The 288,358-nt window shown below is 38.6% G+C and overlaps 3 protein-coding genes and 1 non-coding gene across 8 annotated transcripts; 3 read left to right on the forward strand and 1 right to left on the reverse strand.

Moving 5' to 3' along the window:
* The first annotated feature begins 9,326 nt into the window (after positions 1-9,326).
* PKHD1L1 (PKHD1 like 1) lies at positions 9,327-149,793 on the forward strand. 4 transcript variants are annotated; one of them, XM_036264470.1, is made up of 79 exons: positions 9,327-9,437; positions 11,223-11,312; positions 21,157-21,301; positions 22,226-22,334; positions 25,620-25,677; positions 26,784-26,877; positions 29,833-29,886; positions 30,432-30,505; positions 31,379-31,421; positions 34,434-34,504; positions 35,701-35,811; positions 36,975-37,064; positions 39,827-40,095; positions 41,431-41,522; positions 44,706-44,865; positions 45,451-45,586; positions 46,295-46,438; positions 47,983-48,140; positions 49,030-49,143; positions 50,540-50,689; positions 51,954-52,078; positions 53,288-53,451; positions 54,691-54,863; positions 56,730-56,877; positions 58,756-58,910; positions 60,463-60,585; positions 61,321-61,426; positions 64,491-64,601; positions 66,298-66,462; positions 67,432-67,553; positions 68,711-68,843; positions 69,256-69,451; positions 71,036-71,178; positions 71,597-71,701; positions 72,350-72,538; positions 73,318-73,488; positions 74,041-74,267; positions 75,008-75,992; positions 78,373-78,621; positions 79,856-80,005; positions 82,029-82,203; positions 83,109-83,265; positions 83,935-84,091; positions 86,057-86,136; positions 86,719-86,848; positions 87,762-87,891; positions 90,471-90,712; positions 92,667-92,803; positions 94,841-95,870; positions 97,353-97,544; positions 98,705-98,856; positions 99,288-99,377; positions 99,769-99,928; positions 101,423-101,594; positions 102,193-102,281; positions 102,622-102,770; positions 104,713-104,842; positions 106,233-106,351; positions 108,369-108,498; positions 109,697-109,870; positions 113,913-114,016; positions 114,963-115,092; positions 116,407-116,528; positions 118,048-118,138; positions 121,069-121,217; positions 121,299-121,421; positions 121,959-122,070; positions 122,151-122,267; positions 125,303-125,468; positions 128,474-128,706; positions 128,895-129,062; positions 132,098-132,255; positions 134,671-134,806; positions 136,052-136,393; positions 140,028-140,179; positions 140,568-140,714; positions 141,060-141,213; positions 145,932-146,162; positions 149,696-149,793. In XM_036264470.1, the coding sequence occupies exons 1-79, from the start codon at positions 9,365-9,367 to the stop codon at positions 149,704-149,706; spliced, it is 12,816 nt and encodes a 4,271-aa protein (XP_036120363.1). In that variant the 5' UTR covers positions 9,327-9,364; the 3' UTR covers positions 149,707-149,793. The 4 variants fall into 4 exon arrangements, with proteins under 4 accessions (XP_036120363.1, XP_036120364.1, XP_036120365.1 ...); XM_036264471.1 differs by lacking the exon at positions 99,288-99,377 and having other exon boundaries at positions 41,425-41,522; XM_036264472.1 differs by lacking the exon at positions 99,288-99,377.
* LOC118631943 lies at positions 76,585-76,691 on the forward strand. Its single transcript, XR_004959930.1, has one exon. It is a non-coding gene; the product is annotated as a U6 spliceosomal RNA (small nuclear RNA).
* A 10,399-nt stretch (positions 149,794-160,192) lies between the features above and the next one.
* Positions 160,193-179,264, forward strand: EBAG9 (estrogen receptor binding site associated antigen 9). Of its 2 annotated transcripts, none has more exons than XM_036263992.1 (7): positions 160,193-160,735; positions 165,652-165,749; positions 168,692-168,770; positions 169,524-169,682; positions 171,845-171,952; positions 174,814-174,905; positions 178,735-179,264. In XM_036263992.1, exons 2-7 carry the CDS (start codon positions 165,667-165,669, stop codon positions 178,853-178,855), a joined length of 642 nt encoding a protein of 213 aa, XP_036119885.1. In that variant the 5' UTR covers positions 160,193-160,735; positions 165,652-165,666; the 3' UTR covers positions 178,856-179,264. The 2 variants fall into 2 exon arrangements, with proteins under 2 accessions (XP_036119885.1, XP_036119886.1); XM_036263993.1 differs by lacking the exon at positions 160,193-160,735 and adding an exon at positions 165,416-165,438.
* Positions 179,265-189,337: 10,073 nt separating this feature from the next.
* On the reverse strand, positions 189,338-262,693 carry SYBU (syntabulin). The gene is made up of 7 exons (XM_036263915.1): positions 262,619-262,693; positions 260,684-260,885; positions 235,137-235,334; positions 200,829-200,931; positions 194,301-194,504; positions 192,793-192,942; positions 189,338-191,155 (listed from the first exon to the last, which is right to left on the reverse strand). Exons 1-7 carry the CDS (start codon positions 262,640-262,642, stop codon positions 190,051-190,053), a joined length of 1,986 nt encoding a protein of 661 aa, XP_036119808.1. The 5' UTR covers positions 262,643-262,693; the 3' UTR covers positions 189,338-190,050.
* Between the last annotated feature and the right edge of the window lie 25,665 nt (positions 262,694-288,358).

Consider the following 288,358-nt stretch of genomic DNA (forward strand, 5'->3'; position numbering starts at 1 on the left):
AGTGTTATTGAATTAAAACTTAACTGTGAGGACCTCAGAACATGCTGCTGTTATACATTAAGAAGAAGCCACAGTGAGATGCAGTTTTGTTTTATTGGGACCATTTTCCAAAGCCAATTCACTAATGCAGGAAGCAAGTTGATTTAAATAGTGTACACGATGACAGAAAAATTTCTATTTCAGTTATTTATCAGAAAAATAAGCGGAGTAAATTCTTAATAAAAAAATGAAAGAAAATAATTTCCAGGGTGTACTTCCCTGTCATTATGCTCCTCTTTCACAGACAGCCCTTTTAAAGGAATAATATTTATATTTTCCTTTTTCATACTGTCACTTCGTTGTTTTTATAAAAGTCTAAATAGAGAATTACATAGTGCCAAAACCACGTGGACACTCAATGCATGCTGGCCTATGATGACAATGGTGAAGAAAGGCAATAAATGAAAGGAGATACAGTAGAACACAGTGTTGCTCATGAAATAGTTCCGAGTACAAGAGCTGGGGCCGATACTTTCCACATCCACAGATGCTTAGCTCTGTGCCTGGGATCACCAGAATCAGGGGAACATAAATGGCTCTCAGTTACTGTATACCTTCTCGTTCCAAAATTATTTGTTTAGGGTACAACTTTGAGAATTGATCCTTCCTAGACAACGATTTACATCGGCTTCAACAGGGTCAGAGGCACGAGTAGAGGAATTGAAGTAGAGGTGTCCGGTAAACCACAGCCCGTCCGATGTGCGGGTGATTTAAGGAGTGATGCACACTGTGTTATCTGAGGAGCATTCCGTCTGGCTAAAATAATTTGTGGGTGGGAGCTCTGGTTCTCTACTCAGTTTTACCATTCATGTGCTTAGTGACTTCATCAGTCACTTACATGTTCTGTGTGGCAGTTGCCTATCAACCACACAACTGTCTTCCAGGTATTCGGAGAGGGTAATGAAGTATGAGAGTTATGGACACTCTGCGCAGATGGGACATAAAGTCAAAGTTATGGTTAAGGACTTTATAAGTCCTTATATATGTGCTGTACTTTTCTTCTAGCAATGGTGCTCATAGTTTTGTGTATGGGACCTCGCTCCCACATTTTACCCCCTCCATAAAACACTGGGCTTTGGGAAGACAAAATGAAAAAGCACAGATGTATTCCCTGACCAGCTACGTGTCCTATGTTTCTTACACAGTTTTTTCATGTTACAGAGACTCTGTAGATATCTCCAGTCAACTGCTGACTCCTTTATCATTATCTGTCCCTCCCTCAACTCACGTTCCTGCTTCCTACCTTTCCCGTTTAGATTTGATGGTTTATGATTAGGGTGCCCTTACAATTATCCTCAACCTGTCTCCTTTCCCCTCAATTAATGCACATTCCTGCTTAAACCTCACTATCCTGAACTTTGTGGAAGAAAACATTACAAGCCTTTTGAGGGGTCCCATTCTAAAATAAAAACTACAACATTCTGAAAAACAATGGGCATGGACTTATCAAAACGTTTAAGTCCTGAAAGACCAAAAACAAAAAGAAAGGCAGGGGGTGGGGGAAGGATAGGTCGAGAACTGTCTAAATCAAAATCCAATAAAGAGCCCGGCTGATGTGGCTCAGTGGTTGAGCGTCAACCCATACACCAGGAGGTCGCCAGTTTGATTCCCAGTCAAGGCACATGTCCAGGTTGTGGGCCAAATCCTCAGTTGGGGGCATGCAGGAGGCAGCCAATCGATGTTCTCTCTCATCAATGTTTCTATCTCTCTCTCCCTTCCTCTCTCTAAAATCAATCAAGGAAAAAAATTTAAAAAGAATAAAGAGACATTAGTATTTAAAGCAGGGGTGGGAAACGTCAGGCCCTCGGGCCATATAAGGCCCTTGAAATCAATACTAACTAACATCACACGCCTCATCAAAGAGAAGCAGTTCCAGCCATCCCATTAGGGGGGAGTTAATTAAATGTTTGACCAAATATAGCAGGCTAATTTTTAAGTTAGTAATTTTGTATGGCCTGTGAATGATGTTATAAATATCCAAATGGCCTTTGGCAGATAAAAGGTTTTCCACTCCTGATTTAAAGCAATGAGTCATCCTTGATAAATAAACAAAACACAACTATTAAGAATATTATTGACACATTTGAGATTTTAATCATGGACTATAGTATCAGTGTTTCAAATTTCCTGAGTGTCATGTTTGTATTCAAGAATAAAGGCCTTGTTCCATGTTGAAATATCACAGGTGATGTGCCACATTGTAACTAACTTTTAAATGATTCAACAACAACAAAAAGTATATATACTAAGTATGGAGAGAGACAAAGATAGAAAATGTGATCTAAGAGAAGGATATAGAAATACTTTTGCAAACAGATTTGAAATTTTCAAATTAAAATTTTTAAAAGAAGTAATGGCCACCCCTGGCTGGTGGCTCAGTCCGCTGGAGCATCATCCTGTACACTAAAAGGTTGTGGGTTCCATTCCTGGTTAGGGCACATACCTAGGTTGCAGGTTTGATCCCCAGTCAGAGCGCATATGCGAGGCAACAGATAAATGTTTCTCTCTCACATCAACGTCTCTCTCCCTTCCTCTCTCTCTAAAATCAGTAAAAGCATATCCTCAGTGGAGGATTTAAAAGAAAAAGAAATAATGGTCACAAGTCTCATCTAAACACTTTTCACTGCCCAAGAACTCCACTACACTTTCCCAGTATACATACTTTCTCACTCTCCCACACTAACCCTTTATACTTTATCAAGGAGCAGCAGAGATCAGACAAGAGCCCAGCATTGTCCCATCACCAAATCTGAGAGCCTTCCTGAATCTGGATCCAGACTCCGAGTCTTTCCTTCACTTGGGCTCTGGATCCCAGTGCCTCTCTCTACATGTTTCCCTCCTGTGATCGTACCTCTCGCTCTTCCATCAGAAGTTTCCCAGCTACTGCGTCAGCCCTAACACACAGTCATTTGTCCTGGCATCTCCCATGTTGTAAAAACCGTGCCTTGGTCACAGATCTCCCTCGAGGAATAGCCCCATCCCTCTGTCCCACTGAAAGCCAGGAGGGCTGCTTAACTGAGTTGCTATAGGCACTGTCTCCACTTCACCTCCGCTCTCCTGCTCACTCATGTTGGGCTTATGGAAATGACAGTCCACTGAAGCTATTTGTGTCAAGGGCAAGAGAAATTACAACCTTAACCAACCTCGTGGCAGCACTGGTAACAACTGACCAGTCCCCTTGGTGGCCGTGGTCTTCTCTGGATTTGCAGACCCCAGAGCTGTCCTACTTCCTGCTGACTCGTGGCTGCTGTCTCTCAGTCTTCCTCACTGACTTCCCTTGCGGTGGGAGTTCCTCAAATCCCAGTCATGTGACCTAGTTTCTTCTCTCTCTAAATCAGAGGTTCTTAACAATTTTTGTGTTACGTTGGCAGTCTAGTGAAACCTATGAGTTCCTTCTCAGAATGACATATTTAAATGTACAAAATAAAATTTTTAGAATTAATCAGGAAACTATATTAAAATACAATTATACAAATATTTCAAAATAAGTGCACAGTATTCATCTTTATTAAGACAAAAATAAGGCAGTGCTTTTCAAATATAGGTAAGCTTAAAATCATACCTTATTATTTTTAAATATCAGTGTAAAGGCTTATTTAAGTTATTTCTAAACCTGTATAAGAATATTAAATTGTAGGGTGGTGTTCAACAGGGCAACATATATCAAATATATGATATGTTGGAAATTCTATGAATTTCAGATTTTTATTTTAATGGTTATAAGTACTGAAAATCTTGATTAGCTAAAAAATATATATATATAAATGGCTAAATCATTTTTATTCAAGGTGTCCCAAACTTGGAATTTCTTTTCTTTCAGAAAAATTAAAGCAACTGCCTTAAGTCAGACAAGCACTTAGTCTTGTTCTCTGGGAAAGCCAGTGAACCATTTGATGAAGATGTTCTTCATATTTGTGTCTCCTTTCTGGACAGTTGTTTAAATGCAATGATTCAGAGGAATTATCAGAGGATAATGGTGATGATTTTTATGGCTGTTGGCAAAGCTTCTCCCAGAATTGTAAAAACAGTCTTAATTCCTAGTGCATGTCTGGTGTAAAAAGCCAAAACTTCCCCCCCACTCCCCACCCCCGCCCCAAAAGTAACATCATGAGATGCTACCTTTTCCATTAAGGTACCAATACTGAATATATTACCAAGTACTGCTGGGACCAGTGTTATATGGAGTATAATGCTTGTTTTATTCCAACTAAAGTTTTATTTGGAAAAATAATTTTTAAAAATAGAGCAATAGAACAACTTTTCACCATTTCCAATATATGAACAACCTTGGTAGTTTCCAAAAGAGACTCACAAAATAGGAATTATTGTTTCAAAATATTAAGATATTTTTATAATTCTGCAATATATCAATACATCTGACATGAAAACCACTATAAATTGCTGTTGCCTCACAACCTTGGAAGTCTCTCCGGTGAAATATGAAACTGCCCACCCTCCCTATCCTCCAAATTGGTAGGTGGCAGTTTTAATAAGCAAGAAAAATTACCAGAGGCTTGTCTTGAGTGACTGTAAGATGAGCAGATTTTCACACCTACCTGCCAGAATCTTAAACACTTCTATAGAGGCTGTAACTGGGTTCAGTCACACATTCAGTGCAACGAAACAGCAGCTGGGTGTTTCTCTGCAAACATAAGTCGGATCATGTCACACTTCAGCTCAGTGTTCTGCAGTAGATTCTCATCTCCACATCTATGATCCTGCCATCTGCCCCACCTCCCATCACCTCTCTGTCCTCATATCTTCCACCACCCTGCTTGCTCTCTCCACTGTGGCCTCTCCGGCTTCCCTGCTCCTTACACAGCAGGCACACTCCCTCCTCCTGGTATTGGCATTTGTTTTTCCAAGGGCCAGAATGCACAGCTCCCAGGATGAACCTGTGGCTAAACACTCATTTCAGACCTTCAGATTGTTACTCAAAATTCATCTCTGTGACAACTTCCTGATCATCCTATCTAAACCTTTGTCACACTCAACACACACACACATACACACATACACACCTGTTATAGTCTTCCTTGCTTTATATTTTTTCTTTCTAGCATGTATTACTTTCTGACATACTATCTATTTCATTCATTTACCTTGCTTATTGTCTATCTCCATGAAGAATATAAGTTCCATGAGGACAGGGAATTTTTAATAAAATATTACTGTCATATTCTTTTTTTATTGATTAATTTGGAAGAGAGAGAGAGAAACATCGATATGTTGTTCTACTTATTTATGTATTCATTGGTTGATTCTTATGTTTGCCTTGACCATGGATCAAACCCACAACCTTGGCATATCGGGACGATGCTCTAACCCACTGAGCTACCTGGCCAGGGCTACTGTCATTATTCTTAACGCCTAGGACACTGGATATTTGTTGAAGGCAAACTACTGTCTTGTGAGCACCTCACGTTTACCATCTCTCTTACAATCAGGGCTAGCTTCAAAGTCAGGCTCCAGCACACAGCTCATTTTCCAAGTTAAGTGCATTCCTTCCAGTTCTGCAAGAGTTCCTACTAACTCCTTATTACTTTTAAATTGAGGATCAACAAGTTCAAAATCGGTTTTTCACCATAAAGCCAAATAGAACCAGCTACACAATTGTGAGATCTCAGGCAAAATGAAAATGGGGATTCCCTCATTCAAAAAAATATTAATGATTTTAGGATGGAGACATCAGAGTATTAAAATAAGCATGGGGTCCCGGGAGACTGCACAGGTCACAAGCCCACAGTGCTTGTGGCCCTCCCTACAGGTAAGGTTTTCTTAGAGCTGGATTTTTTGTTTTAACTTACAAAAGAACACAGGGTTTAGTGATCAGAATTCTCCTTTCATGTTTCCCCATGTCCATGTTCCATGATGAGTCTGAATTTTTAAGGTTTAAAGATTCTAAAGGTCAATACAATTGAAATCATTAGTTATATAAATGATATAACCACTCTTTCTAGTTCCAACTCGACCTTTTGGTAATATAATTTTCATGTAGTTATATTTATTTATTTGAACATTATCCCATACATTTCTGTTAATAATCTCACTGGTGTTAAATTTGTTCTATATAAAGATGTAAATATTTTTAAAAATAATATGAAGACCATTAGCTTAGGATAACCATGTTATTACCATGACTCCGCTCTTAAGGGGGAAATAAATGCCTTGCCCCCTATTTTGACGAGAGCAAGTAGAGTGTAGGTGAATGAAAGGGGGGAGAAAAGACATAACAATCTTTCAAAATTCCATTGACAAATATTGTTTTGTGTCATCACAATTGCACAACGGAATATGAAAATTCAATTTCCTCTTTATTTCTGTGCATTTCAAAAACAATCTCACAGGTGTGATCTCTTTCAGGAAAATGATATATTGTATAAATAAGCACTATTTAGAGAGAGATTAAAGAGATGTTCATTCATTCAACAAGAGTTGAATGAAAATCTATATATGCAAATTATAGTTCCTTGCTCTATAAGAAATTTAGGCATTATAAGACAGGGAAGCAGGCTAATTTGCTGAAATGGCAACTTTCCTGAAGATAATTAGCCAAATGACCAATTTGTTAAATTTGCCGAATTGAATGACAGTAGTTTAACAAATATTTAGAAGCTTTCATAGGAGTGTTTGATTTTGGTTACTAATAACAAAATATATGGAAAAATAATACACACAATTTAAATATTGAATATCACCTATTATATGTGTATATGTATTTATTATGTACATATATACCTTTATGTGTATATATGTGTATTTATATGCATACACATATGTATATCTGTACATATTTGTATATAGTTAACTCGTTATAATAAGACTAGTAGGTATAGAGTAAGTTAAGATATCTGGAAGGGACTACTTTAATGAACCAAGTGGTCAGTACAAGTTAAACACAAAAGTGAAATAGGACACAATAGGAGTAACCACATTTTATCTTATTTACTGGTTGACATACTATCTGAGGATATGGTGAAAGAATCTTAAAAATGTTAAAAGTTTGGCAAAGCAAAAATCAACATATAAAGGTTCCTAATCACTTCATTGATACATCCCAAACTTAGAACACTTTTCCTCTTTGTTATAAACAATATGGATTTTTTTTTTTTTTTTTTCTGCAGGAAAGTCTGGTTATTTCAATGGTTCCTCATTAGCAATCAAACCTGAGTATATGATATGGAACAAGGTTTTTCACTTCTGATTTCTTTCATAATGCTTTCAAAGCGCATTTTTAATTTTTTTAATAATAAGACATTTTAAATATTCTTTTTAGTATCATTTAGCCTATTTCTCATACTCCATTTTAATTTATAAACTGAAATTGAATATGAGAAAATCAGAATTTTGGATTACATTGCATTTAAATTACTCTTTAGTGAAATCATCCAATTTAGGTTAACTTAATCTAACTTTAATTTGAAAGCATTAGAAAGGAATCAAAATTAGCTATACAATTCTATATAAAAACTCCCACATTAAATTGTATTTTGGTTATTAATTTTGAAATATACACTTTACATGGTTCATAGCTATTTTTGTTAATAACGCTAAATTATTGGTAAAATTGCTAAGTATTGTTATACATTACAATCTCTAAATTTAGTAAAATTTGCAAATAATGAATTGACAAATTGGCATTCAACTACCTGATGCTTTTAGAGAGAAAAGGGAAAGAGGGAAGAGAACCTGCAGGAATGCCATTTTTCAGGAAGAGATGAAAGGGAAAAATATGAGCTAGAAGTGACTGGAGAGGTAGGAAGAAACCCAAGACTATTAAGAGGAATGGAATTTCAAGAAAGATGTTAACAGTGTCACGTGATACAGAGTTCCAAGAGAAAGAAGGTCTGTGGTACTCTTACGGGGACTATTTCCAGTAGAGTGGTGATGCTGGAAGTCAGTTTGCAAAAAATTATTAGATGGCCCTGACATATTAGCTCAGTTGGTTACAATGTCATCCAGATACACACCTAGGTTGCAGTTGGATCCCTGGTCAGGGCATACAAGAATCAACCAACGAATGTATCAATAGTGGAACAACAAATCTCTTGCCCCCCATCATTAAATAAAAATAATTATTAGATGAATATAATTACCCAAATCTAACAAAATTATTTTTTAACCCTGGTGAGATAGATATAAACTTCTACTTTATTCAAATGTAAGGATCCAGTTTTATTTACTTATTTCAGAGTTCTCTTTTCATTTCTTGTTTTTCCTCCTAGACTTGTCAGATTTAATAAATAAAAAATATGGGATGCTGAGTTAAATTTGAATTTCAGGTAAACAACAATTTTTTTTAGTGTATGTCCTAAGCATCGCAATCCCTCACTAGAAGTCTGCAGAATTGGGGACAATGGAGAGGACAAGAGCCCTAGCCTGGGAGTCACAGCTTGAGTCCTCCTTCTACACTTAGGTGTATGGCTTTAAGCAATTTAACCTTCTGGGCCTGGGGATAATAATACAACAGCAATAGTAATAGTAATAGCCCTTTGGAGATTATTGTGAGTTAAAGTCTCTAGAACACTAGACATGGTGTTTGGGACATCAATAAATGGTAGTGTGGCCCGGCGGGTGTGGCCCAGTGGTTGAGCATCCACCCATGCACCCAGAGGTCTCCGGTTCATTCCCAGTCAGGGCACATGCCCAGGTTGTGGACCAAATCCCCAGTGGGGGGCATGCAGGAGGCGGCCAATGGATGTTCTCGCTCATCAATGTTTCTATCTCCCTCTCCCTCTCCCTTCCTCTGCCTCTAAAGTCAATAAAGAAAAAGAAAAATGTTAGTGTGACTAAGAGATCATCAATATTAGTATGTTTGTTAATTAAAGGGACAGCAGGAACTTATTTGAATGTGAAGGGGAAAATGTGTGAGGTTTGTGTATTAGGTGGACCTTTAAGCCCAACTGGGGTTGATTGATAATCACAGCAGACAGGCTATGAAAGAATGCAGCCCCAGAATTTTAATTTTATTTTTCCTTACAGAAAGAAAAGGTAAGGAAAGGGCGTGTGTGGGGTGGGGGGTTGGGGGGCAGGACTGAGGGAAAACTAGCCCTCTGAGCGCTCGTGCCAAAAGGAGTGGGGTGGCACTCAGGTCTGAGTGCGGGGGTTTCTTGAAAGCGGGCTGGTCCGGCGGGCTCGCCGCTCCGGTGAGGGGCGCGGATCCGTGTGCAAATCCCACGGCTCCGCCCGATCGCCGGGGGCGGGGCGGCCTCGCCTGCGCGCGTGGACGGGGAGGGCGCGCGAGCGAGTGGCGGTCCCCGAGCGCAGCGCAGGCGCGGGCGGCGGCTCGAGCGGCGGCGGGCTGGACTGCGGAGCTCCGGCCGCAATGGGACACCTGTGGCTTTTAGGGACCTGGGGCTTCTGGGGGCTGCTCTTGTGCGCTGCGGACCCTCGCACAGGTAACCCACTCGGGGCGCCAGGGAGGCACGCAGGAGAAGTCCATGCAGACTCAGTCCCTGCTCCTGGGGTCGCGGGAGAGTCGGGACCGCCTGGCACCAGCCCTGGGCCACAGGTGTGGGTGCCCCTGCATGACGAGCCCGGAATCTAAGGACCTGGAAGGCGGGCCTAGCCGAGACTGACCGAAGGAGAGGGCGACACTGCTCTGAATTCATAAGGGTCGCTTGTGTTGAGTTATGGAATCTCACCTCCTCTCCCCTAAGTGACTGTTGAAATGAGACTGAAATTTGGCCCGGGGGAGTAGAGACGGGGGTCTAGGCGAGAGGGACACCCGAGTCCTCCCTCTCACTCTTCGTGGATCCTTTTGCCCCACTGAGGGGAGGTCTCCCAGGACAGAAGTGGGTCTTCGTGGCGGGTGTCAGTCACTTCCAGGGCCAGCTGCCCTGTGCCTTCAAAGTAATACCCAGGAGAGGGCTGGGAGGAGACTGATAAGATAAGAAATTGGAGTTGTCCGTGGAGATAACGGGAGGCTGAACCTGAGATAGGTGAGGAGCAGCGTGCTCTTGGAGATAGGATCCCGCTGGAGTTTCCAACTCGGGGCCCGGCAAGTGCGAAGCGGAACAGCCTTCCAGCTCTTGGCAAAGACAGGCCCGAAGTAGAGGCCCTGGGTCTGGGGCGGGTCTTCTTTGTGTTGGAGAACTGCTGACATTTTAGGTGAAGTCCCCACTAAATTTTTCTCAGGCAGGAATGAACCATACAATCATTTCTTTCACCTTTCTCTTAATTCTGTTTTAAACACTTGATGATTTCTGTGCTTCTTCTTTGTGCTCCCATTTAGATTTTCCCACTCACTCTGAGAATTTGTTACTGGATTTAATAATTGCCAGGTCTGTACAGTTTAAGCAGAAAATAAACTCCACAGTGCACTGTGGATCTGTGAGTTGTTTTAAAGCATTGCTTACAGTTCTCCAATGAAGCCACTCACTCACCCTCTGTCTAGAAGTCTTCATCTTTCCCATAATTGGTTCAGTCTAGCTAATTCATATTTGCCCTTCAAGATGCAGCAGGGGAACCTATTCTTTCCATAAGCTGATGTGATCCAAGTTATATGGATGAAGTGCCCCATCTGAGTCAACCATGGCCCCTCTCTTCTGTCTCTGTACTGTGCAAGCTAAACTTCTGGAAAGTTGGGATTATTGTGCATTTTAATAGCCTCAGGAACCTAACACCATTTGTTGAATGCATTGGTGACCTCTGCATTAAGAACTTCTCTAGCATCAGGAGGGTAGAAAGATCCCAGAAATGATCTTTCCTGCAGTCTTACTTACTCTGTCACAGAAAACAATTTCTTCTTAAAACACAACATTCCCCTTTGTACCTGGGCTATCCTTTGACTCTACTAGCTTTGCACTTTCTACGTGCTTGGGTAACGACCTGTTTCTCCCCAGTGCTATTTCTCCAGCATTGTCTGCCGCTGTGTGGGCTGCTAACTGGAGTTACAGAGCTGCAGTTAGTAGAGCATTACATAAATTTAAAGATTTAATAAATGTTGTATAATATGATAGGTAAGAATGATGAAAACGATCAATGAGTATATATTAATGACTTAACTCCCTGTAATGTCACTGATTAGCAGTAGAGCCAAAAATAAAACATTGGTATATTTACTTTCAGCCTATAGTCTTCATGATATTGTTCTAACAACGTAGTAATATATAGCATGAAATTTTACTCTTGGAATGAAGGACCTGATCATTTTACCTCTACTGCATTTTAATATCTTTCAGATGGCTCTAAAATAATTCCTAAAGTCACAGAAATAATACCTAAATATGGCAGCATAAATGGAGCAACAAGACTAACTATCAAAGGAGAAGGTATGGTTGCCTTTTTTTTCATTTTTTTTGCCAAGGTTGAGGTATTTTAAAGACTATTTCACATTTAGAGCCTTATGATTAACAACAACAACAATAAAATCCACTGGAGTTATTTCTCCACTTGGCCAGGGTGCTAAAACTCTTATCGCTTTTAACAGCTAATGAAATCACCAAGAGTTTCTCTCAACATGATCATCTAAATTCATATTATAAATACTTGATTAATTCTAAGATCTGGATTCTAATGACTGAACTGAAAGGAACATGTTTAACTCAACTCTGTAATTATTTGCTTCGCTCTTCGTGGGTCTAATAATATTTCATTTGTTTTTATATCAAATAAAACATGTTGGGGGTTTGGGGATAGAATGTTGGTAAGAGGGTATTACAGAGAAATAAAATGGGAATGAAGGAGAAAGGAGAAAGAATGACAGCAGTCCCTTCCCCTGCCACCAATTATTATATACTTCATCAAAGCACGGGTTATGTGTGACTCTCTCCTTGCCTGGTCTTGAGGTGAAAACATATTAAGCAATCAGTGAATATATTTAATTACTATGATTAAATAGAAATATGTGGTTCTTTTAACAACATGGCCTTTGGAATCTAAATGGTTGTAGCATTCAGGTGCTTACAAATTTCTGAAGGATGAGAAAGAAAAATTTAAAAATAATATTAACAAAAGCTATTACTTAGTCTGTAAGAAGAAGAGAAATGAGAAGCTTTTGGAGTAAGAGAATTGGCAAAGCAAGATATTTAATTCTGTTATATATTGATGTCTTTCAATATTTCTAAGTAATATTTCTGCAGAATTCAACTTCTCAGTGATATACTTAAAATAGTTTATGCCTCTAAATTATGAACAATGTATTTTGAATTAAAGTGTTCTTTTTTAGAGTTAAATACCTGGAGACAATGTATTTGTTAAAGACTATTTTTAAAATGTCTTTGTCCATAGCTCCTTTATATTATAAAGTGCTGGGAACAAAATGTGCTTGAAAGCTATTAGTACTTAAAAAATTTTTTTTATTTATTGACTTTAGGAGAGGAAGGGAGAGAGAGAAATACCGATTTGTTGTTCCTCCCACTCATGCATCCACTGGTTGATTCCTGTATGTGCCTTGACCAGGAATCAAACCCCAACCTTTGCTCATCAGGACCATGCTCCAGCCATCTGACCTACCTGGGCAAGGGCAAAAGCTACTGGGTTTTTAACAGAGATTTACATGTCATGAAAGAAATACCCAGATTAAAACAAAACAATAAAACTACCTGGCTATTTTCTTCTATCTAGAGACCTGAACTTTTTTTTTTATCCAAAAGCCATAGCTTAAGTATATAAATTCAGATCATCCCTTGTTAGAAATAGAAAAAAAATAAAACAAACAAATGAACACTCTATTCTTAAAGCGGTTTGGAAGAATACCTTTATGAATCTAGCTATAACCTTTGTTCTTCCGTGTCTCTAAGGCTCAGGAGTAATACTGTGAAGCACAAAGCGTCACGGCAAATTTCTAGTTTTCCTGTCAGTCTCAATTTATAGGTGCCTTTGGTAGAGAAATCTAGATTAGTTCAATTCTATTGGAATTGCAGATATGAGCAGCCCCACCCAGATTTGTCTTCCCTCTCCTTGTTTTTCTCAGAGGCTGAGTCTAAATACTGTTTGATGTAGGTTTGGGGGACCCGTGATATATATACAGAATGTGTATAGAGCAATGATAATGAATTTGCAAAACACACCTCTAGCTACATGAATATGGTACTTAACAAAGTTTATTTATCTGTTCTGTCTCTAACCAATGCTTCATGTTTAGAATTACACACAGAGCCAAGTTATTACCCACACAAGAACACTTTGGAGATGAAATTGTAAATGCCAGATGATTACCCAAATGTTGGTCCCATATGATTTATTATTTTTTATTATTTTTATTTATTTATTTATTTTTTGTACGTGTTCCTAGTGGGAACCAAACCCAAGACTTTTTGGTCCGCAGGCCAACATTCCAACCGCTGAGCCAAACTGGCCAGGGCCCATGTGACTTTTTAAATGTTTTATTTTTGTAAAAGTTATGATGAAAAAGTAAACTATTACAGATATGTTTGATTTAGAAAGTGGTTTCTCTGAAATTTCACCCTCTAGAAAGATCTACTTTAATATTTTGGTGTATCCAAATGACTTTTGGCTTTTTCCATGCATAGTATTGACCTTTACAGGCAAAAATTTGCTACTGTATCACTTTGTTCTAAAGGCTGTGCCTCAGGAACCAAAGATACATAATTTTACAGTTATTACGCCCAAATAAAAGTGTTTTGTGTAATGGCATGATCATAGAAATACTTGTGTGTCCTTCTAAGATGACTGATTTGTGAGGTTGTGTTATTATTTGTATTAGTTCTAGAGTGTTTCTAACTATTGGTTTTATTACATTATATTCAAACCTTGTGTTTGTCAATTGTCTTCCTTGGCATTTATCATGTTTCCCTTTATTTAAAAATATCACTAAGATGGAAGAAGTAACATTTTACTGTTGGGTATTTTTTCAATATTTTCCTATTACAGTGTCTGGCATATATATTTTTGTTAATGTGAAATGCTGAATTACACAGTTTTTATAATGTTATGGAAACCACATGGCTATTGTGAATATTGAAATGGATGATGTATCTGAGTCACCCATATATAGTATATGCTCCATAAATTGGAGCTGCTTAATTGTGATTATTCTTTTGCATGTATGTTATAGGTTTAATTTCATTCTTTAGGAGTTTCTTCCATCACGCTGCACCTTTTCTTCCCATTGTTTTCAATGTTGCAACTTATAAGTAGCTTTATACACTCTCAACCCCACTCTTTCTAAGTAGAGAAACCGAGATAGCCTGAATTGTACATGGCAGCCGACCTCTTCCATGAAGGCAGCCCAGGCTGCTATCAGGAGGCCCAGGTTTTCGTGCCTGGCAGGTCTTGTCTCCAGTTTTTCTGCAAAAGAAAACAAACAAACACATCAACATGTTAGGAATTTCCATTTAAAGTCTCAACTTTTTCTGTTCCCAGGGTACACCCAACCCTTCCTGTAATCTTTGTGCTTTGGAGCACTTCCAGAGGTATCTTCTTTATGCCCAATTATTTATTTAGAATTATGCTTTTAAATTAAAATTCTTTTAAAAGGTGATTACTTTGAATTTTTTAAATTACAATTTTAAATTAAAATTATTTTTAAAGGTGATTCCTTTGTATTTTTTTAAACTCTGGAATTAGCTAAAAAAAAATAGAAATATTTCTATGTTTTTTTTAGCAAAATTTATAATGAAAATATTTACAAAAATCTTACTGATTTGGTTTGTATGTTTTCCATAGATTTTACTCCTAGGAAATATATATATATATGTATATATGTGTGTGTGTGTGTCTGTATATATATATATATATATAGAGAGAGAGAGAGAGAGAGAGAGAGAGAAACAACGAAACAACTCCTAAACTAAACACATCATCTTTTGTTAGTATTTTTTAGAGTTGTATTTGTCTTAGGGAAGCTGAAGAACACATCTGCATTACCATATCATTCATGTGACATGTACCTAATAGGAAAATAATACATACATCACATCCTGAGCAACACCACAATGAAAATTTTCCATTCTTTAGTTAGTTGCCAAGCAGCCTTCTGTGTGCTCCAAACTCAATGTGAACTCCAAAGATAAGCAGAAGTTGGCAGAAGAAACGAGCAGGTTTACAAGTTGCTGCTTTCCTGTGTTTTCATGTGTCTTCTCATAATTCCACTTTAGCAGTAACTGCCTTTCTAGATTCAAGACCTTGAATTCAGTGCAAATATCTTTTTAGATGTTAAACTGATGCTTATATTTGTACCTTAGTCTATGCTGGATGAATAATGTTCAGTTAATATTTATTTATTTTTTTATCCTCACCTGAGGACATTTTTCCATTTTTTGTACAGATAGAGTGGGAGGGAGAGAGAGGAAGAGAGAGGGGGGGAAACATCGATGTGAAAGGGACACATCGAGTGGCTGCCACCCGCACGGCCAACCAGGGCCGGGGACAAACTGCAACCGAGGCACATGCCCTTAGCGGGAACCGAACCCAGGTCCCTCCGGACCGCAGGCGGACGCTCTAACCGCTGAGCCAAACCGGCCAGGGCCAGTTAATATTTCTTAGAAAAAAATGATGTTTATTAAAATCCCTACCTTTTGTTGAGTTTCTGCTTACTTTTTCTACATATAAAGGATAGGAGAGCAGCTAAGAACATAGGGTCTGGAGAAAGTTACACTGGGTAACAACTAATAGCTTTGTAATGTGCATTTTAAATATTATTTTTCTCTGAATATCACAAATGTACCTGGTTGGCATCTACAACCTGGGTTCAAATCCTGGGCCCCACTTATTACTTCTCTGTTGTTTTTTAAAAGGGATATTAACACTGAACCTAAAACCCAGGATTTTTATGACTAAGAGCAGATATCAACTGAGCTCTTAACATATGAGCCATGTTAAGCTATATAAATAAAGATTATATATATATATATCCTCATTTAGTCTTCCTGACAATCCAATAAGTAGATTATGGTGGTCAGTTTTCTGATGAGAAGACTAAGACTGAGAGAGCCGATATGTAAAACTCTAATGCCCAAGGTCATACTGCAAGGAAATGCTGGAGCTGGCATTCCAACCCGGCTGTCGGTATCCAAATGCCCTTTCCTTAAAGGGCACCGTCCTTGACATGCAGCTTTATCAGAGCAGGAGTTTAGGGACGTGGCATTTGGTGAACATCTGGCACAGTGAAGTCCTACTTTCTACACTAAACCAGGCAACATTTGTGCTTTCTTTCTTTTTTTTTTTATCCTCACCCGAGGATATTTTTCCATTTTTTGTACAGATAGAGTGGGAGGGAGAGAGAGAGAGAAACATCGACGTGAAGGGACACATCGAGTGGCTGCCACCTGCACGACCAATCAGGGCCGGGGACAAACTGCAACCGGAGTACGTGCCCTTAGCGGGAACCGAACCCGGGTCTCTCCAGACCGCAGGCCGACGCTCTAACCGCTGAGCCAAACTGGCCAGGGCAACATTTGTGCTTTCTAACAGACCTTTGTAGAACACTGAAAATGTTCAGTAATTTAAAAGCAGTCATACAACAGACATCTGGCAACCCCCTTCAGCCACTTTGACTATTAAAGGTTATTTAATGTGAGCACATATTGTAGTGGTGATTGTTGAAACATATTTGAGAACTACTGACAATTTAAGATAAATACTTAATATTTATTTTTTTCTAACATTAATAATGTAAATACATAGGATTTAGAGAGTTAAATCTACACCTCTGGGTTTACCTTCTTTTTTACACTGATTTTAAGTTTGTTATTGTACTTGGGGAACAATATGTTCTATAGGTGATTAAGTTCTGAAATTTAAATAGTTTATAGGTTTACATCAACTACATGATGCAACTCTTTTGGTATAAAAGAAAAATTTTCATAATTTCAAAAGTATCATTAGTAATCAATGGTGGTATTTTAGTGTTAAGCACTTGTGATACTCAGAGAAAAATAATATTTAAAAATTCACATTTAAAAATATGTTTTTATTAATTTTAAAGAGAGAGAGGAAGGTAGGTGGAGAGAGAGAAAGAAACATTGATCAGCTGCCTCCTGCATGTCCCATACTGGGGCCTAGCCTGAAACCAGGGCACATGCACTGACTGGGAATTGAACCTTCAACCTCTTGGTGCATAGGAAGATGCTCAACCAACTGAACCACACCGGCTGGGCAAAAACGCAGAATTATAACTCAGAATTCAGGAATTTTAGATTTTGAAGTAATCAGGGCAAAAACTATTTACAAACTTAACTTTATTCCAAAAAAATATTATGACCTAGATAGCTTCATAGGTTCAGTTTGTATACTTCAATAGTATTAAGTATCTTTTAAACATTTTTATTAGGAGAATATTTAATTACAGGATTTTATTAATAGAACATTATCCAGTTAAATTTTTTCATAGGTTTATTTTAAAATTAATGTTGTTTTAACAATATAAAATACTTTATATAGTATAAAATTACTTAATTTATGTTTACATCCAAATCTAGTTTTTTTTGTTTATTTGTTTATTTTTTTACACATAAGGAAGGGAAGGAGAACAGGAGAGAAACATTGATGTGAGAGAGACACATGGATTGGTTGCCTCCCACATGACCCTGACCCAGGCCGGGGATCAAACCTGCAACCCAGGTTCGTGCCCTTGACCAGAATTGAACCTGGAACCCTTTGGTCCACAGGCCAACACTCTAACCTCTAAGCCAAACTGGCCAGGACCCAAATCTAGTTTTGAATTTTTATATATTTATAGTAAAATGAAAATAACTTTCTGCTCTGTTGTTTTTCATATCATCCATTTTTCTGTTTCTATTGGGTCACACCTGTCAGCATGCAAACATACTACTATTTCACCCACCTGCAAAAAGTAAAATCACCAACCTTCTTCTTCTACACTCCTCTCCATCTACCACCCAATTTTTCTGCTCTCCTTTACAGTAAAACTCCCCACAAAGATTTCCAAGATTTGTTCTCTTCACTTACTGTCCTCCATCATCTCTTGAACACATGGGAGACAGTCATGTATTCATCACTCATTGATATAGCATCTTCACTCCTGCCCCCACTCCACTCTCGCTCCTGTCCCAGGTCTATACTCTTAGAAGAGCATCTAGTGACTCTTGGGAAGTGTAAGATCATGCCTCTCCTGTGTTTCAAAGCCTCCAGTGGTTCTCCACTGATAAAAATAATCCCAATGCTCCCATTTCTGGTCTCATCTCCTATCCTTCTCCTCATTCCTACTTCTTTAACCGTAATTGCTAATTCTTGAATTCACAAACTTGCTCCCATCACAGAGCCTTGGAACATCTTGTTCCCTCTATTTAAAACGCACTTGCCATAGGTATTGTCATGCCTTACTCCTTCTGAGAAGCTTCCTTCACCATCTATATCACATGTTTCCTGTATCCCAGAAACAGGATTGGAAGATCACAAACAGGATAGTTTTGGAAAGAGGCATGTGAATGGACTCATGGTAGTGAACACAAAGCATGCAGATCTATATGTCTCAAGCTGATTCCCACAAGAAAGCATTCCCACAGAGGAAACAGAACAACCAGGTTGACTGCATGACTCAGCCAAGAGCTGCTCTACTTGGCCACCCCAGTACTTGTGAAAAGGGCTCAAGGATAGTGTGGTCATGATGATTGATGGCTGTGCATGGGCCAACACTGTGGAATTCCTGTCGCCAAGGCCGAGGTGCCTACTACTGTTGCTGAACACCTGACCTGCCAGTAGCAGAGACCAACACTGAGCTCTCCAGACCGTCCTTCATGAAGTTCACCCAGCCACTTAGTGACAAGTTGTCTGCATCACTCTCCTCTCATGGAAAGAGCAGAGGTTCATTATAGCTGGAACTGGCACCTGCTCCAGACACGGGTCTCGCCTTCTCTTTCCGCAGTACTTTTGCCAGCTCCATCTTCTGAGAGCCTAGAGAGTCTGATTTACCGTCACGAGAGTCCACAAATAGAGCCTCAGAACAAGGAATGCATTTTATAGTGAAAAAGTAATGATAACAGGTGTATGACCCTGAAGCCCGAGTCACCCTGAAACATATGGCTCAGTAGAATGATGAAATGGCCCAGCTGGGGATCTTACCCATCCTTTCATCCTAAAGGTCTGAACCCTTAGCTGCCTTGGCCTTGTTAGGTTGCGGTTGCCGTAAATGCCTCTTCACACTTATCACTGGACGTTAAAGCCAAGAGATTCCTCCACGAACGTCATGAATTCCAAACATACTCCTCCTTATCCTGTGGGATGGGATGTCGTCCTCTATTACATGCTATGCAGTGAGCCAATGGCCGGTACATACTGTTGATTCGCCAATAGATAGAATACAGAGAGCTGGGAGTGAAGGGTTGCCTCCCATTACTATCACTCCCAGTGATGCAGGAATTGAATCTGTGCTTTCTGTCCCTGCAGTTTTAGATTCTGCTGAATTTGGGGTCTGAGTTTCTGTTAGAAAAATGTTTCTGCCAAGGCTCCCAATATAGGTTCCACTGAACTAAAACTACTGCTACTCCTGATCAGTTTGAATTCATCACACATAATTAGTAGACAACTAGAGATAATCAGTTCTGATGATCATGCTTTACCTGATGCAGATAAGGAGGAGTATGTCTGGAATTTACAACATTGGTGGAGGTATCTCTTGGCTTTAATGTCCAGTGATAAGTGTGAAGAGGCATTTATGGCAACCGCAACCTAACAAGGGCAAGGCAGCTGAGGGCTCAGACCTTTAGGACGAAGGTTAGTGTCACTCCATTAGCTGAAGTGCTGACTAAGGGTGAGGGAAGTCTATAATGGGTGCTAGAGAGGGGACATGTAAATGTTCATTATAGCCTCAAGACCGAGTTGTATTAGAGTGGCCTGCAGCTTGTCCCACTAACACTCTTGTATGAAATCCTTAGCAGAGCTCTCAGCTGGATACCACCTTGGAGACCTGGTTGCACTTAAAGTATAGAGCATGAGAATTTCTGTATGGTGCAAGGAGTGGACTGCATCAGGTGCCTTTTATGCTCAGCCTCACATCCTCTTGTTCTCACCTCAGATTCTAGCCACAGCTGTGGCAAATAGTTTCCTCTGTACTCTGACTCAATTTATACTTTCAGATTCTTGCCTCAAGTTCTCAGAGCGTGACTTTTTCTACTGTCCCAGGGCTTCTCCAAGAGAGGGACTTCGGACTTGAATCCCACATGGCGTATAAGCTGCCCGAAAGTGCAGGAAAGGTTATTTCCCCAGAGGTAACCCTCAACTAATGGGGACAGGACTTGATGAATAAGTGCGTCTTGCTGTTGATTCTTTGTTACCAGCAAGACGAGCCCCAGTTGTCCTCCGTGGTGCCCAGCTCTTCTTTCTTCATGTTTCACTCTCCCTTGTCTGTAAGAGATCACCACCCATATAAACTGCTTGCAAGTCCTCACCTCAGATTTTGTTTTATAGGAACTCATGGCAAATAGTGTTCTAGCATTCCCTCATGCAACTCTTTTATCCCTGTCAGCATGCTTTTTTCATAGTAGCTGTCTGCACTGGATATAGTATATAGCTTCCGATGGTATATATATATGTACATATATACATGTTTATATATTTGTATATAAAATATTTGTTGCCCTGACCAGTGTGACTCAGTTGGTTGGGTGTCATCCTGTCCACCAAAGGGTTTCTGGTTCAATTCCCAGTCTGGGCACATGCCCAGGTTTCAGTCTTGATGTAGGGGGCGTGCAGGAGGCAGCCGATCGATGTTTCACTCTCACATCAATGTTTCTCTCTTCTCCCTTCCTCTCTCTCTGAAAATCTATTTACTATTCTTTTCTGCTGTCTAAGTCTAATATTTCTCTTCTAAAGAGGATTACAATTATAGAGATAAATATGATATAAGCTAACTGCTTACTTCAGTACTATTCCTTATTATTTATTGAATAATTCGATATTGAATGACAATGGTTAGATCTCTAAAAACAGAATCCATTAATAATAATTTAGTGTTGTCTGGCTTGTGTGGCTCAGCAGATTGAGCATCATCCCATGGACTGAAAGATCCTAGTTCGATTCCCAGTCAAGGCACATGCCCAGGTTGTGGGCTTAATCCCCAGTAGGGGGCGTGCAGGAGGCAGCCAATTGATGTTTCTCACATTGATGTTTCTATCTCTCTCTCCCTTCCCCTATAAAAAATAAATAAAAACATATTAAAATAATAATGATAATTGAGTGTTTTTACTTTTTCAGGTTTTGCTCAAGCAAACCAGTTTAACTATGGAGTTGATGAGGCTGAGCTGGGAAACAGTGTGCAGTTAGTTTCTTCTTTTCGATCCATTTCTTGTGATGTAGAAAAAGATGCAAGTCATTCAACTCAAATTACATGCTATACTAGGTATGTTTTCAAGTATCTTTTATAACATCCTTTTTATCATATCAGAATTACATTTATGCATATTAGTAGTATTATAATAGTTGTATCACTCTGGCTGTTAATATTTTCCTGATTATCAGCTATTTTTTATTTCATGATGTTTAGACCATTTTCTACCTTTATTGCATTCAATTATAATGCTCTTTCCACATATTGGCATAAAATATATTCTAAATTCTTGTCCAGTTTATTAGCGCTATTATCATTATTGATCTCTTTTAGAAGATAAATGGCTGCTATTAAATTGTAATGATGCTCCTCAAAATATCAAAATTATGCTTTCCTGTCAGGTTTGATGAATTTTGTTCAATATCATGACATAGTCATTAAGATTAAAGACGGTCATTGTGTATAGTGACATTTCAAGTTTTTTACTATTAGCCCAAATTAATGTTTGTTATTAGCAACATAGGGGAAAAATTAATCATTTTAAACTACAACTTTCAATCTTGTAACATAAAGCATATATTTCAGAGGATTTCATCTACTTTGGGCTTGTTGGCTTTTTTTTTTTTGACAGCAAAAGCTTACTTATGGAGAAACTTGATTAAAAGTTTTCTTTAAACAAAGCAAAGTGATATGCTACTATTTTAAATTATTATTATTACATTTGTTGTTTTTGCATTTATTTTACTTTTCAATAAGCGTCAATGCACTTAGAATAAGCACTTGCCTGAGGTCCACGATTTAGAATTTGCAGTGTGGAATTTAGGATGGAGATCAGTCTTTCATAATGTAAAGTAGAATTTGACTGTCCACCAATTAAAGTTTTAGACACCTCTCTTCAAAAATGACAAGCAGTCTGGGGTAGTATTTTTTCATTAGTACTATACATACAATAAAACAGTTATTGCATTTCTTATATGTTCTTCGTTTGCCTTCCAGGGCAATGCCAGAAGATTCCTACACTGTTAGAGTCAGTGTGGATGGGGTTCCTATTACCGAAAATAATACCTGCAGAGGTCACATCCACAGCCGAGCATGCCGCTTCTATGTATGTGGGAGCTTGTCTTTAATTCACAGAGAATTGATCTTACACTTCCCTTCATGTGGAACTGGGCTTTCACTTTTTAATTTTACAGATTGTTACCTGTGTCCGCACTTAAAAATATGTTAACATGTAGCTAAGGATATTTTCACTCAGTTTTAATTATCTTCCATAGTGATAGAATCGCTTTCATTATTTCTGATTTGTTTCTCCCTCCTCTAAATTAATTTTATTAATGGATTGAACTTTTATACTTCTAAATTATTTTCTTAGTTACACTATTTCTTCTCTTCATTTCTATTCTTTGTTTGATTCTTCTTTTTTTCTATTTTCACTGGAACCACCTTCATTTTTAATAGAAACATAACAAGTTTTTTTCTTTCTCCTGGAAGCATTTCTCTCCTTTTGCCACTTTAAAGTGTGAAAGAATAAGTCTGAAGTCATTCTTAGCCTTGCATTTGAAAATGTATCTGTTTTCTTGTTAGTCTAAAAATCTGTCCTTTTACTTGTAAGTGGAGATCTGGGCATTCTTCAGGTTGTGCCTGGATGAGAATGGAGGGACAACAGATATTTCTTGAAAGTTGACTTTGTGCTAGCTTATTTTGTTTGTATTATTTTGTATCCATGCCTCCCTTTCTGCATCAACAACCCCCCACCTCCAAAATACTGTCTTTCTTAAAAATGTTGCCCATATTTCTGTTTGTTTTGTTTTGTTTCCTGTTTCTGTGGTGTTTCTGCAGATGGACTCTTCTTGATCTATTTCTAGTCCATTTGTTTTCTTCTGCGTAACAGTAGTCCCCCCATGATCCTTGGAGGGTAAGTTCCAAGACCCCCACTGGGTGCCTGAAACTGCAGAGAGTACCGATCCCCGACCAGCCTCTCCCACTCTGCTGGCAACGTGGCAGCAGCTTCGTTGGCTAATGCAGAAGTTTTTGCATTTTTCAGTCTAAATCTATTCTTGAATCTGTGTAACCACCCCTCACTTGCAGTAAATGGCCTGACATCACTTGATTCAGGGGATCCCTTGCTGAACTCTGCCTATAACTGTTTTTATTTCCTTACTAAACCAAGAATTTTCACCTTTTCGCTAAAGGAAGCACTTTACAGCTTCTCTGGCATATCCAAAGGGCCAGCTTCACTGTTCTTGTGCTCTGGGGCGATCTTTAAGTAAAATAAGGGTTATTTGAACACAAGCACAATGAAACTGTGACAGTTGATCTTATAACCAACAGGGCTCCTAAGTGACTGACGGGCAAGGAGCGTGTACAGCGTGGTGACACTGAACAAAGGGAGGATTCTTGTCTGGGGCAGGATGGAGTGGGACTACTGGGATTTCATCACAATAGACAGAACAGTACACAATTAAAAACATATGGATTATTGATTTCTGGAATTGCCCATGTAATATTTTTGGACCCTGGTTGACCCATGGGTAACTAAACTTGCGGGTAAGGGGGGACTACCCTTTTCGTTTTTAAGTGTAGAATTTGACCTGTATGTATCTCGGTTACTGAGGATTCTTTATTTTGCCCATCAGCTCTGCTCTTTACCTATTTGGTATTCATTTTCTTTTTCACATGGTAGTCTATATCCCTTTTGCAGTACTTATTTCTCATCCTTCCTTTGGAAAATAAGTTGGCATATGTTTACTTAGATAATAATAACCAATAATTAATATGTAATTGACTGTGTGCCAGGGGCAGTCTAAGTATGTTATAAATATTTGCTCTTGACTCTCACAACAATCCGGTAACTGTATCCTTTTATTATTATCACCATTTTATGGACAGTAAAACAGAAGTTACATCACTTACCTAAAGTCATACAACGCGGGGGTGGTAGAGCTCAAATTTTAATTCAGACAGCATCACTTCAAAACTGACTCTCAACCACCGTCCCCTCCTGCCTCGCACACGTGCTTGTATATCTCCAGGAGGTATGTGTTAGTTTCCATTTGCTGCCGTGAAAATGTACCCAAACTTAGTGGCTTGCACAACACAGCTTTATTACTTTCCCGCTTTGTAGGTTAGACATCTGGGGTCTCAGTGTGCTAAAATCAAGGTGTCCGGAGCTCTGCATTTCTTCTGGAGGCTCTAGGGGAGAATTTGTTTCCTTTCCTTTTCCGTCTTCTACTCCAATGATTTTCAGCCTTTTTCATCTCATGGCACATAAACCAAGTATTAAAATTCTGTGGCACACCAAAAAACATTTTTTTGCTGATCTAACAAAATATAGGTATAATTTGGATTCATTCCTACCAGATGGCTGTTGTTGTGTTGGCTATTGTCGTGCTTTTATTCGACAATCTAAGGGAGAAGAGGTCTGTGCCCCTGACTGAATAGTCAGGAACTGCATGTTTTAAAAATTCTTGCGGGGCACCGGTGTGCTTCTTGTGGCACACCACTTTGAAAATCGCTCTTCTAGGCTGAGGTCGCCCGCATTCCTTGGCTCGTGGTCCCTTCCTGTGCTTGCAAAGTCAGCAGTGGTGGTGGAGTCCCTATCACATTGCAGCGCCCTGACCTGTTCCCATTGTCGCGTCTCCTCCGACTCTGGCCCTTCTCTCTCCCTCTTCCATTTATAAGGACCCTTGTGATTACATTGAGCCCAGCCAGATAACAATCTTCCTATTCTAAGATCAACAAATTAGCAACTTCAATTCCATCTGTAACCATCTGTCCTGTAACCGAACATATTCACGGTTTCCAGAGACGTAGAGGCATGGACCTCTCTAGGGGGCCATTAGTCTGTCACAAAATACTAGTCTCCATCACCCTGGTGGCTTCCCTGGAATTCTGCTCTCTTCCAGTTCTCATTTGCTGTCCCAGTTCTTATGAATTATACCTGCACTGTTCTGAAACAGTATCGAAAGCTCACTTTGATGGTTTTCCCCCAAGTTTTGCTTCATGTTTTTGAAATATGCATTATTATTTTTCTTCTTGGGCTTAATCCAAAATAGGCTTTCTTTCATTTCATTCTACCAAATTCCTAAAGTCTTTACCAGAGAGCCTTATCACTGTGGTTTGACTTACACTGATAACAAAAAGATGCTTGAATTTTCAAACTGCAAGCTAGAAACACTTTGAAATGAGGGAGAATTTTAAGGGAATAGGGAAAAGATCTTGAATAATCAGAATAATATTCTAAATTTTATTTCTTAGATGTAAAAAGGAATATTTTGACAGTCATTTTGTGGATACTGCTTAAATATAAATAATGTAAGAAGCACAGATATTCCATAAAACAAGGAAAAAAATAGAGCTAAGACTGCTTATTGAAATTATTATTTTACAGGCAAAAAGTTTCAGAACCCCAACAATAAGGAGGATCACACCTTTATCTGGAACTCCAGGTCTGTTATATGACAGCTAAAATATCTTTTTGGTTTGTAGTAATTAATTAATTTACTTTTGTATAAAATTATTATAACGTCTGAAAATTTATAAATAGCATTTTTTTATTGTACAGTTACACCCAATATTTTTATAAAATTATTTTCAATGGCTGCATCTGAATCTACTATAGTGTATTTAACTATCTTTCTATTGGACATTTAGCTGTCTTCTAGTGTTCATTATAATAATTATAGTTATCCCAGTTTATAATTCCAATAAGAATATGTGAGAATGCTTTTTCTGTGACCTGATAATTATAATTATTTTCAAGTATTTATATGAAAAATGTAAGCTTTAAAAACAATTTCCAATTTTTTGATTTATGTAATTAAATATATTTTTTACTTACTGACTGTTGGTATTTCTTCTTTTATAAATTACCTGTTTTTTTCCTTGGCTTAAATTAAGGCTAGGGAACTTTTTTATATTAGATTATGAGAAATTTAAGGATATTAACCATTTATATGCCATATATATGGGACATATTTTTTAATTTACCATTTGCTTTTAAAATTAATCAATAGTTTTTCTGTAATTCAGACACTTTTAATTTTTATTATCAAATCTGTAAATCTTAACCTTTGTTAGTTTTTCCTTTGCATTTATGTTATAGAAGACTCACAAATCCCAATTATGAAAATATTACATACATTTTCACTTATTTTTTAAGAGTTTTTATGGTTTTATATTTTATATTTAATTTTTATTTCATCTAAGATTGATTTTATTTTTTTAATATAAAGTAGGGGTTCTTATTTACTCTTTTCCAATTAAATCACCCATGACCTCAGTGATATTTATTGACTAATTCATCCTGTCAGGAAACATCTCTTTATAAATATTTATAGATACTTCATTATAGATACTTCATTAATACTATGAATATTCATTTATGTTTTATTTTATTTGCTAGAACTTTCAGAACAATGCTAAGCAGTAGTGGAGGACATGACATATGAGTATTTGGATGCTCGTTTTATTGGAAGACCCTCTAATGTTTTGGTAGTAAGTGTGTAAGCATATGAGTAGATAATTGTACACCGAAATTTTTGTCTGTTTTTAGGTACACTAATCACAATCCAAGGCAGAATCTTCACTGATGTCTATGGAAGTAATACTGCACTAAGCTCAAATGGGAAAAATGTTAGGATTTTGAGGTAAATTATTGATGTGGAAATATATTCTTATAACTCACAGACAGGATATGATATTCCAAAAATAATGGGTCAAATTGTATTAAAAACTACTACAGTGAAATTAACCAGTGTTTTTTGCAGCCATATTATAGAAAGAAAAATAAACTGTTGGAGGATGCATTGACATGGAAGCATCATTCTTTTTCTATGATGGGTTTTATTAATAGAAGGTACATGGAAGCAAGTGCCAGAGCAATTCAGTTAAAGTCACAGAACTTTATTATTAGGGATTTCTGTTACTCAATTGAACTGCCTCATTTTGCACACATTAAAAAAAAACCACACTGAATCCTAGAGGTCCAAATCTTAGTCAAGATCAGGAAGAGAACCCAAGTCTGCTAACATGCCATTTGTGGCTTATACTGTGCCATGGTTTGCAGGAGACTGCTAAAGCTAAGAACCATTATTAACTATTAACAGGCTTCAGTTTGAATCCTAGTTCTTCCATTTACCAGCTGTGGACCAGACAGTAACACTGGCTAGTTATTTAACATCAAAAACAATTATCTACATTTTGGACTGGAAACTAGCATTTTGACTAGAGTTCTTGTCCTGTAGCATGGGTGGGGTTACCGCAGTTCCCCCTTAAAAGACTGAAAGTCTGTTCATTTCCTATAGAAGGAAGCATAGAATCAGTATTATGACTTTCAAGTGCTTCATGCTTACTGAATACATATATAACATGGGTAAATAGAAAAATTAAACAATAATTCAGATAGCACACATACATGTACATTTGCATAGATAATTTTGTAAAACATGCAATTTGAAAGGTTTTACTAAATGAAATAAAGTTTATTTATCTGAAATTCTATAAGGTATAAGTCTCAATTAAATAACATTTGCATGAATCTATAATCTGGAAATGTTCGTATTGATTCCTTCTATATAAGAAAATAACTACTAAATAGGTAAATAAAGATTTAACATTTTATATAGACAATGTAGCATAAGTAGAGATTTTGTTTGCTGCCGTATAACTGAGTGTTATGAATGGTTTACAATCTAATTCTTAAGTGGGATTTTGTAAATCATCCTTTCCCATAATACTGCCAAGAAATAGAAAGTTTAACTTTCAAAGAGAGATTCCTTTTTTCTCTTACTGTAGCTGAAGTTACTTCTGTTTAACACAAAGGAATGGGTGGAAATTATGTCATAAAATCACAGAACTGAACTCAGCAGGTACCTCAGAGGTCAGGCTACCCAGCTCTCACACTCTGGAAACCTGGAAACACTATGTATTCATATAGAAAGAATTTCAGACACCTAATAATGGGAGGAGAGAACACCTTTGACCTGCATTTATCTCATTTTTACCACATTAATTGTGCCTGAATTTCATTAGCATGAAGCAGTGGACCATGTAGTAGGCAGGAAGTCAGGGGACCCCAGTGCTCTAGCCGCTTCTGCTACTCACAAGTCTTGTCAATTCTGCCAAATCTCCAAATTCAGAACAGGTACAAATTATAGAGGACATGCAAATGACTACAGTGATCTAGTACCTACCAAGGAGATTTTGATCTAAAATACCAGATGAGAAAAATATAAAAATTCATGTGTTTAAGGCCAAATAGTGTATTATTACCATAGACAGGCAAACCCAGACAACTGTGGGAATTACTCAGTGTGGTTAAGAGCAAACAGGGCACTCGGCCGTGTGGCTCAGTGGCTGAGCAATGGCCCATGCACCAAGTGATCACCGGTTCAATTCCCGGTCAGGGCACATGCCCAGGTTGTGGGCCAAATCCCCAGTGAAGGCCATGCAGGAGGCAGCCAATCGATGTTTCTATCTCTCTCTCCCTCTCCCTTCTTCTCTCCCTAAAATCAATAAAGAAGAAGAAGAAAAAAAGCAAACAGGGAGTTGACTGCCTGGATTTGAATTCCTATTTACCCCTTGCTGGCCACAGGCTTAGGCAAGCTACTTAACTTTCCTCTCTCAGTTTCTTATTCTGTATAGTGAAAAAGTAATAGTTACCAACTTATAAAAGGTTGTAAGGATTAAATGTGTAAGTGCCTAATAAGTGTTAGCTGCTAAAATTATCATTTGGGTACAATGAGGCAGGAGATTAGAAGAAGAACTCGAATCCATACATCTATAATGGGTACAATAATTCAGGTTACTTTCATTATAAACCTAATGTAATGACCAAATGAAAGGATTGGTACATAAAAATATATTAAAAAGTTCAAAATTATCTGCAATCAGAAGTCCTTATATTTTAAGTTCAGGTTTGTGTCTGGCCTTATTTTGAGTCTGGGATTTGCTGTCACAGAAGCTGGGGGGTTTATTATGATAATGCAAAAAATACAGTACTAGTCAGTAACCTGCAGGCCTCCAATAACCTCAGGTTCTATCAGCCTTAAAGCACCTAATCACCTGCGGAAAAGCAAAGACAGATGTGCTCTCTCCAGCCTGACCCTGCCTCTTCTCAGCTTCTTATTCAACCTCACTTATGCTGTTAGACATTCTTTTCATCCTGATTACTCTGTGGGGCCTCTATTGTGGCCATGTTGAATTTCTATAGTATGAAACTTACTACAAAGTTATGTTTTGTATTTGAATTAATTGAATTTCAGATGGGGGAGTCCCCATTATCTGTTTGTATGTTTTGTTCTCCCTTAATACCTATCACTCACAAATACACCACATATGTTCTGATTATCATTTTATGATCAGTCTCCCCCACAAGAGCAGAAATCTTTGTGTTTTTTTTTTTCCCATTGATGTGTTCTAGTACCTAAAGCAAAGACTGCAACGTAATAAGCATTCAATAGATATTTGTTGAACAAATAAGTGATGGATAATAAGTGATCAAGAGAAAAAAATATAAGGTGGCTTTGAATTGGTGGGAGGAAAGCATTTTGAAACAATTTATTAAACATAACTTGTTCTTTTCTAATAAAATATTTATACAGAGTGTATATTGGAGGAATGCCCTGTGAGCTTCTTATACCACAATCTGATAATTTGTAAGTAATTCAAATAATTTTCTTTGGAAAAATAAATGGTAGATATAAACATACTAAGTTTAAAGAGTAATTTCTAGCAATACTGCATAGAGGAATGCTTTATAAAACAGTATAAATTATAATGTTTTATAGTAAATTAGCAAGAATTTATATACTTAGATATTACCTGATATGCACTGTTGTCTCCAGTACTGTATGATATGAACTATTGTTTAGATAATTATGAGAAAGATGTTTTGAGAAATATTTTTATCCAATAATTGTTTCATTTGGTAGTATTTTAAACTTTAAGAAGTGTCAATAGGGATAGTCAAATTAATTATAAAATATTTAATTGTTCAGTGAAGTTTTCTTCAAATATATTCTATTCAAATATCTTCAACCACAGCTAGAAAATATTTTAATTTCACAGAATTTGTTTTTTGTAGCAACAGTTTTTATCTAGATACCTATTTAGAGATTCTTAAGATGTTTTTAAGGGAAGCACAATATTTTAAAAAGTAGTGTCAATGTAAGCTTTGAAATTAACATACATATTTTATTAGGTATGGTTTAAAACTAGACCATCCAAGTGGAGACATGGGTTCTATGATTTGTAAGACGACCGGAACTTACGTTGGTAAATGCTGATCTTCATATCTCAGAAATGACTGCCTCTGTTTCCTTGCTTTGTATTTTCCCGCAACGCCAACCGTTTATTAAATACTAGCATTTCCTCTTTTCCTTGGCTTCTTTTCAGTTTCATGTAAACATATATGAATTACCTTTTCCCTAAGGCTTACATTTCAGGTAAGCTTCTTCAGATTTCTTTTTTTTAAATTCTGTTATCCGGGAGATACCATGACAAATTCAGCTATTTCACTCTGTCCTTCCCCCTTGCTCTGTGTACTCCATGCACATGTACCCTTTCATCCTCGAGTGAGTTTCACTCCCTTCTGTCTCAGGGCCTTTGCATTCTCAAAGTTCACACTCCTTTTCCTTGATAACGTTATCACAATTTGTGGTTCTCTGGTTGTGTCATTGCTCTTGACTGACAGTATCCTCCACTAGACAGCATGCTCTGTTAGGAGAAGAGCAAACTGTGCTCACCCTCCATCTCTCAACCCTTGACAGAGTGTCTGACCCAACTAAATAGCTGGTGAATGTATGGAAGAAAGCCGGGGTCCAGATGGCTTCACATATGTTCTTTCATTACTCTTCATTTATCATTATATTTGTCCAGTTTTTCTAGCTTTAACCTTGAAATAGCATATCTATATATATATATATATATATGTATATATATATATATATGTTAAAATAGTAGATAAATCTTTCACCTTTTACTAAAATGGTAGATACTTCAGTTGTCATTTCTTTGAGGATTAATATATGGTTGTATAATTACAGTTTTAATTTTAAATTTCTTTGCTTTTAAATCTCCTTTATAATATATAGTTATTGTTCTCCTATGATTGAGAATTTAATGATTATGTATTTTAATTAATTCCAGGTCATCACAATGTCAGCTTCATCTTGGATAGTGATTATGGAAGGTAGGTCATTTTATAAATAATAGTTTTCATAATTGATTCAACTGCATAAATAAAATAAAAGAGTGTATTTACTTTATGCTGTAGATCCAGAGATTAAAAAAAATTAATCACTTTCTTCTCACAAATTAACATTTAGGGGGTCTGTCTATAACTCCCTTTCACTCATAATTCTCTACCATGGCAGGATCACCCTACTCCTGGGTGCGTTTGCAAATGTGTGGATACCGTTGCCGACTGACACAGTAATGGGGGCATGCTAATGGCCTTGTGTGGGCAGGACTAAGATGTGCCAAACCTAAATGAATTGTTCTGCCCAAAATGCCATAACATCTTCCATTGAGAAAATGAGCCAGTTAGTAGAAATCCAAATAAATCACATTATTTGCCCATTGAATATTCATATAGCTGTAGTAGATCAATAACAGGATAAGTCTGTTAATTTCATTGCTGTCTCTGATGAGAGACTCAGTGACTAGAAGACTGAAAAGAATGGCGATATTCAAACAAAGTAGGTGTTATGCCTGGTTAATGCTCACAGACTGCAAGAGAAGGAGGACATTTGTTCCCTGCATGCATGGAATTGCAGGTGAGTTGGTGAGACCAAATCCATTATCACAGTGGTTAGAGATCACTTAGTTCAAGACATCTCAGGGTGATAGGTTTGTAACATAGTGATGCCTGGGCTGGACACTTTGTTATAGACCAATATAGCCTGGCTGGTGTGGTTCAGTGGTTGGGCATTGACCCATGCACCAAGAGGTCATTGGTTAGATTCCTGGTCAGGGCACATGCCCAGATTGTGGGCCTAATCCCCAGTGGGGGGCATGCAGGAGGCAGCCCATTGATGTTCTCTCTCATCAATGTTTCTATCTCTCTCCCCCTCTCCCTTCCTCTCTCTCTAAAAAAATATCAGTAAAGAAAAAATTTTATTATAGACCAGTGTAGATTGAACCAAAACCATGAGGAATGTTATAATTCAAGGACAAACTAGATAGGGAAATGGTACTAAGATTTACCTTTGTGACAAATGACTTTAAGCCCCATGAGTTAACTGTCGTTTTCTTCAAGGACACAACATATTTACATATAATTTGATAAGACAGATCAATAGGATTTTATTGAAAATATTAGGAAACCATGTTGGAAGCCACAGTTATTGAGTTTTAAATGATTTCTTGAACTATATAATGTTCCTTTATGCTCTCAATATCATCTTCAGGTGAGAAGAGTGAATTCTTAGCTCTGAGTCTATGTGAAAGGTATTAATTGCCAAATCCATCATATGTCTATCAAAGAAATAATTGTCCAGAAATAGAAAGTTAGAGTGATTAAGATTAAATATGATTGACAAGTATACATAAATCAGTATGTTGCATTAACATACTCCCATATTTTCAATTTAAAAAAGCCAGCAAATTATCACATAATATAGGGAAATACTGCATAAAAATTTTTAAAGCAAATTGCTGTCCTCTAATATTGCCTCAAAATTGATGAAATTGTGTTTCTATTTAAAACAATCTTAGGAATTTAAGATAACTGTTAAAAATATGACATTTACTACATAAAAGCCTACTTTTAAGATTATATGTCATTTTTAAAATGTGAAACCATTTTATAAATTACAAAATACATATTTTACAATTTGCAGGTGCATCTCTGAATATCAAATGAACCAAAGAACGACCATGGTGGCCCCCATTCTGTATTTCTTTTAATAGTCAACCTTCTTTCCTCTATTACGCAAGTTCAAACAACAGCTGTTTCAAACTGATAAGGTTCAGATGAAGCTGCCTTAATTGAGAAATGCCTGGTCATTATCAGTGAATTAGTGAAAATCACCTCAGTGTCATACCAAATAAATTACATTCCAATTTTATATCCAGGAGGCAATTTTCCCACCAACTTAAGGAGCAGAGTTAATTTTTCTGATGCAGGATATGACCACAGGCAATATGTTGAAATTAACATTATTTTAGATCTTTAGGAAATCAAATGAAAAGCTTATAACATGGAAATATAAAATCCAGTACGAACTTCTTAGATAACCAATTTAGTATAAAATATTTCCAGGGACTCTTTAGTTTTCAAATGCACATTGTAATGTGTTTCAAGGGAGTTAAAACTATTGGTCTCAAACCCAAGATTTGTGTTATCCTATTAGATTTTAATTCATTGCGTTCTAGTGAATTATGTTGAATGGGTGAGAGACTTAACATTTTGATTTCGTCACTTTTTAAATTACAAATTTCAATGAAGTAATTCAGGAACAACTTTGGATTTCTAAGATCAGATTCTTTTCCTTCCCACACCTTCATGCTTAACTCTGGTGGATTGTTATTAACTTGCTGTCAGCTCTTTGGACTCTCATTCAAATTAGTAGGTCAGGAGTCAGGGTTCTGGGCTCAACCTACCAGAGTTCAAATTCCATTTCTGCCACTTACTCTCTTTGTGATCTAGTGTAAGATAACTAAATTCTCTGAGTTTTACCTAGTTTGTGGGGTTGATGTAAGGATTAAATAGCATAATAAATTAATTTTTTTAAAAAAATATCATCTGCTTAAATCACTTAGCATGATACCTAATAAGTGTTTCGTAATATTAGTTATTGTGACATTAAGTGGGTTATAAGAGAAGAAAGAGTGTGTATGTATGGGGGGGTGGGGGTGGGCAGCAGAAGAGCCTTACCTTTATAAACGGTAATCTTCCCTTTCTTTAGGATAATATAAATTTTTACATTATTGGGTTATTACTTACATATAATAAAATGCACGTATGTTTAGTGTGCAGTGCAGAAAGCCCTGACAAGTGGATATTTGTGTAGTATTTGTATACTTCTGTAGCTATGTAACCAAAAGCTAAATCAAGACACAGAACATAACCTTCCCAAAAAGTTCTATCCAGCTCCTTTGCAAATTATAACATGATTTATATCACTAATAAATGAATGACATGTTCTTAAAATAAAGCTTATATTTAAAATAAGAGTTTTTAAACTTTTTCTTAAAACAGGAGTTTCCCACAAAAAATGGCATACTTTGTTTCTTCTCTGAATAAAATTGCAATGTTTCAAACATATGCAGGTATGTGACCTTTCACTGTGTGTGTGTGTGTGTGTGTGTGTGTGTGTGTGTGTGTGAAGAGAGATGTATATACTTCATTTCACTAAATCAAAGACAATACTGATGTAAGGTGTACCATATCATTTTATGTACTTCAAAGGAAAACTGCCTCAGATGGAGAGTCTAATAGGAAGCCCTGTCATTAAACTAGGACCCTCAAGACTACATTCCTAGTGTAAGGGTGACTGGAAAATAAAGCCATCGCACTACAAAAGAGACAGAAGTGAAACTTGCATGTCTCAACTTTGGCTGCTGGTTGAAGGAGGGAAAAAATATTCTGCTGTCAGTTTGAACTGCAAGCCAGATACATGTTCTCAGTGTGGCGTGAAAGAATCCTCAAGCAGATTATATTTTATTTTAATTTACCCAGGTCTCAGATTGGTGGTACTCTTAGGAGAGTGTCAGAAGCAAACACAAGTCTTCTTGAAAGAAGTATACTTCACTCCAGCTCAGGAGTGATGGAATTGGCATATTCAGATTTCACAGATGTTCACATGTGAAAAAATTGTGTCCTGGAATCAATCAACTATGCTACACCTGGGCTTTTTCTGGAAATTTATTTAATATGAAGTTCATGTGAAACTACATAAACTTTAATTGAACTAAATAGAATAAATCTTAATAGTAATCTAACATATGTCATGCACCGGGGCTCTTTTACCAATATAGCTAAAAATTTTATATATAAAGCCACAAGAATTCCAATCATAGTTAATGTATTACTATATGAGAAAACATATAAATATCAGGTGTTGGCCCATAAAAATAAAGAATTCATTCTTCAAGAGCATAGGGGAGATGAGGCTGTTCTCCTCCCTCCCTGTGCTTTCTTTTGGAACCAAATATCTATACTCAACCCAGGTTTTCCTTACTCCCTGGATCCTCCCATTACCAGTGTCTCCTTAACATCAGTCTCCACTAAAGCCTGGTCCCCAGGAGATGTAGGTCTCTATGAAAGCCGTATTTATTGTCCTCTGCAGGATTTCATCAGAATCTAAATAACGAAACACCTAATTCATTTATTTGGTAATGTAAAACCTACCCTGTACCAGGTGCTGTAGCTAGGAAATTTAGAAACAATTTTAAAAGCAAGCATTTGTGTTTAAATGCAATATTTATGACATTTTAGTTCATGCACTTTCCCTCCCTCTCCCCAGAGGTTACTACGATTTCACCTTCACAAGGAAGCGTTCAAGGTGGCACCACGCTAACTATAAGTGGACGGTTCTTTGATCAGACAGACTTCCCAGTCAGAGTTCTAGTTGGAGGTATTTTTTCATCATTTTTAATATATGACTTTATTTTTAAAAATTCTGCTTTTAATACTTTGTAAAAAGAATAATAGTCCTTTCTCAGTTAATGTCTTAAATTTAAAGCGGGTATTTTGACGTAGGCATTTGGTTCTGGGTCTTGGTTTTTTTCCCACTGCACCTCTGCAGCGAGGGCCTCTCCTTGCCGCCTTACATGACGAAGACTTGGCCTCTGAGGGCAGTGCCAAAGGGGGCTGTGTGGTGGCATCGTGGCTGCCTTCCATGAATCCCTTGCCACACTTATTGACACACTTTCTCTCTGTTTCATGAATTATTAAATGTCATTCTTCAACTATTGTTAATTCTCAAAGCGTTGGCTAATTATGAGTACATTTAAAGTAGTATTTAGGGATATTCTCCTCATCCCCTTCTCAGATACTGTACCTTGTCTGGACATCAGTAATTACTGAAGATACTAGCCTTGGAAAGAGTATTAATTTTTTAAAACTATGTTTTTATTGATTTATAAAGAGAGGGGAAGGGAGAGAGAGAGAGACAGAACATCAATGAGAGAGAAACAGTGACTTGCCACCTCCTGCATGCCCCCCACTTGGGATCAGGCCCACAACCTGGGCATGTACCCTGACCGGGAATTGAACCGGTGACTTCTTGGTACATGGGTCGATGCTCAACCACTGAGCCACACGAGCCGGGCCCATTTATAAATTATTATTCCTTTTGTTTTCATTTGAAAAACATGAATCAAAACACTTTTTTTTTTTAACCTAAGAGGACTAATAATATGCTTTTGTAAATTCTGAACATCATGGATTTATTCAGCAATTTTTTTCAAGGATTAAAATAGAAAGCTTCACTTTGGACCCAGAAGTGAAACTCTCATTATGACATAATTTTATTAAATTTAAAATTTTGTTTTTCAGAAATTGTAACATTTTCTTACTCAGACTTGTGATATTTTGCCAAGAAAATGTTGCCTTGTGGAAGTATGACAATTAATGAGTGATAAGCTTTCGTGGAGAACATATAAAAGAAATGAAGGCCCCCAGCTGTCCTCTTGCTTGTACAACTTTGGTTTAATTGAAAAAGTGCTTCAGGACAGGCTGGTGTGATTTGCATTCTGAATCTCTGTAGTAATAGCTTTGTACCTTGCTTCTCTATAGGTCAAGCCTGTAATGTTTTGAATGTCACAGAAAATAGTATATGTTGCAAGACATCCCCTAAACCTGATATTCTCAAAACTGTACATCCAGGTGAGTTACCAGAAGAAATGGCCATTTCTACATTTACTTAAAAGACTGTTATTGAAATACATCATTCGGGTGTTAGTCCATTTGGACTGCTGTTACAGAATGCTATATGACTAGATAGCATATAAACAACGAACATTCATTTCGTATAGTTCTGGGGGCTGTGAAGTCCAAGACCATGGTGCTGACAGATGGGGTGTGTGTGACAGATGGTGCTCATAGATGTCTCCTTGTCAGGGCTAAGGAGCTCAGTGGGTCTGTTTTACAAGGGTACTAATTCCATTCACGAGGGCTCTGCCCTCATGACCAAAGTAACTCCTTCAGGCCCCACCTCCTAATACGATTACATTGGGCATTAAGTTGCAGTGTATGAGTTTTGGGGGCACATGGTCAGCCTACAACAATTAGTAGAAAAAATTATTTGAATGCTTTAGAATTTGTAGTTAGAATTATAATAAATTTCTTCCTAGTTTTTCTCTTTACACTTTCTGGATTAGGAAATATTTGTATCAAATAGCTGCATCAAGCCTGCACCAGTGGAGGTAAATCCTATCTAAGTCCCCTGGGCGGCCTACAGAAAACATCCATTTCTATTGAGAGAGTACCATACTGTGTTCATTTCAAATTAAATCATGATCATCGGCTACATGGAAATTTAAATTATGCCTTTCCCTGGTTAAAAAACATGATGCAGCTATAAGAAAGAAAGATCTCTTATCCTTTGAGACAACATGGAGGGACCTCGAGAGTATTATGCTGAGCTAAGTAAGTCAATCGGAGAAAGACAAATACCACATGATCTCACTTATTTGTGGAATATCATGAACAAGGTGGGTGGGCTGATGAACAAAATAGACCCAGAGACATAGAAAGGAGTATGGTTCACACTGACAAACCTCAGTGTAGGAGGGCGGGGAGGATGGATGAGATGAACCAAAGAACTTAGATGCATGTATGCATAACCAGTGGACATGGACAACAATGCTGGGGGGTGAGGGGAGTGGGGTGGGAAGGAGGGTGTCTAGGGGGGGAAAAGGAGAAACATCTGTAACAATAAATTAATAAAAATTGGGGAAAAAAAACAACAAAAACAAATGGCAGAGTTTAATCCTTCCTTATCAAGAATGATTTAGAAGTGACAAAGGAATGAGAGGAACAGAACTCAGAATGCTTTTCAGACTTTCATCCGTGACCCAGTGAACGTGTAGCTGATGCCCTTGACATCTGCAGTAATTCCACTGAGATTCTGCACATGAGCTTCAGTGGGCTATGTATCTTTTCTTGTGTGTACAGTGAAATCAGTTTATAATCACATCAGGGATTGGTATTTGAAGCCAAATAAATTCTGTTTACCAAACTCTTAAACAGCCTGGTTTTGAATGATATTAGAAAAATGACCAGTTTAAGGAAAGAATTTTGATATTTATAATTGATGACTTCCAAGACAGTGGTATACATCAGGGAATGAAGTGCTCAAGCTTTTCTCTGAACAAACTTACTGAAGAGGAATATTTTCCACATGATTTTCCACATCTAGACACTCCACACAAGCTCAAGGCTGCCAGAAGAAGTCAGGAGCTTGACTGTTTATTTTAAGGAAGAGATAAAACATTTGGTTGCCCCTTTTTTGTTGAGAAGAAACAATCTTAGGGTTTGTGTCAAGTGCAGATACACCTTAATGAGAGTATTCTCTCTCTGGTTCTGTCCAAAAAGGAGGTGAAATCCCTTACCAGAAGTATGTTAAAAAAAGAAAAAAAACTGCTGACAAATCTTAAAGCCAACAGTATCTGTTCTTTGATTGGTGATAAGCCATTAATTAAGTTTTGTTACAGAGAATAATTAAGGCAAAGATTTTGTGGTCAAATGGTCTGCACCTTGAAGTTTTTAGACAACTATATAAAGCAACATCAGTCATATCACAGGTAATATTATATTGTTATCTTTAGCGAAGCACTTTTAAGTGCAAAGTGTTTTATATATTATATATATATATATTATATCTAATCCCCATAGCATCCAGGCGAATAGTAGTATTACTTATATTTTATATAGGTGGAGCCTGAGATGCAGAGAAGTGAAGTAATAATAAATTGTAAACTTGTAGACTGTCTTTTTTTTTTTTATCCTCACCTGAGGACATTTTTCCATTTTTTGTTCAGGTAGAGTGAGAGGGGGAGAGAGGAAGAGAGAGAGAAACATCGATGTGAAAGGGACACATCGAGCGGCTGCCACCCACACAACCAACCAGGGCCGGGGACAAACTGCAACCGAGGTGCATGCCCTTAGCGGGAACTGAACCCGGGTCTCTCGGGACCGCAGGCCGACGCTCTAACCGCTGAGCCAAACAGGCCAGGGCGTAGACAGTCTTAATAGCACTCTGTCCTCTGGATACAGGTACGTGTAATAATTTTTTTTAAATTGAGTTTTTAGAGAGGGAAGAAGGGAGAGGGAGAGAGAGGAACATCAATGTGAAAGTTAAACATTGATCAGCTGCCTCCCGCACGCCCTCTAGCGGGGATTGAGCCCATGAGCCCACAACCCAAGTATATGCCCTGGACCAGGAATTGAACTGGCAACCGTTCAATACACAGGATCATTCCCAACCAACTGAGCCACACCAGCTAGGGCTGTAGTAATTTTTAAATTACACACATACTCTAAAAATATGAATCGAAATAGAACATCTATAACCACCACCCAAATAGAAGGCCATTGAGATACCATATCAAAATTCTGATGAAAGGCTGCTTTTATTTTATGTTCAGGTGGGAGAGGCCTAAAACTTGAGGTGTGGAATAATAGTCGGCCAGTGCATCTTGAAGAGATACTTGAATACAACGAAAAGACGCCAGGCTACATGGGCGCCAGTTGGGTAGATTCAGCGTCCTACATTTGGCCCATGGAGCAAGACACTTTTGTAGCACGTTTCAGTGGGTTTTTGGTGGCTCCGGAGTCTGATGTTTATAGATTCTACATCAAAGGTGATGATCGTTATGCAATTTATTTCAGCCAGACTGGACTTCCAGAACATAAGGTAGGGGAGAAGAAGATAATCTTTGATATTATTAAAACAATATGATAATAATTATATATATAATGTATATAATTTATTCTATGACCAAACCAATCAATATATTAAATAATTTTTTAGACACATTTTTTCATGTGGTTGGATTCTTGGCTATATTAACATGTGTGATATGAACAATAAAGTTGTCATAGAGAATCCATCACCTAAAATAAAATCTCTCCCATATCTAAATTTTCTCTTCCATGGGAAAAACTTGTTTCCTTTACAATTGAGATTTGTTTTTATTTTGAAGGACTTATAAGTACACTAGAGGAAATTTGGAAAAGGATAAAAATATTTTACTGTGCTTTTAGTCAAGAAATAAAAGTCTGTCATTTCCTTATATCTCTATTTTGTTCTTTACATAAAAGAGATCACGCATCCAATTTCATAGTCTCTTTTTGTCACATATTAACATGTCGACATGTTGTTAAATAATTTATATAACACCATTTTAATGACCAAATAGTATGCTATTGCATGGGTTGACTAAGCTTAGATCAATCCATACTGGTTAAGTTTCTTTCTTTTTATTTATTTTTTATGACCACAAAGAATACCTTATCAAACATCTGTGTTTATTAAATTATTCTGTATCTTAAATTATTTCCTTAAGACATTTTCATATGTGAAAATAGTTTCAGATGTGAAACTATTAGATCAAATCAAAAGAACATTCTATGACTCCATATATATGGAAAGTTACCTCTCAAACTGGACGCACGAGTTTGAATCGCTGCCTGTGATATATGCATTCTGACTTGACCGTAGCTTGTCAGTGTGCTTCCTGCAAACACGGCACAGTCGTTCCTAATGGGAACCCACGGTCTTCTCCTAGTACCCGGACCCACCTAGTGAGCTTTGGCATCTGCCAGACATACTTTCAATGATCTCATTTGAATTAAGTCCCTTGAAGTTCTCTGCAGAGCAAAATAATATTTTATTGAACAATCAGAACTGTCCTCCTGCTGCGTGTTTTCTCTTGCAGTTCTAATTGTGGAAAAGCCGTGGTCTGTGGGGCACACTTGGGTAGTGGGGCTGATGTTGGTTAGGGTGGAAGGAATGAAATGAGCTTTGATAATTTTTTAAAATTCCCTTTAATCATGGATAACTTATCTTAGAAGAAAAATATGAAGTAGCTTCACATTTTTTTCTATTCATTCAAGTCCTAAGACTAACAGAAATAATAAATACTAAGTGCTGAAAAGATTTGTTAATATTTCTTCTCTGCCTCTCCTCTTCCCTCTTCCTTTCCCTCTCTTCATCGCCCCTTTTCTCTCCCTCTGCTTTTGGGATAAGATGAGGATTGCATATCATTCTTCCAGTGCCAACAGTTATTTTTCCAGTCCTACACAAAGATCTGATGACATTCATCTTCAGAAAGGAAAAGAGTAAGGTTTCTTTCTTTAAATTATTGTGTGATATTTAAAAAATTATGTTTATGTCTAAATATATTTTTAATTTATTATTGGTAGAAGTAATATTAATTTATTGGCTTAATTTATAATTGGTTTGTCTCTGTAATTCTAATAAATTTTATTTTTATATTCTAAGAACACTGTCATTCAGCTAATCAAATTCAACATCTAAATAATCCCTGTTGCTGAAATTATAACTTTGTCATATATACTTAATCCCATTTTTACTTTTTTGTTAAGACCTTTCAGTCAATCCAGCTATTTAATTTCATTGCTTCTCCAGAAACCTGACCTCTTGAATATTGCTAGAGAAAAATCACAAATCATATTGACTGGTGCCACAGTTAATACATATTTATTATTTATTTATTCACTCATTTCCTACAGACCCTGGGCCAGGTATTAGAAATGTAATACAAAAGATATTAAAATACACCCTCTGGCCTGCCCTGGCCAGTTTGGCTTAGCGGTTAGAGCATGGCCTGCGGACCAGAGAGTCCAGGGTTCTGTTCCCACTAAGGGCACATAACTTTGGTTGCAGTTTGTCCCTGGCCCCGGTTGGGGTTGTGTGGGTGGGAACCACTTGATGTGTCTCTCTCACATTGATGTTTCTCTCTCTCTCTTCCTCCTTCTCTCCCTCAAGCTCTGTCTGAAGATAAATGCAAAAATGTCCTCCGGTGAGGATAAAAAATAAATTAATTAATTAAAAAAAATAAAATACACTCTCTGTCCTTAAGAACTACATCATTTAGTGCTGAAATGTCAAGCACAGAGAGATGAAAGGTACCATTCAAATAGCAGATAATGCCATTCAACAAAATCATTCAAAATTCCTAGGAAACAGGGAGGTAAAAGACACGATATAGTTAAAATAGCTAAATTACATGAAGAACATCAAGAGATTCACTGAGATCATTGTCCATTTATCATTGTATCTGTTAGGATTAGCTGTATAAGAAACCACTCCTCAACCTTGAGTAGCTTAAAGCAACCCAATTTTGTGATTGGCTAGTCAGTTCTTTTGGTGCTGACTGCTTTAGTTGGTAACTGATGGTAGAGGGTGGCCTCACTTACATATCCGGAGCCTCGGTTGACATGGTTGGAGTTAGTTATCTGGGATTATCCCGCTCCACATGGTCTCTAGCCTTCCAGGAGGCTAGACCAGACTTGTCACATTGATGAATGTGTTCCCAGCAGAAAAGAGGGCAATTCATAATGCACGTGCACCTTTAAAGACTCTGATTGTGTCATATTTGCTAGTTTAGCCAAAGCAAATGGCCAAACCTAGATTCAAGGGTGAAAAAAAAACTAGATTTCACTTCTTGATGGGAGTAGTTGTGCTTTGTTTTGTTTTTTAATTCTACCATATCACCCTTCTAGATGTTGATGAGATTTTGCTCATAAGTAGCACCATGAAGATCTGACGGAGTTGGACAGAGGGTTGGGATCCACAGTACCTGGAGCCTTTACACAGTGCTCTCACTGAAGTCTTGGCCATAGTGACATGCAGAAAGCATTCCATTCTTTTTCTCCTCCTCCTCTTTCTGCCTTCACTTCTTTATGTGCTTAAACATTCTCTTTTTTCACTGAGATCACTGAGCCAATTTGGAGTAAATGGAGTGCCTCATTAATCCCTTCTGCTGTTCAGTGTCAATTCACCTTCAGGCTTTGCCTTGGCCTTGGCAAATGAGCTTAATTTACCTGCTTGGTAGGAACAGAGTTTGCATGAAAGCATCTCTTAATACATCTGTTGCCTGGTACCTGTGCTCCCGCATGCTAGCTTGGAACTTCTGCTCTTAGAATGATGGCTGCGGATTCCGGAACCGAGGCCACTCTTGCTGCTTTATCGCACCGTGGTCTCGGAGGCCTTTCCAAAGGGAGCTCTTATCTCCAGTGCATTCCGTTCTACGCAGCTGATGTAGCCCCACTCCTAAGTGCATGTCTCTTTGGCCACCTTGTTTTACTTTGATCCTGCCGCAGTTACTAATTTTTAACTAATCTTTCAATTTTTAAAACTCTCTTGGTCTCTACTGTTCATATGAACAGAGAATAATAATATATATATTTCTATACGATTTTGTGACGATTCACTATAATAACATCCGTAAAGTATTCAGATTAGTGTCTAGCACATGGAACGTGCCTAATAAATATTTTTAAGCTGCTAGGTAAAGATACAGAATTTAATGGTTCTTCTTTGAGTCCTGCTCCTTAGTGTTGCCTACCTCCATTTGGTAGTGTTGGCAAATAGGTTCTCAGGGCAGCCAAGAGCCTGATGCAAACAATCCTCCAGTATCAGTTCTATAAGGGCAATGACCCGGAGCCCTGCCAGTCTAGACAGATGAGAGGTGGTAAATGCCCCTCATTCAGTCTCCCATTAGCTGTGGGTACATATTCTCCATGTGCAAGAGTCCTTGTTGAATGATGGAATTCCCAGCAGTCCTCTCCAAAGATGGGAGCAATGGAGCCCTAATGGAGATTCAGGTAGGGAAGCAGTAGCTTTGCACTCACCTGTAATAACTGGTCAGCGAACACCTTACCCTGGATAGGCAGCTGGATGGTGGGCAGGAAGCCTCAGCAATCAAGAATTCCAAATAGAAAGTGTGAATCCCATCCAGCTTGTAAAGGTTTCCTGAGGCAATCTTTTATTTCCCAAGTTACAAGTGGAGCCAGTATTTAAGGAACATGAGAGTCGGAACTTTCATCCTGGACATGTGCAGCCATTTAGATACAAAATATATATGTCTGCCTGTGCATGCCATTTTCTTACACACATTAAATATTTAACCCCTGCATGTCCTCTGTGCTTTATGCCAAGGCGTTTGTATTATAGGCAATGATGTAATTTTGTTTTAACCTCCTTGAGGATAGGAGATGGTATCTTTTTCAATAAATATTTATTAACAAAACTGAATGAATTAGTTATGAATGGCAGCAACTCTTTACTTATGCAGATATCTTACATAATTCATTTTATTTTAGCAAACTAGTCGGAAGCTTTTGATATTTTAATATTTAAAACCAGGGATACCATAATGTAAATCAATTAATAGGCAGGTGTTTTATATAGTATTGAAATATATTCATTGAAAAATGTATTCACAGCAAGTGCTCTGAAGAGAAAATGTTATATTTATTAGTTACCCTGTTTTCCAGATATTACATGGAAATCTTGCTGCAGGAGTATACACTGAGTGCTTCTGTTGATGTGGGACTGTACCAGTATAGAAATGTCTATACTGAGCAGCAAACAGAAGATGCAGTCAATGAAGAACAAGTCATTCAATCGCAGTCAACAGTTGTCCAGGAAGTTCAGGTTTGTTACGACTATAGCCCCACTATCTAGAAAGAAAATATTAAAGATAGGAGCTCTATTTTGTTACTTATTTTACTAGGTAAGATACTGTTTGGGGGGAAAGTAGTCATGGAAAATCACTGAATGTGGCTTGGAGTATCTGTTTTATAAACTGAAGAGGCTGTTACTTGATAAAACTTAAATTTTAGCCCTGGCCAGATTAGATCAGTGGTTAGAGTGTCAGCCCTCAGACCAAAGGGTCGAGGGTTCAATTCTCAGTCAAGGTTGCAGCTTCCATCCTCTGACCATGTGGGAGGCAACCAATCAGTGTGTCTTTCTCACATCAATGTCTGTCTGTCTGTCTGTCTGTCTCTCTCTTTTTCTCTCTCTCTCTCCCTCCCTCCCTCCCTCCCTCCCTACCTACCTACCTTCCACTCTTTCTAAAAATCAATGGAAAAATATCCTCAGGTGAGGCTTAACAAAAAAATAAAATAAAATATTTTATTATTTGCAATAAAATAGAGCAACAAAGAGGCTTGCATAGCTGAATTATGATGTTTTTAATTTGTTTTGTATAGTAAAGATATTTTTTAAATTGGGAAATAGGTTATAACATTGGAAAACTGGGAAACAACTATTGCAACTAAAGAAGTTCAGAGGGTCATGATAACCAGCCCATGCATAGAAGTCAATTCATGTTCCCTTTACCAATATAGATTAATTTACAACATGGAAAAAACAGGTAAGTGACAAATAACAGGGTAGATTTTATTTCTCTTTGTTTATACATGTAATTATAGAGAGGTATTTGCTGCAGTCAGATTCAGTTTTAACAGTATGCTAGATTAAAAAAAGCAGAAAAATATAAAGAAAAGCCTTCAGACTGGGATAGAAAAGGGCATCAATAAAATCATAAAAATATAGTACATACTATCATTTTCTTCTGTAAGGATCATGACAAATGTATATCTAAATACTCAAAAGGATTTTAGATATCTGTGACTCACAGGTGTAAGTTAATAGGAACTAAATTCATCATTGCAGAGAAGTAAAACATTGCTGTCATTTCTCAAATTAAGTGATAGTCTCATGAGGCACTAATTATCTGTTAATAAAAATATTGTAGTTCTATATTTCATCATAAATCCTGAAAAAATTAATTTTGCTCTTTCGGTTAATAGTTTCAATCAGTAAATATTGATGAATACTTACTGTTTGCCAAATACAGTGCTTATTAAAACAATAAACTATGATCCCTATCCTCAAGAGGCCACAATCCAATTAAGTGGTCAATATTATTGAAATTGAATCAATTTCAGAACAGTTTCATTAAGTGATGATGTATAGTGCAGACTATGAGTGCTTTAAAGATTCAACTATAAGACATCATTGTTGGTAGTGCAGAAAGATTTCAACTCTTCTCCTTTTTTCCCCCCTGAATTCATCCAAGTCTTGCTACCTGCTGATGCTTCTGACTTCATACTGCAGTCAGCCTTAAATGACCTCTGGTCTTTAAAACCGGATACAGTTCAAGTAACAAGAACACAAAATCCCCACAGTTTTGTTTACACGATAACCTTTGTATCAACTAGAGGTAAGCATGTACTTCATTTTGCACATATCTAAAGTTTTTTCTAGGAAACAAATTTGTATCCTGCACAACTCCACTGAAAAAGGCTGAAAAAGGCAAAAGCGCCATGAAATAACAGAGGGGAAAATTGGATCCGCAGCCTTGATCAGTTTTAGAAACAATAGAAATTAAGTGGTTAATTTTTTCTATTGTAATCTAAATCCCCATTGTATTTCAAAGAATGTACAATTCCAATGCATGAGAAATACTATGTATACTACAAACATACTATCAGTATAATAGCCATTTATAAATTAGCAAAAATCAGTGAAGGTATTAATTCTAGAAATGAAATTTAAGTAAATCAGTATTGCTTAGGAGACAGTAGTCTGGCCGGGTCTTGCAAGATGAAAGAATCCTGTGGTCAGATCCACGTGGGAAACAGTTTACCACGGCTTCTCCTTGAAGGTTGACAGAGCTTATTGGAATATTAAAATCCCCAAGGAATCCTGCAGTGAAAAACAAACACAAACAAACAAACGACCAGTTCACCTGTATTTAATGCAACATTTTTCAAAACTATTTGACCTCTCTACATTTTTGTTTCAAGTAATAGCTGTTAACTTATTAATGTTCTATATTTTGAAGTCTTATAGCCAATTCTAGCAACCAATTTGGGTTTAGGATATAGCTCATGAAATAGGTCCCTGAATATTTGTGTGTTTACTTTTCTTTGGGCAAGTATTATTTCCCAATTCACATAAGTAAAATGTTCCTTCAGTGTATGTCCTATCTTATGAAATTGTCCATTTGGTTGTTGGGTGGAGATTGAAGAATTTTGTTTAACATGAATTGAAGTTCTAAAATGTCACCAAAAGTTAGATTGTCAGAACACTACATACATAACACTATGATTATCTTTGTTCTCCCAGGAACATATTTATAGATCAGAGAGACATTTTACGGCTTCAGAAGAGACATTAAGAAATATGGTACTAAAATCATAACTGGGCAAACTCTGGGGCATTTCCTAACAGAGAGAGTCAGTGAGATTCACTAGTAAAGCATCCTCCAAAAGAAAACAGACATTTGAGGACAAAGCCTTAATTCCCTCAAAGTAAGATCGCATGAGCAGACTTCACAGGCCGGGGACTCTTCCTGGAATCCAGCTTTGTACCTTATTCATGCCTAAAAAAAATAGCAATATTCCTGCCTAGCCCTTTACACTAAAATAGTGGTACTGGCACAAAACTTAAAGAATTTGGGGGATATATTACTGCCATTCATCTTTACCTCAAGGTCCCAATACTTCCTTCTGTTTATCTTATAATACTTCCTAAGCCATAGTAACAGAATCTTAAATGAACAGAACTTTATCTGCTACTTTCCTATTTCTGCTGTGGATAAATCTGCTCAAATTTAAGGATCTGCATCTTCCCTATTCATTTTTATTTTGTGTTAATGGAACTCCAAATAAAACAAATTTTGTTAAATTTGAGTACCGCTATGGATGGTATTGACATATTTTTAATTAACTTTTAAAAATTCCGTTTGGCACTTCATTGCAGGAGACTTTGATCTGCTTGATTTCGAAGTATTTGGCGGATATAATGTCACACTGGATATTACAGAACAAACAAAAGGAAAACCCAGTTTGGACACATTCACACTGAATTGGGATGGGATCACTTCGAAGCCTCTTAGCCCACGGTCATCAGAAACTGAAGTATGCTCTGTACTAATTTTTTAAACAGAAAACTGTTCAAGCATCACCTTTCTATATATAAGAAAAACACTTTAAGTAGGAATACACTCTCCTACTTGGCATGATGGGTTGGAGCCAACCAATAGAAGCAGAGAAGGGAGGAAAACTCACAAAGACAGGGAACAAAAGGGAATTTCTTAGATCAGCACCAACAGGAACCGATGTATCTCCATATGGGCAGCTGTTTGTAAAGAATGTTTATCACGAGTTACTGAATTTTGACAACTACCTGTACAATGAGTTTAAATTTATTTGATGATTAAAGATCACCTGTTATCCCAAGTCCTTAGTTCTAAACATCATTTAAAGCTGTCCTTTGCCAAAGAAACAGATGTGAAAATTATAAGAGACCTCGTGAATATGTACCAGTTCCCATACACTCGAAATTATTTATTATTTTTAAAAATAGAATTACAGGTTTTCAATATCTGAATCTCTTCTTTTGAAAAACAGGATGCATTGGAGTGTATAGTTTTTTCCCAGTTAATTTTGAGTTAATTTGGAAAACTATTCATTTGTAGTCTACTTATTTAGGTGTTAATTTATTTAGGTTTGCTTCATTGTTCTCTTTAAAAAACTATTAAGCAAATATGTCTACCTTAGTAATAACCAAGTAAGCTCATATTAGTCAATTTGATATTGCTATTTTCATGCTAAATTAAAACTCTTGAAAAAATTATAGGACAGTAAAATAATCACGTATTATTTAGGAAATGATCTCTTAATTATGGCTAAAATGTGGGGATTATCATATTAATATGTTTTAACTAATTAGTAGAACTAGTAGTAGAATTCCTAATATTCTGACTTCATGAAATAGAAGTTACCAAAGTTCATATTGTTAATTCAGTTTCAGGCAGCAGTGGAAGAAATGGTTAGCGCTCAGTGTCCACCGCAAGTTGCAAATTTTGAAGAAGGATTTGTTGTGAAATACTTCAGAGATTATGAAATGGATTTTAACCTGGTACGGAATGTTTAATAAACTGTGAAACTGACCAGATAAGAAATCATATAAATGTTTGGAATGTTGTAATTTCTTTTATCAACTAGCATTCATTTCTTATCATTCAAAGTCAAACTGCAAATATAATTTTTGGTAAGGCCTGTTCTAACATATCTTTGCCTTATAAAATAATTCACCATGAAAGCAGTATTTCCACTACACATGAATTTTCTTGAATAATAAAAAGTAAGCAAATGTAAAGTTTTTTGTTTGTTTTCTTCACTTGGAGTATATCCCTTTTCCTCATTGGCTTCAGAAGATAGAACTTATAGTAGGGCATTACATTGTAAAATCACTTCCCTTGCTTTTTGATATCACTCTCTGATCAATTAGTACAATGCCTAGTGATTATTTATTTCTTGGTGAGATATAAAGATTTTTCATTGATATATAGTAAAGAAAATTTAAAATACACTACTTTCCTAGTTCCTAGTTTGAAGACTTGAGGAAGCCAGATAGTCACCATTTCCAAGCAAATATCATCCAAATAAGAAATATGCTAGTTATTCAATACCCTAGATATAAATATGAGTCTTTAAAATATATATCATGTGATGCCTCTATGAAGAGATTTACTAGTGGGAGCGGAAGGGGGGAAGGTCTACTTAATGGGCTATATTTTAAACGTAATTTAACAAATCTACCCTCAGTGTAATACTTGCAGCCATGGGAATTGTGCAGGTAATTTACATCACTTCTTTCCTTCTTCACCCGTCATCACAAAGCACATTCTTTGCTCACCTTACCTCGACAATTTGCATTTCACAGCACGGCTCACTCACATCCCTGCCTCTCTGCATATATTTTACCCTCTTCTGAAGCTCCTTGGCCCCCTTTCCCTTTAAAATAGTCCTTTTTATCTTTAAAGGCAACTCATGTGCCACTTTCTCTGAGTCATTTTTCTTGATGCCTTTATTGAGTTAGATGCCTCTCTTCAGCCTTGGGTTTATATCCTTGGTTCCTTTGTTCCAAGCTGGTAGGCTTCTGTATTGCCCACTTGAGCCCTGAAGATTAAAAAAAAAAAAAAAACAAATTCACAAACAAACAAAAGCCTGGCACACAGTGAACACTGAATAAACATTTGTGGAAGGAAGGATTAAATATTGTTAAGGAGTTCATAACATAGGAGTAAAATAGGATTTTAGAAATACAGTTATAGGGGATTATGCGATTATGGACCCAAATGAGTGATATAGGGTGAGAGCCTTTAGAATTTCAAAGAGAGAGCTTTTCAAATTACAGTAGTTTGGGAAGCAATAGGATCTGAGTCTGAACTTGAAGGACTTGGGTGGAGATGTGCGGGAATAAAGCAGGGCAATAAATCATGTTTTCATTTGAAATATTACTGTTTCTACAGGAACATATTAATAGAGGGCAGAAGACAGCTGAAACCGATGCTTACTGTGGTCGTTATTCCTTGAAAAACCCAGCTGTTCTTTTTGACTCAGCAGATGTTAAACCAAACAGACTACCATATGGAGACATTTTATTATTTCCTTATAATCAGGTAAGCTCAACAAAATGATATGCTAATTAAATTTGTAAAATCCCTTGGCAATATAACTTCATGAAATTTTAAGACAAGGGAAAGTGCTTGTCATGTGAAATCATGTCACATTGGACAGGCACTGTGGTTCACTCTCGGGTGCTTATAGTTTCCTCTTCTGGTGATTCTCAAAGAAAGAAATTAAAGGAATATGCAGTACCATGCACATGTATTCTGCTTTGTCTCATAATTTCAAAAAGAATTATTTGCATATACATTTAAACACTAAAACAATTACATATGTATATATTTTTTTCAATATCCCTTCACTAATTAAGAAACAACAAAAATGGATAGCCGTCATAAAGTGATCTCAGGTATCGAATCAGGGAAAAGTGAAAAAAAATTCCGAGAAGAGGAGATGGCAATTTTAGGATAGGTGTTTAAGACTAGCAATCATTGCCCAGCCAGTGTGGCTCAGTGGTTGAGCGTCCACCCATGCGCCAAGAGGTTGCTGGTTCAATTCCTGGTCAGGACACATGCCTAAGTTGGGAGCCAAATCCACAGTGGGGGGCATGCAGGAGGCAGCCAATCGATGTTCTCTCTCATTAATGTTTTTATCTCTCTCTCTCTCTCTCTCTCTCTCTCTCTCTCTCTCTCCATTCCTCTCTTTTTGAAATCAATAAAGAAAAAAGAAAAGAAAAGAAAGACTAGCAATCATAGATTTACCCTCTGTCTTGTTTTAAAATTCTCAAATTGTAGCACATGTTCCGAAGTCGGAAGTTCTAAAACTATTTGGCATTCTTAAGGAGCTGTCGCCCATTAACACTGGTATTTAATCACTGTTTTACAGCCACATCTTCATCTCTGCATGCTCAGTTGCATTCCCAGCTCAATCTACACAAATGTTTGTCTCACTTCTCTATGTGTAATAGACTTTGAAATTCACTGACAAGTTCAGTAAGAGCTGGACCTAATTCTTACATAGCTCAGTGACTATAAGAGTAGATTGTTTCCATTTTTTAAGGAAACCATATCTAAAAAAGCAATAAAGAGTTAATCATTAATTGTAAGGTTATTTCAACTCTATTTTGTCTTCTATAAAAATTTCTCCAATTCTTTTGCACCTAATTGAAATTAATTTTTCCTTCCTGTGTTTCTAATACATTTTTATGGGAAATGCTCAGTATATATGTATTGAATTGGATTGAATTAATTTGAATTGCTACAAAACAATGTAATCATATGACATTTTTACTTTTTTTTTTTTTAATTTTCTGTATAGTTATGTTTAGCATACAAAGGATTCCTGGCAAATTATATTGGTCTAAAATTTCAATACCAAGACAACAACAAGATTACTAGAATCACTGATACACAATTTACATATAATTTTGCTTATGGAAACAAGTAAGTTTCACTATGAGTTTGAAAACTTCAATTATATATCGGTATATAAACTATGAAGATAAATTCATTTCTTGTTTGTTCGTTTGTTGTTTTGAGAAATCATGTCTACCATGGGTCTAAGTGCAATATTTCTGCCCTCTACATGAGCTTCCTCACAAAAGTAGTTGAACCAAAAATAAATCTATCGATTAGGAAAATAAAAACGAGTCTAGTGTCATCATCGCCCATGACCATTTAGAAGACAAAACATGGTAAACTGTTAAGTATACCAACATTATTAAAAAGTTTGAGTCTCTAATTAAAAGAATTCTACTTAGAGGCTCTAAGTACTTTTATTAATTTAAAGGGCACTTTGACTTAATGTAGTGCTGCATGTAATTTCCTAAATCGGATGCAGTTTTGTCTGAGCTTTGACTCACCACAGATGGATCCCATGATGAGTTTGCAAACCATGACAGAAATGAGTGTAGAAAATGTGCAAAGTAAACATTTAATAAGCAGTAGCAGCTGATGAAAGATTATTGTTAAACTGTACTTACTTATTTGGATGGCAGCATTTATCTCTTTGTTGTAAACTCTCATAGCAGAATTGCTTAATTATAATTTCTGAGATTCTAATGCAGTTAGTAATTAATGGAAAATCTGAATCTGAATCTAAATTATGCACTTAAAAGGTACTGACTATAAATAATTCAGCACCCCCCCCCCTTTTTTTTTAACTTAGAACACCAGACAATGCAACTCCAGTGAGTTCTTTTGGAAGTAATATCAAGATCCAGTTTTACTTCTTAGTATTGGACTTAGTTCACCTCTCTGTCCCTGACAATTTTTACTAAAATAGTTTACTTTATCCTTGTGTCTTTTATGTTCTCTACACCAAGATGCATGCTCCTTAGTTTCCTTACATGTTGCTAAAGAATATTTTACATTCCTGTGGCTACTGCCAAGCCTGCAAGTAAAAGAAAACCTATATCTGGATGTAACATAAACTCGTTCACTGCCAATGTAAGTCTCTGTCTGCTGTTCCTTGTTAGGGTTGCTTTTCTATGCTAATGAGTGTGCTCCGTGATCTTCTTGTGAGCAAACAAACAAAGAAACAAAAAAACACGTACCTTTTACTCTTGAAGATTCTGATGCTTTTTATAGTGTATTTGTTCACATTAAACATTACAGCTGATTGATATACCTAATTAATGAACCATGTTTCAGCTGGACATACGCTTGCATAGACCTTCTGGACCTCATACAAGCCAAATACGTCGGGACTAATTTTTCTCTTCAGAGGATTAGTGTACAGAGAGCATCAAAATCACAGTCCTTCTATGTGGATGTAGTATACATTGGACAGACACCTACAATTTCAGTATGGGATGGTATGTGGTGTCATTTCATATCTACTTAAACCACCTAAATTATTGTGTAGTAAAATCTTACCATGAAAATGATTTATCTTCTGTAGTTTAGATAGCAATACTAATCTCTAAGTATTTATGAGTTATTTTTTATCAAAATAATACTTAAATCATTATTTTTTTAATGAATAGTACTAGGTGATCACTCTAAGGATAAGTATATCCTTAATATAAGCTGTCATTATAGCAAAAATTGGTTTTATAGTCCTGGATTCTGTGACAGACATTCATTTTGTTTTGTTTGATTTTTGAGAAACAAACTACCAAAATAGGGATCTATTCCTAAATTGCTACTATTGACATTGTTGATGTTGATATTGACATTGATGTCTGTTTAGTAAGATTGAGCTGACTCTCTTCATGGACTTGATAGCAGTAATTAATGATGTGATAAATGAATGATGTGATAAATGAAAACTTTATTAGTCTTATTTCCGATCATGTTAGTGTGTGTGTGTGTGTGTGTGTGTGTATAATACTAATAAAATAATTAAAGTTAAACTGTGATTTAGAAAAATCAACCTGACTCCAAACAGTTACCTTAAAAAGTTTTTCAGAGTTTTGGACTTTTTTTTTTCCTTCAGCAACTCTTTTGAAGTACAAGATCATGAGTCAACTGGTAAAAAATTAAATGTTACTCCTTTAGAGTCAATCCTTTTGAATTCGTTGTCATCAACTGCATTATTATTGGTGGAACACATGTGTAAGACAGCTGACTTGTGCTGGGATAGACGTAGTTCGTTGAACAACATTTACTTAGCATCTACCGTGTGGCAGGCACTGTGGCGGGTACTAAAGAAAGGACAGTGACCGGGCCAGCGCTGAGCCTGCCCTCCTGGAGCACCCCTCCTGGAGCACCCCTAGTGAGCACCCCATTCAGGGCACCTGGAGCACAGCAGACTAACTGGCCTGCAGAATGCTGCATGGAGCCCAGGGCTTGGTGGCTGTTAAGTAACTATTTAAACCATTTTTTGTTTGTTTATTTTACCTAATAAGGCTCATTGGTCAAAAGACTTAAAGCTGTATATTCTAGAAGTGAAAGTTTACCAAGCACCACAAACTATTTGCCTTAAGATCTTCTTTCTAAAATGTGATGTTAAGCAGCTTATTTCATGACTTGTGGATATTATTTAATGATGATTTTCTTTTTAGCAGCAGGAGCTCTGCAGTTTTACTTTCCATTTACTTTTTATTCTTTAGAAATGCCAAAGAGAAGACTTCCAGCATTAGCAAATAAAGGAATCTTTTTAAAGCACTTCCAGGTGAATCAGACCAAAATTAATGGATCAAATATGAAGAACAAATATTCTGTCACCATGACTTCATATAATTGCAGTTATAATATACCCATGATGGCTGTAAGCTTTGGGCAGGTAAGCCTAGAATTTTACCATACATTGGGTATAGTGACTCCTCTCACTTTATTCTTTTAGTGAAAAAGTGTTTTAAGCTATTCTAGGTCATGTGTCTTTTCATATAAATTTTAGAATAAGCTTGTTTATGTCTACAAAAATTTTGCTGGTATTTTTATAAGAATCACATTAAATCTTGATTATGTTGGAGAGAATTAACACCTTTATTATGTTGAGTCTTCCAATCCATGAATACAATGAGTCCCTCCATTTATTTAGGTCGTTCTTTTATTAGCATACCTAGGTCTTCTTTGATTACTTTCAGCATCATTATGCAATTTTCAGGTCAGATTCAATATCTGTTTTGTTAGATTTATATGTGTTTCATTTTTTTTTTGAAGCAATTGCAAGTGGTCTGGTATTGTTAATTTTGGTTTTCTTGTGTTTGTTATGTGTATGGAGAAATGTGATTGGTTTTTGTGTGTTGATGCTATATCCTGCAACTGTGCTGAACTTCATGAATTTTACAAAGTAAATGCTCTCCTGTAATCACTACTCAAATCAAGATAAAAATAAATGCTCTCATTTATTAAATCAAGATAAATCAAGATAAAGAAATCATTAGTCCCCAAGACACTTTCTTGTGCCATCTCCTTGTCATTAGATCACTTTTCACTCCTAGATAACCACTATTTGACTTCTGTCACCATCAATTACTTTTGTTTGTTTTTAATCATATCAATGAGTAATTGTCCTCTTTTGCATCTAGCTCCTTTTATTCAATTTTGAGATTCATGTGTGGCATATAGCTGTAGTACATTCTTTTTTATTGCCTTATAGTATTTTATGGTGTAAATATACCACAATTTATTCATTTTATTTATTTATTTATTTATTTATTTATTTATTTATTTATATCCTCACCCGAGGACATTTTTCCATTTTTTGTTCAGGTAGAGTGGGAGGGAGAGAGAGGAACAGAGAGAGAGAGAGAAACATCGATGTGAAAGGAACACATCGAGTGGCTGCTACCCGCACAACCGACCAGGGCCGGGGACAAACTGCAACCAAGGTACATGCCCTTAGCGGGAACCGAACCCGGGTCTCTCAGGACCGCAGGCCGATGCTCTAACCGCTGAGCCAAACCGGCCAGGGCTTATTCATTTTATTGATGGACTTTTGTAGTATTTCCAGTTTGGGGCTATTGTGAATAAAGCTGCTATGAACATTCTTGTGTATGTCTTTTGACACTTACGTTTACTTATTTCTGTGGGCAATGGGCCATAGAGTTTTAAATTCTACAAGATTAACAGTAGACTGTGAGGGATCAGAAGCAGGAGAATATCGTTTTCACTATTAGAGTTACAGTCTATGACTTGTTACAGCACGTGTCAGTTGATTGGTACTCAGCGCTAGTCAGGTATTTCCCATGTCTGGACCATTCACGGTACTGACCATTCACTGCCTCATATTCGTAGTTAAGTTTTCAAGTCCCTGTATGTATTTCTCCAAAAAGGTTTTTAGGTTTTCAATAGCCAAGACTGCATCTCATGTTTCTTTGCCTCCCACAGTGATTAGCACTGTATCTTGAATAGAATGCCTGCTAAATAAATATTTGTTCCTTGAGTGATGGAGGGTACACTCAGAATTAATGAGGAATTACTGTGGTTCCAGCTGCACAGATGACTGAGTTGACTTTGGCCTCATTATTGTAGCGGCATAGGTATGGTCTGTGTTGATTTATGTGACTCTCCTTAATGTTCTGAAGAATCCTGAATACGTGAGGCTCATTCATGTCGTGTCACACTATTGTGCCATAGTTAAATAGAAATCATCTTAGCTGTCGTCATGGTTAATCATTTTATCAATATTTATTTTGGAAATTAGATAATTACGAATGCATCAGAGAATGAGTCTGTTTACAGAGGAAGCAACTGGCCAGGGGAGTCAAGGATTCGTATTCAAAGAATTCAAGCAGCCTCTTCACCTCTTGGTGGCAACTTTGACATTCAGGCACATGGACGTATTCTCAAAGGTATACAGAAAAGTCCAGAATATGGTATATGTGTCAATTGGACAGTGCTGATCAAGACAAACATAATAAACATCTTGTACTTCTTTGTAATATTCTTTCTCTACATAATTTATTAATGTAAAGTTAAACGATCCAGAACAAATTACATTTTTACATTTTTTAAATTTGCATGCATGAGGTTTATTCTTTGTGTTGTAAAGCTCCATAGTTTTGACAAATGCACAATGTTGTCTGCCCACCATGGGATAGTTTTACCACCCTAAAAACCCTCTGTGCTGCACCAATTCATTTCTCCCTTCTCCCTCTGAAAGTTTGGCAAACACTCATCTCTTTACTGTCTATATCGTTTTGCCTTTCCCAGATTGTCATTTAATTTTTTCACCTAGCAATATTCATTTAAGGTTCCTTCATGTCTCTTTTATGGTTTGATGGCTTATTTCTTTCTGTCTCTGAGTAATTTTCATTGTGTGGATGTACCACAGTTTCTCCATTCACCTATTGAAGGACATGTTGATTGCTTTCGGTTTGGGGCAGTTATGAGTGAAAGCTGCTATAAATATTTTTGTGAAGGTTTGGGTTTGGACATGTTTCCAACACAATTGGGTAAATGCCTAGGAATGTGATTGCAGAATCGCAAGGTAAGTTTATGTTTAGCTTTGTAAGGAGCTGCCAAATTGCCTTCCAAAGCCAGTACTCCATTGGGCGTTTCCACCAGGAATCAACGAGCATTCCTGTTGCTTTGAATCCTCAGTTGTATTTGATATGGTCAGGTTTTTTATTTTAGCCATTCTAATAGGAATGTAGTGATATCTCATTACTGTTAATTTGCAATTCTCTAATGACATATGATATTGAGTATCTTTTTGTATGTTTATTTTTTATCTAATATATCTTGTTAGGTAGAGTGTCCGCACATCTTTTGTCTGTTTTAAAATTGGGTTGTTGCCCTGGCCGGTTTCTCAGTGGTTAGAACATTGGCCCGAGGACCAAAGAGTCACAGGTTCAATTCTCTATCAAGGGCACGTACCTCAGTTGCAGGTTTTTTTTTTTTTTTTATCCTCACCCGAGGACATTTTTCCATTTTTTGTTGTTGTTGTTGTTGTTCAGATAGAGTGGGAGGGAGAGAGAGAGAGAGAAAAACACTGACGTGAAAGGGACACATCGAGTGGCTGACACCCGCACAACCCAACCAGGGCCAGGGACAAACTGCAGCCGAGGTACATGCCCTTAGCGGGAACCGAACCCAGGTCTCTCGGGACCGCTGAGCCAAACTGACCAGGGTTCAGTTGCAGGTTTGATCCCTGCTCCTGGTAAGGGTCAGGCAGGAGGCAATCAATCAATGTGAGACACATTGATGTTTCTCTCAATCTGAAAAATCAGTAGAAAAATATCCTAGGATAGGGGTAAAAAAATAAATAAATAAAAATAAAACTGGGTTGTTTTCTTATTTTTGAGTTTTAAGAGTTCTTTGCATATTTTGGATAGAGGCCTTTATCATATGTGTGTTTTGCAAGTATTTTCTCCCCAAGAAACTAGCCACCGATGGGGAGAAAACATTTTCACCTTTTATTCATTGCTTCACCAGATATGCCGGGTCATATCTCAAAGGTTTATTTCTATTTTATATCCATGGCTTCTAGGTTGCCGATAAAATCAATTGATATTCAAAAGTATCTGAGCCAAAGCTATAATCTGAGGTACATTACTCATGTAATTTTTGTTTCCAAGAAATATATAAATCCTTGACATAAGTAGGAGGCAAATCCATTTTCACTATATTGGAGGAGGATCGTGCTTTACGAGTGATAACGCATGGTACACGTGCCACGTGTTTTAAGGGTAAACTAGGTGGTTTCTTTGACTCCCTCTGTGAGGCAGGCCTCCCTGCGGCGGTGTCAGCGGCCGATCTGCGGTTTGCTCTGCAGAGCCTGGAAGAGGTGGGACTCGTCTCAGTCACACGAGAGGGAACCTGTGCTGGGTACTCGTGGAACATCAAGTGGAAAAGCGCGTGTGGGAAGCAGAATCTTCTACAGGTTCCCTCCTTTGCCTTTGTGTCTGTGTTCTTCTGTGTGAGGCGTGCCTGTGGCACCCAGCCTTCGTCTGAAAAGAACTGGAGACTGTATACTTTTGTAAATGCCAATTCTAGACTAAACATTAAAGAAAGGAAATCGAGGAGAAGATTGTTCTAAATTAAGTTGACCAGGTGTTTTCTGTCTTAGAGGATAGCCGTTGGGACTTTATTCCCTATCCCCCCTGGGAAAAGTTCAGGCATATGTGTTAGAAGACCTTGGACGGGGAGGGAGGGGCAGGGGCAGGGCCAGTCTGAGAACTAAATCTGGGTGTACTTGGAGAGGGGGTGGGCAGGCATCATCAGCCTTATTGTCTATCATTCTACCACTGTGCATGAGAGCTGCGTTCTGGGGCCCTGGGTGCTTTTGTGGTTTTAAAGATGACCTTTTCAACTTCATAAGGTAGTCACAGCTTAAACTCTCATCTGATTACCTTCGAGTAGTTAGAGTGTGGACGAGGGCGGGGAAGCAGGCTGAGTATGTGAAGGACAGAAGTCTAGAAGAGACTCAGCTCAGATAGTCAGATGTTAAAAAGATGGTGCTTTCGATGATGATGAGAGTGCGAGGAAACAGTCTCCCCCTCATGCTCTGTTGGGAAGAAAGTAAATTAGTATGACCCTTTTGAAGGACAATTTAGTAGTATCTGAATATCGATACCTAATGATTCAACACTCTTTGCTATGTAACTCTATTCTACTGCAATGATGATGGAGACATTAAATGATATAAGCACAAAGCTAGTACATGGCCTGGAAGTAGAATTGTCTAGTGACTCGTCTCCTTGTGGTATCTCTGCTGATGCATCTCCTGCCTTCCATCTTTCCTGACCAGTCTCCTCTGTGTATTCATCACTTCCACTCCTTGTGGTTTTGGCTCACACATGACCTTTTCAACTTCATTAGGTAGTCATACCTTAAGCTCTCAGCATGGAGATACTGATCTGTTTGCTAGCCCTTGTGCACATCACAGCGCTACCATGTTGGTAGAGAGATTTTGGAATGACCAAGCTGTACATTTTGATTTAGTTTTATTTTTAAAATTAGCAGAAAATAAAATTCCATGAATGGATTAAAAAACCAGGATAGTTAGAAGTGAGAAATGCTAGAAGTGGAAAAGCTGACCCTTGGGTGAATAGAGGACTAACTTTTGTAATTATTAAAATATCACCTGTCAAAGTGGCATAGAACATTTTGAGAAAATAAAATTTGGTAATTTTTTTATTAGACATACTTTATTCTAAAATTCAAGCTAACTCTAGTCATGTAATTCAAGTTGTAATTGGTACAATATTATGATAAAGCAATGATTTTAGCATTTTTTTCCTGGGGTAGATTATGCTCATTTTTGAAGAGGCTTCTTTTCCAAGAAATGGGACTGAAATGGTTTTAAAGTTTTTTGAAGGTTTTTTTATTCCCCATTTTTTATCTTTTATTCACTTTCAACCCATGCTTAAATTTAAAATGAAAAATTAGTGTGTCATCAAAGCTTTCTAGTAAAAAATTTTTGTCTAAAATAGATTAACGATTCCAACATTATTGGAGAAAAGGCTAACATGAAAGTTACAAAGGTAAAGGAAGGTGGCTTATTCAGACAACGCATACTCGGAGACCTACTTCGCGCACCCTGCCAACAGCCACAGGTATTTCTGAAACTGCCCTCACAACGTTTAACATAATTTTAAATGTGTAGCTAGTTTGTAACACACTAGAGACCTGATAAAACAGGAAAAATGACTTCTTTATTTTCATGGGCATATTAGTGTTAACATTTGGTCAACTCAATATTATTTTATGACCTTTGGGAAAATTATCTTCCTTATGATAAAATAATGGATTCTTGAAGCTCTACTACTGCCTGTTAGAATTTGAAAATATATTCTTTCATTTGATCTGTACAGAAACTCTGTGAAGTAATTTTTAATGTTACCACTTTAATGATGAAAAAATTAGAGTGTAAGGAGTTTAGGTGACTCTCCCAAGAATGACCTTTATTTATTTTTTATAGCATTCAAAACCAGGCCATACATGCATTTACTTTTTATAATTATTTTCTATGTTCCTATGCAACTATCTATTTCACCCCCACTAGGATAAAATTTGGTAAAGCGAGGATGTCTTCTGCTTTGTTCAGTGTTGTATTCCTATATTCTAATATTTACAAATGTGCTTGATAATAGAATGGTCACATTTGCTGAATGAATGAATGAATGAATGATCGATGCAAGCAAAAAAAGTACAAGTAGAATAGACTAATTTTTATAAACAAACAAGGAAACAAATAAATTCCATTGTCCATTCTAAATTCTATGCATATAATTCTGAACCATGCTACCCCTTTACCTCTGGTCTCTATCTCTGTATCTTTTTATTTGAAGGTTGAAGTCTATGTCAATGGAATTCCTGCTAAATGTTCCGGTGACTGTGGGTTTACATGGGATCCCATGACTACTCCCATAGTCCGGGCAACAAGCCCTTCCCAAGGTAACGTCATGCTTTTTAACTTGGGAGTATGAGATGGAAGACAACTAGCAAAAATGGAAATTCTGATAATGATAATGATTTTTTCTATGCTAGTGTCACCAACTAAGGCAAGAAAACAGTTCTACATAGTGGGGGAAAAATAGTCAGTTGGGAAAGCTATGTGAAGATCATTAATGACTTATTTTTGACAAACAAAAACCTTTAAAGTTGGACCCGCTCGTCTTCTACTTCTTCAATTTAACAACATTAGAATCAGTCTCTAAAATTTTTCTCTTACATTGAGGCACTTTTCCTATATTCTAATACCTAGGGTACTGATTGAAATCTTTTGTCATATGAGACCACTTCTAGGAGATTTAGTACTAAAAGGCTAATAATGAGACAACTGCTCTTTAGTAAAAGAAAATAATTAGGTCCTAGATTTGAGAGTAAAAGTTAGAAAAATTATTGCCAAGAACTCGGTTTAGGGGACACATTATACTATGTCTTCATAGTATGTGAGTGCTTCTAAAATCATAATTGTGCTTTGTCTCAACTCCCAAGATTGAAATCAACATCAGGACTAAGGATTCTAAGCAGTGGCTTTTTTTCCAATTAGAAAGTTAACTCAGATACTACAATCACATATTAAGTCTTGATGGTTAGTAGAAAAATTCACCCTGTTCTTCCCACAGTCCCTATAAAAACAAAGAAGGGGAGAAGGGAGCAAAATAATTGTTAGAGAATAGGCAGTATACTTTTTCCAGAATTGGTAAGATTTTAAGAGCAAAGAAATTGTAGCTAAAGATAATTGTATAAAATGTTTGCAAGTGTTTAAGGTAGATATCAGTAATCATTTTTAACCCTTGCCATTTAGTATAAGGTCAAACTGCAGATTTAATTTTTGACAATAGTGCTTGGGGTCATACCATTGTCTCCATTAATCTTCTTCAGTTTGCCTTTGACAATCCTAAAATGATTGAAGTGTAACTATATATCAGAAAATAAAGTTTGAAATTAAAAAAATAGCACATCTTTGTGATGAAAGAATATATTCTTCAGGCTTTTTTTTTTTTTTTTTTTTTTTTTAAGAGTAATGATACTAACTTTGGGTTCATTCATTTCACATGGGGTCAAAACTTTCAAGAGTAAGGATTTGATGAACTTTAATTTGGTTGTAGTCTTTTGGTATCTTTATTTTTTGCATCCATCTTTGTATTTTGTAATGAATATCCAATTTTATCTGCACTTTCTGAAAATATTATTTCTTACTCAAAATAATTAATAACCTGAGTTGCTTTTTGCCACATTTTGATACATTTAAAAAATAATAAAAAGATAAATATAAATAATGCTGTTATAAAAACCACCCATATTTTCTTCACTGAAACTTAACAGCTATTAACATTTTGTCATATTTACTTTAAATCATTAGTCTAAGAAAGAAATTATTTTCAGAAGAGCTGAAGTCCTCTTTAAGTGCTATTCTTAGTCCTAGTCACTCTCAACCTCCCCAGGGGAAATCGCAGTAATTAATTTTGTGTGTTTTCTTCCATGCCATTTTAATACCTTTTGTAGATAGCGCACAGTAATTTTACCAGTTTTTATGTTTGTGAATATGATATTACAATCTAAATATCATTTGCATCTTCCTTTTTATTGTTCAGCATTCATTTAAAAATATTTATATGGTTTTTTGCATATCTAATTCATCAGTTTAAAATATTTTATGAATATACCAATGTATTTGTTTCTCTATTGATGGACAATTTAGATTGCTTCCAGTTCTTGTTTTTACATAGAAGATGTATTGTGCTTTGTTGTACAAATCTTCAATGGCATGCATGCTAGAGCTCTTTAGGGTATATGCCCTGAGGTGGAATTTGCTGGGTACTAATTGAGTATATGTGTATTCAGTTTATTAGATAATCAAATTGCTCTCCAAAGTGGCTGTACTTCCAGCAAGTATGAGAGCAACATATTTCTTACATGCTTGCCAATACATAATATTATCAACTTTGTAATTTTCCTCAATATGATAGACAAAAGGAGTTATTGTTTTAATGTGTCTGTTCTCGGATTAGTAATGTACATATCTTCTTGTATGTTTCTTGGACATAAGAATTATTTTTTCTGCAAACTTCTTGTTAACATCCTTTATCCATTTATGAGATTGTTTTTTTCCATCGACTTGTAACTGTGTATGTACTACATATTATGTTTGCCAATACTTTGCTCATGTCACCTTCTAGTATATCACTTGTGTTTTGCTTTAGTATCTTGTTCATAGAAACATTGAAATCATTGATTTATTCTATTTTATGTATCTTTTACTTCATGGTTAACCATGGCTTTTGTATAATATTTAAGAAATCCATCCTTATATTAAAGTCACTTGATTGTTTTTCGGCTCAAACTCACATAAATTTTCTTTTAAAAAGTCATTTGATTATTTTCTTCTAAAATTTTAGAGTTTTCTTTCTCATTTTTAGTTATTTAAATCCATGTGGGATCTTTGTTCCATGTGATGTTATATAAGTAGGGTGACTATATCATTTATTAATCAAATTTGGGCACTTTTAAGAGTTGAATGGAAAACCATTAAGTATGAGATTCTGGGACGGGAAGTGTAAAGCAGGAATGTCCGAGGCACTTGAGGATGTAGATCACTCTAGATAGAGGAATCTTACTGTATTTCAAACGGAAGTGTCCATAACAAGCACTCAGCTGTTTATCCTTTTCTCATGAATTTGTGATGGCAGTTCTGAAATTGTCTCTTACCATATAGAGATGTTTGCTTAATTTCTTTGTTGTAAAAATAAGTTTTTCTTTCCTGAGTTTATTTCATACATTAGTAAGATAATTCTTTTCACTAATTTCTATCAACACATCATTTAAAATTAAGAAGCAATTTAGAGTAATTCCAATGGAAAAAAATACCATTGCTAAATAAATGTGTCTTTTCCCCCCTGCTTGTTTATAGGCTTTTAGAAGATAGGCTTATTTTTCTCTGAAAAATAGCTGATTTCATAACAACAGATTCTGTTTTGTCATTTTAACATTGTTACATTAACATCATTTTCAGGGTCCTATGAAGAAAGAACAATTCTAACCATATCAGGCTCTGGATTCTCTCCTAGTTCAGCTGTTTCTGTCTCTGTTGGACCAATAGATTGCTCCCTTCTTTCTGTGAATGGTAAGTTCTTTTTAAAATTATTATTATTGAGTTTAATTGTCCTTCTCTAAAAGGAAGTAGAATGAAAGACTGCTATTATCCTATAGGATAAGCTATAGGGTCATGAAATTGGCAAACTGCTCTGGGAAAATGTTTTATCTGTTTAATCTTTGGTTATGAACACAAACATCCTCACACTGCTGTGTAGTGTCTTTATCCATGATAAGTGATTTCTCCTCTTTTTTCCTTCATAAAGTGATTACATAAAATCTTTCCTTCTGGATGTCTCTGGGACACAGAAATATGTGAATTGCTGCTCTGGTATTGCAAGGTCCCTCTGCCTGTGCTTTGACAGTGCCACCTTAGTCATGCAGCAAGGGACGTGGCCATCTCCCCCAACTTTGGACCAACAGGACCTCTATCCATTTACATAGAATTTAAAGATCTCTCACTTTTTCTGCTCTTGAAAAAATGAGGGCCAGAATGATTTATTTCCCTAAAAATTATCTTTCATAATCCTGGGTGCATTTCCTTTTGTGTGTGTGTAAAAGGTTGATGAAATCTAATCAGTTATTAACAGAAGGAAAAGCACCTTAATAAGGTGATATTTTGATGACCTCTTTTATTGTTGATAGTTATTCAAATCATATTATATCGAGGGTTTGGTGTATTGATAATGTCATTACTAATTAATACGCAAACATATGATATAAGTGCAATCTGTGACTGAGGATTTTATTAAAGATGAAAAACTCACAAAGTGTCAGAAGTAAAGAAAATAAAGTGGCATAATTATATTGCCAACATTCTTTAAGCAGTTTCCATCCACAAGAATCAGTTTAAATGTCAGAAAAATGATTGGCTAACTATATTTTGCAACTTGGTTATTGTCTTTTGAAACAACATATTTCAGTTAATGTTCTAGTAGATCCTGGGTGCATTTCTTAATTTTCATATCATTTAAGTTGTTTTTAAGTTAGCTCTTCTATCCACCTTGAGATCTGCCACTCAGGTTTGCCTTGTGCACCTGTAATACAAGGGCAGACGTATGGTTCTAAGTGAAGTGACGGGATTTTCATTTAGTTTCAAACACCTTTTTTATTAAAACCTATTTTACTCAATTTGGGATATAAACAATATGTCGGGCCAAAACTTTTTTTTTTTTTTTATCCTCACCTGAAGACATTTTTCAATATTTTGTTCAGATAGAATGGGAAGGAGAGAGAGAGAGAAACATCGACGTGAAAGGGACACATCGAGTGGCTGCCACCCGCACGACCAACCAGGGCCGGAGACAAACTGCAACCGAGGTACATGCCCTTAGCGGGAACCGAACCCCGGTCTCTCCAGACCACAGGCCGACGCTCTAACTGCTGAGCCAAACCGGCCAGGGCCAAAACTTTTAAAATTGTTGATATAAATTATTATACAGATTGTGATTTTTAAATCATTATGCCCCTCGTTCTTGCCGCAGTAGCAATCAGGAGCCAGTTGTCTGCTTTGGTTTCATCGTTCTATCTAACTCTTTTCTAGGCGTGTCTGCTTTCAGTTAGTTTGTACCCATTTGTTTCCTCCCATTAATAATTTAGTTTTCTTTAGGCATATTTCTCGGGCATATTAAAATGAAGGCCAATGTTTATATTTACCAATATAAAATGTCAGTAATTTGATCTCATAAAAACATTGGCTTTCTCATTTTCTTCTTTTTTATCACAAGAAAATGAGATCAAGTGCCAGATTCTGAATGGAAGCGCTGGACATTTCCCAGTCGCCGTGTCCGTGGCTGACGCTGGACTGGCACGGCATGTGGAGGGCCAGGTACGCCACTTCACCTACCAGAGTCGGATCTCGCACGTCTGGCCTGCTTCTGGAAGCCTGGCAGGTAACACTTCATTGTCCTAAACAAAGGACATTGCACACATTTCCATCATTCCACTGTACTGTTTCTAGAACAGGGTGAAAGGAGAGGAACCCAAACCTCCCTCTTACAGAACAAAGAGACTCCCCTGTAGAAGTCACAGTGATTAAATGGCTGACTAATTCTTTTGTTTCTTACGAAGCACATGTCAGGGTGACTGCTTATATTTACATCTTAGGTTATTGAATTAATATCATCCATTATTACATGTTTCTATAACAAGCTCATCAGTTATGTCAAGATAAGATTTATTAGTTATTATTCTGCTTACCAGCTGCTCCATTTGTAACCACAGTCTCAATGGAGCTACTTGACCCAGAAAAGGTTCCAGGAACAAATCAAGGAAAGAAAGGCTCACACACAAGATGAGAAAAAAAATAACGCATTTTGTCTGTTGTTTCATTTCCTTTGAATTCTTTGTTTTACCATGCTTAGTTATGGATTTTATGCTCGTCTTGAACTTTTTGGTGTGTTTTGTATTTTTATTTTACTTCATCTTATTGGGATTTTTTGTATTAGTTTTCTTTTTACTTACAGGTATTAAAATGTGGGATTTGGTAAGAGTCTTAATCCACTCTCGTGTCCCACCATGGAATGGTTGAGCAAATAGGAACAGCACTAACTTCTCTTTAGGATGGAGAAACCATTAGGGAAAATAACCGATGCTGCTGGTAATGTCCCAGAAGCAATGTTGGTTGCAAATCTGTTATTTCATTACATCGCTTAGCTCAGTTTCTTTACGGTTTCAGACCCCAGAGCGCAGTCTCGGGTGTGTGGTGTGATTGTGTACATCTCCAGTCTGGTCCCGGATCAATTTACCATCCCATCTCTTGGATGATCAGACAACTCTTGAGTGATGAGTTGATTATTTCCAAAAGTTTCTTTTTGTTATAGTTAATCTGTTATTGTTGCGTTGTTTTTTTCCTTATGTAGGTGGTACTCTTCTGACCCTATCTGGATCTGGTTTTAATGAAAATTCAAAGGTATTAGTTGGAAATGAAACCTGCAATGTGATTGATGGGGATTTGAATAAGATAACCTGCAGAACCCCAAAAGTAAGGCATCTGATTTTGGTCATTTTTCTGAAATCTTATGAATTAATGAACATCTCAGTAGAGGGTTAAACAAATTACCACATTTACTTAGGAAGTGCAAAGTTTCGGTTATGCTCTTTACTAGTTATTTCTTCAACATCTTTCTGCTACTATCCAAATACAAAATATTATTCCATATTCTAGATACTTAAATTAACATCATTAAGGAAGACAGACATATAAACCAGTATTAAACAGCGTGTTCCATTTGAAACAATAGGAGTAAATACAAAGTAAAGATAAAATACATAGGAAGGGTGTATTAGAAAGAGTTTCACAAAAAAAGTTGATGGCCTATCAGAGCTCGAAGGATGAATGGGAGTTGATGAAGTAAATCAAAGGATGAAGAAAATTTAGTACTAATAAATAGTCTAAAAAATTCAGGGTAGCAAATTTAAACATTTCTCATTTTTAAAAAGGTACATATATTTTAAATGATATTTAAAGTTTCAGTTTGTTGATAAAAAAACAAAACAAAACAAAAAAAACAAAACCTATGAGGTTCTCCATGAAATATTCCATTTGGAACTAATTGTTCTTTATTTTTAAAAATAGTGTTTAAATTAAAACAAAGACAACAGTTTGCTTGTTGTGTGCAAAAAGAATCTAGCTACTAACATTGCAGACTAAGGTGGATACTATGCAGCTGAAATCTGTAGGAAAAGTAAATTTCAGTATACAAAGGACTAAATAATCAAGATAAGAATCTGGAAGATAGGTAAATTAAAGTTTACTTTGTTTAAATTATGACATTAAGTTAAACAATCAGTGTGCATTAAGTAAATATTAGACATAATATCTTGTTTTATCAATTAGAAAATCACTTGTCCAGAGCATTTTGACTATAATGTCAAAACTGCAAGAATGCAGTAAAATAGATGCAAGTAAATTGATCAAAACCACTATATTATGTGCCTTTACCTAAAGAATGAAAACATGTAACCTACATTTGAAATCAGGACTTACTAAATATCTTAAAACTGACTCTTATTTATGACTTTGAAAGAAATCATCTTATGAAGTTTATTTTGAGTAATTCTGATTGTTTTTACCCATTGGATAGCTGTATCTCAACATTTAGTATTTTCTAAGTGTTTTAATTTTTCTTCTTATTTCAGAGAATTGAGGGTACAGTTGATATTTCAGTTATAACCAATGGATTTCAAGCCACAGCAAAGGATGTTTATAGTTATAATTGTTTACAGACTCCAGTTATAACTGATTTTAGTCCGAAAGTACGAACAATACTAGGTAAGGAATTCTTCGATAAGATCAGTTATTTGAGACAGACACACTATTGCTGGAAAGGCATTTGAAACTGTTTCTCTTGCAGTTCTGTCTCTTAAAGCAAAACATGATGTTGTTTTTTAAAACCATGTATTAGTCTATTTATTATTTTATTTTGAAAATGTGCAATAGGAGAAAAATATTAAGTTATTTTTAAAGCACTTTGCTATCTTTTCCCCCCCGTGAAACAATTAAACATGAATTTTATCTCTATGTTGCAGCTGTCAGCTCTTGCATTGATTTTTTTTCTTGCCTCTGAAAGTATTAGGATTTCCTAAATCCAGTGAAAGAGATGAGTTGGTTTGCTTAATATGCAAATTGCACACTGCATAATAAGTTGAACCTTTTTGTAAAACTTTTTTATTTTAAATAATAGGAGAAGTTAATTTAACAATCAAGGGTTATAACTTTGGAACTGAACTCACTCGAAGAGTGGAGGTGTATGTTGGAGGAAAACGCTGCCAGGTTCTTCACTGGAACTTCACTGACATCAGATGCCTTTTGCCCAAGTTGTCTCCTGGAAGACATGACATCTGTGTAGAAGTCACAAACTGGGGGTTTGCATCGACAAGGTACGGCAATGAACATAAACTTGGTGGCGTTGTAACAGGTGGGCTGATAGTATAAGGATGAGAAAAGAAATTGTCATTAACCTTATATTTAGTTGCTTTCTTTACCTTTCTACATCTCCTTTTGCAAAAAGTTCTGAGAATATCTTGTAAACACATATGATTCTTAGTTTTGAGACCATCACCACTCAGATTAGGTTGTAAAATTCTCTGTAGAACTAGGTTTGCGTATGTCATGTGACTTTCATTCATTCTGAATATACTTATGAAGCAGTTACTAGGGGGCAGGCACTTGCTCAGGGCTGGACTCATCATGAAGAATAAAAGGGACATGTCTCCCATTGCTAGTGATGCCACAATTTTGTTAGGGAGGCAGATTTCAAGCAGGGTTACATTACTAACTTAATTATACATGTGAAAAAGGCTATGAAAAGAGCTACCAAGTGCTGTAAGAGTATGTCATAAAGAGAGCTAACTTTTCCAGAGGAAAAGGGAAGAGTTCTTTAAAACGGTGACAAGTCAAAAATGGGTAGGTGTTTGTCATGTGAAGGAGAGGGTGGACAGAGTACTTCTCCAACTCTAACTTTCCTTTAAGTGTCTAGTATTTTCTTCCCCAAAAGCTGTTTGTAAACTGGTAAAATTTTAGTTCTAGCATAGGAAGTTATGGGTTTAGGATACTTAGGGAAAAAAAGAGGAAACATAAATGTAATGATTAAGAAAATGCAAATAAAGCTGATGTCAGAGTGGAAGGAGAAATGATTGCAGCGAAGTCTTGTGGGAGGTGAAGGAAGATGAGCAACTGTAAACATAGACCTCGGAGCTACATCCCCTCTAAGACTCAAAGAGCAGAGCTCACATGGGTTCTGGAAACGCTACTGGCTTGTGCTTTGGCAAAATGATACACTGGGCAGAATTTACAGCACATTGACAGGGTAGCTGTTCACAATTTTGTTATGCTGAGGAAGTTAAACAAAAATTAACACAAAGACTCATTCAGGTTGTGGTAAGAGCTGGGATGTGTGTCAACTCTGTTTCAGGTCAGAAAGCACTGTATGTTTCTATGAACTCTTAGTGGACACATTGTAACAAAGCAAAATAATTTAAATCCTCTCATTGAAATAATAATTAGAAGAGAGAGAGCAGGACAAATTTCTAACAAACACAGAATGATAAATTCAAATTAATTGCACAAAACTTTTTTTACTCATAAAACATGAAATTTCATTGCTATTCTTTTTTATACATACTGCTGCCTTTATGTTTTACTCTAATGAAAATATAAAATATTTTAAAGGATTTTATGTCTTTTTTGGGACCTCAGTTCTCATAACCATATTTTTCCCACAATATTTTACAATATTGTGCCTGAAATTCTACTACCATGGGATTTTCAGAAATCCAATAGGAATAGTTAAGGAAAATCTATTATCTATATACCATCCAATCCAATGGCGGTGCATGATAATTATCAGATTAGTTTGAAAAAGTGTATATTTTCAGTTACTTTCTCTTCTTAAATGAATCATATGCTAGTAAAAAGTTTAACAACATAAACCATTGAAACTTCTGTTAATTTTTCTTTTGCAGAGACAGGTTAAATGCTTCTATACAGTATATTTTGGAAGTGAGCAAGATGTTTCCACAGAGAGGCTCCTTATATGGGGGAACTGAAATCACTGTAATGGGTCTGGGGTTTAGTACCATACCCACTGAGAACACCGTGCGCATAGGTAAGATTATTCCATCCTCGCAGGAGGGTTGCTTCATTTTTCCTAGTTTAAAGGATGTGCTGTAGTTGCTGAGTCATTACAGAAATGTTCTCAATCATGGAAGCTTTACCTTCCTATTCGTGTATAAAAGTTCACGTGTATTTGGTTAAGGTGGTGAAAGGAAACTGAGTAACTGCTTTTTATTTCAATAAATGATGACTGTATATTTCATGTGTACAAAATGCTTAAAAAGACAAAGGTGTCTGTTATAAAAATAAGCAAGACTCAAGCATGATTACTATCAGAAAAATGTACCAACAGCCTACTACTACCTAATGTGGAGTTGTTGTAGGGCCTTGACTTTTTAGTAATTATATTTTATTTCTATAGTTCAAAAAAATATTTGAGAGTTTTTAAACCCCATCTTTATTCTTTCTAGGGTTCTTCCCTTGCAGTGTGACATCATCCTCCTCGGATGTCATAAAATGTACTCTTTCTTCAACAGGGAATGTATTCAGGATTACCAACGATGGGGAAGATTCAGGTACAGCCAACACTTATATAGTGTATATAATGGAAGCACTTAGCTTGAAATTAATTTGGCTTTTATTTATTTTATATTTCAAAGTTCTCCAAGGATATCTATTGTTGTTTATTTCTATAATTTGTCAATGGCATCCCCTTGACATACAGGGCCACAGAGAGTGAATCGAAGGGCCAGGTTTTAATCTCCAAGTTCAGTAATTGCTGATTGATTTTACTGCATACAGAACGCCCTGGATTACTCTAGTTTCTTATCAGTCATGGATTTCTTAATGAATACTCACACTGAAATTATGTAGATTTTTGTATGCCTCTATGCCTGAGAAAAATTATGTTTAAAGAATTATTCAGCTTTAAAAAATATTTCATGTGATATTTCTGAACAATGTGTTTATTGACTTTCTGATTATTTTCAGATTGTCCCTTGATCATCAGTTTTGTTATTTGTATGGTTTATTTTTTTCTTAGCTTCTGTCCTTAATTTTTATTATTTCTGTTTATTTTTGTTACATGTTTAAATGATGCACATAAAAGTTTTACAGTGTTATTTTAAAAGATTTCACGATTATAAAAATGTAATATTTTCAAAGAAAATTATAAGAATTTTTACTCCTTTTCTTATAAAATGTGACTCAGTTTTTGCTCCCAGTACATGGATTAGGTTATGCCTGGTCACCATCAGTCTTAAATGTGTCTGTGGGAGACACAGTGACATGGTACTGGCAAGCACATCCATTTCTTAGGGGAATCGGATATAGAGTTTTCTCTGTCTCCAGTCCTGCAAGTGTAACTTATGATGGCAAAGGATTTATGAATGGAAGAGAAAAATCTGCAGCAGGTATGTTTCTACTTTGCTGAGTTTTACATCATGCTCATTTTTTCTCGATATAATAGAAAGATATTTATTTTGTTTAGATTTAAATACATTTGCATAAATGACATATACAAATATACAAAATGATTTAGTTGGTACTTCATTGCTGTAATAAAAATTTACAAATTCATGACATATTATAAGTGAATGTAAGCAAGGTATTGTATACATTGGTGATGAGTTTCTGATACCTAAAAACATCTTTCTGAATTCCAGAATAAACCAACTAAAAATATATATAGAGAGAAACAAACAAAATACAAAGAAAACTGGAATTTTTAAAAGTCATACCCATTTGCTAACATATAATGAAATTCTGTTGATTGGAATTAACTTTGAAATAAGTATTTATTTTAAGACAACTCTGTAAAGTGTGCCTTGTAGACTGCTTATTTTGTTCTGTACATGTAGCAGTCTGAAACTTTTTACTCCTGAACACTAAGTATTATTCATTTATTGTTCATTCCATGTTGGGTTGTTCTTTAAAATTTGGTAAGTTATGCCAGATTTGACATGGCTTTTCTAGAAAAGTTAACGCTGGATCTTGTCTTCCTGGAATGTAATTTCGTTATGCGAGATAGCTCTTTCTAGCCAGTCATTTCCTTACTTTCTGTTGAAATATCATATGCATGAAAAATAAGAAGCCTGTCATCTGCATGGGCATTTGAATGATCATTTCAAACTTCTTTTCATAGGTGCATTAATTGCTTGTATTTGTTATATACAATCTTATATTATGGCAGGTTCATTTTCTTACCAATTTACTTCGCCTGGAATCCATTATTATAGCAGCGGGTATGTTGATGAAGCTCAGTCCATTTTTCTCCAAGGAGTCATTAACGTTTTACCGGCTGAAACCAGGCAAATTCCCCTGCACCTGTTTGTGGGTAGCACTGAAGCCACATATACTCAGGGTAAGAATTAAAGATGGATAGCCCATTACTCCAGTGACCCAGATATATTTGACATTTCTGGAGTAGGAGGCAGATAACTGGGTCTAATCCTGCTTCTATCTCTTACTAGCCACATGACCTTGAATAGGTCTAGACCAGTCTGAGGTTGGAACGTATTCTACAAAATACTGATCATATTAATGTTGTCCTCCCAGAATCCTGTGTGCCTACAATAAGATACAGTATAAAAAAGTTCTGATATTCTGTATATGCCTGAAAATACATTAGAATGTGAGGTGATGTTATTGTTTTATTTTTTCCATGGGATCTGGCCTTAGATAAATTGAAAAATAAGTTAATTTTATATTCACTCTTTCCCGTATCATCATTGTCCAGGTCTTTCTTTTAACTTTGTACTGCCTGGGCCCCTCTTGTCTTTAAGAAGAAAAAAAAACAAAAAACGGTTTACCAGAATATAAACCACTGTGGTCAACATAAAGAGTAATGCAGTCTGAAAACAGTTCTTATTTTAGAATATGATCCATGACTTATAGGCAGTTCTTTTGTCTGAAGGAGAACCTCTGAATGTGCACTTGGGAAGCTCTGTGGCAGGCTGCCTAGCAACAGAACCCCTGTGTGGCCTGAACAACGCCGGGGCTAAAAACTCAGACAGATTGCTCTTTGAGCTGTCAAGGTGTTCTTCACCGTCTATAAACAGCATTAGTCCATCTACCGGAACAGTGAATGACTTGATAACGATTACTGGACAAGGCTTCAGTAATCTCACATGTGCTAATAAGGTAAGACCATAAAGATCTCATTTTTACTTCTATATACTCAATAAAAGGAAGACATTTTGTTCATAACCTCATACTTTAATTTTTAGCAACTTTATTATGATATAATCCACATAACATACAAATCACCCATTTAAAGTGCATAATCCAATAGCTTTTAGTATATTCACGGTTATGCATCTATCACCCAGTCAATTTTAGAATATTTTATTACCCCAAAAGGAACCCCACAATACTTAGACATTACTCCCAACCCCTCCGTACCTCCCTGCCTCGAGCAACCACTAATCTACTTTCTGTCTCTGGATTTGCCAATTCTGATCATTTCCTGTATATAGGATCATGCACTATGTCATTTGTGACCGGCTTTATTCACGAAGTATATTGTTTTCAAGCAAGGTTCATCCACATTGTACCATGTAGCAGAACTTCATTTCTTTTGTGGCTGAATAATATTCCATTGTCTGGCATAGACATTTTATTTACCAGTCACCAGGTCATGGACATTTGAGTTGTAGTCACCTTTATTACTATTATGAATAATGTAGCTATGAACATTTACGGACAGTCATGATTTAGTTTTAAGATTAATCCAAGATGTGTTTTAATCAGTCCCCAAAATCAACTTTATGCATAAAAATTTGCACTTCGGTGATTTTAAAAATTTAGTTGCTGATAATACAGTATTTAAGTTTGTGTTAGAGAAATGTATTGACCTATTTTTATATTCATCTTACTTTCAGGTTACAATTGGTAGCTACCCCTGTGTCGTAGAAGAAAGTAGTACCAATTCCATGGTATGTCATATTGACCCTCAAAACTCAATGGATGTTGGCATCAGGGAAACTGTCACTGTAACTGTCTACAACCTGGGCATTGCTGTCAACACCCTGTCCAATGAATTAGATAGGCGATTTGTACTTTTGCCAAACATTGATATGGTGTTGCCAAATGCAGGATCAACCACAGGAATGTCAAAAGTAACCATAAAAGGCTCTGGATTCTCCGTTTCTTCTGCAGCTATCGAGGTCCTTATGGGTCATTTTCCATGTAGAGTTCTATCAGTGAATTATACAACCATTGAATGTGAAACATCTCCTGCTCCCCAGCAGCTTGTGACCATACAGGTTCTAATCCATGGAGTGCCTGCCCGGTGTCAGGGGAACTGCAGCTTTTCATACGTAGAAAGCATCGCTGCTTTTATAACAAGAGTCTCTCCAAATTCTATCAGGGGATCTGTTATAGTCCTTATTGAAGGAGAAGGTTTTGGCACTATCTTGGAGGACATTGCTGTTTTCATTGGAAACCAACAGTTCCGAGCAATAGATGTTCATGAAAACAACATCAGTGTCCTTGTCACTCCCCTCCCAGCTGGGTTCCATCCCGTTAGTGTTGTGGTGGGAAGTAAAGGCTTGGCTCTGGGAAACCTGAGTGTTAGCAGCCCGCCAGTAGCATCCGTCACACCAAATTCTGGAAGCATTGGTGGTGGAACTACTTTGGTGATCACAGGAAATGGCTTCTATCCAGGCAACACCACCGTCACTGTGGGGGATGAACCTTGTCGAATTATTTCTGTCAACTCCAGTGAAGTCTACTGCCGCACCCCAGCAGGAACCGCTGGACGAGTCAATGTGACGGTCTTTGTGAACGTGGTAGCTTATCCGCCTCTGCCATTTACATATGCCGCGGAGGACACACCGCTGCTCAGAGAAGTTGTTCCAAGCACAGGTACTCCAATACCCACCTTTTTATTGTCTTGATGTATTATTGGTAATACTTTTCAGCATAGAAGTTGTATTTTTAGACAATCCCATTTAAACCAATTAATACATGGGATTTAAGTTCTGTGTAGTCTCTATTTTGTGATTTTTTTGTTTGCACATTCTTGGCATAACATTTTTAATCAAATTCCAATTTCTATTTTGAAACAGAGTCACCATTAACTTGACCTAATTTTTTTTTTTTTTTTTTTTTTTGCATTTTTATCTTCAGATAGAGCGGGAGGGAGAGAAGGAGGAAGAGAGAGAGAGAAACATTGACGTGAGAGAGACACATCAAGTGGTTGCCACCCACACGACCCCAACTGGGGCTGGGGACAAACTGCAACTGAGGTACGTGCCCTTAGTGGGAACTGAACCCGGGACTCTCTGGTCCATGGACAGACACTCTAACTGCTGAGCCAAACTGGGCAGGGCTGACCTAAATTTCAAAATGAAAGAGAAATAGATAGATAGCTATGGACTAAAATTGGTAATTCACTTATGTCACTAATGTTGATTGAGATAGCACAGAAAACACCTGTTAAAATTCACAAGTAGCTGTGCTCGCTTTGGCAGCACATATACTAAAATTGGAACGATACAGAGAAGATTAGCATGGCCCCTGCGCAAGGATGACACGCTAATTTGTGAAGCGTTCCATATTTTTAGAGCGTCAGCCTGTGGTCCAGAGAGACCAGGGTTCGGTTTCCTGTTGCAGTTGGTCTCTGGCCCTGGTTGGGTCGTGTGGGTGGCAGCCACTCCATGTGTCCCTTTCACGTGGATGTTTCTCTCTCTCTCTCTCTCATCCTCTCTCTCACTCCTGCTCTGTCTGAACAAAAAATGGAAAAATGTCCTTAGGTGAGGATAAAAAAAAAAATCGCAAGTAGTTGATCTTACTAACATAGAAACATTTTTGGAATGCCTTGTTGCTATGAAACTATAATTGATTATTAACTTATGAACACAACAGAATCCTTTCAAAGGATTAGAACATTCAGTTAGAAAACAATATTAAATAAATTTTTACTTAATTATTGAGCATGTTATTTTTTCTAAACTAAGACTGAGATGTCTTCTTGATCCTTTGTCATTATGTTATGCTATTTCTGGTCATCTTGAAACTGTTGGAATGCTCATCATCTATGTAACACATTCTGGAAAGGCAGCTGTAGTGGAATGGCTGAGAACGTGATCTTGATGCCTGGGTTCAAATCTTGTTTTTTTTTTCCTTCTTCCCATTGATGAAACTGCACATCATTGATATGATAAACTTAGAATGGTACCTTTAATAAAGAACTCATTAAATGTTAGCCTTTACAAAAAGTATTTTTTAGTTTACATTACAAATGTGTTCAGGTTGGATAATATGTATTCTCTGCCTTCAAGAACTTTGCTATTGAAATTTTCTTTGATGTATCGAGTTTTCTTATTTTTTAAAAAGTAAACATTAACAATAGCAATGACATAACCCCTCCCCCCCCCCCCCCCGCCATGTATTTGTAGTCATTGCAAATGATGAACTAGCTTTGGCATATTTTTTTTATTTGCATGAATCATTTGTGTTTCATCTCTCTGTGAAAACATTGTATTTGAAGATATAAGACATGTAGAAAGTAAGACTTGAGGTATTTTATTTACTGAAGAGACAAGGCAGTAGATCACACTTAAAACAGCACTTCACTTGAAAGGTGAAAATGCTAGATAAAATTCAAAATTTAAGACCCCAAAAAGATTTTAGTTTGTACCTTAAAGTTATTCCTAACATTAAAGATCTCATAAACATCAGTGGTCTTTAAAATGACCACAATGTATTTTTAGTGATCTTTACTATGGTCAGTTATACAGTTAATTTTACTATTAACATTTTAATTAAAATTTAACTACTACTTGGTGACTCTGCATTTGTAACAATTTATGTTACTTAATATCCACTCACTTAATACTTAGGTATGTAGGTCATTTGGATCACCTATGGAAAATACCAAAAATAAAAACAGTAAGCCCATTCCTAAAATATACTCCCCTCTCGCAACCAGCCCCTGCTCAAAAATTCATACTTTTTAACGCCAGATCTGGCTTCTCTTGTCCTATCTTCTCCACTAGCATGAATTAATAACTTACAACTCAATAGAATGGACAGAAGAGGCTTGAAAGTAATGAATGTTGTCATAAATTATAGTTAATATCCTATAAACTAGGATGTATATGATACAACATGTTTTGTTAATATTTATATCTGTTTTTTAATACTGGCTATTTTGTTTATTAAATTAAATAGGTATATCTTAAATGCATCTGTATTTGAATTTAGATATATTTATATTGTTTGCTTTTTTTTTTTTTTAAAGGTCCACCAGGAACCAAAATTCAGATCACTGGATCTAATTTTGGTATTGACATCTCGGAAATTTCGGTGATGATAAATAATATTCAGTGTAATGTAACCATGGTCAATGATAGTGTGTTGCAATGCATCGTTGGAGATCACGCTGGTGGCACGTTTCCTGTTATGATGCATCATGAGACAAAAGGCTCTGCTGTGTCCACAGTTGTATTTGAGTACCCACTTGCCATTCAAAATATTCATCCAAGCCAAGGTAGTCTGGAGTGTGCAGGAACCTACAAATATTATATATTGTTTCAGTAAACACTTACCTTACTTAGGGGAAAAATCACTCTTCAAACACTGCTAAAATTTGTAGTTCTTTTAACAAGTTAAAAATATTTCTGTTTAGCCTGGATATTGTGGCTCAGTGGTTGAGTATCGACCCATGCACCAAGAGATCACTGGTTTGATTCCAAGTCAAGGCACATGCCCAGGTTGTGGGCCCAATCCCCAGTCGGGGGCATGCAGGAGGCAGCCAATTGATGTTCTCTCTCATTGATGTCTCTATCTCTCTCTCCCTCTCCTTTTCTCTCTCTCTAAATTCAATAAAGAAAAAAAAATAGTTTCAAATATTTTTGTTTATGCATCAAATACAAAAAGCATGCAAAGGCATTAATTAATCATTTCAAAATATCTGTTTAATGCCTGTATTTCTCTTAGTGCTATATAATTTATTTAAGAGTTAACCCTACTTAAAATGGCCAGGTTATATGTAAAAATTTCTTTTAAAATCATGTTTAGACATCACTGGCTTGTAATTGTCTACATACATATATTTTTCTATTTGAAAATTATCTTAATTGTTAAAAATCTTATGAAAGTATAAACAATGTATTCAACAGTAATTTTGCATTCATGTTTTTACTGCTCTGAAATCCTTTGTGATATCTCTTTTTTTAAAAATTTTAGTTCCGCCCTGGTTGGTTTAGGTCAGTGGTTAGAGCATTTGTCCGCAGACCAAAGAGTCACAGCTTTGATTCCAGTCAAGGGCATGTACCTTGGTTGCAGTTCGGTCCCCAGCCCGGGTCAGGGTCGTGTGGGAGGCAATCAGTTGGTGTGTCTCTCTCACACATCAATGTTTCTCTGTCTCTCTCTGTCTCTCTGTCTCTCTGTCTCTCTCTCTCTTTCTCTCCCTCTCTCCCACCCTATCTGAAGATAAATGGGGGGAAAAATATCCTCAAGTGAGGATTAAAAAAAATGTAGTTCCTACTAGTTTAAATAAATGACCAGTGAAGATTTAAAACATCACAATAGAAAGAGATTCAATTGCATTAATATACTGTAGTATAATATAAATATAATTTCACTTATGAGAATCTTTACATTAATTTCAGTTCAATTTCAGATGTTAAAAATGAAGTTAAATTTCAGATGTTAAAAATATATACATAGAAGAGGTTATCTTTTAATCAGCTTTGTTTTTCCCTTTTTTGTGTCTTCACTAGGGAGCTTCGGTGGTGGTCAGACCATGACTGTGACAGGCACTGGGTTTAACCCACAAAATTCCAAAATATTAGTATGCGGCTCAGAATGTGCAGTTGATGGGCATAAATCTGATTACACAACATTATTATGTAAAATTCCACCTAATAATGGTAAGTTGTCAGAAAAAAGAATGGCAGTCTTCAAGAAATGGTTAATTTTATTAAGATCAGCGACTGCATTTCTTTTTTCCCAATTTTTGTGTTCTTTGGGGCAATTGAGTTTTAACTGTCCTGATTTTAAGCAATTTCCTCAGAATTTATTTTTGACATGTATATGTGTTTCAAGATTCATAACATTTGGGTTCATTGAATTGTTTACAATAAAGTACATAAAGAGCTGTTTTGGTTTATCACATAAGCTGATGGCTCTTAGTTTATTAAGCTCGCCAAATGGAGAAGACATTTTTAGTTCCTATTGGAGTAATAGATTTCCCTTGAAGATAGGACAGTGTAATAGTTATGAGTGTAAACTCTTGTAGTGCATTTCCAAGAGGCAGACCCAAACTGTGTTTTGGGCACGTTATTCAATTTCACTGTGTCTCAGTTTCTTGATCTGTGAAGTAAGAATAAGACATTGGCTTACTTTATAGAATTATCATGAGGTTTAATAAGTAAAGTGGATGGAATGATACCTGAAATATGTTAACATAATTTGCTATTATGATTCTTTTTTTTTCCCAAACAGTTAAGAGCTGGGCTGTGAGGAGCCCCTGAATCTATTTGCCACTTATTAACTGTGTCACCTTAACTGAGTAACTTAACTCCTCTCTGCTTCAGTTTCTCCATCTAGTAAATGGAGATATTATTAACACTAATTTGATGGACTATTGTAAAGTTTAAATATCTGCTATTTTACATGCACAACAGTTTTTAATTATCTAACACAATCTAAGAACCAAAGGAAATATTCTAGAATAGAAAGTATGTTTTATGTACAAACATTTTTTAAAACATTAACAAAATTTGATGAAGCTTTTCTAAACATTTTGGTATCTTTCACTGACTTCTTAATCAAAGAATACTGAAGAAAATGTAATATTTTGGTGTCTGGGCTTATTTATCATTTTAGCATCAAAGTTTATATCCTGATGTTTTTTGTTAATGCAGTGCTGTCGAGATTTATTAAGTTTTTCAGGATGCTTATCTTAACACTAGCTCTTCTTTTTATGTCTTTGTATTGGATTTCCGTCGTGTTTTTGTCCCTTTCCTTGCATTCAGCAGCCGCTCCTTGCTGTTGTCAGAGTGCCTGCCCTTAGCACTGTTTCCTTTCTTCCTGCTCTAATTTGCCATGTTGGCTCCTCTAGGCCTGGAGAGCGAAACAGGCAGGTTTGTAGAGTTACCTTCAATGAGAGGCTCTGAGGGAGGAGCTGAGGACTTTTTCCCCTGTTGCTAATATATATAAACCTTGTGATGTTTTTGGCAATTGCTAGAGATATTTTTTACTTCACCTATAGCCTGTGAGAGTGATTTGGGGAAAAGGAAGATGTTATTGAACAATGTTTGGTTTACATGGCTATCATCAATATTTCCACACACAAAAATAGATGAGTGGGTACAAAAAGCCATGGTACATGTATACAATGGAATATTACTTGGTCATAAAAAAGAATGCAATCTTAACATTTGAAAAAGCATGGAAGGACCTAGAGTATAATATTCTCAGTGAAATAATCCAAACAGTAAAAGACAAATGCCATATGATTTCTCTTATATGTGGAATCTAAAGAATGAAATAAACAAGACAGAAACAGACTCACAGAGAGAGCAGACTGGTGGTTGCCAGAGGAGGGGAGGGCAGGTTGGAGGATGGGTGAAGGGATTAAGAAGTACAAATCGGTAGCTCCAGAATAGGTAGAGGGCTGTAAAGCACAGCATAGTGAATATAGTCAGTGATATTGTGATGACTGCATATGGTGCCAGGTCGGCACTGGAAATGTTGGGGGAACACTTTCTAAAGTATATGACTGTCTAACCTCTATGCTGTACACCTGAAATGAATACCAAATAATACTGAATGTAAACTGTAGTTGAAAAATAAAATTTAAATTAAAAAATAATAGAACATGTGTGGGGGTTTTGGAAATGAATAGGTCCTAATGGCAGAACTGTACTCAGTTCCACTCTCTTCTCATAGACGGGGGACCAGAGCAAGCCTGTGAAGTGAGTGTGGTCAATGGGAAGGATTCATCACAGTCCACAACTCCTTTCGTGTACACCTTGTCACTGACTCCGCTCGTCACTAAAATATCTCCCAGGAGAGGCAGTACAGCAGGGGGCACCAGACTAACAGTCACGGGATCAGGCTTCAGGTATTGTCTTTACGTGTACATCCATCAGTGCCTGTTTCCAGACTCAAGCCATCATGCCTGCTTTCTCGTGTGCCAGGACAGTGCTTAAATATAGCCATGCTCAAAAGTCATGCTTGAAGCGCATGCTAATACTAACAGCTAGCATTTTGAGTACTTAATCTGTGCCAGGCACCTTCTACCCCATTGACATGTCCTGCCTTGTTAGATATTTTATCCCATTTTATGGTTAAGAAACAAAGATTATAAAGGATAAATAACTTGTCCAAAATCCTAGTAATGTCATGTATAAATCACCTTGTTATATTTTCCTCAATATCTCATCTCCAACCATGACCTGCTTCATTGTGTCATGGAAACATCTCTTCATGCATCAGAACCGTTTCATTGAAACTGGTCAGATTCCTTTTTCCTGAAAATATTCATCATTTAATTCAAATGTATGTATTGCTTCATCATTTAAGTGAATAAGGCTGACTGAAGTCAGCTCATTCAAATCACAGAAGGCAATTTTAATTCCTGCAGTACTTATAACTACCTTGGATTTGAAATTTTACTTGGAGATGAAGTTCTAAAGTCTGTGAATATGATGAAAATGTCACATAGACAAAATGATCCCTGAAAGTCTCTTACAAAGGTGCCTGCTTGGAGACCAACAAGGGATTTCTCAATTAATTGAGCTCAGCCAATTTCTCCAACATGAGAATACTTTCTAGTTTGTACAGTTATATTGGTGCTCTGTTTCCTTTTTTTCTGAACAAATATTTTGAAGCCTTACTACTGACAGAAGTATCAATCTGCACTTTGATGAACCGTAGGGTAAGATCATTTGTTTTGCTGTAATGCATATGTGACCTAGACATTGGAGAAAACCATTAATGTTTTGTTTCGCCCCCTTTTCTTTACAGTGAAAATATACAGGATGTTCTCGTCACCATAGCTGAAGCCAAATGTGATGTTGAATATTCCAACAAGACATGTATCATCTGCATGACAAATGCGCACACTCCTTCAGGGTGGGCTCCTGTGCACGTCGCCGTTGGAAGCGTGGGCATGGCCAGACGGGTGAGAATGCTGCTGGGTGTAGTAACCACAGCGAGAGAAGAAATAACATCTGGGAGGCGATGTGATTGGTAATGAACTCTTTACTTTGTTAATGTCTCCCCAAAATAACCAAGCTATGGCTATAATATATTTAAGGTAGGTTATAGTTTTTTTGCTTATTACTAGAATTTTATTGTTTCAGATTTTTAATTATTATTTTTTTTATCCTCACCCGAGGATATTTTTCCATTTTTTGTACAGATAGAGTGGGAGAGAGAGAGAGGAAGGGAGAGCGAGAGAGAGAAATATCGACTTGAAGGGACACATCGAGTGGCTGCCACCCGCTCGACCAACCAGGGCCGGGGACAAACTGCAACCGAAGTACGTGCCCTTAGCGGGAACCGAACCGGGTCTCTCCGGACCGCAGGCCGACGCTCTAACTGCTGAGCCAAACTGGCCAGGGCCAGATTTTTAATTATTTAATTTAATTGTGGGGTAATTGGTAATGGGTTTTTCACTTTATTATTCCTATGAAATAAACCAACAGGCAACTCTAAAATATCCAAAGTAGGTTATACTTATTAGTAACGAAAATGTTTATTGTTTTTTTATTTCTTCTTTTTTTCAGAAGTTGAATGAAGAATTCTGATAAAACATCAACATTTAAGAGTTTTTCATGTTCTGTTGCAGGGTAATGCTGACTTCCTGTATGTTGATGCTTGGTCCTCCAACTTCTCCTGGGGAGGAAAACCTCCTCCAGAGGAAGGGTCACTGGTTGTCATTACAAAAGGACAGACAATTTTGCTGGATCAAAATACCCCTATTCTGAAAATGTTGCTTATTCAGGGTAAATTTCTGAAAATTTGCTTATTAGACTCCTTCTGTAGAATATTTCTTTAAGGTTAATTTAATCGAAACTCATTATTATAAACATCCATAGTTGTATCATGTTTTCAGTATGAAGTATTGAACTGAGTTCTTATATGTATTACAGTCCGTTTGTGGCATGAAATTATTGAATACTATAACCAGAATGTTTTAATGAAACACAACAGAAAATATCAGAGTATAGCATTTACATGAGTAAGCATCCATCTTTTAAAGCTAAATGTTATTTTTATGAAACTTTTGTTTCAGTAACCATGTGTGTGTGTGTGTGTGTGTGCGCGCGCGTGTTCACATGTGCCTGCCTATATCCTCGCAGAGGATCACAACAGTAAGAGGTATTTCCCATTTAGAAAAACACTAGTATAGTGGGTCCCAGGGGTTGTGAAATCATAGAAATTTGTATTAAGTGACCCCCTTGGGTACCAGGTTGTGGTTCTTTCCTACACCTTTTGTTTTGTTTTGTTAATCTTCATCCAAAAATGTTTTTCTCATTGGTTTTTTTTTTTTTTTAATTTTTTTTCTTTTATTGATTTTACAGAGAGAGGAAGTGAGAGGGAGAGAGAGAGAGATAGAATCATTGATGAGAAAGAACATTGATTGGCTGCCTCCTGCATGCTCCCAACTGGGGATTTGGCCCACAACCTGGGCATGTGCCCTGACTAGGAATCGAACCGGTGACTTCTTGGTGCATGGGTCAATGCTCAACCACTGAGCCACATTGGCCAGACTGATTTTTTTGAGAGAGTAGAAGGGAGGGAGGGAGGGAGAGAGAGAGAAACATCAGTGTGAGAGAGGCACATCCATTGGTTGCTTTCTGCATGTGCCCTGACCAGGAATCCAACCCGTAAGCCAGGTGTATGCTCTTGACTGGAAATCAAACCCGCAACCCTTTTGTGCATGGGGTTCAATGCCCTAACCACTGAGCCATGCCAGCCAGGGTTTACTTATACCTTTGAACCTGCTTTCATTGTTATCTGGAGTTCTCTCTGGTTCTTGATATTCCGTCTTAACTATAGAAAACTAAGTAACTAGAACAGTTACAATTGCATGTAAAAGAAATCACTGTCAAGAGTAAAATACTCTGGGTTTTAGTGTATAAATGTTGCCATGTGGTTTTAGCTGCTCCAAGACCTTTGTATTTTGTTTCTGTTTTAAATTCTGGGATAATAGCAGTGCTTTAGTTATTTGAAGTTATTAACTGTTGGACCCTTGGACAAGCTTTCTGTCCACAAATTTACATCAGTCATAAAAAATGTATCACAGTACTGTCATTAATAATGCTAGCTAGGCCATAGCGGTTGCTGTTGCAAATTAGTGGATAAAAGTTCAGTTAATGTTGGCCTTATAATAGTTTCTATAAAAAGTACTTATTCTTTACTTTTTAAAAAAATATGTTTTTATTGATTTGTTTTTAGAGAGAGAGGAAGGGAGAGAGAAGTAGAAACATTGATGTGAAAGAAAAACAGTAATTGGCTGCCTCCTGCACGCCCCCTGCAGGGAGCCCGCAACGGAGGCATGTGCCCTGACCTGGAATCCAACTGGGACCCCTCAGCCCACAGGACAATGCTCAATCCACTGAGCCACACCAGCCAGCCACTTTTCTTTACTTTTTATTGTTTTCATTCTCATTTATATTTTGTGGTCCTGTGTTTGTAGGACTAGAATTCACTTGGATGCCTATTTAATAATATTTAAAATAACCAATAGGCAAGAGAAAAAAAACCTGCCCTGGGATTTGATTTTCTACAACTTCCTGGGTCTTGTCTGAAGTTTTTATATTTTACGTTACCAAAGAGCTAAAGTGAAGTGGCATGCAGAGTGATAGCAGATAAGAATAAGAATTTAATTTTTAATGTATAATTGAATAAATAGCTTTTGATATTAATTTACTCTGTGACATATTTCAAAATTGTATGCCCCCTAGGTGGAACTCTAATGTTTGATGAAGCTGACATTGAACTCCAGGCAGAAAATATTCTAATTACAGATGGAGGCACTCTTCAGGTATACAAGAGAATCTGAGATACAGTCATTGATAACCTGTCTTCATTTATTTTAAAAAATGGACACAGACAATGAAGTGGTGAATGCCTAGGGTGGGGCAGGGGCAGGGTGGAGGGAGGCAAAGAGGGAACATCTGTAATAGAGTCAACAATAAATAATGATAATGATAATAATAATAAAATACTAAGTGTAAAATAGTTAATTATACCAAAGTCTCACAAGTTTATCTTTTTATAGATCTCTGTTACTAGTTTAAAATCCTTTATCTGGGGCAAAGTTCCACAGCATCCTTGTGCTTTTAATGAGATGATAATAGCATATTGTAATAGAGCAGAATTTAAAATAGAGCAGGAAAAAAACAATTCTGAGATGGGGCTAAAGTCAATCAGTGCACTTTGCAAAAATCTGGCATAGCATATTTGGCTGTTCAGCAAATTTAAGGTTAATCTTTTGGAAGACAGATACAACTGAGTCATCAATTCTTGAAAGAAAAGGGAGAAAAGGAAAACATTCCTTTTGAGTGATTAGAATTGTGGATATTGAGTTTTAACTTTCTGGATGGTGCTTGTGAAATCCCCGCAGGTTGGGACCGAAGCATCTCCATTTCAACACAAAGCCGTCATCACCTTGCATGGGCACCTGCGGTCTCCTGAGCTCCCGGTGTATGGTGCCAAAACGCTGGCTGTGCGCGAGGGAGTCCTGGATCTACACGGTACGGGGCCTGAAGAGCTCACGGAATGGGTTGGGGAGACTGGCCAGAAACCTGCGATAATCATGCTGATAACTTTCTCTCTTTATACGTTCCCTTTTTACTCCCTTGACTCTTCCCTCGCTTACGCGGGCCTGGCCAGCCCTGCATAGGACCAAGACTGACAACCAAGGCCGCTCTTGGGGAAACCTTCTGGGCCTTTTCTGATCCTTTTCATGTGCTCCCTTAATATCTTTTGCCTAATTCAGCACACACCGCAGTTTATACTGATTGTTTATGAGTTATTCCAGAAATTTAACTATGAATTTATAGTTGTACTTTTATATAACTATATTCTAAAAAATTATGAGCAAATAGCAATGATTTTGGTCATGTTTGAGGTATTAGGTTACCTTATTTTTTTAAGGGAAACACAGGTGTTCTCTTTTATATTGCCATAATCTGTCTCTTTAAAAATTTAGGATATATAAACATGGTACCACACTATGATCATAAATGCCCTGCATTGTGTTAAATATGTACAGTAATGGAATTTTCAGAAAGTTATACGTTTTGTCTCTAGATTATCATTTTAAGCAATTTTTCAACAAAGATAACAGGCCTCTTCCTGTTTTATCAATAGTATCATATCACATTTATATTGTGTTCATGTAAAGAAGATGGTCATAAATGGAATATATTGGTGCAGAAGGATTTTTTTTTTTAATTTATAGACCCACATATGTCATTACAGACCTTATTGTTACTTGCACAAAGCAAGCATTCTATGTATTTCTTTAGTGAGAAAACTATGAAATGCTAAGGTAATGAAGCTTCCTCAAATTGATCCAGTCCCGGAAAAGATTAAAATGCATAAAGCTCTCAATAACCGAGAAAACATGTCTTTAGAAATACTTGGTTGGTATGTTGGCTCCAGGTCGTCCTGTTCCTGTGGTCTGGACTCGTTTGGCTCACACTGCACAGGCAGGGGAAAGGACTTTGATTTTACAACAAGCCGTGACATGGAAACCAGGAGATAAGATTGTGATCGCAAGCACAGGACACAGGTATGGTGTCTTCTGGGCCTGATAATTTAGATTCGTAAACAGAAATTTTTTTTAACTACGAAAAAGAGGATGATTCAGAAGGTCCACTGCTATTTCATTTAAATGTAAAACTTCTAATCAAGAACCATGAAGAAGTCCTGTCTGGGCAGCTCAGTTGGTTAGAGCATCATCCCCATTTGTGGGTTCAGTCCCCTGCCAGGCCACATAAAAGAATCAACCAATGAATGCATTAACAAATGGAACAACAAATCAATGTCTCTCTCTGTCTGCCTCTCTCTCCCTCACCCCCTCCTTTCCTCTCTCTCGCTGAAAAAGAAAATCAATCAATAAATTTTTAAAAAACAAAACACAAGCAGCCAAATATGTATTTGCCAAATGTTAACATTGTTCACCAGTGTTGTTTTCATTCATTAGTTGAATTTACAATAAGAAAAGTTGTTAATTTAAACCTATAAAATAAGTCCTCACTTAATATTGTTGATAGGTTCTGTGACTTTAAGCAAAACAATGTACAATGAAACCAAATTTTACCATAGACTAATTGATATAAACAAGAGTGAAGTTCCTAGCTCATCATCATCATTATAGCAAAGTACATCTCATCAACATTATAGCAAAATGACATTGAATGAAATGACGTTATTCAAGAACCTACTGTACTAATAAAATACTTTGGTTTTTTTTATATGGTTAGGTTCCCATGTAAGATTTTCTCTGAGAAAAGCATTCTGCTATTAAAAGTCTTTTGAAAACTTCTGACTTAGAGCTTTAGCTAAATACATTAATGAATGCAAAAATGTAAATGCTTCTTTGTTTGGGGTCACAAAGGAATAATGTTGAAAACTGCAAGTCAACTCTTTGTTGTCTTACAGTCTCAGGAGTGATTCCCATGGACCAAAATTGTTAGAAATTATTAAATAAAAGGGAAGAAATCATTAAGGAATGAGTGATGATTAACATGACCTATTAGGTGTCTGACATTTTATAATCAAAACTGCTTATGACCCTCAATTTCCATTTAATTGTATACTTTAGCAAATAAGAAATAAAAGGAAGAAAACTAATATAGCTAATGACATTACACTAGAATACTGATGGGGGAGGGAGATAAGAGGAGCTTTAGTTTTGCTTTATTGTTCAAATTTTGAGTATCAGGGAATAAATAGTAATTTATGACAAGAAAGAACTAAATTACGTTAAGGTCGTGACTCATTTTAGAATTAAAATTTAAGATGACATTTTGAGTGTGCCATTTACCAAGTTAAAAGTAGACTTGCAGATGTTGGAAAGAGTTAAATATATATATATTTATTTAAATATATACTGATTTTGCCCTAGCCGGTTTGGCTCAGCGGTTGGAGCATTGGCCTGCAGACCAGAGTCCCAGGTTCGGTTCCCACTAGGGGCACGTACCAAAATAAATAAATAAATAAATAAATAAATAAATAAATAGAATAGAATATATGCTTATTTTTAAAGTGACCATTTTTTTTCCTGCCCTTGGAAGAAATTTTAATTACACAATGGTGAAATAAAAAGCAACAAAATGGCAGGGCTTACTAATAGAATAGAGTCCTCACTTACAGCTTTTCTGAATGAAAATTAAAAGTTAGTTTAGTATTTAACATAAAAATAGTTTTAAGAAACAATAATTAAGTTCTTTCCCACCAAATCTAATTCATTGTTTACAATTTCATTGGTAATCCCTATTTGAGAGTTTGTATTTGAGAGCAACTGGTTAAAAATACTACTTCAAGGTCAGTCTGTTGGCTTTAACTCCCACCAATACCACTTATTAAGCTTGTGGTCATATTATTTTGCTTCTCTGGGCTTCAGTAAAATTAGAATGTTGTTAATATCTATCTTGGAATTACTGTAAGAATTAAATGAGTTAATACATGTAAAGCACTTAGAGAAGAACTTGGCTCAAAGCAAGTACCATGTAAGTGTTAGCTGTTATTACAAAGGAAGGAAAGGAGTATTTAAACACGCAAAACATGTAAAAATTCTTTTTAGTACCTTCTTTTCTAAAGAAACCTTTGTATCATCTTGATCCAAGGAAATTCAATAGAGCCCAGCCTAAACTCCTTTTCCATACTGCCTGTGGGATGCTCTAAATGAATAGATTTTTTTTTTAAAAAAAAATCTTTATTGTTGAAAGTATTACAGATGTCCCCTCTTTGTCCCCCATGGACCTACCACCCCATTCCTGACCCCGCCAGGTCTTCATCTCACTGTTGTCTGTGTCCACGGGTTCTGCGTATATGCATATAAATTCTGTGGTTAATCTCCCCCCTCCTCCCCTCTGAGATTCACTTCAAGACAGTTCTACAGAAATTAGTGCAGTTCTGTGAACAAGGGTAGCAACTGGAAAATACTTCATTGAAAGGCACCTGTAAATGTAGTTGCTATAAGAAAAAAAATAAAATACCACGTTCAAATTTCTCTTCAGAATATTGTATGACAAAAAAGTGTTGTTTCACAGATGAAGTATTCTAAACATCATACAACTAATACACCAAAACAATGTCAAGTTGGTTTACATTAATTTTGAAATGTTCCTGTTAACGTGTTTATAGACACAGTCAGCGAGAGAACGAAGAGAAGAGCGTGGCGGCTGTGTCCGCCGACGGCGTGACCGTAACGCTGGCCAGTCCGCTGAGTTACACACACCTAGGGATCACTGTCCCCCTTCCCGATGGAACGCCGTTTGAAGCAAGGGCGGAAGTTGGAATTCTTACAAGAAATATCTTAATAAGAGGATCTGATAATGTGGAGTGGAATAACCAAATTCCAGCATGTCCTGATGGATTTGACACAGGTAACTTTAGCAGCTACAGTGTGACCACTGGAATGCTTTCAGACATCGCAGAAATAGTCCCTGGAGGCAAAAGCACCTCCGACTCTGAACTCCTGGGCTAAGTTTTGCTCTAGTAATAAATGAGCCCCAAATCTCAGTGATTTAAAATGAGGAAGGTTTACAGAATAAACGGATGAACAAAACAGATTCAGAAACATGGAAGCAGGGAACAGACTGATGAATCTCAGAGGGAAGGGGGATGAGGGTGGGGGCGGGAAGAGAAACAAAGAATTATGTGTATAGATGCATAACCGATGGGTGCAGACAATAGTGCGGTGAAGGCCTGGGGGGGAGCAGGAGCAGGGTGGAGGGGGTCAATGGGGGACAAAAGGGGGCATCTGTAATACTCTCAATAAATATATATATTTAAAAATAAATAAATAAATAAGTAAGTAAGTAAATAAATAAATAAGTAAATAAAATGAGAAAGGTTTATTTCTCATTGATACTACATGTGTCCAATATGGGTCAACAGGGCGAGCTCTGGTCATTCATTGTACTCCAGGATCTAGGCTGCTGGAAGCTCTATCTCAGCTGAGGCTTCTATGATCTCAGGGACAGGACACAAGATGGCCAGAGAGTTGAATATCAGCAACTAATTACTTTGGTCCTGAAGTGACAGGTATCTCCTACACTCAGGTACCATTAGTCAGAACTGATTATGCAGTGCTTATTATATTACTTATTATTATACTGTAAGAATGTGAATTAGTGCAAAGCCCAGTATATCCAGAAGTGAAAGAGAGCTGGATATGATGTTAAAGTTCTCACATAAGAGAACGTTAATGTTATTTACCACAGTATGCAGCACAATGTGTTTTACAAGTCTCTCGAAATAGTTTATGTAATCACCAATACCATCACAATCCTATAAGCAGTTCAATAATAACAGATACAACTTAGATGTAGCTCTTTCTTCAATGGGAATTATACCACTGGATTTGATGTCAAATGACCTACATTCTAATTCTAATTGTCGACCAAAAAAAAGTTCAGACTGCAGTAAAGAATAAAGAAAACCTTTATTTGAGCAGAAGGATTGCCATCTGGGAGACACATTCAGAGAGCAACCCAAACTGAGTTCTGAGAACAAAGAAAGGCAGGGTTTAGAAAGACAAAAACCACAAAATGTAGTTCTTTCATGCAAATGAAGGGTTGCTGGTTAGGTTAAAGGGTTGGTTAGTTCCAATATGCAAATGGAGGGGGTGCAAAAACTACAAAGGGAAAGTCAAGTCCACATGTATCCCCGCAGCAGTTGTTCCAGGATGTTTATGTCTCATCCTTGAGCTGAGTTTAGCAACAAGGTTAGCAGCTTAATAGCAGCTCTGAGAACTGAAGCACAAGATGTGCACAAGCCACATACCTCCTTCCTTACCAGCCTCCTGACTATTCAGTGACTCTCTTGGCAATGCTTATTCCCTTCTAATTTCCCCCCCATCATCAGTTCATCTACATCAAGTCTCAAAACGTCCATTAAACCTAATTTTATCCTGTTTAAAATAAGAATACTTCCTGTTCTGCTTACTTAGTACAGTTATAAGAATTAAGTGAGATAACGCATGTCTAGTGCTATGTAAGTATAAGATTTCATTAATTAATCTCCAACTCTTGGGGTAAAGCTTCAGAGATAATAAGACAAAATACCTTTATCCATATTCATTCAACTATTCGAATATTTATATAGTATCTTTGAAAAATACGGTAGTAAATACTTTAGGGAATGCAAAGGTCAATGAGACAAGGGACAAGGTACTTACTTTCTTACTGTCTAGAGGAGTAAATGATATGAATAATTATGTTCCAGAATGAGATTAAAATTATATGTGAATAAAAAAGATATAATTAGGTATGAAATAAAATCTTGATTTAATTAGAGGACTTTGACATGGTTTTCTTGTGTGTTTTATTTTTTAAGGTGAATTTGCTACACAGACATGTCTCCAAGGAAAGTTTGGAGAAGAAGTAGGAAGTGATCAATTTGGAGGCTGCATTATGTTTCATGCGCCTGTACCTGGTGCTAACATGGTAACTGGAAGAATAGAATATGTAGAGGTAAGAGGCATCGTTATTAAATCACAATGGTTTGCCCAAGGTTATCCAAATAACAAGTGTGTGCTAAATTCATGCTGTTTGCCCGATGCTAGTTATAATTGGGTAGAGGAGACACACTATTTTAATACACCTAATAATTCACCCATTTAATCATGCCAAAATTTTGTTTATTTTTCTCATACTCCACATCAGATTCATCAGCAAGTTCTATGTAATCTGCCCACAAAATACTGTACCCTGAATCCAACATCTGTCTATCACCTCCCCCTGACCTCTAACCCTCTCACATCTTGCCTGGACTACTGTGACTTTCTCCTAACTGGTCTTCCTATTTCCACTTTTGCTCCAGTAGAATCTTCACACCACAGCCAAAATAAAAAATTTTAAATATAAATCAGATCTTGTTGCATCCTGTTCAAAACCCTTCAGTGGCTTCACAGAATACCTAAAACTAAAAGTCTGAGTCCTTTCCGTAGGACCCACATGATCTGTTGCCCACTGGCCTCTGACTTTATCTCCTGTGATGGAGTCTATACGCCTGGCTCATGCCATGCAAGACACATAGGCCTGGTGTACCACGTCCATGGTCAACGTATTCCTGTCTCAAGTTCTTTGTGTGTGCTCTTCATTCTGCTTAAAATGATTATCCACCAAATATTTGCACAGCTCACACTGTCATTCAGTCAGCCTTCTTTGCAAATGTCTTGTCTTCAGAAAGGCCTTTCTTAACCATCTTTATTTGAAATAGCTGCCCAAACCCCTATCTTCCTTTATTTACTCATAATTCCCAATATTAAATCTATTTCTATTTATATTTGATTTCTCCCGTAGGACATAAACTCAATTAGTTCAGAAATTGTATCTTTCTGGTTTTCTGCTGATTCCTCTGTGGCTTGGTATACAGCAGATTGTCAGCTGACTATCAACGGGACAAATATATAAGTATATTAATAAATATGCAAGTTATCCTCAAGAGATTAGAAATTCCTTTGAATCTTATTATATTCAATATATATAATCAAGGGTTTTTTAATCTATATAATCAATAGTTTTTTTTTTTATCAAGTATTCAGTAAAAGGAAGGAAGGGAGGAAAGAAAGGAAGGAAATGATAGTAAAATCCTTAAATCTATTAAACTGGGGACACTTTGACTGCAAACAAATCATTGAGGGTGAGAGAGTCAACATTTTGTGAAGGTTCCCTCCTCCTAGGAAACGTTACACACTTGTGATATCTGACATACAGACTGAGTGAGTTTGCCAGGGTCAGTCTGTATATTAAATATTAGTAATGGTTAATCTCGTATTTGGGGATGAAGACTGGAAATAGGCGCCCTCATATTTTATTACCAGACCTCCTGGAATCATATTTTATACTCTTACACTCAGATCACACACTTGCACACACTAGCACCACTGTATTAGACTATTAGATTGAAGACTTATTAAAGAAAAGTACAGCAGAGTGGTTAATAAGAGCGCTAACCCAAGAATTATACCAACTTGATTTTAAAGGAGCCATATGACCATGAATATGATCCTCAGCCTTTCTAAACTTCAGTTTCTTTAACTTTAAAATGAAGTTAATGGTAAGTGGCCACTTCATAGGATTATGGTAAAGATTGTAGTCATGCACATAAGACACTTAGCACAGTGCCAGGCACATGGTCAACATTCAAGAAGCGTTTCTTATTATATAAGAATAAAAGTGAAAGAGAAAAGAAGTCTTTTAAGGGGCTTTATTTTACTAAACACAAAAATTTTTTAATAGACTGAGCTGAAAAGCAGAACAGTTAAAGATGGCTTTTGGCTTTTGTTTATTCATTAATTAACTGGTTTCAAGTATGGGTTGTTATATACCGAATAAAACAAGGTGGGCTGGGGGGCCAAATATTCTCTAATGACAAACATGAAAAATACGGAAAATATAAATGCATTAATAATAATTAAATTTGGAGGTTCTTAAACAAGAAAATATGAGCTAAGTAAACTGTGTTTATGTGGATCACTAAACAGTCATGATTTCTGGGCTTGACAGGTATTCCATGCTGGCCAGGCTTTTCGGTTGGGGAGATATCCAATACATTGGCACCTGCTGGGAGATTTACAGTTCAAATCTTATGTGAGAGGCTGTGCAATTCACCAGACCTATAACAGAGCTGTTACTATCCACAACACACATCACCTTCTGGTTGAGAGGAATATTATCTATGATATCAAGGGAGGAGCATTTTTCATAGAAGATGGTATTGAACATGGCAATATCCTGCAGTATAACTTGGCAGTGTTTGTGCAGCAAAGTACTAGTCTTCTGAACGATGATGTGACTCCAGCTGCATTTTGGGTAACTAACCCAAACAATACCATTCGGCACAATGCAGCTGCTGGGGGCACTCACTTTGGCTTTTGGTACCGAATGAACAACCACCCTGATGGGCCATCCTATGACCGAAACATTTGCCAAAAAAGAATTCCTCTTGGAGAATTCTTTAACAACACTGTTCATTCTCAAGGTTGGTTTGGAATGTGGATATTTGAAGAATATTTCCCCATGCAAACAGGATCTTGTACTTCTACCGTGGCACTGCCTGCAGTATTTAATTCACTTACTACTTGGAATTGTCAAAAAGGAGCTGAATGGGTCAATGGAGGTGCCCTTCAGTTTCATAACTTCGTGATGGTAAATAATTATGAGGCAGGAATTGAGACCAAGAGGGTCCTGGCTGCTTATGTTGGAGGATGGGGTGAAAGCAATGGAGCGGTGATTAAAAATGCCAAAATCGTTGGTCATCTTGATGAACTGGGAATGGGGTCTGCATTTTGTACAATGAGAGGTCTGGTTCTCCCATTTAGTGAAGGCTTAACTGTGTCTTCCACACACTTTATGAACTTTGACCGTCCCAACTGTGTAGCTTTGGGAGTGACATCCATCACTGGAGTTTGCAATGAGAGATGTGGAGGTTGGAGTGCAAAATTTGTTGATATCCAGTATTTTGACACACCAAACAAGGCTGGCTTTCGATGGGAACATGAAGTGGTACTGATTGATGTTGATGGTTCACTCACAGGTAATGTTATAATTTCTGATAAAATACATTGGAAATATGTTTGTGTTAACTCCGAGTTGAATTTTCAAAGCGGACTCACCTGAATCACAGATTTTTACCCAGTCCCAAACTGTACTAATGACTTAAGGATATAGGTCAACACTAGTCATACATGAGACATTCCTTTCTGGAAAAGCCCCAAACTATCAGCTACAGCCTCCAATTGTGTCCTTTTCCCCCCTGCATTTGCACTTTGGTTTTGAAATAACAGCATGTTTTGAGCAATATTATTGGAAACATTGATCACAAAAGGAAACTGGTTTCATTTTAAAATACTCAGTTAATTACACAGATAAGAAACTGCTTACATGACTACTCAAATTCTCTAATCAGTCATGGACCATACATGTAGAAATTGCAGGTTTATTTATATAAGACAGACTGGATATATCCTGCTCATTAACTTCAAGGGAAGTAGTTACAGGCCTGATATTAACCTTTTCCTTTCCAATCTAAAATTTGAATTTGAATAAGTTGAATAAATATGTTAACTAATAACATTTTTTACCATTTCAAGTTCAGAGTATGTCACATTTTTAAAATATTCTTAGTTTCTAGAACTTAGAATTTTTTAATGTTAAAGACCTGTCTGAATAAAAAAGTGAGGGTGTGTGGGAGATAGTTCTGCCTAATACTTTAGAAGAGAGAGAAAGTTGACAAGTAAAACTACAGATATTAACAATTTACTTTTGAAAGACTGAAAAATGGAAGAAGATTTATCTCAATATTCAAACAGAGGAAGTTCTCAACTATATTTGGTGAGTTCTGTCTCCAAATGGTGGCTTTAAGAGGAAGAATGTTTGGATGGTTCTAATATAAAACTTTGTGTAACCTTTATTAGTTTATTTAATTCAGCTTAGATTTTTAAAGTAACTTAGCAGTTCCTCAGTTAAGAGTATAGGCCCCATGGCAGACTGCTGGATTTAATTCTTGGCCAAGTTACTTATCCTGCTTCCCATCCCTACTTTGGCTCTTGTGGGTGCTTCAGATGCTATGTTACAGTTACATCCACAATTAACTCCCTGACCAGAGTCCACTGCAAAGCGTCTGTAAGGGATTCCCCCTTGCTCCATGCCACAAAGAAAGAAAGAAGAAAGAAAAAGAAAGAAGAAAGAAAGAAAGAAAGAAAGAAAGAAAGAAAGAAAGAAAGAAAGAAAGAAAGAAAGAAAGAAAGAAAGAAAGAGAAAGAAAGAGAGAAAGAGAGAGAGAGAGAGAAAGGGAGAAAGAAAAAGAAGAAAGGAAGAAAGAAAGAAAAAGAAAGAAAGAAAGAAAGAAAGAAAGAAAGAAAGAAAGAAAGAAAGAAAAAAAGAAAGAAAGAAAGAAAAATACTAAGACTTTGAGATTGTATTAGCAGTACAATGGATCACAGTACCTTTATGTTGTAGACTGGTTTTTCCTTTTTATAGCATGAAGTCGGAAACGTGGATTGTGTTCCTTTTCTAGGTCACAAAGGACACACCGTCATCCCACACAGCTCATTGCTGGACCCTTCGCACTGCACTCAGGAGGCCGAGTGGAGTGTTGGGTTCCCTGGGTCTGTCTGTGACGCCTCAGTCAGCTTCCACCGCTTGGCATTCAACAAGCCTTCTCCAGTATCTCTGCTTGAGAAGGACGTGGTGCTCTCAGACGCTTTTGGTAAGTGGAGTAGAATAGTTGAAACCACTAATGTAAATGTTTTCCTCATCTTCTTGAGTTGTTCCTGCCTAGAACATTGGGGAAACCATAATTATTTGTATGTCAGAAGCCAGACAAGAAACAAAAACATTCAAAATGGGCATTCTGCTAATCTCCCGTGAGCCAAAGAAATCACCCAGCATCTACAAGGCAGGGAAGTCTGCTCTCCCCTGAAGGAGGGGAGAGAACTGGATATTTGCCGACTGATCCATATGGTCATACTCTTCCCACACATTCCAGGTCCTCTGTACTGTGTCCTAATGACTCTGCTCATGGTGCTTTCAAAACTAACACTGCTTCGTAAGCCTAAGAATTAATGAATTTGTTCCTCCATGATAATGGAATTTTTTTGGTCCTATCCCCAAAATAAAAAAGATGACAGTTTATTTTATAATCTTGCTTCTAGAGATTATAAATTTAATATAAAATTCAATCAGAAAGGGAAGGGAGAGGAAAAATATAGAATATGGGCAATTAATCACTGGTCTTTTCTTTATATTGTAAGATCTTTTAGATCTTCTACTAAAAATGTCAGGCATTCTCTCATGACCAAAGCATAACTAAATTACATAGTTTTTTCCATAACAGTAGTTCAGGTTCCAAGTGTGTCACTCTCAACATTTAGGGTATCATCGCTAGTGTGTGTGGTAGGTCTAGTTGTAACCTAGTTCCTTAGGAGTTCTAAATCAAAGTGTTCACTCACACTGGCTATGCAGGTTTTGATTAAATCAACAAATGTAAGAGAATCTAATAAAGGATCAGAACTTACATTTGCATACATTGCAAATCAATGATTTAATTAATGATATTTTAAAAATTGCGTTAATATATTTGAGCATTTCTGTCATAGTAGTCATAATCATTGTTTCAATATTTTTCTTTTCCTAAGGAATAAAGTCTCCATCTTAATTCATAATTTCAAGTGGAAAAGCATTTTATGTTTCAGTTAAGTGTAGTATTAAATATTGACATTTAGAATATAAATAGTGAAATGCTATATTGGCCTCTTTAGAGACTTCCATAGATTAGACCAATATTTTACATTTGCATTTGTCCATAAAAGGAGGAATTTTCTAGAGGTGTAGATTACTATTACTTGTTTGTTTTATGTTCTCCTGCAGGCACAAGCATTGTCCCCTTTCAGAAGAAACGACTGACTCATATGTCTGGATGGATGGCTCTGATTCCAAATGCAAAGCACATTAACTGGTATTTTAAAGGTGTGGATCACGTAACCAACATATCATATACATCGACATTCTATGGATTCAAGGTAAATAAAGAGCTATCAAGTCCATCTTCTATTAATTAAGATTGAACACTACTCAGCCACAGGGCACGTTCTCATCCTTACACTGACTGTTTGGCCCAGAATGCCCTTGCCTCACATTTTGGCCTGTGAAAGTCCTGCACACCCTCCATGAACCCCTGTAAATCTAAGACAAGCCAATAAAAGGATCCTATTCAAGAGTCTGAAGTAAGCAATCTTCCTGTAGTACTAAATCTGTGCCCTGTTATTATTACTATGATAATAACTAACACTGACTGAGTGCTCATGATGTTTCAGGTACCAGTTTGGGGCTTTATTATTTGTGTTATGAAATATATCAAACATAGAATATTATAGAAAATATGCCCATCACTCATCTCTATCTGAATCTAACATTCTGTGAATATTTACCTCTGATTTTTTTTTTTTTAAAGAGACATTTAGATGAAGTGGAAGTTCTCTGTATGGCTTATGGCTTATGGCTTACCCTGATTTCATTCATTCTTCACTCTCCATCTCTAATGGTAACCAGTATCCTGAATTGGGTGTCTTCATTTCTTTCATTTATATTCTTAAAAAAATAATCAAAATAATCCCAGCATCGTTGCAATGTTTTAAATGTTTTCAAACATTATAGAAATAAAATATTTTCTAAATATGTACATATATGTGTGTGTTGAGATTTATATGTATAGGTATAGATAGAGAGAGACTCTTATTGCCTTGGTGACAGAGTTAGCATTATTGCTGTAGACATATAAAGTATTGATAAACAAAATATAAATGCAAGATGAAAAAGAAACTAAAATTAAAACTTGTCTTAATATATAGGTTAATTCAGTGCCATCAAAATTAATGTATATTAGGCAGGGTATTAACATATAAAACAAGTCATGTTTTTATAAACTTTTACAGGAAGAAGACTATGTCATCATATCTCATAACTTCACTCAAAATCCTGATATGTTTAATGTTGTTGATATGAGGAATGGCTCCTCAAATCCCCTGAGCTGGAATACTAGCAAGAATGGAGACTGGCACCTTGAACCAAACACCAGTACTCTGTATTACTTGGGTATGTATTCATTAGGCAGAGTGGTTATTTTATCTAATGTTTCGTCTGAAGGAGAAAAACTGCTTAATGGGCAAGTGTGTTATACAGTACCTTGTATATAGCAAGATTCAACAACTGTTTTTGAATGGCAGTGATACCACTGTAATTAACTAGTTATGAATAACTGGAAAGGAGCAAGGGAAAGCCAAATAGTATAGGCGTGTCATTTGTGCAGCTTTGCCAGGAAGCTGCAGTTTAACATTCTCCAGGTCTATTCCCCACAGATCCACTGGGGGAAGTGACTGGACAGGGGAGAATAGATGCATGTCCAGTAAAGTCTGGATGAAATAGGGAAGGCACTCCTGGGAACAGGTCAGTGGTCAGGATGGGCATGGATACTGCAAGGGCTTGAAATTTGGGATATTTAATCTCCTAAACAAAGGAGTTTGTTGCACTCTTGCTTGCTTGTGCTTGACTCCTGGCTTGCTGGGCTTTCATGGTCCTGCATTCCCCCACATGACCCACAGCTATGTGGACCCCACACACAATGGACTGACTAATGGACTACAGCTAGCCTAATGCTAAACCGGACCCAGTTCCACCATGGAATGGAAACTTTGGATGCTGGCTTTGCTTCTGGCTCTACTACATCTCCAGCTGCACATCTCCCAGGACTGGCTTAAGGGAAATGGGACTTTGGAAACCCAAGGATGTAATTCCACACCCATAAAAATCACTCATCCTCCCATGCAAGTTTCAGAAAATTCTTTTTCTCAAGATATTGTAAGGACCCTACTCCCACTAGCAATGGAGAAAGACCACCCATGCATTTCTTTTATTATAAAAGGACTGGAGATGAAATTCATGCTAGAAAAAGCCTTGAGTTGAATTAAAAACTTACATTTTATGTTTGGAGATAACATGAACATTTTTTAATTTAAATGTGGCCCCAAAATTTATTTCAAAAAATTGGAGGAAATGAGTACAATGGAAACTATCATATATTTTATTTTTATTATTTAATTATATTTGGAAAATAATATTTTGTTGTTAATCCTCGCCCAAGGACATTTTTCCATTAATTTTTTATAAGCATGAGGGGTGGGGAGAGAGAAAGATCGATGTGAAAGAGACACATTGGTTGATTGCCTCCCGTACAACCCCAACCAGGGCTGGGGATTGAACCTGCAACCCAGGTATGTGCCCTTGACTGCATATTGAACCCATGACTCTTTGGTCTATAGGCCGACACTCTAAACACTGAACAAACCATCCAGGGCTGGAAAATAAAATATTTAAAAATAAATTTTTAATTTTAAAATATTATTTTAAAGATATTTTGACTATGTGCTTCTCAATAAGATGTGCATTTTGTCAGAATTCCTCCGTATATATTCCATGCATTTGAACAATACCTAGCTACTGTCTGAAGGGTATTTTCAAATGACCATGATTTTCTTACATTTGAGTACTTTGGTCATCTTGTTAATTTAAGCTGCTTTTCTTCACTTTTAGTGTCAGGGAGAAATGACCTTCCTCAAAGCCAGCCTGTTTCTGGGACCCTGGACCCTGACGTGAAAGATGTGACTATTAATTTCCAAGCTTACTGCTGCATTCTCCAGGACTGCTTCCCTGTGCACCCCCCGTCAAGGAGTCCGATTCCCAGGAAGCGGCCAGCCACATACAAGTATATAGGCCTTTGTTTGTTACTACCTTCAGGAGCACTGGGCATAATCCTTTCACACAGCAGTTCTGGGTGAAAAAGTAACATCCCCCACTGCGCGGTGCCTCGTGCGTCACAAAGCACTTCCACACTCATCACTGCCCTTGAGCCTTCCACCGCCCTGATGAGAAAATGGGAAAAGCTCACAGAAACTATGTGTGTACATTGCTGGTAGTCTCAGATTTGCAGAATGTTAGATCTGGATTACTAGACCAATGCCCTCAAATGAATTCCCCGAGATTACAGAACTTCTTGATGACACATCCAGAGCAGCAAAATTAGGATATCGCAGTACATGGATTTAGTGGCAGAAAAAGTGAATCACATTGTGGATGGAAAGGAAGTTTTCTTCAATGGAGAAAAAACTGTATGGGTAGTTGTGTGTGTTGAATATGTTACTAATTTCACATATTAGCTTGTCTACTTGGAAAAGCTATAAACGATTTAATTTGCATTCTATCACCCTCAAATCATCTAGTATAGTGCTACACCCTAAGGAGATGGTCATTAAATATACAGAGACAATACTTAATGGAACTATTTTTTGTTTGTTTGTTTTCAGCTTATGGTCAAATGATTCTTTTTGGCAATCATCTCGGGAAAATAATTATACCATACCTCACCCAGGAGCAAATGTGGTTATTCCTGAAGGTAGATACATAAAGAAGTAAAACCTGTGTTCATGCAACTTTGGGGTAGATGCCACACAATAGGTAGCATTCCACCTTTACCAAGCTCACCTTAGGAAATAGCAAATGTGGAGATGGATTCTATTATTGTGTCCTGGATACCAGACTTAGCCTCCTGGGTTTTATGTGAACTTAAACCTGAGTATTAAGAATATAAATTTTTCTGGGGAGACAAGAATCAATCATCATGTGGGAAAAGGGTTGCACACTTCAAAACCAAGACCCACTGAAAAGGTTGTCAGTGCTTTCTCTGTAGGCTATAATCTATGGATTATATTTCTTACATAAAATTATTTTTATAGGAACATGGGTTGTAGCAGACACAGATATTCCACCAATGGAAAGGCTCATTATTTGGGGGGTTCTAGAACTGGAAGATAAACAGAATGTGGAGGCTACAGAGTCTTCTTACAGAAAAGTTGTTTTGAATGCTACCTACATATCACTGCAGGTAAGAGTAAGGGTGTTATACTTCATTAACCAAATTCTAAAGTGATGGTTCACTGAAAAATTATAATAAAGCATATTAAATTGATATTAATTAAAAACACAGCTGGCTCTTGGCCATGACACACGAGCCTCATGTAAGTCTAATATATGTCTGCTCTCCTTTATATTGTGGACTAAACATTTCTTAAGGAGTGATTATCATGCTACTTTTAGTGTAAGGTTTGCCCATTGGCAGTCATACATAGGATGGTTGTGCTATTATAAGATACAGCTAAACTCACACCGTGATCCAACCAACAGAGAATCCCCAGGATCCTGGAAAAAATTTAAAAGATTTTAAGCCCCCCTCCCCCCTTTTTAGAAAACAAACAGTATTTCTTTTTTTAAGAGAGAGGAAGGGAGAAGGAGAGAGAAAGAAACATCGATGAGAGAGAACATTGGCCGCCTCCTGCATGCCCCCCAATGGGGATTTGGCCCACAACCTGGGCATGTGCTCTGACCAGGAATTGAACTAGCAATCTCTTAGTGCATGGGTCAGTGCTCAACCACTGAGCCACACTGGCAGGGCTATTTCTTTTTTAATAAAGATATTTTTATTGATTTTTAGAGAGAGAGAAAGGGAGAGGGAAAGAGAGTGGAACACTGATCAACTGCCTCCCACACACTTCTACATGTGCCCAGCAACATTTTGGTGTACCAGACAACACCCAACCCTCTGAGCCACACCAGCCAGGGCCTAACAGTATTTCCTAAAATGACAGAATGTAGATGGAATTATGCAAACAGAAGCAGATTAAATAAAAGCCTTCAGTAGTTTAGAACAATCACTTCATTCTCAGAAACCTCAGTTGGTCATGTAATAGTTTGATCAGTCTCATTGCTCAGTCAGTTTGTTATTATTGTTCATCAAAAAGAATAGTCTAGCCCTGGCCAGTTTGGCTCAGCGGTTAGAGCATTGGCCTGCGGTCCCAAGAGACCAGGGTTCAGTTCCCGATAAGGGCATGTACCTTGGTTGCCCTTTGTCCCCGGCCCTGGTAGGTCGTGTAGGTGGAGGCCACTTGATGTGTCCCTTTCATGTCGATGTTTCTCTCTCTCTCTCTCCCTCTCCCTCCCTCTCTCTCTCTCTCTCTCTCTCTCTCTCTCTCTCTCTCCCACTCTACCTGAACAAACAATGGGAAAATGTCCTGGGGTGAGGATAAAAAAAAAAAAAATGGTCTAACCAAAAAGCTATTAAGCACCATTAAAAAATAAAAGTGAGCAATAGTGTTTCTTTAATAAAACTAAGCTTTCAATGTTTTAAAGGTGTGTGATATTTTGGTTATGTGTGTGAGCTTTGAGATAAATTAAAGCTACAATTGAATTCTTACCTCACTGTTTAACAGTTGGGTAGGTAACTGTGGGTAAGTTATTTGACCACTTTTAGCATCAGTTTTCTCACCCATTAAATGAGAAAAATAGCAATTCATGGGTTTTGTTTAAAGGTTAAGTGATACACTATATGTAAAGCCTTGCACATCAGGCCTGACATAGAATCAGCAAGCATTTGTAATAGCTATTATTATTATTAATAATGATGGCTCATAAACAGCATAGCCCAGGTATAACTACAGGAGTATAGTGTATGTAGGCCATATTATTTTAAAATCCAGTGTGATCTACTCAAACAGCACTAGTTTAGGTCTTAAAAGGTCACAGTTTTAGGTCTAGGTTCAATTCTGACAGTAAGTAGATATTGATTTTGACCTTGGAAAAATCATTTAAATTGCCTATCCCAGGGTGAGTGGATTAAATTAAGGTCACTTTCAGTTATAATACTGTTCTTTGTGTAACAGAATTTATTCGTTTTTACTAGACAAGTCTTCCAGTTTTCCTAATTCTTTTTTTATGGGGAAAATTTTTTCTGCTCAATTTTTAAGTGTTAACAATTTTCTGCTTCACTGCAGGGTGGTAGATTAATTGGTGGCTGGGAAGATAACCCTTTTAAAGGAGAATTACAGATTATTCTTAGAGGAAATCATTCCACTCCAGAGTGGGCTTTTTCAGAAGGACCAAATCAAGGATCAAAGGTGTTAGGTATGTGTTTCCAGGTACTAAAAGTATTATTCATGTCAGTTTTAAGAATGTATTAAAACACATAACACTAAAGTATTATTATCAGTTCCTGATGTTATGGTATCAGAAGCTTTTACACTTATTTGTAGTAAAAGGTTATAAAAGTGGCAGAGATTTTTAAGTCATGTCACATTAAAATAGATATAGATGTGCATTATTTTAAACCAAAATATAATTCATTATAAAGCTAACAGCAACAAATCTCTCCATATATATTATTTATCCAATCTGGTTTTCTTCACAATCTTTTTTTTATATAAGTAATAAAACTCTTCACATTTTAGTGCTTTTTCCCTAAATGGTAAGTTTCCTATACATTGTTTTTTTATAGTGTTAGTACTCTGTGGATAACTGACAACAGAGTCAGCTGACCCACAGCATGAACTCCCCTGCTGCATTGGTATGGCTGAATGTATTCCTCTGTGAGCCTGGGAACAAAGGAAGGGGAAGGTTTAATTTGGTTACAGTAAATAACTGTTTTTATTAATACTACTGCATATTTATTTAAGAGACACATACAACATGTGATGTAATCACTCCATTGTACAATTTCTAAAACAGTAACAATCATTTATAAGGGGATAAAAATGGCTTTAGATTATGTTAGCTCTCCCAAGACAAATTCAAATCTTAACAAATGTTCCAAGGAAAACAAATTCAGTCTTAATTTTTTTGTTTTGTTTTCTACGTGTTCATTTTTATTTCAAAAGTAACATTTCGAACAACACAGAGCAATATAAAGAAAAACAAAAATAACATTTTAAACAACATGGAATAATATCAAGAAAAAATATACATCTTTCCAATTCTACTTCCCTCTTGAAGAAAATAGCTAGCATTAATTAGCAATTTTTACATGTCTTTTCATGTTTTCTATCCATACCTATATTTACATTATATATATTGATTTGTGATAATAGTATTGTGCCTTTTACAAAAAACAAGGTCAAACTAAATAAATTACTACGCAATTTTCTTTTCTCAGTTAATATATTATAGATCTTTCCAGATCAATACTTACAGATAACACTTTCTTTTTATAGCATATTACACCATGATATTGGTATATTACAATTTACCCCATCATTCTGTTGAAGTACAATTTGAGTAATTCTACTTTCCTAATATTGTTGAAGTTAGCCCCTTTGTTCATATGTTTTTGTGTACTGGCCTTAATGTCTATGGACCATGTTCCTAGAAGTGAATCAAAGGGTTAAAGCCCTGAGCAGATAACCCCAACTGATTTTATGTTCAATCACTTATTAAAATAGATCAGCGAACTCTCATTCTATATCAGGGCCTAACTCAGTACCGTGTGGTGAATAAGTAGGAGTGTGTTTTTCTCCTGCAGGAGTGTTTGGTGAGCTGGACCTTCACGGAATTCCCCGTTCCATATACAAAACTAAACTCTCGGAAACCGCAAACGCAGGTTCCAAAGTCCTGTCTTTGGTGGATGCGGTGGATTGGCAGGTAGAGGAAACACTTTGTGGCGGAAAGTGAACACACAGTGGGTCAATGTGAAAAGGTTTCTTCTTTATTCTCATGGACATTTATTTCTCACCTGATAAACCAGATGTGAAATGTGTATTTTGCAATTAGCCTGCACTCTGAAAGCTAACCTGATAGCAGGCATTTAAAAAGTGTTGTGTCCAAGGGCCTTCAGAATACATAAAGAACATCATGTGTAAATTAGTTATGAAAGGGAATGTGAAAATTTGGGGGCAAAATATTTGTTTATTACGAATTCTTGCAAAACAGAAAAAAGAAATTGTTTTGAATACATTTTATTGTTATCTTGGTCCTCTCTTTACTTCTAATTTGTGATTTGACATGTTAAGCATTTGGAAATAAATCCTGATGCCCAGTGATGTTCAAATAACACCTGTGTTAAAGGAGAGATTTTGGTAAAATGAGTGGTGTGGTTCCCGTCTCCACTGTCTCGTAGGTGTGCATAGGCCACAGACTCATGTTTGCAAACACTCTTTAATGCTGAAGGGTCAGGGAGATGGATGGATTCCTTTTCCAAGCTCAGATCTCAGCCAGTTCCCTTCTACTGCGAATCAGGTTTTGAGTCAAGAACAGAGAGGCTTAGTCTGAGTAAATCAAAACAAATCCTCCAACAAAGGGGTTGACTCTCTTAATGTAGTTTAAAAATTGGTAAATAAAAGGAAGAAGATTCATTGGGAGGTATTATAATCTATGTTAATAGGTTCTTATTAGTGATGGTTGAGGTGTGATTACTTTTTAGAAAGTAATTAAATAATTTTAGTATTCCTATTATTCCTCTAATTAAGTTATTATTTATCCAATAAATATTTTTCTGCATATTATCTAAATGATATTTAACTGTCATACATTTTCTAGACAAAGGATTCATTTGTGAAGAAATTGGTCAAGCTATAGTGGAAATGACATTGGGGTAGGAGAAGCAGACACTAAATTAACAAATAAATGTGTTAATTTCAGATTATAATGAGCATGATGAAGGAAATAGAACAGGTGATGTGAGGCTGCCTCAGTAGACAGAGGCAAATAGCGTTGAATAGAGCGGCCAGAGAATGGGTCTCTCAAGGATATGATGGGGTTTAAGACATGCTACCCCAAAATATTAAATTTAGGACATGCTACCCAAAAACCTTGAGTATTTTAAGATGAAGGAATTTGAGAAGCTTCCTGTGCTGTAGAACTTTCTAGTTTCCCCTGAAGCCAGTCACAAACCTTCATGTGTGAGGTACCCTCCCTATACCCAGAGGAGAAGACCACCCATGTCTCTGAAGACAGAGGGACACGGGGAGAAACCTGAGCAAGACTTGCTAGTTCCCCAGCTTATTACACTGGACTTGTACCCTATCACATCTTCCCTCTCCTCTCCTCATCAAACCCAGCGTAGCAACACTCAGGTACAACAAGCCTTCTGAAGGCTCCTGTGTCACAAAATTTATATTAAATAAATGTACATGCTTTCCTTTTGTTAATCTGTCTTTTGTTACAGGGGTCCCAGCCAAGAACTTAGAAGGGTAGAGAAAAAAAATCATTTGAGCAGAGATTTGGATGACAAGAAGGAGCCTGTCATATACAAATGCAGATTCTAAGACTGGGTTGTCTTCTTGAAGTTTTCTCTTCCTTTCTCACCTTTCAAAAATATCAAGTGATAGTTAATTATGTTTCAAAAATCCTGGGAAATTTTTTTAAGTCTTAAAGAATATTGTTCTGATCAGTTCTTTTGATAAAAATATGAACATACTTTCTTTAATTTAATTTTTTTTCAAGGAACCTGAATTAAATGGAAGGAAAGGCTGAGATAATTCAAAATTTAGGATTCTTAATATCAAACAAAAACATATTTATTTTAGAGACCTAAATATCTAGTTTTTTTCTCTATGATAATGCCATGATTCTAATCAGATATAGAGTTATTGAGTAGTTATTAAGAAATAGAAACCTATTTTAAAATTGTTCTTGTATTTGGCACTTGAATTTTTCAAAGGAGGGAGAAGAGATTGTGATAACAACCACAAGCTATGACATCCACCAGACAGAAACTAGAAGCATCGTTAAAATCCTGCACGATCACAAAATTCTCATTCTCAATGATACCCTTTCCTACACTCACCTTGGTAAGTGGTTGTTCTTTGACCAAATAGATATATAATTAAAATGTCTTGAGTCCTGGCCAGTGTGGCTCAGTTGGTTGGACATCGTCCTGGGCAGCAAAGGTTGCCAGTTGGATTCCCAGTCAAGGCACAGGCCCAGGTTGTGGGCTCGATCCCTGGTAGGGGGCATTCAGGAAGCAGCCAGTTGATGATTCTCTCTCTCTCCCTCTTCCTTCCTCTCTCTTTAAAAAGCAATAAACTATTATTTTTTTAAAATGTCTTGAAATGGTCACATTTTAGTGCTCTCTTCTGTAATTACAATTATCTGATGAAACATTTCACAACTATTTCAGAAGAGTATTCCATTCAGACTGGTGTTGGTGCCTAAGGGATATTTTGATAGAAGCATATGTAGGTATCATTGTGTATCACATATTTTTCTTTAAATATAAATGGGAAGGTTTCATTGAAGAACATTTTAATCATAAAACAAAAGTTTTTGAAGTTTGACATTATACGGTCTTTTCTCTAAACTACCAAACATTTCTCTCAGTTTGAAATATACCTGCTTATCTTAAAGTTTTGACTAAGATTTCTAGAAATGTAGACTAGAATTTAGGTTGTGTTTTACAAATCATTAAGATGTAAGTGTACACAGTGTGTTTGCTATGCTACTAATACTTAGAGTTATGGTTGATAAATAAATTAATAAAATGAATATATATAAAATTTTAAAAAAAGAATTATGGTTGATACAAAATATGTCACAGGAAATGTGGAACAAACCAAGGGGTCAGCAGAAGAAATATCTGTTTATTGCTGATTTTCCACACAGGCTTGGGTAAATTTATTATTCTCTACCTCATTTCCTCATCCATTAAAATTACGAGAAACTTCTCAACTTGCCTTTCAACAGTGTTTTTGTGTATAAAGTGATTGTAAAATTCTTATTAAGCAATTATTTAATAATTGCTGATTATAATAATCTTTTTAGTGTTAATAGAAGACATACTTTTGATAATAATTCATTTTATAAATAAAAAGCCATCATAATTTCAGTCTGCCATCTATGTATGTCAAAGCATTAATCTCGAATCAATGTATGCTTTTGTGCGGACTGTTGGCACATTAAAAAGTTATGTAGCCTGGTGAACTGTAAAGAAACAAATAAAGACTGGTATTTCTCAGCATTGGTAATAATCTAGCTGTCCTTCTGTTGCAGGTGAAAGATACCATGTTCCTGGTACAGGTCAGAGCTACAGGTTAGCAGCTGATGTTGGGATACTGAGTAGGAACATCAAAATTCTTGGTGAAGACTACCCAGGCTGGTTCAAGGAATCTTTTGGTGCACGCGTTTTGGTCAGCTCATTCACTGAAAATACGATGACATTTAAAGGTTGGTACAAATTCAGTTTCTTTTCCTAAATGAAATGTACCATAGTCTCTTCTGTGTTTAATCAGTTCTTAAGTAATTCTCACTTCTTTATAGGATCTCATGTGTTAAGAAACAAAATTCAACTGAGAAAATTTTAAAGAACTTTACTGGCTTTATCCAATGATTCATGCATCAGGCAGCATTTAATCTCATAGATAAAAAGAAGCTCTGAAGAACCGCACAAAATGCAAGCTTTTGCAGGCAGAAGGGAGCAGGACCAAGGAGGTCATACTAGATAAAAAAAAGCGAATTGGTTAGTGCTAGGGCCCTTTCCCCGTAGGGATGGCAGGGGTTTATCAGGCAGATTACTCCTGACGCTATCAGGCTGCTCCTAGTTGACTGGTTTAAGATTACGTTCCTTGAAGAGCCAAAACTCCAGGTAAATTAAATTTCAGTATGGTGATGTGTGGCTACACTTTGGGCCTGATGTCTTGTTTGTAATAGTTGGAAAAATAAAGCTTTGAGTGGGATTAAGTAGCCCAGGTGCTACCCTCCTATACCAAATTCCTCATATTATTCTACTTATTTTATCTTCACACAGTAAGAATTATAAAATTAACAATGGCCTCTGATAATAGCTTACCCAGTCTCTCACCCACACAGAAATTATTTTATAACAAGCATACGTATCTGTTATTTTTTAAAGAAAATTTTAAAAAATATTGAAAATAGTGTAATGAATCCCAGTGTACCCATTACCAGCTACAACAATTATCAACTTTTGCCAGTCTTGTTTCATCTGTATGCCCACCTACACTATTTAAACCACTGGATTATTTTGAAGCAGCCACATATATTTTTGATTGATATGTAATTAACATAACTATATAAGTTTAACATATGCAATGTGTTGACTTGATACATTTATATATTGCAATATGATTACCATCGTAGTGTTAGCTAACACCTCCATCACATCACATAATTATTTTTTTGTGTGTGGTAAGAACTATTAAGATCTAGTCTCTTACTAACTTTGAAGTTTATAATACAGTATTATATGTCTCTAATCACTATGCTGTGCACTAGATCTCCAGGACTTTTCTTCTAGATGCAAGTTTATATTCTTAACCAATATCTCCCCAATTCTCCCACCCCCCCAGCCCCTGGTAATCACCATTCTACTTTCTGTTCTTACAAGTTCAGCTTTTTGATTCTGCGTATAAGTGATACCAAGCAGTATTTATATTTCTTTGTCTTATTATCTTGCTGTAATGCCTTTATGATCCATCCATGTTGTTGCAATAGAGTTTCTCCTTTCTCATAGCTGAATAATATTCCATTGTTTACATATACTATGTCTTCTTTGTCCCATTTGTCTGTTGATGGACACTCAGGTTGTTTCCATATCTTGGCTACTGTGAATGAAGCAGCCACGTATTATTTAATCTAGAAACATTTCAGAATATAATTCTAAAGACTTCTTTATAAACATTTGTAAATATCAGACTTAAAAGTATGAATAATAGTTCCTTATCATCAAATGATTTTTCAAATTCCTCCAGTTTATTTCCTTCCTTCCTTCCTTCCTTCCTTCCTTCCTTCCTTCCTTCCTTCCTTCCTTCCTTCCTCCTTCCTTCCCTTTTCTTCTCCTCCCTTCTGTTTTCTTCCTTCCCTTCTTCCTTTGTACTCTTTTTATTTAAATCAGGATCTAAACAAGATCCATATTGCAGTTGGTTGTGAAGCTTAAATCTCTTTGATTTATTTTTTTTTCTTGCATTTTATTGTGTTTCTAACAGTCTGGGATTTAGGGATTGCATTTCTAGAATTTAAGGTGTTCCTGTCTCCCTTATATTTTCAATGCATATGTAGTTTAGAACTAGAAAACTGATCAGATGCAGATTCAGTTTTTAGGTAAGAATTCTTCACAGTTGATGGTGGGTTTTTCTTCATTAGTAGGCATATAATGTATGACTGTTTTTCCTTTTGTGATGTTTGTAGCCTTTCATGATCATTGCCTGGATTAAATCACTGAGGTTTAAAATAATGATATTTTAATTCTACCATTCCCCCCTCATTTATAATCTAGAATACCTCTTTAAAGGAAAGCTCCTCAAGACAACTATTTGAGTACCTTGAGAAGCAGTTTATATAGGAAATGTAAGAAAAAATGCTCAATTCTTTCCCCTTGTTAACTAGTTTTCAAAATAATGAGTTGGTTCCCAGACATGTTTCAAAGGTGACAGGGAGTTTTTGTTTTGTTTTGTTATTAGTATCATTTTGAGATCCACAGATTTAAACATATTTGTTATGTTCTAATCTATTGTGGTTGTCGGTCTAATTGATGCTGAAAATGCCCCCTCATTATCCTTCAGAACCTTTTCATGTTCATGCCTAAGTCCTCCTTTGACTCATCTTTTGTTGCTTCTTCACCTTCTGATATGGCAAGCACTTGATGTACTTTGTTGTTCTGAGACTGAGACTAAGTTCTTCCTCCAAAGTAACCCTGATTCTTTTCACGGGAAGCTGATATTTCAGTCCCCCAATCTATGTACCAGGAGTAGTCATCTATTCTAGACTTGAAGTGCTTCAGCAGGTCCTCACTTGCCCATAATACTGGCTGTTCTGAAACATTTTCTAACAGCTCTAATTTTAGAAAATCTTTATATTAGTCACAGTCTGCCAACATAAGTTCAACTGATGGTGATGATGATAATGATGGCCATGATACAAGATTCCAGGCACTGTGCTAAGCATTTTACACACATTTTATCATTTAATACTCATAGTACTATGACATAAATATGGTCCCCTTTTAATTTTTTTTCAATTGCAGTTGACAATATTATATTAGTTTCAGGTGTACAGCATAGTACAGACACTTATATAACTTTCTAGGCAATCCCCCTGAGAAGTCTAGTACTCACCTGGCATCATACATAGTTATTACAATATAGTTCCTCTTTTCATAGATAGATGATTAATTAGAGGGGTGAAATTGCTCTGATCTTGGATACTAATCCATGTCTTTCTCATTTAAAGTCCCATAATGGACCCTGTTCCCATGACAATCTTTTCTTGCTCCTATCAATTGTTTTGTGATGTAAGTAAAGAAAACACACCTATGGCTTTTGTAGGCCCAGGTGGTCTGTGGTAACCATTTCTTCTCTGTCTCTACCTTATTAATCTTATCTTCCCCACCATACACCTAACTGCCGGCCCATGGATTTTGAGATAGGCTCTTTCCTTCTAATACAAAATAACTTCTCTAATGCATTTTATTAGATATTAGTTTTTGAAACAAGGGATATATTCTACTGTTTTCTTGTTTGTTTATTTTACCAGCCATGAATCTCTTTGCCTCAGTTTTCTTACACAGAACATAGGAGTAATAAAATTCCTAACTCATATGGTGTTGTATGAAAATAAACCACACATTGCCCATTAAGCAGTTAGTAGAGCACTTGGCACAGGGCAATCTCTCATGGGTTGTTATTGCTGTTATTACTAATCTATAAAATTGGCTTTTGTCAGCTTAGTGGTGCTTATAAAAAACTGATGACCAGATAGTTGGCAATGCATATTCTGGAAGAGATTATGTAAAGATAATGCTCTTAAAAGCTCGTTAGAACATCAAAATGGAAATGTTAGGTGAATTATAATCTTGTACCTTATGTCATGCATTCTCAACAGGGACAATAACACCACCAAGGGGGTAAAATTGGTTCTTGGGGGATGAAAACATCCTTACGTATTGCAATGGTTTGTAGCCCTCCAAAGGACCCCCATACATTAACAGACACATAGTATATCTGTTATTAAAATTTCATGGGGAGGGGAAGCTATAAGGGAAAAATGTCTAAGAAGGCTCTGGGGGGTAGTGAAAAAGAAAGCAGGATACTGCCTCATTTAGATTAAGGAAGCAAAGAGCAACCAGTGAGATTTCCATGAAAGAGTTGAAAACAAATTTGTAATTGGGAAAATTGCAACTTTTGTAACTTTTCAAAAATGTTTTATCCTTTTTCAAGAAAGAAAAAAAAAAGTAACTGTCTGCTTCCCACAGGAAATGCAAGAATAAGTAACGTGGAATTTTATCACAGTGGCCAAGAAGGCTTCAGGGATAGCACAGATCCACGATATGCTGTCACGTTTCTTAACCTAGGGCAGGTCAGTACTTTATTTTTAATTTTTGCATATATTCAAAGTAAAATATTTTGATTTTGATTTGATTTTTATTTATCTTTCCTAAATAGCCATATTTTAGAATTACTAAAACTATAACCTAATATAACAAAACTTTCTTAGATTTCTTTTTCCATTAACTTTTTAAGACATATAGCAGCATTTCGTTCCATCCATATTAAGCACTTATTTAAGGTAAGTTTAAAAACAAACAAACAAACAAAAAAAAACACAGAAAAGGAGCAGAGAGCCTGAAAGGACTGACAGCCTGTAATAGTATTTCACATCTCCACTTTATTTTGAAATAACCAAACATATTTCCAAACAGTTTCTATTAAACAAAGTGAGTATTGCTTAAATTTTTCAAATGAAAAATATCTGTCTGTATATCCATGCCTCTGTCAAAAGTGGGAAAATAAATATTCTGAAAGGGCTGGTGATTTAAGAAAAATGAGAGCTTATTTCTTACGGAAATAAAAATAATCTTATAGGTTGAAAATTGAAGCCTCTAACCTACTCATTGACTGGGTCCAACAGACATTTGAATCATAACCCCTTGCCTATTCCAAATTTTGGAATTAAAAAAAAAAAAATCCCTGCTCATCATATAAGTAAATTGTGCTGAAAAAATAACTTTTAGTACTTTAGCATTGTATAGGTAGGGATAAAAATATAAATGCATAGGAAAGTACTTGAGAATGTTTTTATCTGTGTTTAAAGTGAGCATATTTTTATTGCTTTATTTAATCATAAATTCAAGAGATGTGGAAAGTTCCCATGATTAAAAGACCTGCTGGAGAAATCATCCCTTTTTATGGAATGTAAATTGAGTATGCTATTTATCAAGGTGTGTTTCCTGAAAATCACCTACTTTAGATTTTAAAAAAATATGTTTTCATTTTATTTTTAAAATATTCCCAATGTTTTATAGATTCAAGAACATGGCTCCTCTTACATCCGAGGCTGTGCCTTTCACCATGGCTTTTCCCCAGCAATTGGTGTGTTTGGGACCGATGGATTGGACATAGATGATAACATCATTCACTTGACAGTGGGGGAAGGTAATTTAATAATATTTTGGTTCAAATCATGTATTTTTCTGAGATAGTCTTATTTGTAAACTCTAGGGCCATGCTGTCCAACTGATCTTTCTTCAAGAATAAAAATAGTTGATGTCTGTGCTAATATGGTAATTATTAAACCACAGGTGGCCCTTGGGCACTCAAAATGTGTGACTGAGAAACTGGATTTTTAATCTTTAAATTTATTCATTCATTAGTTAGTTAGTTTAGTTAGTTAGTTAATCTTCATCCATGGATATTTTTTCATTGATTTTTAGATAGACTGGTAGGGAGGGGGAGAGAGAGAGAAACGTCGATGTGTGAGAGACATATTGATTGGTTGCCTCCTGCATGACCCCGCCTAGGGCCAGGGATCAAACCTACAATCCAGATACATGCCCTTGACCAGGAATTGAACCTGGAACCCCTCCATCAGCGGGCCAACACTCTAACTGCAGAGCCAAACTGGCTAGGGCTGGATTTTTCATCTTAATTGTACTTAATTTAATCGTACTTACTTTACATTTTAGTGGTCCCATGTGGCCATGGATACCATAGTGGACAGTACAGTTCACGAAGAATTATTTACCAAACCACAATCTTATGTGAGTTACCTAATACCAAGAGTTTAAATTACTATGACTTAAATATTCCTCACATATCAATCAAAGGCTTATTCACAAATGAAGGTTATTTGATAAAAATTATATTTGATTTTAGGAGGTTACTCTTTCTTGAATATTAGTAAAAATCATAATACAAACTTATTTAATATGTATAAAATGTATGTGTGTGTTTGTTAAGTCCTGAGGTGGAGCCTATGACCCACATATTTAACAAGCACCCAGAAGATCCTAATTCAGATGCTCTATTTAAAAAGTAGAGTTTCACCCTGGCCCATTTTAGCTCAGCAGTTAGAGCATTGGCCTGTGGACCAGAAAGACCCGGGTTCATTTCCTGCTAAGGGCATATACCTCAGTTGCAGTTTGTCCCCAGTCCCTGTGGGGTCATGTGGGTGGCAGCCACTCGATGTGTCTTTCTCACATCGATGTTTCTGTCTCTCTTTTCCTCCCTCTCTCCCTCCTGTTCTATCTGAAGTTAAATGCAAAAATGTCCTTGGGTAGGATAAAAAATAATAATAATAATAATAAATAAAGAAGTAGAGTTTCACCATCAAAGAGTTCAGAGGGCTCAATGTAAAATCTAAGGGATTCACTTATCAGGCTTACACTAGAAAACTAATTTCCCCCAAGGACATCCCCCCTAGTACTTATTGCAAATTTATATGTATTAGGGTGGATTTTTTTTTTCCAGGCATAAGAATATGGGGGGATGCCAACAGAGTCCGGGGAAACTTGGTCGCACTTTCAATTTGGCCGGGAACTTATCAGAACAGAAAAGATTTCAGTTCAACGCTGTGGCATGCAGCAATCGAGGTAACGCAAACCAATTTATAATTATAATTATACAGAATTATAGTTTCCTTATTGAAGATTATAATTTCTGTAGAAATTGTAAATCTCAAAATATTAATGAAAACTATGTCTTCCTTAGCTACAGACTGGTGAACTAATAAAATGAGCTAATTAAAAGAGTAAATGAACTTTCTTCAAAGATCATTTGAGCTCCAAAAGCCATTGAATTTTTCTTTGTGTTGCTATCCATTGGTTTAAATAGTTCTCTTACTTCTTTGCTTCTCTAACATGAATTATTGCACATATTACTACTTAACTCTGGATTTAGTTTCCTTCCTCATATGGAAGATTACAATAATAGACTAAAAAATTTCTACAACCCCTTTCTCACCTAAAATTTTTATGAAATTATGCAAGATTATTTACTCTTATCTGATACTACCATTGGATCCTTCTTGTTTCCCATGAAATTTCTTCAATTACTATAGTTCCTTATTTAGATGGAGATTACAAGCAAGAAAATAGTACAGAGAAAGAATTTGGAGGAAATATAGCTTCCTTTTGTTTCCATTTTACTAACATATGCCATAGGAACAAAAAAGAATTACAAATAGCTCTCTTGGAAAGATGGGATAAGGATTGGGTTTTGGTTTTGTGCAACTATTAATAATCACTTTACAGTAAAATGTGAAAGCCTGGAACTTCGTATACATTTATTAGGTAATAATGTTCTCTTTCATCTATTTATAGATGTTAGAATGTAATAAAATGTCAATTCTAAATCTTTCAAATTATCTGCATCTTTTGAAATGAAAAGTACTTACTTTACTGTTATGAATTCCATTCGACTCTATGTTATCATAATCTTTGAAAATAAGGGTGTTTAATATGCTTTAAATAATTGAGACTGTGTCTGTTTTGCTGACACTGTGGGCAAGAACTAAACCTTCTCTGCTCTGTACTTTTCATTGTCTGCCACATTGACTTGACTCATAAAATAAAATTGCTTAGTAATTACCGAATGCTTGTGCTACCAGTTTTTTATTACAGCAGATTTTATTTCAACTATTGAATGCCTCTCTTGAATCTTACAGTCCATTGTAATGGCCTGAGTTGTCTGTTTTAAATAAACCAAACTGATAACAGAATAGAACCAAGAAGAGGGATAAAATCTTTATAACCTTGCTCTGATACTGGAATTTGGTCTATGGCTTATAAATTTTGAGTCACATCCAGTGGATTTTGGGTGCTGTAATAGAAAATAATCTCTTTAACACACTTTCCTAAGAAGTGTGTTAATAAAATAATAATCTCTTTAATGTACTTTCCTTAGATGTCTAGTGATGGTTTTATACCTAGAATCTAAGGTAATGTGAACACTTCATTTGTAATGTAAGTTTGAATGGAGTGAACAATGAATTAAAATTTTCCTCCTGAACGTGTGGTCATAATTAAATTTCCTTTGTGTGTTGCATACTTGCTCTCCTTGCATAATTGTGGAAGAGCCTGACCCGAAGCATTTTCTTTATCATTGTACTAGATAAATAGAGGGACCGACACAGTCTTACAAAATAATGTCGTGGCTGGATTTGGAAGGGCAGGATACCGAATTGATGGGGAACCTTGCTCCAGTAAGTCCTTTGTTATAGAGTCGCTAAAAGTAGGAAATAATTTGTCCCAATTTGTTAGAAATAAATAAGGAATGTGTGTCAGTTTGATATGTGATACTTCCTCTTCCTGGGCACTGAAAGAACTTAACAAAGAAAATTATTTCAAGATACCACTGGGTCTAGAGAAAAAATGGGTAGGCTTTTAAAGACAATGATTATTCATGTTTAGGATCCCAAACCTCTACCAGCAACTTCAGTTCTTGATTTGGCTGGTACTGGAGCAGGGAGTGCTTCATCTCACTTTCGTAAAACGAAACCTAGACATACATGCTACAAGGGATATGCCACTATTTTATGCTTCTGCTTTATATAGGAATAAACACTCACTGTTCATGTGTTAAGACTGGCCAGCATGAAAGTCAAAGGACATAATAGACAGTTCTCAGATACATTTCTATCAGCTGAGTGAAAAATCAACAACCAACTGAATAACAAAGGCTGTAGGGAAACAGGAACATTCGCACGTTGCTGGTTGAAAGACAAACCGATATCACCCCTACAGAGGGGAATCTGGCGATCGCTACCAAAGTTACCAGGCGTTTACCTTTGGCTCAGCACTTCTGCTCTGGTAATACAACTAACAGTTGTGAACAAGGTGATTCATCGCAGCGCTCTGTGTACCAGCAGAAAACTGAAGGCGACCCTGTGCCCACTGCCTGTGGGCTGGATAATACAAAGCCCAACACTGAACACTAGGCTCCTCTAAAAAACATAAGGAAGTTACAAATCTGTGCACTGATATGGAGATTCTAACGTGATAAAAAGAAAACTGCAGAACAGTATATGTAAAACTGTTTTGTATATAATATGTCTTGGGAGGGGAAAGGGAAGAAACTAAGAATATATGGGGCACTTGTATTTACACAAAGAAACTCAAAGTGTAAAAACAAACACATGGAAGTCGAGTGGGAACAGGGTCACTGGTGACCTATTATTGTGTAACTTTTTATAACCTCTTGATTTTTCAAGTAGGTAAAAGAATTATCAGACCCAAAAAGTACAATAAATAATAGAGCTGCAGACTTTACCTCCAAGAAACTTACTTAGTTAAAGGAAATGGGATTTTCCTCTGAAAAGTTCATATTCCTTCTACAGCTGACTTTTTCCTTCAGTGTAGTTATTTGTAAGATTCTTTGAATCAGCATTTTTCTGTAAATTCAAAACTTATTAAACTTAAGCTATTTTTTTTTCTTTTGCAAGATAGATTTTGAAGGAATAAAACAACTTTGCCAACAGATTTAACTTATTTTTTATATATGTTCTTTTTTTTCTCAATCCCTCCATCTGCCCCCAACACCCTCCACCAGAGCTCTCTATGAGTCTGTCTATATTTTGCTTGTTAATCCAGTTGTTCATTAAATTCCACATATGAGTAAAATCATATATGCTCTTATTAAGTATTTTATTTCCCAACAGCTTTCAGTGGCTTTTCTTTGACTTAAAATTTAAAAGTATGTAATTTCTCTATAACTCCATTGAAGTGTTGTGTGGTTTTTTTGAATATCAAAATATGACCTGTGAATATGACTATTTACTAATATGTAATGTAATGTATTTTTTAACCAACTATATTGTTATTACTAGATAATGGAGAATGTCTATAGGAGTTTTGGGATTTTAAGCAATTGAAATATGAAATATCACAGAGGAGCTGAGGGTTTAAGTTCCTGGAATGGGATAGCAACTTAACCAATTCATCTCCCGGACAAGTGGGAGGCTGGGATGCTGGGAAGGGAATCATGACCCGTGCTGGGTCCCAGGGAGGAGCCACACTTGCTCATGGGTTACATTGTGTGGAACCAAGGGAGGGACATGCACACAGCTTCTTATGAAAGAAACAAAATAGAAATCTGGAAGGCCGTAAGTAAAATGTCAATCTCAAAGGACTGGGGAAAGTGGAAAAGCAATAGAAGATAGGATGAAGTCAGATCCTTGGGGACAAAGTACAATTTGGGGAGTGATGCTGCTCCTTATAGGAAATCCTCAAATTCATGCATGGCTAAGAAGGAGCTCTGTAGGTTACTGGTCTGATTTGGACATAAATAAAACTTTCATTAAAATCCACATCAATTACCCTATATATTAAGTATTAGTCCCATTTGTCGAGGCACTTTACATGGGTTATTCAATTTCATTTTGAAACAACCCTGAATTAGTGTTGATTTTTTTATATATGAGGAAACTGAAGTCCTAAAAGGTTGATTAACTTTTCTAATATCATGAATACAGTAATTCAACAAACATTTAATGAGCACCTATCTCTGCATTAGTAATATGGTAGTCAGAGAGCTAGACAACACAGTCTTCTCTCAGGAAGCTTATATTGTAATAGGAGAGGGGACATGGATAATTTACAAATAAATCATAATAAAATATCAAGTGAGGAAAATTCTAATTGCCATGTAAAATGACTGAGGTGCTACTGTGAATCAGAGAACGCCTTCTAAAGGAGTGACGCTTAACTTGAAACAAGATGACCAGAAGGAACCAGCAACGCAGAGGTCTTCAGGGGAAGCATTTTATACACAGCAGGTGGTGTCAGTATGTGTCACGTTCAACCTTGTTTGAATCCAACGTCATGCTCTTTCTAATGAAATTCATGTTTAGTTTAATCAGATAAGTTAAGGGTGCCAGCAGTAAACCAAACTTTTGCAAATGAGCATACAATTATTCTAAATAACAGGGAAGGGACAGTTTAGATTAAGAGTAAATACTAGATGGAGTAAACCACAAATGGCTGAACCATAAAAATATTGGGTCATCTTGTTAAAATGTACATCAAAATTATATATTTAATTTTTAAAAGAATTTTAACTTGAACCAATACTGCTTATAAAGCTGTATGACATGACCGACAATGTTAATTCTCTTGTTCTGTATTTCCTTCCAAGTTCAGTCTAACCCCCTGGAAAAGTGGTTTGACAATGAAGCCCATGGGGGTTTCTATGGCATCTATCTGAACCAAGATGGCCTTCCTGGATGTTCTCTTATACAGGGATTTACCATTTGGATGTGCTGGGATTATGGAATTTATTTTCAGGTAAATTGATCCAAGATCAAGACTGTTGGTTTTCTTTTATGATTGTATTTTGTACTTTGCAAACTACAAATTGTATTACAGACCACAGAGAGTGTCTATATCCATAATGTGACCCTGGTGGACAATGGAATGGCCATTTCTTCAATGATTTACATGCCAGCTGCCATATCTCACCAAATTTCCAGTAAAACTGTGAAAATTAAGGTAAGAAATGAATACAGCCACATGAGAAGGGTAATATTATTAAAGGACTAACAAAAATAATCTCCTGGACTTCTATCCTGGCTAGTCCAAACCTCCTACCTTTGCTCTCATTGACTTCTGACAGGAAACTCTCCATTCTTCCCTCTCCTCCCAAATCCCTCACCTCTTCTTGATTATCACCTGCTAATCTTGCAACAGTTAGTTAAATTTTCATCCCATCTATGAAGTTTTTCCTGAACCAGCCTAAGTAGTAATGACACTCCTTCCTCTTATTCCTACTGTTCCCTAGACATATTTCTATCCTAGAAACAGAACGTGTCATCACATGTAATTATTTACATGCCTGTCTTCCCCTTGACGCTTTGAGTGTCATTCCACTCAGGGAAGAAATCACATCTTCTTCATCTTGGTTTAATGAATGATCCAGTTCTCAAACTTACAGGTTGCATTTTGCAACAGTGCAATTCAGTATCAAGCATTATGTTTTCCTTTAGCAGTAGCTATTATTAAAGGTGTATTGTTCGAATTTTTTAATAGAGCTCATTAATTGTTGGAAGTAGCCCTGAATTTAATTGCTCTGATGTCTTAACAAATGATGATCCCAATATCGAACTTTCTGCTGCCCATCGGAGTTCTAGACCTCCATCAGGTAAAAACTTTAAGATTTTAATTTCAGTGTTCATATGAGTGCACTTTCAAATTTCATTAACCATCTTCTTTTTATGAAAGGCGGGAGAAGTGGGATTTGCTGGCCTACCTTTGCTTCAGCACATAACATGGCACCCCGGAAGCCTCACGCAGGGATCATGAGCTACAATGCCATCAGTGGCCTTTTGGAAGTCTCAGGCAAGTTGAACATAGTCCTTGACAAATCTGTGGCTGCTTCGGCTCATCAGTTAAAACATCGGCCTAAGGACTGAAGGGTCATAGGTTTGATTCCGAGTCAAGGACACGTCCCTGGATTGCAGGTTTGATTCCTGGCCCTGGTCAGGGTTGTGCAGGAGGCAACCAATCAATGTGTCTCTCACATCGATGTTTCTTTCTCTCTCCCTTCCAATCTAAAAATCAATGGAAAAATATCCTCAGGTGAGGATTAACAAACAAACAAAAAAGAATACATAGAGTATAACTAATAATGTTTCATTGTTAGTAAAAAAAAAAAATGATTTACATGAATTTGTACATTAATCTGTTCAATATGACAAGAAAATAAATCAGACAGCAGAGTCAATTTCAAGAATGGTTTGTCCCCTGGCAAAATTCATATATATATTTATATATTTAAAAAACTGAAATTTAATTTTTCTTCTAAAGCAACAGAAAAACCACTGTTTATAGTAACTTAATTTGTTTCTTTAAGTTATAAATACCTTTTCATATAACTAGGGTTATATATTTTTATCTCTTTTTACAACTGAAAAAGTGTAAATTCATATAATTTAAGAGCTCAGATAACCTTACTGAAATGCCACAGCTGTTGGCAGATTTAGGATTAGAATTAAAAACTTCTGACTTGAAATCCACTGCTTTTGCACTGAGTCTGGCTGCCTCCTTAATAATGTAAAATACTTATATATAAATTAATATAGGGGACATGTCAATTATTTCCATTTTTCCCATTAAATACATGTGCCTTCTTGTGATAATTCTAACCAGTGTCTTCTCGAAGAAAGAGGTTCAATAAATTAGACATCTAAGTTTTGCCATGTTGTTTCTTATAATTTTAAGTCTCAGAAGTGCAGGACAAATGATCCTATGAGTAACTTAGTGTTCCTCCTAATGATGATACCCTTGGCAAAAACTATTTGACATACTACATAGGTTTTAGTTGGGCATATATTATTCAATAACAAAAATAAGCTCTGGAATATTATAAATATCATATAGAAATAAAAATATCCTTATGAAATGGAACTTTATAAATAAAATTTCTTGAAGGTATACAAAAACTGCTCAAAGACATAGTCTTAAAAGACAATAAGTGAATGATGGTTGTCTTTGGCTGGAAGCAGAGAAGATTTTTGTGCATTTTCTTGAAGAAATACTCTTCGGAGAAAGGGATGGAAGCAGAATAGGACAAGGAAGTTGCTAAGCAAGGATGTGGCATATGCTGGAGAATAGTCCCACTTGATCCCACCCGGAGCTTTGGAAAATAAATCACCACGAGGTTGATCTCACATTTTAGTGGAATAGTCTCTTGAAGGGACAGCTGAGGTGTCAGCTTTGGACATCTGCAAGAATGTGTTATTCATCTAAAGCTAACAGCTATTATATGGTGTTGAATTCCCAAACTATAGAAAACATGGGTATTGATAACAGGGGCTAGAAGAAGGAGTAACCTTGTTCACCAAGACCCCTAGAAACTTGTGTTTCCAATCCTATAATTTTAGGTTCTAAGCATCTCAAGGCCGTGGTTCCCAAAGTGGGAGAGTGTCCACCAGGGGATACAATAAGAAACCTAGTCAACATAAAGCTATGACCACCTCATGGTCCTTTGGGCTCCTCGTCAGCATTACCATTTGTGAGGGGTGATTGATCCTGATCACCATGTGAAGGAAGGGTTACTACTACATAATGGAAGTAGGGAGGACTACCTTGCATGACCCACTGGGGCTCATGCACAGTGTCGATTGTAAGTGAGCAAGTACAGTGATTAAGACCTAATAAGGGAAAAGTAACCAGGGGATTATTTCCAACAGAACTGAGGGTGTGGGCCAGGCAAGCATTAGCCTACATGTTGACTAGAAGTGTTAGCTAAGGAGGAGGAAAATTCAGAGATTGCCCCACTTTGTTTCCTGTCCCTTTGAGGCAGGGGGGTGGTCTTCTGTATCAATTGTCAGTCAGACCTGGCTGCCCATATAGGGGTAACTTGGGAGTGCATAATATCTCAGATGAAGGAGTTGTCAAGTGTTCGAGGGCAGTTTCTCAGAGAAGGAGCTGCTGTGAGTAGTTAGCAGTCAACACAGACAGGAGCCAGTATAGGAGATATGTGCAGGTAACAGATAGTATCTGCTATTGTGGTAGTCTATTAATACTCAGCTACAGGCTCCTATTCATGTGTATACAATATCTTCTTAGGGAAAATATAAGCAAGAGGTTAGTAGATAGCATATAACTGATTTAAGAATTTTTGAAGTTACCTTTTACTTTTTTCTATTTTTGAATCATTGGATTTTTAGTACAATGCAGATTAAGTTTTGGATCCAATAAAGTCTATCTTTTGGTCACACGATATATGCAATAAGGCCAAGAGAACAATAGCATTTCAGTTAGCATTTGCTGCATAACAACCCAACCCCCAGATTAGTCTTTAAACAACCATTTATTAGTGTATGACTCTGTAGATTGGTAATTTAGGCTTTTTTCAGCTGGATGGTTCTTCTGCTGGTCCCACCTGGGGTTATTCATTAGGCTGCTTTCAGTTTAAGGATGGATAGGGGCTGGTTAGTCAGGGATAGTCCCACTTCTATGACTGGTGTTGGTGCTTGTTGATGGTCAGTGCTGACCATTGGCTAGAGTAGTGGGGGTGATTGTGCTAGGCTTATTCACAACCTAAAAGTCACAGAATTCCCTAGAGCACCAAGAGAATGAGCCCTAATATGCAAGCACTTTTCAGATCTGCTTATACCACAATTGCTCTTGTCCCATTGGCCAAACCAAGTTACATGGCCAAGCCCAGAGAAATATGGAAATGTCTACTCAGTGGTGTTGATGTAGGGAGAAGACAATCTACCATGAACAGTGGTGGATTAATCTACCACATAAGGTAAGAGCTTCCTGTTCAAGGTGGTATTAAATGGTGTGTTTGCTGGAATGTATGTAAAATGCAACTATACAACCTCTCCTATATAAAATATTATTTTTCTATTATTATGTTTTAGGTTCAACATTTGTTGGATTCAAGAATGTTTGTTCAGGTGAAACTAATGTGATATTCATTACTAATCCTTTAAATGAGGATTTACAGCATCCAGTCCATGTGAAGAACATACAACTGGTTGATACTACTGAACAATCAAAAATATTTATACATAGGCCTGATGTAAGGTAAAATATATAAAAACTCCATTTTCTTCCTTTCTTCATAGTTTTCCATTTTCTTTTTCCCTTACCATAGAGCTGGGAAAGTTGCTATATTAACATAACTGTTACTTTTATAAAATTTTAATCAGCATTATAAAAATTAAGACTAATGCATCTGTGTTATCAATTAAGTTGAAGAAGCTGGGTCTTAATATGTGTATTTTCTCACACTGTTTTTTCCATGCATTATACTTTTTTTATTGATTTTTTTTTAGAGAGAGAGAGATGGGGGGAGAGAGGCAAAGAGAAAGAGAGGGAGTGAGAGAGAAGAGAAAAGAGAGAAATATTGATGTGTTGTTCCACTTATTTATGTGTTCATTGGTTGGTTTGGTTCTTGTATATGCCCTGACTGGAGATTGGACCTGCAACCTTGGTTTATCGGGATGATGCTCTAACCAACTGACCTACCCAGCCAGGGTTCCATATATTATAAATAACACTATCATTAAACATAAAAGACAGAAATGGCATTAGAAGTGTGCTGTATATTAATATCTCTCCATTAATAGTCATTAGTAATGAGAAACATTTCTATCATTTCTCTTTTTCTTACATCTTTTGTTTCCTGTTGCTTTCTAAATGTCTTATCTCATGCACTCCAACATTCAGCTGGACATTAAATGTCAGTCATTATAATAACTGTGACTGAGAATATGCAGAAACTTTGAATAGTGATTTTTCGATCACAAAGGTCAGGTGGTGTCAGAATATTTGTAGAAGCTGAACCACTTATATTCTAAGTCTTAAAAGAATATAGTCAATAGTTGCTACTGTTCCTAAGAGGTGCAGACTAGAAGTTTACAGGTAAGGCATATTGGAGGTAAGAAATTTTCTATTAGAGATCATTGTCTATTTTCAGTGTAGGGAAAAAATGAGGAATAATGCTGTCAGACATCTCTTCAGAATAATGTAATGTTTCACAAATAGTTTGACTTCATCTGATTTTGTTTTGATGACAACCCCACAGCTCTTCATTTAATAATTGTTGAATTGTAGTGTTTTTTGTTCAAAAGAGCCTCTCCCCATTAGAAAATTGTTAGCATGTATTCAGTTATCACTTAATCTTTAAGATTTAATACATAATTTTAATATCTAGTCATGAAGAGAATATTACTTATGAAATATCATATCTTTGTGTTCTGTGCTTTAATTTGGTACTGTTGGCACTTTACAGACCCGTTTCACTAGGCAGTTCACCCAGTCCCCAAATGCTCTAAATGGGCGCCAACAATTACCTAAGTTCAACAACTCTGGAAAATTGCTCTTAGCCAAACAGGAGTAGCTGTGGGAAACCAGAACCCTCCCTGCCACCACCTCCTTGTAGACTATGGAAAATGACTGATATATTCAGAAGTACAAAAGGCTGGTTCCCTTGTCTCCAAGTAAGAACAAATCTGGGTGCAATCCATGATGCAGAGGTACCCCTGGGGGAAGATGGAAGCTAGTATGCAGACCACAGTCCTCTCCTTTTCTTTCCTTTGCTCTATGGCTGCGCTCCTTCCATTCTGAGAGGATCCCCTCAATAACTTACTGAACAAAAGTCTACATCTCAGCCTGCTTCCTTGGAACCTTCAGGCAGGCAGAGCCCTAAGCTATAGTATGAGTGCCATAGGCACCTACCCACAGACTTGTTTACAAAAGTACTCTGTACATACTTGAAAACACAGAACATGTGAACTACAGGAGTATTCATTAAGATCATCTCCAAAACTATTACAGTATTATAGTAAGGAATAATGTATAGCTTTATGCCTCTCTTATAGCAAAAAGGAAGAGATATGCTATATACTATCTAATAGATCTGAGCTTTCTACTGTAATTTTGTTGCTATAAGTCTGAAATAAATTATATTTTCCCACAGAATATATGATGATGTAGTGTAAGTGTACTGTATACCATGTATGCTATACAATGTATAGTACATTGCAAATTGAGTAGCTATTTTATTATTGTAACCAGTTAACATTCCATACTCCAGGTGGCCCAAGATGAAAGCAGAATACTATCTATGATTGAACTGCATTATGAGTTTATAGTATTTCATCTCTTACAGTTTGGGTGTCTATAGAATGCTTACTAAAATATGTAGCATACAAATCATAATCCAAGTTTATCTGTTTGCATATACATGAGCAAAGTCTATGAGAATATATACTAATCTGCAGTTTGTGGTGACTCTATTGTTTGAGATAGGAAGGTAAAGGGGACTGAACTTTTACCAAGTATTTAGATTATTTTATAGTAAGCATATAAAATAAGCATATAAAAACTTTTATAATGTTGAAAAGACCCATTAAAAAAAGAGAAGGAGCCCAGCCAGTGTGGCTCTGTGGATTGAGCATCATCCCATGCACTAGGAGGTTGCTGGTTCTATTCCAGGTTGGGACACATGCCAGGGTAGCAGGCTAGATCCCCAGTGGGGGACATACTGGGGCTGCTGACTGATGTTTCTCTCTCACTGATGTTTCTATCTCCCTCTCCCTTTCTCTCTCTCTAAAATCAATAAAAACCTATTTTAAAAAAGAGAAGGAAGGGAAAAAATAATGACGACTTTTTTGTCAACACAGGAATGTGTATGTCCTGAACAGCAGAGTAATTCTTCACCTGCTCTGGGAGGCAGTGTTAGTATATTGTAAGCTATTCACAAATCTGAAATCTATTATTCAAGGAAAATATGGAACAGCAAAATGGAATTCTAATTTCATATCCCACAGGTGTAACTTGTCCTTTTGAAATGTTAATGAATTCATAATAAACTAAACCAACACAATGGAAAACAGACCTCATTATAATGCGCATTATGTGTGCTACTTGGTCCTACTTTAATCCTGCCTGAAATGATAAGATTCAGTCAATCAATTTTTTCTGGATACTCTCTTATCAAATACTCAAGTATACTCAAGTGCTCCCTAGAAATAGGAGAGGGATAATAAATCTAAGTATTCATACATTTGACCTTTTCTCCACAGAAAGGTGAATCCATCTGATTGTGTAGACATGGTTTGTGATGCCAAAAGGAAATCTTTTCTCAGAGATATGGATGGCTCCTTTCTGGGGACTTCTGGTTCAGTGATACCTCAATCAGAATATGAATGGAATGGAAATAGCCAATTTGGAATCGGAGATTACAGAATTCCGAAGGTGATGCTCACATTCCCAAATGGAAGTAGAATTCCTGTTACCGAGAAAGCACCTTATAAAGGTTTGTTGGATATTATTGTTCATCCTCAAATTTGTGAAACGACATATCTTTTATTTTTAATAATTGATGTACTCAACCAGTAACACTATGTTCTACTTATTAATGTTACATAACAAGAAAAAGTAATGTGGATGCTTTTGCAAAGAGATTTATTTTCACTGCTAAAACGTATTTATCTATATGTCCAGGAGTTATTAGAGATGCAACCTGTAAATACATTCCAGAGTGGCAGAGCTATAAGTGCTCTGGGATGGAATATGCAATGATGGTTATCGAAAGCCTGGACTCCGACACAGAAACTCGAAGACTCTCACCAGTGGCTATAGTGAGCAATGGTTATGTAGATCTCATTAATGGTAAGTGTTCAGTGTCAACAAACCAAGGTTACTCAAAGCATTCACTCTTTATTACATGCATGGAGACATCTCATAAACATCAGGACCTCTCTATAAGAGAGGTGGTTGACTCTTCAGCAGTTCCCCATATTAGAAAGCCAGGACAGTGATTCCAAATTGATCACTAGAAGAAGAAAGAGAGTAAAGGTATTTCTTGAGTGATCTTTATAATTATAATGATAAGGAGACATAAATATTTTAAAGACAAAGTTGGCCTAAGTGTCTCCAAAAAGACAATTTGCCTTACATAACTTTTAAAAATGATAATGTAAGACGTGGAAGTGGGGTACAGACTGACAATCCCGAGAAGAGTGGGTGAGGGGGAGATAAACCACAGAATTTATATGCATGTGTGCATGAACAATGGACATGGACAGCAAAGCTGGGGACAGGGCGGGGAGGGAGGGGGTATCAGTGGAGGAAAAAGGAGAAACATCTGTAACAAAAATAAATAATTAAATTTAAAAAATAAAGATGATAATGTATAATTTATTGGAATACCTGAGAACAGGTCTTCTCAGCTACTCATTTTTTATTTTCATGAATTCTTGAAATGATGTGCCGTTTTGTTTTCATTTCCAAGTCCTTAGACTGTCAAGAACATCTTTTCAGATCAATTATCGAGGTTCCTTGCTTTCTGGTTATGATGACTCTAGTTCAGAGGGGAGGCAAGGTGCCTGTAAGAATTCCGATCAAGACTTTTTCAAGGTTCTAAGACTTTTGTAATGAATAAGATGAACTTCTAAAAGCCACTGAAAGCAGAGGGCAGGGACTCAGTATGTAACCCTGAAATAGCCCGGGGACTCTGAGATTAGTCTCAAAGAGGGTTGAAGGGTCTTTCAAGTACTAAGGAGGCATATAACCTAGATTAGAAAGAGTTCTGTGCCCTGACAGGGTCGTAACATGTACTGAAATATTCAAAGATTCAACAAAACATGCTTTACCTCATAAAAGTATTCCTTTTTTAAAAAAAAGTGTTAAATAGAATAAAATAAACTATATCAGAGGCGTCCCAAAGTTGCAAGAATTTTTTTAAACATAAGTTTTTATTGATTTTAGAGAGACTGGGGGTGGGGAGGGAGGGAAAGAGAGAGAAACATCCATTGACTGCATCCTGCACACCCCCCACTGGGGCTGTGCCCACAACCTGGGCATGTGCCCTGACCTGAAATTGAACTGGTGACCTCTCGGTGCATGGCATCAGTGCTCAACCAACCGAGTTACATGATTTTTAAGCCCTCTCCACTTCTCCTGCCCAGCATGCATTCTGCCTGGTTCCTATGACCAGCAATCAACCCAATTTCAAATCTGCCTTTCAGATTTTATAAAGCAGAGAGACTGTGAAAAGAATTTTAGACCAGTCATTGAATAATAGAGATGGTCTTATTTTATTTTTTATCCTCACCCGAGGACATTTTTTCATTTTTTATTCAGATAGAGTGGGAGGGAGAAAGAGGAAGAGAGAGAGAGGGAGAGAAACATTGACGTGAAAGGGACACATCGAGTGGTTGCCACCCACACGACCCAACCAGGGCCGGGGACAAACTGCAACCGAGGTACGTGCCCTTAGTGGGAACCGAACCGGGGCCTCTCTGGACCGCAGGCTGGCATTCTAACCGCTGAGTCAAACCAGCCAGTGCTAGAGATGGTTTTAAATTGTTTTATATGGTGGAGAAAGATTATATTCTGTTTATTTTTACACTTTCCTTTTCTGAAAGGCAATATAAGCTTTCTGTTTACAATAGTGATATGGCATTTCTCTTTAAAATAAATTTAAAAGTTAAAGTGACTCAATTTAAAGAAAAGTCTTAAGTAAATGATAGTAGCATTTCAAAAATTATGAAAGTGTGAAAAGAATCACTGAAACTTAGGACGCACTACACTAGGTTGCTTTTGTTACTCTAAATCTTTCACTTTATATGTAGAAATTTCTTTCTGCTTGTTTTGCAAACTCACAAAGAAGATGTATTTAAAGGTAGGATTTATAATTTGGATGCTAAGGGGAAGTTCATGTTCTACTTGAACTGCAGAAGTTCCTATTGATTTAAAGTTTGATTGAAGTCCAGTTATAAATATTAATAATAATTTCAAGCAAGCCAGGAAATTGAGCAAAGATAATGAATAAACACATCAAGAAAATTAATCACTCCATATCTCACTCAGTGTTTTATATAATCCCAGCCACATTAAAACTGAAGTGGAATAGAGAAGTTGACTACAAAAGTCATGGTGTACCTTTTCTAGAAATGTCTAGATTCAGGTAGAAAAGCATCCACTATCTTTTGGCTTTCTAGAGAGTTGATTGGAGTGTTATTTTGTCAGATTGCTTCAGTGCATTAATGACATTGAGCTTCCAACAGTATCTACAATTACACTCTTTAACAAAAATTTATTAAAATAACATTAGAGGACAAAGACAATAAAAAAAAACTTAAGAGTTTGTTGAATTTACAAATTAACTGATGAAAAAATGAGTGAGTGCAAGAGTTAATGCAATGGTTCAGACATAGATATATCCGTGTTTGGGGTATAGTACAGGCTCTATTTTCAACAAGTTAACTCTGTCACAGCATATTTCTCAGCAGAGTCTGAGAAAGTTGGTTCCCTACCCAAACTCTCATTTGATGGGTAGGAGAAAGGATGAAGCATTTCCTTCTTTACCATGTGGCCTGGGCTTAAATAGGGTTATTAGAGGACCATGAAAATCTACAATTTCCTCATTGACTTTCCAGTACAAATCCTGAACACATTAATGTACCCTCCTCACCCTGGGCAGTGTAAAAGTAAAGGCAGGTGACAGGAGTTGCTTCACTGCCTGCCTTTTTAAGCCAAGTTGTGAGAACTAGCTTAGATCTCTGGGTAGATGGGTGGATGGATAATGGATATAAATGCTGAACTTGATCACTGCCATTTATTTTTAATACAATTACTCGTCAGACTTTGAACTAATAACATTCATCATAGGAAACATGAACTTTCATTTTATTTGGATTTAGGCCCCCAGGACCATGGTTGGTGTGCCGGATACACCTGCCAGAGAAGACTGTCCCTGTTTCATAGCATTGTGGCTCTGAATAAATCATATGAAGTTTACTTCACTGGCACCAGTCCTCAAAATCTTCGACTGATGCTGCTTAACGTTGACCATGACAAGGTAAGGCAAGATAGAAATAATTTCTTAAGAGTGATTGGTGTTGATTACTTGCTTAAATTTCTATCTGCCAAGGACTTGATCTGCTCCCCTATTCTCTTGAACATCATCAGCCATAGCTCCTTTTATTTTTTAAATTTTTTTATTAATTTGTTTTTGTTACAGATGTTTCTCTTTTTCCCCCATTGGCACCCTCCTCCCCATCCACCTCCCCGCCCCTTCCCCAGCTTTGTTGTCTATGTCCGTTGGTCATGCATACGTGCATATAAGTTCTGTGGTTTATCTCTCCCCCCACACTCCTCCCTCCTCTGAGGCTTGTCAGTCTGTACCCTACCTCTATGTCTCTGGGTCAATTTTGTTTATCAGTTTGTTTAGTTCATTATATTCCACAAATAAGTGAGATAATGTGATATTTGTCTTTCTCTGCTTAGCTTGTTTCACTTAGCATAATACTCTCCAGGTCCTTCCATGTCATCTCAAAGGATAAGAGATCTTTCTTTCTTACAGCTGCATAGTATTCTATTGTGTAAATGTACCACAGCTTTTTAATCCACTCATCTACTGATGGGCATTTGGGCTGTTTCCAGACCTTAGCTATTGTAAACAGTGCTGCTATGAATATAGGGCTGCATATATTCTTTCCAATTGGTGTTTCAGGCTTCTTAGGATATATTCCTAGAAGTGGGATCACTGGGTGAAATGGCAGTTCAATTTTTAATTTTTTGAGGAAATTGCATATTGTTTGCTATAGTGGCTGTACCAGTCAGACCCATCCTTGATTCCTGTCTTTCATATTCCTCATCCAATCCATCCGCTAATCCTGTTGGGTCTCCATTCTATACATCCAGAATTTGAGTACTTCTCACCCTCTCTGCCGCTACCATCCACTTTGAGCCAACATTCTCTCTTTCTTGGGTGCAGGCTGTTGCCTCCCAATTCCTCCTCCTGCTCTACCTTTGCCACCTCTTTGTTCTCAGAGATACCCTCAAAATGTAGGTCAGATTAGGTCATTTCTCTGCCCCAAACCCTGCAATAATTTCTCTATTGGTCTTTGTCCAAGAGACAGAGTCCTCACAGGGCTTATAAGACTATATGAGTCTCGCCCTGGCCAGTTTGGCTCAGTGGTTAGAGCGTCGGCCTGCGGTCCGGAGAGACCCGGGTTCGGTTCCCGCTAAGGGCACGTACTTCGGTTGCAGTTTGTCCCCGGCCCTGGTTGGTCGTGCGGGTGGCAGCCACTCGATGTGTCCCTTCACGTCGATGTTTCTCACTCTCTCTCTCCCTTCCTCTCTCTCCCTCCCACTCTATCTGTACAAAAAATGGAAAAATATCCTCGGGTGAGGATAAAAAAAAAAAAAAAAAAGACTATATGAGTCTCTCCCCCTTAGCACTTCGACTTTCTTATTTTACTAGTCCAGCCACACAGGCTTCCTTGCTGTCCTCAACACACCAGACATGCTTGGCCTGTGTTCAGATGTTGAGTCTGCCTCCAGCATTCTGCCTAGGTGGCCAACTCCCCATCACAACTCCCATTCACTCCATAGGCCTACCCTGATTACCCTTCCTCCTGGCTCTCCCAATTACTTGTACTCTGATCTACCTTTTTGTTTTTTCCATAGCATTTATCACTTTATAATATGTTTGATACTTTACTTTTAATTAGTTCTGTTAATTATTCTCTGTCTCCTCACTCTACAATACAAGCTTAAACAGGGCAGGAACTTTTGAGAGCTCCTAGATTAATGCCTGGCCCAGATAGACACTCAATTTTTAATTGAAAGGGAATATTTTTAATTTTAATAATAAGAATGGCAACTCCAAAGTAATGTGACTGTTAATATTCTGAGCCTCTGTAGACAATCTCAAAAGAAGATTCCTCTCTGTCTTGCAAAAGCCAGTCTTCTTACTTTATGATTACATCTGACAGCATGAGATTTGGGGAATATCAACATGGAAAGTAAGCAAAATTGAATCAGAGAGGATAGTTTGGCTGAGTTTTATTAGTCTTACCACCATATTTGTCTCAGGATGAGTGTTTTTTCAATATTAAGGAACTAATTTTGTGTGGTTGTGTTATCCAGAGTATTGCTCAGTGCCGCGTTTCCTCCGCCTGGAGCTGAAAGCCTCTATTGAACTCTGTTGTCTTTTAAAGGGTCCTTTCTTTAATTTAGAGACTCTAACAGTTTCTTTCTTACATTATAATTTTCTACTGAGAATTATCAGTTAAGTTGTAACATCTGTGTGAATTGTTGAATGTAAGTCCATTTAATAATTTTAGCTCAGGATTTATTTTAAGTTCATCAAGTTTCGTTTTAATTTTTTGCAGAAGACATATATAGCTGAAGGACATTTTTAAAGTGAATTCTAAATATTCTGTTTCACTGTTCTCTTACGATGTGAAAACATGTTTATTTTTAACAGGCTGTTCTGGTAGGAATTTTTTTCCCCACACTGCAGCGTTTGGATGTCTATGTGAACAATGCGTTGGTCTGCCCCAAAGATACAGTGTGGAACTCCCAACAGAAGCACTGTGAACTTAATAGACATCTGTACACAGGTATTTACTCAGAAAAAATACAACACACATCATATATGTACTTAATTACTTGTAAAACTCTTTATTAATATTTTATTATTAATATTTTTAGTTACTTAGCCATTGATGAGTGCAAGATAAAATAATTTTTACCACCAAATACTAATATGTGTTCATTTATAACGTGTATCCTAAAAAGATTACTCCTGATGGAAGTCTTAGCTATCTGCATAAATGCAGATATACGTTTCTTGTGTGTGATGGACATTCCTTAGCCCCCTGAAAACACTTACATTCTACACATTTAATGTAGTTATTCCTATGTACAAAATACATTTTAGTTAGAATTTACAATATGCGTTAGTAGATATAGAACCACTTAGATATTATTTTTGATACTGTGCCATAAAATAATATATACAGGGGCAAAAGTAGGTTTACAGTTGTTCACATGGAAACAAATACAATAATTAATATATAATAATACAAGAATAAACTATGTTTTACGTACTCACAATTATAAACCTACCTTTGCCCATCCCTGTATATTCATTCATTATATGTATATATGTGTGTATATATATGTATATACACACATAATAATCCCAATCACTTTTACAAAATTTTCTTCCCTAGTAGAATTTGTTTGGTGTTAATCAAAGACTTTTCAGGCTAAAATGTAAGACTGTTTCACTGGTGTAAGTTCCTTCTGGGATGTTTTATTATATACTTTATTTGTGTTACATACTTCTGTTTTTGGTAAAAATAGAAGCACTGAATTGTAAATGCACCTCAAGATTCGGTATATAGCACTGCACAAACTAGATGGCTGTTAAAGTTACATTTGTAAATTACCAAATGTGGCTTTAAAATTCTGAATGTGTAAATAGTGTTATAATACAGGGTCCTGCTTTCATAATTAGATTTTATTTTTCATTTATACTATGGTAGTAGCATTGTTTTTTAAAGCAAATTTAATGTACAATGATTATTTTTTAATTAATTGTTTTAATACATTTTTAAATTTTAAAAATAAATGTAATGTATAATCATTATTAATGATATTATTTAAAGGATTGACTTTAATATTGCTTGTTGGTTCTATACGTATTTGTGTTTTTAGTATGCATACTTTCTTTTTTATGAAGAATGATATTGTTGAACTTTTTCAGAATTTCCTAAGTTTAAACAAATAATGACTACTCCATGCTAACTGTAATCATATAAAATGTTTAACCCTGCTGTTTTGGCATTTTTCCTTCATAGGGCAATTCCTTCCTAACCTGAATTCCACTGTCTTTGGTGAAAACTACTTTGATAGAACCTACCAGATGCTTTACCTTTTGGTTAAAGGAACCGTACCTGTTGAAATCCACACCACCGCAGTCATATTTGTTTCTTTCCAAATACCTGCTATAACTGAAGATGACTTTTATAGCTCTCATAATCTGGTTAGAAATCTTGCCTTGTTCTTAAAGATACCAAGTGACAAAATCCGTATCAGCAAAATAGGAGGGGAGCGTCTTCGGAAGAAGAGATCCATGGGATTCATTGTTGAACTGGAGATTGGAGACCCACCCCCTCGGTTCATAAGCAATGACACCACAGGTATGCGTAGTACACCTTTCAGGTAGACTAATGTAATTACCAAATCCACACCCACAGATAACCTTGTTAAGGCCTGGTAAGCTTGGCTTCAGGAAATCCCACCAACCCTACATCCTGAACCCTATACGGGCCTAGAGACCCTTTTCCCTGCCCTACTTCTGCAATCCCAACCTATTTTTGAATTATGAAGGAAATTGAGCCTCTATTTTATTATTGTGGCAATGAATAAATTCAACAAAAGGATTTTACCTAATATAAAAGATCTAAGAAGTGACTAAGGAAGTGACTTCACAGCTGAGAGATCAAACATGAAAAGAGTTGGTCAATGAAAAGAGGGAGGTGAGAAACTTCAGGGCTGAGGCGTAGTTGCTAAGAGTTTGGTGCATTAAAAGAATTGGAAAGATCCCGTAAGTGTGCAGTGGAAGGAGCCAGGAAGGGCAAGCTGCTGGAGATGAGGTTGAGAGGTAGGCAGGTGCTAGATCGTGGAAAACCAAAAGCAGCTCTCCTCTTCTTAAGCCGAAGAAGGACTGTGTATGTTTTCCCAAGGAATGAGTAAATCCTTGGAGATTCTGAGCAGAGGAGTGGTGGGATAGATTTCCATAGTCAAGTCACAAATTTACCCAAAAAGTACATATATGTTCTACCTTTGTTCCTATGACTAATCAGCCTCACTAACCATCACCCCTTTCTCTGTCTCTCATTCCCCATACCCTCATTTTCTTGGTATAAGATAAAAATAGGCTCAACTGTTCCTATAACAGGTATCTTTGCTGGTTTCAATTATTTCCTTAGAGTGGCTCCTTTTGGGCATTTGGGTGAATGTTCAGTCTGTAGGTTTCCTTCCTCTCCATTTGTTCAGTCAGTTCAGGTTGGTATCTGAATACCAAGGGGGCTTTCCTGACCTCAGGCCCTCATGGTACCCTCTGCATTTAATAGTCTCTACTACATAATGGGTGGTCTTTGCTCTGCACAAGCCTCTCCAGGTGCAACTGAACTTTCCTGACCTCCTGCTGCTAAACCCAGGTGCTAATTCCCAGCCATGCCATTGTCTCCAGCAGTCAAACACAAGTGCTTTCCCCTAGGCTGGCCCTCTCCAAAAGGATGAGAGCTAGGTTTCTGTCAGAGGAGAATTACCATCCAGCTAATGAAGCTTAAACTTCAAGGCCCTTCACTTGTACAAGTTCCAGGAGGTGCTTTGACTTTCGAGGCCCTGGGAAAATACTCCATTTAATTATGTGGCCAGATCATTGAATGTTATTATAAAAGTTTTAAAAGTACAAATTTTCTGCATTCTTTTTCTGAAAGAGAGGCTCCAAATTGTATAAATTTTAAACTCAAAATCCAGATCTGTTTTATCATTCACTCTCTAGTAGTGTTTTCATTCAACTCGCTGGTTCTCTTATGTGTAAACCTGTGTACTGGGTGAAGCTCTCACCTTCTGCCACTAGGGGTCACACTAATTCCCCCAGGAGGTGTGTTTAACGTTGACTATAGTAGCCACATTGCCATTCTGGAATTCCACCAGTTAGGCAGGCAAGAGGTTCTTCCCTTGTGGGAATAAGCCTGTGGAAAGGTTTGCATGAGTGGAGGGAGGTGCTGATCAACTCTCTTTGTTGAAGGAAGCAGGAAGCACAGGCCTGAGTTATAACCCGTTCTCTCATGATGTTCCCTGCCCTGTCATAGGGACTTCCCTTCATCAGCCCTATAATTCCTTGTGTGTGCAGGGTCATGGTTTTGGACCCAACAGAGCCTGTTAATCTAACCTAAGAGTCGTAGTGGATCCATGGTTCATATACAGATTGCTCACCAACTCAGAAGTCCTGGTGAGCCCTTACATGTATTGGGATCCAATATTTAGCATACTAGGCACTCAGATATCCGAAGAAACTATCATTCATTTCCTATATGTGACATAATTTTCTCACACACAATCCCTCCCAAGCTCCATCCGCTTATAGTAGTTTTACCTTGCTAGTCAGATTTATCCAGTTAGGTTATAAATAGTCTAAGAACATGGAGATGGGTGGAGGGAGAGACAGACCAATGGCATTTTTCCCAGACCTTGGCTGGGATAGGGTTTTGAGTCTCAAGGAAAGCCTACAACTTGTCATGGAGCAACATTCCAGCAGAATGCCGGGAAATGGCAAAAGGGGGTGCATGCAGCACTCCTGCTGGCTCCCCCAGCCTTCACATCATGTCAGGATACCTAGAGGTTGCCAGGTGTCCTAGAAAGGGGTCCTTAAGTACTGACGGGACCTCTAGATAAGCAGAGTCCCGAGGTCAGGAATAAGAGCTCCTCAAGTTAGGGTCTTTGGTTCCAGGTGGCAGTCCACAGAAATGGACACCTTCACATGTCAAATGGTCAGAGTACCTGTTAACAGTGCAGACCGGGTCAGACCTGCTGCGCCGCACCAAAGGCCGGTGAGGACAGGTGGCAGCAGTAGTGGACCGACATGCAGCACTCTTGTACTGCTTCCGTCAGGTCACACGAGCCTGCATGCCTGGGGGGCCGTCTTCAGGAAGGGTGCATAGAGGAAGTGGAGGGAGAGGGAAACATCTATAAGACAACATTTATTCAGAAGAGTCTGAGTCAACCACGAGTCCTTTTAAACCGACAGGAACTAAAATTCCCTAAGACTGTGATTTTCAAAATGTCATATGAGACCTGCTGGCCTAGGACATCACCTCCTTCTTCCTGAGCCTTAATGGAAGAAACTCAGTGATCAGAGTCCTAAGGCAGACACTGGATATGGAAGATGCTGGATATCTAGGAACAAGGGATTGGCAAGGCCTACTGCACACCAGAACATTATCCTGGTGACAGTGGTTTTGTAGGAGATCATTGAACATGGCGTATAGAGAATGGAGTGGAAGAGGGAGAGAAGAGAGATACAAGAAAGCCAGTTTAAAGCTCTTTTAGTAAGTCCACTGATGATGGCTTTCACTGGGGTTGTGACAGTAGGGACCGAGAGATTTAGAAATTGGTAATTGATGATACGGTGTGAAGGAGAGGTGATGAGTGGAATAGACCAAGCAAATGTTCCTGACAAAGAAGTACAGGGAATAGAGGTGCCACTTCATAAGGTAAGGAGCATGAGGGGGGCAGTAAATTTAAGAGCACCTACCAAGCTAGAAAAAGAGTATAGTAACTACAGTATTAAAATTAACCTTGAAAGTCATCAGTGTCCAGAAAAAGTAACCATTTATTAGTAATTTAATAACTATAGCAACTTATTAACATACATACTGTGTTATCCTTTCATTTCAAAATAACACTTAAAAAAATGGTATGTCACAATAGACATGCATGATAGTGCTTTACTTCCAAACAATGACACGGGAAAGCATAAAATAGAGGCATACATTTTTCCCACTGTGCTTTCATTAATTTTTCTTGCATCTTGTATCTACCTTTGTTTCTTCTTTAATTCCAGCTTTAAAACATATTTCACTGAGATTTTCATTTTCCTGACCTCACTGATGTGACTTTATCATGTTAAGCTCATGTCCAATTAGAAATCTGTAGAATTCTATAATGTGGAAGGAGCAGCACAAACTTAAGTGAAAAACTCGCATGTGTTTTCACGATTTCATGTTCTTATAATCCACATGTCATGACACTGTTTCCCTGTAGGTCAGATTCAATTATCTGAACTCCAAGAAATCGCTGCTTCTCTTGGACAAGTTGTTGTTTTAGGAAAAACCAGTAGTACCCTTGGATTTAATGTCTCTTCCATGTCTATTACCAAGCCTCTCCCCAGCCCAATTGATTCTGGTTGGAGTAAGGTAAGAAAACACAACTACCCAAAATGCATTGCAGCTATTTAAAACATTGCTCATTTCTTATTTCAATTTTTTTTTTCTGTTTTAAGACTAATGTAGAGGACACGTCTATCTAATTTATTATTGGATTTTTATATGGTATGATTAAAATGATAAACTAGTTTTAAAAGAAGCCTGTATTCTAAAAAATTATTTATTGGCATAAAATGTGTTTTGCTCTGAATATTTACAACAATGATTCATGAATGTGATCTAGAAGAAATCCTGTAATAATATTTGCACATATTGAACATATTTTTGAATAAATCACACTTAGCCTGTCTAAGATGAGTTTGCTGCTGCATGTAGTGTATCGTGTGAAGACCACTTCATCCCTCATGACCACTCACAGGTGACTGCCCAGCCGGTGGAAAGGTCTGCGTTTCCTGTTCATCACGTGGCCTTCGTGTCCTCCCTCTCGGTGATCACGCAGCCAGTGGCAGTGCAGCTAGGACAGCCATTTGCTCAGCAGCCTTCAGTAAAGGCAATAGATTTGGATGTAAGTTATAACTCAAAACGTTATTTAAGTGGAAGAAGTAAGCTACAAATTCTGGAGGGTGAGCCAACCTCACTCATCCTGGTACACTGGCAACCTGAGGGTGGCACTGCCCCATAGACGTCGGACTAAGATGTATGGATATTGTCATTTACTCTTTTAAAAATGTTCCTATTCCGTGAACTTGCTCCAGTGTCTGTATTTGTGAACTCTTGGTGTAGGAAAAGGTTTCCGTAGATTTTAAATTTATAATGAGGCATTTAAAAAAATAAAGTTTCGCATATCTTATAAAATGAAAAAAGCCTGGGACAGGACAATTAGAATTCTCTATAATTTTTTTTCCTTTAGGGTAATTGTGTATCAGTTGAGATTACTTCACTGACTTTGAAGGCTGTACTAAAGGACTCCAATAATAACCAAATCAGTGGTCTTAGTGGAAATACAACAATTCCATTTAGCAGCTGTTGGGCCAATTACACAGACCTTACTCTTCTTAGAACAGGTGAGTGTACTATTTTGAATCCTCACATATACTATAATTGAACAAAGCATTCCATAACATTCTGGTCAATAAATTATAGAAATCAGAACCCTATACTACATGTTTTTTCAGAAAACATGTAGTCTAGCTTACAAAAATATATTTAATATGCAAAACAAAATAGAAATTAAAATGAGCAATTAAAGAAATTAAAACAAGTAATTTGAGGATATGCATCACAATTATTTCATGATTCATATTTTTTTTATCCTCACCCGAGGACATTTTTCCATTTTTTGTACAGATAGAGTGGGAGGGAGAGAGAGGAAGAGATAGAGAGAGAGAAACATCGATGTAAAAGGGACACATCGAGTGGCTGCCACCGCACGACCAACCAGGGCCGGGGACAAACTGCATACAAAGTACGTGCCCTTAGCGGGAACCGAACCCGGGTCTCTCCGGACCGCAGGCCGATGCTCTAACCGCTGAGCCAAACCGGCCAGGGCGTGATTCATATTTTTAATCCATTTGTGTACTTGTCTAAATTTTTACTAAAATGTATTATCCCATTTATAATGCAAACAATTAACAGATTTTCAAATTAGAGAAAAGAAAGGATAAGATAAGATCATATAATTTTTTTTTTTAGCCTCACCCAAGGACACTTTTCCAGTTTTTGTTCAGGTAGAGTGGGAGGGAGAGGGAGAGAGAAACATCGACGTGAAAGGGACACATGGAGTGGCTGCCACCCGCACAACCCAACCAGGGCCGGGGACAAACTGCAACTGAGGTACGTGCCCTTAGTGGGAACTGAAAGCGGGTCTCTCTGGACTGCAGGCCGACGCTCTAACTGCTGAGCCAAACCGGCCGGGGCAGGATCATATAATTTTAATACCCCATGTAGGAGTTCAGAGTTGGGCTGGAAAGTGAGTTCTCTTCTTTCTGAAATCCAATGCAAAGGAGGAAATACTAGTATTAGCATAATTCATAGTGCCCATCAGATAAACCAGTTGCCATGGAGACTCATAAGTTGCTCTGAGATCAGAACAAAGGTCCCCTATGAATTATCATATAGTATACCCAGTGAATCTATACCAGTGTTATCTTCAACCTTAGTACAGTAAAGGCGGCCATAAATTCCACAGCAATGTTTCTTATATTATCTCCACTCAGGTTGATGGCATAACTCCAATCAGTAAAAGTCTTTTCACTGAGGCCAAAATGATATGTCCAAAAAAACAGATCTCTATTGGTGAAGGATCATAGAGTACCTAAAACAATGAAATGGACAAACCGCTTATGCTTGAGACAGGCTTCCATCCATCTGCTTTCCTCAATCTGGGGCCCACTGAAGACCTTTAGAGACCCTAACTTCTGAGAGGCTGTGTGACGGCACTCCCTCTCCCTGCTACTGTTACTTCCCAAGTACACACACGGCCCTGGCCGGTTTGGCTCAGCGGTTAGTGTGTCGGCCTGTGGACCAAAGAGGCCTGGGTTTGATTCCGGCCAAGGGCATGTACCTCGGTTGCAGTTAGTCCCCAGCCCCAGTTGGGGTCATGTGGGTGGCAGCTAGTTGATGTGTCTGTCCCACATCAATGTCTCTCTCTCTCTCTCCCCCTCTCCCTCTTCCTCTCCCTCTCCCTCCCACTCTGAAGATAAATATAAAAATATCCTCGGGTGAGGATTTATACACACACACACACACACTCACACACACACACATACATACATATGCATACACATAAAGGTCAGAATAAAAGTAAAAATAAAGAGTAAAATAATTCCAACAAGAGTCTGATGTTTTTTATAATCACTAAATATCAACAACTAAAATCATTCCAGAAGAATTTTTTGTTATGTTTTGTATCTTTGTGCTTTCGTGATGTCCACACTTAACAGTCTGGTCTGCCTACCAGGGAGCAGTATCTCAGCCTAGTGCTTGATGAGATCAAATGGCAGTGTGTTCAGCATTGTGCTCTTGGACAAGGACCCTGACTATCCCACATGCTTGCTGGTTTAGGGCAGAGCCAAATTCTTGAGCAGCTAGCCTAACTGGTGGTAGGACTGGGACCCTTTTATGGGAAATGAGGCACTTATAAGAGCCCTGCCTACAGGGAAGGCTGCCCACCTGCCCAGGAAGGTGGGCCCAAGAAGTGCCCTGTGGCAAAGACCCAACCTAGAGACCAAGGACTTCAAACTACCACTTCCAAATAGCAGTGTTCCAAAGTAACCAGAATCACTGGAATGCTAAATCAGTGATATGGGTTTTGGCATTTTATCATGATAACAAAATAGCACTCTTATACAGTAAATTTTATTTGTTTATTTTTGTTACAGATGTTTCTCCTTTTCCCCCCATTGCCACCCTCCTCTCCCTCCCTCCCCACCCCATCCCCAGCTTTGTTGTCCATGTCCATTGGTTATACATACATGTGTATAAGTTCTGTGGTTTATCTCTCTCCCCCACCCCCTCTTCTGGGGATTGTCAGTCTGTACCCTACTTCCACATCTCTGGGACTACCCTGTTCCTCAGTCCATTATATTCCACAAATAAGTGAGATCATATGATCCTAAGCAAAACAAGCCAAGCAGTAAATTTTCTTTCAGGGTTCAAAGGTTCCCTTGGGGTGTCTATCTGACCTGCTATGGAGAAGAGCCACTGCTCCTAATTTCTTTCTTGCTTGCTTTTTTGTTGTTGTTTTTTTCATCAAGAATAGGGCCTCAGTTCCCTGGCTATGGATAGTAAGGATGGTCAAGTGTAGTCTTCTCATCATTATCTTTAGATCAGTTAGCCAGTTTGTAAATGAACCACTTTAAAATTGTAATGACAAAGAACATTCGAGAAAATTAACACAGCGTCTTTCTTGTAACTCTAGTCAGGCCCTCCACAGTTACTGTGGGAAATTCCCTTGCAGATTAGACTGTACCCCGACAGCATGGCAGCGTGCACTCTTCCACTTACAGCTGTATAAAGAGCAGAGCAGGGGCCACCTGCGTGTGGGTTGTGGTTTCTAACACAGAATATGGAGATGGGAACAGGAGGTGAGAAAAGAGTAGAAGAGGAAGAAAGTAAACAGCTGAGACTGTACCTTTGAGTAACTCAAATGAAAACAATATTACTAATGAATATAACATTTTAAATATGTTTACCTAGAAACCTATGTAATATTTAGTGTTTATTTACTGAATAACAAGTCAGCCCAAAATTTAAAGGCTTAAAACAACAATTTTATTTGCTCACAGTAGTGTGGGTCAGGGATCTGGGCAAAGATGGCCCATCTCTGCTCCATGATGTCTGAAGCTTCCGCTGGGATGGCTTCATTGGAGTTATAGCCCTAATGTCTTGATTCTGATTTTTGTCTGAGTTCTTCAGTTTCTCTGTGGAGTGGCTGCTCCACAGGGATAGTTTGGGCTTCCTCATAGTACTTCAGGAGAAAAAACAAAATTCTAAATTCTTTTTTTTTTTTTTTTAATTTATTGATTTTAGAGAGAAAGGGAGAAGGAGAGAGAGATAGAAGCAGCGATGAGAGATAACATCAATTGGCTGCCTCCTGCATGCTCCCCACTGGGGACCTGGCCCACAATTTGGGCATGTGTCCTGTCCAGGAATTGAACCAGCGACCTCTTGGTGCATGGGTTGATACTCAACCACTGAGCCACACCGGCCAGACCAAATATCTAAATTCTTTGCACATCAAAATCATTAAGAAAAAAGACATCTGCCACAAAAATTCAGTTTTTCAAAATGAAAAAAAGGAAAGACAAATGCACTATTGTCATGAATTTTAAGTGATAGAATTCTGTAGAACAATGCCCATCCATCTGAAAGATACAGAACGCGTTGTTGTTTATGAAAGCATATGTGGTTAAGATCTAATTAAATTCTCTCCCTGAAAAAAAAAAATGAAAACAGAAATTATTTTAAAGAAAATAAATAGAAAAAAAACCAGAGGAAATAAAATATCAGGGTTGTAAAAATATTGCAAAGTATGCTCTGTATGGTAATCACTACAGTAGTCTGAGAAGAAATTATGTCAAGGTAAAATCTACGATGATCTCATATTCAGAACTGTGGGAAGATTTAGCATACGGATTAAAAAACATTTGGATGAGCTGTTTATGTTTCACTCTAAAAGGTCTAACAAGTGTTTCCTCAAACTTGTCTACCTGAGGTAAGTAGAAGGGGTCACAATCTTGCAACACAAAGATAGCATCTGACTTAAAGCAAGTGTGGGAAACAGTTTAAAAAATGAACTAAGTGGAGGACATATGAGTGTTGTACTATTTTTTCAACTCTTCTGTATGAAATTTTTCAAAATAAAAGTTCAGTATCCATCCCCACCTCCCCCAAGTGAGGCGGAGGCTTCTCCACTCCTCCGTCAAGCATACAGGGCTGAAGGAGAGGTTCAGCTCCTGCACCTCCCTGTCCCTACTGTCCCTCATTTCAAACAGCCTCTTTCCAGTCCTGGGCACTGGGAGGGCCCTGAGCAGCAGATACTGATGCTGCACTGAGAAAATCTACCCAGAGTGCCCCTGCTCATAGTCGATGGGCAGATCGAACTCATGGAACTTGGAGACCCTCTCTGCACTTGTTTATACCGACACCAATTTACTCCTAACAAACACACTTTGTTAGGGATTCTACATTATTTTAAGTCAATGAAAACCCAATTGGAAGTGTATGGAAAAATAATAATATAAGGAAGTCAAACACCACGATGTTTTTTTCCCCCTCCTAGGGAAAAATTATAAGATTGAATTTGTTCTGGATGATGTTGCCCGGGTGGAATCCAGGGCTTTCAGCCTCCCAGCGCAGTCTGTCTCCGGAGGCGGCGGCGGGGGCAGCGGCACAGCGTCCATCGGGGGCACAGCTGCCCAGATTATGGCTACAATGATTAGCTGTCTGATGGGGAGAGTGTTGCTCTTGGAAATATTTATGGCTGCAGTTTTGACTTTGAACGTAAATCTAGGTAAGTACAGTTTGTTTTTTATGTCACGAATGTCTGCACTACTGAGCTACCAGTAAATGTCTGCTTAACACAGACAGCGCACCACACTTGGGCGGGTAGCACTGTGCACTCAACCACAGGTCGCGGCCACTGAGAAAGTAGCATCTCCAGAAATGTTACTCACTTTACACAGCGGCACAGAAGGACGTGGGGAGTGAGATGTGCAGGTAACGTCAGGACTCTTTTTCAGTTACAAGGGGGCGGAAGCTCAGCGAGAATTGCTTTGGGCAGTAAAGTGAACTCACTCCACTGAGAAGTCCAGAACTAGTCTAATTTCTGCCACAATTAGACCGAAGGACTCAAATGATGTCTTCCAGGACTCTCTCTCTTGCATCTCTTGGCTTCATTCACGTTGGTAGTAGATCAACTCCCAGGCTGTCCCCCAACACCATCACCCTTCATGGCAAAGTACCACCAGCACCTTCATGTTGACATTCTCCCGGCCCAGCAGATCTTTTCCAACACTTCCAACAAATGTCCCAAAGCTCTGTCGTTGACCTTGCTTAGTCACATGCCCACTCTTGAGCAAATCACTGTGGCCATGGCCTGAGCCCCATGGACTGAATTGCTGAGAATGCTGGCGGTGTGGTTTCACGAAGGGAAATCAAAGTGCTAGTGCCAGAAGACACAGGCATACAAGGGAAAGGAATATTAGCGAGATTATTAGCAGAGAGAGGTCCTTATGGGCTAGAATAATTAGAAACAACTGTTGATATCACCCCAAAAGCAGGTTTTACAGATGTGATTACAAAAAAATGAGTAATATGCAGAAATGGAGGGAAGGTGCTCCAGAACAGGGATGATAGAAGCTAAGAAAACAGTGAAGACACCTTCAACTATTCATGTTTTGCAGGGAATTCCTCATCACTGCCTTCCAAATGTGCTTCTCTTCCTGCTCCCCCATTTCAGTTAATGCAGTGCCACCTTTCTGACCTCTCAGGTTGCCATTTCTTAGACTTCTCCCTTTCCTTCAAGCTCCACCTCCCTCAGGTGCTCTGAGTATGTCCAACCATATGTCTCATCTATGTCCCTCTTTTGAAATCTTGCTGCTCCACTTATAACTCTTTGACTTCTCACTTAACCTACTACAATAGCCTCCTGAATTCCCTGCTTCCAAACTCTACGATAAGTTAATTCTCCTCTCCCTTGGTCTCCAAATGTGCTTTGTTTATATCATTAGTATAGCCTTTTGTAGTGTACTTGTCTTACACTTGGATATTTTCAAATCTGTCTTCCTCAGTAAATAGTGAGCACTTACAAATTAAGATCAAATGCGTATGTATTTTGGGTGCAAAGATGTGGTCTGATTGATTTTAAATCTTTTTTTAAATTAAAAAGAAAACATTTTTATTGATTTGAGAGAGATAGAAACATTGATGTGAGAGGGAAACATCCATTGGCTGGCTCCTGCATGCCCCCTACTGGGGATAGAGCTTGCAACCCAGACATGTGCCCTGACCAGCGATGGAACTGGGGACCTCTTGATGCAGGGGACAATGTCAACCAAATGAGCCACACCAGCCAGGGCTGATTTTAAATCTTAAAGGGAGGATAAATTCTTCCCTCTGACTTAGGAGTATTGTAGGCAAATCATAAAGAGCTTTGATTGGCAGATATTAATCCATTTGCAGTTAATCTAATGGGAGTATGATGGAGAATTTCTGAGAGATTAATGAAATGAAAGTATCACATAAGAAATACTGATAAGATTTATATGAAACCAGTTCTGGAGATTCTTTGCACAACAATGTGAATCTACAACTGAAAAATGGACAACTTTTAAAAATTGTTAAAATTGTATGTTATGTGCATTTTACTACAATTAAAAATAAAATTTAAAAAGATCAATATTGGTTTACATAGAAACAATACAGATCTCCAAATATCAAAAGATGTTACATATTGTATTATAAGACACCTAGTTAGATTCTTATATTTGAGTAAAAATCAAAATTATAAAGTAGATTTAGGAAGAATTTGAGATGGGGTAATATTTTAGAAATATACTGAGGTATTTCAAGTAGTAAAAGCCAAGACTACATTTTAAATTTAAATATAAATCAGGTGAGGATCTAGGGATACAATAAGGCTGGTTCTGGAAGTAGCAGAAGAAACTAGAGGCTGGGGCCTCAGGAACAGTGATCAAACAGGAAGGAATAATCCTTCCTTCCCTGCTATGGCAGAAACTCATTAGGAGCCAGCTGTCAAGGGAGAAGCGTGGTATGAAGAGACCCAGCCCTAGCCTCTTGTAGCTGAATACTGCAGGGTGGGTTTGGAGCCAAGGAACAATATGACCCCTCACAGGTTGTATTTCTGTGCCAGTTTTCTTATCTCCAGAATTTTAACAAAAAAAATACCAGTTGTCTTTTTTATAATAGCGTGACAGGTATTCCTTCAGGAAATTCTACTTTTAAAGTCATTAGTAAATGATATTGTTTCTTAATATCTTTTTAGGACTTTTTTTTCAGATAAAGTTAATCAACAGCTTCTCCTTTGTTACTAAATAATCTATCATTCTTCACTTAAGACACAAGATGCTTTAAAACCCATGGTTTTAGTCCATTCAAGCTGCTATAACAAAATACCACAGATTGGGTGGCTTACAAAATGCAGAAATGTATCTGTCACAATTTTGAAGGCTGGAAGTCTGAGATCAGAGTGCTGCTGAGTCACAGACTTCTGCCTGTACCCTTACATGTCAGTAGGGGAGAGGGAGCTCTGTGTGGTCTCTTTTGTTCGGGCACTAAACTCATTCATCATGAGAGCTCCCCCCACCTGACATTTAAGAACCTCCAAAGACTCTCTCTCCAAATACCATCACATCAGGCATTTAGGTTTTCAACATATGAATTTGGGGGGAGGGGAGGACACATGACTATAGCAACCATTAATGAAGTGAAACTTTATAACTGTGAATTCTGAATTAACAATATTTTACTTTTAAGAGAGTCATGAAGTGCCCTGGCCGGTTTGGCTCAGTGGTTAGAGCATCAGCCTGCAGCCCAGAGAGACCCGGGTTTGGTTAGTTCCTGCTAAGGGCACGTACCTCTGTTGCAGTTTGCCCCCGGCCCTGGTTGGGTCGTGTGGGTGGCAACCACTTGATGTGACTTTTTCACATCAATGTTTCTCTCTCTCTCTTCCTTGCTCTCCCTCCCACTCTATCTGAACAAAAAATGGAAAAATGTCCTCGGGTGAGGATAAAAAAAAAAAGAGAGAGAGAGAGAGAGTCATGAAGTTCCATGAAATAAAATGACAAAACTTGAATATGAAAAATACAATGTATAAGCCCCACTATTCTCTTCCCACTGCTCCACAAAAAGAGTGCATTATTGATTCTAACATTAAATTGGTAAACTTTGAAATACTAATATTCATATACTACTTTTGCCCTATTAACTATACTACTTAGACAAGTTAAAATTAATAAATATTTTAAATAATATTCTACATTACTATTCCTTTTAAAAAATGCATTTGTATGTTTTACTTTTCAGGAAGCAACTGAAGTGCTATTCTGAAGAACAGGCTGGAAACAAAAACAGAAGAACTGCTTTTTTTCTGAGCTGTTTTATTGCCCAACAAGAAGTCTATAGCATTTTCAAAAAATATGCTAAAAATATTTTTATAATCTATAAAATGTAATAATTAGCTTTAATCATAAAAATCGAATTTCTTCAAAATACAATTTTCTTTTGATTCCTTATATGTGTATTACTTATTTCATTTTTTAAAACTTTCATAAATCTTTTATTTAGAAGCAGATATGCCATTTTCTGGATGCTATACCTACTAATCATAGAATCCTTAAAATATTTGAAGGAGCTGGTCTAGTTTTGACTTAATCTCTTTAGATCAGACTGGAAGCACTTTGAATTTTTGTACATATTGAGGGATCTGACTTCCTCTATCTATTCATGAGGCTTTGATCCCCAACGATCTAAGCCATTCTAATTTCTAATAATTTGAGGGAAATGAGATTTAGATCTTTATCAGACTAAATTGCTGTTTTTCAGATCCACAGTAATCCCAGGAATTCTAGATTGTTCTGGATTTGGGGGCCTGCCAACTGCTAGCCAGTATTCTAAGAGTTTTCTTGGTGTCTCTGGAACAAGTTTTTGGAATAAGTCTAAACACCTTCTCTGATTACTTCTCCTTCCCACTCAGAAATGCCACTTCTAAGAGTGTGACCTCCCTCAATCCCAGGCTACACCAGAAGAGACACTTAATTTCAAGAGGATAAAATTGGAGAATGCAAAAAAGCCACAGGTTAATGTAGTGAAGTTAAGTAGTAGAAGCTCTCATACCATAAACATTGTACTTTTCACTCTGATTTTAAATGGAACACTTATTTTGGAGGAAGAACTCCCAATAAAGGCAGTGCAGTCATGTCCAAAGCAAGTAGAGATGATACAAAAGTTACCTTCCAACAAGTGACATTCAGCAAGCATTAGGAATAGCTGAGAGAATTCAGTTAAGTCCAGACCTTTTCCTTCTGTAGACCATCCTAGAATATTCACCCCAGGTCATGGTTAATCTTGCTTAGCAGGAAAACTATAAACACCAGGTGGTAAATCTAAATATCTTTGGATAAATTTGGCATCTCAATCAGTTGAACACACATCTATTTAGCATCTACTAGATATCAGGTACTCTAGTGAGAAGACTACAAAGAATAAGATGCCCTCTCTGCCTTCTAAGAGTTAATAGGGTAGTTGGGGAAATAGTATTTGAAAAATACTAAGAGTGTGACCTCCCTCAATCCCAGGCTACACCAGAAGAGACACTTAATTTCAAGAGGATAAAATTGGAGAATGCAAAAAAGCCACAGGTTAATGTAGTGAAGTTAAGTAGAAGCTCTCATACCATAAACATTATACTTTTCACTCTAATTTTAAATGGAACACTTATTTTGGAGGAAGAACTCCCAATAAAGGCAGTGAAGTGGAATTTAGTTTTTTAACCGAAAAGAAGTATCAATTCGGTAATATTGATACAATAAGGTGTGTGAGAGAGAGAGCGAGCTGAGGGTGCTAAAGGCACGCTTGGCTGGCAGAGGGGACATCCAGTGAGGATAGAGATGGATGGGGACAGCTTCCAGAAGATGATGTCTGCGATGAATGTTGAGGAATAAAGCATGAGATTAGCCAAGGAAGAGTGTCCCACAGGAAGGTGTGGTGGCAAGAACAAAGGCCGAAACACAACTCGATAGTGAGTACTGTGAAGGCAGGGACGCTCCCTTACTCAGCATGTCTTCTTGCCATCTAACAAAACGTCTGGCACTAGTAGATGCTGAGTTGGTGTTTAATGGATGAAGCACGGAGTGTGGGCAAATCCGTAAGTGGTCTGATGTTGCTGGAGCACTAACTGTGACGCGAGGAAAGCAAGAGAAAAGACTGGAAGGGGAGAGCAGTAGTCTCCTGTGCCATGTTTTCAGAGGAGCTTGGGTTTATTCTGTGCGTCCCAGGGATGCAGTCTTGACCAGATGTCAAAACAGAAGTTTTGGTTTCAACAAATCATAAAGGGAGGTACCAAACAAAGATGTAAAACTTTTAAAGTAAGTGGCCTAAAAGAGTAGATCAGAGGAGGATTTTTGAAGAGCAGTTCTTTGAGATGACTGTCCTGGGAGGCCCCAAACAAAGGGGAGGGCATGAAGGTTCTCGCTCCCAACACCACGTCAAGAGAAACAGACTTAAATTAGGCCCCAAGGAAGACTCAATAGGGGGTTCCCTGAGGTTTGGGGCACACAGTGGATTGGTGTCAGCATCAGAATTGATTTATCTAATCAGAGAGTAGGTGGCTGATGCAGCTTGCGGCAGCCGAGTCTTGGGTTGCAATTTAGGAAGTAATTGTCCCAGTTTGTTGGGCAAAGAATATATGTGCATCCCTGGAACCTGATGTGGGCGGGGTGTGTGTGTGTGTGTGTGTGTGTGTGTGTGTGTGTGTGTGACAGAGACAGAGAGGAGTAGGAGAGAGAGTCTGTAGCTAGGACATCTGAAGTCTTTTCCAGCAGGGCTGCCTGGAAGGGAAGGAGACTGCAGGAAAAGGAAACTTCGAGAGGACAGCAGAATGCCTCAAAACTACAGACAAAGTCCAAGCAAACAGCTGGAATAGAAATAGTGTCAATTTTAAAGGATCTGCAGGTAAGAGGTCTCTGACAATGAGGTCTGCGAAGAACACATGGAAGTCCCTTCATAAGGAACATCTTTCATGTCCAGAGATCATTGATACTTGACTAGACTATACCACCAGTGAAGTGAGGACTGATATACTTCCCTAAGTTCCAACCGTGGAGGGGCAAAAAACCTCTACTAATAAAATGGGGAGGAGGAGAGACACCCAACACACTCCATTCTGTGATGGGAAATTCTTAAAAATCAGGTTTCCTAATGCAAATCCAGGTGACTTTCCATTTCATGATACTTACTTTCGGTTAAAAAACTAAATTCCACAAATGCAATGATAGCATCTACAGAACAAATTTCTACATTGGGTTCTAGAGTAGATGCAAAAATCTTCACCTCAGAACACTGCGAAAGCCACAGAATTGGATACCATCTGTAGTCTTTCCTTAGCTCAAATTTTTATTTGTTTTGTTTTTAAAATGTATCTTTATTGTTTAAAGTATTACAGATGTCCGCCCTTACCTCAAGTTTTAATTCGGTCCACTGGAAATTTTTGTCAAAATATTTCCAGAGATTTTTAATAAAGAAGTTTTCTAATACAAGTTATTTGAGAGAAAAAGAAATTTCTAAAACTTTGCTTCTTAGCCACAGACTTTGTTAAAATGTCTGATTTAACTTTAGGTTTCTGGCTATCAGCGTTTATAGCTATTATAGCATATATCAATAAATGCTTATGCCAGACAAATTACAGTTTTAACTGCTATTCTTTTTAAATGCCTGACTTGTTAAGAATCCATGGGCAATTGGCTTCACAGCACATTCATTCATAAGCTGGCAACTTTTAAAAAATAATGTTTCTCTGAATAATGCTGTCATGTTTAAATTTTTAAAAATACATTTTAGTGTAAGAAGTAGCTATTTAGCTATTGAACAAATCATAAAAATACTGTTCTATCCAGGATCTGAAAATGCATCAAGTAAATAAAATAAATATAACATTCCTGTTTGGTCAATGTAAGGAACAGAGAATCAGGAGGTAATATTTTCCTGTATTTCCAATAAAAATATCTTGTACTACTGTTTCTACTCTTTTCTAAGCGCCATCACCTTCTGATCATTGCAGTGACTTCTAGGTAGTCCATCTACTTTTACCTCTTGTCATTTTATCCAAAAGAGTAGGGCTGTCTGAATTGCTGCTGCTGCTGCTGCTGCTGCTACTATTATTAACAATAAATTACAGATTTACCACATGCTTACTAAGTGCCAGACACTATGCTTAGTATTCTACATGGACTCTTTCCTTATAACAACACAATCACTTTATTATCCCATTTTCCAGTGAGGAAACTTGAAATCTAAAAAGAGTAAATAAAATGCCCCAGTTCACAGAACTTCTAATGGTAAATTGGGATTCAAACCCAGATAACCTAACTCCAGAGCTCCAACATTTAATTGGCCCCCACTTCCCCTCAGACATGGGAAAGTATTCCATTGTGAAGACAGCTTTTAGGAAAACATATTTATGTTCAAATTATAAGTTTATGCTTTTCCACCTCTGTGCCCTCAGGCAAGGTCTTAGTCTCTCTTATTCTGTTTCTTCACCTATAAGATGTGGAAAATATCAACCATGCAGTGTGGTATTTGAGGACCTATGATAGCATATATATAGCAGTTAGCAATACATATATATATATATATATATATATATATATATATATATGTATTGCTAACAGGTGGCAGACGCTCTGTAAATGTAGCCGCTCCTGTTATTTTTATGACCATAATTTTGCCCATATATGTCAATCATATATGGCCAAATAAACCATTAGACTTTTTATTGCACCAGAGCAGTGCCCAGTATGTAACAAACGCTATGTGAGTGTTAATTATTAGAATCTTTGGTTGGGCACAGGGCCACCTAGTAGAACAGAGACTCTTTCCCAGCTTCCCTTGAAATGAGGAGTGACTAACTTCTGTGCAGTGAGATATGAAAAAAAGAAAACAACACCAACAACAAAAAAAACCAGAGATTATCTTGCAGCATATTCTAGGAACTTTCCTTCCAAAGGTGGCTATTGTTCACCCTTTTGCCCTTCATCCTTTTCTGTTTTCCCCTGACATGGAGCAAGACGCCTCTTTGGACCAGGAGAACAAAGGCCAGCCCTTTCGGGGAAGGGTTGGGGAGCTCTGCTGAAAGCATGGTTTCAGTGTTATTTGGCAAGGATCCTAATTTTAACTGATATGTCTCCTAGTTTCATCAGATGCCTGAGGTGGCAAAATGTGAAAGGAAAAAGAGAACAGAGAATCCTTCCTGTAGGGGGTGGTGGGCAGGACAATGTCAGGGCAGGAGGAGTTTAAAACACCACATACATCTTTGATATTATTACCTGTATCACCAAAACAGAAAGCTTAAACTGGACCTGAATCCATTATGTATTTGGTTTCAGAAACGTATCTGAAACTGTTGGAGGATCATACTTTTTTCCATGCTCATCAGTGGGCATTTTCTGCTTTCTCAGGATGACATCAGCTGGCAGGGAATGTCCAATCTCCAGTGAAAGAAATATTAAGATTTATTTCCCCAACTTCATGTTCCGAGAGAGTAGCTACAGACACACCATGTAAGACAAAAAGAAAGGAGCCTGCCATAAGGGTTGCAATTGGTACTAGAATACTTGTGAGCACTCTGACCAGCTGCAAACCTCTTGCCATTTTACTTGCAGGCCGTAATACACTACTCTAGTTATTATGATCAGATGATTCTATGATTGGAAAGCTCCTTCTGAAAAAACTGGTCTTCCATTAATTCTATTTACCAATGACATGCCAAGTTTATTAGAGAAGTTCCTTTATGTTAAGGACTGTGTGTTCTTTTAACTTCTCGGACAGGCTTAGCACACACTGTGCCCATGGTAAGTGAGAATAAACTGTTTAAATAAACAAATAGGCAGCATAATGAAATTCTTCCTCCACCAGATTTTCGAGATAAAGAAATCCTTCCAAAATATTACAGAAATTGCACTTTATCCTGACTTACTGACTTAACATTTCAAATAACAGTGTACTATAAAATTCATACCCAGTTATAGACCAACTAGTTATGGTTGCTATGGTAATGGGCTCAGTGCCTATGAGCAGAAAAATTGATTCCTTTGGGGCAACATATTTATGAGTGTGTCTGGCTACATGGCAAGAATATTTCCTTTGGTTTTTCTTTAGAGTAATTTATGTATTTAGGCAGATGATTCTTTATAGATATACGTTCTTCCTAGGAAGAGAGAAAAGAACATATTTTTATGCTGAAAATTTCTAGATTTAATTCTCACTTATAAAGGATTTAATTTCAAATAAAAACACAGACAGATATATTTCATGATGAGGAGGCAAGTTAATTTTAACTGTATGAAACATACAGTGTATACAGACAAACACCTTTTTAACAAGAACTGCTTCTATGTCTGATATTTTAAAGGGCCAGAGGTGGTCAGAGGGGCATCCAGGAGCAGCAGTTTGAAATGGAAGAGTTTAAAAACAACAATCAAGACATATTTCCTAAGTGAATTTGAATTGATGGACAATGGCAAATATCTCTTTATTTTGAACAAGACCATTACTATGAAGAGTCTTTGTTTTAAAAATATTTAAAATAATCATACAGCAATTTAGAGGAAGGGGGAAAATCCAAAATACTATTTAGGACATCATTATGATAGTCCTGGTGTGCTAAAATGAAGAAAGAATGGAAGAAAGTTGGCAACACAAATTGTTATGAGGAAAATATCCCATGAGTAGTGAGAGAATGTGCAGAGAGGGAGGGGGAGGGTTGCAGGTGCTTCCTGTGTAAGAGATGCTTTTCCCCCTAGTGTCTTTCAAGCAAAGGGGCAAAGGGGGTGGGGAGATGTACTCAGATCATAGCTTCAAAGCTTAGTACTCCCTGCTCTTTTCCCCTTTTTAATATGTTATAACAAACATGTCTATTTTCTCATTGCTGATGAGATAATATTCACCATTTTTTCTTGTTGTGGCTAAAATAAGATTCTACTGGACTTAAAGATGATATACCTGTATGCCCGAAAGCTCTCATCAGTGTCATTGTTTTCAAGACATTTCCACATATATTATGCCACTTACTTTGTAAACTAAATCCGTAAGGTTAGAAGTATTAATCAAATTTTGCAGATGAGAAAACTGCATGTATATTTCAGGTAAAAGCCACGATGTCCACCATACTGTAGCTGAATGGATCAGGCTTTCAGTGTTGGTTCAGTGTTCTTTTATTCAAGTTTCTAACCTATGTACAAGATAAAGCATGTTATAAACTATTGTTTTATATTGATTGTATAAATCTCAACACGTTTACCCTTAGAAATAATAAGTGGCCTTAGATTACCGGTCCTAATAACTCATAATATAGCTGAATTACATTAGAGCTCTAATAACAATGTAGACATTAGCTGAGAGGTATGACATTACTGAACCTCACTACTGGAACACAGGAGTGAAAAGTTTGCCCCCACCCCCCTTTTCATTTGAATTCATTTCTAGTAAAAGATATCCATTACTTTCCTCCATTCCTATCCAGGCCTCTTTTGAAAGGACTTGGTTAACTCTAATTGTTCTTATCTTGAGTGTTCCCATATTTAGCAATAAAAATGACTACTAATTGAAGATAGTAGGTAGTAATATTATGATGAAAAATATTTATTTAAATGCTTTGTGGAAAGTTAATTTTCTTTTAATATAAAAGGAATAAAAACATTGCTTCAAACCTTTTGGTTTCTCTATTAAGCAACTGACCCTAACTATTAAATGATAGTTATGATACTAAAAAATAAATTATAATTCTCCAGAATATTAAAATGTATTATATTGAAAGCAAAATTCTCTAGAATAAAAGATCAATAAAACAAGCCATTAAAATTATCAGATAATCCTTTGTTTTCAAATGTATCTGCTCAAAGCTGTCACTTGATGAGCTGCAAGGCTGTTTTGCTTGATCATGAAATGAATTTGACTTTATGATCTGTATTCAACTGTGAACAGCTGCTCATTAATAAAAAGCCTTTAATGTCCAAGTCAGAACAGCAGGTCTAAAATTGTGCTTGAGGAAAAAACCATCGCTTTAGTGAAAAGCCAGGGAGCTGGGTTGGGGGAGATCTGGAAGTATTGGGCTGAGTTTGCAAGGTCTGTCCTACCTCCTGGGAAGGGATGGGAGGTCAGTTGACAGGACAGTACTGAGTCCCAGCTGGAGAACTCAGAACAAGGAAGCTTAAATAGGCTCTGAACTGGAAGAGTAAGTGGTGGAAGCTGACAGAATGAATAAATCAAGAATAAATAAATCAAGCTGGCAATTGGTGATAGGGTAGAAGCCAATCATAAGCCTTTAAATGGGCAACATGAACTTGACACAGAGCAGGTAGAACTATACCCCATGAAGTAGGGGCAATCTAAAAAGAAATCTTTAATGCATCAGGTTGTATCCCACATGGGCCTCTCACTTGACATTTGGTAATTCCTCCACCCTCACTCACCCCACACCAAGCCTTGGGCAGAGGACAGGACTTCAAATTGCACACTGTTATGAGGTGGTCCCCAAGCAAGATTCCAAAATACTGGCACTTGTAACCCCCAATTAGGGGTTTACTACTTAACATCCAGACCTGTGGGTCGAATGACCCTTTCACAGGGGTCGCCTAAGACATAACAGTAGCAAAATTACAGTTATGAAGTAGCAACAAAAATAATTTTATGGTGGGGAGTCACAACATGAGGAACTGTATTAAAGGGTCGAGACGTTAAGAAGGTTGAGAACCACTGAACTAGAGTAAGGATGATTTTAAAATATTCTTTTATAGGTATTTTTAAGGTAAATTTCAAGTGTACAATCTTCAGCAAACTTTTGTTATTGTGTTGTGAAACAAGTATTCACTACTTGTTTCTGTTAAATTATATACTTTTTGTTTTGTTTCACTTGGAAATGGCACATTTAATAAAGAAAACAGAATAATATAAAAAATAAGACAATATCATAGAGATATTACAGTTTGGAGCAAAGATATAAATTTCTAAGGAAAAACATTTTGAAAACATGTTTATGTCAGGATGTAGGCTACTTTGGATTATTGGATGTCTGGACTGCAAAATCATTTTGGAAATTCTTAATTACTGGAATTCTGAATTATCTGAATTATTGTTTGAAGAGATTAAGGGTACTGCAGGTGTTTCAGGGACTGTAGAGGGTTTAGTGGATTCAGGGAGGTGTAATAACTGGGAATGAGGAAGTAGTGTAGTAATAGAGGCAGTATAACAGCTGTTATCTGTGAATGTTTGCTCTGTGCCAGGCTCTGAACTACAGCTTTGCAAGCATTAGCCATTCCACAAAATAGTAACTATTATGGTCATTTAAAATATGTTTGTATTGATTTTAGAGAGAGAGAGAGAGAGAGAGGAGGGGAGAGGGACAGAGAGAGAAACAGTCGTTGCCTTAAGAATCCTGACCAGGGATAGAACTGGCAGGTACCTGGAAGGACACTCAACCAACCGAGCCACACTTGCTAAGCTATTATGGCCACGTTATTGCTATGGAAACTGAAGATAAAATAACAACCAAAACTATGCAGAATCATTTCAGACCAAGAGTCATAAACATCCCCTTTCTTCTCCTTTTGGGAATAAACAAGTTAAAGTATTAGGAGAAATGTGGTACAGATTGGAATGGGGTCGGTGTGGCGGTTCCAGAAAGTTAAGTGGGTAGATGAGTGCAAGTCAGGGTGACAGAACACAGGTAGGTGTAAGTCCAAAGTGGCAGAAAGAGTGGAACGCTGGTTGGGGAACAATTTGCATGAACTGCTTTCAGCCTTTGATCATATATACTTCTATCCTCCCTCACCAGTCTTTTTGCCAACAGTGGCGCAGATAATTTTCTGAGGGCCCCCTGCCCACAATAGCAAAGAACTCTAGCCTTTTAATGGCGCACAGGATAAAAAGAAACAAAAATCAGGCTTCAAAGATTAAACCACAGAAAGAAAGAACACCCTAGTTTGGAAGAATGGCTAAACTAGGCTGCATTCGGAGAAGGGCCACTTAACTTCCAGTTAAAGGGAATTCAATAAAAATCACCTGGAAGAGTCTAAGTCCAAAATTCAACAGCGTTTCGCAGCCTTGGGCTGGCAGAATGATTGACAGCTGGCCTACCCACATTCAAATCATACCCAGACAGCGGGGGTGTCCTCCCCTTCTGTTATCTAAACACTGCTTCCCCTTGCCCCAGAGGGTCGTGGGTACAACAGTGAGGGGCATGGCTGGGGCAGAGGCACGCCGCAGAACGCAGGCCCACACAGAACAAACCTAGGAGCTCCGCGAGGGGACAGCCAGCCAGCAACCGTCACAAAATTTCCTACGCGTGGACTAGCTTCAGCCGCGGCCGCTCCTGCCCCCGTTCGCCCCGCCCTCCGGCACTCATTGGCTGTCCGCTCCGACGCCCGACCCACAGCCTCTCGCCTATTGGGCCAGACGGGACTTGGAGGGGGGTGCAGAAGTGCGGGCCTGGAGGGAACCGAGAGCCCCCTTCTAGGAGGGCGAAGAGGGGGGAGCGGGGGAGGGCTTGCCGAGGAGGAGGCGGCCATGGCAGCTGCGCGGCGGCAACGGCGCCTGCGACGGAGCGCGCGCCCGGCTTTGAATGAGCGGGGCTGGGACTGAACCGGCGGAGCGCGAGCTCGAAGAAGCGACCAGCAGCACGCGCGCGCGCGCCTTTGCGTGTGCGTGCGTGTGTGCGCGCGCGCGCGCGCGCGACCCACGGCAGCTCGGAGCCTCCACCGGGCGGGCGGGGAGGGGGAGGGGCAGGTGAGTGTGTGCGGCTCGCGCGCGCCCGCGAGGGGCTTCCCTTCCCCACCCCCATCGCAACGCCGGCCTTGGGGTGTCCTCTGCCCTTCTCTGGTCAGCCCTCCTCTTCTCTCCGTACTTCCCGACTTCCCACCTTCCTTTTTGCCCCTCCCGCTGATTACCCCCACCCCACGGCCGACTGCCATTCTAGGGTACTGTTTCCGGGTCAGGGTGACCTGCGGGGTGAGGGAAGGGCCATTGGGAGTGGGCCTAGGCGTGCAGCCTTCACTATGCGGGGCTCACGCGTCGGCGGTCGGCCCGCGGGGCACCGACCCGAAGTCCCCGGGACTCCCTACTTTCCCCCCGCCGGGAAATTTGCCGTCCTTTCTGCAGGTCCTCTGCAGCCCTTTCTCCCTCCCAGGCGGATTTCTTCCAAAATCCAAATCCCAGCCCACCTGGCACCCACTTTTAGCAATTTAGAGCGTTTCACAAAACGCCGTGCTCATGGCGTCGGATTGTGTAACCTGAAAACGCTCTTGCCGTTTTCCTGATCTGTACAGTGGGTATGATCTGGTCACCAGGCAATCTCAGGTGGGTAATCTCCAGTTATAAAGCATTTCAGTATGAAACTCTTTACTTTTGAGCCCTTCTGGAGACCTTACTCTGCCTTTGTAAGAGTCTCAGTGGTGTCACCCTATTTGAGAACCTGAGTGTGTTGCCGGACACGGTACCGGGTTGGACTTGGAACCCGCGCTCAGTCTGCTTATGGTTCCCCTTCTCTTGCCACTGCCAAACTTTGGGTTTTGAAATTTTAGTGAGTTCAAATGAATTTTATTTTGGGGGGCCTTGTGATATTCCTTAGCCTACCTCAAAGAGTTGCAAACTTAATTGAGCATATTCTGTACTGTGTTAAATCATATGGTTTTTCAAATGTTGGTATTTAAAAAATTCAAAATGTCTAGTTTTAGAAATACAGTGATCGGTGACTCGTTTATTCTGTTGTGTACCAACATAGATTGTGGCTTGACTTGTTTCACAAATTGTGTTAGGTGACTACTGAAAGGGTCTTGACATCAGTTTACATGGAATTACAGGGAGGAAAGGTAATTTAACCTTTCAATATCTAATGCAGAATTCTTTTTAAAATTTGTAGGTGAATCTTTTTCACTTGGCAGAATTTCCTAGATAGGTCATTTCCACAAAAGCCCTGAGCATTGGTTGCGTCATGGTTCTGCTGTCTCAAGTTTTTCTATTTTCCTAGTAAATTTTAATGACATCTTAATTTTAAAATTAGATTATATTAACATTTTGTGGTTCTAGAAAGTATTTTGAAGAAACCAAAGTGCAAGTCTAAGATGTATGCTTATCAGGTTGGTGATCTAGAGGCCATTTCAAAAATCAAACTGAGGCAATGAGTATCAAAATAAAGGTTCCCAAATGGCATGTAGTGTGGAGAGAGCCCGAGCTTTAGGTTCAAGTTGTTTAATTCCTGGATGAGTGAATTTGAGCTTCATGTCATCCTCTGTTCTTAAGATTCCAGTGAGGTGCTAGAACATTCATTGTCTAGAACATAAATTTTCAACAAGTGTGCTGCAAGAATTTTTAAAACATGCACTACCTGACTATTTAGTCAAGGTCTCTGACCTCTTTTCCCTCCGATTGTCAAATAACAATATGACAATAGCCAACAAAACAATAGCTGTCTGGTGTGACTGAATCAAAATTATACCTTTTTTTTTTGTCACATTGGCAAAAAATATATTTTTTGTTGTGGGCAGAATTTTAGTAATTTGTTTATGTGTGCCATGCAATAAAAAAGGTTGAAAATTACTAGTCTAGAACTATGTCTTGAACATACTGGGTGCTCAAGGAATATTGATTTTCTTCCATTCAACAAATATCTGAGTCACCTACTATGTGCTTGGCATTGGATAAGACGTAAAGTGCTAAACTGAGCAAGACTGAGGGAGGCTCTGCCTCCTTCCCTTGCATTGTCACAGGCTTGTGACAGCTGAGCAGTGAACATGGAGTTTCTGGGTCAGTAGTGTTTCCCATCATCCTTGGTAGAATCTGTTACATAGTAGGTGCTAAATATCTATCTTCATTGAGTTGAGTTGAGTTGAGTTGAAACGTTTGGTAAATATGAGTCCCAAAGAATATTCTTGTCTGTAAATCAGGGTAATTGATAGATTCAAGTGTTGCTTGATAGTTAACTTGATTGCATTTTCCCCACTTCAGTGCAACTGGTTGGAAATTTTATCTTGGAAATTATATCATCATCACCAAATTTCTAAGACTATTTATTGTATTCTTGGCTTTTGAATTAAATAGACATAGGTTTGAATTAGAGTCATTGGGTGTGGGAACATGGAAATATGCTTACTCTCTGTGCTTCAATTCTATGAAATGAGAGCAATAATATCTATCTCATAAGATGATTTTATGAGTTAAGTGAGATAATATTAGTGCTTGGCACATTGTACCTGGTTAGTGAATATTAGTTCTCTTCTTTCATTAATCTCAAAAGCAAATATTCCACAGAATAAGAAAATGCTTAATGGCTAGGGTGAGAATTTTATTGTTAATAATAGCTCCACTTTGTGTTTTTCTTTTGAAACAACTGGACATTTTATTTCCAGTTACCACTGAAGTTGAAAAATACTTATTGAACAATGACACATAACAATATCTGTGCGTAGGTGATGACCCTGATTACCAAGCATTTATATGAAATTTTTTCTCAGTTCTTCATTCATGTAGCATAATCCTACCTTATCTGTGGGGTTCCAAGACCCCCAGTGGATGCCGGAAACTGCAGATAGTACTAAACTCTATGTATCCTGTACATACATTTGTTCCTGTAATACATACCTACTATATAGTTTTATCTATAGATTGGGTCCAATAAGTGATTAACAACAATAACTAATAATAAAATAGAATAATTATATCTGTACTGTAATAAAAGTTATATGAATGAATGTGGCATTATAAGTAAAATAAAGGTTACTTGAACACAAGTGCTGTGATACCAGGACAGGCGATCTAATACCAAGGTAGCTACTAAGTGACTAACAGGAAGGTAGGGTATACAGTGTGGATACACTGGACAAAAGAATGATTCATGTCCTGGGTAGATGGAGCAAACAGCACAAGATTTCATTATGCTACTCAGAATGATGTGCCATTTAAAACTTATAAATTGTTTATTTCTGTAATTTTCCATTTAATATTTTCAGACTACAGTTGACCATAGGCAACTGACACCATGGGTAACTGAAACTGTAGAAAGCAGAACCACAGACAGAAGGGACTACTGTATATCCTGAGACCTACTCCTCTCCCCAGTCCTTAAGTAGTAATACAAGTTAGCTCTCCAGAAAGAGTTATAAATAATCACTACAAGATGATTGTATTAAGGACTTTTTAAAAGATTCTAAACAATCTGAAAGCTTTCCTAAGTGAAATAACATTATTTTAAAATGTCTTATTAATTTGTGAGTGTTGCTAACATAAAAAATACAGTTGATTGTAGATTCCATTGAATTTTCTAAATGCACACAGTTTTATTTATTTCTAATCTGGATGCCTTTTATTTCCTTTTCTTGCTTGATTGCACTGGCCAGTACCTCCACTACAATGCTGAATAGAAATGATGAAAGCATGCTTGTGTTGTTCATGATCTTAGGGTAATCACCTTGCACAAATATATTGTGTGTAAATCTTCAATAAGTATTATCCAACTTGAATGACTTCAGTGGCAACTGGCTAGTTCCAGTTGTTCCAAAAGAAAAACAAAGTGGAGTTATTATTGACAACAGAATAAAATTCTCACCCTAGCAATTAAGAATTTTCTCATTCTGCAGAATATTTGCTTTTATGGTTTTCTGATTAATGAAAGAGAGGAACTATATTCACTGACCAGGTACTGTGTGCCAAGCATTACTATTACTTCACTTAACTGATAAAGTCATCTTATGAAATAGGTATTATTGCTCTCATTTCATGAAATTGAAGCACAGAGAATAAGCATGTTCCCACACCAAATGACTTTGATTCAAACCTAGATCTGTTTAATTCAAAAGCCAAGAATACCTCACTAACAATAAACATTCTTATAAATTCATTGATGATGTTATAATTTGCAAGATAAATTTTCCAACCAGTTGCACTGAAGTGCAATCAAGTTAACTAGACAGCAACATTTAATTTATTTGATCCATTGGCTGTTGGGTAGCATGTTGTGTAGTTTTACTTATTGCATTTTATTTCAGTTTTCTTTCTGTCATTGATTTCTAGTTTCATGCCATTGTGGTCAGAAAAGATGCTTGATATATTAGTTTTCTCAACTTAACTAAGGCTTGTTTTGTGGTCTAATATATAATCTATTCTGGAAAATGTTCCATGCACACTTGTAAAAAGTATGTGTTCTGCTATTTTTGACAACTTGTTCTACATATGTGTATTAAGTCAATTTGTTGTAATTTTCCGTGTGGATGAACCAATGATGTGAATAGGGTATTAAAATCCCCTATTATTATATTAATGTGGATGTCTCCCTGTATGACCATTAATAACTGCATATATTTCAGAGCTGCTATGTTGTGTACATAGCCTCTTCTTGGATTGACCACTTTATAATATGTATTACCCTTATTTGTCTTTTTTTACATTTTTTGTTTTAAAGTTAATTTTGTCTGATACGAGTATTGTTATCCCATCTTTCTTTTTGTTTCCAATGGAATATAATTTTCCATTCCTTCACTGTCTTTCAATTTGCAGTTAGTCTCTTGTAAGCAGCATATAAAATGGGTCATGTCTTTTAATCCATTCAGCCACTCTATGTTTTTACTGGAACATTTAATCCATTTACATTTAAAATAATTATAAGTATGTACTTACAGTATTGCCATTTTGTTCATTGTTTTTTAGTTGATAGTTTTCTATTCTTTTCTTCTTTTGATCTCTTCCCTTGTGATTTGCTGGTTTTCTTTAATGTTTTGTTTGGGTGACACCCTGTTTTTCCTGCTCAGTCCCACTGTTCAGGAGGCAGAAGGCTTAGGGCAGTGTAGCTGGGAACAGTGTGGTGATCTGGCAGGTAATCCAAGGAATAGAGCTCCCCGCCCACTCCGTGGAAGTGGAGGGACATTTGAACAGTGGTGCTCACTGGCTCTTCCTGACCAGAGTTCCCTTTCTCTTGTCTTTTAGAAGCTGTTTATTCAGCCCTCAGTTGTACAGCAGTCATTGTTGTCTGTATACGTGTATATTTGAGTTTGCTCATCAGAGAGGATGAAGTGAGTTCAGTGTCCCCCACTGCCACCATCCTGGACCTCGCATGATTTACATTTTAATTTTAAATTTATTATGCTGTATTTGTGATTTATAAAGAAAAGTAAAAAATATGCCTGATTTTCACAGCTTATAATAGGACTTCTAAGCTTGACTTCAGAACAGGAATAAGTGTATGAAATTAACTTAATGCATTTATTTTTGTGCCTTTTCCACAGGTTTTGATTCCCGTCATGGCTGTCACACAGTTTCGGTTATTTAAAGTTTGTACATGCTTAGCAACATTGTTCTCATTCCTAAAGAGATTAATATGCAGGTAAACAAATTTTATGTTCAAATTGATCTGTTTATCTTCTTTCTGGTTGGATGCTTTCTTAACTATGAAACAGGACAGACTATATTTAAACTAAATATCTTGATTGTGGTATTTATTCACTAATCTCTAGTATTTCTAAAATATTTTTTCTCCACTTCATATTTTTCTTTCAAATTTTTACATGCTCCATTAAAATAACATTCCTAGTACTTTAGAATTTCAGAAATAAGCACACCAATTTTCATTATTAAAATTATCAGAGGGTTTTATGTATATAGTTGTTTCAATATCATAATGTCTTAAGATGGTTAGGTGGAATTAGACGTAGTTATTTTTTTATAGACTACCATATGAATGTTATTTTTATATTTTAAAAACTGTAACAGAGAAACCCTAAACAAAGTAGATTTTTTGTTTGTTTTTGGGGGTCTCATTTTGTTTTGTTTTCTCATCTCTTAAATAATTTGTAGGTAGCCTAGGGCAAGGTAAGTCATTCTGCTTCAGTAAGTCATCCTTTTCAGTAAGAGTTCCTTTTCTCTTTTCACACTTTCATACTCTAGAGCTATAGTTTCTAAACTGTGTGCTACTGCACTTCAGGGCTTCTCATTAAACTCATAGGAGTGCCACAGTATATTTTTAATTTTCCAGCAAAACACAATGAGTGTAATAGTCAGCATCTTTAAACGCTGCACAAACTACTGGCTCAAGGTAGTTCAGATTTGCAACACTAAATCCTGTAGCATTACTTTTGATGATGTTCTTGAATGTTTGTGATAAGTTTTTGTTCACTTGTAGTTCCGGTGACTTAGCCTTGCAAAGCTAGGATTTTAGGTTGTAATTAAAAGCAAGTACTGCCCTGGCCAGTTTGGCTCAGCGGTTAGAGCATCGGCCCGCGGACCAGAGAGTCCCAGGTTCGGTTCCCGCTAAGGGCATGTACCTCGGTTGCAGTTTGTCTCCCGCCCCAGTTGGGGTCATGTGGGTGGCAGCTACTTGATGTATCTCTTTCACGTTGATGTTTCTCTCTCTCTCTTCCCCCCTTTCTCCCTCTCACTCTAACTGAAGATAAATGCAAAAATGTCCTTGGGTGAGGATTAAACAACAAAAAAAAGCAAGTACTAAACCAAAATTAATGTAGAACAGAAAATGAGGGTGGTGGTGTCCAGTCTGATTATAAGGCTTGAGAAGGTATGCATTGTCCAACAGACATGCACATTCCATTAGTAAGTAACTGTGGTTAAGAATGAAATAAAAATATTATTTTTTCTTTAAATTGATATGTATTATTTTTTTCAAATGTCTACCAAGCAATTAGGACATATACGTGTTAAATTTTTGGGGCCTTACGTATATAATCAGTGGGTTCATTGGGTATTTCTTTTGGCCTAAGGGTACTATAAAAAAAAATGACTCATTAAGAGTAGAGTAGAATAAAAGAAATTGAAGGGCAATCAGCTCTCTTTTTTAGTGGACATGATTTAGAAGTTGCACAGAATAATTCTGTTCTCAGCCTACTGTCCAGAGCTTAGTTATATATGGCCACCTAGCTGCAGGGGAGACGAGGAATGCATTCTCTAGTAAATGTCCATTTTAAAGCTACTAAAACACTGAGGATTAAGTATCATTGAATTTATTGTTAGAATTAGAGTGGTCTGGGATTAAAAAAAAAAAAAAATGAGGTCCAAGATATGGCAGTGGAAGTGAGTGGAGATGATTGCTGGAGGAGAGGTCAAGAAAGAAATGGGAAATTTAGGTGATTGTTGAAATCACCCGGGAAGAGGACAGGATTTGGGAAGTAGGAAAACGTGCTGAAAATCATTCAGAGCATGAGGACAGTGGCCAGCAATTCACTAGATAAAGGAGGATAAGAATGGATATTAACTACTAGAAGGCCAGAGAGTAAAACAAGTAATTATGTTAATAGTAGTGAAGATTACAGTGTTTTTCTCTTTGAATCTGTATTTTATAAAACTTCTATTGCATATAGATTACTTTTAGTATAAGAAATTGCATTTGATTAATACTTATTACGGACATTTCTGTTGTCAATGTAAGTATATTTAGGATTGAGTATATGTTCAGTTTTTAAGAAAACAGACCATTTTTTAGAATTAGCTTTTCTTAAGTGTCAGAAGGAACCTAGATTAAGTGTTCTAAAACACCAGGTTTATATCATACATTTGGTAGTAGACTATTATTTTTCTATTTATCCTTTAAACAAAGTATGATTTCTAATCTTGTAATAAAAGGCTGATTTTAGTAATTAGATCTAAGTAGATGCTTTATAGATTATTTGAAATGAAGCAAGTGACTGATCATTTATAATAGCTACCTTTTATTTAATGTCTTGTTATATAGCAGGTACTGTCTAGTGTCAAGCTGCTTTAAATATTATCACTTAATTAAATCCTCACAACACCCATGCTTTTAACATCTGAGTTATAATGCCTATCTTGTTTAATACAGTTCTTTTCCTACTAATCCTTAAAACTTATTAGTTATGGTTTAGTTCAACCCAGTGATTTTTAAACTTTTTATTAGTTTAATAGGTAATCTTAACAAGAAGCTAAATATGTAAAACAAAACCCCACCTGGTTAAAACAGCATAGGTGTCTCAGAGCTTCACCTATAGAACTCGACAGTAATCTAAGTAGCATGATATGAAACCATTTTTTTTTGGCTTTATATTCCTGCTGAGTTTGTCTATAATTCTGAGTCCTAAGCCATAAAGCAGTTATGTTGTATGGTCCAAGATTTTAAAAACATTCATAAGATACCTGGTGTAAGCTTTTCATTTATACCTTAATGAGCAACTGTTAATTATTAAAATAAATAATTCTAAAATTGGAAAAGATCTTTTATAAGCCCTAAGTTACTGTCCATAGTACTTTTACCTATGTTTGTTTTGGGAGTTCTTGAAATAAATTATTTCATTTTTATTTTAGATCTGGCAGAGGACGGAAATTAAGTGGAGACCAAATAACGTTGCCAACTACAGTTGATTATTCATCAGTTCCAAAACAGGTAAATTTTTTTAAAGGTTGAATAAATGTTACAGAACCATACTTTTTAAACTGGATTGCAGACCATTTAGTATGTCACAAAATTAATTTGGAAGTCAGGGTCTTGATTTTTGTTGTTACATATTTTGATTCTAAAAATTTTACTTGGTTCTTTATTTTATTTTCTGTTGTTTTGCTGAGATTTTCTATATTTTCTTAGTGATTTCAAGAGTGTTTGCTATTGCTTATTGGTGCATATTTATAATATTATTTTAAAGTTAGATAATTCCAACATTTATATCACCTTGGAGTTGGTGTCTGTTGATTGACTTTTTCCATGTGAGTTGAGATTTCTTGAATTTTTGTGTGCTGAATAATTTTGGGTTATTTCATGGACACTTTGAATATTTTGAGACTCTTATTTAAATCTTATAAAGAATGTTGATATTCTTTATTTTATCGGGCAATTAACCTGGTTAGGCTTAGGTTGCAAGTTCCAATCCTCCTTTTGTGGGCTGTAGTTCTAATGTCAATTCAATTTTCAAAGCAGTTGCTTTTTTTTTTTTAATGGATATAACAATGTCTAACTCAGAGTAAAAGTCTTTTTTAAACTTTTGATGTGGTTTTGATATATGAAATAAAATCTATATTTCTCTGTTGGTCAAAAAAGTTTGAAACCTAATGTTTTAGCAAGCACATTTTTCTAATAAATGATAAATGAAATGTTAATTAGTTTCTTCCTATATGGCTGACAATATTGATCAATTAAATTTAGACAGATGTTGAAGAGTGGACTTCCTGGGATGAAGATGCACCCACAAGTGTAAAGATTGAAGGAGGGAATGGGAATGTGGCAACACAACAAAATGCTTTGGAACAACTGGAACCTGACTATTTTAAGGACATGACACCAACTATAAGGAAAACCCAGAAAGTATGTTATAGATTTGTGCTTTTAGCAATTAAACTATAAAACTGCTTTTCAGATTCCCATAGTTAAAATTAGACAATATTATTAGTATTGTTGGAAAGCCTATTTGTAATTACTAATTTGTGTCTGTCATGTTCAAGGTGAAAATTTATATAATTCAAGTAACCTAGACACAGATCTAGTAATTTGTACGCCTTTTAAAAATGTATCTCAACATTTATTGAAATTCTACTGTATATCAGAGTTTAGACTCCAATCTTCTGTGGAAGCTAAGCTGAATAAGGTACAATTCTAACCTTAAAAGACTTCACAGTTTAGTGATGTCAACAAACTAAGTATTTTTCATTGTTTGTAACCATTATAAAACTGAGGCAAGGCACTGAGAACTTGTAGTGGGTTTGTGTGAGTCATCCATACTTTATTTAATCCCTTTGAGTTGAATATGAATGATCACTTAAAGATATAGGGAATTATTGGAAAAAGAATAATGGCTGAGTATATATTTTTTAAATCAAATAGTATATATACTTAAAAAATTTTTTAAAATCATAGAATACAGAAGAGCTCATAATGAAAAGTAACAAACCTCTGTCCCATCACTCTTTTTTTTTAAAAATTATATTTTTAATGATTTTTTTTTTTTAGAGAGAGAAACATCTATGTGAGAGAGAAACATCCATCGGCTGCCTCCTGCACGTCCCCAACTGGGAATTGAGCTTGCAACCCAGTCATGTGCCCTGACCAGGAATTAAACCAGGACCTCTCAGTCCATAGGACACCGCTCAATCCACTGAGCCACACCAGCCAGACTGCCTCATCACTCTTCATAGGCAGTTCTACTTCCCAGAAGCAGCCACTCATAACTTTTTCTGTTTGGGCTTCTAGTGTTCTTCGATAGATAGATAGATAGATAGATAGATAGATAGATAGATAGATAGATAGATAGATGATAGATAGATAGATAGATAGATAGATAGATAGATAGAGATAGGTTATATTGCTATGTCTTGATTTACCATTCACAGACATTGTCTATTGACTTTATACTATGGTAAATGAGGATTTATTTTATACTTTCCTTACCCTTCTTCCCCATCTTTCAAGTTTTATAATGGTATTATTTCAATCTACCTCATCAGTTACTCTATTTATTTTTAATTCTTTTTCCTTTATTGATTTTAGAGAGAGAAAATAAGAGGGAGAGAGAGATAGAAACATCAATGAGAGAGAACATCAATTGGCCGCCTCCTACATGCCCCCCACTAGGGATCAAGCCCAAACCTGGGCATGTGCCCTGACCAGGAATCGAACCAGTGACCTCTTGGTGTATGGGTCGACCCTCAACCACGGAGCCACACTGTCCAGATTCATCAGTCACTCTATTAAAAACAAAAAAACACACACTTAAAGTTTTATTTTTTGTTCAATCAAGCATAGAAAATATCTTTTATAAATATACTTTATAAAATGAGGATTTTCTTTAATCCCCACTTCTCTCATAGTGTTTTTCACCCTCTTCTACCTTTAATCCAGTATCAGCTGTATATTTATCTTTACATTTTTAAGGCTGATAACATTTACATTCTATAATCATAATTGTTTTTATTGAGTTGTCCAGATGTCTCAGTGTTGTAAAGCATCAAGTTGTGTATTTTTCAAGAAGTTTAAGTGAGTTTCTTAGAAACCCAGAATATTATAATAGTATCTTAATAAATTAATTGGAATGAAAATGCTTTTAATTTACAAAGCAACTTCCACTGGCTTGAAAGAGTTAATGTATTCATAAATATCCACATGCATAGAAAGTTGGTTATACTTTAGGTAGGACATAATTTTTGTTCTTAATACTGTGACTAAAAGTGTTTAATTACATTTGGGCATCTGGAGTCTAGGAAAGAAAGTGAGGAAAGAGAAAGAGGAAAATGTATTATTATTATTTTAAGAGAAATCCAATGTTTCTCAGTATGTTTCTGATTTGTGTGACAATTGCCTGGGAATTTTGGTATTTTTTATAGACTAAAATATTTTTTACATTGTAAATTTTTAAATAAGAAAGGTAGAACGTATTTTAAATAATTATAAAATGCTTTGGTCAGTTAATTATTTTATTTTTATATAGTGATGTGTAAAATATTCTTATAATTCTATTTCAATTAATCTTGCAGATCATTATTAAGAAGAGAGAACCGTTAAATTTTGGCATCCCAGATGGTAGCACAGGTTTCTCTAGTAGATTAGCAGCTACACAAGATATGCCTTTTATTCACCAATCAGTAAGTATGTTAATGGTATCTAAGCAAGGGTTGTTTTTATTCTTTTTTCTTTAAAGAAGAGGAAAAAATAAAAATGAATTGAACATAGTATTTGTATTTCTATTTGAAATAGGTCTAGCAGGTTGAGAGAGGCTGTTGTGGAGTTGTACTGTTCCTATCCTTTGTGGTAAATCACATCACAGTCCCATTGTACACATGAAGGAGAGAGACGAAAATGTTATTTAATAATATGACCTTTAAACAGATTACCACTAAAATTTAACCATAATAGCAAGTTATTTTTAAGTGAGTTGTGAATTGTTTTTCTAGTAAATTTTATTTACATGTAAAGTGTGAGAATAAAAGTAGTGAGGAGAGTATATAACTGTGGTTGTCAACCTTGGAAACGTATCAGAATCACCTTTGAATTTTTTAAAAACACCAAGGTCTAGACCTAACCTTAAACATGATTATTGATTAGTTATTATTAATTGATCATATATGTCATCTATTGTTGTATAACAACCCAACATGTAGAGGCTTAAAAACAATAGTAAACATTTTTCTTCTCATATAGTTTATGTGGGTCAGGAATCCAGGGGAGACTAAACTGGGTGGTTCTGGCTCAGGGTTTCTAATGAGTTACAGACAAGACATTAGCTGGGGCTGTAGTCATCTGAAGGCTCTTCTGGGATTGGAGGATTCATTTCAAAAGTGGTTCACTTAAGTGCCTTGAAAATTAATGCTGGTTGGTAGCACAAAGCCTCAGTTCCTCCAATGGACCTTATAACATAACTGCTGACTTTCGCAGAACAAGTGATCCCGGAGAAATAGAGAGAGAACATGCAGGGGTGAAGCCACCATGCCTGCTTATGACAACTGTATATGTGACACACTGTCACCTCTATATTATTTATTCATTGGAAGCTAGTCACTAATTTAGCCCACATGGATGGGGAGAAGAATTAAGCTTTACCTCTTGAAAGAAGGATCAAAGAATTTGCAGGTAGTTTTAAACCACCCCAACTGTGTGTCCATCTGTCTAGTATATTTGTTTAAACTGCATAGATGCTTCTGAGGTCCCTCTCTCCTGGGGTCCCATGTATACATATATTTTTTATTCATTGATCAAAAACTTTTTACTAATGCCAGATGCTATGCTAGATGCTAATAATTTAGTGGAAAGTAAGCAAAACTGGTAGGATCCTTGCCTCAGTAGAATGCATTCAAAGGTACAAGGAGAAGGCACAATATTAAACAAATAATCATACACATAATAAACATTACAGATTTTGATAACTTCTACACAGGTACATGTATGATGGCACAATAGCACTCAGATATTTCTCTAAAAGAGCATAGCACTGGAATGTATAATTTTTTATTTTGCATTTCTGAATTGTAAACATTATTCACATATGTGGGCTCCATATTGGTAAAATTGTTCAGACTTCCCCAGTGCATTAGTACACGTATGCCACCTAACAGTAATTGTGAGATATTACAACATTAATGTAGTTCATTATAAAGTTGTAAATACATAACTGCTTACAGGGTTGGGAAGGGGTAAAAAGGGGAGACAGGGAATGTCTCTAATGCCTTTTCCACATATTTTCCTTCTAAGCAGACAAAAGAAAGGGCATTGCCTAGGAGAGAATGGTAACCTCCTGCACTTGGCTGCACCAAAAATATTTTACCACCCATTCCCCAAATAAGGCTCTTCTTTTAAATTGCACATTCCTTTTTTTTGAACTAATTATTTGTATTGTGATAGCTCTTTTTATACTAAGGATATTAATTTTTTCTGTCATGTTTTACGATATTTCAGCTTTATAATTTAGTTTAGATGTTTTTAGTGTATTTAGATTTTGTGTAGCAAATCTATCAATCTTCTCTTTTACAACTTTTTTCTTTTTATTTAGAAGGCCATGTCTACCAAAGGATCAGATATCACTCCTTTTTATGGTCTTAGTTGTTTCACTTTTTAAATATCTAAATGTTATATACACTAAAAGTAAAAAAATCTCTCTGGAAAAATGGATAAATTTACAAATAAAATAGATATAACATGATAACATGAAGAAAAGTTTGATCTTACTGGTTCTCAAACAAATTCAGAGTAATAAGACATTTTTAGGTCTTAACAAATTTGCAAAGATAGAAAAGAAGATTATTACAAAGGTACCTATTGACAGGTACAAGGAAACAAGCTTCTACCTACTGCTGTCGGGGGGATAAGTTGGTAGAGCTTTTTAAGAGAGTCATTTGTATATTGTTTCAGTGACTTTAAAAATCTTTTTCTTGATTTAGCAATTCTACTTTTTAGAAATTTATATTACAGGGATAATTAGAAGTACTGAAAAAATTTTAACAGGATATTACAGTTATGGGTAGGAGGAGAAAATGCAACACATTTTATTTCGTTTTTAGGAGAGAACATAATACATTTATTCACAGATTGGTTCTAGTTCTTTTATGCACATACTCTCTTCCACACCTAACTAAACATTCTAGAATGAGCATTTTCACTGGTCTGTGGGGAAAAAAGTCAACTTTTAGAGTGGGCAGGGAAACAGCCTTGTGCAGGACATGGTGACGTGGTATGGACCTGGAGCAAGCGCAGGGCAATGCCAAGGTCTGGGTTATGGTGGTTGTATTTTACTTTTTTATTTTATTTTTTATTTGATTTTAGAGGAAGGGGGAGAGAGAGAAATATAGATTTGTTGTTCTACTTATTTATGCATTCATTGATTGATTCTTGTATGCGCCCTGACCGGAGATCCAACTGGGTTATGTTTTAAAAGATGCTCTGCTGGACCACTGAGGGGAAAAAGAATGGCTCTTTACTATTGTAATTTTGTTTTTTGCCTTTTTTACTGTAGCCTGAATTAGGTGACTTGGATACCTGGCAGGAAAATACCAATGCATGGGAAGAAGAAGAAGATGCGTCCTGGCAAGCAGAAGAAGTTCTGAGGTATTTGAGTAATGTTTACATTGCAACCTGAATAGGACTAGATTTGTTCATGTTACACCTAAGGTCAAGAAAGCTTACTCTGCCAAAGACTACATTTTTCTTCATTCTCATTTGAACCTTAGATAATATGGGATACTTTTTTTGTATTTCAGACCACATATGCTATTTTATATGATTAAAACCTCAGAATTGAAAGCATTATAGAAGCAAAATAATTTTTAATGACAAGATCTTTTACAGATATACACCATATTGCTCCATATACTTTTATATTTCATTCCCTGTAAAATATACTTATCTCTTGAAATGCCCTATGAAATGTGAGTCACCACTGTATATTTCTCCAGATCAAAAATAACACTTTTATTTTTTTAATGTTTTTATTGATTTTTTTAGAGAGAGAGAAGAGGAGACAGAGAGAGAAACATGGATGTGAGAGAGAAACATCGATTGGCTGCCTCCTGCATGCTCTCTACTGGGGATCAATCCCTCAACCCGGGCATGTCCCTGTCTGGGAATCAAACCGGGACCTCTCAGTCTATGGGAGGATGCTCAGTCCACTGAGCCATACCGGCCGGGCAGAAATTACACTTTTATTTTTGTTCTTGCATAGTGCCTAGCCCCTTAAATTTCAATGAAAATACCTTATATAGCCTTCTATATTTGTATGTGTATCTTAATGGATGCACTCAAAAGCCCTATGAGGTATATAACAAGTCAGGTACAGCCGATTCTACAGAAAAGAAAATATACTGGAGGTTTTTAAGTTTATTTTCATTAGTTGTTACGTTCTTATTTCTTGTTTTTGTGAACAATAAACTTAATTCTTGCTACTGCTGGACTAGGTCAAAGAGTAAAAAGAAAATTGGCCTGGCCGGTTTGTTCAGTGATTAGAGCATCAGCCTGCGGTCCAGAGAGACCTGGGTTCGGTTCCCGCTAGGGGCACATACCTCGGTTGCAGTTTGTCCCCTGGATGGGTTGTGTGGGTGGCAGCCACTTGATGTATCCCTTTCACATCACTCTCTTCCTCTCTCTCCCTCCCACTCTATCTGAACAAAAAATGGAAAAATGTCCTCGGGTGAGGATAAAAATTAAATAAATAAATAAATAAATAAATAAATAAATAAATAAATAAATAAATTTACTTTAGAGTTTGTGACTAGCATCACTGATGAAAACTCCAATATTTAAAATGTGTCTAAATTACTTTGGCATTTTGAAAGATGATATAGTACAATACAGCTATATAAGTTTTTATTTTAAAAGATTGTTTTTATAATAGGGATATAAAATGAATTACCCTTTATCTGACTATTTTAACAAAACAACTGATTTCATTTTTGTATTTTCCTTTCCTCTTTATCAATAAATTACTATTACCTTGAACAACCAGCAGAGGGTGCAGTTAATTCACTGGGGGTCATGGCTGACTTTCTCTTTTGGTCTTGTCCATTTTCACCATCTTTTTTCCACAGCAAGGGGTCCATTTTATTATTATTATTATTTTTATCCTCACTCGAGGACCTTTTTGCATTTCTCTTCAGATAGAGCGGGAGGGAAGGAGGGAGGAAGAGAGAGAGAGACACATTGAATGGTTGCCACCCACATGACCCCAATGAGGGCCAGGGATGAGCCGCAACCTAAGTATGAGCCCTTAGCAGGAACCAAACCCAGGACTCTCTGGTCTGTGGGCCTACGCTCTAACCGCTGAGCCAAACTGGCCAGGGCAAGGGGTCCATTTTAAAACTCAGTGAAGTTATGAGAATTTTAAATATTTAGTTCCTATTTGATCATTATTCAGTATTAAGGAAATATTTTAAAATTCTAAATGGCAGTATTTATACTTATGGATCATCAAAGAAGATAAACCATCTATATTTTTTACTCTGTTTTTTGGATAAATCATAGATATTGAAGTCAGAGTATTTTAGAACATATTGGGGATTCTAGTAATGATGTATGTCATTAACCACAAGGATAAAGAAAAGGGCTGTTCATTTAGAGCCCAGCAATCTTATTCACTGCACTGTAGAGTATGTGAGTTCACAAGTATCTGAACATTTACTGTACAAAACCTTCTGTTTGCCACCCTGTCTTCTTGTACCCTGAATGAAATAAGACCCCAAAACTCAAACTTAGTGTTTTACGTGATGCGACAACTTGGGAGAGGGAGCCTGTTAGTCAGTAATAGGCATGTTTCATGCTGCAAGGTTGCATAAGTAGAACCACAGAGACAGAGAGTTTCCATCTGTTGTTACTGCCTCCGAAGGACATTGAGAATTTTAAAGTGTGTCCATACTCCATATCCTCTACCTCAGCCTGTTTCCCATGGCCACTTTAAACTCCTACCACCACTGTGATCAGTGTCATTAAGGAAGAGGACTTTGGTACTTCAGTAATTCCAGACCTGTATCTGGACAGGGAAAATATATTTTGTCCACAGAAATCTCTAAGTTTCCTCCTGTGCCAGAAACATTAATTATTGATGTTTAAATTTCAGCAGCTGACCAGGTCAAAGCTTGGTTATCTTACCTAGCCAGCCTTTTATAATTCTTTTTCTATCTCTCTTACCACGGGCGTTTTGACTTTTTTGGTGCATATTATCAGCTTTGCTTGAAAATGGGAAGAGCTAGTGAAAACTAGATTTTTAAAAACGATTCTTTTGAAACTGTAGTTAGTTAATTGATGGTGATGATCAAAAACAGGTTCACTACTTTCTTGAATTTTGGTCATTTATAACTCTGCTTACACCCAGTTGTAAGTATGATTGAGATTTGTATATACACTTCAGTCACTGTAGTCTCTTGCTGTCCCATACATAAGTAATCCACACTGGATTTTTTTGTATATAACCTAGTGTGGCCTATGCCATGCCTAACTGTGACATGCGACTTCCTTCCTCAACCTTGCATGTTTATTTTCTCATACCCTAAACCTTCAGATCTAGGACCAGCTTTTGTTCCTCTCCTTTGGCCTATTGCATCAGCCACTGCTACTCTTATGATGTGTAATAAGTATATAGCATCCATTCTACCCTTATTAGTAGGGCTGGTCAAATGTTAATCCTTAAGTAGAAATCCAGCTTCTAGTTGGAAGGCATGTTTGTGTTCTTGACATCCTTCGCTGACTGTTTTTTAATTATATAATAGAAGATTGAATCCTCAATATCAGGCTTTTCTGAGTGGTGTCAAAAAAAAAAAAAAAGACGTAGTCCAATGGAAGTAGTGTTTTAGTGGAAATAATCTGAAGAAGAAGGGTCAGGACATGTGACTTCTTATCCTTGTACTTAATCTTAGGACTTTGGTCAAGTCAGTTAGCCTTTGGGCCTCATTTTTGTTTGTTTGTAAAATGTAGATAATACCTCTTTTAATTTGTAAGTCGTTCTGAGGATTAAAAGAAATACTATTTTTGAAAATCTTTGAAGTTTTCAAAGCAGTGAAAGAATGAAGACTTTTTATTTACATTTGATGCCGGTAAAAAGGCAATGCTATTTCTTTCTGGAATGTATTTGCTATTTTACCTGTGTTATTTTCTTTTCTTTTAAATTCTCGCCTGAGGATATTTTTCCATGTATCTTCAGTCAGAGTGGGAGGGAGGTAGAGAGAGAATGAGACATTGATGTGAGAGAGACACATCGACCTGTTGCCTCTCTCACTACCCTGACCAGGACTGGGGACTCAACCACAACCGAGCGAGGCACGTGCCCTTGACCAGAATCGAACCCACGACTCCTTGGTCTGCAGGCCGACACTCCAACCACTGAGCTAAACCAGCCAGGGCTTACTTGTGGTATTTTCTAAAAGTAAAATAGGAATACATTTCTTTTCAGGCAGCAGAAGATAGCAGACAGAGAAAAGAGAGCAGCAGAACAACAGAGAAAGAAAATGGAAAAGGAAGCACAGCGGCTAATGAAGAAGGAGCAAAACAAAATTGGTGTGAAGCTTTCATAACAAATGTTCTTCAAATGTCATAGTGCCAGTAGGAAAGATAGGAGATTCACAACCCAAGCAACATTTGTCTGGATCTGAGAGTATTTTCAGAATATAAACACACTGCTTGATTTTAATGCATTCATCAGGCCATTCAGACACCAGGATTCTGTCAAAGAACCTTGAACTTTTAACGATTGAGACTCAAAAGAACAAAAAAGACTTATGAGACAATATTTTCTTCAACATGCTCCATTACAAGACAACTGTTTGCTGTAGAGAAATTATTACAAACGGAATATACCAGTACCTCTTCAAGCTAGTGTTTCTAGCTGAATCAATGGTTGTAAATAATTTTATGGTGGAACAGAGCTCTGCTGTCTATAATGCTCCCCTTCAATGTGCATAATGATACAATAAATAATTTTAAATATGTGTTTGTTTCCATGATTACCTGACCTAAATCAGATGAACTTTCAGGGCTTTAACTTCTATTTTTGTTGTCAGGAGTTGGTGTTGGCATACATTGCCCATGAGGTGAACTGGTATTGTTCATATGCGATGCAACATTGAGGAAGTCCATTATTTTTGTTTTCAAGAAAATGACATTAAATGCAATAATTTAATTTATCATAAAGATTTTATACATCATTGTTTTCTTTTAGATGGTGTAATGTTATAAATATAATTTATATTGCATGTATAAGCATATTGAAAATCAGATAAAATGGCAAATTTGTTTTACATTATTATAAGTAATGAGTTTTAAAAACTAGTATCAGTAGTTTTTCCCTTTTGTTACAGATTTTAAGATACTATTGTCTCTTTAAATACCTTAGTTTCTCCTCCCCAAAAGCCATTAATTTACAAACGCAGAAAGCTTTCAGTTCTAATATTTCTGGGCTTTTAAATGATTTCTGTTATCAGTTTTATATATTTGACATAATGCAGGTTACTGGTATTGTTGGCTAAGATGTTATTAATTTATTAAATTATAAACCAAGATAGGAATAACAATGATTTTATTTTTCGGTGTTGAGTAGCTCCAAAATAGTTTTAAGGAAATAAGAAACATACTGTGTTCAGAGGGAAAAATGTAAGTTTAATAGTTTAAAATCCCTTAAATATTTTCTCCACAATTAAAACACATCCAGTCTGATTTTCTAAGGCTTTTAGAATTTTTAAATGTTTTTATTTTCTTAAAAGTTATTGCCCAAAATTAACATTTTGTGTGTTTTTAAAATGTCATAGATACTCTATGGGCCAAATGTTGCTAATACATTTGCATTAAAGTGATATTTCATAATAAAATGACAAACTATGTGATGAGAGCTCCCTAAACCCTTAGACTAATCTTTCAGTGTAAATGTGATCGTGGACTCACTTGAAATTTAACTTTGGTTAAAAGCTGCTTTTCATAATCCAAACCACATTTTTAGGTACGTTTATTGGAGAGTTTTTGCCAATACACTCCCATTAAACAGAATTAGGCTCCAAATTTTAATAATTTATAAATGTACATTCTCTTCCCTCATTTATATTTATTTATTTTTAGTTATGGGAATGCTACATGATTTTCTAAATTTGGGGTTCATAAAGGATATACCTCCCCATTAGTACAATAAATTTTTCTGCTTTTCCCTAATACCGGACAAGTGAAGTCTGCTTTAGTCATGATTTTCATGTGTGTGAGATTTGGGTTTTTGTTTATTTAGAAATGAAGACTGTTTAGAAATTGTAGTTTGTCTGATTAATTAGGAAGAAAGATTTTTCTCATGGAAAGAACAGTTCTGGAAACATTTTTCACCTCTGTTGCTATGTAAACTAAATTCCTGTGTTAAACTGAGTATATTGTCCCAGAAGAAGTCATGGATCTAAATACAATGTATAAACATTTCACAGTAGCAAACTGGCTTTTTAGCTTCTAAATTTATGATTTGTTTTTGTTAATTTTCATAACGAATTATCAGTTTTAGAAGCTTAGTAGAAGTAAAAAAGGAATACGAACAGACATAGCTAGGATAAGGGAAGTGCTACCCGTTGTCTGAGTTGTGCATTCCATGTACTGAGATAACAAGTAATCAAAGATGTGAAAGTTATTTTTGTTTTTTATGTATACATTCATGGTTTCCAGCTATTTTATTAAGCTTTAGCTAAGGCTATCCTCTAGTTGACTCTTGGCTCTTTTTTAGTAACATATTTAATTGAGTGGACGTTTTAGAACTGACAGTTAAGATTCAGCATCTGAATTCCACAGTTTTGACATACACTTACCTCTAGCCAGGGCAGTGACTTTCTGGATGGAGATTGGTGGTTGGGAAGGTGATAACTATGGAAACTGGCATCTGGATGGAGCTTCCAAACACCACTCTACAAGCTACTACTATAACATAAATCTAACCAACACCAATGTTACAAAAGGCCTACATTTTGTCAATAATGATGTATTTACTGAAGGATTGGTCTGAACTAGATACCGTTAACATACACCTTCTATTCTGTCCTTGGGGATAACATCACAGTGATTTCCACTCTAGCACCTGTTCAAAGGAAATCTTTCATAAGATGTGTAAGGAAATGCGTTACCAAGGTGAGTGGTTCTGGCTGAAGCCAAACGGAATGGGTGGGGGTGGGGGTGGAGTGCTTGGGCCTACAGATTGTTCCAGAGGAAGGAGCTTCTCCCCTCAGGTGGATTGGGGGGCTGCAGAAGATGGTGGGTCCATGAAGACCTTATTTTAATAGCCTGTTTTTACCATTGACACAGATTTTTAAATTTTGAGTTGCTCTCTCCTAATATCAAAGAGCTTTTCTGTGTGTGTAATTTACTTCACTTGAATACAACCAAGGCTGTTTAAGGTTAGAGCAACTGCTAATGACTCCTTTTATATTCAGCTGTTGTTTTTTGTTTTGTTTTAACTTTGCTCTCTACCTTTTATCTTCACTGCTTCTTCGTCATGGCCATTGGGCATGCTCAGTGAGTAGAGTTTTTGAGAGCAGTAAAATGCTTTTCACTAGAACCCTCTTACCCCACCTCGTACAACAGATTCCTACCCCTGCAGAACTGCAGCTGACACTGCTAATCCACAAGGAGGAGCTTTTACAGAGAAACTTCCCCTAAAATGTACTGCCAGCCCGAAGTAATCTCTGCCGTGGTTCTGCAGGTACTTTGCCTACGTGTTAATCTGATCACACCAATTTTGAGAGCTACTGAAGAGTTTCCAGGGCTGCTACAGAGATGGTGTGGTATTAAACAAATTACCTGAGTTTAGAAATTGTTTAAATGGAGATGGTTTTAATTTTTAACCGAGACTGCAAAAGGCACATAAATGTCATTGTTATGAGGCCCTGTAAAACACTTATGAAATCCTGTACACACCTTTCCAAGTACTGGCTGTGTACTGATATGGCAGCCCCTTAATTTATATATGGAAAGTGGAAGAAGTTGCAGTATTAATGTTTACACAACCTTAAATTGACCTGCAAGTTTAATAAGAAAGAACATTTATTATGTGCTCAGCACTATCTGAGAGGCTTTTATTGTATCAATGACTCTCGCAATCCAGTGAGGTAGACATTATCCCCATTTCACACACAAGGAAACCGAAGCTGAGAAGGGCAGCTGTGTGCTAGGTTGATGGACAGGAACGTAGCAAGCTTTTAGAGCAGGTCGTGTTCCAGTGGTCAGTCAGCATTCTGTGTGGGGTCTGATTTCTGAGACCTCTCAAAACTAGGAGCTGCCAAAGAGCCTTCAGAATTTCCTCTAGCCCTGGCCCGTTTGCCTCAGTGGTTAGAGCATTGGCCTGCGGTCCAGAGAGACCCAGGTTCGGTTCCCGCTAAGGGCATGTACCTTGGTTGCAGTTTGTCCCCGGCCCTGGTTGGCTCATGTGGGTAGTGACCACCCAATGTGTCCCTTTCACATCGATGTTTCTCTCTCTCTCCCTCCCTCCCACTCTATCTGAACAAAATATCAAGAAAGAAAACTAGAATTTCCTCTAGTTTTTAAGAACTCTGTGAAGACTGTGTTACAAATTAGGGTAGATAGTACCCATTTGTGTTTTTTAAGAATTATTTAATAAATATGAAAAATTAGCTTGGCTTCTATTTTCATGTAAATAACAACTGTATTTGAATGTCAGTGCCATGTAATTCTGTGTCCCGAGGTTACCTAGTCAGATTATAATCAAGGCAAAATGAGATGTGGTTTATATTCACACACTTGGACAGGCCAGTTAGTTCACTTGATTGGGTCATAATGCTAATGGGGCCAAAGTCACAGGCTTCATGCACATGAAGACCAGTACTGTACCCAGAGATCTTCCTGCCACAAACAGTGACCCTGATCTTGTCCAGTTATCTTTGTCTTCAGGATTTGGTGCAGAGAGTGATTGGCACAGAAAAAAAATCATCCCCATGCATATAAAATTCAAAGGATATGCTCTGAGTCAGTGGTATGTTGAGAAAAATGGTTATGGTTTCTTATTAAGAATTTTGGCTGATTATAAAATATTAACTTCCTACAATTGGTTTCATTTGTCAAAATATTCAAACCTTAATTTGAATCCTTATTTTATATAGCATTGCAGTTCCAAATATGTTGACTAATCCTGAATAAAATGAGTATATACCTATATTATGTAGGAAAAGACATCATCATTAAATATGTTTGCCCCTGAAATAAATTAAAAATAATTTTTTGACTCAGTATTTATTGTAGTGGTAAGTAAGATGTGCATAAGAATGTAGATACATTTCACTTGCCTCATTTAAGTTTAAAGTGCACAGGTGCTTTTTATTCCTTTTGGGAGCTCTGCAATGCATCTGAACCTCATAATTGGCTGTCTGTCTTAGAAGGAACCCTTGTGGGACCAGCCAGTGTGGCTCAGTGTTTGAGGGTCAACCCATGCACCAAGCGGTCACTGGTTCGGTTCCCAGTCAGGACACACACCCAGATTGTGGGCCAGATCCCCAGTGGGGGGCGTGCAGGAGGTGGCCAGTGGATGTTCTCTCTCTCTCTCTCTCTCCCCCCCCATTCCTCTCTCTCTAAAAAAATTAGTAAAGGAAAGAAAAAAAAAGGAACCCTTGTGGAATCAGCTTATACATGGGTGATCGTTTCAAAAACTTTTTTCCGTGTGCTGCTTTCAATGGGAGATGTGAAAATGGTTAAGACTGCTTTCCTTTTTCATTTTCTTTCTACAACAAACAAGCTAAAAATAATGTGCTGGTTCAGAAGAATTAAAGGTCAGTTTAAAAATGCCAGCACCTATTGTTGACTGTAGAAAGTGAGGCTGGCAACCCATTTCAGACACTGTGGGGTGTTCGATTACAAAGGAGGGAGGGAGGGTCTGACTGTACCATCGAATTAGAGAAATACTGCAGTTGTTAATAGTTTTCAGGTTCCAGTCCATTACAGCTCTAGTCTGGCAAACATTTAATTTTTCAAAGTTATTCAAACAGGTTTGATCAGAAATGACACATGCAGGGAGCGAGAGTGAAAACAACCCTGCAGGTGGGTCAGATAAGATCTGCACGAGGAGGAACTCAGGGCCTCGAGGAGCAGAAGCCACGCCCCCGCCTTTCACAGCATTCTCTAGGGGGGCCCGGGCTGTGGCTTTTGCGTCATCATTTTACTTCACCATAATCCCCGATGCTACGTGGCCTCTGCTTGGAGTGAGAGCTTCTCTTCATAGTCAACCCAGCAGAGCACGGCAGACAAAGTGCTGGGAGCAAAGGTTAGAGAACATCTCCATGAAGCGTTCATTTGTGCAGGACAGTCGGGGCTTGAGTCCTTTGGCATTACCCAGAGTACTTACTGTCTATCCCAGCAATTTTCGGTCTTTTTCAGCTCATGGCACACATAAACTCATTACTGAAATTCTGCAGCACACCGAAAATGATATTTTTTGCCAATCTGACAAAAAAAAAAGGGGGGGTGTAATTTTGATTCCTTCACACCGGATGGCTATTGTGTCGCTTGTTGTCATTTCTTTTTATTTAAAAATCTAAGGGAAAAGAGGTCAGTGCCCCTGACTGGATATTCAGGTATTGCGTGTTTTAAAAATTCCTGCGGCTTACCAGTTGAAAATTGCTGATCTATTCCAATGAACTGAGGGTGACCACCCAGGAGACCTTATATGAACTGGCAGAATTTGTTTTAATCCTCACCTGAGAATGTTTTTTTATTTAAAAAAAATTGTTTTATTGATTTTAAAGAGAAAAGAAGGGAAAGGGAGAGAGAGAGAGAGAAACATTGATCACCCCAAAATCGAACCCGCAACCTTTTGATGTACAGGATGATCTTCCATACACCATACTGAGCCACCTGGCCAGGGCTGAACTAATACTTTTTAAAGAACTGGTTTTCAAGGGGTTCTCAGAGGTGGAACCACCAGAGAGGCTGAGAGGGGAACATGGGCAGGGCCCCAGGCCTGGAGCCCCTGTTCCAAAAACTTGACCATTGTGTGTTTTGTGTGTTGGGTTTTTTTTATGTTGAATACATTTGTTGAAAGAGATACACCTTTTACAAAACTTAAACACTAGTGAAATATTCTGATCTTCTGACACAAGCTTGTCTGAGTAGCGTCTAAAGCTTTTCTGAATTTTAAAGTTCTGTGGAATTTTGTTAGAACCATTAGTTATCACAATCATTGTGAGTATGGAGCAATTAGTAGTCACAGCGCAGTATCTCTTCCAGCTTTAAAAATAATCACCTGATATAAATTTGTTTTATCCTATTTGGGCTTTCTAATTACTTTTCTTTGGAAGGGTTGTTGACATTCTTTCAAGCTTTCGTTGCTATGCACTGCTACGTTTAATTGCCTAGGTTACCGCTTCCTTGTGCACACGTTGCCTGGTGTGACTGGTAATAAGTGAATTTTGTAAAAGTGCTCACAGAGCCAAAATAGAAGTCAGAAACTACCCCGAGACTTTAAAAATGAAAACTCCTCAAAAGAAAAACACATCAGACCCAACCACTACTTAGGGAGGGCCTATGATGAATGCAAATCACAGACTTCCTTTCTCTTCTGCCACAAATGTCAGAAACGCTTGGCATCTGAGTACATTGCATTTTCCTCCCCTTTCTGAACAGCTCAACTTGGAAAGGTCAGCATATCCCTTTGGGAAACATCTTTTCTCATAAATTGGAATGTTTGCACACATAACTGTAGGAAATATTTAACATTTGCTTTGATGGCACAGTGGTTTGTTCAATAGAGTGGATTTGTTCTTTTTTTTTTTTTTTTTTTCCATTTTCCTGCCTGTTTGTACATTACAGGCACCCAAATTACGGGAAGCAACATAGAGGCGCTTCTTTCTATGGGATCAGATCATCCTGTCCACAAAACCAGCCCACGCCTTGGGCTTCCGAAAGGCGAGCTATGTTCCATCTTTTATGTACTCTAAGGGACTCATTTGTGAGATTGTTCTGAAAAAAAGCCGTAATTTTCCACAAGCTATACATACTGAAATCTTGGAGAAGGATGGTGGTGGTGGGGGGACAAAGTAACTGCTGGGGGTGGGGTGGGGCAGAGTAACTGCTCCAGGACCTCCTGTTTCACCTATGCACACATTTGTTTCAGGGTGGACAGAAATGAAATTAACTGTGAATACAGGTCATTAAGACAACAACGCAATTTGCTATTCATGGTCAGCGGCCTCCATCTGGTAATCAACATAAATATCTGTGGCTCATGGAGAACTCTTCTTTGCCAGACCCCATCTTTCCATCCATCTTGATTCGATGAAGAACAGTGCTGAATTGGTGTGGTCATATTCATTTCTGTAGCAGCAAGTGGAGACTAAAACCCTCCTTATAATTTTTCTTCGAGTAGAAGTGCGTTGATTTAGCAATCACTATAAATACACACAAGGAGGGACTATAAGGAAGATAAGAGCATCTAGGTATTGGTTTGGGCTGGACTGCAGGAAGGGACCTGAGTCAGCATGGCTCATTATTTTGGGACAGTTCCGGTTATTCACCTCCAAAAATAGTTTCCTTTCCATTTCAGCCAAATCCCTGTACTGCTGTGTGCTGAGTACCCATGTGTGTTCGTTCCAACAACGGAGCAATGGCCTGTCCAAAACAAGCCCCTCCCCACATGTGCATCCTCATGCTCTGCTTCCTATTCCTTCTCTTCTTCTCAAGGGCTTCCTTCCTTCAGTTCATCCTCGCTCCTAGGTCACCCATTTCTTTCTCTTCTTTGGCTTACTCATCAAGAGCATAAATGTGCTCTCCCTCCTCTCAATATTGAAAACTAAAACAAAGCCCTGTAATCCATATCCCCTTAAACTACCACCCAGTTCCTATTCCCCCTCACAGTAAAACTTAACAGAAAAGGAGCTGCGTGCATCCATCTCTACTCTCTCTTCTAGCCACTCTCCAACCCACTCCAGTCTGGCTTCCATGCCCATGTCTCCAAAGACATGGTCTTGACTGTCACTAAGACTCTGTGGTCAAAGCTGGTGGACATGTATCTGTTGTCACGTTACTCAACTTCTTGGTAGGATTTCAACACAGTTGATCATTCTACACTCAAATCACTCTCCCTCGGTTTTCATATTACTATGTTCATCCAGTTTACCTCCTACCTCTCGCTGCCTTTCATCAGACTGTTTTGTCAGGTCTTTATCCTCTATGTCTTTGGCCTTCTTTTCTCCTTTACACTCTCCCTGGATGATTCCCTCCACCCCATGGTTTTAAATAGTATATACATGCTGAAGAAGCCCAGTTTTATAGCTCTAGCTCTGAAAACTCCCATATTTTCACATTCATATATTACATATATATATATATTTTTTTTTTCTCAGTAAAAGGAATCACCATTGACACAGGTGTTCAAGCCAAACACCTGAGAATTATCTTTTCTCTCTTTCATAAACCCTACCTCACACCCTCCCCACATCAAGTCTATCAGCAAATCACAACAGTTCTATCTTCAAAGCTGTATTTCAGTTATTCAACTTAATCTCTGTATCCACTTCCACCTCCAAATTGTCATAATTACTCACCTGGACTATTTACAATAGATCCCTAAATGGTCTCCCTGCTTCCGATGCTCCTGCCTGCTTACAATGCCTTCTGCTCAGAGCAGCCAGAGAGGAATGGGGTGAGGAGGAGGAGGAGGAGGAGGAGCAAGTGCAGGAGGAGGAGGAGGAGGAGAGAGAGGAGGAGGAGGGGGCAGTGGGGAGAGGCGAGGAGAAAGAAACCAGATTATATCATTGTTCTGTTTAAAGTCTGTTTATATTTCTTGTAGCACTGGGAGTGAATTCAAACCAACCCTACTGTGATTTACATGGCACTATATGAACTAGCTTCATGTCCGCTCTCCAACCCTCCCCACCCCCTCACTCTGCTCTGGCCACACTGGCCTCCTCGATGCCTCTATAAAATGGTGAGCCTTTTTCTGCCTCCTGGCCTTTGCCTTTGTTCTTTTTGCAATATTTTATTCACCATATTTTCATATGACCAGCTCTTTTTCATCCATCAGTGCTAATGGTATTTCTTTAGAGAGGTGTTCCTTAACCTTCAACTCGTTTGTTTGCTTGGAAGCACTTAACACTGTGCTATCTACAATGATCTCATTCATTCGTAGGCATACTCTGTGTCTTTCACAGGCAGAACATAAGTTCCCTCAGGGAAGACACAGTCTCCTTCACTAATGAAAACCAACCCAGTAAAGTGCATGTGAGCACCCAATAAGAATTTGTTGGATAAATCATTTCATTTAACAGCTACTGTTAAAACCCTTTCTAAGTGCCACACACTGTTCTAAGTTCTTGACACAATCCCTGAACAACATAGAGCAGAGATTCCCGCCCTCAGAGAGCTAACATTTTAGTGGGGAGCGGGCAATGACCAAGGCATAGTAGCAAACAATGGAGTGTTCTATTTGAAGGTGACAAGTGCTGGATGGAAAAAGAGTTTCTGAATGAGAACTCAGGCTATATTCTCCAGGTCTCTTCCCACTGAATGGTCAAGTGGAGAAGGTATTTACTTTGCAGACACCTGAAATCCTGGCTTCTAGAGAAGAACTATGACATTCTGAGCAATTCACCTCTTTGAGGCTCCCTCATCTGTAAAATTGAAAAATACCCACTTCACAGGATTGGTGTGAGGAATAAATGAACACAGATCAAATACCATCTCATCCTTTCCCAGACACCCACCCTCACCCTATTATGCCAAGGGGAGGTGGTGTATGGTACTAGCATATTCCCTCTCTCTGCTGAACTTTCCTGAAAACACGCAACACATCCTTCCTGAATGATTCAGTGGAAAAACAAGTGTATGGGTAATTTAACAGCAAACAAATGACCAAAACTATTTTTACTCAGAAACAGTGATTTTTTAAAGACAGAGTAGGAAATCCTTACCTTTCTTTAATAACGATAATAATTTCTCATTTCTTAAGTGAATCTCATTTTTACAGACCCCTATTGATAACCATGGAAGGATGTGCTACCCACTTAATCTTTCTTATGTGTCAAAGTAAAACCGCAGAGGTAATTATTTTATAGGAGGATAAAACATTTATTTAACTGGAAACACTAATCTTTACTTTCATCATGCCGAGGTGTGTGGTTACAAACAATTTCCAATAAAACACTATATATAATAAGCCAAAAATAAGTTAATACATTGTAAACTTACATACAGTTTCATCAATTAACACGTTGAAGAACAAACAAGCCATTTTAAGACTCTGGAGCTACACTTAGTAGAAAACTGCAAACACTCAAACCTTATCAACCCCAAGTAAGACACTAAAGGATTAGTCAAGACGTCTTCAAACCAATGACACAAACACAGGTTCGTTTTTGGTTCCAGTCCCCTGCTGTGCACAAGACCATCGGAATGCTGGAACAACGACACATCTGAAAACGGCACAAAGCAAAGCAAGGAGATAACATGCCAACCTGACAGAAGCTGTCTTGAAAGTGCAAACTCTGCATTTTCTCTTCCTGAACCACTAGGGTAAGAACGGGTACCTCTGACGACACGCAGGGCCACGAGCATGCTTTCACTGGTGGGACATGTACTTGAACCAGGTCTCCATGCTTTGAAGATACCTCCGGTCCTCAGGCTTCAACTAAACATAGTGCAAATCAAACACCGAGGAGCAACATGACAGAACAGGGACCCCCTAGGGCCACCTGCTGTTCTCCACCTGGCACACACACCACGGGACAGATTGGCACACGGGAACAACCACTGCTATCTAGGTTTTGACGTGAAAGGCGGTGCGGCGGAGCGAATGCAGGGCAACCACGCAGCAGCCTCGGAGCAAGGCTCCGATGTTGTAGACGGGATCTGTCCCCCCTCTCTGAGTACTGAACACCCACAGAACAGTGGGGACCACGGGGGCAGCCACGGCCAGGAGATCCACCAGGAAACTGCGGCTCCAGTACTGCCTCCCGACGGCCCTCCGGGCCAGCGGGATGATGCCGTCCAATCTTTCTTCTGTGGAGCCTGCAAAATCCAGCTCTCTCATGAGGCGGTTTGCATGAGCCTGCGTATCCCCCGTGGCACATTGGGTCTCCACAGGAGACAAAAGGATGGCTGAGTTTGGATTCCTTGGAGTTAAATCAACCATTAATGCAGAGATGGATTCCGGGAAGCTTTCTGTCGAGTCAGCCACAGACTCATCAGGGGAGGCTGAGCTCAAGGGACAGGGGTCCTGGAGCTGGAGCACATACTGAATGAGCTCAGAGACTGCAGGGCTGTAGGGGACCACGTCGGTCTGCACCGCTCGCTCCACCACCACACTGCCCTCCTCCGGGCCCACCATCCTGGGGACCATCTCCAGGACCTTGGCCCCAGGGGTGGAGTGCAGAAGCTCCACATCGCCAGCCTCTGTGGTGGTGGCCATCACCAGCTCATCCAACAGATCTGTGCAGTCAGCCACGCTGTCTTCCACCAGCAGCTCGCTGTCAGCCCCTTCCTCTGTGACCTGCTCTTCCGGGGACAGCCCATCAGCTGTCTTGCCAACGGGGGGATTCTGGGGGAAGCTTTTCTCTGGGGAGTTGCATGGGAAGTCCAGACACAGCTCATCCCTCAGGGCGCCACTGTGAGCCATCTCCATGCTCTGAAGGAGGGACTCCAGCTTCTTGTTCTGAATGTTTATGTCCACGAAGTATTTCTGAATGCCTTTATCTTTGTCGGCCAGGCTGCTCCGCATGGTTTCGATGACCTGTTTGAGCTGCTTAATCTCTTTCCTGGCTTCCTTGAGCGCCAACTGGGCCTCCACCCGGTGGCACTCTTCTTCAATCCAGTCTTCTCTCATCCGGGCCAGCTGGGACTTCAGCTCCACAATTTCGGTTTCCCTGCAGGGACAAGACAAGCGAGGCAGGGAAATGGCAGCTCGAGCCAGGTGGCAGAGAGTTCTGACACACGGCCAGGAGCCCACGCTCTTCCACTTGAAACAGAGGTCACATCAGTTTGGACATGTTTTTCTTTTGCAGGTATTAGGCATAAATATCACTGCCCCCAATAGTAAAATAGCTAAAATAACCATAGTAACTAGAATCAGAGTTAAAAATGCTACCATTGTTTTTTTTTTCTTTTTTGAGTATCACTATATGTCAGACATTGCATTAAGTACTTTGCAAGGATTATACTTTATTCAATACTTAATATTTGAAATATTATTATTAGAACATACTAGAATGTCTTAGTTGCCCTTTTATATACCTACAGTTTGTGGTAGGAAAGTCCATATCACTTTTTTTTTTCTTTCTTTTTTTATCCTCACCTGAGGATATTTTTCCATTTTTTGTACAGATAGAGTGGGAGGGAGAGAGAGGAAGGGAGAGAGAGAGAGAAACATCGACGTGAAGGGACACATCGAGTGGCTGCCACCCGCACGACCACCAGGGCCGGGGACAAACTGCAACCGAAGTACGTGCCCCTAGCGGGAACCGAACCCGGGTCTCTCCGGACCGCAGGCCGACGTTCTAACCGCCGGGCCATATCACTTTTAATCACCTATCTAAGAAGGCAGGATTGTTCTGATCATATTCCAGTGATAATTTAAAAAATATATTTAAATCATAAAATGTTACAAGTTGCAAGGACTTTGAGGAAAGTTGATTATTCTGTCTCCTCTCAGGTAAGATGATACTGGATCCATCCTACACTGAAGAGAATCTATTCTGTTTTCTGAGATGTTTCACAGGACTCTATTTCAAGAACTTTCTCAAAAAATTCTTTCTTACATATATTTCCTTGTATGCCCTCACACTCTCAGTGGATATGAAGGCCAGGAACCGAGGATCCTGTTATATATGACGAGATGGTGTTAGTATTGCTGCTTTAAGTTTAGGCTTCAACATTCTCCAGTTTCTCTGCCTCCCTACCGTGGCTGCTTGAACCCTCCCATGGTTTCCTCAAATCACACACCAAAGACGTCACAAAAGCAGGGTCTGACTCACAGCAACCCCGCCCTGGGTTCACAGCTACCCTGGTCCGAGCCCTGCCCATCCGTCCTAAAAGGTTCCAGGGGAAAACCATCATGCAGACTCTGGCCTGTTCCAAGATGTCAAAGGTCTCTTCTCTCTGAGATAAGATCTTTCGGCGTGGGCTGCTTTGTTTTGCTTTTCCCCTTAACACTTGGCCAAGAATAATGAACCTTTTCCTTCAGCACAGAAATAGCTTGCAGGAATCACAATGCACATAGCCATCCACTCGCCAGAAACAAACGGAGCTTAACTGGGGCTCCCTGTGTGTGACCCAGTGGGCTGGATGTACGAATTGTTCCTCTAAGTGTTTCTGCCATTTAAAAATAGTCAGACACACACCCAACTCCACGTGTCAATGCTGTGCACACCCAGAAAAAGCAGGCAGTCCCCTCGAACCCTGGAGGGTCCCTGAACTCCTGAAGTAGCCAAGTCTTTTGAGAGACTGATTAAAGAAATAGGACAAAAATCAAATGGAATCCTGTGAGCAAGGAATGTGGACTGACCTCTCGTGGAGTCGGCGCTCGGATTCCTTCAGCTTGGTCTTCAGGTGTCTCACTGTGACCTCTTTCTGCTGCAGGGGGGTCAGGTACTGCTCTGGATTGGGGGGCTTGACACCATGATTCTCACCGCAGGACGTGTACCTTCCAGACCTCCTGGAACCATCCAAGTAATGAAATGTTACTCTTTGCCCCGTGTCCTTTGTATACAAAGAAAAGTTAAGGCACAGAGAAGAGCTTGAGAAAAAGGCAGCTGTGTGTTGGGGACTTAAACCTCAGGCGTGTGTGACCTCAGTTGGGAAAGGGGATGGCCCCATATCTGCCCGTCTCAGGATGTTCATTACTTGGAAAATCGGGGTGCTGTTTGTGGAGAGTGACAGGGGACAGGGAGGATTTTCTATGGCTCCTGGGTGATCTCATATAAAATAATGCACAATTGTCCATAGGCCAGCCTGTCAGTTCAGGGTAACAGGCTGTTATATTAAAGGACAATGAGCGAGGGCAGGCGGAGGGGAGGAAGGGAGCAAGATGACCTAATTTTCCACACAATGTGCCCTCAAGATCCTGATTGTTATTAGTTGAATTCAAATTGTTCTGAAACCAGTCCCTGGAGTGAGTTTGCTGATTCGGTGGAAAGTTTCCTCCTTCTGACGGGAACAAGGCTACTCCATTCTCGCCAGAGGGTTTTGTCAGAGAGGTGCCCGGTGTTCCACAAACCACCCTGAGCTGGGATCCAGGCCCCGTCAGGCCGCCCAGGAGCGTGCTGCCTGCTGACTGATGAGAACAGGACGCCCTGAGGGAGGGGCCGGAGGAGGGCAGCTGGCAGCTTGCCCTGACTCTGGACCCAGCCCAAGCCACGGCACTCGCCCTGTTCCCCCTGCCAACACGCCGTCCAAGATGGCCTGTGCCCAGGTCCCAGCCCTCCAGCCCTCCCGCCACGGCCCTTTTAGATGTGCAGAGCCTTCTTTCTGTCTCCCCCATCTCAAGGACCAACTCTTTCCTTGTTTGACCTTCAGGTCTCATTTCAATTGCACTTTCTCAGCGAGGCCTCCTCTGATCCCTGCGGACTTGAGCTGGACCCTCTGGCCACCTTTTACATACACAGATACTTGCAGAATAATCTTAATGTGTTTTGGTCCTTAGATGAATAAGGTCTTTCTTCTCCTCTGGGTGGTACGCACAGGGACCATCTCTGTTGGGCACTGCTCTGTTCCCAGCATGTCACACAGTACCTGGCACAACATGGTACTGAACACAGAGCTGGTATCTGAGTGATTCCATTTTCCCTCCCTATCCAGTTACTCCTTGGACTGCTAAACTTAGGAGAGATTATAGCTCGTGTTCTTCCTGCAGCAGCCCTCAAACAATGAGCTGAGTGTGGGAAAGAGACATGTCTTATTGCAGATGAAGGCAGCGAGTCAACAGTTGCATTAACTGTTTTGTTTTGTTTTGTAAAGAAAACTTACCATGCAGGACAAATTAGGAATCATGACTTGAAAGACAATAGTGCTCACCTCATGACTGGGCTGCTGTCACTGCCTTTGTAGGAGCCAGAGTTGCTGCTACTTGGGGAAGAAGGCGCATAGGTGGGGTGGACGTTAACAGGACTCAGCTGATTCCTGCACAGCGTGGACAGAAGGTCCTTTTCCCGTGGGGACGGTGGGCTGCTGCCAGACTTGTGTGCTGAAGCTCCATTACTCCGCCTGTGGGGACCTCGACTGGGGGAAAGCATGAAAAAGATCGTTAAAACCCTGGGGGCTATGGGTGCCCAATGCTAATGCTTTATTCCGTAGAGCTAGTTACAACTAGGGAAGTCCAACTGATGGCGTGGACAGGGGCAGTATAATTGTCAGTGTAAACTGCCCCCGTGAGCAGCCGTCGTCCCCTGCCTGACACTTCTCCTGTGCCATCAGCACAGGCAACCCCTTTCTCTGCTGTTCTTTCTGATGGTTTCTGCCCACAAAGCTCGTTTGGGATTAGACCCAGCTGCCCGCTAGGCACACAAACCATGTAAATATTGATTTGGTTTAGGTTCATTTGGGAGGCTGTTCTGGAGATATGGTGTTTGTTCCAGTACACCTGTTTCAACTTTAAAATGTTTGGGTTTGGTTCAGGTTGGGGTAAGAAAATTGGGGTGGTTCCTTTGGAGAGTGGGGCAGGAGGAGGTTGCCCATAAAGAAAGAAGGGGAAATATAAACATAGACCACCTAAATACATCATGTCTATAATTTTTTACCACCTATTTATTTCCCTTTTCTTTCCATCCCTAATAACTTAGCACAACCTTTATCATGTAACTGCTGAAATGTTATGAGCCCCCTCTTTGCTCCCCAGGTTCTTGTCTTGCCTCCTCCAGCAAGAAGGCTGCAGCTGCAGCTGGGGTGGCCTTTCTAAAATGGAATCTGAACGTCAGTGCCCTCCCCAAAGCCATGCACTGGCTCCCCGCTGCCTCTGGAATAAGGCCAAAGTCCTTAACGTGCTCACAGGTCCAATCCCACCACTGTGCCACCGCCCTCTGCCACCGCCCCTCCTCTCTCTGTTTCAGCATTCCACGTGACCTACAGTTTCCTGACGATCCACACTCTCCTTCATGTCTATATTGTGAACTTACAATTTTATTTGCCTAGAATGTTCTCCTTCTGCTCCCTACCCTAAGCCTCTGGAAACCTCCTACTTTGAAATTGATGGGAACTGACTCCAAGCAGCCTTCTCTGTACTCTTCCTTCCCACGGCCGGCGTGGTGGCCACTCCTTGCTGCTCCCCAAGACTCTGTGCAAACTTCCATCAGGGAAATTATCACACCGCATCACAACTGCGGACGTGTTGGTCTTTCCCACTGGACGAGGCAGGAACCCGCCTGGTCTCTGACATCCCCACTTGGCACATGCTGGGTGCTGCCTAAAGGACTGATAACTAACTGAACAAATTGGGTTTACGTCCTGGCACTGTCACTTATTAGGAACTCAGGCAAGTAAGGCCCTTAACATGTGGGGATAGATAATAACATCCCGTCTCCCTCAAGGAGCGGATGTGAAAATCAAAGCATGCGTGTGGGTGCGTTCGTTCAATAGCTGTTCAGGGCAATTCAGCTGCAGGGCATCATCACAGAATAAACCTGTTTTGACTTCCCTGTTAAACTAGTTCCAGAGACAGCATTCTGAGGATGCTGAAACGACTTAAATAGGATAACAATTCTGCGTCGGGAAGATGTCTTGCTGACGTTAGAAGCTGACATGTTAATGACAGCTGTGTCCATCCAACATGTCGCAATGAGAACCGTGTGTGGACGGGAATGGAGGGTGCATTTGGGTATACTTGGCTCCCAAACCACAATTACTTATTTAAAACCAAAGACAATTTCAACTAGCTGTCAACCCAGTAAATCACACATAAAGGAAACATCACCACGTTAGAAAGTTAAAAGGGTCTTTCCTTTTGAAATCATCCAAATGGACTCTGCCTCCTTTTCCTGAAAAGGGGACACTTTATAGAGAACAGATGGGCTGATGGCTTTGTGACAAACCAGCTTCAGCAGCAGCGGTGGGAAGACTTCAGGAGTCGCTGAAAAGAACATGTACTCTGGCTTGGATTCGCTTCTCCACACTTCACTTCTAAGTCTGGCACCAACTGGTCTGACTATTTCTTATGTGGCTATGAGAAATTTAGAGGATTAACCATTACAAGTTAGGAGAGAGAATAAAGAGCGAGCCCTAATTTTGACCTGGGGAATTCTATTCTGAGTTAACTTTCACTACGGACTTAGCCCTGGTCCTGGTGCATTATAAACACTGTTCCACGTAATTCTGACCATCGTGCTGTACATGTACCTGGTACAGTTATTATCTGCCTTTCATGTTATGTGCAGGTTCTCCATGAAGTACTCAGTTCAGTAACTGAGGCTCAGGGAGAAAAAGAAAAACTCACCCAAGAACACACAGCTGAACTGGGGACTAAATCCAGGTCTTCCAATTCTACACATGCCTCCTACTTTACACAAATAAAATGTACTGCTTTGGGCTTGTAAACAGGTGTATTAGGTACTGGCTATGTATGTGGCTATTACCTGAGGAGTTCGCCACTGACTTCTTTAGTGTAGTATGTGCACTAAGACACAAATTAAATTAGGTAAGGATTTTGTAAGAATTCATCTGCTATACAGAATCAAGCAAAAATTCTTAAGCTATTAAACATCACAAAAGTACAACCAAATCTTCAAATATATTTCAGGAAATAAATTATTCGACTGTTTGCCATAGCTAACTTTTACAAAAGAAACCACATGCTTAAAAATTTCTGTTCTGTTCCTTACATTCAGTGTAGTTCAAATGCTAACATACATGGGCACAAAGTCATCATGATGATGAAACATCTCAAAAGGAGAAGCAGGAAGCCCTACTGGTCATGTCTGTAAACAGGCAAACCCAAGGCTACCCTCCTCAGCCCACCCTACATTCCCTGGTTTGGTGGACAGGCATGAAGTCCACAGAGGAGAGAGAGACTTCTGCTGACCCCATCCCATTCCTGCAAACATGAATATGATAAATGGAAAGTGAGAGAAAGGGAGAAGTGAAGAAGGAAACCTCAGAAGGGACCCAGGTGAATTTCTATCCCCTGGCTGTTGTCCTTTATTTCCGGTAACATTCTTATCAACACCATCATCATCACCATCATCATTACCATGATCACTGTTATGGGCTGAATCGTGTGCCCCCCAAATCCACAGGTTGAAGCCCTAACACCCAGTACCTTAGAATGTGACCATATATGAAAATGGGGCTTTTAAAAAAGCAATGAAGTTAAAATGAGCCTGTTGGGGTAGGCTCTAAACCAATTTGACTAGTGTCCTTACAGGAAGAGGAAATTTGAACACAGAAAGGCACAGAGAAAAGTCTTTGCAAAGAAACGGGACAAAACAGGCTTCTACAAGCTAAGGAGAGAGACCTCAGAAGAAGCCAATCCTGCTGACATCTTAATCTCATGCTACTAGGCTCCAAAATTGTGAGAAAGTGAATTTCTATTGTTTAAGCCAGCTCTTCTGTGGTATTTGGTCATGGCAGTGCTAGCAAAAAGGTATGATCATCATCACCACCATCACCACCATCATCACTATAATCACCATCACCACCATTACCATCACCACCATCACCACTATCACCATCACCATCACTATCACCACCTCACCACTATCACCACCATCACTATCACCACCATCACCATCACCACCATCACCATCATCACCATCACCATCACCACCATTACCACCATCACCACCATCACCACCACCATCACCACCATCACCACCACCATCACCACCATCACTATCACTATCACCACTATCACTATCACCACCATCATCACCATCACCACCATCACCACCATCATCACCATCAGTGGCAGCGGAACACAGTAGATGCTGTTATAACCCTACTTTCCAGATCAGGACACTGAGGCTCAGGGCTCCAGGTCATGCACCTCAAAAACAATGGAGGCTGAACTCAAGTCCAGGTCTGTCTGACTCCAGATCCCAAGCTCTTTTTTCCTTCTCACCTCTGTCTGCCTCTGATCAGATTAGGGTTTTAGTTTTAGAAATAAAATTTCTCAGAAATATCAGCAAGTTGGCCTTCTATAAAAAGAGAGATCATTTGTAAATCTCTAATGTTTTGTTTTTAAAATCACCTATCAAAAATATTCTCACCAAGTCCACCTGTCCCTCATTTCTCCCACCCAACCTTTACCAAATATTCCTGCCACCTTCCTCTCAGGAGCTAATTCTGGGCAGAGAAAACTCTTTATTCTAGGAGGAATGAGCCAGTTAAACAAATTACAAGCTATTACAGAGTTCGACATGGATATCAGCCCATCTAGAAGAGTTGTCCTCAATGCATGTTCCTAAAACACAAAGATTATGTGAAATGCTGAGATATTCCATCATGGAAATCCATTCATGATGCTCTGTGTCAGATTAAAAAAAAAAGTGAGGGCCCTGGCTAATGTGGCTCAGTTGTTTGGAGCATTGTCCAATACACTGAAAGGTTGTGGGTTCGATTCCCAGTACAGAGGCAACCTATCGATGTTTCTCTCACATTGATGTTTCTCTTTCTCTCTCTTCTCTTCCCACCCTCCTTTCTCTCTCCCTAAAATCAATAAGCATGTCCTTAGGTGAGGATTAAAAAAGAAAAAGTGAGGATAATGAATAGAACATTGACCATTTCAATTTTCCATCTATTAAGCATACATCTGATTTGCACATAATTATATTTAGCTATTTTATGTTTAACACATGAATTTTTAATCACTTAGAGAAATCATGGGTTCCAGACTAGAATATTTTCCTTAAGTCACTCAGTATTATTGACATTACCTTGGAATTTAACCACAGACACAAATTCCTTCAAAATGCTTGCTAAAATTGGCTTCTTCAGGCCATTTTTTTTTCTTTTGCCTCTCTGTTCTTTGATACCTTGCACCATGGGTATGTGCTAATTTCTCAAATGACTTAGATAAATGGTTCTCAGAGCCAGCCACATCTGATTTATAAAGAGAGTGTTTATATTCATGTCCTGTGATCCCAGAGGCACTTTATTTTCAAAATAGATGGTATTTGGAAATAGAACAACTGCTTTTTTCACTATGGACTTGACTCTTTTGTTATAGGTTTGTCTGGCTTCAGCTTTGTTTTTAATAAACTCTACACTGTGGGTCTCAGGTCCCTCCATAAACATCAGCTGAAGCTTCTGCTAACCCAAGAGGAATGGGAAACGTTTGCTTGCTGACTCCTGGAAATGCAAGATTTTAGAAATGAAACAGTTTTTCTCCAGGAAGGGACCATAAAACATCATGTAGGACAATCTCTTGTATATAATCTGGACCCTGTGGCCCAAGAGTCAAGTGACCTCCCCACACTCCAGAGACAAACCATCCCCAAGTGTCTTGTAGCTCATCCATCGTTTTGTTCAGGTCTCTGCTCAGAGCCTACATCATCACAGAGGTCTCCTGGAACCCGCCTGTCTAAAATACACCACACACCCCATTCCTCTCATACAGCATTTCCCTGAACGTTTTAAAAGTCATTATATTACTGTGTCCTTGTCATCTTTCTTTCCCTGCTAGAATGAATATAATTCTCATGGTGTTCTGTTTACTGCCCTATCTCCAGAACCTGTCTCATAGTAGATGCTCAACAAATACTTGTTGGGTAAGTCACTGATGGCGGCAGAGAACCCTGTCCCACCAAATGTGAACAAAGGCTCCCATCCCCCCCCCTCTTCTCCGTCCCCCGATGCAAATAGCATTCACAGCGAACGCTGCTGATGCTTACTCTGCTCCAAGCACTGCTCCCACCCTTCACCTGTATCAACCAATCCAATCCTAACAATAAACCCTATGACGTGGGTATGACTATAGCCCTATTTTACAGATGAGGCAACTGAGGCATAGGGAAGTTAAGCACCCTGCTCAGGGCCACGCCCCCTGTAGATGAAGCTGGCATTCAAACCAAGGTCGCCTGGCTCCAGAACCCCCGCCCCACACACACACACACACAGTTATTTTGCTCTGTTGCCTCTTCCGGTGGTGGCCACTCATGCCTATGAGCTTCATACTTCCTTCACCCCTTCCCCACATGAATATTGGGGTGCCCAGATGGTCACTAGGCTTCTTTCACACAGATGTTTTTTTTTTTAAAAAAGGAAGTTCAACTAAAGGAAAGAAAGGGTGAAGCCACAGTCTAGATTCAAGAAGGGGAGGCGGGGTGCGGAGTCGGAGATTTAGCTTGATACCCAGGGGAGTACACAGGGAAGTGAGGAAGAGAAAGTGGGGTGGACCCAGAGCCAAGGCTGGGTGAGAGAGAACACGGGCTGGCCACAGGAGGAAAGGCAGAGGAAAACACCAATTTCAAATCCCTAAAACGGAAACAAACATCACTCACTGTCTAATACAATATAAACGGACAGTAATGTGGGTGGCTCTACAGACGTACAAAGTACAGGTAAGTCAGCCGTGCAACGCATCTTAGTAATCACAGAGCAGGAGACAGTGCCTACTTGCGTGAGAAGGAGGGCCGCTTGCTCCCCGCGGCAGACATGTGGACCTCGGGGGCGGAGATGCTGCCCGTGCTGCTCGAGGAGCTAAAATCGGCTTCACTACCTGAAAAACAACAGGGAGAAGCGTGAGGGAAGGACACCCGAGGTCACGCTGGCCAGCACCCTGGCCCCCAGGTCCCGGCTCCCCGCGTCTGCGCGCCGACTCCGCAAGTGGAGGTCCCAGAGCTCCCAGACCCGGTCTGTCCTCCCCAGGAGGTCAAGAGAAGGCGCAAACACAGACATCATTTCATAAACACAGCGTCGAAGCAGAGGGACGCCGGTCCCCCAGCACACTGCCACCGGAGAGGGACCCACGTGCGGGGAGAAACGTGCCCTCCCTGGGAGGCCCACGCGCCCGCAGCAACACCAACACGGCTGGCCCAAACTTGAAGCAAAACGAAAAGCATGCTTGTCGGTCCCAAAGTAGTTCTTCCAAGGGAGTTTATCTTTGGGCTTTTGTAGTCAGCTAGCGACACTTTCGTTTGGCAGTTCAGAGTCTGGGGACCAGCCCTTGGGCGCAGTCAGGAAGGAAGCCTGGGCTGCAGGTAGCTGCTTGGACGGCCCCTGTCTGTTCTTTGACTGTCTGCAGTTTGGCTACAAAGAACAGGATTTAATGAAAAGCAGGGATTGCACGCTTCCAAACACAACGGAAAAGGCTCACAGTGACAAAACCTCTGAATGACAGTACAATTTGAAATTTTAGTTTTATTTTGGGTGTGTGTGTGTAGAGGGATTGTTCATTAGTTTACAGAGATCACATTATATCTTGAGTACAGACTAGAGTTTGGTATGTAATTAGAAGTGTGCTAGAATAATTCATATGAATTTGTTTCCAACAACAGAACATTAGTAGTTCTGAAATTGCAAGGGAAATATTCTGTGGATTGCCTGGGCCAGGGAGGGGGAAAGGAAGAGAGAGGTTAGAGAGAACAAGTGTGAAGAAAGAAAGAATTAAAAATAAAATACGAGATTCCATATGCTTTCAGAAAACAAACCTAGATGTACAGTTTATATGAGCTTACCTCTCAGCTCCTACCACACAATTTCTGACTCCCCAGTCTAGAACCCAGAGCCAGCTCACATTTCTGAGTTGAGGAAACATGAATGATTTAAATCCCTTGAGTTTCTAATAAGCAGTGAACAATGATCATAATAAAAACTATTTCTTGAATGCCTACCAGGTTCCAGGCCCTGTAGCAGATGCTTCCTACTCTTTATATTTTTGACAGCTTTGGAAGGTAGGCATTAATCTCACTATTCTACAATTGAGAGACCAAAGCTGATTTGTCCATGGTTTGTGAGCGACGGATCCTGCCCAGGACCAAATCCCTGTGCTGCTTCTACGAACCACTGTGTCCTTAGGAAGGCAGTGGGGAAAGCAGGGACATAGGAGAGTTCTAGAATAAACTAGACACTACCATCTCCCTACCTGGCCAGATGAGCCATGCGTGCAAGATGTGGCCAGACTGGCCCACTGCTGACCAGATCCTGTCACTGACGGGCTGTATTAGTTTTGCTAAAGGGGAAGGTAAGCAACAGCAAAGCAGAGAGAAATCCCTCCCCTGGCTTCCAGGACCGGTCAGGAAGTTCAGCCTCTTCTGGGAAAGAGATCAAGAATGATCCCTGAGCACACATGGCAATAGTGAATTTCATCTCCCAGCAGAATTCTGGGAGGATTAGGGTGGCAATTTATCAGGATGGGACGGGCTATTCCTTCCGGATTTCAGAGACTTTGTCTAATGATATAATAAACTCTAGAAGCTCCCTGAACTTAATTAGTTGCCTCTGAGAAATTCACTGGTTAATCTATAGCATTTTACAGTCTCAAGGATTCACGATCGAGAGCGAAACCCAGGAACACACCAGTCCTGACAGCCTCATCCAATCAGCCTTGTCTGCTACACATGATCAGGTTAGTTATTAAAATCAGAAAGGCGGGTGATATTCAAAAATAGATACTGTGGCTGCAGCCACTAGGTTTCAGATCTTATTTCCTAATGTAAAATTATTACTCGGAAACACCCAATTTTCATTCCTTACAGGATACACAATAGCCATCAATCATAATTTAACTGTCTGCATACAAATGGAAATTTCCAGAAGAGAAACAGACAGTTGCTGAAAATCCACTGTTCCTTCACGATGCCTTTGATCTGTGGTAATTACGTTCTCTGAACTGAAGGGACAACTCTGTTCTACACTTTATTGCTACAGGAACTAAATAATTGACTCTTACATATTTGCAGGGCCTAAGATCACTGTGTTCCTGTCTTTTCTGAACTTATCTTCTGCACATCTGAAAGAGATTAGAAGGCTCATTCAGGGTACCCGGCAGATGTATTCAGGATTATTTGAATAATAGGACAGTGAAAAGTAAATATGCTCCTTCTCAACTATTCCAGTTTATGATTTGTAAATTATAAACTATTTCCAGTTTGGTTAGTGCAATGTAAAGTCAATGCACTCTATTTAAGGGATACACAGAAAAGTCAATTTTACTACATCACCTGATCTACTCTCTCCATTTACTAAGCAGGATAACTAAGAGGAAAGCTGGAGACCTGAAAACCACCCATTTATCTATTAGCCAGCAGCACAGACACAAGGAAGAAGAGGCACGCTTTATCCACTTCCTTTAAACAGTGAATGCAGCGGGGTTATTGTTGTGGGTGCCATAGTTCAATGTTCTTTGGGTTACTAAAATCATACAAAGAGAGGACCTAACCTGAAAATATAGACCCCTGAGTCAGACAGCCGGGTTCAAATCCCACCACTACTGCTTACTAGAGCACTTTAGGTACCTTGCTTCACCTCTCTGTGCCTCAGTTTCTTAATTATGAAATGGAGATGATAATCATAGCGCCTGTCTCACAGGGTTAGTGTAAACACACACACACACACACACACACACACACATCCTGGAAGCTCTCAATAAATGTTAGCTGTTATTATTCTGAAGGGGTTAAAAAGACAACTTTAATTATACTACACATTTCCTTTGTAAATAATTTAGAAAATAGCAATGGTCCAGAGGGAAAAATGTAGTCTCTAATTCCATCACCAAAAAAAAATAACTACAGTTAACCTTTTGATATACAACTCTTCAGACTTCATATTACATTATCATGTAACCAAACGGTTTTTCTTTTAATATGTGAATATCTTGAAAGCATACCACCTTTGGTTTCATTAAATCAATGAATATGTAGTCTCTTTCCAGATTTCCTACTATAAGTAAAAACACTCTGTGCCAGAAACCATCCTAAGCATCTTCCACATATTGAATCATTTATTTCTCATGATACTACAGAACCTGTGAGGTAGGGACAGTTATCAGTCCCTTTTGCAGACAAGGCAGAGAAGCTGAGTGATGCTAACAAGGTGACACAACTAATAAGTGGAGCCAAGATTGGGACTCAGGCCCTCTGACCCTAGGGTTGACCTTCTTAAACATAGGCTTAACATTCAATGGGGATCCTAAGGCACACAAACTTACATCCTTGTCTGATTCTTTCATAATTCCTAAAAGTAGAATTTTTAAGCCAAAGAATATGTTCAATTTAAACACTTAATATTTCAATATAAACATTAAAGACTTTTAATGTTTTAATATTTAAGGTTTGTCCCCATCTGCCTGTGAGCAGACACTCAACTGGGAGTCCCTGATGTCACAGGGAATACTTCAACAAAGTGCAGAAAACAATATTTGGTTGTTGAAGAGTCATGCTTGAAAAGCAGAAGGGAATTTAACATATGCATGTCCAAGTCATCCTCATCAATACTGCCTTTGTTCTTATCGATATTGTCTTCAATCAGCTGCTAGAGTTGGCGGAGCAGGATGGCAGGACTGAACAGGCAGGATGAACTTGACCTTTACGATACCGAGTAGTGCCAGTCCGGGTGCCTGAGCATCAGCAGCAGAAGCATCTTCCAGCTGTAAGCTATGCACTCTGGCCTCCAGAAACCCTGGTGGTTTCTCGTTTGGTAATCCTGCTAGATTCTGTTGAGAAGCGTTACTTTATTCATAACGGGAGGGGGGCGGTACTAAGCATTCTCAACATGTGATGGTGAGGCTGGCAATTAGAGGAGGAAAAGTGGGAACAAAAAGAATATGTGCAAAAACTGATAACTATATTTTTCTAAAAACACTGTCTGCGATTTGGTCTCTCAGGGCGTTATTATTTTTGCCTGCTTTTAGGATACTGCAGAGTCCTCATACCTCATAGGACTCTGAGAACAGAGCCATCCTGACATCCACAAAGCTGTATTGAGCCATTCTAAACCAGAGACTGCAACCCCAAACCCTCCTTTATCCTTAAGGCGTCACCGTGAAGCTATCAAATTAATTCAGGCTGGCCACCTATATCCCCACCTCAAATAGAGGCAGCAAATTAAAAAAGAAAATAAAATAAAAATGCCAGTCCCTCATCCCTTCATCCTCTCATCCCCGGTCCCCACACACAGACACACAGATCTTTTATTTAAAGGTCTCTAGGGAGGAGAGATGAGCCATTTTCATGGAAGCCAAGCAGAGCTATCAGGGAGCAGCTGGGGCAGCGGGCAGCTGTAATTATAGAAGCCACTATAAAAGAAGCTGCTCTATAAAGCAGATTCAGTAGAACTGAGTCTTAGCTGCGCAGCTCTGGGGGCCCCAACCAAGGAATCCAAAAAATGCTTCACGGCCTAAAGAGGACTTGTGTTTTAGGTTTTGCAAACTATTCTTTGAACCTGCAATAGGTGTTTATCTCAGAAAGGGAATATTTGATCAATTTCTAATCAGTTGATGGAAAAATATATAAAGGTATTGTTGCATTTCAAAACAGAAGCCTTGCTGAATAATTATAAAAATCATTCCATTTATATCATAATTTCAGAAAAGATTTACCTTCATTCTGATTGGTGTGCAGTGAACAGAGTTGCCATAAACACAAAAGCATACACACACACACCCATTTAAAAAACAAAAGAAGTTCAAATTTAAAGTATTTAGAAGTAAATAATTTTGTATTGATAAATCTTCATAAAAAATAAAACTGCTTATGGGAAAATAGCAGTAAAAAACAACATATTTGTTGAAATTATTTACAACATATGATAAAGAGCTAATCTCCATAATTCACCAAAATCATATACAAATTTGAAAAAAAAAAACTAACTGAAAAATGGGCAAAGGACATAAACAGGTAGATGACAGAAAAATAAACAAATGACCAATATATGTGAAAAGCCATACAATTTCACATATAACATTAAAACATAAATGAAAACAAGATTGTCTTCATCATATTGGCAAAGAAGTAAAAATCCAAGTTTGCCAATGCTGGTTCTGTTCAGAGTTTGGGGAAACTCTCTGATAAGAGTTAGTGAGAGTGTGAATTGAAGCAATATGCATAAAAATAAAACTGTACTTCTCGGGATTTATCCTGCACAGAAGCCTCCAAAGAGACAACCTAATTGTCCCTCAATAGGACTTGGCAATCATGGATGGGGTGACACGGACCTGTCATGCTGAGTGTAAAGATCTGAGACATTCTAAAAAATTGGTTATTAAAGAAAAACAAGATGCAAAATAGTGAAGGTGGCATGTCTGCTTTTGTGTAAATAAATCTTTAAATAATATATAACCTGCTATATACTTCTCTGGAGGGATTATAAAAGATTTGTCAATAGTGGTTTCCCTTGCGAATGGGACAGCGGGGATATAGAGACTCTTATTTTCATTTTATATCCTTCTTAAGAATTTGGCTTTTCTAAACCATATGCATTTACTCTTTTATTTTTCTTTATTGATTTTAGAGAGAGAGGAAAGGAGAGGGAGAGAGAGATAGAAACATCGATGAGAGAGAACATCGATTGGCAGCCTCCTGCATGCCCCTCACTGGGGATCAGGCCCACAACCTGGGCATGTGCCCTGACCAGGAATCGAACTGGTAACCTCTTGGTGCATGGGTCGATGCTCAACCACTGAGCCACACTGGCCGGGTCATTTACTCTTATTATAAAAATTATAACTAGGGGTCCAGTGCAATTATGGACAATTTATTTTTTTCTTAAAAATATCTAAATTTTTTAAAGGAAAGTTATTTTATAACAAAAGTAACTACACTGTGTAATGTAGTATTAAGAGGGCTTTGGAGTCAAGCCACATGGGTTTGAATCATAGCTCTTTTCTCTATGGAGCCTTGAGCCTGTTATTTGCTCTCTCTGCCTTAATTTCCTCATCTATAAAATGGGGATGAAGATATTAATAGTAAGTACTGCTAAGGGATTGTGGGAACTAGGTGGAACATGAAAAGAATCAGAGCAGTGCTTGGAACATAGCAAACACTCAACATATATTCGCTTTTATTATTTCTAGCTAAAACTATGGGCACAGTGGCTAAAGCGCCAGAATGGGGCTTTTCAAACACCTCTCCCTTAAAAAACCCCACAGTAGGAAACGCCTTATCTCACATAAGTCATATGTTTATTTTTATTTATCTTTGTTGTTGAAAGCATGACAGATGTCTCTCCTTTTCCCCCCATTGACAACTCCCTCCCTGTTCCCCCCACCCCCTGCTGTCTTCTTTGGTTTATCTCTTCCATCCCTTACCCCTCTTCCCTCTGAGGTTTTTCAGTCTGTTCCCTACTTTCACGTCTCTGGGTCTGTTTTGTTTGACAGCTTATTTTGTTCATTAAGGCCATACATTTTTATAAACTCTTTACAAAAGGTGGTTTTCCCTCAGCCATTCTTCAGTGGAGACCATGCTTCTATTTTTTACAGTGTGCGTGGGCGTGCGTGTGTGCATGTATGTGTGCACAACAGACTATATCTAAAGATCTATGGTCCTGAAACAAACTTCCCAGGGCCTCCTCCAAAAATCTCTAGAATTGCCCCTGGGTTAGAACCCTGCCTTCAGAGAGCCGCAGGGAAAATGCACACAGATTTACAATGACTTCGTCTTAGCAGAGGCCAGTCCCCTGAGCAGGTAGCTTTTAAGGTCTGAGAAAGGGGAGGAGTGAGTGTGGGAGAGGAGGCCCAAGAGGGCCAACAGGTCAAGAACAACTCCTCCTACTTCACTCCTTTATCTTGAGTTGGTTCAGCCACCTGCCCTGGCAGAGGTACAGGCAATCCACCTGCCGACCAAGAAAACAGATGAAACAAACAATAAAGCGGTTGCAAAGGGAGTGCAACAAAGGAAGAGGGAGTGGATATTTCTGACCAGGGCAAAAGTTTATGAATTTCCCACAGAGACCCAGGATGCATTTAGTCTCCCTTTGCTTCACCCGCAGGGGACATTAAGACTATGCATTGACCAACCTTAGTAGAGAACTAAGGGAAGGAGAACAGGTGTTGTTTGGCTCTGTGGATGATCACCCAACCTCCCTGGACCTGCTCACTTCATTAGTAATAAATAAATAGGTGGTCCTGTCAATTTACCATAGATGGCGAAGAGAATGCTTAAAAATCAATCAGTGCAACCAGAGATCCAATCAGATAGATGCCTCTAATGTTCTCCAGTGCCCCTGCCATGCACTACCCAGCATCACCAGAAGGAGGCGCTAGCCTGCAAATTCATACACCCTCAAGGTCTACCTAAAGAAGGCACTGTAAAGCCGGGCTCCACCTCTACTAATGTGTTCGTGGCCAAATGTTTTTGACTTCTCTAAGCCTTAGTTTCCTCATTTACGTATTATACGTGTATATACACGTATATGTGTATATATTTTTAAAGGTTAATTTATTGTTAATTTAACAAGAATTTATTGAGCACCTACCATGTGCTTGACATGCTAAACATAAATCTTACAATTAATATTAATAATGTGATAGTTCCTAAACCTTACTGTGCATAAGGATAACCTGGGAAGTGGGATAATAGTGCAGATTTCTGGACCACACTCACAGAAGTTCCAGTTCGGAAGGTCTAGCAGGAACTTGGGAATCTGCATTTTTAAATAACTTCCATAGATGTTGTATAGCAAGCAGTCATGGACCTTGTTGCGAGGAGTGCTCCCAAGATCAGGTCCAGTCAAACTGCAAGGGCCTTCCTCAGCCGGAGTGGAAGGTGAGCAAGCAGAAGTTAAGGCAGGTAGGCAACCAAGAAGAAGAGTTGATTTACAGGCAAAGTACACAGAAGTAAAGAGGTTCGTGTACAGGGTGACCTGTCTCCTCGCAGCTTTCCAGGAACACTTACCTGAGCTAAATGCATTTTCAGAGAATTTGAAGGGAAATGGGGACCCAGAGAAGACCCAGGTTGTTCAAAACTGGGCAGTTCCAGCCATACTCATGTGCACAAATGTTGGCTTGTAAAGCTTACAGGAGATTTAGCAGTTAACCATGGTTTGAAGTCCTCCACCTTCTGTTTGAAAAAGGAGGGGCCATCTAGTTTGGAGTTGGGGGTGTCAAACACCATTTGGCCAGAAAGAAATACCTCCCAATCCAGCATGCATTCCATTTGGGTTACCCATCAGCCCCGACCTGCTGCCTTTGGTGTGGTCGATGTGTCCATGGCTGATGTGCTAAATGGCACCAGTGGGACCACATGGTTCTGTATCATCGCCCACCCTGAGTCAGCATCGGGCACAGCCCTTGGGCAGGTCAGCTGGAAGGGCAGCCCTCTATCTCCCACTGCCCTTGACTGAGCCGGTCTGAGAAGGGCCCCTCCACAGTGTCCATGAACTTCATCCACACCGATTACTTTAGGTCTGGTAACAACAAAAGCAAAACCTTCCTGAAGCATTTTTCAGACTCTCACATGTTCTTTCTCTTTGATTTCTTGTCGAATATACTGTACTAAACTGAATTTCTTCCCCTTTAAAAAGCTAGCTGGAGAGCCTAAGCTTCTATTTAAAGAGAAGTGTTTATCCAGTGTTTACCAAAATGAGGTGTTTGCCCTTCATGTCTGGCAGAAAATCCTAAATCAGGAAAAAGCGGCAGTTGAGGTGCCGTGGTGGGTTCGAAGCAGGGGTGTCATTGTGGGAGGTGTTAATGGGAGGAAGGAGGTGATGAAGGGGTGGGAGGGAGGAAGGGAGACTGAGATGTCACCAACTCTACAGCCAGGGCAGGACTGGGGGTCTGTGTGCGACTTTACAGAACTTGAGGGAGAAGGGAAGGATGGGTGTCTTTGGAAGTCACCTAATTTTCCACTCTTCTGGTTAGGTGGTGCTCTCTGCGAGCAGTTCGAGACCACAAGGGAGCAAAGCACCCGCCTGCTGGGAAAAGGTGACAATTTACAACTCGCTGCAGACATGCAGCCCGGGCTCTAAAACATTTTTAAAAACCTCACTTCTTTTCTAAGTACAGCTTTTTAATTTTTTTTCCTTTATTTATTTTACAGAGAGAGGAAGTGAGAGGGAGAAAGAGATAGAAACATCGATTGGCCACCTCCTGCATGCATCCTGACCGGGAATCGAACCAGCAACCTCCTGGTGCGTGGGTCAACACTCAACCACTGAGCCACATTGGCCAGACCTTAGTAGAGCTTTTTAAATGGACTCTAAGACCTGAGAGTCTTGACAGCTGCTCCTCATCCCCGTGCCTGCCGTGTGACAGACTCCAGGGCACACCATACACATCTGCTCTCCACACAGCCTCCTGGCCACCCCGGGCTGCAGCACTGGGTGTCCCGGTCCACAATCGACACTGAAGCCAGGTCTACCGCTGCTCACCCCCTTACTTTCTCAGCAGTAGTGACCTTGACCTTCACTCCATTTAACAGTCTGCAGGCACAGTTACATCACTGGACCTTGTCAGCACTAGGCCATGCTCCATTATCATGTCTGACATCCTTTCGCCACCTGACATGGACACTAACTTAAATCTACCCCCCTCATCCTGTTCATCGTGTCCTCGCCTTCGTTTTTACAAAGAATGATCGCATCTACATGTATTCCTAAAACATTGATTTGTTTTTTGCTTTTTCTTAAATAACAGGTTATCATGATAGGTATAAAATCTTTTGGGACAATTTTCACTTGAAATTATATCATAAAAATTTTCCATATAATTGTAGTACATTCATTTGACTACTATCTAATATTCCACTTGTATGACTTATAACATAATTTATTTCTTCATTCTCCTGATGATGAGAAAATGAGTTGATTTCAGGTCCTCGTCTAAAGAGATTTTCCACTCTGATAAACATCTATTTGCATTTCCAGAGGCACAAGTCTCCCTAAGAACAAATGAGAAGAGTAAGCCCCGTTTTATGTGGTGTTTTCTGTAGGCAAAAAGAAATGCTCTGTGGATCCATTGTTCTTACACCCCTTCCCCTCTCACTGCTATGGAGAGTCAAGTGTTAAAAGTAAAACCAGAATCCCAATTTCAGGATCCAACACACCTACACTGACCCTTCCTCCTGCGTTTGTTCTGACCCCGAGTTGCCCTAAAAGATCGGGAATGACCTGATGTGCTGTTGGGTTTGACTTGGGTCACTCCATGGTCTTCCCCTTAGCCTGGGCAATGAGACCAGCTGGCCCAGAGTTACCAAATTACACATATAACCTCACCGAGGGGGAACCCTTGTCCTAGGGTGGGGAGGAAAGAGGACAAGTGACTGTATCCTTGGGAGTATGTGCTGGCGTTAACGCAGCCCAGACTTGGTTAAGTACCTAGTTCTAAGGCCAAACTCTGCACGTGTCATGAGCAAGGAACTTACATTAGTTGTAAAACAGGGCCCACTGTGTCAGAGATGGGGAAGCGACTATGTAACCGTCTCTGGATTGGAGAGAAACTGCCCTGCCTTAGAAATGTGAAAGCCAAAGTAAATATTTCTGTCTTTTGATTGGCATCTAAGCATCTAGGCATTAGAGCTGACATTTATTGCTTCAGAACATCCTGTGAACTTAAATAACTAGGTCTGCAGAGCAGGTTAGGAAATTATAGGGTAGAGTTTAAACCGTCCTCTGCTCCTAAATCCACCAGCATGTTCTCATTCCCCGGAGACAGTGGTTCTCAAAGTGTGGTCCCAAATGAGCAGCACTGGTCTCAGCTGGGAATCTGTCAGAAATTCAGGTTCTCAGACCTCACCCAGACCTATGGAGTCAGCAACTCAGAGGCTGGGATGGGCTCAGTAATCGGGGTTCTCACAAACCCTTTAGGTATCGAAAGTTTAAGAACCACCGCTCTCAGCCCCTCCTGAGAAGCTCCCTGAATGGTTGCCTCTGGGAAACAGAGCAGCAGGCTTGACTGTGATTTAAAACAGCTGTACGCCACCGTGCGCATCATGGGAGTCATCGTTACGTATTTCACACTCAAAATGAGTCAGTTTTTTCATTTACTTGGCATGATACCAGGGTTACTCACCACACTGCATCGAACTGACAATCCATATTTGCCGGCTGTGGGTTAGAAGCAGATCTGACACTGGAGGGCTCTGAGTTCAAATATCTGATCTTTCATTCACTGACAGAGAGACCCAGGCAATTGCTTACCCCCTCTAGTCTGTTTCCTCACTCTAAAAAGAGACTGAGTGCCTATGGCATGGGACCGTTGTAAGGACCAAATGACAGAATGGGGAGGACTGTAAGTGCACAATGATCATTACTGATACCTGTTCATCATAATTACTGGCCTACTTACCCATGTGTTTGGTATGTGTTGGTAAACGTTAAGTTTCCCTAAGAATTCTTGCAAATGGGTACCATAAATGTGTAAGTGTGTGTTTTTCTAAAATATGGTGGCAAGAGAAGTGTTTATTACGTGACTAAACTTGAAGACAAGTGATACATTTATTACAGGTCACCTGGCTTCTCTCAGTAGTGGTCAGAAATGGACTATTCACACACATCGAGCGCGTGAGAAAGGCACACTTTTACTCCCATTTTACAGGCGAGAGAAGAGAACAGGTCCCATGCTCAAGGTTACACAGCTCGTAAATAGTGAAGCTGGGATCTGAAGGCAGGCATTTGGGCTTCAGAAATATCACAGACATAAATGCAACAAAATGTGTCTTCATCACTAAGAACGCGCACCTGCATGGAACGTCACGGGTGGGGAGACTGTTGTTTCCCCCACAAGTGTTTCTTCTGCAGAATGGCTGTTGAAACCGTTGAAAATTCATTTACAAACAGTCTGCAGCAGGGGTTTTAGCAAGATTGTTACCCCTCTGCCCTGCTCTGTGTCACCGAACGCATGGAATTAGTGAACATGAACCACACTGGCAAGGAGACTGCTGTGTTTTTGCACATTAACCCTTGAGGTTGAGCCATTCAGCTATTTTCAGCAGAGATCACTGAATCTTCATTCTTAAATAAAAGTTACCATGTTGTGAATACGTTTGAAAGAAGTAGTGCTATTTTAAAACATCTAACAGAAAGGGGTTTTTCACGGTGTCATCTGAGGACCAGACAACAGTGTCACCTGGGCTATTTGCTGAAAATACAGATTCCTGACTCACAGTCCAGATCTGCTGACTGAAATGTCCTCGAGTCATTCCCATCAGCCACATTTTTACCAATTGCTCAGGTGGTCTTTCACGCACACTGAAGTTTGAGAACCACTGTCATAAATAGGTCTGGTTTTCCACATTTAAATGAACCGCAGCCACCTGCTCAAATCTGTGTATAACTCCGTGATCTGGCTGCTGCCTCCCATCCTGAACACTGCACCCCAGGCCAGCATCATTTCTTGCCCGGAATTTTGATGCGGCCACACACTGCGTCCCAGCTGCTCGGCGTCGTCCCGAGCACTCCATCTTCCACACGGCTCCGGAGCATAAATCTCATTAGGTGATTCCCCTGTTGAAACCCTTTAACTGCAGTCCGTGTCCTTAAGATAAAGCCCGAACTCCATAGCATGATTTACAAGCCCTTTATAATCTCTCTGTTCACTGTCTCTGCTGCGCCCCAGCCCTGGAACCATCACCATTTCCTGAAGGCAGCACATGGCTCTCTAGATGCCCAGTTTTCACACACGCTATCCCCTCTACCTGGATTATCGCCTATCCCTCTGAGCCAGGCTGTCTACTGCCTGTTCTTCAGGTCACAGGTTAGCCTCCACCTTTAACTCCTCCAGGAAGGGGATGAGATGTCCCTCCTATACGCTCCAATCTCACCCTCAATTTAACAAGCATTTATGACATTGCACTGCAACGTCTGTTTGCAATGTCCCAGTGCACTGTCAGCTCCTTGAGGAACACGGTATCCCAGTGTCCAATGCAGCATTTGGCACATTGTAGGTGCTGTCACCTTAAAAGATTTCAAAGCACTATAGGTCCCTCCCCTCTTGGCATTGAGCAATGGCTCCCAGAAAGGCTCTCTACTGACCTCCCTTCCTCTTTCTCTCCCCTTTGGTTGGGTTGACAGATTGGTGTGTGGACAATCAGGATAAATATTCTCTTCACCCCACCTCCACCGCCTATGCCCACGTTTCTTAAAATTCGAGTTTTCAGCCCAAAATTTAACATGCAAAAAACTGCAGCCTGGAAAGTCCTCTGTCTTGTTTATTGCTGTATCCTCAAAGCCGAGCGCAGCGCCTGGCACATGGACTCAGAAGACTATTTATTGGCTGAGGAGAGACAAGGTTCTGAAAGAAGTTACAGATGCGTTTGTGGAAATCGCACCACCAGTGTTTGAGAAATCACAGAAGAAGGAGGTAGCAGGCTGGAGGTGGACATAGCATACAGGTGATCAGAGAAGAGACAAAGATGAATTCTGAAGATCTCAACGTGCTAACTTTGGTGTTCTTGTCCAGTAACATTGTAGAAAAGGTCCCTTAACAAGGCAGTAGGAGCAGCATGAGTTCACTGACGAGCAGATATGAAAAACCGTCCTCACTCCCTTTTCCGACGGAGCTATGACTGCGGGCTGCCACGTGCATGATGCGTGTGGGATGCAGTGGGCACTCCGTCAGAACACACGGGAGAGTCTTGTGAGCAAGGCTGACATGTGTGCTGGATGGCAGCACCGCTCAGTAGCCGAGGGTGTTGACTAATGGATTGCCTGTCAGCCTCGAGGGAAATCTCTAGTAACATGTCCCTGGACTCCGTCCTTGCCCTTCTCCTACTTAACATGCTTTATTAATGACATGAATGAAAACAGGGGAGGCATGGTGCGGAGGGCAGACTACATTACACAAGCCTTGAAGGCACAACTGATACCATGAATGACACTCAGACATGATGCCCCCAGCTGCTGTGTACTAAGACCCACATCTGGCAAGAACTCTCCACCTGCTATTTCCTCTAATCCTCCCTCTCAAAGACAGACAGGATACAGATGAGGAAACCGAGGTCCTGAGTGGTGACGAGATATGCCCCAAATCACAGAACTTCTCTGCCTACTCTGCTGGGTACCTCGTGATCAGAATTCACAAAGATCTAAGAACTGGAAACCAAGATGATACTCATGATATTCAATTTAGTCTGTTTCAAAGATACACTGAACCTTGCACATGAGGAGACACTGGGTCATGGAGAAATAGAGTTCTGGTGCTTAAGGCCCCTTTGAGGAGGTGAGCTAAGCAGACAAACAACCGGGATAGGTGGCAGAACGAGAGGAGTGCAATACAGACGGGGCACTGGGAACACAGGGGAGGAAGCCATACTCTCAGCGAGGGTGAGGGGAAGAGGGCAGGGAATATGGCATGGAAGAGATGCCACCTGATGGGCCTTGAGCACCAGGCAGAATATGACCAAGTGTTGGGGGGTGCGGAAGGGAGCAGACCTTAGGTGAAAGGGATGCCCATGTACTGAAACATGGAGGAAAAAAAATACTGGGAATATTTAGAATATATTGAAACCCTAGTTTAGCTGGCCTACAGCGATCAGATGAGAAAATGCAGCCTAAAAGGTGAGTTGGGCCCAGGGAGCTGAAGAATGTAAATGCTACAAACACATTGCTCGGAAGCCCTGAACACTAAGCTAAGGGCATTTACTCTGAAGGCAAGAGGGAGCCATGGCAACCATGGCAAGATTGGAACAAGGGTAGTGATGGGAACAGAGTGGTGCTTAGGAAACACTGAAGCAGCAAGACCCGGAGGAGGGACTGGAGGCTGCAAGGCATGGCAGGTGGCTATCACGGTTGGGAAATGGGTTGTTCAGTGACGGGGAAGCCCAGACCACAGACTCCCTTTCCACATAGTTCTTAGGTTCACAAAATTAACTGCATAGGTTCAAAATCATTGAAAACCACAGATGAACAATATAATTTAAAACAGTAAAAGCATAAAGTTAAACATCAAGAAACACCTCATCATATGTTATCCATTTGACTGCAGCGCTAACGACATAAAAGAACAATTAAATGAAAATATGTTGCCTGCACAAAGAGCGGAGAAATAAAGAAAACAGAAATTATCTCCGTGAAATGAAAGGGAAAAAAAATTATCTCTCATATTGCCTGAGGACTATGTGAAAAATTGAATAATCTAATCAGAATGGATTGAGATACTCCAAGATCAAGGCTAGATTTACCACTGTGAAATCAATCTTTAATGCAAATATTTCTTTATTTGCAAGCACAAACGTCAGTGAAATAAAACAAATAAGCTGGGTAAATTCTGGCAATTTCTGGCATCTGTGCAGAGTGTTCAAACAAAAGCAAATGGAGAAATGGACAGCCTAGTGAGGTTTGTTTTAGTTCAGACAAATGTTCAAGGAATTAACATGAGGGAAGAAGGGGAATAATGAAGTCACATGAAAATGTTTCCAGGAGAAGGCTTGGCAGCACAACAGAGAATTCTGGATCAGGGGATGGGTTTGCAGAAAAACAGGTGCAAGGCAGGTGGAACAGCTCCCGCCCTCCTGCCCCGGGACACCTGTTCAAGGTCCAGGGAGCCTAGCGCTGGCCCAGGGAGGTGACTTCACCTGGGATGCCACACAGCCACTGTGGCTTCCGGAGCTGGGTACATGCTGGGGAGAGACAAAGAATTCTGCAAACTAGCTGAGCTTCTAGCAGCAAGCTGCTGCATTTCACTCCACACCACTGTTTATCAACTGAAAACTATTTGAATGCTCAAGGTTCTGAACACAGTGTTTCTGAATGCCGCCCTAAAAAAGTTCTCTACTAATGTTTGTGTGGTTTGTAGCATTTAAAAAGAATGGAGCACACCCACCATCAAATTATGCTCTGTATACAAATTATGCTCTGAATTTCCATGGACTTGGCTTAATGGAACGTTCCCAGGATCTCAACTCAAAGTGACATCTGGCACCGAGCGCTCATTCCCAGGCCAACCCTTTGCTTGTCCAGCTACTCTGCCCCACCCCCCACACAAGTTAACTTTTAAATTCAAGTGTACTCAATGTTCTCTAGTCTCTCCACCCTCCAATGTTCTTTTTTTTTGTTATTGTTGAAAGTATTACAGATGTCCCCCCTTTGCCCCCATTCTTCCAATGTTCTTAAAAAATAAAACAAAACAAAGTAGAATGGAAAAGCAAAGCAGACCATTGCAGAAAGTTAAAGCCACTCTCTGTGGGACCATTGGACAGTTTGCATGGCAGTAAAACGGAGAGAAGTTGGAAATTGTAGTTTGAAAATATTCCTAAACAATTAAATAGTGTGTGACTAATTTCTGTAGCCTACACTTATAATCATCCCCAAAAGACAAAACTAACAGGGCTCAAAATAAACAAACCCACTAAAGTTGAATTCCAGTATTTCCCTGGCATGTAGAATCACAAAAATATTTTCCAGGCTCTGGGGCATATCCATTCATTCACAAACATCTAGTGTGAACCTATTAAGTTTTAGGTACTACATTAATTATAGAAAACACGCAGGCAAAGAAAACACGGCTCCATGTTTAAATTTGACATTGCATTCCACATATTTTTAGTCACACATACTTAAGGTTGTAAAATTATGGTTAAGTGCAAAGAAATGATAAAACATATTTCAATACATTGTTGCCTCTGGGGGGAGACAGAGAATGGATCCGGGGGAGCCCACAGGCTGCTTTGGTGGTGGTGGTGGTGGTAATTCTTAAAGTGGAAGGTGGGGTCACAATGTTTGCTTTATTATACTGCCTAATATACATATATATATATATATCCTCCTTATGCATCACATTATATATGTAATGTTAAAAAAGATAAGGGGAACATCAGAAATGAATTTAAAATAAAAGATAATGAAATGAGAGAGAACAAGTGAGAGCGAGAGAGCAGAGAGAAAATGAACACATGGTCCATGTCCTAGAGAGGCGTACATTCTTTTTTATTTTTTTAAATCCTTACCCAAGGATATTTCTCAATCTATCTTCAGATAGAGTGGGGGAGGGAGGGAGAGAGAGAGAGAGAGAGAGAGAGAGAGAGAGAGAGAGACATCGATGTGAGAGAAACACATCGATTGGTTGCCTCTCACACGACCCCAACCAGAGCTGGGGATGGAACCACAACCAAGGTACGTGCCCTTGACTGGAATCAAACCCGAGACTCTGGTCTGCGGGCCGACGCTCTAAACGCTGAGCCAAATCGGCCAGGGAGAGGCTCACATTCTAATAGAGAAAATCGTCTAAAAGATCATTTTAAATGTAGCATGTAACCAATGTAACCATAACAAAAGAATAATAAAAAAACAAAAAACAACTCAAAGTGAGTAGTATTTAAGTTAACAAAAGTGGCATACAAAGTTTACATCCCCAAGTGTCTTTTCACTTCAAAACCTGATTTCACCTGTTTTAAATGTTGACACAACATTACTTTCTCTGGAGGACTTCCCAGACCCCCAAAGTCTGGGTCCATGCCCTCCTCTGTGCATTCACGGGACCCTGTACTTCCCCCAGAAACACATCACACAGGTACAGGGAGCCCCTGGTTTACTGTTGTGTCCCAGTGCGTGGCTCATTGCCAGGCACATAATAAATATTTGTTGAAAAAGCACATGAGTAGCATTACTGGGTTCAGTTCTGTTAAATGATGACTGAGACTAAAGAGAAACGGAAGGAGGGAAATGCTAAGTTGGAGAATCTCATCCAAAACTCAAGAATGCCCGAGCTTAGCACAGACAAACCCTTTTGCTGCCCCTGGTAAGCTGGGCTTGGCAGGACACCAGCCGGTGGCACCGCTTGCAGCCCCCGAGCCTTGCTAGGCACTAGTGCTTCTCAGCCTGTGGCTTAGCTCCTTCCCTTCTTCCACCGACGAGGAGGGGGAAAGCCTGGATGTCGGGCAGTAACCCAGTATCAGGTTCAGGCCCAGCCTCCCAAGAACAGGCGGGCCTGCCAATAGTCTCGGCAGAAATCAGATCTTCCTGGCAGAGGCCTGCAGAGCCTGCCTATCTCAGCCGCAAGGGTGAGGGCCAGAAGCCAAAGCCTTGGGAAGATCCAGTTTCTCTGAATAATGCTGCCGCCACACAAGACAAGGGGCATCCTTCCTTCTGAAACTGCCACCAACGCACTCGGATGAAAAGGAACTCTGCAAGCAGGACTGTTAACGAGAGCTCCAGAGGCTATGACCCTCGAGCCATGACATCAGCACCCAGGACCTGACAAACACGACAGAATGTGCACCCTCAGAGCCTGTATGACAACAGCAGTGAAAAGAAAGTGGGGCGTTATTTTGGTCACAGACCAGTAGAGTATAGATACAGTGGGGATGTTGCTAAGAATTTGCCCTGAAACAAGGCTTAATATATTCTCGGTAGATTATTGGAGTGACATTGCATTTGAAATCGTGTTCAGCAAAATAGTTTTAGCAGTTATGGACATACATTCATTACAAGTTCCCAGCCTCTAGAGACCTCGTTTTATTTATTTATTTCATTTTTAAATCAATTTATTGGGGTGACATTAGTTAATAAAATTATATGGGTTTCAAGTATACAATTCTATGATACATCATCTACGTATTTTATTGTGTGTGCGCCACCCCAAGTCAAGTCTCCTTCCATCACCATTTATCCCCGCTTTAGGCTCTTCTACCTCCCCCACACCCTTTCCCTCTCCTAGAGACCTCATTTTAAATCGCAGCCTACAAACGTCCTCCTGTTCCCATCCATGTGAGTTGGTATAGTCCTCGCTGCACATGCCACGTTCTTTCCAGGGCAAACAGATGGAAGGAAGAGAATATGCCAGAAAGGAGAAATGGGAAATGAAAATGATATTGAAATCAAAATAAAGCTGCAAATTATAATCTGGGTCACTCTTCAAGCATTTGAAAGTCAGCACCGGCAGGCTCTGCACATATGGCATTGGTTCTGCATTCTTCTTGGCTCACGTGTCACATAGGATTAGTGCAAAAGGAAACATCCCAGCATGGGGCCTATTTTTATACAGATTAATCAATCATTTCCCATCTCTTCCCCCCAAGTCTCAACTTAATGAAAATGCTTTCTTTCAAAATATGTCATTACTGCACTCTGAACAGAAATCTTTTAGGAAAGGAAGTGAGCTTAAAGTCTGAACTTAGATTTTTAATTGTCACATTTGTAATTTGTTATAAAGATTAAGTGACTTATGCTATGTGGCCTAGCCTTTTTTATCTTATACATCCATTGTGGTGTCCTACATATTTATTGTGTTATTGGCAGCAAAATTAATTGGCAAGCATTTCATTATATAAGTGTATAGTGATTTAGCAAAATCATATAGCCACACATTTGAAAAGAAAACTAATTGTATATCTCACATTTTGCTAGCTACATTTTCATATACATCAAATGCCATCATTCCCATCAGAATGCCAAGCACATAGTTAGGTTCTTAGTAAGTATTTGATAGGAAATCGGGTAGGCTGAATGGAACCAAACCAAAAAACTGTTCAAGCTATTAGCAACAGTGTCTCTGACTACAAGACATTGTAAAAATGATGACGATCTATACAGTAGTCATAATACAATAGAGCTACTACTTATTGTATGCATGTGCCATTAAGTCATTGAAATTTCAAAGCAGCCTCATGTCATAGGTACTATCATTATTCCACTATACAGAGGAAGAAACAGTTTCAGAGAGGAGTTCAGATATTTTGAGGTTGAAAAAAATCCTCTACTATGCAGGTTGTCAGAGATAGACACATTGAGAAAGGGAAACAGGGCCTTGTACTACTAATGGGGTGAAAAAACTTTGGGGTAAATGTCATCAACATTGTTTCCGAGTCTCTAAAACCATGATCTCTACAGAGTTTATCAGGTACCCTTGCTCATCTTCTAGATGAAAATTATACTTACAAAACATTAAGGCCAGGCAAGGACCTCAAACTTGACCCCAATGACAAAGGCAGAGCCAGAGTAGCCAACAGTACATTCACATTCTCAAAGGGTGGCACCTGTTACCATTTTAGGCATCAAAACTGAGCCAGGACTAACAGTTGGAAAAGACGACATTGTACTGGTTGTCCTTTGCCTGAATGGTCATGAGTACAGAAAAATAAAAGAAATTTACAATCTAGCATAATACTTTGTGCTCATTCTTTTATATGATCAAAATGAATCTCTTATAGCAATACAGTACATGGTTTGCTTTTTGTTTACAGCTGCTGGACGCCAGCTAGCTACCTATTGTGGACAGTCTAAACATGTCAATTTTACATGATTTTAAAGTTATTGAACTGGAGTTGGGGTTACCATATGTTAAGTCTTTCTTTTTTCTACTAATTAGTTTTAACATCACAGGCATTAATCATGTGCCCAGTAGATGAAAATCACTTTAAGATGACTCATATGTTTCACAACATTGCAAACCCAACCTCTTACACTCTTGGAATGTACAGTGAACAGGAAGTGTTAGAGCGGATCAGTTCATTAAAGGAAAACTCTTCCACTCCTAGGAAGAGTTTCAGAATTTCCACTGGATGCCAAATGAGCAAAGTAAATTAAAATTGGTCAGAGAGATGCACTCTGAATATTTTTCACGGTGAACTGGCAAAAATGATCACAAGAGTAGGCTCTCTCTTGATAATAAATGCATCGCCTCCCAGCCTACACAGAGGCCCACTGCAAGCTATGTGCGGTGCCAATTAGCATTAATTGTGGCTGTGCTCATCTATTCCCATAGCACACCAACGGGCAAGGCCCGGCTTTGCACTTACAAATGCAGCATGCAATACTGCCTTTTTTTTGTTTGTTTGCTTGTTTTGGCTTCAAATTGCACAAACAGACTCACCTATGACAAGGGGTATTTAACATAATACATGTGTGTATTTTTTAGAGTTTAGTTATAGATCCTACGATTCAGAATATCTGAAAGGCAGAGTTGAAAATTTGTTTTCAGACTATAATTTTAGTCTACCACAACTAACTTTACACACACATACACAAAGAGCATATCCTCTGTGATCCAACATAATTATTTACTTACTGTGACTAATACTACTTACTTAGAAGGTAAGCTCCGTAGACTTGCATGGCAAACACTGCCTCTGCAAACAGCCTCCCACCACAGGCTGGGGTATGTCTTGTGCAGAAATACAGTGTGTGCAGTTCATCTCTCCGTGGAGTACAGTCTTAGAGTGGGGTATCCATGGAGACCGAGCCTCCTACATGTGCAGGGCAAGGAAGTTACTCTGCTGGGCACCATAGCAACAGGAGGCAGAGGGAAGGCCAGCCAATCAGGGAAGAGCACAGGAGCTTCTCCCTGGTGACTGCAGCATTTCAAATGAAACCATCGCCTCATGAATGGACACAAAGCATTTAAAGAAATACCAGATCGTCAAATAGAAGTAAATGCCTAGACAACAGTCAAGGCTATTCCTCTGACAATGTTGGAGCAAAACACTTAGATTCTTTCTACAATAATTATATCCCAATGGGCAAGAAATTACATCAAAACCCCATGCATTCCTAAATGTAATGGCAAGCTTGTGAGGCTCCGAGGCTAATGCCTGGTGTACTCCATGAATTCCAACTATTTAAATATGCAAGGCACCTCCCAGTGCCGCCCAGGAGAGAGGGGCAGATCTGCTGTGCCGAGGGGAGAAAATGGAATTGGGGGTTCTCTATGACCACTGTCTGCACATTCCTTCCAAATAGGTTTGCTTAGAGTGAACACCTTTACTAAGTTTCCACCAAAGCCCTCCACTGTATCAGAGTAATTCTTAAGAAGGCATCCATGACAAAATAGGACCGATGCAGACAAGATGGTGAGCAGACATTCAAATGCCTTTAAGTTGTGCTGTTTGGAAACTTGCCTCATCTCTCATTTTATAACAGTAATGACAGTGATCATTTATTGAGCACATACTGTATATTGGGCAAGTACTGTCACTACAAACCCAGCTTCCTGCCAAATGTTGACCCTGATTTTTGCATGTTTACCTGTTAGTGCTGTGTTAAGAGGTAAATATATGTGATGAATACAGACTGCTATATACCATACACATTTTGACTCTCAAAGCAACCTGAAAAAGCTAAGTATTAATTATTCCTCCATATTATAAAGAAAAAATATTTTTCTTACATTACAAAAGAAACCCTTCCCCCTACTAACCCCCCTTCCCCCCACTACTCTGCAGGTGACCTGGTCCACCTTATTCAATGTCTAAATATAAGGTGAGGTACCCTCCTCCCACAACTTCCTCCCAGAAAAGAAATCCCTTTGTGTAAGTGCCTTTCCGAAGCCTCTTATTATAGAGCTCTCTTTACAATCACCTGTGAACAAAAAAATCCCCACTTGAAAAAAACACATCAGTCTGAACAGACCTCCGTCAGTGCTAGCTTGGGCTGCCTTCACAGGCCAATTGCCAGGATAGGAAGGGGGCAAGAAATTGAAAGACAGATTTTTAATTATTCCTGTGGTATGACTCCTCTCGCCTTTTAAAGAATCACTCAAACAGCAATACAGTCAATAGTTAAGTTGTAGAGATCACAAAAACTCATATCCCTTGCTAACTGAACGGAGTAGCTCTGGATAGCGAAGGACCCTCAGATACATCTATAAAACAGAAAAATCAGCTGTCCCCATGCTGTACATGGATGCTGTGGACAACCTGCCTCTTGTCCTCCTATGTCCATTTTCCCCTTCTTCCATAATAGTAGGTGACTAAGATGTCCTGGGATATCATTGGAAATGACATGGCATTTCTGTGTCCTGAATGAGGGGGTCCTTTAACCCCTTTCCTTCTGCCTAGTGGGTGATAGTCAGCAACACAGCTGCCTACCAGCCTGGGTCACCCCAATATCTACCTGCTGTTTTGCAAGAGACAAATAAACTTCTGTTTACTTTTGCCATGTGTATTCTGGTGGGTCTCTTTTTACAGTAACTTAACTCATACTCTCACAGTACCTGTCTTAAAAGCATGCACCAGACATGGATTCAAAACTGGTTTATATCAAACAAATTGGTTGGAAATGAAGATAATTTGCTCTGGCAAAGACAGAGAAGTTGCAAAGTGGCTCTAGGGATGAGAAAGACTGAATAACATTTTAAATTCTAGCTGTGATTAACAAAGTCAATGTTTCTAAGTTAATAAGAGAGTACAAATAAGTATGTTCAGCTAAAATAACAAATAAAATAATCCATCAGACATTGACTATTTCATCCATCTCTCTAAAGGTTTACTTCAGTTAGTGAATAAATTAAACATTTTAAATTTTATTTAACATTTTAAATTTTATTTATAAAATTTTATTTTATTTTATTATATTGCCATATACACTGTATCCATATACAGGGTTGGAAAAGAGTAGGTTTACAGTTGTGAGTATGCAGAAAAGAGTTTATTCTTGTATTATTATTTCTTAATTATTATATGATTTTCCATACGAACAACTGTAAACCTACTTTTGCCCACACTGTACATTTCTCTATGTGTGTGTGGTCTGCGGGAGCGTCTGCTCTGCCCCCTTCCTAAGCCATCTAAAGTTAGTGTACCTGCTTCCAGTTTCATCTCTTCACAGTCCAAGCTCCAGAGTACCAGAAGGATCCCAAACATATAACTTAAATTAAGTCTCTCTTCTTAAAACCCTCCACTGGCTTCCCATCATCTAACAACGCAGACCTCACCTGCTACCACCCTTGGCTTCCAAACTCACTGCCCCACCACCCATGCCCTTCCGAAGTGCGAAGGACAATGGTTAAGTTCTCAGCTCCCTGGTCGTCTCCCCAGCCACTGTCTGCATCGCATTGCCTTGTTTTGCTTGTTACTATCTGAACGTACCACGTTGTCGGCTTGTGTATCAGACATCACCCCATGTTAAAGGCAGGCTCCACGAGAACAGCCACCTTGTCTATTTTTCCACTCCTCTACCCTTAATGCCTGGAACAACGGTGTCAGCGCACAGAAAATGCTTACTACATATTTGTTGAATGAATGAATGCAGCTAGTCAATGTACAGCTGGGATTCAAACCTAGCTGTAGCAGAAACCTTACACGTGGTGAAGCAAGAGGTTTATACTTCCTTTAGAAGTAGAAAGTCTTTTTAGACCCTTACATGGTGATCTCCTTTCTGCAGCGGCTCAGCATTCTAGACTCTGCATCTCAGAACATAAGCCCACTGAGGCAGAGTCCTGAGCATGACCTGATGTAACCACACCTGCGTTCACCTTGGCTGCTGTCAGGCACAGGCTTGGGTGGTAGAAGACTTTCAACTCACTGAATTACCCAAATGAACATACTGTGTTGTTCCACACATAACTCTTTGTCAGTAACCCTACAGTACACCAAAATGCCATACAACAGATTACAGTGACAGAGACAGAAAGATCAGGGTATTTATCCCTCAGGCCCCTTACCTGTCAGGGGAAGGGCACCGTTTCTTCACACATATAGTCTGGGAGTTCTCTCCATCTGGGTTCTGGGTAACTCAACCCTCCTCTTGCCCCTGAACGATGTCGCCAGCGCCGAGTATTTCACCATACCTTGTTAGGTCTCCTTAACTATGTCTTTCCACGCAGACAGACTCTTCAATAAACTCTCCTCCTCGATTAGAAAGAAGTTCATATGTCTACATGATTTACAACTCCAGGTTTGTGAGTTTTTGTGTAAAAGAAGTTTCCAGGTTCATTTCTCTTATGCTGGCAGTCGATACATATGTCCAACTGTGTGTGTGGTCTGCGGGAGCGTCTGCTCTGGGGAACAGACCTATGGTGCTTCGTTCTCAACACGTTACACACGTAGTAAGCGCTTGGCAGGCGCCCAAGTCAGTGGCTAGAACACTCTTCACACAATAAATCCTAGTGGACCTGGGATTTGGATGGCAGTCACCTTTGGGGAGAAGAGGATTATAACCGACTAATTCTTAGGGAAAAACCATTAACGGGCCATTTGGCAGCATTCTAGTGACTGGGGGCATGACCAGAAACACAGATGGGAGAAAGGCATGCAAGTAAATATGTAACCCTGCCATAAGCATAGACACTAAGTCCACTGATCACATTTCAGCTTGATTTTACGGGTCTGGTCCCTGCTGGGGAGAAATGACAGACGATACAATCATCCACCACAGAACATTCTCTGCCATATACTGGGTGAGCATCCCTTTTCTCAGGGTGAAAGAAAGTTCCAGAGATTCATTTCAGTATCAATGCAGAAGCTCCTGTTTAAGTTGAGAAAGTCTCATGATCTTTGCTTATGACAGTATTCACGATCTGTAGGCAGCATAGAAAACATTTTGACAAGCAGAGCAAGGACCAGCTCGCAAGTGAGTGGAAAACACCGAAGACCTTACCATTCCTTTGATGTTCATACCCTCGTGGCTTTACTGTACTCATCTGCATCCCAACAGCCTTGTGTGTTCAACCTTCTGTATTTCACTGAAGTTACACTAAGGTTCATTGGTTTTGTTATCAGTAACAGCCAGTACAATCTACATATGGACTGTATCAGCTAATTTACAAAAATTAATAAGAATTTTTGGGGCTATACAAACAGTAAAGAAAAATAATTTGTCTTAGATCAACACATCTTTCTCGATTATCACACTCCTCTACTGCAATTAAAATCAATCCTTTGAAGGGAGACCTTACAACCAGTGCAATAACTAGGAGTTAGGAGCAAAACTACTCTGTTTAAAATCCATTTACAAGCTGTGTGACCTTAGATGAGTTACTCAACCTCTCTGTGCCTCTGTTTCCCCACTTGTAAAATTAGACATAATGATTTCCCTTTCTAGCACTGATGTTAGGGTAAAATGAGTAAAGTGCTTGGAATTTTGCCTGGGACAGTCAATAAATATTAGCTAAAAAAATTTTAAATCCAATTTCAGAGTGTTATCCAAGCTCACAATTACATGGAATACATCCTTCCAGATGTTTTCCTAAGGCATTCTATCTCCAGAATAGGTTACAGCTTTTATTCAAGGCTGGGCCTACATATTGCAAAACCTTTGATTTGTGTAACTATAAACAACTAGAAAAATAATGTCTTGCCAAGAATGCAGAAAGTTTCCATATAACCAAAATCTTGTCTTTTTTTTTTTTTCTTTACCACACTGGCAAAAGTTCTGAGGGAGCTTAAAGTTTTGTAAACATTTTAACAATTCCTCTTCCCCACCCCCCACTTTTGAATTTATAAGCAAAGAAGAGCAGGAATCTCAATTTTAAATGGTCCCCATCTCCTCATGCTATTTGATCCAAAACTATATACAAGTTTATAGCAGTCTCTGTATAGTTACTGTACATGTTTAGGAGGGAGGGAGGCATGAAGAGATGGGGAGAATGGTCATCCAAAAGAATAAAAGTAGAAACCAAATATAATCATCCAAAACCAAACTGCTCAAAATCTGTTTTTTTGGCACCAAAAATTTAGTTTTTCTATTCTCTGAAAATATTTCTAAAATGCTTAAGACATTTTTTTGCCCTCATATACATCATTTTCTGCCAAGTTCACCATCACAATGACTCAGTCTGTTTGTAGAACATTAATAACTGCACTAAGTGTTACAAAGCATTTAAACACTTAAATGCTTTCCAGCGGCCTTTTGTCTGCTCTTCATATTTTCCCGTCTCATTCCTCGCCGTCAATCCATCAGCTGTCCATTTGTGCCCTTGTCAGTGTTCTCCAGCACACATTCCTCCTGATTACGTGACCTGGAATCACGTGACATGCTAGAATTTTGTTTCAAATAAACACATGTTCAGTGTAAGAGACTTTTAAGGGTTTCTTGTAAAGAAAGTGCATTGAATTGGTGACACACCTATCTTAAGAGCTACGCATGACCATTATTAGCATTTATTGAGGAATTGCTTGTGCCAGATCCAATGCCGGGCACTTTCCATTCATTCGTCTATTTAATCTTCACAACAAACCATTTCACAGATGCTACCCACTAAGTTCCAAGATGAAAACAAGTAGCTGAAGAGCACACAGTTGTAAAGTGGTGGTACGAAGATTTGAACCTAGTATGCTGGGCTATAGCATTTGGTAGTTAGAAAGTGTCTCCTCTTCCCCCACTTTTTTCCCCAAGATAGGACAAGTTAGGTAACCTGGAGAGAAGCTGTGCCAACTCTAAGTTCTCAGCTCTCCTCTAGGTAGCTCAAGCTATTACAAGAATGGCCTCTCCCAGATAAGCTGTTTACCTCTCTTGTTTTACAGAATGTTGGCGTGAAAGCAATGCTTGTGGTAAGCACAGGTACGTCTGCAGGCTATGGCCGGTGTGTGAGAGAATCTCTGTCTATTAAGGGAACCAGTGTTGATTAGTCACTAACCTAGTTGGTACCCTCCTGGGTTTTCTAGCAAATGCCTCTGAATTTAAGAAATCATTTTTTCCTAAAGAACCAATCTTCTGTTATTGTTGTGAAGTTATTACAGTTCACCAGGCTGGGCCTCCCATTTCAATAGCCTCAGTGCTATCTGATGATGAGGGAATACTAACTTGGTCTCAATGCTGATGAAATACGGTGACATCTTTCCAATGCAGACTCCAAACTTTCAGTTTCTAAAATGTGGATTTCTTTTATTTATTTATTTATTTCATCCTCACCCAAGGACATTTTTTTGCATTTATCTACAGATAGAGTGGGAGGAAGCGAAGGGGGAAGAGAGAGAGAGAAACATCCATGTGAAAGAGACACATCAACTGGCTGCCACCCACACGACCCCAACCAGGCCCGGGGACAAACTGTAACCGAGGTACTTAGTGGGAACCGAACCTGGGACTCTCTGGTCCACGGGCCGATGCTCTAACCCCTGAGCCAAATGGGCCAGGGACGTGGATTTCTTTGAAATCAAAGTGACCTTATTTGCTCTTCACCTATCTCCTTAATCTCAGGTGTTTTTTGTTTTTTTTCTTTCACATTTTTTATTATTTGTTTAAATTGTGAAACAGTTTCCTTTGCTCTGGAGCAGTGTTTCTCAACCTTCCTAATGCCGTGACCCTTTAATACAGCTCCTCATGTTGTGGTGACCCCCAACCATAAAATTATTATTATTTTTTTTTAATCCTCATGCGAGGACATTTTTCCATTTTTTTTGCACAGATAGAGTGGGAGGGAGAGAGAAGAAGAGAGAGAGAGAGAGGGGAGAGAGAGGAAGAGAGAGAGAGGGAAACATCGATGTGAAAGGGACACATCGAGTGGCTGCCACCTGCAGAACCAACCAGGGCCGGGGACAAACTGCAACCGAGGTACGTGCCCTTAGCGGGAACCGAACCCGGGTCTCTCTGGACCGCAGGCGGATGCTCTAACCGCTGAGCCAAACCGGCCAGGACCATAAAATTATTTTTGTTACTACTTCATAACTGTAATTTTGCTACTGTTATGTCTTAGGTGACCCCTGTGAAAGGGTCATTCGACCCTCAAAGGAGTCGCAACCCACAGGTTGAGAACCGCGGCTCTGGAGAAAGGCTTTAGTGTTTGTGTTGGTAACACTGAGTGGTAACATTGGTAACATTGGTGGCACTGAGTCTTTTTCTTCCCGGGTAAGATACAGTGCTCCCCAAGTAGTAAACCAACATAAAGGGAGCCCCAGGAAAGTCCCTTGATGTACTAGCAGTAATCCAAGCAGGCCTTTACTTTCTGAGGACACAAATCTCTCAGGAAAACGGCAAACTGAATACAGGAGGAGCACCTGGTGAAGGGACGTCCCCAGCGCCGTGTTCCCAAGGCCCCCAGTCGGAGCACCTGCCACCTGTACCCCTTTCCTTCTCCTCTGCTGCCCGCAGGTTTATCCCAGGGCGTTCTCCCCTAATCAATTTATGGTTTATATTCACCCGGGGAGCAGGGGGACATGAGACCACCTTGACCACACCTTGCCGACATGCCTCCCGTGGCAAACATAACTCCTTGCACGAAGTGTACACTCCATCTCTCAGCTGAGGAAGTATTGGGCACCTACTGTATGACACCACGCTCTGGAGAGTCCATTTCAATGTCTGCTAAACTGACTTGCAGACAAAAGGAAAACGTGAAGACATTATCCAGGGGGACCACAGGGATGTTTTCTTTTGCTCTTTGGTAGCAATTTTTAATTAAATCTGCACAGGCATTGACAGAAGCCAAAATGACAGAAGGCTCACTGCCTCTCAGGTCCAGGAGTTGTGCCCGGAGGAGCGTAAACTTCCACGCAGCGTGGGCTGCAGCCCTGGGGCGGGCCAGCTTGCACAGCTCACCTTCCTTAGCCCTTCCCAGCAGCCCGTGACATAGTTCCCCTTTCTTTCTACAGCAACATGATCAGCTCTTTATCGTAAAGACCAAAGGGGCATTTCAATATCTCCTTTCTGAGGTGAACAGCAGTTTTTCAAAATCTAGAACAGCGCATCTAAAATTAAATGAGCTTGTGTTATTTATCGTTCAAGGCCCCCCCCCCCCCAGCATCTGTCTAAGAGACACTAATTGCTTGCTATTTTAATAAAGCGGTATTGGTTCTAATGAGATGATTTATTTTAAAAAGTAGAGCGTGCACCAAGATCAGTCTGGGCAGAGGAGAGATGGCCCCCTGGGGCTAGGGAGGAGGTGGAACACTCTAACCCAAGAACAGTGTCTTCTTGTGGTTAACAGGTTATGTCTCTGCATTTTATAAATTTTGGAGTCATCCAGGGGTCTCATTTCCAGGATTTCCTCTCTTCACATTTATGTGACTGACAGGTTTATTCTGCCGAAAGTTCAGAGAACTATAGGTCGCAGTGCAGATTTTTCCACATACAAAGAGCTTACTGTACAGAATTGGGTCCCACACAAACGCTTGAGCAACTTCAGTGATGAACTTAGACATTTTAGGGAACTAAAAAACAAACTTTAGGGATCCCTCTGACATTGGTTAAATGCAAATAAATAAAAAGATCACAAGGGCCTTACCTGCTTAGGTGATATGTATACCTATGAGCAAAGAAATTAGAAGCAGTTGACAAAAGTGGTGTTTCAGGGTCTGCCTCTGGGTAAGAATCATTAAGTTAGGATTGATACATTCTAATAAAGGAGCTCCGTGAAATCTCAGAAACAGCATGCAGTATTTTGTGCACATGGGTATTTTTCTAGAGTATATACAGGTCCATGGCCTTCATGATTCTCAAAGGATCCAAGAATCACAACAGCATCGAAAATATTCCTCCCTCCCTTCCTTCCTTCCTCCCTTCCTTCCTTCCTTCCTTCCTTCCTTCCTTCCTTCCTTCCTTCCTTCCTTCCTTCCTTCCTTCCTCCCTCCCTCCCTCCCTCCCTCCCTCCCTTCCTTCCTTCCTTCCCTCCTCCCTCCCTCCCTCCCTCCTACCCTCCCTCCTTGCTCTCTTTTTCCTCCCTTCCTTACTTTTTTTCTTGTTTTGTCTACAGATTCTTTACAAAGACCTAAGACCTTAAACATTCTCAGCAAGACAAGTGGCTGACCCTTAGCAAGAGAGTTCCCTCCTGCAGGATCAGGGACTTGCTAGGTGTGAATTTTGCATATACGCAGAGTTTTAAGTCTTGTGTTAACATGATTATTCTTATAATTATTGAAACCAGGAAGGTCAATGACAATCTTAACTTCCATTTTAAACTTGGTTTTTCCGTTCTGCACCACACTTGGCTCTTGTTTCATTCTTTCCTTGTATTGTCACCTCTGTAAAATGGTTTTAGAATGAGTGGGAGATACCTTGAGGAATAATTTGGGGTGGATAACAAAAATGAAATAACTTCAGGTTGCATTCAAATCCTACATTACTTTCACAATGAATTTCTTTGCAATCCACGTAGCTGACATTCTTTCCAGCACCATTTCATCTTCTCAATCACTGAGTCCACCTTTGCTGTTGAGGTCAACAGATGTTGACTGAGCCCCCAATATGTACCGATCCTGTGTACTGGGGGTACAAAAGGAGGATGATAGGGCTACTGCCCTTAGATTGACATCCCATGTGTCGGAGAAGCAGGTTCTATTGGTGATTACTCCCACGTTAAAAGAAAAATGAGAACATTTCTCCAAAGAAGATACACAAATGACCAATGAGCACATGAAAAATAATTTCATTAGCCATCAGGGAAATGTAGATAAAGAAGCACAGTGAAGTGCCACTTCACACTCACCACAATGGCTATCATCAAAAAGACAGACAATAACAACTGTTAAGGATGGATGTAGAAAAACTGGACCCCTCATGCATTGCTGGTGGGTATGTAAAATTGTAGAACCTTTTTGTAAAAGAGTTTGGCAGTTCCTCAAAGAGTTAAATGTAGAGTTACCATATGACTGAATGATTTTATTCCTAGATAGATACCTGAGAGAAATAAATGCATATTCGTACAAAAACCTGTACATGAATGTTCAATGCATATTATTCACAATAGCCCAAAAGTAGAAAAAACCCAAACACCCATCAACAGTGAATAGAGAAACAAAATGTGGTACATCACAACACCAAGGCAAGTTGTTAATCCCGGGAAGCTGGAGGGCACTATTGGTAAGAGGGTACCTGGGAATTCTGTACTCTCCACTGGATTTTTCTAGAAACTTAAATTTGCTTTAAAAATATTTTTTTAAATGTGATATATCAATATAATAAAATTTCACTAAACTATAAAAAAGAAGGAAAAGTACTAATACATGCTACATTGATGAGCCTTGAAAACATTATGCTGAGCAAAAGAAGCCAAACACATAAGGCCAAATATTGTATGATTCCATTTACATGAGCTGTCCAGAACAGGCAGATCAGAGACCGAGACTAGGAAGTGGGTGCCAAAGGCTGGGGAAAGACTGCAGAGTGACTGCTAGGGCACGGGGTTTCTTCTGGGGGATGATAAAAATGTTCTGGAATTAGATAATGGTGATGTTTGCACAACCTCTTGAATATACTAAAAACCACTGAATTGTACACTTCAAAGGTGTGAATTTTGTGGCATGAGAATTATATCTCAATATTAATAAAGGGCAACTGAACTGGGGGAGGGAGGGAAGCGGTTCTTGTCCTGGGGTGCTGAAAGGAAGCAGAGTTTTGCCACCTAAAACATGCTTTTTGGGGAGGTTGATTTATATATATATATATATATATATATATTTTCTTTTTCTTTTTCTTTATTGATTTTAGAGAGAGAGGAAGGGAGAGAAAGAGAGAGATAGAAACATCAATGAGAGAGAACATCGACTGGCCGCCTCCCGCATGCCCCCCACTGGGGATTGGGCCCACAACCTGGGCATGTGCCCTGACTGGGAATCGAACCAGCAACCTCCTCGTGCATGGGTCGATGCTCAAACAGTGAGTCATATCAGCTGGGCAGAAGCTGATTATTTTAAGCTGGTTATTTTTAAGAACCAAAAGAGTCAAGAAGAGCATTTTACCTCTCCCTCACTTGCCTAAAGGAATTCAAAAACCTGCTTAAAGGAAGGGAACTATTACCTTTGTGTATGATATAAACTGAGACAGGGAGAAGCTTGCCAAGTCTGTTTGTTAGAGTCCCTTCTATGTCCCATTGTTTCTGGGTGGCCTCACAAGAATTTATTTCCCAAGTATTTACTCTTTCTTATCCATCTGTGAATTGCCTACTTTCCCTTTGAAGTCCCAGACCCCTGTCTCCCTCTCCTCAGTCCAGAAGGGCAGGTAAGCCTCAACTGCCTGATTTGTCCAGTGGTCCCGTATTCTTATGGAACCCCCTATGTACACATGTGGTAAGTTTGGTTATTTTCTCCTGTTAAACTGTCTCTTGTCAATTTGATTATTAGGCCAGCCCAAAGCACTCAGAAAAGTAGAATAAAAATTATTTTTCTTCCCACACAGTACACAAGGTAATGGTTTTATTTCTTGTCTATAATTACATGACATTCTTTAACTCATTGCCTCTGTCCTAAGTCCTAAGGATATGCAACACCCTTTGTACAATATCCATCTTTCTTTTTCATATGCTGTCTTCCCCACTGGGTATTGTTCTTTTTCTTTTTTATACGATTCCAAAGCAATGGACTATTAACAAATTCATCATGACTAACATTTATCAGGAGTCTAGGAACCAGGAGATTTCTTTTTCACACAGTTTAAGTTTTGCTCTGAGACTAAATGACATTCTCTTTGCTTGACTAGATGCAAGATGAAGAATAATCCATTAAGATGTGCTATGTACATCAATTATTCAGGGAGAACAAAAGCAGACAGAGATGGCGGACAGAGATGGAAGAGGACACAGGACCTGCCGATGACCAAGCTTTGACTCCATTGAAATAAAGCTGTCTCTAGCTCCTTGCACAACGATGTCACCACCAAACAAAAATTAGAAGACAAATATAAGAAATGAGAACTCATGCAGGCTGTTAATCGACTTTACAGGCTCATAAATATGTATACTATAACTGTGGGTGTTAAAGAAAGTAATGCAATATAGAGGTTGTTTCACAATGCCAGTGCTCACGTCCTTTTACTTTAAAATTAGAACTTCAGTTCTACTAAAACTGTGCTCACTTACTGTGTATTTTTCTGCGACATAAAATATTTATTTACATATTGCAAATTCTGAGAATTGACCTTTTCTAATGTTCATGGCATTTCATCCAATACAATAATGATCTCTATTTCGTCTCATAGTTTTTATATTTTGTAATTCTTGAACATCTATGTGTATATACATATATAACATCACAGTCATATTTCAATCTTTAAAAGCAATTAAAATAACTAGGTCAGCTAGAATGCCCAGCCCTAAAGATATGCATCAAGGTAACCTGTTCTTTTCATAATTTGTGGGCACTTTAGATGGTACCAAGTACCTTCTTAATTTATGCTGAATTTATTATATAGTTTAAATGTCTGTAAGATCATCCAGTTTACATTTCTTCAATATTGCTCCATCTTCTATGTCTTTATAATGCACACATGTCCCTATACTTACTCATTTTTTAAAAAGCAGTACGGAAAACATTCTGCTCTTTGCCCCATATCCTTTTTCAAAATCAGATATTCTGGGTACTGGGTACAGCATTTGTGTTCCTTGTCTTGATATACAGGTGCTTCATTTCAAATGTGCAATCTCTCCAGTCATACCATGCTGATAACAACATGAATGTAAAGTGCATTTACCTGGCTTTACAAGGCCTGACTTGGGTTCCTTCTTATATCGAGCTGACTGGGTGCTTCCCTCACCAACCATTCCAACTGTGCATTTCTTTCTGGAAAAGTCTTCATCACTTCCAGGGCGAAAGCCAACGGGACTGTTCCCAGCATCCGAGGGCGTCTTCACAGGAGACACTGACTGGCTACTAGGACAGCCTGTGTCATCTGAAAGACAGGAACCAGTGTTTAGTGAGGAGGAGAAAATCAGTGGTGGCCAAGAGGAGCGTGCAGCGAGTCACGCACGTGCTCCCACACACACGCACCCCACACCCCACTCATCAAGCCCCAGGTTGACACCTGTGAATAACTCTCATTTTATTTTCCATATTTTGGCCAATCATTTTAACAGAGAAAATATCAACGATCAAAAAAATATATATTTTAAGACAACAGCTTATAAGCTTTTTGGATCACAAACATTTCTGTAACATTCACGTTGTCAAAACCTCAAGTTCTCTCTTTTAACACATTAGGTGGTCTACATTGGGGTTGGAACTATCCGTGAATTTTTGATGGAGCTAGTAATAAAAAGTTCACCCCAGCAACCCGGATTGGACCACTAATGGGAACTCTTCAGAGCTGTCTGTGTTAGGAAAAGAAGTTACTTGACTATTACTGACCACACCCAGTTTTTGATCACTTGCTGGGCCCACCATTTGGTGAACAGAATAACAGATAAGAGAGTTGGCGTTAGGTGTTCAAGGAAGCAGAGAGAAGTGGTCTTGTTTTATTATACACACTCAACCAGAAATATATCAACTAGATATCTTGCTGGTTGGGGTAAACACGTAAGATAAAAATGATACTCAAATTAGAAATGTTCGCTTAACTTTCAAGTTACAGATTATTATCACAGTCATTATTATAAATTAATATACACGATGGGAAGTAACCTGGGTAGACGCTTATTCAGCAAACAGGAAAGTTTTTCTACTGACTTCTATAAGCACTTCCCATATTTATTAAATATTTATGATGGTTGGTTAATTCATTTATAATTTGATGAGGAGAGCAGTATGGGAATTTAATGCAAATCAATATTACTTAAAAGTATGTCCACTCAAACTAAATCAATAGTGGAAATTACTAAATAGATCTTTGTTATACAAAAAATTTTGATGCCTAGGTTATCTTAGTAACTAGTTAGACAAACAAACAAAACGAATAGACATTTAGTACAAATCACTTTTAGAGCTATTATATTTTTATTAATATTAAAGGAACTAAAAATAATTTGCCATCTATAAAAGGCTATTCTAAAACTCCACAGCCTGGCTAAAGACAGAAATAGAACTAGGCCTGAATAAAATATACCAATTGCCTGAATTTAGAATCCATCTAAAAAAGAACTGCCATTGCTTCATTTTTGGCCTTTATTTCCATTTTTATGATGAACTATCCCAGTTCCTGGAATAAGTGAACTTGGCACTGGTAACATGATTTCTTTCTCCTAATACCTTGTTTTGACTTTTGGGCACAGGACCTCATAGCCCGTTTCTGGAAGTGGATGGTGCCCGGTGCAGTGTCCATGCCCACTGCTTCTGCTGCTCTCTTCTTGTGCTGTGTTCTTCCCGGCGTCCTGAAGGAACTGGCCCTGAACTACAGCGTGATGAGAACCCCTCTCGGCTGCTACAGCTCAGCTATTTCATCACGTATTATCCCTGTCTTTCTCTTACATTTGCAGGTTTCATGCTTCACCTCAAAGAAATCTGAGCTCCTCTCTAAAGGTGCAAAGCTGCTAATTACTCAAATGCCAGCAATTTGACAAGGCTCAACAGGTCTGCACATTGCCTCTGGAGAGTCTCTCCTTCCTGATTCCTATCGCAACGCAGGTAAATCCAAAAGAACGAGGTCCAATCCTTCAAAATTACCTATTGCCTTTAGAATAATTTCCTGATGGGTCAGTTCCATAAAATACTTCCTCTGAAAGAGAGCTGGCCCAAATAAACAAAAATCCGTGCTTCAGATTCTCTACCCTAAAAAGTAATTTTTTCTTGAAAACGCTTAGACTCAAAGTGACACTATTAAGCACTTTCCGGTATTGAGAAACACTATCAAAATGATGCTTTAAATAAACAGAAAGCAAATGTATTCTGTTTGGTTCTATTATCATTTTACCAGAATTAAATAGGAAAGGATATGTACACACCATGTCTTCAGCACCAGTAATGTTAAGGATTAAGTGCTGGGGTCTTGTTAAAAATTGGGAACTGAAATTATTTAGATTGGTAACAGTTTAAGGAAGGCATTAGCAATTTTTCACCTAGAGTGTGTTCCTCACCTGTCACTAATGTGTACAGCTAGCATCTCTAGGGACAGGCATTGAGAAGATGAATACCAAAATAAACTGTTAACTTTTGATACCTCATACATCATTTGAGTCACTACAAAAACATCTCTTACCTGTCTAATATTGTACTTCAGTTGAAGGAGAAACAATAGGAATACAAGACATGGTCTTCCATTGGTTAAACAAATATGTATCCAGCCTTGGCACTGGCTAGCCCACTGGCATTATACTCAGTCCCCATACTGATGGAGCTTATAAATAAACCAAAAGAAGTTGGGTCAATATCACTTATGATGCAAGTGATATTTCCTATAAACTGGCAAGCCTATTAAGGCAAATCCACATCCACGAAAATGTGTGAGTTATCGGAGAAGCTGGGACATTTGCCTGTTTTGCCTAGTGGGACCAACACTTAACAAAGGAATCTAGCTTTGGAAAGGGTGGGGCCATTAATTTTCCTGCTACAGAAAGCACACTTCAAGTTATGCAAAGTAAGACCAGAGCAAAGGCAACAGAACTTCACATACCAGAGAGCCATCTCGTCACCTATGGAACCTGAGGTATTTTCCTCTGTGTGACATTGATGAAGTAGTTATTTTTTTTAACAATTCATGTTTAAGGTCCCTTCTCCACTCTCTCCAATCCCCCTTCCTCCCCCTCCTCCTTCTTTTTAACTTTATAGCCACAGTTGGAAGCAGATCACTTGTCCAGATAAAGATAATTCTTCTTTCCAAAATTCTTTGTAAAATATTCTCCATTCACATTTATTCCAAGAATAGTGAAGACAAGTTGAAGTTCTTTGGCTGTTGATGTCTAATCTTACTCTGTGCCAAACTACATGTGGATCAAGCACATATTGAAAAGATTGATTTATTAAAATTGTTTCAGTTAAACCCTTTGAGTTTGCCTTCCATTTCCTGCTGCTCCCTTGACCCCTGAATTTGTCCTGTAGAATCTATAGATTTATAAACATAATAGTTATCATTATAGCTTTTATTAGTTATATTAATATAAAAATTATCCATGGAAAATATTTCTACCAGAACACCATGAGGAAACTGCTTCTGGGCAGGAAATGGCAGACATCCTGAAGGATCTACCCCTAAAGTGTGGTGTGTTCCAGATTTCCAGAAGAATGCCAGAGAAAAGTCAGAACATTATAGTCTGCTTTTGGCACAAGGGAAGCTTTGCTCCAAAGACTTCAAGAGGAGGGTGTAGAAGACTGTCTGCACTGGAGAGGAAGATTTTCTTTTAAAACACATAGAAGCACACACATGCACACACAGTCACACACCAGCTCTTACACAGTGGAGTTTTTACAGTTCTTTCTTTGTTATTCATGGGATGTATAACTCCATTAAACATACATACACACACACACACCAGAACAATGTTCCATGCTTTACACAGTGTGTTATCCATGTGAGAGTATAAGATGCTTTCTTCATAGGGTCAACAAGTTAAAATCCCACCTACAACAGCCCAGGATGGTCACTAGTGAAACTCAGGTAAAAGTGACCTTCATCAAAGTGACCACTATCTATGGTGAAGAAGACAAATTTACATGCCCTCCTTGATTTACATTAAGGAATAAGTTATTTTGTTGTTGTTGTCCTTGTTTATTTACTTTGAACCTGTCAACACGCAGGATTGGGAATAGTAGAAAGAATATTCCCAGATCCAGGAACCCCTAGAAGTTCAGGCCTAACTAAAGTGTTGTAAGAACTATACCTACCAACCAGTTTCCAAATTGTTGTTAGGGAAAAGAAAATTAAGGTCTATAAAGAAAGATGGGAGAAACTGGCATCTATTTTAACTTTGTAACCTAGAGGTTGTTAAAAAATTGTTTATCTATTTTTCCTCATTGCAGACATTACAGCTCTTGGAACATATGAGATAATTAAAAAGTGTATAATTATTCCACTTAAAGTTCTGAAAAAGCTGTGTATAAGTATATTTTAAAATAATTTCAATCTTGCCCGGCTGGTGTGGTTCAGTGGATTGAGAGTCATCCCACAGACCGAGAGGTCCTGGTTCGACTCCCAGTCAGGGCACATACCTGTCTTGTGGGCTCGATCCCCAGTAGGGTGCATGTAGGAGACAGCTGATTGATGTTTCTCTCTCACATCAATAATTCTATCCTCTCCCTTCCTCTCTTTCTAAAAAAGTCAACAAAGCATATTCTTAAAAAAGTAATAATTTCAATATTTATTTATTTATTTATTTATTTATTTATTTATTTATTTATTTATATTTCTTTCTTATCCTCACCCAAGGACATTTTTTCCATTTTTTGTTCAGATAGAGTGGGAGGGACAGAGAGAGAGAGAGAGAGAGAGAAAGATCAACATTAAAGGGACACATCGAGTGGCTGCCACCCACACGACCAACCAGGGCCAGGGACAAACTGCAACCGAGGTACGTGCCCTTAGCGGGAACTGAACCTGGGTCTCTCTGGACCGCAGGCCAACGCTCTAACCACTGGGCAAAACCAGCCAGGGCTTCAATCGTATTTTATTTATTTATTTTTTTATCCTCACCCGAGGACATTTTTTGATATTTTGTTCAGATAGAGTGGGAGGGAGAGAGAGAGAGAGAGAAACATCGACGTGAAAGGGACACATCGAGTAGTTGCCACCCGCACAACCCAACCAGGGCCAGGGACAAACTGCAACTGAGGTACATGCCCTTAGCGGGAACCGAACCAGGGTCTCTGGGGACCACAGGCCGATGCTCTAACCGCTGAGCCAAACCGGCCAGGGCTCAATCGTATTTTAAATGCAATAAAAGAACTCACTGGTAAATTAAAAAAATTTGTTGGGGTTGTTAAAATTTTAACTTAATATTTTTATTATAAAAGTAATAATTCTTATTGTGGAACATCTGTAGTACAGAAAAGTACAAAATGCTAAAGAAAAAATAACAAGATAGTATTTTCCTTTATCTGTACTATGAAGAATAAATATTTAACAATTTGGTATATTTCTTATTGATCTTTTCTTAAATATTACATATAGTTGACCTGGTTGCTTGCTTCTTGTTTTGTTAAAATTTCAACATATATCACAGACATTTTCATTACTCTGTTACTGACAATTTCTCCCTAGAATTTGTTAGGCTAGAAAAAAAGCTGTTAAAGACTAACAAGAGGCAACACAAAGGGGCCCCAGTTGGCCAACGATGGAAAGATTTGAGCTTAAAGAATAATAATAAATACAAATGACTGATAACCATTGAATATTTTAAAAAATCTATGAGTTTATAGTCGTACAAAAAGCAAAACTTAAAATAGCTCTTTAATTCACAAGAATCCCAACCCACTGGAAATCATGGGAACCCAGGGATCAATTCTTTATATTGAAATATGACAATTAAAATTAGGAAAGAAGAATTAACATGTATTCTGGTTATAAAAGCTGTTCCTATGCAAACTGTATTTCGGTATATTAATGTTGTCAAGTTCTCCCTTACAGCAACATACTGGTTAATGAAATATGAAATAACGGAAGTAAAAAGTTACTATTTTGTAATTATTATTGTTATTATTATTTTAATCATCACCCAAATATATGTTTTTATTATTGATTTTTGAAAGAGACAGAGAGAAGAGAAATCAACCAGTTGCTCCCATATATGCCCTGATCAGGAATGAAACCCACAACCTTTTGGTATACGGGATGATGCTCCAACCAAATGAGCCACTCGACCAGGGATATTTTGTAATTATTTCTAATTAATTTATCTGGGCAACAGACATAATCGATACAGTAGATACAGTAAAGGAACGAGTACCCACTAACTATTCTTTGCATCACCAATAGTAGAGTAGGACAACAACCATCATGTGCCCGCTGATGGGTGCGAGACGAAGCACACAGCATTCCCCATGAAGTCTTCTTGCCACAGAAAAATTATCCTTTTAAAGCTAATGTCCACCTTACACAATATATGGAGAACCACGAGTTAAACCAGGGCCTGGCAAACTGTGGCCTGGAGGCCGATCCTAGTTCACTGCAAACTGACTCTAGTTAGCTGCCTGCGTTTGTAAATAGAATATTACTGGAACACAGACATGCCCAATCTTTTACATGTTTACTGTGGCTTTCCAGCTTACAGTGGCAGAGCTGAACATCTGTGACAGAGATCATCTGGCCAGCAAAGGCGAAAATATGTACTATCTGGTCCTTTACAGAAAGTCTGTTGGCCTCTGGGTTAAATGATACCATGAGGAAGCAAACAGACACTTTTGAGACAATTGGGGCCATTTCAATGTTCTTTATCATACCAAGGAATTATCATTCATTGCATTTGTAGTGAAAATGGCACTGTGATTATGTAAGAAAGTGTCCATTTTTGAAAAGAAATGCATGTTGAGGTATGTAGGTAGACATAAGATGACATGATGTCTGGAGGTTTGCTTTGAAATGCTTCAGCAAAGTAAAAAAGAAAGAAAAAGGGGACAGATGTAGCAAATATGATAATACCTTACTACTGCTCAGTCTGGGTAAGTGAATAAGCAGCATATTGAGGTTCACTGAAGTATTCTCCTTGCTTTCAAGTATGTTTTACAAAGTTTGAAAATATTTTATTTAATTTCTCAAAAACATTAAATGAGTAACTTTAAAACAGATACAAACATAGCATTTAAAAAAATCAATTTCTTCTTGTGGGATATTTTAGGTTGTTTCTAACTTTCTCATTATTATTAACATTGCTTGAATAGCCCTGGCCAGTTTGGCTCAGTGGTTAGAGTATCGGCCTTCAGACCAGAATCATGGGTTCAGTTCTGGTCAAGGGCACGTACCTAGGTTGTGGTTTGTCCCTGGCCCTGGTCGGGGTCGTGCAGGAGGCATACAATTGATGTGTCCCTCTCACGTTGATGTTTCTCTCTCTTTCGCTCTCCCTCCTACTTTATTTGAAAATAAATCCTCAGGTGAGGATTTAAAAAAATTAAAATTGCTTGAATAACATTTAAATATTTGGTCAAATTTTTATTATCGCAAAGAATTTCTCTATAAAATTAGTGGGATTACTAAGTCTTCTAAGAAGTTTGCGATAACTTACATTCCTATATTATAGTATGAGAGCATCCAATTTATTAAATTCTTGCCAGTACTGAATATGATTTTGCTTGCATTTTTCCAAGTTAATAATGGAAAATATATTTTTGATGTTTTAGTTTGCATGTATTGAGTTATTAATGAGGCTTACTGTCTTTCATATGTTTATTGGCCTTTTTACTTATTCTATTAATTCTTCATGTCCTTTGACAATTTTTCTATTAAAGTGTTAAGGATTTCTTACTAACCTGTAAGAAATCTTTGTATATGAAAGGCCTTAACTCTTTCTCATTCAGTTTGTTGTTTACTTTTAACTTCATAATGTTTTTGACTTTCAAACATTTTTTTAAAATTTCTAGTTGTCAAATCTCTCCATGTTTCTCTGTGATTTGTTCTAATGCTTTAATGCTTACACTGTTTTTCCTTACTCCAACATCAACTAAATATTTACCTATTATTTATTCCATATTTTATAGCTTTAATTTTTCATTTAAATTAAGTCTTTTTGGAATTCATTTTAAAATGCAGTATGAGGTTAGATGGTAACATTGTTTTTCTTTAATTTTTAGGAAATTTTTCCTTTCCATATTACTGTGAAATGCTTTTCTGATGAAATTCAATAGCAATGAATATTTTTGTAAAGTAAATATACATATCTATATATTTTTTAATATACATTTTAAAATATCAGGATTGTCCAAAGTGTGTATATGATATATAATTTCCTAGTATTTAACTAGGGGGCCGAACAAGCAGGCCATGGAACACAGGTGACGGCAACTATGATGAAGTCCCTACTCACTCTCCTTGCACCAATCACATATAAAAATAAAACACTAGGCTCTAAAGATTACAAATAAAATATTTCTTCAAAATCCAAGAAACGTCTCTAAAACTTTTGGTTCTGTCTTTGAATTTAGATCTCGGAGCTCACTAGTGAACTAAACAACTCCAGAAGGCATACCTAAAAATAACATCAGGCGGAGGAAAATGCAGTTTTGTGCCATAATGTCTTAAAACATTCAGTTATGATTTGATACTATTCAATGTTCAGTTGCATATTTGGAGGAAAAAATCATTACTTTTTTAAGGAAACATTATTTAAAACTATATGGAAATTTAGTTGATTCTCATGAATGACAGAAGTGTTTACAGACTACTTACTCATCTGTTCAAATAATTACTTAATATCTACTATGTGCCAGACACAGCTGTAAGTGATATTATTCTTACTGCTCTAGATGCTGACATTTTTAAAGATGATCTGATGAAGACAGATAAAATGCCACCACTTACACTCATATTAATCTGAACCCTGTGAAATACCATAAACCATTCAAATGCACTAGAAAGTGGTAAGAAAAGTATTCAAATGCTCTGAATATATGTAAGGTGAGAAAAGTAATATTTATTAAATAGTTATCATGTGACACAAACACTACTTTTTATCATATAATTTAATAATATCTTACTTTGTAGGTGGGAAAACTGAGGCAGGTTAAGAATTTCAGTCACACATCTACTAAGTAATTGACCCAAGATTCAAACTCAGGTTTGTCTAAACTTTATAAAGTCTTTGTTTTTCTAACTACCACAAGCTAGCTGTTTTCAAAAGTTTTCTATGCAAGTTTCTATGCAAGAGGAAATAGCAGCAATTCTGGGAATGCTCAAATTAAAAACAGACAAGGAAGCTGTTAAAAGGAGCCATCCCATAATAAGCAGACCACAAAAATCTGAGGCAAGAAACTCTTTCTAGATGTTTCCAGTTTTCCAATATTCTTGCTTCAACACAGTAACCATATAATGTTTGTCATTCAAATAAGTATGCATTGTAGGTTTCCAACAGCAAGATTTGAACTTCTAGTCCTTCATTTAATTTTATCATCTTTTTGAAATACGAATTCATAAATCTACAAGGCTCTCCACTAATTTTGCTTTACAATGTAACACTACCTAACTGCCAATATTGAAGTATAAGAATCTCATCCATCCATCCATCCATCCATCCATCCTTTCCACAAATAATTACTGATTTCCTATTGTGTGCCAGGTAGTCTTCTAGGTATTAGGGATGTAATGATGATCAGGATTCTAAGATCCTTGTTCTCAAGGAGTTCACATTCCAAGGGTGAAGAAAGACAGTTAATAAACAAGTAAAAGAGTACACAGAGAAGATATTTTTATTGTGATGTACTGTTAATGAAATAAAATGGGTGATATTATAAAGACTAACGAGGCGGGAGGTAGGAAGGTACTTCACTAGATTGGTTGTCAAGGAAGGCCCTGTGGGAGTCATTTGAGCTAATACCAAAACATGAGAAGAAACCAGTCATGGAAAAGGCAGGGGAAAGAACTCCAGGCAGTGAGAACAAGGAATTTGGTGCATTACAAAATCTCTGGGACTGAGTGAAAGCAGTCCTGAGAGGAAAATTCATAGCACTACAGGCGTACATCAAGAAACAAGAAAAATTCCTAATTGACTTTCTAACCCTACAACTTAAAGAACTAGAAAGTAAACAAAAAGAAAAACCCAGAGCAAGTAGAAGGAAAGAAACAGTAAAGGTCAGAGCAGAAATGAACAACAGAGAAACTAAAAAAACAAAAACATCACAATGAAACAAAGAGCTGACTCTTTGAAAAGATGAACAAGATTGATTGACCCTTAGCCAGACTCACCAAGAAACAAAAAGAGAGGACCCAAATAAACAAAATCAGAAATAAAAGAGAAATAACAAATGACACCACAGAAATACAAAGAATCATTAAAACATACTATGAACAATTATACGCCAACAAATTGGACAATCCAGGTGAAATGGAGAAACTTCTAGAAACATACAACCTCCCAAAACTGAACCTGGAGAGATAGAAAACTTGAACAGACCAATAACAACTAAGGAAATTGAAGATGTAATCAAGAAACTCCCTGCAAACAAAAGCCCAGGCCCTGATAGCTTCACGAGGGAGTTTTACCAAACATTCAAAGAAGATCTAACACCCATTCTCCTCAAACTATTCCAAAAACCCCAAGAAGATCCCAAACTCACTTTATGAGGCCAGCATAATTAGAATTCCAAAACCAGATAAAGACACTACAAAGAAAGAAAACTACAGGCCAATATCCCTGATGAACACAGATGCCAAAATCCTTAACAAAATATCGGCAAATCAGATCCAGCAATACATTTAAAAAATTATTCATCATGACTAAGTGGGATTCATCCTAGGGTTGCAAGGACAGTATACTATTCTCAAATCAATAAATGTGATACACCACATAAACAAAATGAAAGATAAAAACCATATGATCATATCAATAGATACTGAAAAATCATTCAACAAAATCCAGCACTCATTTCTGAGAAAAACGCTCAGCAATGTGGGAATAAAGGAATCATATCTTGACATAATAAAGGCCATATGTGAAAAACCTACAGCCAGCATCATACTCAATGGGCAAAAACTAAAAGCATTCCCCTTAAGAAGAGGAACAAGACTGGGATGCCCATTTTTGCCACTCTTATTTAACATAGTACTGGAAGTCTTAGCCACAACAATCAGACATGAAGAAAAAATAAAAGAAATCCAAATTGGAATGGAGGAAGTTAAACCGTCATTATTTGCAGATGACATGATACTGTACATAGAAAAGATTCCATCAAAAATATACTAAATTTAATAAATGAATTTGGCAAAGTAGCTGGTTACAAAATTAACATCAAGAAATCAACAGCATTCTGATACACCAACAATGAACTCACAGAAAGAGAAACTAAAAATATAATCCCATTTACCATTGCGGCAAAAAAATTAAGATACCTAGGAATAAACTTAACCAAAGAAGTAAAGGACTTAGTCACAGAAAATTACAGGTCATTGAAAAAAGAAATAGAGGAAGATATAAAAAAGTGGAAGCACATATCTTGTTCATGGATTGGAAGAATTAACATCATTAAAATATCCATACTATCCAAATCCATCTACAGATTTAATGCAATCCCCATCAAAATTCCAATGACATATTTCACAGAACTAGAACAAATACTCCAAAAGTTTATATAGAACCAAAAAAGACCCTGAATAGCCATAGAAATCTTGAAGAACAAAGAAGAACAAAGTAGGAGGGATCACAATATTGAATATCAGGTTATACTACAAAGCCATTGTAATCAAAACAGCCTGGTACTAGCACAAGAACAGGCAGATAGATCAATGGAACAGAACAGAGAACCTGAAAACTGACCCAAGGCATTATGCTCAATTAATATTTGACAAAGGTGGTAAGAGCATACAGTGGAATAAAGACTGACTCTTCAATAAATGATGTTGAGAAAATTGAACAGCTACATGCAAAAAAATGAAACTAGACCATCAACTTACACCACACACAAGAATAAACTCAAAGTAGATAAAAAACTTATATGTGACTCGTGAACCCATAAAATCCTAGAAGAAAATGTAGGCAACAAAATTTCAGACATCACACGCAGCAGAATTTTCACTGATACATCCCCTAAGGCAACAGAAACAAAGGAGAAACTGAACACATGGGACTACATCAGACTAAAAAGCTTCTGCACAGCAAAAGAAACAACCACTAAAATGGAAAGGGAACCCACTATATGGGAGAGCATAATTGTCAATGACATATCAGATAAGGGGTTAATTTCCAAAAGATATAGAGTACTCATACAACTCAACAAAAGAAAGACAAAGAACCCAATTAAAAAATGGGCAGAGGATTTAAATAGACACCTCTCCAAACAGGACATACAAATGGCCAAGAGACATATGAAAAAATGCTCAATGTCACTAATCATCAGAGAGATAGATGCAAATTAAAACAACTATGAGGTATCACCTCACACCTGTCAGAATGGCCACCATCAACAAATCATCAAAAAACAAGGGTTGGTGAGGGTGTGGAGAAAAGAGGACTCTGGTACACTGCTGGTGGGAATGCAGACTGGTGCAACCACTATGGAAAACAATATGGTGTTTCCTCAAAAATTAAAAACTGAACTGCCATTTGACCCAGTGATCCCACTTCTAGGAATATATCCTAAGAAGCCTGAAACACCAATCAGAAAGAATATATGCAGCCCTATGTTCACAGCAGCATTATTTACAGTTGTTAAGATCTGGAAACAGCTCAAGTGTCCATCAGTAGATGAATGGATAAAAAAGCTGTGGTACATTTACACAATGGGATACTATGCAGCTGTAAGAAAGAAAGAGCTTATCCTTTGAGACGACATGGAGGGACCTGGGCAGTATTATGCTAAGCTAAACAAGCCAATCAGAGAAAGACAAATATCACATGATCTCACTTATTTGTGGAATATAATGAACAAAACAAGCTGATGAACAAAATAGACCCAGAGACATAGATGTAGGGTTCAGACTACAAACCTCAGAAGAGGGGACGGGGTGGGAGGGTGGAGAGATAAACCACAGAACTTATATGCCTGTATGCGTAACCATGGACACTGACAACAATGTTGGGTGGGGGCGGGATTGTGAGGAACATGTCAATGAAGGAAAAAGGAGAAATATCTGTAAAAAAAATTTAAAACAATTAAAAATAAATTTTTTTTAAAAAAAGGAATTTGGTGCATTGAAGAAACAGAAAAGAGCCCAGAAAGGCTGATGGGGCGGAAAGGATTGATGATGAAGTTGAGAGAGGTAGAAGACTGTGTATCTGCAGGCTTGTGGGAGGAATCCTAAGTGTATCTGAAGTGCAGTAGAAGTCCTAGCATGCATTAAGCAGGAGATGACAACAATTTGGCTTATGGAGAACAGACTGTATTGTAATAATATATCTAGCTAATATTTACTGAGTGTCTACTAAGTACCAGGCATGTTCTAAACATTTAACACAAATTTTAATTAACTTAATCTAACATCCCCTTGAGATCAGCACAAATATCGTGTTGTGCAGAGAGTGTGTAATACTAGCACAGTGTTCAAGCCTCCTGCCGAGGTCACAGTCGGGAAGTGGTAGAGCCAGGATGTGAATCAAACAGGCCAACTCTAGAGCCTCCTCCTTAACCACTATGCTGTGTGGTCCCCTTGGGAATGAAAGCGCAGAAGCAAATAAACCCATGAGGAGGCCATTGCCATGGTAGAAATGTGAGGTGACGATGGTTTGAACAGGGAGGTGGTGCTGAAAACTGAGAAAAGTAGATGGATTTGAGATAGATTTTGAAAAAATAATTGAAGGTATTTATGATAATGAAACACAGGAAGGGGTAAAGAATGTCTTCCAGGTTCCTTCCTTAAACAACAAGGACCATGGTGTTCATTTCCGAGTTGGAGAAAAATGGGTTTATGAGTGTGTAGGGGATGAAATCAAGACTTATGTTTTTGATATGTGAAACCTGATGTGCAAATTATCCCTAACTTTGGAGATATCAAATAGGTAGTTAGATATGTAAGCCTGAAGCTCAAGGGAGAGGTCGGGGAGCATCACTGTCCTACAGGAGAGAGATTTACAGATGTGAAGCCCTTGGAAAGAGCAGGAAGAGAAGAGGGCTGAGGACTGTGACCATAAATTGTGGGGACAAGGAGGTGGAGATAAAGCCAACAAAGGTGACTTAGGAGTGACTTGAGAGGCAGAAGAAACACTCAGGGGGATGAGATTAGGGGAGCCAAAGAGGAAACTCTTTCCCAAGAGAGGGGCTTGTTCAATTGTGTTTGCTACTGAGAAGTTGAGGGAAAATGAATGCAGACAAGAGAATGTTAGATTTGCCAATGGGGTCACTCACATGCTTAACAAGGGCAAATTGTGGAGAAAGGATTTTGGAGAACTTTTGCTGTGAAGAGGAGCAGAGAAATAAGATGACAGTTGGAAGCTTATGAGGGATCAAAAGGAGCTTTTTTTTGAACGATGCATATACGTGAGCAGATGTGTGCGCTGATGTAAATGAGCACATGTGTGTTGATCGTAATTAAACACAGCATCTCTTCTAAGACATGCGACCTACATCTATAAAACTACAGTGGAGAGTGAAGTAATTATTTAATGAACATCTCCTGGTTTCTTGGAGACAAAATAATCATTTCACATATAAACATTCCTGGGATTTCTGAGCTATTTTGGAGCCTTGAGTGCTCCCATAAAAGTCTCTCTGGTGCAGTCCTCCACAGCAACCGAGGACGTGAAGTGAGACGAAGGGGTAGGTTTCCATTTCTTCCTAGAACTCATGCTGTCTTTGAGACAAGGGTCTCTCCTTGGTGTTCTACCAAGCATCAGTCAGATTGTTTGAATTGAACTGGAGGAAAAAATCTTGAGGAAAAAGATCTGGGTCTAAATATGTAATGTAGTATGAGTAAGGAATCTACCCAATTGGGGGAGGGAGTTGCTGATGCTGAAACTGGAAAACAGAGTGGCTCTATCATCGCCAGAGACAGGTGAGCCTGGCAAGGGTGGAGGCGGAGGTACAAGCTTTATTTCTCTTGTTCTTTCTTTCAGAGGCTATGATATCTCCAGAATCAGCATGTTATTAATACTTCTGACTTTTCCTCTCTTTGGCAATATAAGTTCATTTGCAATTTCCAAGCCATGCCTTTTCAAAATCTCAGGGGTTTTTTTTGTTTTTGTTTTTGGTTCCTTGGCAGGAGAAGATGGCAGAGAGGGAGAGGGAGAGGCAGGGAGAACTGGAAAGCTAGGAAGGACACAAAAGACAGAGATGAAGACAGGCCAAAAACAGAGATGAAGACAGACCAAGAAGCTATCTCTTATTCTCCTGAAAACCTTCCAAGGAAACACCAAACCACTCTAAGGATGCCCGAGTTGCAGTTAGCTCTGTACAGCAAGGTAAATATTCCCACTCCCATCTGAAGTGATGGCCATTGGGGGTAAAAATGAAAAAAAAAAAAAAAAAAAAGCACAGAGGAAAAAACAATGTTCTTTGTAATCATCTGTGTAATCGCTATATTTGGGTTTTTTCTATATGGAGAAAAATTCTTTTAGAGAACATATGAGTATCATGGTATTTACTTTGTTTTCAAGACAGGAACAAAGAAAGAAAAGAGAGAGAGAGAAAAAAAAAAAGAACTTTAGACTATTTAGAAATAGTGTAAATCCAGTGACATTCATGATATAAAATTCTGAATTTTGGAAGTTAGCTGTGCAGGTGAAATGTCCATCCCCAGAATGGCTGAGTAAATGATGTCCTTCTGCAGGGTGGAAAATGCATTGTCCCAGCACACGATGACAGTACAGGGACTGGCTGCCTGGAACACACAGTCCTGGAAAGGAGTCCTGTCAGTACCATTCACCGCTCGTCACCTCCTAGGACTGGTCCCTCACCCACAAAGGGTGTTCAATAAATACCTACTTAACAAAAAAATGGAAAGAACCACAAATTAATACAGCGCCCTCTCACCCTGGCCGGTTTGGCTCAATGTTAGAGCTTCGGCCCATAGACCAAAGAGTCACGGGTTCGATTCTGGTCAAGGGCATGTACCTCAAGTTGTAGTTTGTCCCCAGCCCTGGTTGGGTCCTGCGGGAGGCAACCAGTCGATGTGTCTCTCTGGCATCGATGTTGCTCTCTCTCTCTCTCTCCCTTTCTCTCTCTCCCTCCCCTCTACCTGATGATAAATAGAAAAAATATCCTCTGGTGAGGATAAAAACCAAAACAAAACAAAATAAAAAAACATAATATAGCACCATCTCACTTTTGCAAAAAGCAAACCAAAATAAATCCTATATATATGACAGTCACCACTCTGACCTATGTGTTTGCACATTTCTATTACTTTTAAATAAAAAAAAAAAATATAATAACAAGCATTAAAGAACATACAGTTCTCAGAAATACCTCAGGATCCATAGGAGGGCAGGTTAGGACCCACAGGGTCTGGAGAATTCTGAGGGGTAGGTGGGTTTCTATCTGCACCGCCACTCACACCAAAGCAGAGAGAATGACTGAGCCAGCCAGGAAAGAGGGACCCCGGGAAACTCATCTGAGGGGGATGAGTGCTCAGTGAGCCCACCTCATGAGCACTGGTGTCATTGGGAAGCTCGGTGTGGGTTTCCTCAAAAGAGAGAGCAGTCACCTGAAATGACTGGCTGCCTTCTGGAGCCAGATAGTAGGTGCCCGGGCAGCGGGCACCTGGACCTGACCATGGCTGTCCAGCGCTGGGAGAAGCAGCTGGTTCGGAGTCTCTCTGCTGGCAGGGGAGGGGCTGGAGTGTGTCTCCAAAGCAGGAGACAGCCAAGCTGAGCAGCAGGGGAGGTCTGGGGTAGTTCTGGGCCCAGGAGCCAGCAAAGCCAATTAACAACACAGGCACCACTCAGCAGTCTTGCACACCTGAGATGCCCGCGTCTCCCCTGGGTCAGTGGGAGGAGACTGGCACTTCCTCAGAGGAAAAAGCACCTGCAGGGCCAGGTGGGGTGGTGGCTCGTGTCCCGGGGGGGTCCTGGGAAAGTGGGTATGTGGCTTTGTGTGAAACTCCTTCATCACTTCAAACTGGGCTTCAGGCTTTTCCCATGCTGTCCAGTGCCAGCTCTTCAGTGGAGCATTTCCTGGTTTTGTCAGCAAGAGAGCTCTCTTCTAGCACCCACAGCCCTGGGCGCATGGTTCTGTGATGGAGACGACGATGATGATGTTATCACTATGATGTTGCTTGACACAAACTTCTCAGGACAGGAATGTGTCCTTCATCTAATGGATCTATTGAACTGAGTACTGGGTATGGTTCCAGTTGTTTTATTTCTCCAACTATTAAGATAGTGTTCTACTCTCAACAGATTTCATCTAATGAATGAAAATATATCACTTATCCTGTTCTCATAACTATGCCTTCTACCAAATCCAACAAATACTTAAGTAGCTGCTACGTGTCAGCCATGGTGCAGGTAACCACACATTACTCCTGCCTTTATTGGGCTTACAGTCAGTCTACGAGGGAGCCAGGGAATCGAATATAAAATTTTTTACCCAGTTTACATGGTATGATAGAGGAAACATAAAGAAGGGGCACCTGACCCAGACTTTGAAACATATCCTTCAGCTACCTACCATAATCTATAAATACGTTTACCTACATAGGTGACCTTTGAATAACACAGGTGTAAACTACTTGGGTCCACTTTTATGTGTCTTTTTTTCCCCAATAAATATATACACAGCCCTCCATTATCCCTGGTTTTCCCATCCACAGATTCCATCAATTTCGGATAAAAAATGGATGGACGCTTGGGAATGCACACATGTGGAGGGCCGGCAGTATGCATTGCTCTGTACCATTTTATGTAAGGGACTTTATCATCCACAAATTTTGGTGTCTGAGGGGGTGTTGAAATCAATCTCCTATGGACACTGAGGGATGATTACACCTGAGTTTTGGGGAAGTCAAGTTACACCCGATTTTCGACTGCACTGGAGTCGGTGCCCCTAACCCCTGTGTTGTTCAAGGGTCAACTGTATTCACATCTGGCCTTTCTTTTCTTTCTTAAATGTCTTTTTGGGTCTACCCAAGTCTCAATACAAAGTTATCATTTCTCTACTATTTTCAACATCTCTTTCTCTCTTTCTTTATTATGTATTTCCCCTCGGCCTAAAAACCTTATCAAAATATCTGTGATTCCATAAACAGTCTATCTTCACTATACATGCAACACTTGTTTTTATTCTATTTCTCTTTCCAGTCCCACTTAGGTTTTTTATAAAAAGCTGTCTACATTCTATTTGTCATCTCCCCTTCACATCTCAGCCTGATGCAGTTGGATTCTATCCCCACAAGTTTCTGGGACTGTTTTTGCCTAAGATCTCTGATAACCCAGTGGTCTTCTCCCTGAGTACTTTCCAGCACACACCTCCTAATCCTGCTATGACCTATGGATCTACCAGCTACATCCTTGTTGAAAGTCTTTGTTTAGGGCGGAGACACCGTCACTCCCGGTTCTTCTCCTTCCTCTCTGAGTGCTGGTTCTCAGGTGCCTTGGTTTCTGTATCCTGCCTACTTTTGCTTCATCTCAGAGTTCCAGCCTTGGTTCTCCAATCTTCTTCCTCCATGTACTCTCCTCGGGTAATAGCAACTTCCTTAACTTCAGCCACCAACATCTCTGACCTCTCTTCACTCCAGACCTTTACATTTATCTCAAATGCAACAAAGCCCAATCTCAGCTCATCAACGGGACTCGATGTCCTCCTCCCGAGTCCTGGCTGCTCCATTTGTGCTCATCCAGTGGAACCTGGGCACAGTCCTTTTCCCTTCCACTTGCACCTGGTGACAAAGACCCATCTGCTTTGGCCTCTAATCCTCATACCTGCATTTTATCAGTCTTCACTTAGACTGCCACTTGGCCTTCAAACCAGGCAGGCTCCCAGCACCAGTTCCTGCCCCTCCCATCCACTGTCCAACACGTAACCAAAAACATTATTCTAAATTATAAATCTGGTCATAACTCTTCTCTGTTGAGAACCCTTCATTGGTTTGGCAAAACCTTTATGAATTGCCTGGCTGGTGTGTGTGGATTGAGCATCATCCCATGGACTGAGAGGTCCTAGTTTGATTCTTGTCAGGGCACATACCCAGGTTGCAGGCTCAATTCCCAGTTGGGGGCATGTGGGAGGCAGAGGCTGGATGTTCCTCTCTCACCTCGATGTTTGAATCTCTCTCTCCCTTCCTTTCTCTCTAAAAAGTCAATAAAAACAAAAAAAAGAGACCTTTATGAATTGCACAATGGCAGTCCACGAGCCACATCCCACTATTTGTTTGTTACTTTGCCTACAGAGTTGGTTAAAAAGCGGAGTTTTTGCCCTGGCCAGTTTGGCTCAGTGGTTGGAGCGTTGGCCTGCAGACTAGAGGGTCTTGGGTTTGGTTCCTGCTAGGGGCACATACCAAAAAAAAAAAGCTGAGTTTGGCCCAGCCACTGTGGCTCAGTTAGTTGAGCATCGTCCCATGCACCAAGAGGTCGCTGGTCAGGGAACGTGTCCAGGTTGCTGGCTTGATCCCTAGTGGAGGGTGTGTAGGAGGTGGCCAATTAATGTTTCTCATCAATGTTTCTCTCTCTCTCCCTCTCTCTTCCCCTCTCTCTAAAAATCAATAAAAACTTACTTTTTAAAAAGCTGAGTTTTAAAAATTCCGAATACCTTTAGAAGGTATTCTGAATACCATCCAGTTCCAGAGTCCCCCTAACTGTCACCTGTCCAGGCAGCCTCAGTCTGCATTTCTCCTCTAGTTTCTGTACGAACCCTTGATCTCACGGATCAAGTTCTTAGCCTGCCTTGCTAATCTCATTTCATGCTTTTAACTCAGGTCCACTGATGCCAAGGCTCATGCTTATCCGCCCTACTAATTAATGTCACTTCTTTGAATCCTTGGGCTTATGAAATGTGAGAGGCTGATGTGATAATAGAGCAACAAACTCAAATTACAAGGGCGGAGTGGGTGTGGGTAAAAGGGACAGGGAAACAAAACAGGTGAGCAAAGGCAGTCATGTGGGAATCACATCCAAGGTTTGCTCTCCATTTATTTTAGTGCCAGGGTTAGGGCAGTAAAATGATAGATTTTTCCAATCCCTGTGTGTTACTCATCTTTGTAGCCTTAGCATAATTCCTGATCCTTGGCAGAGATTAAGTAAATGGCTGTTGCATAATACATGTTTGTGGAAGTTGACAAAATGTGGAATGTCTTGCTCTTCCCAGGCTACAATTTCCCTTTTTTTTGGGGGGGGGGATGTCTTTCAGTGTACCCACTGACTATTTAAGGCACACACTATATAGTGTACCCAGCACATCCACTTTCGCTATACCTCTAATCATCCTAATATCAAAGAAAAAACAAAAATGAAGCCATGGCTTGAAATAGTAAATCCAGAGAAAGAGAATTATATAGGAAAATAAAGGAAGAAGATGCTTTCTCCTCTGCCTTACTTTTCTACCATTTAGACACAAATGAAATCCATCATGTAGATATAAGTAATGTTATTGCTAAAACTAATGGCATAGGAATTGTAAATAAACAGTGAGATGCTATAATTTCCCAGGGCTGTGCAGGCATTTCCCTTGTCCATGCCATGGGTTTAAACAGACTGGTTGGCCACCACCTCCACTGTCTTGTCCCTCATCCCTCTCATGATGCCACTTTGCACATACCCCTTGCCTTTCTCATACAAAATCACAAACACACACAGACCACAAAGCAGTAAAGTTGACTTCAGCTGACTTCAGAGTCATCTGGAAAACCTGTCAAATACAGATTCCTGGGCTCTCCCGTTCTGAGATCATAGGGTGGGGCCGAGGCGTCCACATTTTAAACACATGTTCCTGAGCATTCTAAAGCAAACACCGTACTCTGAAATTGAGAAATATTGTCATAAAGATGAATATTTTAGAACATAGAAGATTTTCACATTGAGTGCTAAAATTTGCTCTCAGGTATAGTCCAATTCCATCATGATTACTTTCACAGTCCCTGCTGCTAAGTATTTTTTTATTATTATTATTAAATGTCAAAAAAATGTTGCTCTTGTCTTCTAATTGCAGTTACCACATCCTCACAGAAATAGTGCCTCTGTAACCTGTTTTATTTACAGATTTCTGTGAATGAGGTAGCTAAGCACCTGAAATATATACTGTGCAACTGTGCCTGAGTCTTATCCTCATTAAAATGATACTGCAGTCTTAGGGTCTTGGTTTTTTTCTTCACAGCGGGTTGGCAGCCATTCAATTATGCTGTAATTTGGTACTGCAGCTCACTTTACTTTAAGCAGTTCATCTCAATTCTGTTCATTATGTTCAAAGGCTTACTCTATCCAGATGCCAAGTTTCCTCTACTGGACAAAAGCATAACAGAAATATTTCTGCTTGGCAAGGCCTGGCGAATCTTTGGAGGCGTTGTCATGCCGTGGCAGAGTGCTAGTTAGGTTGTAATTTGCCTTAATTGTTCTTCTCACAAACAGCAACAATGATTACCTCTAGGTTATGGGCATTTAAGGATTTCTTCACAGCCACTGTAAAAACCAAACCACTTTCTGCAAACCTTACTCAGGACTAGACAGTAAAGAGCCTTGGATTCTGACCTTTTAGTGTATTGACCAGGTACATAGTTTTTAATGGGTTAAGTCACAAACTTTTCTATGTATCTGTGTGTGCAGATTAGAAACATGGAAATAGCTCAGAGAAATCATTGGTCTCTCATAAAACAACCAGTGTTCTATACGCATAATTTGTTCCACCTGCCATGTTTACAAGGCACCCCAAGGAGAACTAGCTTAAAACCCAGCAATCCATCTGCCTCCCAGTTTTAAGGGGCAATTATTGCCTCAACTAAGCAAAGAGGAATGCCCAGCATGCTGCTAGCCTTGCCAGGTGACTGATGTATGTGTCTGACTTCTCACCCAGGTCACCAGCTTTCCTAACAGTGGCCAGAGTCCTAGTACAATGACCAACATAATTAACTAACAAAAAAAGGAAGAGAGGCCTAGCTGCAGTGGGCCACGCCCAGCACACAAATCATAAATATGGGTTTAATCACTTTTCGTGGGCATGTTAAAACAAAAAACACAAGCAGGGGGTTTGAGGGAGAAAAGGTAGGGCAACTTTATGCCAAAATGTTGATTAAAAAAACTGATTGAAAGTAAAGGATGGGACATGAAAGCAGGTGTTTTGTTACTATTAACTGTACTTCCTTATGTATTCTTTTCTTTAAGAAAGTGTTAGTTAATATTTACTGAAAATATACGTTTTATTTGTTATGCACACAAAATAGGACCTGGCCTCCAATATGTACAATATCAACTTAATTGTACCCAACTAAGGTCCCAGTGACTAAGTTGAATACCAACAGGAAGGAATAGACTTTTTTTTTTTTTTTTTACCCTCACCCGAGGACATTTTCTCATCTTTTGTTCAGGTAGAGTGGGAGGGAGAGAGAGGAACAGAGAGAAAGAGAGAAACATCGATGTGAAAGGAACACATCGAGTGGCTGCCACCCACACGACCGACCAGGGCTGGGGACAAACTGCAACCGAGGTACGTGCCCTTAGCGGGAACCGAACCCAGGTCTCTCTGGACCGCAGACCGACGCTCCAACCCCTGAGCCAAACCGGCCAGGGCAGGAATAGACTTTTAATAGGAGAATGATGTTGGAGTACATTGCAAACACACACACACACTCACACTCACACACACACACGTGCGCACGCGCGCTTACAAGAAACCATTAAAAGAAGAGCTCTTTGGGGACACACCCCAAATGAATTGCAAAAGGTCACACACAACTCCTTTCTCAAATGAGATAGATACAACATACAAATTAGCATATGGAATATCAAGTCATTAAATGTTCCTTGTCAAGGTTCCCGTGGGAAGGAAAGGGGGAAGAGAATAGCATGTGGGAAGGAATAGAGAAAAGTAAAAGTGGACAGGTTACTTTGAAAAGAGTTTCCGGTTTTTCAATTTCACAGATCAGTAAAATTAAAAGAAAAATATGAGGGTGGGGTGGAGAACACATCCATTATCATAATTTTTTGGTTGTAATACAAATGATAGAAAAGCCAGCCTCTCAAAATCAAAGATAATGGTTTATATTAAGTAAATTTAACTTTGTGTAAACTTACTACATTATCCTTCTTTTAATAACTGAATATCTTAGCATATATGATGCTGTTTACAATTAATGAAATGCCTTTCATACAAATTTGGGGAAAAGAGTCTCTACTTTGCAGTTCTTCAAATGTAATTTTCAAATCAAATTGCATCTTCCTCTATCATTTCACCTCCGGATAGTAAGAATCCCCCTACCTCTGCATGTCCCCTTTCACGCCAGTGAATGTGATGATTTATAAAGAAGACAAGCTTATGCAGAATGATCACTGTAAGGTTTGAAGCTATGGAGGTAACAGACACCTCTAAATAACGTCAGTTTCATTTTAGCAGAGGATAGCTTTTGCAATGTTTGCATGTATCCTGGTCTCTGACTTAACTGCCATGATTAAGCAACCAACACACATTCTGGCCTTAATGTTAAAGTGGCTGGATTAAAACCAGCTGTTTCCCCCTGCTGGTTAGACTGTTTTACATTTTCTTCTGTACTGCCTGCAGCTTTAATGCTCCCCACTGTACCAACCTATTTATTTCCCATCCACCGACTGACCTTCTATAGCATCATTAACATGCCCCCAAAGGCCTTGCTCCTGTCCATTCTAGTCAGCGCAGCACTCGGAGTCGTTGTGGGGTTTGTTGGGGCTCTGCAGGAAAGGCATGCAAAGAAAGAAAAGACACCAACCCAAAGTTTGGGGAATCGCCAGCACGGGAGGACGAGCCCCAGGAAGGAAGGGGATCCCATCAGCAGACAGGATGCAAGGCTAAAGATGGAGAGGCAGGTTTATAGACACCCATCATTAGATGCTTCTGCCACTCAATTCTCAGCTAGTTAATGGCAGAAGGATCAATATCTACTTTCGATTTTCATGTACAGCATTATGGCCTTAGTGGGAGATGGGTCTCCTGGGAAGGAGTGGTAGTCCAGAGAATGGGTCTCGGAGACAGTGATTCATGACCCAAAGTAATAATTTTATTGGTCTGTCAAATATATTTTCTAAAATATATTTGGAGTTTTTCTTTTGTTTTGACCGACTTTTTTTTGTGTGTGTGATAATAGTACTCAGCCTGAAGTCAGCTACAGAGGAAATGAATATGTGGAGAGAAGATCAGTAATAGATGTGGAACTGAGTTATGTAAACAAAGACATGTCAGTTTGAAATGATATCCCCTGGGTTCATCCACACTCAGCCTGAGTGATCCCTGGGATCCAAACAGAGTGAAAGGGAACAGCTCTATGTTCTGCAAATATGACTCCAGCTTCTGAGGACCTTAACTGCTCCAGTTTGTCAGCTTTCTTCCTCATCAAGCAAACTATCAGTAGGTTTCCATTTTAAACTAGATTCATATCTTTCCAATAGCAATAAATATTAAAACATAGCATTTTGATATAATCTCTTTTTTCAGAACTAAGCAGATAATCTAAGGCTTTACAGAGAAAAATAGGCAGCACAGTAGTTCTAAAATACAAGTTATGGATGAAATTATTTTGTGAAAGTATATAATAAATCCAAAGTCACATTTTAAAAATCCCTGAAAAAGTGTGGCTTACCAATATTAACTATAATAAAATATTATATCCAGCTAAATTAGGACATTAACCACAGCCTCTTGATTCACATGTCCCTTCTCATAATGGGTTAATCTTCAAATTATATTTACCCTAAATAAGTTCTAAAAATTATCCGCTATGAAACATACTCCATTAATCATAAAAGAATCACTCATTTAATTTTTACCCAAATTCCTAATACTTCTCAAAGAATTCAAGTCCTTCTAAGTCATGTGCTTCAATGAGTAAGTATAACAGGCTCTGTCAAGTGATAACGGTGGCACCTTCCAGAGTTTTACAGAGATTTGTACTTCTACCAGATACACTTACAACTTTAAGAAAACTTCCTTAATTATGTGCCAAAACTGACATCCCCAAATAGTCAAGTTAAGAACTATCATTTGTTAAACACCTCTATAAGACAGGCACTGAGCTAGGAGTACGCTTAGTTATGTGGTCTCATTCAACCTCATGGCAACTCAACAAGGTAGGTATTATCATCCATTTTATGGAGGTAACAACTAAGGCTTAAGGAGGTTAAGCAACTTGCCGAAGGTCACGTAGTTTATAAATGGTGAAAAAGCCAGAGGGATTGATTCCCTCTCAGGCCTGGAAGATTACAAAGCCGGTGACCTTCCCCTCTGCCAAAACTCTAAGGGCAGTCCTGGGATATAAACCGCCTTGATCCTGAAGTTTAAGAGTTGCTTTATCATTGGGGATTCCATAAACAGCAGTCCACAGGCTTACAAAGGTTGTTAGTGTAAAATGCAAACTAATATATTTTCCAGATTTAACAATGAAATACATTCTTAAACAGTCATAGAAACAAGAAGTTAAAATTTGCATTGTAAATTATAAACAAAAATAACATATAAAAACAGGGATGAAACATTGGGTTCAACCATATGAAGCTGCTGTATGTGTAGGTCAAACAGCCAAAAAAGGTGCAACCATAGAACATTCATCCTAATAACAGAAATATAGTTCTAGGCTCTCAGGGGCCCAGTCTAGGTCCATTCACAATGTACCTATAATGCACACACTTCATACTGTACCTGAACAGAAGCTGTTGCTGCTAATGGTCCTCGCTGAGCGCCCAGAGCTGCTGTGGTTGAACTCTCTGCTCTCTTCCTCAGAGAAGGGAGACTCCGAGGCTGGGGACACTTTGTGCTGTTGCTGGGGCAAGTGGGGCCGAAGAATCAAACGGGGAATTCGGCTTCGAGAAAACTCCTTCTCATGATGCTGCACTCTCTGCTCCTTCTCAAAATTGGACAGCAAAGAGAAAAAAAAGGGAATTTGTTTCCCGTCGGAACCCCGGTCTGTTCCTTCTGGGCTCAGTTTCTAGGAAATCACATTTCTGAGTATTGAATCTTCATAGTGTAGCTCTTATCTCAGTTGCTGAAATGAATTCCAAAACTCTTCCACTGAGCTCACCTTTCTAATCAACCGGAGAGCACACACTCGAGCAAGGATGTGCACGCACGCACACACCCACAACCACACACTCTTCCAGCACGGGCAGGAAGGCCATTCCATGCTCCCGTGCCATTCTAACTCATCTTCCCACTCTGGCTTTTTCTGTCACATTCAAGCTTTCGGCTGTCTCAAAGGCTTTTTATTACTCCAGCACACTCTTGATTTCCTCTAGACTTCCATTTTGCTGTCCCTGAATTAGTGGTGACAATTTGACTTCTGTTATCCTATCTCCTTACATAGACTCCTATACCTAGGACAAGTCTCTCCTGAAAGATCATGCAGCCTTATCTTTCAAATCCCTCCTCTTCCGGCCAGGATCTTAATTATTCATTAATATCCTGGTACACAAGGCTGGTTGCCAACAGAAAAGCAAACAAAAATCCAGTACCCGGTAAGATGGCTCCACCTTTTACATCATGTTTAGCTTTTGTTTTCCTTACACGATACCCATGAGAAAAGATTTTTCTGGCTTTTCTTAAAAACGCAGCATTAAATACAGAGGGTTATGCCTTGGTTTTTTAAAAAAATGCATAAAAAGTACTATCTTGGCAATGTTAATCCAATTTTAAAGTGCTTTGCAAACCATTATCTCATTTGATCTTTATAACACAGGCCACAGAGAGAATACTGACTTATGTCCCTATTTACAGATGAGGAAACTGAGGCTAAAATAGGAAAGTGAAGATGCTTAGCCAACACAGCACTTAGAAGCATAACGGGCCTGAGGTCCAGTGCTTTTCGAAGTCACCACCACCCAGCCTTATTAAAATGGATTCCTAGGAGGAGCTCTTTGCAAAAAACCCACTGCTCCCTCCAACCTCTGCTACTGAAAACAGGCTTTGGATTAGGTAACAAACACTATTTCGAAACATGACCTCTTGCTCCTTTCCAGGGTGCTTACCAGGAAGGATTGCTGCCAAAGCACACGGCTCTGGGAGGCACGCACAGCGCAGGAATCGGAGGGAAAGCCCGAGCCGCGGGAACTCCTGAGGTCGCTCAGGCATCCAGCCTACCCAGGGGCAGAGCCGCACCCAGACTCTGGATTTGCTCTGCACATCAGTCACCCCGCAGGTAGCACACGTCAGCCCCTCGCCCAGCACACTGCGGACCCCGAACCAAAGCTGGATCGCTGACATGCTGGACCCCTTATTTCTCAGTCACCAACACATCAAATGGTTTTTAATCACATCTCACACACGGAGGAAATCAATTGAGAGCTAGACTCCAACCCCCAATTCGGGAGATGGGATTAACCCTCCAAAGGCAATTTTTACGATCCTCCTGTCAATCCCCCAAATCTGTTCCTCCAGTACCACCTACCCATCTCATCACCTGAGCCAACGGCCATCTGCCCCCCATGGTCCCACCACCCCCTTGTCCCTGTTCACCCTGCCTCTACACGCCACCCCCTCAAACTCGCACCTGGCCGCTTCTCGCCCGGTCGTGGCCACCTTTCCTGTCCCCCGGCGCCCAGGGACACAGCCACCCGCGCCCGCACGACGTGCCCTCCTTACCTTGGTTTCTCGGAGGGGTCCCATCGCGCTGCTGTCCGCCCGCTCCTCCTGCCGCCGCTGCCGCCGTCCAGGAGGAGGCACCTGCGTGCACGGGGCGAGGAGACCGCTGAGCCGGCGCGGGCTGCGGGGGCGCTGCTGCGGGGCTGACGCGCCGCCGCCACTGCCGCGGTTCGCGCTCGGCTCCGAGGGCGCGCCCGGCCGCCCCGCCCCGGCCGGACACGTGGTGCGGCCCCGCCACCCGCGGCCACCCCTGGGGCGCCGCCCCCTTCCCTCAACCTCCCTCACCTGCCGGCCCCGCGCGCTCGTCCGCGCCTCGGTTCGCCCCGCCCGCCCGCCTGCGCCGCCGACACGTCCCCCCGGGCCGCGCGTCCCTCCCTCTCTGCGGATCCCGACCCGAAGGACGCAGGCAAGGCTCCAAGCATCTGCATTTGGGAGGGGCCCGACACCCTCCCTCCTCGGGGCACCCGGTATCCGGTTTGAAGGTTGAACACGTCGGATGGAAGAGCTGAGAACAGCGGTGACATCACTAGGAGCCAACATGGAGCAGGGGAAAGTTTTTTCCTCGCGGCTGCTCCCTGCCCTCTCCAAGTCAACATACAGCTCCCCACAATTACCTCGCCCGAGAGAGACAGGGCGGGCCCCCCTCCACCCGGACCCCAGCCAAGCCAATGCTGCAGGGCTGACACAGCATCTGGGTTCCGGGATCTCAAAGGCTGCGCTTCTCGCTGGGGGATTTGCATCAGAAGGTCCTTGGGTTGGCAGCGCAACGCCCCAGGCAAAGGACGACAAGGCGGTTCCCGCCGGACCAGGGAGCCAGGCTGTGTCGGGAGTGAGCGGCCTTTTCTCCAGCTCTGCCCGCAGCCGCTCGGGAGTGAGCCCCAGACACACTGCTATACGAAGGAGACTGCACTTGAACTCAGAAAGCCAGGTTCAAGACACCACTCCACTCCCTTCAACTGAGTACCTTCATGCCTAAAGTTCTTGACCAATTCTGAATAAACGACATCTGAACCTTGACCTTTTCGAACTTTAAGTTTATCCTAGTGAAACTGAGGGATGATGATGATGATGATAATAACAACAACAACAACAATAATAATAATACCTACCTCAAAGGGTAGCTATGAGAATTAGATGGGGAAAACAAAAGAGCTGTACCCTACTGATAGAATGAAACTTTTCAAAGGACAGTTAAGTCACCCCCAGGTTGTCCATTCAATATTTGCTGAGGCCTCTTACATGACTGACCTCATTTGTGAGGCAGACAAATGTATTCAAAAAAGCTCCAAAACCTGTCCAAATGAGGCTCTGAATAGGGACCACCAGCTGGATCACAGGCCTTGGTTTATTTTTATACTGGGTGTACTTACACCTAACCTGGTGATGAAACTCAACATGTATAGTAACTTAGATGCCATTTATTCAGACCTGGGGAGTATTCTAAGTAGCCATGTGGGTGGGGAACAGCCTGATTCTTACACCCAAGTGTCTGTCCTACATGGGAGGACTATGATCCATAAAAATCATATCTGAATCTTCAACATCCCCATTTGTCTGCCCTCCAAACAGCATTTTCCTCAGTCCTCAACTGTCAAGTCTGCAAATGTACAGTGTGGGTCTAGAGAGAACCTGAAATCAGAAGATTAGTGGAATCAATCTGCCTTTTTCCTATACCTCTGAAGAAATTTTACTCCATACAACGTCATGCCTTTTCAATCTACTTAGCTCTCTTAAGCAGTGAGGTTGGTTAGAATTCTTTATTTGGGAGGAAGATGTGATTAATTAATGCTTTCTATACTCATAGCTGTCTCAGATATGAACTTCAGGAAAGTGATGATCTACAATGACTCTTACAGTTTATTATTTCCAAATTTATGAGCCTGAGCACATATACTGTTAGACAGGAATGGACTGTTAAGGTCACAAGGTGCTTCTGAGTTCCTTGCTGAGAACTGAGTCTGTGCAGCAGAAACATCCTCCTTTGAGCTATCCAATTCAGGGTCATTCTTGACTTCTTCTTTATGCCATGGTCCCTGCATAGCATAAACCACATAGCAAGTGATCTCCATGCTATCTAGTAATAATGTCTTGAATTTGATCACTTTTGTTCACTGATCGACTGCATTATCCTCAGTTTAAGTCTCAACCACAAACATCCTGGATTATTGCAATAGTGATCTAACTACAATTGTCTTGCTTCCAATTTTGCCTCTTATTCCTTTCTCACCAGTTTTTCAATTTTTGCACTTCTGATGGGCCAAAATCAAGACATACTTCTTCATTAAAACCCATTAAGATTTCCCAGATGTCCTCCAAGTACTGTAATATTCAAACTCCTTAATGTGGCACAAAGGCCTTTAGTGATCTAGCCTTGTTTACCTCTCCAATTTAATTTCTTGCCACTCCTATTCCCTTGCTTTCCCCCTTCATTACTCCATCCCTCCACAAACTATGCCTCTACCTTTCAAACTGTACACTGTTCAGTTCTTTGGAGGTACTTGTTCTCTTTCCCTCTAGACCAGTGGTTCTCAACCTTTTGGGGGTAGAACGACCCTTTCACAGGGGTCACCTAAGACCATTGGAAAACACATATTTCCGATGGTCTTAGGAACTGAAACACCGCTCCTCTATCCGTCTCCACGCGGGTCCGCCCACATGCAGTTATGCCCACATACAACATTCGGAACTGTATTAAAGGGTTGAGGCATTAGGAAGGTTGAGAACCACTGCTCTAGACTATTGTACATGCTGGTCCTTTTGTCCAGAGCAACTCTTGCACCCCACCCACCCATCCTCCTCAACTCCTAAAGATATACTAAATTTCATTTTTGAGACAGCTTCTTTCAGAAAACCTCCCCTGATCCTCTAAGAAGGGTCAGATTCCTCCCTTATATACTTCTAGGACACCTGTATTTAATTTACACCAGGAGAGCCGTTGCGCTCTTGCATCAGAATTCCTTATTTGTCTGTCTTCACCAGGGAAAGTAGTCTGTGCCTAGTACAGGTCCTGTCACACAGTAGGCACTCAATATACAACAGTCAAATGACTAAGTGAATTACATTACCCCATAAGGGGCCCATCAGTACAGGAGAAAATACACAGACACAACTTCTGTTCTGAAAATGACTCAGAGAAAGCTGCCTCCATTATGTCTTTGTATTTGATGACGGGGTGTGTGCCTAAAAAATCCAACATGTGTTCAGTGAAAGCTTTTACAGCAGAAGTACAGGCAGTGAGAGGCTGTGCGGTGAGAGGCTCCCAGTTGTCACCATAGCAACCCTGCGGAGGGAAAGGCTGATGATTTAGTGTTCAAATGCCTCTTAGCTCTGTACTTTTGGAACCCCAGCCTGTTTTTCCACTGTTCTAAAAGGCAAGTTTTACATATGATAGTATCTATGTTGCCTATAATGTCATTTGTTTCTTATGTCATTAAGAGAAATGTCTTACAATATGTGGATTATACCATCAAAGAGATATAATCTAATACAGTATATTATATTCATCTTTCATTTGCTTTAAAAATATTCCCATGCATCATTTTCAGTTTCTACTTACACACTTATTTTATGGTCTGGTTTTGTAATTTTGTGGCTTTTCCTTTAGAAATAAATGTCATGCTGGTTTTTAGAAAATATCAGCTGCTGTAGAAGGCTACAAGATCAGCTGCTTCAAGATTATAAACCACATCCCTGTTCAGGTCTGGGAAGAAACAGAGTTTTGCAGATGGGGGAGCGGGGGGGGGGGAAGAAATGTGTCTATGTAATTATACTGTCAAATCTGGTATATATTATTTGATTCTTTGTTTACATGAAATTTGTAATTAAGCAATTCATACCTTTCATTTGCCCACAACTTTATATCTTTTAAGAGCTCTTTCACCCATATAATCTTATTTGAGACTCACAAAAATCCTGTGACGTGTATGTGGCCCACCCCTGAAACCAGATACGTGATAAAGGATAGGTTTTTATGGATAGGAACCCCCACCCCCAACCAGACTGCAAACTTCACAGGACAGACAATACAAATACACTGCCAAAGAGAAAACGTCTGCACCATACAACCCAGACATGCCGTGCTGCCCATATCCGCTCTTCCTCACAGCTCACCTGAGTATGCCGGGGCTCTCTGGGGCTCAGTCAGGGCTGACAACGCACCATCTCCCAATCCTATCAGCTGTGCAAGCAAGCGCTGCCCTCTGTCTCAGTGACCTGATGTTGGGAGATCTGCACAGCAACAAGGAGCTGCTGACGTGCTTTACAACACGTCACGAAGAAAAGAAACTGCATTCTGGGCATCCTGGGATTTGTGTGTGTGTGTGGTGGGGGGAAGACCCATATATATTTTTTAACCAGAGAAAGAATCTGTTAAAGAGCATGTGTGAGTGATCAACCCTTTTTCTATTGCATATGTGTTATTGTTATGATATGGTTAAAGGATTTTGATGTTGTAAAATTGTAATGAGTGGAATTCCACAAGATCACTCCGTGATGTGGGGGCCCAGAAAGTAGCTGAGGTAGAGAGGGGAGTGCGGAACCTGAGGCAAGGCCGGCTGGAACATTCATTGGGTTTGGAGTGTGTCAGTTATCTCTGTTCTGCAAATGAGCTTTCAGTCAGAGGCATCTCTCAGATGAAGAACAGGAATTAAGGGCAAGTCCACATGAGGAGGCAGAGGTTGGGAACTGGGGGCTGGGGCTTTAAAGATTGGTAAGGATACCATCTTCTGCTGCCTAATGGGGAGCAGACCTGAAGTATCCTCCTAGAATGCCATCTGCTGTTTGTGGCCCTTTGTCCATCTGTGAGAATAGAAGTTACTAGCCAAAGACAGGGTATGGTGACTGTATTGAACAAACTGGGGACACATGGTTAGATAAGTAGGTGTTGACTTATTGGGACAGCAGATTAGAATGACTGAAATTAAGATGCTCTGGAAAGTGTGAGTGTAAAGGTTGCCATCCGGGTAGGAGAAACTGAATCTTGACATTTGCCTAATGAGATGTTTCAACTGACTGGACAAGACAGGGAGGTGTGTGGGTCTCGCAGGCTTACAGAAAGGGCAAGGCTGTTACCTGTGAGTTGGCGTAGGAAGGCCTCAATCTGGAGGCTGGATCCTGAGCCCGAGAGAAAAGCACCTCCCTCTCCCAAGAGAACAGAAAGTACGGGAAGGACTGGGCAGCCGAAAGCTGCCTGAACCCAGCAGGTAACTCCCTAGACAGAAGGCAAGGAACGAAGGCCGAGACTCTTCTCAGGTGTTGTAGGGGCAGAGCAGGTAGTCCAGGTTAGGGGCTCTGAAGGATTCATTCAGCCTCCACAGCAGTCTACGCTTAGACAAGAAATTTACAATCTGGGTTCCCAGAAAGCAGCTCTGTGACTAGATTTGTATTACATTAAAATTATTTCATTTATTTCCACAATTTTGTACTTGTTTTCCCTTAAACTTTCTGGTAAGCGTACTTTTGAATTTCTAAGAAAAAGTAATTCTGCCTTTCTTTCTGCTAAAAGATGGGGAGGGAGAAAGAGGAGGATTTTGAGATTGTCTACTCCGAGGGCAAGAGCAGTACATATTGCAAAGTGGAGCACAGCGCCCCTAGAGGCCAACCACTATAATGGCAGCTACAGGAACCCTGGGGAAACCTAGAAGCACCGCACTAGCTGGACAAAGGTGGTGGTGGGGGTGGTGGTGGTGGGAGGTGGCCTTTGCATCTGTGGAACTGCAGAGAGGTTTGACTGCTACTTTATTTCTGCCTCTGTGAACCAGTTTCCTTCATCACCTGAAATCTTGTGACTTAGTAAGTAAAAGCCCTTGCTCTGTAGTTGTAGCTCCTCTCCAATCCAGTGCAGAAAAAAATCTGTAGCAAAATAAATACAGAATTTTGGAATCTGGTTTATGTTGTTTTATCTGTTCATGTGTCCTCTCTAGCTAGTTATAGAATGCTGGTTAATCCAAAAGGAAAAAAAAAATGCACTTAAAAAAAAAGGTAACTTGAACACTATGGTTTTAAAGGTACTAAAACTACATCATCATAGTTTTGGTAAAGAAAAAAATATTACTCAGCATTTCATTGCCCTGACATCAATTATCCATATCCCTTCTGTTTGCATTTTTGTGTATTTGCTTTCAGGCTTATCTTTCAGTGCAGCACTGTCAAAATGAGGATGACATTCTAAGTGACGTTGGATGGCATTCAGGGTCTGCTGACCCCATCATACCTGGCTATTTCTAAATGGCCATTGTTTTCCTAGAAGTGACCACCTCTGTTTGTCCTCAGAGTGGGCACTAATTTGGGATAGGCACCTCTCAGTCCTCCTTAGCACTGCTGACAACTGCCGCTGGAAACTCGGAACCTTAAGAATCACTTCCCAGGTCCCTGGTCCTGGTGGCAACTGGACCAGCCAAGTTTCAGGAAAAGCTGCCAGTAATACGGTAGAGAATTAGCAAATTCAGGGCTGGAGAACTGATCTCAACTCAAAGGCTGGTAGAAAAACACCTGTGACCCTTTCTATTAGAAGCCCAGCTACTGCCTTGCATTAACACAATGCTGGTTCAAAAGTCTGCAAAAAAATCTGTGATGAAAAAATGTAGCTTAATAAAGGACAGGGATTCTCAAGTCCAGTAGGCCTGGTGAGTCCTTCTTTACCTCTTTCTGATTGTGCAACCTTAGGGAAGTTGTTTAACCTCTCTAGGACCCAGCATAAGATAATTGTATGTTAGTTAAAAGAAGGAAGGAAAGAAAGAAGGAAGGAAGGAAGATCAGTTTGCACCAGTTAATGTCTTTGAACAAATTAACTTCTCTGATCTTTATCTTCTCATCTATAAAATGGGTTAATAACAGTAGTTCATAATATTGATGTAAGGATGCTGTAAGAATACATAGCCTAGCAATTATGTCTGGCACATGGTTAGAGCTGAATATACGTCCCTTCTCCCTCAGGATCAACCATCATTGCTGCCTCCTGCTTGCTTGCTTCACATTCTCCTCTTCCTAAAGATTTTTATTTTAACTTCTATTAAAGGGAAACTATAAATCTTTCTCAGATGACTTATGAGATATAAAGAAATTGAACTTATTATTTAAAAAGATATTAACAGGACTTTGCTTCCCAAAGGTAGATTAAAAAGGCAAAAGGCATAATACTGCTCTGATAACGATCATTCATTTATTTATCAATGTTTACTTTGTTTCTATTCTGAGCCAGGATCTGGATCAGGTTCTGGTTCCAGAGTATTCAAAGATGAACAGTGTTTCCTGCCCTCAAGCATATTAGAGTCTAGTAGAGGCACGGGCATGACCATCAGCTGCTCTACTGTACTCACTGTGTTAGTACCATGACGATGAATGTTCTGAGGGCTTGACAATTTCTGAATTAGACTGAGATCTGAGGCTTCCAGGGGTGAGTTTTGAGATGAATTTTGAAGGATAAATAGGTTATAATTTTGGAATTCCTTCAGAATTCCTTTCTCTTCATCTCTTCTCTTTCCTTCCCTTCCTCTTCTTCCCCCAACCCCAAATTTTCTTTCCACTTTAAGAGACTTCTGCTGCCCAATATATTGGTCCAGAATATATATTTTAATTTTATTTTTCAATTACAGTTTACATTCAATGTTATTTTGTATTATTTTCAGGTGTAAAGCATAGAGGTTAGACAATCATACACTTTACAAAGTGTTCCCCCGATAAGCCTGCAATAGACTGAGTCTGTACTGTCTGACTAACCTTCTGGAAGAAAGGAATTTTGTCTCAGAGTTTTGATTGCCTAGCACAGCATCAAGCACAGCACCTGGTACCTCAATAAATATTTTGTTAATTAGCAATAGTATTTAAAATTTCAAGAACACTTTCTTATACTGCCATCTATTGGTTCATTAGTGAATTTTTCCTCTGATAGGTAAAGTCTTGGTTTGTAACAGTCTTCATAACAAACCTTAATGGTGCCTTTGTTCAAACTTTAAGTACACACATCACTTAATATCAATGAACATAATCAATATTCAGAGGGTATGGGATAATGGGCAGGTGCTTTGTGTTCTGACAGACAATGCTTCCAAACTGTTTTTCTCATTACCTGCTGAGTCACTGTAGACAAAAGGTAAATCATATTTCTAATTCATATGGTAAGTCACATACAGACAGTCCTACTTTGCATATTCCAAGGTCTAATTTTTTTTTAATTAATAGACTTTTGGGGAGCAGTTTTAGGTTTACAAAAAACAAACAAACAAACAAAAAAAAAAAACAGAAAAATACAGAGTTCTTGTATACAATTTCACCAAGATTTACATTTTTATTGGTATCCTCACCAGAGAATATTTTTTCCATTGATTTTTAGAAAGAGTGGAAGGGAGGGAGGGAGGGAGGGAGAGAGAGAAATGTGGATGTGACAGAGACACATCAATTGGTTGCCTCCTACAGAGCCTTCAACCCAAGTACGTGCCCTTGACCGGGAATCAAACCCATGACCCTTCAGTGTGTGGGCTGATGCTCTAACCACTGAGCACTCTAGCCAGGGCAAGATCTATTTTTATCTTTGGACACAATCTACTCCCAGCTTACCTTACTTATTTGATATAATTACACTCGACTTCTGAAGAAGGTACAAATCTGTGCCTATCAACTGGGTCTACACCCCTACCCCTGCCCCTGCTCTTCCCCAAAGCCCCTACCTGCTTGGTTTGCCTCCAGGTCTTCTAAGTCTTCATAGCAGACTTAAAGCCAAGACTTCTGGATCTTTCTTGGATAGTCTTAACAGCACTGCCTCTCCTCTGACCTGGAGCTGAGCACAGAAGGGAGCCGCGTGACCCTGCAGGTGAGTGACACGTGCCCTCTGACTGCAGCGGGGCCTCAGGGCTGCCTGAGTCAGCTCTGCTCCCTGCTCAGCATTCTCTCCTGCTCTCCACAGGGCTGTTTATCTGGAACCTTCTCCACATTTCAAACCTACCAACCTCTACAGTCACGCTGACTAGATGCTCTTATCTCCTGATTGACAAAAATAGAAGCTATCAATAGAACTCTCTTAATCTCTAGCCTCCAAACCTGTAAATTCACCTACCTCTACCCTTTAAATGGAAGTTGTCCCTTTTCTGTTTAAGGGTAATTTCTTTACCTAGGCTTTGGAGCCCACCCTTTCCCACCTCGTAAGAGAAGTTATTCCATCAGTAGACCTCTGACTCTCCAGGTTGCTACTTTCTGATCTGTAAAGTGGGTAATTGCAGCATCTACCTCACAGGGTGGTTGTGAGCACTGCAGGAGTTAATACATGTGAACTGGGAAGAGCATCTCGTATATATTAAGCACCGAGTGAGTGTTAGCTGTTATTATTAGCTACTATTTCTTTTTTTGGTAACTTTAACCTACTTTTCTTTTTTTATTTTTTTTTTATCCTCACCCGAGGACATTTTTCCATTTTTTGTTCAGGTAGAGTGGGAGGGAGAGAGAGGAACAGAGAGAGAGAGAGAAACATCGATGTGAAAGGAACACATCGAGTGGCTGCCACCCGCACAACCAACCAGGGCCGGGGACAAACTGCAACCGAGGTACGTGCCCTTAGCGGGAACCGATCCCAGGTCTCTCAGGACCGCAGGCCGACGCTCTAACCGCTGAGCCAAACCGGCCAGGGCTAACCTACTTTTCTATCAGACATTTCACATTAGGATTAAACATGCTGAAGCCTTTCCCCCAAAAAATAAATGACTCTCTTACACTCTCCCATCTTTCTAGTACCACCCAGTTGCTTCTCCCCATTCATCCTCAAACTTCTGAAAAAGAGACTGTTCAGGTCTCTGATCTTCCTGCCCCTTTCACCCACCTCATTCCTCTCGTGTACATATACCCACCATTCCGCTAAAAGCTCTTGCCCAAAGTCCCAAATTATCTCTATGTGGTTTAATGTAATGATTAGTTTTTAACCTAATCTTGATCTCTCATGAGCCTCTGGCATAAACACTCCCATGTTTAAAAAAATTTACCTTTATTGTTAAACATATTATAGATGTCCCTCCTTTTTTCCCCACTGACCCACTCCACCCAACTCCCTACTCTCAGGCCTTCACCTCACTGTTATCTGTGTCCATGGCTTATGCATACGTACATATAAATTCTTTGGGTACTCTCTCCCCCCACCTTCCCTCTGAGGCTCATCAGCCTGTTCCACTACCATATTGTTGAAAACTGCTTCTCTTCTGTAACTCAGCCCCCTGGTGTTTCCTACTTCTCAATCCTTCTGGGCCAGTCCTTAAATGTTGGTGTTCCAACATCAGTTTGAGGCTCCAACCTTCGTATGTTTCCATCCTCCCTTCCCTCCCTAGGTAATGTTTCTTTGTAACTGCTTCAGTTACTATGTACAGGCAGATCTTCCATGAATTCCATACATCCACATCTCTGTTCCATAATCCATTTGGATACTCCGACTTTTGTATCCCATGGGTCCACAAACTCACTACATTGTGAATTGAAGTTGTCACACTTCTAAAAGCGGACACTCCTTTGTGATCCCTAGGTTAATAAATGCTACCATCATGTGGACCTTGAAACCTGGGTGACATTCTTAAATCTCTCTCCCTCACCTTGTCAACTAATTGGAACTTAAGTCCTATCTGTTCTACCTCTTACTTACCTTCAAAATGTGCTCATTTCTCTATCACTTCTGCCTGCCTGGATTTCTAACATGGCCTATAGACTTGCCCCTTCAGTACATTTGAAAACAGTAGCCGGAATGATCTCTTTAAAGTACAGATCTGATCATCCCTCCCCACCCTGCATCCCCTCACCCCAGCTGAAGCTCTTCCGTGCGCACCATCACCTTCGAGATGAAGTTCATACACTAACAAATGGTTTACAAAACTCTCATGATCTAATCCTTGCATTCTCCCTCTGACCTTCAAAAATACTTTCCTTCTACATAGAACATTCCCTTTTGACCTTCACAAATGTTGTTTCTCCTACAGAGAACACTCTTCCCAATTTAAACCATCTCCCGCCACCAATGTCCAGGTCCTATTGCCTTCTAGATGTACCCACTGGAAAATATGATTTGTTAACAAGTCATGAACTTTAGTCTGGAGTGCAAAATAAGAGCATGATTTCTGGCTTTGAAAATGCTTTCTGCTGAAACTATATAAAGGTGTAATGCAATGGAAAGATAAAGCTACATTAAAGATATCACAAGAATGGAAGTTGTGTTAGCCTTTGGGCTTGCAACATGAGTTGAAGAACAACTCAAAAAATATTTTAGAGATCAAGTGAAATAATGACTTCTGAACTGGTATAAGTTAAAAAGCTTCTGTCAGAGAAAATGCATATATTTCATACTATTTATTATAACATATTAATCTTAGCTTTATTACTTTAATGGACTCATTTCTTCTGAGTAAAAATTCAAAGGATTCTCTTTGATAAGTATTTCTGTATATTGCATTGTGTGCCCACAGAAAAGATGAAATACTGCCATTTGCGACAACATGGATGGACCTTGAAAATATTATGCTAAGCAAAATAGGTCAGCCAGAAAATGCTAAGAACCATTCAATTTCACTCACGTGTGGGCTATCAAACTGAAACCCACAGGCACAGACTGCCATGTGGTGGTTACAGAGGGAAGAGGGTTGGAGATAGTAAAGGGTTAAGAGGGCCAGATATATGGTGACAGAAGATGATCTGAAGGTGGGTAGTAGGTACATAATGCAACCAGCATACAGATGATATATCATACATTGTACACTTGAAACTTATGCAGCCTTATTAACCAATGTCATCCCAATAAATTAAAAAAAAAAACAAAAAAAACAAAAAAAAAAAAAACAAAAAAAACGTTTTCTCATGGTTCCTTGTTATAGTTTTTCCTCCCATATTGTCCTACCACTTATTTGATTTTATGTATTAAAATAAAAAACAATTCCAGGTTAGGATTTATTTTTTAAAGACACTGCCATTTATATTTTTAAATATTCACATGGTTGCACTGCTATGCTTTCTAATGTTATAATAAACTCAGGAAAATGCAACATTTTCAAATGTATATATGATTTAGGTAGATCTATTTTGAAACTTAAAATTTATAATGAATAGTTACTTGGGCAAGAGAACAGTACAACCCCAACACTAACAAATCTTTAAAAATAATTTGAGAGCAGCCAATTTCCTAATGCTTGAGACACTAGAAGTGCGAGTTTGTTAAAACCCATGTGCTATGTCTCCCATAGGAAATACCTGTAATTTTTACAAATAATTGCTCCATTTTTTCTTGCCTACATTAATGTCAGTAGCCCTCTGCATAGAGTTCTGAATTCAGAAATACCTCTACAGAAAAGGACTGTGAAATGTTGCAACTGGGGAATAAATATAGAATTAAGAGGCTTCTGGTTTTCATTTTTGGCTTTTAATTAATTGTATAATAATGAATATCTGAAAAATACTGTTTTAAACTATGAAGATTATTCATTGCTAAGCACAGAGGATCTGATGCAAGTAATAGACAGTTTCTGCAATGCTCACCTACAAATCCTTTACAGTCATACGTTCACAACTGCAAGTTTTATCCTGTGAATTTCAGACTTCTTATAAATAAGTGATTTTATTTATTCAACAAATATTAGCCGAGGTTTTTCTTCCTATGTACCAAGAACTCTGGTAATATTGGGAGAAATTTTAAGTAGTTTGCCTTGGTGGAAGGAAAGGTGTGATTTTGTACAATTTTTTTGTGTCTTTGCACTGTGCCCTATGAAGTGTTTGGACTGTTATCTGGCCAATTAGCATAAGGTTAGAATGATGAGCTCTGCCTGAATACTAAGCCATGGCAATTTGGGCAATTTTTAAATGCTAAAATAAAATATGATCATTTTTAACACTGATAGGGCAATGACAACTCGTTTACTATAAATACTTTAATTTCTAGCTTTAAACTCTATTTTAAGATAAACCAAGAATAAAGATACAGAAATAAACATGACAAAAAATCCTATTTATTAAGACAGAACAAATGCTGTATTTTCTTCTTTATAATTAAGAAATGTGGTCAAGTGAAAATCAAGCAAGTCTTTTCCTTCTTGGCTGAATCTCTCAAATTCCTTTTCCACAGAGCACTGCTGTTTCTATAAATATTAAAAACTAAACAGACACACAACAACCCTTTGAAGTGAGGAAATCTACTCACTTCTTCATTTTATTTTGCCATAATAGCTCTATTATTACACTTTACAACAGAACAATCACTTCTCCATAATTTATAAATATAGCAAGAAATAATGCTGATTTACAGAGAAGAGTTCAAGCAGAAAATTTGATTTATTTTTGATCAGAAAGAATATGGTTATCCTTCAAAACTGAGGTTCTCTGATGGTCTTTTGCTAAAAGGTAATGTGTCTGTTCTGGTGAGCTTTAACATAAAAGGTCTGTAGCTGCGTATTCCTGGCTTTGGGCCGTCCACGACAATGTGCATTTGATATTCAAGCCCTTTCTGAAGCATTCTGTTCCTGCAACCTGATTTCATTCCTTCCTTTCCACTGTTGCCATTGAAACTGGAAGTGACCGCAGAATACAAATTGTATGATAAATACTGGGGATTTTTCTTTGTGGTTTTCTAGCATTTCTGCCAAATTTCTTGTTGAGAGAACTGTGTGAGGCTTTTCAATCTGAAACCTTTGAGAGATCCCCTTATTTAGCCTATTGGGGCGCATCCACATGATTTAATTGTAGCAGCCCTTCACAGGGCTTAATAAACATTCAAATTCTCCGACTGCATGTTCAATTAAAGCTTGCTTAGTTGTTGGCCATACATTTATATCCAATCATTTTAAACACTGGGATGCATCTTCTCTTTGGAGCCCCTTAATATGTGATTATCTTGTTTTGAGCTGCATTCATATAAATGAGGACTGTGTCCCTAAAATGTTTGATAGCAATGCTATCCCTCACTGAGTTTGATCCTACTGAGAGATGCTGCCTTTGGGTTTCTTTCTGCCCTCACCAGTAAATCGCTGAGTGCACCATACAAGGTCCCTTTCTTGATCCTCTTGAAGGTACAGTAGCACTTTTTAGAAGTGATATGGCAAAGAGCCAACTGCGCTGTCCTTCAGAAATGTCATTTGGAGAGTAAGTCTAATATTTCAATGGCGAGTGCAAGATGTAGGACAAATGTTAGGTTAGTTAACAATCTCATTTGTAAGTCTGGACTGGTGACTGTCCCACTAACCATGCATTTATTTATTTATTTATTTATTTATTTATTTATTTATTTATTTATCTTTTTTGGTACGTGCCCCTAGCGGGAACCAAACCCGGGACTCTCTGGTCCGCAGGCCGATGCTCCAACCGCTGAGCCAAACTGGCCAGGGCTGACCATGCTTTTAAAACGAGGCACTAACATGGACATATAGGAAGGAGGGCTTTGCCTGTCCTGATTTTATGCTATAATCAGTGTGTTGTATCTGCCTTCTTCAATGTTGTTACATGGTCCTCCGCATGCTCTGCTAAGGTTTTTAATTCACACAAAAAAGAGGGTTGTTTGATATAAGTCATAAAGAGAAGTAAGTGTGGTAAAAATGGCAACAAAGTCAGCGCTTTAAATGTGTCTGTAGCTCTTAGCTCTCTAAATGGTGACTAAGACAAGGTACTGGAGTTAAGAAGAGCATTTCCTGCCTGAGAAAACCAGACAAGTCTTTCCTCATTTGGAGATTAGAGCGAATGCTGTTACCCATTAAACCAATACGCTCGTCATTTACATCCACTCCAAGCTCTGAAAATGGATTAAGAATTATATTCTACAATCCTCCTGCATTCGTCTGCCTGGCCTCTGTTAAACTCAGTAATTTAACATTAGGCAAAGCTATCCTACCCACACAGAACATATATATCATTTCGCGGTCACTAGCCTTTTTGTTTTCAGACCCATTAATAAGGATGGAAAAGTACTGAGCTTGCTGAACAGTGGTCACAGATCATGTTTGACGACTTCAGCCTTATATTTACTTTCAGAAAGGTAGTCTTGCCCTAAGTCTACTCCATGATGGACATCTTGTTGGGCAAGGAGAGAAAACCAGCCAAGGGAATTTCCAGTTTGGCCATCTTGCAGGCAATAACAACTTGGCAACCTGCTGCCCCTTGTTTGCCTCGGCACCTATGATTCTGTTCATGACTGCCAAATTGAAGTTCTTCAGTGTGACGGAGCAGGGACTTGTCAAAGCTGATAGCTCTTTGTTGCACTTCACTGCCTAAGTGTTTATTTACATTGTCCTTTTTTTTTTTTTTTTTTATCCTCACCCGAGGACATTTTTCCATTTTTTGTTCAGATAGAATGGGAGGGGGAGAGAGAGAGAGAGAGAGAGAGAGAGAGAGAGAGAGAGAGAGAGAGAGAGAGACATCGACATGAAAGGGACACATCGAGTGGCTGCCACCTGCATGACCAACCAGGGCCGGGGACAAACCGCAGCCAGATACACGCCCTTAGCGGGAACCAAACCCCGGTCTCTCTGGACCGCAGGCCGACGCTCTAACCGCTGAGCCAAACCGGCCAGGGCTACATTGTCCTTTTTCAAGGAGGAGCCCACTGTGTCGTTGACAAAAGCAGCGCTATATTCCACAGTGGATTTGTCTTTTGTACACAGAGAACAGTACATTTTATCAACCACAGCCCCATTTCCCTGTAAGTAGGTTCAATCTAGTGAACTGTTAGTATAAGAAGGGGAAAAAATATGTATTTACTATTATTCGTTAGTTTTAGAAATAGAGATGGGTGTTTTCTCAAAAGTGTGAATCAAGCCTGTTTTATAAAATTATATTGATAAGATCCTAATTTCATTGGTCATGTGAAAATATAAATGCTGCAGAGAAAAGGACAGAAAAATTAATTGTATTTCTATATCAAACTGCATGTTTATGAACCAACCGGCCAAAAAGCCAATTAGGTAGACAGCTGTGATGAAATGACTCTAACATATACCTAATTCTGAGTCATCTTCTGGCATTCTCCACTTGGCTTCATTTATTTTAATAAAAAGTATATAGAAAGACATCTTTCCACATACAGGTCAAATTTAAAATAAAACCAGAGTGTATTTTTGCTTACAAATCAAAAAGTAAAAGCCCTTTTTCCCATTAGTCAAGGAAGGAAGTTGGTCCACAGTTATTTATACATTCTTTACTTTTTTTCCATTTATAGTCATAATAAATGGCTTCATCAGCACATGGCAAAAATTAAAATTATTTTGGCATAAATTTATAATTATTTATACATATTAGAAAGATGAGTATATCACAGACTTTCTGAACTATGTCTGTATTGTGTCTTATCTCAAATAATCCAATTGGGTTTCCAATCGTCTAATATCTTTATACTCTTACCATTTTTCAATGCTTAGCGTTATTTTCTATGGCTCAAATAGAATATATTTCCAAGTGCAGTGTGGTTACTATTCAAGCATAGGAACACTTTTCATTCAAGGTTAAAGAAAACAACAAGTGATTAACAAGAAAAGATAGGAATTAAAAATAAGTTAAATGCAATGGCCTAAATAAAAATGAAGACATTAATTTTCTCTATTCATTTGACAAGGATTAGTAAATATTTCTGACATTACCATTTGACTTTAACTCTGATTTGTCACTAAGCAAATGTTTATTGAGTACACTTCTAACTATGATACTACTTTTACTTTTGACAAATAAAGGGGAACTACTCATTTCACAGTGAGTGGAGCTGGAAAAGACATAAATTTCTGGGTACTATCAAAGAAAATTCTAGACACATAGAGTGAACATAGATGTGTCCACGTACAAACCTACAGTGGTTTACTCTGCAAAGACTATGACATTCTCAAAATCATATCCCAAGAACTATAAGATGAAACAGAACAGGGCTGAGGCTACAATGATTAAAAGGAAAAAAATATATACAAAAGCATGTCCACCATACAGTGTGTAGATACAGTGACCTCAGACTTCTCTATTCAGCAAGTGCTGAAATATGAGTATTGAGGAAGCACCTTTGAGGCTTGAGAAAGTTAAGATGAAGTCAGTGGTCTCCAAAGTGTAGAGAAGTTCCCCCATCAAGGTAGAGAACAACTAAAGAAATTATTGAGTGTGGAAAGGAAATGCTAGAGTGGCAATTTGTAAATTAAAAAGTATGATATTTAATATATGGAAACCAGTGCCATATTTAGCTCTTAAATCAGATATCTGGCGCCATCTGTGTAAAAGCAATGAGAGACCCATAATGCAGGCTTAGACAGTGCTGTCCTTTTAAGTGCAGTGTGTTGTAAAAGAGTGCAATTTACATGTGCCTGGATAATAAGGAATAGTGTAAATTCAACAAAATGAGGAAATGAAAAGAACTATGGCTTGAAGTTCATGTTCATAGTGCAAAGAGAAGCAAATCAGAAAATGACAGAGCTGCCTCTTCCCCCAGTTTGAAATAATCATTAGCTACATTATTAAGTGAAAACAGAAGAGAATAAGTTGCATAGACTAAGAATATATGCTCAAAAATTGTGTTATAATAGAGGTGTGTGATCAAAGCTGTTTGTGGAGCACTGGTCTGGGGTCGTAGAACATGAAACACCAATATGCATGGTTATCAAATTCATTATCCCCAAGAAGTAATAGCTATTGAAAAATTGCAATCTTCTATATCTTTGCTGTGTTCTCTTAAGAACCTTTCATTTCTCTGTGATGCTTACTGTTCAATTTAGATCTCCATCTTGTCAGGGACCATTTATATTCTAATTTTGATTAGTTAATGCATGTGTGTATAATAGTAATGAATCAATTAAGCTTTTGAATGTGGTCACTGAGGGCATGTTTTTGAAAAGAATGAGTTAGAGTTAACATATGACCAAACCAATATTTGATGGAAGTGCTGTTTTTTAAATCCATGTCATTTGATCACAATTAAAATATTTCTGGTGGTCCTTTATTATTCACCGGTGTCTTTTCTTCTCCCTGGTACACTTTTTTACTTTAAGTTCTCTTCTTGGCTCTCATTTTCTAGTGTTCTGTTGGACCCCAGCTCTTATTTTCCAGTGACTTTACTCCCTTTGCCTGCGAAGAAATACCAAAGGTATCTATTGGCTTTGTTTGCTGTCGCTGTACTATTTCATACCAAACAGGTTGCAGGTTGTCTTCTACTCCTACCACAGATTAGAGCTTAAATCTGAAAGTATTGAGCAACGGTAAGAACTATAGGGTTTAGCTTACTTTAATGTCCAATTAGTATTGCTATTATCATTAACAGGACTAATACACATGTAGCACAGTCATTTACTATATTAAGTTAACAGGTAATTAGTACTTTTGTACAATGCCAACCAAGATGATTTCCGGCTTTAAAAAAAAAATCACATACAGTATGTGTTAGAAAACAAGAAATAAAACTTAGAAAATTTGAGTAGAGATATAAGATTTATATCACAAGTTGATTCAAGAGGAGAAAAGCCACATAAGAGTATGTGCTGAGTAATAGTATATGCATTATTTCTCAAAGAGTGTTGCTAGGAACTCAAACCTGTGAAAGGTGTAGAGAAAAAAAATGCACTCCATTGTCAAAACGGGCTGGGTGATGCTGTACACCAAATGGCTGTTAAAAAATTCTCAATCCAGATTAAGCTATTAAGGGCCCCAAGAAATCCTGCAGTAAAGAGACCAATTCAACTGTGTTTAACGCGGTATTTTTCTAATATAATTCCGGCAGTCCCGGTGTTAGAAGAAGCACACTTTGAGAAAGGCCAGTACCAGGTACAGATTAAGTACTAAGGGGCTGAGAAATGGGAGAGAACACTCGCTGCTGGGGAAAACCATTACGGACGTGATATGTTGAGCTAGATCGCGGAAGGCCCAGGCAGCAATGAGGCAGGGGAGGCAAGGAGACAAGGGGAACATTGTGAGCGGAAAGGCGCAGAGGAGAGAGCACCAGGTTGTTTCAGGAAGGTTTGGAAGAACCTGTTTGGGGACTCAGGAGGTTCCTTTAGGGCAGAAATGGGGAAAGAGAGAAACATTAATATTATGTAAATAGGACAACATTAACATTATGGAAATGATGCTACATAAGAGAACGATTAGGAAACTATTCTTATGTGTTTCCCCTTATTATAATTTCTTAAATCCTTTTTTCGTCATGAAAGTGATCACTTAATTAAAAGTTGAATGGTCTAGGCCAGCACTGTCTGATAAACATAATGAGTTACAAATGTACTTTTAAATTTTCAAGCAGCAATAGGAAACGGGTTAACTTAACAATGCATTTTATTCAACCCGAGATGACCAAAATAGTATCATATCAACATGTAATCAACATAAGATTATTAATGAGATTTTTCTCTTTTAGTCAACCCTCCAAAATCCTGTTTCTTTTTGACACTGATAACATATTTAATGCTACCCTATTGGACATAAATTGTTTGGACAACACAGTCAATTTGGATAGCTTTCTAGTAATGTTAACCGTGATTAAAAGTTTTAAACTTTAAAAAAAAAATATTTATCTTCTTTTTTTTCCCTTTATTGATTTTAGAGAGAGAGGAAGTGAGAGGGAGACAGAGACAGAAACATAGATGAAAGAGAACATCTATTAGCTGCCTCCAGCATACCCCACACTGGGGATCAGGCCCACAACCTGGGCATGTGCCCTGACCAGGAATCGAACTGGTAACCTCTTGGTGCATGGGATGACGCTCAACCACTGAGCCACAGTGGCCAGACTAAAAGTTTTAAACTCTTTAAATGGCTAAAACACGTTTGCTTTACTGGTTTTAGAAATATTTTTCAGTGGTATTGAAAACAGGCAAATCAAGTGTAATTGTAGATTAAAAGCAGAAATCTCCATTTGTCCAAGTCAGCTAATTCATGTAAATAAATTAACTTCTCCCTCTTTTTTGGTCTCTTTGAACTATTAGCAAGTGAAGGAAGTTCGTAGAGTTGTGACAGTTAAACACGAAGGCTCTACTCCATATACCACTGATTTGTAACCACATACAGGCTCTGTGAAACTATTTTTCAGGTTTTTAAACTTTTAAATGATTTCTCCTGCTGGTGCAGTCTCTTCGCACTTCATCACATTTCTAAATAAGTGATCATGTAACTGGAGATTTCATGTCCTGAAGGCACTGTACCAACTCTTCCAACTGCTTCTGTTCACACTTCCCATTTTTTAATCCATCAAGGCCATATTGGGGGAGGAGAAACTAGAAACTGCTCTTGTTTCTGTTTTCTGCAAATCCTCCACTGAGAGCTTGTACGTTTCTTGCTTAGTTTCCAAAGCACATTTAATACCCATCAGAAGCAGAGTGAACATGGCACATTCTTTAAATAAAAGCTCTGCAAAATCTGCTGCTTTAAAAATGGGAGACGGCCGCCAAGGCACCTGCTGTGCTTCTGAGCAGAGAGCTCTTCTCTAAGTGGCATGGGCTGGCAATGAAAAATACCCAACAGCACAACGCAGTCTTTGAAAGTTCATGGCTTCATTCCACAGTTTCTGGACATCAGTACTATTAACATATTGGGCCGGATAAGTCACTGTTGTAGGGGCTGTCTTTGTATTGTATGGTGTTTAACAGCATCTCCAGCCTCTAGTCACTGGATGCCAATATCAGTCTACCCCCCTCACCCCCATCCAGGTCTTGACAAATCAAAAGTACCTCCAGACAATGCCAAATGTCCCCTGGGGACAAAACTGCCCCTGATTGAAAACCTCTGTTCCATTCAAAGTCTGAAAATTATATATGTACAAATAGTATGAGCTCTAGTTTCAGAGAATGCACCCATTAATATTAATATCTACATCTGCTTTTCCTAAGAGCCGGTAGCCTTTGAAAAATGGATTAGATTCGTATAATACCTTGTTGTGTCCCACCTTCTCAATCTCAATGATCTTGTTCTATCTTGCCCTCTAATTTAAATGCCCCACCTCATTTTTACTTGAAATTGGTATACTATCATGATAATGTTGACTTTCATACACAACTATTATAAGCAACAGAGAGTGAAAAGATGTAGCAGCTTGAAATTGCTTAGATATATTTTAAGGGTTTTTACTGACATTTTTATAATGACGTGTACTCTCTAAATAATTAAGAAGGGCACTAAAACTTCTCCATTATTTGGTATCTTTCAATGGCACCACAAGGAAGATGCAGTAATTCATGGTTTAAATAGTACCTAAAAGCTTTTCGACCACATAAAACTCTTCAAAGCAAGATTTATATTTTTCCTTCTCCTTTAAAACAATTCTAAAGCACAGCATCTTATACCTAGTATAGCCTATTTTTTGTCATATGTAAAACTTGAAGAATTAAGAATAGTGAAAACATATCCCATGTTTGGGGGCTTATACATTTATTTTGAAATAACAGTAAAGGCAGACAGATGTACTCTGAGGACAAGAACTTGGTAATTTCAGAGACAGCACTTGGAACAATGTATATAAACTATTTGTTCTCTACTACCCTCTGGTGGTGTGTTTTTAAAAAAGTAACTTTTTTTTTTTTTTTAAACACCTTAAAGAACCATTATTCCAGTCACTGATAATAGCAATAGCTATGATTTATCTGTAAACATTAGTAGATTTAATGAAAATTCTCTCATTTAACCCTTAACAGTTGCTTGAGGTGGGTGTTATGACCCACATCTGATAATTAAGGAAACTGAAGCTCAAAGTGTTGAAGTACCTTGTCCAAATTGATGTGTCCGGTAGAAATGGCATTCAAATTTCATACCTTTTTTATGTCAACGCTCAAGTTCATTGTGTGTGTTGCTGCTCCCTGGGCAAGTCTTAATGAGAGTTGGCCTGACACTGTGAGCCTTGTAATTTGAAAAGGCTAATGGACTTTTTGGCAAAACAGTGGAGTCTTGTCATATTCTCATTTAAATGAATTAAATTCAACTATTCAGCTTGATAGAGGGGGAGAGAGAAAGAAAGAGAGAGACTTTGAATAGTGTAGGCATTATCCAGCTCAGACCTGAGAGTTCAAGTGAAATGGGAGATGTGAATCTATTATTTCCTTAGTTCTTACGTCTCACTGAAACATGGTGTTTCTAGATACAAATAATTTTATACAAGAGTTCTGATTAGAAACCAACATGTTCATCTCTGCTATATAACAAAAAGTGATCTATCCTGATGCTAGAAGAAAACTGACTAAATAGTGAATTTAGAATTTTCAAAGATTAACTGAACTTTATTATATTGTTGTTTACTCTGATGCTTTCTTTAAAACCTCAATCCGGCATTACAAGGAGACTCTATCACCTTTGCAGGTGTGCATGCGTGTTAGGATAGAAGCAAGAGGTGATTCGAGTTGGATGGTACTCCACAGTTTTCCATTAAGCAAAATAAAGCCCCAAATCATATTCTTTGTGGTATCATTGAAAATAGCAAAACAGTATCCTGCTCTTTCAGCCCACTGCTGGCAAAGATGACTGTATATTAGAGGTTCTCAAAGTGGTTACAATGTAGACTGAGCCACAGCAACACTGAATGGTTGGCTACTTCTTCCAAAGAGTCACAGTGAAAAAGATTATGCTGCTCACTCAAGCTCAATAAATTATAACTTGAAATCCCTTCCGTTTTGTTTGTTTGTTTTTTTAATCCTCACCTGAGGACATTTTTCCACTTTTTATTCAGATAGAGCAGGAGGGAGAGGGAGGAAGAGAGAGAGAGAGACATCCACGTGAAAGGGACACATCGAGTGGCTGCCACCCACATGACCCAACCAGGGCTGGGGCCAAACTGCAGCCAAGGTATGTGCCCTTAGCGGAAACCGAACCCGGGTCTCTCCGGACCGCAGACCGACGCTCTAACCGCTGAGCCAAACCGGCCAGGGCCCTTCCGTTTTTATTGTGTGTACTTTGTGAAAAATAGTAAATATGTGTATTTAATTCAATTACATTAGATTCTCAGGTACAAAAGGACTGAAATTCATTCACATGCAGGCTTATTTCTCTGACTTAATTACTCTATGAAGCAACTGATCTAGGAGGTTGAAGATGTTGACTGGCCCTGGCAGAAATACCTATAAAATCTGGCAAAGTAAATTACATTTACATGGTATGAATATATAAAACATATCAATGCACTGAATTTCCAGTAGAAAACATCTTATTGGTATTTCTGATTTAATATTGTGTGAGGTTTTATTTAAACACCATGTTTTAAATTCTGGAGTGCAAGTTAGAGTGTCTACTAATAAAAAGCTTCTCAAGTGGATTCTTTTCCCTTCCCACCTCTCTTCCTGTCCAAGAAAATGCAAGGCAGCCAGAGGCTGTTATTCATAACAGAAAAAAGCACATCCACTGGTTTTATAGTTTCCTGATGAAGGATATTCACTATTTAGCTTAAATAAGTATCTGTGCTTTAATGACAACTGTCTTTGTGTAAGTATTGTTGACTGAGCCTAGATCCTGGGGACATATTAAAAATTAGGAAATCCATACATGCTAATGCAAAGCACTTTAATGCTTCAATAACTGATGAATGCTCATCATAGATATATTTATTTTTAGTATAAATGCAGAGGATTGTTGGGCTTTGGGAAAATAAAAGAGAGATTAGTAACAGAATTAATAACAGAATCCCAACAAATAAATGAACTTTCATATATTAGTAGCTATTACCAAAACATGTATGTATGTATTACTATACCAGTAAAAATATCCAATTTGAGCAATAAGAAGGTAAAATTCTACTTTAAGAAAATTTTAAAAATCAGACTTTTCATATGTGTAAAAAAAATTCCAGAAAAATACAACTTAATTACTACCTTATGTATTTTAGTTTTATAAATCATTTTCATGTATACTAGCTCATTGAAATTCAAAATGCTTCTTGACCCTTACAATCCTATTTTTAATGAGCCTCTTGTGTAATTATTTTTTGGTTATGTGGATACTACTGAAAGAAAATATAAATGGTGGTCCACATCTATCATCAGTGTTTAAATATAATATCTTTAAATTAAAATTTAAATTAAAGAATAGTTGTCTTTTCTCTGCCAGGATATCAGTTTCTACCAAACAATCCTGATTCATTTTGAAAAGTTCCCCTCCCTCCCTCCCATCCTCTCTTCCATATATTATATCACTCTAGGAAAAACAGTTAAAGAATCTACAGGTTCTTTTCAAAGAAGTGTTTGAGACAACACCTCTCAAATTATAAACCTTCTAGATGACTCTACTTGCTCTTTGCAATTTATAGCACAGTAATTAGGCATGAAAATCCTGACTTCAAACATATACTGGTTTTTCTTTTTGATAGAGTGAACTCAAATATATATGCAGAGAATCATTCTTCACAGTAACGTCTTATCAAGTTCAAGACAAATTTTGGTTCGGATGTCTCAGGTTTTCTCCTTATTATGGGTGTGGCATAGCGCTTTCTTAAAAGGACAGCAAAGCTATGCAAGTGCATATTTTATAGCTTTGCATTCATTATTCATACATTAGAGGCAGGAGGAATACGTACACATGGAGCATTCTCTCAGATGTGCCCTGAGAAGTCCACGCAGCCTCCACCTCACAGGGTCTCTTCAGTGGGCTGCAGGGCAGCTCACGAAGACGGCAGGTGGCGCTCCTCAGCTATACTCTTACAGTGATGCTCCGGTGGGTTCCGGGTTCCACTGGAATTTAATTTTTGGCCAGATGAATCAAGCCAATAGCACTTTATCTTTAAATAATTTGAGTGATTACAGCACTCGAAAAATTTCAAACTATGTGTTCTATGAGTTTCAGAAATATTTTCTTAAATATGAAAATAAAACGATCTCTAATTCAATGTTGGGAGGGCTCGTGTTATTTATTTACTTATATAAATTGGATTCATGTTTCTTATAAGAATGTACAGCTGATTTAGGCCTATGAGTTCATTAATATGCATTGGAAATGCTGTGGGTACTTAATAAATATTTAATTGCACAAAAGAGAATAGCATATTCCTTCCCTCCTTTTGAATGAAAGGTGTTATCGGTGTAAGCCTTTTTGGAAAACTCATTTATGAAGTCTACAATCAATTGAGTGCTAAACTCAATTAAGTGCTAAAATGTACTATGCAATTTAAGAATAAGAATGAATAGCTGTTTCCTTGATATTAGATTATATGTTTTCCCTGATCCACCTGTATACTTTCAGTATTAAAAACTTACCAAAACAATAAGGAAATAAAAATGAATTAGAGAAGTAACTTCTTCCCACACCTCACTTCTGCACATATCTGAGGTAGCTTCATAGTTGTTACTCTGGAAAACGTGCTGACATTAATAAACTAAGTTCTCACATAGTCAATTAGCATTATTAGAAACAATGTATTCAATGCTAGTAACTTTAAGGTTACTGTGCAATTAATAAACTGTAGTTGAACAACTTAGAATCTGGGGTGTCAATATCAACAGCAGTTGTCTAATTCCAATTTCTCAATACAGCACATATTTTGTACACCAAACGCAGGGTGTGGCACAAGTAGGTCTACAGTTGTTCATATGGAACATCAGGCAATAATTAAAAAAAAATAATACAAAAATAAACTCTGTGTTTCATGTCATTACCATGGTAAACCTACATTTGCCATATCCTGTATAAATGAGCAAGAATCCACCGGAACTAGAAAAAGCATAAATAATTTCTGTATTGATATTTATAGTTTGATGTCCAGAAACTATATGATTAAAAATGACTTAAATGTTTTCTTAATAAATTGGGCTGCAGACATGCCCAAGAAGAAATGGGATTTTCTGCGTAATTAAGAGGGTGCTCGTTTGGTATTCAGTGAAT

This window comes from Molossus molossus, unplaced genomic scaffold (assembly GCF_014108415.1).
Source record: "Molossus molossus isolate mMolMol1 unplaced genomic scaffold, mMolMol1.p scaffold_m16_p_16, whole genome shotgun sequence".
NCBI lineage: Eukaryota > Metazoa > Chordata > Mammalia > Chiroptera > Molossidae > Molossus > Molossus molossus.

Bases quoted from the DNA above. Each gene is read 5' to 3' on its own strand.
- PKHD1L1 (XM_036264470.1), top strand. From the start codon at position 9,365: ATGGGACACCTGTGGCTTTTAGGGACCTGGGGCTTCTGGGGGCTGCTC. The intron at 102,282-102,621 runs GTAGATACATAA...TTATTTTTATAG, and splicing joins AAATGTGGTTATTCCTGAAG to GAACATGGGTTGTAGCAGAC. The intron at 118,139-121,068 runs GTAAGTCCTTTG...TTTCCTTCCAAG, and splicing joins TGATGGGGAACCTTGCTCCA to TTCAGTCTAACCCCCTGGAA.
- EBAG9 (XM_036263992.1), top strand. From the start codon at position 165,667: ATGGCTGTCACACAGTTTCGGTTATTTAAAGTTTGTACATGCTTAGCA. The intron at 168,771-169,523 runs GTAAATTTTTTT...AATTAAATTTAG, and splicing joins ATTCATCAGTTCCAAAACAG to ACAGATGTTGAAGAGTGGAC. The intron at 171,953-174,813 runs GTAAGTATGTTA...TTTTTACTGTAG, and splicing joins TGCCTTTTATTCACCAATCA to CCTGAATTAGGTGACTTGGA.
- SYBU (XM_036263915.1), bottom strand. From the start codon at position 262,642: ATGGGACCCCTCCGAGAAACCAAG. The intron at 192,943-194,300 runs GTGAGCACTATT...GGATGGTTCCAG, and splicing joins GACAGCAGCCCAGTCATGAG to GAGGTCTGGAAGGTACACGT. The intron at 191,156-192,792 runs GTCAGTCCACAT...TTGTCCCTGCAG, and splicing joins GAGCGCCGACTCCACGAGAG to GGAAACCGAAATTGTGGAGC.